A 245,283-nucleotide genomic window follows, 5' to 3' on the forward strand; every position below is an offset into this window, starting at 1 on the left:
AGATTACTAAATATGCCTCTGTGTGACTGCATGCCAAGACAGTCTCCCATCGTCAAAGGAGAAGTTGCAATTTTGTTCCATGTGTATTATTTTCTATTTAGTTTTATTAAAATGCATTGTGCTCATCATGACAACCTAATTAAGCCATTCAGCTTGCACAGTACAGGCTACTTTTCTACCTTACTCACTATCCTGGCCAATTTCTCTGTCATCTGCCCACAAGATTAACACAGATGCAATGTCAGTGTCAACAATGATCTTTCATGGGATGGAACCACTCTGTAGAGAGCAGACGAAAATAGGCCAGCCTTTTTTTTGTATGTTCCTAATTATAACAACTTCATTTTGTATCTATGAGTGACCCAGGCTTCAATCCTTTCCGTACTAATTCCCTGTAGTACAAACTTTTAAAATAAATCGTGATGTGGCTGTAAGTTAATATTGAATTTCAGATAAAACCCAGCCTTCTGGGAAATGAACTTTCCTATAACTGCTGTGTAGGTGGGAACAAATGGGGATTGACATAGTCTTATTCAGCTTCCTCCTTCACTTCTTACTATAAAGGTCCAAGAGGAGTATCCAGGCTCAACAGTGGCTCAAGTGTTTGCCATATTCATTTCTCCATGCTGAAGAATGTGTCCTGTCTGTAGCGACCAACCTCAGAATTAATGAGTTCAGAGGATTGTCTGTACCTCCTACCTCAATTGTTCTGCTCTAGAGGTGTTCAGTAGCACATAAAATTCCAGTCATTTACTAGAATTTAGTTTTATGTCCTAATTGAATACTGCTTTAAAATGTGGCAAGAAGTATCAGATTTGCACATATGTTGTATTATATTATTTGAGCAGTGAAAACTGAAAAATACTGCAGCTGCAGATCCAGGCCTGAGCATGCTAGGTGTTAAAAAGATGAAAATAAGAGTCCTAGTCTTCATCCAAAGGGATTTATATAGCCCCAAAACACAAGTATCTGTCCTTTTGTTCCACATATGCTTTCTAGTACTCTCAGCTATTTATAATAGTTCCCATTAGCAATCTTACACTTTAACGTATCAGGGTCATTACACATGAAACTACCCAACAAAATGCAAGACATCGACTTCACTGAAGGCAAAGTCTGGCCTTCTATAGTGCAAAACATGCTCTGGCCAGTTCTGAGAGCCTCTGAGGTGCATTGTTTCCAGTGTCTACTCAGGACTTTCAGCATCTCTGAAGAAGCCCTTGAACTCTGCCAGGTGGGGTTCAGTAAATAGTACATTAATGAAAGCACGCTGAGAGTGAGAAAGTCTTGGCACAACATGAACAAAAAAGAGCCAAGTACTCACCTAAGGTAAATGGCTATGTTCCCATCAAATACAATTATGCCAATTTATACCCATTCAAGATTTATCTATAAGTGTTCTTACACCCGTATAGATGTAGAGATGTATCCTCCCTGAGCAGTGCAAACACAGACATCCATGGCAGTTTGACTGCAGCAGTAGCAGCAGACTCTGTCTCTCCTGCAGCAGCTGCTGTCTCCAGCTCTGTGAGGGAATCTGCAGGATACCCCACCGTGGCCGCCAGGCACACACCTCTGCTGCTTTCAGGTACATCACTGTGATTTCCAGGTTTTCAGGCAGACTTGGGAAACAGAGGAATAGAGTTTAAATGGCCACTTGTAATATTTTTTCTACATAATGTTAAGTGAGCAGAGTTATGCTGTCAATTACAGCAGTCAGGTCTGCCAGCCTTACAGAAACAATTCAGCTGAAGTAACCAAGTGCTGCCTTCTTCTTGGCCCAGTACAGCTATAAATGCTTAATATTCATGGTGTGAGAAAGATCTTAATAAAAATATTTGGCTTGAAGTCTTGAATGTCAGTACCTTCTCCTGAGGTCCTTACTTCATTAAATGCAGTCAAACCTCATAGATAAATTGGGGGGAAATGCAGTGGAACAGGTAGGGTTATCTTAAAGCAACATCAGAGCAGGGAAATTAGAGATTTATGCTAGCTGTTACCTTCGACTTGGGGAACAAATTAGGTGACCTGAGCTACTAGAACGTTTTTCAAAGGTAACTGTCAAGTGATCTTTTAAACTACACACCTGTCCTGTTAAGTACAGAAGTCTTTCATGTTGTGGGTAATATGGCTCAGCAATGTAGCTAACAAAGGGACACAGACATGTTTAAAACTGTGCTGCTCTCTGGATCTTTTAATGTATTTTTACACTGACTGCTCTGGCAGTAGAGGCGGTGTGGGTATGGACCTCAATGTCAGCAGAGTCTGCTCCAAGGGGTAATGAGGCTGGTGGAGAATCCAGGCTATGGGATGATGCTCTAGAAATAAATGCAGCGCAATGGCGCATATAAGGTAATGTAGGGGATTGGTGGGCTGGGAAACTCTCATCCATGAGTAGTCTGCCCTTCATTCACCTTGTTGAATCGAGCTTCTCCTTCAGCATGGGCCATAAGCAGCCCTGCTGCCTGTGGCTCTTTGCTAACCCCACACTGTTTGTGTTTAGTTAGCTGTGAAAAAGGACCGAGAGAATCGTTTCTCCAGTGCAAGGCGTTAATGTCAGTCTCCCACACACATCCACTCTGAGGCAGAACCAAATTTCCTTTTAAAGGCTCTTCAACTTAAAGGTGAAAAATGTGAATCACTGTTTCACCCAGAGTAGGTGTAATTTCTTTTCGCTTGACTTACATGACAGCAACCAAACTCAGGTATCACTAATACCTTCTTGCTCTTCTTTTTAAGTTTTAAAGTTTTATGAAGGCTTTGCTATAAGTTCGAAGCAAGAAGCTGATCTATGAAAGCATTTTGTTAGTTTCACTTCAGCTGCTACAGCTAACAAAACCCGAATATAGATGGAGCTGTTCAAGCAAAACACGTGCCTTTCATTTACATGTCTTGGTCTGGGGAGATAGTTTAAATCTACTGGAAAAAGAACTCTTGCTGTGGTACAAGAAAAGACAAGAAAAATCACAGCAAAGTTTGTGATTTTAATTTCAAAGGCATGTCCCTTCAGGTACAGACTAAGTTTGACTAGCCATTAAGGTTTAATGATAAAATTAATACACCCTAAAAGTTTAATAAACCCTATATAAGAATACATCTGTGTTCCAGGTTTATTAGAGGCTGTCAGTGTAAGCAGTAATTTAAGTGCTGTTAAGAAATTAATGTTATTATGTTTCAACAGACAGTTAAAAAGGGAAAAACACTCATATAGACAGACAAAGGTAAGAGTTGAAAAGGACAAGATTTCAACGACTATATGGTATCATTGCTCCACGTATTACTGGGGAGTGATAGCAACACACACTTGTTGAAAATATGGACTTATATTAAACTTACAGAATCCATTCAATGGGGACATCATTAGGTTGGAAATCAGGAAGAACTCCTTTACTGAAAGGGTTGTTAAACATTTAAACAGACTTCCCAGAGAGGTGGCTGAGCCACCATCCCTTGAAGTGTTCCAGAAACAACTAGATGTGGCAGTTAGAGCTGTGGTTTACTTGACAATGTGGAGATCAGTCAAAAGTTGGATCTTGGAGGTCCTCTCTAACCTAAATGATTCTGTGTTTCTGTGATCATGAGACTCAGGAGGCAGTGATGTACAGGGTGAGGCATGTGACAGACCATTTTCCTTCCCTCCACTTCCAATCCACCTTAAATCTCACCACTCCCAACAAAAATTATTTTGTTTTTCCTACAATAAAAGAAATTATTTTTCTTCCCTTCCCCCCACGCTGGTAACACCTTCAAGTAAACAAATCTTTCTTGGTGTTATCCTAAAATGCTTGGATGAAGTGACCTCTTGCTGTAAAGTTCAGTGCTAGCCTTGAGGTACAGGACAGTAAAAATTCTATTTGACATTATATTTTAGAGAAGGACAATACTGCATCCTGGTTTCCTTGCTTTATATCAGACACCTTTTTGGTTGTAGAGACATACCACAGTCTGTGTCCCTGCTGAAAGCAAATCCCACAGCAAATAGGCCTTTTGTTATGGCTGGTGAGAATGTATAGCACTTCCTAATTTGAGGAAGAAAGTAATAAAAAAGATGGCTGAATGCCCATCCAATTCTCTGTTTCTTTGAAAAATCTAGATAACAATGTTTTAAAAGATAAACGCTTAATTGGCATGTTTTTCAATAATTTAAGAGGAAGGTTAAATGCATGATTATGTGTATAAGAGGATGGGATTTTCTTCTGATGTTGTTGTTTGGTTGTTTTTTTTTTCTGTTTTGGTTTTGGTTTTGGTTTGGTTTTTTGGGGGGTTTGTTTGTTTGTTTGTTTATATTTTTGGTTTTTTGGGTTTTTTATGTTTGTTTGGGTTTTTTAGGGGTTTTTTTTGTTTTTTGGTTTTTTGGTTTTTTGGGGTTTTTTACCTTTAAGCTACCAGGAAAGCTAATTTTCTTGTAACTTTGCTTGAGGAGCCATTGGAGATCTCACATGTTCACTTTGTACCTTTTCTGACCTGAAGAAAGACAGAGAGATAATTTTTATCCTGAGTATTCTTCAGTAATCAAAAGTCAAAATCAGACAATGCAAAACTCACCTTCCTTCTCATTACTGAGGATTTATTTGCGCAGATTTTTCTGCTGTCATAATTTCCTCCTCTTCTTCGTCAAGAAGTCTGGAGACTCTGAGGAATCACCTGGGAAGGGGTGATATGAGATGAATTGTCACTACAACAGAAATGTACAGATCCAGAGGTAAACATGTCATCTGATATTTACAATTAAAGACAAGGAAAAAGAACAAAAACCAAACTTTCACCTCCTCCTTTCATAACGCAATATTAGTAACAGTACTTTTTTCAGTAGGGTTCTGACATATGCTCTTCATTATTCTGAAAGAATAGCACAAGTTTAACTTTATTTATCATTGGCATTGTTGCCTGACCTTAAAAAAGTTGTCTTTTAATCCACCCCATCGAAAAAAATGCTGAATGAATTTCTAAAAGGTGGGTGAAATATTTGCCATAGCCTGAAGGCAGCCACAATGTAAATGCTAACAAGTTACTCTGGTTTTACATGTCTGTTCACCTTTACACAGATTCTACCACCTCTGTGTCTCATACTGCGTGTGTTAATGCTTGGGAAGTGCTTTTGGGCCCTATAAACAATCCCATAATACTCTTGAATGTAAACTGAAATACCTTCCTCTAATTCTCTGATGCCTATTTAGTAAGCATATTCTAGCTCTGCACATTTGTGTAGTGCCCAGTTTATTGGGGGATAATACACACCCCATACAGTCTCCCATTTTATTACCTTTTTTCTTTCTTAATTCAGCACAATAGCTTGGATCGTGACAATTGCTTATTCAGTTTTAGAGAAAATAAAACCACAATATCCTTCTGTAAGACCAGCCCACATCTTGAATCCATATGTTTGAGTGTGTAAGAAAATTGGATCTGATGCCCCCACTACAAGCAAATTAAGCAAGAAAGTGTGACAATGGTGATAGGAAGAGCAAGGAGCAATCCAGTGTGTAACTGTGACCTTTAGAGTGGCTTAATCAATGCAAAATTCAGAGAAAAGATACTCTGTTTCATTATGGCCCGATGTATAGTACATTCCCCTCTTGTCCAGTTCAAGTCAGAATATTCTTACTTAGGGCAGAAAAATAGATTTACAATCCAGGCTGTTTAGTTCACAACCTGTTGGGGTAAGAAACCGCCCAGAAGTAAGAAAGCTTTTCTGTGAGCTAAAGTACATTAGCACCAAAGCCTCTGGATCCTGACTGGTTCTTACTGAAGTAAAAGCCACAACATCTGCTGCTGTCAGCACCCAAAGGTTTCACCCAGAAGTGAGAAGCCCAGTACGAGCTGCTTGCCACAGCTACAGCCCTTTGTGCTCAACACCAGGGCACCCTGAGGGCTTCCCCCAGCTCCAGGCAGGCTCCTGCCATCCAGTGCAGCCATGGCAGTGCTACCAAAATATTTTCAATTTTTTTTCAGAGCTTAATCAAGTAACAAGCAGATTACAAACTCTTCTGGTGTGAAGGGTTGCAGAGAACAGCAACATCAGGGTCTTCCTGTCAGTCATGGTAGCTGCCTGCAAGTACCAGAGGATCTGAGCTGTTGCAGCTTGCACACAGGTGAGGACAGGATGGAAAAGGGACACTTAAAAGTTTAATCAAATGACATATTTATGCAGCCAGCTGTGGCCATGCTGAACCCAAGAATCTCCACAGAAACCACTTGTTAATGATCTCACACTATATGTTAGCATGGGAAGGGACAGATGGCAATTAGAAACATTGAACCTCTTCTTGATCTCTCTCTCCTGCAAAGCAAGAAAGCAGTTCTAGGGTTGCAGTGGCTGGAAAGGGGAGAGTTGGCACTGGGAGAGGTGGCTGGTCCCAACCAAGGTTTCATAGGCTCAGGAATGAAAAATAACAAGAGAAAGAACAGGTTTCATATTAACAGTGCAACTGGAATTTGAGCCTGAAGAATTTCAGGGGTTATTTTTCTTTCTATTTATACAAAATATAATGCAAATACAACTGTGTTTTTGTATGCTGTGCCTTTCAGCTCTATTTATAATTTCACCGTCATTTTCAATCCTGGCTGATTAATATTAGGCCATTAAAATCATGCTCAGATTTCTAAAGAAACATTCTCCTTTTTTATTGTTGTTGGAAGTGGTGAACTCTTACCTTCCCCTATGGCAAGTTTAAGATGGTTTTGCCATTTAGCAGACTGAAAATTTTACTGAAGTAAAACACTTTGCCACCATGTAAGAGTCTCAGAAATTAGGCTCTTTAGGATATCCTGCTGGAATAGAGCTGCTTCTCTTGCCCTGTCTCAGTGCTCCAGCAGAGTCAGACTGTGAGCTTGGAATCATGGACTCCTACCAGTTTGGGTGGAAAGGGGATCATCTGTCCGAGCCCTTGTGCAGAATGGGGCCAGGTGCAAAGCTGGGAAAATGCTTCCTCTTCCCCTCCCACCAGGTATTTGCAGGGAGCCACAGGGTCTCCCCTTCTCCAGGCTGTTCCAATGCCGTGCCCCCATCCTCTCCTTGAACAGGGTGGGCTGGGATGCGCCTGTGGACCTGCTCCCATTCCATCTCATCACTGTCTGCTGTCCATCTGCTGCAGGGGCTTCCTCCAGCCCTGGGACAGCAGCTGCCTGCTGGCACACTGACCATCACTCCATTCTTATCCACTTCATCCCACAGCAGCTCAATTTCCTTGCCTGTTCCTCATGCAGGGTGATCAGAAGTGCCGCTGAAATCCAAATTGTCTTTGCTGAGGACTAAAAAGTCCCATCCACAAGAGTGAGCTGAGTCTATGCTTCTATGAATTGTTCCCAAATGTTTGCTCATGCCGTCCGCTTCCACAGCGACTGCCTGTGAACTCACACCGCACATCCCCTGCTTTCTTCTGAGTGATTCATCATCAAAATGTCTAAATGCCCTGACCAAGACTGTGTTCTAACAATGGTCACAAAAACATTGTTTTATGCATTTGTCACTTTCTCTGTAAGATAATACCCTCACCTTAGTTCAGCTGAATCAGAAGGATGAATGAATTTTTAATCTGGGCAGTGTTCAGATCTGGGGGAGGGGAGAATCACCGACATTTATGAATTATCTTATGAATACAATATAAATTATTCAGGAGCGATACATCCTTCTCACAAAGGAAATCAAATATTTTTTGGCTTCAGTAGGCTGGCAGACTCCTAAGCAGAGAAAGAAAGAAAGATAAATGCAAACAGAGAATTTAAGTAACTGTAATTTTAAAGACCTCATTGGGAAAATTTGCCCATGTCGCATTTTCCTGTGACTTTGTCCACCATTTTAGGGGGAAAAAGGTGCTTCGTGCTTCTTTTCTTAAGATAAACACTTGTGAAGCTCTAGTTTTACTTGGGTTCATTTCATTGTATTTGTTTATTGCCTTTTGTGTGTGTGTGTGTATGGTATGAAATCTCATCCATTCTGTAATATGCTTACTTTCATGAATTAGAAGAAAACACCTTTAAGATTAAAATTGTATTCCTGCCTGTGGTAAATTTGCCATGAGTTTAACAAAGTCGGAACTCAACCCTAAAATTTCAGAAATTGGAGGAATGACTATACACAGAATTTTGAACCCACTGGACTTATTATTTTCCTTTTTGAGCTCACACTCTTTCACAGCTGTAAAGGCTTGTGGTTAAAACAGAAAGGCAGCTTGAGTCAGGCAAGTGAGGTCTTTTTGAACAAATTGAAGATTTTTTTTTCCTTTCTTTATAAACCCTAGAGGGAAAAAATACATCCCCAAACATTTCTTTCTACTTTACTTTGTTAGCTGCAGTATCTCCCACTCATTGGTGTACTTCTGCAAAGAAATTGTTCTGCCAAATGCAAGAAAAGTGTACTGAAAGTACTTAACTGATCTGTTGATGGATGATGTAAATACTCTCTTTAAAAGGGTACTAATTGTAGAGATAATTATAAGCATTTTTAGGGACTCTTTTTATTGATAGCATAGCTCAATATTAGCAACCCATTTTATGAGCAATACAATCATGGAAACTAAATGCTTACATTCACTGCAGAATAAAAAAGTACAAAATTCAGTTTAGAGGGCAGAAAAGCAAATTAGGTATCACCAACAAGATGCCCTTTTCTCTCTCAGTCATTCTTTCATGCTCTGGGACCATCTCCAGGCAGAACATCAAGCCTGAAACCTGTCCACAGCTTCATAATTAAGATCTGAAATTTGCTTTGCATATTCTTCTGGAGAAGGAAAACGAGGACAAGCCCCTTGGCTGCTATAAATGGAAGTAGCTCCATTGGTTGTAGCAGTCCTCTGCTGCACTGGACTTCTTCTGGACATGCTTCCTACAATTTGAAGCATTTCTGATGCAGAGGAAAAGGGAGGGGAGACTCTGGGACACCATTTCTCTTTGCTGTGTCTCAGAAGTCACTTCAGATTGATAAACTTTAGGAAAAATATATTGCTTTAATTACATTCATTAGGAATGTGATATTTTGACCTATTTTATATCATCATAAATTCTTGTACCTTACCCAAACTCAGTTTATTTTACCCCTTGTGCTGCAACTTCCTCTACACTGTGAAAGTTTCATTTAAAATGATATTTAATAAGAAAACTAAACCTGTAACCATTCTAGTTCTCCATTCTAGTTAGTTCTAGGCAAGCCCCTTGTTCACCTTTGCTTGGACATACCTTTGAGGGGTGAGTATGATAGAACTTTATCTGAGAGGGGCATTGTGCTGTTGCATGAGCTCAGGTCCTTGATGGCTGGTCACAAACACCTCCATGGCTGACCTTCCTAACCTGCAGATCAAGGGTTTAGTTTCAGAATCATAGAACCATTCAAATTAAAAGGCGGGGAAAGATCTTCAAGGTTGTAGAATCCAACCTTTGACTGATCACCACTTTGTCGACTAGACCATGGCACTGACTACCATGTCCAGTCATTTCCTGAATACCTCCACAGATGGCAACTCCACCACTTCCCTGGGTAGCCCACTCCAATGATTAACAACCCTTCCGGTAAAGAAATTCTTTCTGATGTCCACCCTGAAAATCCCCTGGCATTAAGGCCATTTCTTTTTGTTCTGTTGCTAGTTGCCTTTATTTTAGAAAGAGGTAAGGGAAATTGCTTCTCTACAATTTTGTCACTACATCTTCCAAGAAAAAACAGAAACCTCAAGATAAAACTCATTTGCTACTCTGAAAAAGAAGGAAAAGCTTCAAGAAACCATTGTTGCTCTGTTCCTAGGTTTGGATACATCAAGGACTGAGCACAAATTATTTCCAAACTTCGAGTTCTGATTACTACTGAGAAGTAAAGTGTACATGGTCACAATTGGATGGGTGTTCATAAGGGTCCTGGTACAGCACTAAATAAAGACATCTTGCAATGCATCTGGAACAACACAGCTGTTCTCTTTGAACTGACAGGATGCAGCAAAGGACTGCTGGCACCTTGGTCCTGATGAATTCAGTGGGGTCTCTGTGAGGGTAAAGGCCAATGTGTGAGGTCTGAGGCATGTGGCTTTCAATGAAGCATGTTTGTATACTGTGTCTGCGTGCTTCTTGTGCAAATACATTACACATAAAAATACACTTAAGGTTGGGGGCCCTCACACACTACTGAAAAATCAGTAATTTCATGGGTATATTTTGGCTGATAAATCTGATGATTGCTTTGTTGGTTTACAGCAATTTGTAGACCTAGTAAGAGAAGATAACACCACAGTTAATAATCACATCACCAAAGTTCAGGAAATTGGTGTCTTTGCAAGCCATTGGGAAGCTCCATGGAAGCTCATCCTTATAGAACACAAGCTGGTTAGCTTCTCCTGGCACTGGGCAAATGGAAGAGGTAAGAAGTAATTATATTGTTTTCAGTGATCACACTCCAGTTGCAAATGCTCACATGGCTCTGGCTTGGAGATAAATCTTTCTAGCTGGGCTAGCCATTACTCTTACAAAAGTAAACATAAACAGTGAGGAGTGCAAACATAGACTGTTACAGAAAATCAGTGATATCTGAAAATCTTGCAGCTGCTCTTACTCCCAAGTAAGTCCAAGTTCATCTGTGGGAACTAGAATTTTTAGAACTGAGAAGTCAAAAAGATTGGAAAAAAACCCCTAAGCCAATGTTTTCTATATCTGGAAATTTACAGAGCAATCAGCTTGAAAAATTACATGTTCTCTCACCTAATCTTGAAGCTGATTCTGTGAACACTTAGTGCTGAAATTAGACACCATTTTAGGTAGTATCTTTTTAACCTGATGGGATCCCTGTGTTGCAAAAATCATTTGCATATTGGTTTGAGTATTTTTGCCTCAGGATGATTTCAGTATCTTGCCCCTTTGTGTTCTAGTAGGGAAGCAAGTGAACAAATGTACAAACATGCCATGGTAAATACGGAAAGGCACTGTTTCTACTCTTACCACGGAGGGATTGATCTAAATTCATCAACATACAGATATGGAAAACTGATTGAAAAAATAATTGAAAAAGAAATTGTAAATAGCATTACACTAGAAGTCTTGTAAAAATGTTGGGTTTCCACATAACCTTTCTTTTAAAAGCATTTAATTTTTGATAATGTATAAATGTTTATATTAAATTCAAAGTTTTTCTTTTAAAAAAAGAGGAAGAAACATAGTATATTTAATAACTATAAACCCAAGTGTAGTTTCAGTTCCACTTTTTTATTTTTATGAAAATTTTGGGCTCACTTTGCATCTCAGTTATGCTTTCTCCAGTCTTTCATGGTTGACAGTTAAGGATTTATTTTAGATAAATTAGATAGCATTAGATGGTTAGAGCCTTAATTTAAGAAATCATAAAACCCACCAGAAAACAAGTAAAAGCTTAGGGCCAACATGCTAATTCTATTCTAAGGGTTAGTAAAGAAATATTTTAAAATGAGAGATTTTGTGTAAATGATTCAAAATATTTTAAGTTGACTCACAGTTTTTAATCCTTCATTGCAAAGTTTTAATTTAATGAAAATGAAATATTTAGTGTTGAAGATAAAAGAACAAAGGATCCTAGTACAGAAAATACTAAACAATGTAATCAGTTATGTTCTTTTAATATTTCCCCTCTTAATCAAGGAAAAAGAAAGAAAAAAAAAAAAAAGCCAGCAGCCTACACAAAGCCAATTACACAGAAAAATCATAAGCAACTGCAGCCTGTGAAATATTGCCAGTCAGAAATTCACCATGACACAATGCAGAGGAAGTTATAGTTTGAAGCCCAAGCTGTCAAATCAGAACTTGGAAGCCTCAAAATTAGTGACATTAGGAAGATATTCAAGGGACATGGCCAAGAGGTACCCAGGAACTATCTTATCCCTATTTCCCCCCTAATTCATGTTTCTAATACAAATATTAAAGGAAATGCTGAAATCAGTGAGGAAAATACCCAGCATTGTAGGATTCAATGAAAAGAATGATCTATGGCATCTATGTGATGAGGGAGGGAAAGAGGAAGGAAGGAAGGAAGGGAGGAAGGGAGGAAGGAAGGAAGGGAGGAAGAGAGGAAGGGAGGAAGGGAGGAAGGAAGAGAGGAAGGGAGGAAGGAAGGGAGGAAGGAAGGAAGGGAGGAAGGGAGGAAGGAAGGGAGGAAGGATAGTTGATTTGAGAGTAAGGAAAGCTGTCCTGGTAAAGAATGAAAGAGTAGTTTTGGTTGTAATGAAGGTTTGCACTGATTTATTGAACCTGTTTCTCCCTTGCTGCTTAGTCTTTCAAAACATTTTCCGTGTTCTTTCTGTGTTACTTAGGAACTGCAAGAATAAAAAACAAATAAAACACCACCACCCACACAAAAAAGCCCCATTACTAATGAGGGATGCGTTCATCCCTACTGCATACAGTGTTTTTCCAGTAGTCAAAAGGTATTGAGAATTAAGGGTCTTATTACATTCCCAAGAAAGTAGTGGGAAACCCACTTTTGGTTTCAAGAGAAACAAGACAAACTAAAAATTGATTTTATACCTGGATGTCTTAGTTTAAATACTCAGTTTTTAAACATAGCTGGCCAAAGCATGGAATTAAGAAGTATATTTTCAATCATTAAATACTCATTTTTATTTCATTTTGCATATTGTAATACTGTATTTTAAACATTTCCTAATACTATATTTTTAATTTAATAATCAAAAAATGAACCAAGTCTCTTCTCCCTGTAGTGCATTTTCATTTTTGCCCATGTAGAACACTGGACTCCGTGAAGAGAAGCTCTAAATTGTGCCAGGTCAACTACAACCATACAGAAATTAGGACTGAAAGGCAGGCCTGCTTCATTGCCTGTGTAATAGTTTGGTTTACTGCTGGAGCAAAAGGTTTGGAGACTATCCTTGATTTCCTCCGTTTCTTAAATGAGGCTCTAGGAAAAACTTTTGGAATATGAAAGAAACCCCTAAGCCAAAAACTTCAGAGAAAGTCTTTGTTTTAGACAAAGCTATTCCTGTTAAAAATGGAAACACAGTCCACACACACCTGCAGAAATAATGCACGTGCTAATTGGGAATGTAAAGTAAAACTTCTTTGTTGTCGAGGTATTAACAACATGTTTCATGAAAGTTTGTATCAAATAACTAATACACTCAGACAATCACACTTTGGTTTCTCAGAGGTCTGCGCTTGAAGGTTTGCTAGAAAGCACCATTGTGATAGTTTGCTCTGAGCACATCACGTCATAACAAAGGCCTTAGGACTTCTTGCTGCCTTTTGAGGCTCAGTAGTCGTGCTTGGTTTAAGATTCCAGTCAAAAGTCATCCCCACCAGCTGCTTCACTGGTTAATTTCCTTAAAAACCTGCTACTTACCTGTAATCTCGAGCTGTAGCTCTTCCTATGTGGGATAGACTCAAGAAGTCCTCTGATAGCTCTTTTCTGTTCATTCTTCCACAGGGTTGAGTTACTTCATTGATAAGTTAAATGGATCACTGTCTTTAAAAATAAGCCTTTTCCCAATCCTTTTGTCATTATCAGTACTCTTCTCTGTAGTTCCTCCATCATCCTTCTTGAAGTGCAGATAATTGAATGGGACTACTTCAGCAGACATCACACCGCCAGTGCCAAGCAGAGATCATTCAGCCTCTGTTCTTCTTCCTGACACATCCATTTCTTTGTGCCCAGTATTACAGCAGCTCTTTGGGCCACAGCACCACACAAGGTTAATTTTCTTCCAGCATTAGCATCACATTTATGAGTTTCTTCTATGAGAATCCTTCTCCCCTCTGTTCACTCTTCCCCAAAAATGGCAGCTTGCATCTAGAAATGATACAGCATACCTTGTGTGCTTCAGTAGCCATAGAGATGGTGTAAAGAAAAACTATTTTAGAATTCTTGAACCAAAAATTTTGCATTTGGCAAGGGAAGCAATCCATATGTCTTACATTTTACAACAGTGAATCATGCTTTAAATCCTGAGTAATCCCAGTGAATTAAGTGAAACCTTTAAAAGTGTGAAATTATACAATGCAATGTCAATATAAACAGGGAACTGTTGCAGACTGCATCTACACCACTCTCAGTCCAAGAAAGGAATGCACTTCTGAGACTCATCTCCCGACTCTCTCCCATGCTGAGTTTTGGGACACAGACCAGAGCGGTTTCTGGGCATGAGAACTGCTTTCCCTTTGGGTGAAACTGACCCAACCAGCGCACCTGAGAGTATGTGCAAGGTGCTCCTGTCAGACAGCCTGCAGGATCAGCCTCCAGCTAGGCACCCCCAGCCCCAGGAGGCACCCAGATGCTCTTGTTGGTGCAATGCAGACACTTGGTGCTGACACCCCTGTTTCAGCCTGTCCACCTGCCCACAGACACATCTGTGTCTTGTTTGTTTGCTCCTCTGCATGTACACTCCTCATGAGAGGGATGGGACTCTCCCCTGGGGCTTGTCCTGACGAAGTCCCCACTGGGGACCAAAGACCAGGATAAACAAGAATACTTCAGGAAGATCAGGGCTTCCCAAGGGTAGGTTCCTGGTTCCCACTGCACATTGGCCACTTCGAGAAGTGTGCCAGCAGGGCTGCTCCTGCTGCTGGCCTCAGAGGGTAAGATAATCCTCACAGGACCAGGGGAGACAATGACAGCACTCTCACAACACTTAGGATTCATACATCTCCAGAAAACCTGAGCAACTAGGGGTGATGATGCATCGTTATCATCTCTCAGATCCATAGCACAGCCTCCTGCTAAGTCTGGCTTCTCTGCAGGAGAACTGATCCTGTTCACTTTCTAGGTGTTTCACTCTCTTGCAGCCAGCTCCTCGGTAGAATGACTTTCTCTTCTAAAATCTTTCATGGGAGGAAGAAAAGGTTTGAAATGATAAACTGTCCCAGACATTAATTCAGCACAGCTGGGGCCATGCAACACTGCATGGATGAGGAAAGACAAGAAAAGAGATGATCATCCCTCTCTTCTTTCTATTCCAGACTGGCAGGAGGCCAAACTGTCTCTAAGAGTAAATTAGAGCAACATAAAAAATCTCTGTTCCATCTGAGGATCCTAAGGGACCCATACTGCTAGCTCAGCCCTTCGTGTCAGCCCACTAAATAGATCAGAGGAGTGTAGATTACATACATCAAAGTCTCTGATTTATTTTACCTTAAGTAATAACAAGTACGTGTTCAACATACTAAAGAAGATCTTCCATATAGTAGGTAGGAGTGTTGCCCTAACTCATGTAGATTTTTGGAAGAATCACTAAATCTGTTCTTATGGTCTTATAGAAAGAAACAAAACCTCATTCTGTGTGATGCCTACCTAACAGTGTCCCTGGGCAGCAGATGGGCATTGGTTGTATAATGGCATGGGGAAGGAACTATGAATAGTGCATGCCTCCCATTTCCAACCTCTGCAACAGAGTAACAGGATCAAAATTCTTATCAGAGGTTATTAGATTACACTGAATTCCTGTTAAAGCCTGAGGAATCCAAATCTTCACATCTCAAAATCATGGATGAAAAGTGATCACTAGAAAGTGCAGCTATTCCAGGCCACATGAATCAAACTATAGAGAGAAATAGGACAGAAAAAGGATCAGACCGTTCTACCTTTGCAAAATCAAAAATTTTCTGACAGTTTTGTCTTCCAGAAACTTTGAAACAAGGTCATCCAGTTTACTTTTTTATTTCTGATAATATCCTTTTAGTCAAGTTGTCTGCTTGCACAAGTGGTCATGAATTAAGCAAAATCTTTCAGTCTAATCCAAAGATATCAATAAATTAATATGTGAAGAAAAAAACTAACAGTGATGGTCTCAGTTCCTGAAAATATCTTAGTCAATCAGAATTTCCTTCTAAAATTGAAACTCTTGGTATTAACAAGTGGCTAAATGAGAAGATGCTTTTTGATGCTGCGAAGCAGTTGTTTCTGACGGAGTGACTCCATCAGAAAATTTACCTGACGAATATCAAATACTGTAAAGATGCTCAGAAAATAGAAGTCAAAGCTTGCTGCTACAGAAGTGCTAAATAGTAATAATAACGTGCTAAATATCTTTACTTTCCCACCATGAATAGTTTGGCAGGACACCTTATAACAGGAAAGTTAGGGATTTAACATATTTGTAAGTATGAGAGAGCAAGGCCTACCATGTCACATTTCCATGTGTAGAATATCTACATATATCAAAGTGAGAATGGCATGGTGCCCCTCTGTACCAGTAGTGTGGGGATATCTATTCAAGTTCAGCTTTCACTATTGTATCAAAAGTTTGCATAGGAAATTGTCTTCAAATCTTAATTAGCAGATACTCTTTTTTTTCCAATCCGTAACAGGAGTAAATAATTAATCTTCATTTCAGGCTTTTTTTTAATATATTTTTTTTTTTTGTGGAAAGAATTATTTAACTAAAGTAATGTCAAAGAAGAAGCAATTTTCTTTTAATTGTTCATTTTTTTCAAGAGAACTTGTTTTTAGAGAATGGAAAACATGGGGGGAGGGGAAAACATAGAAACAGTTATCCACACAATACAAGAGGATAAAGCACTAGAAAAATAACAATGGGTTTCATCTGTAAAATACAAAATATTTTGCCTTATGATCCCATTATCTCCCCAGTCAACCAACCCTGCTGGCCCTTGACTTTGATTGTTTCAGGTTAGGGTTTCCATTTTAATGAGGGTGGGAAACCTCAGCTCTGGCTCCCTTCACTTGGAGCTGCAGGGCTGTGGCACTGCTGCTGATCGCCATCGCAGCATCACGAGTTATGGAACTGAAAAAACAAGGCTCCTTAAAAAATGGTGATTTCTTTTATACATGGTCACTTTGGGGGTCTTCTCTTACACAAAGGCCAGAATTATTGCAATGGCCAGAGTAGCGATTCACTCTTTTTTTACACTGCCGTCACTTTATAGCTGGGGATTATTTTTTTCATTTTAACTGGAAAAAACCCAAGTCCTTATCATGGGTCTGTGCAGCTCCTCTAAGCCAAGCATAGCCTGAAAAAAGTGCCTTCCTTGATAACCTTCATTTGAAGTTCTCGGCAAGAATTACGTCAATATTTAACCCCGTGTTCCCGGGGGTGGCTGCCCCCGCTGTACCAAAGCAGGGATGCGGCCCGGCACAGCATCAGCTCGGAAGGCGAGGGGCAGGCGGCGCAGCTCCCAGACCTGCCGTCCCCTGCTTGTCCTGCTCCCTGCAGGGCTGACCTAAACTCTACCAGAAACAGGCGGCTGTGCCCACTTAAAAAAGAGGAAAGGTCGCTTCCTTGTATCCGTATGACGTTGCAATTTAATTTCCTTGCCATCACAACGCCTTCAGCTGCCCACCAAGCTTTCCTTGCCTCCCTCCGTGTCCCTGCCCGCTCAGCAGAGCGTGTGGCCGGGCTGGGCCCAGCTCTCCGAGTGCCTGGCGGGGACACGGTGGCTTTCCCGGCTGGAGGTTGCGGCACTGCGGTGGGTCCATGGCCAGGGCGCGCAGGATGAGCTGCTCCTCAGCAGAGAAAACCCCAACACGCGGCTGGGAAGGCAGCCAGGACAGACCTGCAGTGCTGCCTGCGGCTCCCGGCATCCCGCTGTCCCCTCTCCTGGCCGTGCTGAGCCACCTCCTCAGGCTGGGGGACAAGGACGGAGCTGACACGGCGGTGACAGCTCCATCGCTCTCCCCAGAGCGCATCACGAGGGAGTCTCACCACCAGCGAGGCTCAGCTGGGCGACCGCGCCTTGGAAGCTCTGCAAGTCATGACTTAGGACCATTTTCTCATTCGTAAGCCCACAGCACTTTAAAAGCAAGCAAACAAGTAAACAAAAAGGCACAGGAGCTAAAAAATTCTGGCCCATCTCGCTATGAATCTGGAGGGTGGTTTTTGTTTGTTTACATTGCCGAGTAATAAAAACGTAATGTAGGTTTTGCATTTGGAGAAAAATAAGGCGAATGGAAGCTTACTGAGAAAGGGAGACACGTGTCTGTCTGTCTGTCTGTCTGGGCGCAGATGGCCTCGCACTGCAGTCTCGAGGCTCTGAATATGAAAATGAATCACATCAGCCCGCAACATTTCCCAGTGTTTAGAGGGTTCTGCTTTCAATACATATATGAACGTATGCAGCAATGATCTTTGTCGTCCTGACTTAGGTGATGTCATATTTTTCCATCAGGATACTGGGTGACAGCACATTTGTAGGCTTTGGGCTAAATGCATAACGAGCATGAAATTCCCTTTAATGTCAAAATAAGACCAAAAGAGAAAAAAAGAGTGGAAAGGTCATATGGGAAAAGCCTCCAATAATAAATATGACTTTTGAGGCCGCTGGAGTCTGGCTGTCACCGGGATGAGCCCACCGAGGCAGACACCCCGGCAACATCCCGATAATCTTATTATTTGCATGACATTAGCCATGAGGCAGGGGGGTGGGGAGGGGTGGGGGATGGGAAAGGGGAAGAAGGCCGCCGAAAGCCTGCTGGCGGCCCCGGGCGACAGGCGGGGCCCCTCCGGGCCGTGCCGGGGGGCGGTGGCCGGGGGGGGGTTGGGGGCAGCGGCCCCGCCGCGCCGGGTCGGGGGCTGGGCGGGGCGCGGATTTGCGTGCGCAGCTACTCGGTGCGGTGCGGTAGGCGCGCGGGGCCCTGCGGAGCGCGGTAATGATGTCAACTTGTTATTTACTTTCCAGCGCCGGGTGACGGCGCAGCGCGAAAGGAGAATCAATCAGCCGCCGGGTGACCCGCCAGGCGCAAAAAACCGGGAGCCGGGCGGGGGAGGGGAAGCACATGGAGCCGCGTTGCATCATCCGCCCGGGGGTGGGGGGGACACGGACGGGACACGGGGACACGCGTGGGACGGGCGCGCCGGAGGCCGGAGAGCCGCGGCGCTGCTGCCCGCGGGTGTCGCGCCCCGGCGAGACGCAATAAAGCCGTTTGTGCTGATTCACAGCCCGCCCGGCCCCCGCGCCCCGGGGCGCTGACCGGGCACCGGCGCCCGGCCCGGGGCAGCGGTGGCGGCGCGGGGAGCGCTCCCGCAGCGCCGCGCCGGACGAACGGCCGCGTCTCGGGCGCCGGGGCGCGCCCCGCGGTGCCCTGCCCGGGCAGCGCCGGCCGCAGCCGCCCGAGCGGGGCCGGGCCGGCCGCGGGGCCGAGCGTGCGGGGACACGGGCGGCCCCGGGCACCGCGCGGCCCCGCGCCGGCAGCAGGGAACGCGGCGCTGCCCGGCGGCCGGGGGAGGGGAGGGCAGGGCTGCCCGCCGCGTGTGTGTGCGCCCGGTTTGTCACCGGGTTTCAGTTGCGGGGGGGGTGTCAAAGCACAACATAACCACAGGCGGGGCGAGGGCTGGCGGCACCCCGGGGCATCCCCGGGGGCGTTGGCGGCGGCGCCTCCCCGAGTTGCGCGTCCCGGCGAGCGGGACCGAGGCAGGTGGGGGAGGGCGCGGCCGGTTCGCCCCCCACCCCCCCCGGCCCTCCCGGAGCGCCCCCTCCCCGCCTCCCCTCCCTCGCTCCCGCCCGGTGCCGGCGGCCCCGGGCGCGGCTGTGGCTCCCCCTCGGCGCTGCTCCCGCCGCCGCCGCGCGTCCGCGCCGGCCCCGCCAGCCCCCCCTCACCGCCATTCCGCCCCAAAACTTTCCGTTTCCCCCATCCCACTCTCCGGGACTTCCTTGTGCCGCCCGTGCGCGCGGAGGGGGGGGGGAGGAGGCGTGTGCGGCGGCGGCGAGGGGGGATTCGCAGCCTCCTGGCAGGCTGGCCGGGACCCCGGGGGAAGAGGAGTTGCACCATGCGCGGCAAGTGAGGGAAAGTCTCCGCCAGCAGCAGCGCCGCCGCCCCCCGCAGAAGTTGGGGCTCTCCCCGCCCGCGGGAGCGGGAGCTGTGCCTTTAACGCCCGCTGCGCCGCGAGGTGAGTTCCCGAGGCGGATTATTCATCCCGGGGACCCTGTGGTGGTTTCTTTTCCCCCCGTGTTTTTTTGTGATTTTTTTTTTTTTTTAATTCCCCCTTTTCTTACGCTCGTCCTTCCCGGTGCAGCCCCCCGAGCCCAGCCCGGGCTGGGGCCCGCTGCCCCCGGCGTCCCCCTGCAGCCTGACCCACCCGGGGGGGAGGGGGCCTCCACCGCCGCTTCTTATGACGAAGTTTTTTTGGACCCGGACGTTTTGTGTTCTGTTTGGGGGTTTTGGGGGTGTTTTCTTTGGGCCGAGGTGATGTGTGTGGGGGCTGCCGTGCCCGTGGCGGGTGTTTTGCAGCTGCCCCCGGGCAGAGCGACCCCGGGGCGTGGGGGAGGGGAGGGGGGGCAGTTTCTCCCTACTTCTGAGACACTATTTTAATGTATGAGGGATTTATTAAAAAAAAATAATAATAAATGCTCGGGGAGGGGGGGAGAGAAATGAGAGGTATTCACGCTCCAGTGTGGAGTTTGCAGAGCCTGGGTGGGGGAGGGGAGCCCATTCATCGCCAGGGCTTGAATCAGCAGCGGGCGCAGGGGCCGGTCGCTCCCCTACACCGAAGTTTACTTCCAAGTAGGTAAACAAGTTCGCCCGTCGGCCCCCAGCCCGGAGCCGCGCAGCCCCGGCCCGGTGGCAGCCCTTGGCCGCCGGCGGGGCGGGGTGCGGGGAGCCCGGCCGGAGCTGCGGCCGCAGACCTGTTGCACGGCCCGGCCCGGAGAGCCCGGCCCGGAGAGCCCGGCCCGGGGAGCCCAGAGAGCCCGGCCCGGGGAGCCCGGCCCGGGGAGCCCAGAGAGCCCGGAGAGCCCGGCCCGGAGAGCCCGGCCCGGAGAGCCCGGCCCGGGGAGCCCAGAGAGCCCGGCCCGGGGAGCCCGGCCCGGGGAGCCCCGAGAGCCCGGCCCGGGGAGCCCGGAGAGCCCGGCCCCGAGAGCCCGGCCCGGGGAGCCCGGAGAGCCCGGCCCGGGGCGATGGGGCGGGCGGGCGCTCTGCCCCCGGCGCTGTCACCCCGCAGCGTCCCCATTTTGTGGTGCGCGTTCAGTCGCGGCGGTGGGGCTGATAGATGGGTTCTGTGCGCGGCTGAATATTGGTGCGGTGTGATGTAAAGCGAATGACCCTTGACCTATTTAATGATATGTTGTCGGGTTCTCGGGCGGGCATCCTGCACAGCGCTACAAGGGGCAAAACCACCAAGCCACACCCTAAAAGTTGGGCTCGCATATTAATTCCTCAAAGTCGGCGTTTAGACGGAATAAAGGCTCCCCTTTATGTGCTGCCTTAACATGCCTGTTTGCTGCTCTCCGCGAGGATTCGTACGGCGTTTCTCCCTTCCTGACGCACGAGCCGTGGATGTGGATGTGGATGTGTGCGGTGGGGGAGGGGAGGCGGGCTCTTCGGCGGGGCTCACCCACCGCCTCCTCCAGAAAAAGAAAATATTGCACCATAATGTTGCAGAAACCTAAAACATTCAATTGAAAAGGCTGATGATTTGGAATAAAATGGAGTGTAAAATTAAAATTTCAAGACTAGTGTTTTAGGCTAATAGTAGGAAAATAAACATATTGTGCCAGAGGGAGATCTGATTGTAGGTGATAAATACAAGGTCTTTACTCTTGAAAAATATAATGTCGTATCTTTATTCCTTATCCCATTTATTAGCGGTCTTTTAACCAAGACTACTCGTGTGGATGTATAAGATTTTAACATTATATACCTCGTGTACCATGTGACTGCACGTTTTGGGTTTAGGCCTCTCCCTGTCCTGCAGCCAGTGTTCTGTCATGTACAGAGACACTGGGCAGGTTTTAAATTAAATATATCCATTCTGTGATAGCAGATGTTGTTGGCAAAGAGAGCCAGATTTGTCCTAGTGTGTGTTTTGGTGTTTTGGCCTTTTTTTTTCTTTTCTTTCTTTTTTTTTTTTTTAACAATTACAGATAATAATTGCAACATCTCAACGACAGCAATAGTAAAAAAAGGGAAGCTTTCCCAGAGAAGATTTGTAGAGGGGGTGGGAGGAAAAAGGAAAGCAAGAGGGGGAGGATGCTATCACATTAAAAATGCGTTAAACCTCTCTTGTGCTGTATGTAATAATGGTAAAAACAGTGGAGATTTGAGCAGAGCTGCTGTTGTTGTCTCAGTGTTTAACACCTTCAGTGAGCTATACGATAACCAGAGGCAGGACAACCCTGGATGTACAGACTGGGGAATGAGATGCTGGAAAGCAGTGGCAGGAAAAGGACCTGTGGGTCCTGGTCAGTGGTGAGTTGAACATGAGCAGCCAGGAGAGCCAGCCCTGTCCTGGGGGCATCAGGCCCAGCATGGCCAACTGGGCTGTCCCCTCTGCTCTGCACTGGGGCAGCCTCACCTCCAGTGCTGGGGCAAGTTTGGGTACCACAATATACAAAAGACATTCAGCTGTTACAGAGTCTGCAAAGGAGGACCATGAAGGTGTGAAGGACCTTGAGAGGAAGCCGTGTGAGGAGTGGCTGAAGTCCCTAGTCTTGTTCAGATTAAAGGAGAGTGAGGGGAGACCTCACTGCAGTGACAGCTTCCTCACGAGGGGAAGCAGAGGGGCAGGCACTGGTCTCTTCTCTGTGGTCACCAGTGACAGAGCCTGAGGACATGGCCTGAAGCTGTGTGTGGGCAAGTTTAGGTCGGATGTCAAGGAAAAGCTCTCCACTCAGTGTTGGGCACTGGAGCAGGCTCCCCAGAGAAGTGGTCACTGCACCAAGCCTGATAGGGCTCAAGAAGCATTTGGACAATGTTCCCAGGCACATGGTGCGATTCTTGGGATGTCCTGTGCAGGGACAGGAGTTGGACTTGATGATCCATGTGGGCCCCTTCCAACTCAGTACATTCTGTGATTTTAAGGTTGCTTTTTTTTTTTCTCCCTCTAAGATGAAAAAGTGTAAGTGTCTCATAAGCAAAGAGAATAAAAATGACACATACATATAAACTGCACACTGGCTACTGCACTACTCTCCAGGTCTCGACATAAAGAAGCCTTCTGCAGATAAGTTGTCATCCGAATATGTACTCTGCCCTTCCCTACCCAGCTGAGTAAGATGACTGCACTGTTCTCTTCTATGTCACTGCTGTGAGTTATGCTGCTGCTTCTTTCTTTTTTAAATGATTGCAGATATTCTCCACAATAAGTGTCTAACGAGCAAAAATAAGTTCAGTCATTGCTAGGGAAATGGTACCTGGAACTGGCAGATTTTTGCTCCACCAGTTTGCCCAGTTTTCACGAAGTCAGAATATGCTGACATGTGCAGGACAGTCCCAAGAATCCCACCATATTTTGAACTCTTATCAGGCTTGATGCTGTGATCTCTTCCCTGGGGAACCTGTTCAGTGCCCAACCACTCTTTGGGTGAAAAACCCTTGCCTGGTATCTAACCTAAACTTCCCCTGGTTTAGTTTCATGCTGTTTCGGTCCTGTCATTGATTGTCAGATGGGCTTTTCTCATTTTTGTGATGATGGAGACCAGAAGTAGACATGCTGTCCACTTGCTGTGTCTGATGTGCCATGGCTCCTGGAAGAGGTTTCTGAATGGAGAGTCTTCCTCTGGCAGCAGCAGCTGTTAAAAGTCCTGTCATCCCTTTGCTTGGAAAGAGTAGAGAAGAATGTCTCTCAGTGTGGATGGGATCTTATTTCTCAGTAGCTGAGATAAGTCAGCCGTGTGATACATTTAGGATTTAGTGATGTGCCCAGTTTGGCTCATTGTGGAGATGAGGCTGGAAAATCCCAGGTTTTAGGTTTGGGGTGCTGGATGATTCCCACAGGTAGTGGGGTCGGTGTGTACTTCAGTGCTGCTAGCCCTTGCTCTTGGCTGCTGCTAAGAGTCCAGAGGTAGAATTCATGTTGCATTAAACTGATGCTGTTTGTATTTTAATAGTGCCAAGGGGCTTCCATTCAAATCAGGGCCATTTGGGGGATATTGGTGATTCTCACCCTAAACAGGTTGTAGTGTAAGGGAGGGTAAATGCTGGAAAAAACTGACTCAGGGGAACAGCAGCTGATTGTAGTGCCCTATCTGCAGGACCACGATGTGATCTCAGCTGGTAGGAGAGAGGAGAGTTGTTAACACCTGGCGGCACTGCTGCTGGTAAATCTGTCAGCTCTGCCCGAAGAGGGGTGGGTGTCATAATGTGATCCATATCCTGGATTTGCTTTACTACTGCTCTTTTAATTCCTAGTATTTTAGATTGTGCACACCAGCCTGCCTATAAAGTGATCCAGGTTTTGTAACTCTTGGGACAGCTTTTTTTTTTTTCATAATCTTCATTATGAGGCAAGATGGAAGTAATTTTGTAAATTCTTCTTTCAGCTGCTAAATTAAAACTCCACTCCCTCTTCCCCTCCCTCATCTTGCCTATTTTTAGTTAGGAGGAAATAGCTGACCTCTTTACAGCAAGAACCCAGACCCCCTGGGTGCCATTTATAGGTTTCTACCAAATGGCCTACTTGGACAAGTTGGTTGAAATTAAACAAAAACATTGAAACTACGGCTGTACATAGGAATAGCAGCCTTCCTGTCAGTACAAAATCTGTCATTTTAATGATAATGTAACAAGGATAAAAAGGTGAAAAATAGGCTTTAGGTTATTTTTCTTCAGTATACAAGAGAATATTTTAAAGCCTTTCTTCTTTATTGTTGCTCTCTGATCATTAATATAATGGAATTTCCTTTAAGGATGACTGATAGTGTTTTGCTTTACAGTCAGAGAAAGTCCCCCAAAGTTAGGGCTTTGTAAAATCTAGAAGAAGTCAAAGAAGGGTGTTCATTAAGAAAGCATCATAGTTTCTTACCAGTTGTCTTCATGTGTAGAGATTTTGTCCTAGACAAAATCTAACTAAATATAGTTAATAATATTTAATAATTCTGTAGAAATATAAATTTGCTCCTGCAAGCTTAATTGAAAGCAAGTTTAACTCCACAATGGGTATGTAACAGTTTTTGAAGGTAGAGGTGCACAGGCCTTTTATTCTGCTTTTCTTGAGCTGCTTTTCATGTGCGTGTTTGTATTTATTTTAAGTGATACTAAAAATACTGGCCTGTAGCAATAGTTATTGCATTTCTTCATTTGTTGTTTGAGAACCGAAGAATATATTGCCTCTGTTATCTTCTGTTGGGGTCCCAGCCACCAGTCCCTTTCTGTACTTTGGGTTATGATCATGACTGTCCCTTGGGGTTGGGTGCATCTGATGGTGTGGCTTCCATCTTTACAATCCTGTCCACTTTATGCAATTAAAGGGGCATTGTGATATGTAACCTCATTTCTTGACCACCTCTATTGTTACTATGAACAATTAATGTGTCCTGTTCAAACTGGAGTGCATGTAGAAAGTTATAATTTTGTGAGAAGTTTCAATGGAAATTTCTGCCAAGAACCCTGTGGTGTTCATGCAGTACAAAATCATGATGATAGTACTGTAGTATGAAGAAACAATTCTTCTAATATTTTAGCTAAGCGCATTGCATAACTATATTTTGGCCTGGCTGTTGAACCTTAGTCATTTGCTAGGCGAAGTTACACAGCACACTGAGCATGTGGATGAGCAGTGCCTTGATGCTTAGATGACACGACTTATGGCCTGTTTCTGAACAGATGAGTGGTTCTAATAATTCTCTGTATACGCTCATCAAAATACTCTCATCTAATGAAGTAGTGAGTTTTATTGACCCTTTGCTATTGGAAGGTGAAACAAAGCTTTTTAAAGACCAGTGTTCTCCATCAGTGTGTAACAGTTGCTCTGTATATCACTCCAGTGCTATTTGAAGTGTGATTGCATATACTGACCTAAGTTTCATTTAAGCTGCTATTTCTCAGCTACAGTTTAACCTCTTATCACGGTGTAGAGGTGTTGGAATGTGTTCTGTTGTATAAGATCATAATTTTATTAAATGAAAAAATGTAGTAACACAAATTATGATTTTATTGGTTTTTTTTCTGTTGAAACACAACTTTCTCATACCTCCAATAAATTACTGATGGAGCAAAAAAGCAACATTTTTCCCTTAGACATTTAAATAACTTGGAAAATATGCTTTGACATTGTCTTCAAGAAAACAGAGAGGATTTTACTTTGGTGGATAGATTCCTTTTGTCATTCTGCAGCATAATGCATTTGTTGTACGCCTTTTTGAAGGCATCAATCTGCACTGGATGTACTGTGACAAACTTTGGCTTCTGCTATATTTTGCTGTGTATCACCATGAGCTCTTCATTAATCCTCTGCCATTGCATGGAGACTCTGCAAAATATTCTCTAGTTCAAGAGTGAACCCAACTATTTATGATTTATATTTCCCAATCAAATAGTTGTGTTACAGAGGCCCTGCTAAAAGGGAGCAGTTGCATTGTTGTGATTAACATGTATACAGTGTTGTTGTGTTTCATGCTTATAAGTGTCTGCTGCTGAGTTTGTGCTAATTTGAACACAACCCCATAGCCTACGGCAAAATAATTGGAAAGATGTTCTTCCAAACGAATTGACCTTCACAGTGTGCAGTTAATAAATACATGAGATTTTTATAAAGTGAAGTAAGGATGTGGATTTTTTTTTTGTAAACTCATGTGTGTTGGTAACAGAATGAAGAATTGTTATAACAGTATGATAGTTTCAGTGTCATTTAGCAGCTCCAAGTTGCTTGTTCACTGTACCAGTGGGTTTAGTCTGGTTGCTACTAGCAGAGGATATGTGTGTGTCCAGAGACCTGTTAGTAGTAAGACTTGTGTCAGCTGGGACTGTAGAACAACAAATATTAATTGTTTAAAATGAACTACGCTAATTGTCATGTGGGAGTGCATGTATATGCACCTAAATACATGGACAGCCTTAGGGTAGTCCAAAGAGTAGTTTTGGAGAAGAAAAGGTGTAACTCTGATGTTGGAGAGTGGTGCCAGCATGCAGTGGCTTGACTCTCACACCCTGAACTAGGATGTGTTCAGGTAAGCAGCACGTCCTGAGATGTGCTGAGGTGTTGCAGAGCCAGGGAAATGACTGTAGGCTGGGCCAGGCTGGATGGCAGATTTTGGGAGAATACAAAGGTGCAGCACACTTTAATTATGTGCTTGTTGAGATGTGGCAAGGTCAGGAGTGCATACTGTGCTTGTACATTTGACTGAGCCTGGTGAGACTAGGAGGCGACAGCTGGGGCTGGGACATGCATTCAGACATCAGAATTATGTTTTGTTTTGTCTTGTTTTGGGTTGTTTTTTTTTTTTTTTAGTTTTTTTTGGTTGTTTGTTTTTGTGTTTTTTTGGTTTTAGTTGTGGGGTTTTTTTGGTTTTTTTTTTTTTTTTTTTTGGTGGTGGTGTTTTTGGTTTTTTTTTTTTTTAGTTGCTCTTAGGAGTATAGTTTAAACCTTGATCCTGACAGAGAGATTGAGGTAAAATTGCCCTCCTCCACAGCGTTCTCCACAGATAGGGTCGAGCTTTGCTGACGTGTTAGGAGTGGGAATCCAAGCACAGACAGTGCCGGTTCATATTGTGGGGATTAGTTTCCAAGGATATTTATCTGTTGCTTTTTACAGTCACAAAACAAACTTAACCCTTTTCATGCCTATTTTACATGCACACATGAGTTAGAATTTGGATATAGAATTGGTTGAAACACATGAAATATTTTCTAAATATTTCAGAAGGTATTGGTAATGCTGCTAAATATATGGATTCAAATATCTCTCTTTGTATCTAAACTTTCCTCTTTGGTTTTGTTTTTACTTTTTGGGTTTGGATTTTTTTACTTCTTGGCTTTAGTTTTGTCCTTTTTTAATATAAGAGCTTCTGTAGTCTGTGTAGTTTACTTTTTCAGTTGTTGACTTAGAAACTAAAATACTGTAATCTGGGAGGCACAGATAAAAGACATTCCTGAGGATTATTCTAATGAGGAAAACATCTTCCTTTCTATGCCAGTTCTCAAAAACTGAAAGTAAGGAGCAGAAGCAAGTACATTTTTAGTAACATTACATAGTGTTCAGGGGACAGATTTTATATCATTCTGTGAAAACTATTCAAGGTTCCTTTATTTTCATTTTGACTACTACTGGGTTTGTTTGGGTTGCTGGTGTTGTAACACAATAACAATGCTGATTTGTATTTGGGGGAATATGGTTTTGTACTAAAAAAACCCAAACACTCTCAGCTCTTATGCTTCTGCTAGTATCTGTAAGTGTCTTACATAATCAGTTAATTTAAATGAGCCAATTTGTTTAAAATTAGTGCATGACAGTGTATCATAAAAATTCATCCAGCTTCATTCTCACGGGATTTGATGTGCTTGGAAAAAAAACAAACCCTGAAGCTGAAGGGGTGGCCCAAAATGCAGTATTAGAATGGAAGGAAAGATCCTATTCATTACAGAGAGCTCGAATTGACTAAGGCATTAACATAATGGTTTCTCTCACTGCTGATGAATGAAAACTACTCTTCTGGGAGACCACCATCCTGTCTTTACTACCTAGTCTGGTAGTGCTGGGTAGAGGTTAGGTAAAAAGTGGAATGTAGCTTAAGGCCTCATGGGCAGTTTACGGGGAAGAGGAAGATGAGTGGGAGTAGGCCACCTCAAAGGCCAGGATTCACTTTTAACCTGCTGACCATCAAGGGGACAACTGTTTAGGTGTTTTTTATTTGCTTGGCTAAGATGACATGTCTTCAAAACACTTATTACTGTGCATTTGTTCAGTGTTATGATGGTAATATTTATTATATGTGGGTACCATTTAATAGGTTATTTTGTGGTTACAGGAATGGCTTTTGTTGTGTACCCGGTTTTTCTAATGTTTTACGTATTTGTATGCCTATGTGCCTCACTGTGGATTAGATATTTTATTTTAAATTTTGCTTAGGCTAAGCAATAAGTTCTTCATGGAACCTGCTATGTTACCAGCAGCATATATTTTCAGTTTAAAAACCACTTGAAACACGGACAAGTTCTGTGTTCTTTAATGACAACATGTTAAATGCAATTACACATGGTCAGTTTGATCATGTCTGCTGAATGGTGGCTTCGTAGATAAGATTTATTTTGCACAGCAGAACAAATGTTTGTGTACAGTCCAGTGTGAAAGAAATTTAATTTCCTCTTACTAAAAATAATATAATGACCTGCATCTTTTACCTGTTTAAAAAGTGCTCAGATAATTGCAGTGAATGATTTTGTAGTTGTTTGCTTCTGTATTTGTTTTGCCATAAGCATTTGAAGCACAACATTTTTTCCTTTTTTTAATGTAAATTTGAATATATACATCTGTGAAAAGAAAGAAAAAATCTGTTCCTTTAACAACCTCACAAGGCAATTGATAGGGCACACCTTTTCACAGCTGGTACATTTGACTTATAGCAGAATGTTATCTGCCTACCATCCTATAGAACTACTGTGAAGACTTTATGAATGACTGCTTTTGAAGAATTTTAAACAGCAAAATACATTGTCAGTTTATTTTGTTGCTAGTTTATTAAAACATGTGAATGTAAAGCTCTACTTACTGAAGTATAATCCCATTTTTCCATCAGCTTATCCGTTAGGATATCAAAGTATCAAAAGAAAATTATGGAACAAAAAGATTTTTCTCTTTCAGTGTTCAGTTTAGAGTTAGAAGTAATGATTGCTTTAATTTGTTAATCTTCTCTTAATCTGTAAGTTAGTTTCCTGGCTAACAGAGTTGGGTTTAGGGTATTAATTTGCCTCAGAACAAGCTTTTGTTGTTTTTTTTTCCACCAACTTTTTGTAATTGCTTTTAAGCCTTTCTTTTAATTACCTCCTTCCAGAGCTAAATATCTGTTGGGGTTTGCAGTGGAATTTAAGAGGTTTCATTTTAATGGATATTTTCTGTGTTCCACAGTCTTTCTTTTCTGACAGCTCCACGATACCCAGGTAACTCTAGCAAGAACAGGGTTGATGATAACATTTGTGTTCTGAACATTCAACAAATCCCGTTAAGGCTATGGCCTGATGTTGCAAAAACGTGTTGGGCTTGTGCAGGAGATTTCTAGGATCAGGCCTTATATGATGGCAGCACAGATTCTTGACTGATTAAGTAAACATTTCTGAGCCTTTTTTATAGCAACAGATGATGTGCATGATTTTAGCTTTAGTCCCGACAGGCAGCATTCCTATAATGGAGTGGAGATTGCAGTGTCCCTCTCCTTTCCCCTAGTCCACATAAGCAGTTTTTTTGAATGGCATAACTTCCACAGTCTGTTTTGAATTCTGTTCTTATCTGAATCTTCTTCATGTTCTTGGAAGTTTCTGTAGATGACAGAAGTTAAGTTGAGGTTTAGAGCCTGGTTTCTTCAAAATATGCAAGAGCTGTCTTGGCTATGTTGAAATTTACTGGGCTTAATATTTTGCAGTGTAAAGTGTAAGACTTGGTTACAGACATACACGTTGAAAAAAGGCCTGCACAGGTGGATGTTTGGAGCCTAGGACCTTTTTAAGTGAAGTGCCCTTAGATTTTCAGGCAAGGCCACATCACGAGGTTTAACAAAATCTAGCGGTGCCTGGCAAGCAGTGTCAGGATGGTTTCATTGCCTGTCTGGATTGTGGGCTGTCTCAAAACTGTTCTACCAAGAGTGACCTACCACGTACAAAGCCCAACTCCTTGGGACTGGTGCTGGATGCTTGTCTTGTGTAAGGGCTGAAAGCAGCATAGCCTCTGTGGAGAGGCTACATCAACCTTTTTTAGTCTAATTTACTGTTTTTCTCTGGGGTTGTTGCTCTGTTTGGCTGTAGTAGATAAGAAAAATTATGCAATAGGATTATGACATTTATTTTTTTACCTTAAATATGAATTTTCCAACTTTTTTCATTTGATGACTCGAACATCATACAAATAGTTGTCATAAAGAAATGTTCATCTAGTTATGCTGTTAGCATTGTCTTAATTGTTATTTTTGTCTTTGAAAGTACATATGGTACATTCTGGTGTTTCAAGAGGAGCCAATGTCTTGCCAGCCTGTTTAAAGTGCTAACGTATGTGAGAAAGTGTGCCCTGTGGCCTGAAACATCATTCATGTATTTGCCAATTGCCTCAGTCTTTTAATTTCTGTTTGTATGCATTGCATTTGGTTAGGCTGAATTTATTATTGATTTCAACTGTTTGCAAATAGTCTACTGACAGAGCATTTGCTCGTGTCTCCTTTGAGCCAGCGTTTTACCCTCATTAGTCCTGGATGTGTTCTTTTGAATGTTCGCCAAATGCCTTCATAAACCAGTAAAATTAATAGGAGGAGAAGTGGGAGAGCTGTGTGACCTGTTATTTGTAAACAACATTATGAGACTGCCTTTCAGTGTTTGACCATAGCATATGACATTTTTTTTTTTCCACTGTGTTTCCATTTTTATTCATTCAGGTTTTATGAGCTTCCCATCATGTACAGCCATTTCCTCAGCAATGTTAATTACCTTTTTTTTTTTGTACATTTTGGTTTGATTTGGCTTTGAAGACTAAAGCTACTAGTTAAATAACAACAGTAATATTTATGCATTCTGTAGTTTCAAATCATGGCATGCTAGCTACTAGGGTACGCAGGATGTTTTTTATAGAGAGCTATGGTGTTATAAAAGAAGGAAGTCTTGTCATTGTTCAGTTTTACTGTGCAAGGTGTCTTTATTGGTCAACAAATTTAAAGAGTTTTAAAAAATGGTCTAATTGTATTGTAAAATTCTTGAGGTTGTAATGATATCTGTTTTTATGATTTACTGCTTTGTGGATGTAAATATCATTATGCAAGTAATAATCCTTGTTTTCACAGAAGGCAATTTTTACCAGCATTGCATTTTGGCGTCAGTTTGGTAACGTTGTGTAGATATTTATGAAAATATCCCTTCTCTTACGTAGGACTGTGAACTGTATTTTCTCTGATAGAATACAGATCTGGCTGATCCTCAGTTGCACAGAGAATAATCTGTAGAGAAGCATTTGGATTCCCTTAGTTTGTGTTTACCAGGTCTGTCATATAGGAAGCCTGCTCAACTGATCCTTTCTTTTCTTTTTTTTCAGGGTCTTATGCAGTACTGGTTTTGTTTTTAGACTACAGCTATTTATATGGCAACATTTTATTTCAGTAAATCCAAATTCTTGCATCTTAAAATGTCAAGAATTTTGTTACTTGATGTTACTACATTTGTGTTCTCTCCTTTGCTTGAGAGCAGCACTCCTTGCTAGTGTTAGGAGGGGTGAGGTAGAGGAGGTGTGTATGGTGAGAGTGGGGGTGGGAAGTAAAACAGGCTCTGGCTGTTTACACATTCCAGGCAACCATAGATCTGCTCTCTTTGAGGCCTGAAATATTTTCCTTTTCACTATCAGTCTTGCAGATCTGGGGTATTTGGGCTCACCGCCAATAAAAGTAAATAGCAATGTGTTAATCTCTTAGATTGAAATGTAATAAACTGTTTTACCTTTTTTTTGTATGTGCATAAGAAGAAAATAAACTACACTTTATAATTAATATATGACATTTCTAGAAATACTGGAAGTTAGGACTGTTGCTATAATTTCTTCAAGAGTTGCCTATAAAAGGACAAAGTAAATTTGACTCCTTTTTTCTTGCTAGTTTGTTCCAAAGGGAAAGTTGCCTAATTAAAATGTTTTTGCTAAATAGATTTTCTGTTTTCAGCATGATAACCATTGGATCTAGGAGCTGAGGATGACTCCCTCATTCTCATTTCCATGTAATTCGTGTATATACGTGCTTTTTTAAAATTTATTTTGTGGTAGGCTTAATCTGTTTTGTAGTCTTTCATTTGATCATTCTGGTTTCCAGCACTTACATTTCAGAGTTCTGATGAAATCAGATACAGAAAGCCATCCACCTGCGTGTCTTGTTTTGTTGTTTTTGGTTTTTTTTCCAGTATTGGAAATTATCTCCTGCAGCCTGCACTAAAATAGACTGAGCAGGCAAGCAGATGAATAATGATTTCTTCCAGGTTCCGTATAATGTAATGAACAGACCTTCTGTTTATTATTATTTATTATCAATATTTGTATATGTGCCATTTCCTTCCCTGAAGCTTGCTTTCTTGGGTTTCTTAAAGCTGTGTGCTATGTGTGAAATCATTGCTTTATTCCAAGTGGTGCAGTAGCCCCCACTTCGATGCTCCAGCAACTTGCCTTGTCACTAGGACTTGATGTGGCTCAACTCCTTGTTGTAAAGGCTTTCAGAACAAAAAGTGTTGCCTTCCAGAAATATTACCATATCATTATGACAAACACAAAAAAGACAGTCCCATTGAGGTAACAGCTGTTACCTTCAGTCTTAAGACTATTCTAGCACATACAGTGCTAAGGGTAATTCAGACCAGAGAGTTGGGGCTCTTTCCAAAGGCACCCAGTTGCTTAAAACTCTTGCATAGCTGTGACTGCCATCTAATCTGCATTTAGAGGCATTTAACTGCTTTTGGAAAAGCTGTGGGCTTCTTCAGCTAGACCACCATGAAAATGGGTAAAATGGTAATGTTTCCCTTGACTGTGTTTTTAGGGAAAAGGTACTGTTCTCATCCTGTCGTGACCTGGATCTAAAGCCAGAGGTTTTTTGGGGTTGCCATCAGCTGAAATCAGACTGTTGAGTTTAAAGTAAATGGAAGTAAACATGAACATTACCTGCACCTCATTATTTCTGTGCTTTTATGACAGACACTTGAGACTGTTTATATAGTGGCTATGGCTCATCCTGATTATGTTGTTAATAATTGGTGTCTGTAGCATGTGTACTGGTGATTTAGAAGCCAACATTTTTGAATATAGATAGCTAAGTAAGTGGCTTGTTTATCAGAAGCCTCGAGTAGGTACAGCTCCATTTGAAGTCAGAGGAATTGGTGCTGCTTAGTGGCTGGATAAATAATTTGTCTTAGTACAGGGATGCATCATAATATTCTGACAACAAAACATCACCTCTATCTTTTTACCCTACATTAAATAAAGCATTATGTTAAAAATATTTTAAAGAAAAAGATCCTACCAAGTGACTACTATCTGTATGCAGATGGGTGGATTTTTTCCCATGTAAGTTTGTTGAAAGGGAAAAATTTGACACTGATTCTCAGCAGGAGCTCACATTAAATATACGGGTGACTGTGCAGGTGGTATATGGTTTGTGTAGAGATTAGAGGGTCTCTTGTAAATTGGTACCAAGTTTGTTTACCATATGTGTTTAGTTTCATTTAATGTAACTTTTGATGCAGTGAAAAGATGGACTATTACTGCAGTAGCGATTCTGTTTACTGTTTGTTACAAATATTTCTGAACTAAAAAACAATGAGAACTTGTTTTGTGGTTGAAATAGTAGGAACTGGGAATCTTGTTCTTTAAACTAACAGAAACACTAAAGAAACAATATGAGGTATAGTGACCTGATTCAAAAAACCCCCAAAAAACAAAAAAACCACGACCACCCAAATGATTCTTAAAATTAGATGCATTTACTTATTAATTATGTGTATAAATATTTAGAAAATAGCAGTATCAGACAACAAACTGTACTATGTAAGAATTACATGCAAATTAATGCTTGGAGGTTTCTTCTTTTTTCTCTGTAGCTTAGAAGTGTCATTAAGCTGGATGAGAACTTAGTGTAAGGTATTTATTGGAAGTGATTTGATGTGAAGAACAAAATGTAGTGTACTGTTCCAGTCTACCAAGGAGTTAAAATGTAGTGCACTGTTCCAGTCCACCGAAGAGTTTAGGACCTATAAGATAGTAGCTTAGGATTCTCTTTTTTTCTCTTTTTGTTTAGGTTGAGAATATTGGCCTGTATGAAGATACTGTAGACTGTATAAATATTGACCAGTAATTTCAAGCCACAGAAACTATGAAATGAAAAATTAGAAATACATTTCAAGTTTTGATTTTTGTTCTTTTTTGCTAGTAAACAGGTCTTTGACTGCCAAATTCAATATAACAAATTTGCATTGTTGACCTAGCAAAACAGTTGGGTTAATTGTTCAAATTGTACAACCTGATAGCTTTCTCTAGAATTATTATTTAGTACTTTTTTTTTTGGATTCAGTGTTTCTTAGAAAATCTTAGTTGTGAGTCTAGCTGATGCAGTAAAAACCCCAGTCACAGGGGCATGCAGCTTGTAATGGAAAGAGGCTGTTATAGTACTTAATTTGTTTCTTTAGCTCTAGTGATGGAAACATAAGAACACTTCTAGTACATCAGCAAGCTACTGTTTCAAGAGACCTTTCATAGGGAAATTATTGGAACTGAACATAATAACTTAGAGAAAAGGAGCACAATCTGGGCCTTGCAGGAGGAACCCTCACCTCTCTGGCAGATTTTTGTTGCCTTTATGCAATTGTTTCCAGAAGGTTTCTCTCACCATTGGTTTCACAGTTTTTGAACCTGATAGTTTCAAAGCCTATTCTCAGCTAGGCTGCTTCCTGTGAAAAGTGGTGTTTGGTGAGGTGTTCATGTGTGCCACATCACACTGCTGAGAAATAAATTGTTTTGATCCTACAATTCTTGCTTCACTTATTACATTTAATGTTCCTTTTGGGGGAGAGGGAGCGAGAGAGAGAGTGAAGCAAACAACAGTGATATAAAATCCATGGTGTGGTTTTATTGGAGAGGCATGCATGCCAGCTTTCCCCAGGTTTGGTCTCCTCCCTGGTTCTTATCCTTGGCAGGTCTGGTTGAAGCTGTTAGCAAAACAGTAGCTTAAAGAGACTGATCCCTTAAAGGTAAGAATTTACACAGCACCACTTTCAGCCTTTAACTGAGAATTGGCCTTTCTGAAAGAGAAAATTGGTTCTGCAAGTGTTGATACATTGCTACAAATTGTTCTGTTGATGAGTCTTTAAAAAAAAACCCATGAAAATACACCAGAACAAAACAATATTAAAAGCAAAAAAACCCAAAAACAACAACAAAAACCCCACCCATAAAACCAACCAACTGACCCCAGAAAACCCTCCAAAAACCCTAAACAAACGGAGAAAAGCAATCGCCAACATCCCCCACCAAAACAAAATTAAGCAGATGTCATACTTGTTAATTGAGCACTGGTAGGTTGCCTTAGGACACAGGTGCTTACATTTTGAATTAATTCTCAGTTGTCAGCTTGATGTGTGTGGGAAGTAAAGTGAACTTTTCATGAAAAACATAAGAACAGTTGCTATTTGTGGTTCTTCTGGTACACTTAGGTGTGTGCTTGGGGAGAAAGGAAATGACATATTAGTATTTTCACATCTTCTAAATCAAAGAGTTGCCTCACCTTAAGCAATGCAGTCTTTAGATAATATGCAGTTTGTCTGCTGACAGATAGATTTGATTTTCCAGTAAAAAAATGTTTTCTTATTTTAAAACAACTTTAATTTTGTCGTTATGATTGCAGTCACATTAATTAAAATGCTGATGATAAAAGGAGTATTTATATAAAGGAGCTGATTATGCCTGATGATACAAGATCAGAATTAGGCTAAAATTTTGACATTATCTGTCATGCTTCCTTGCAGAGATGTAGATGCCTTTATTCCACTTCTTTCTGCAGTGGTTTGCAGACTAATTTGGCTGTTGTATGACTGCCAGTACTGTACAAATTGACACTGATCTAAAAAGGAGCTGTGTTTACTGAGAACTGATCTTTTTGCCAGTTACAAATACGTCTTTTTCCTCCTTGAACTTACTTCAGTGTAGAAGTTAAGTTAATAAAGCCATTTCCCCCTTAATATCTAGACTGCTAGTTCTTGAACATTAAAACCAAAGTGCTGTTCACTGTATTTTGATAAATAGAAGTTTTCAGGGCTGGGTTGAATGGGGCTCTGAGCAGCCTGGTCTAGTGGGAGGTATGTCATTGGCCATGGCAGGGGTGTTGGAATGAGATGATCTTTAAGATTCCTTCCAACCCAAACCATTCTATGATTCTGTGAATATCTTGAAGTTGAATTTTAAATAGTTTGACTTAAAAAAAAAGACCAGAAAGAGAGATCTCTTACAAATGTATGTATGTACTTTTGTATGAAATATGTGTCTTTATTGTAGACCAGACATTTTCTTCATATAAAATGTGGCTGTAGGTGTTCAATATTTATGTCTGTGCTTTACTGCATACACAATGGTTTCACAGGAATAAACAGCAGCACTTTGTGCAGAAGGCTTTGTGTGTGTGTGTGTGTGTGTGTTTAGGACCTGACCTTCATTGCTAGTTTATAATTCCTAAGAATTTCCTGTCTGGAGTTGAAATGTTTTAAAATCTATCTTACTTCTACTTTGTAGATTTTAAAAGCACTACCGGGTAACTAAGAGCTTTCAATAGGCAGTGAACACCTACTTGTTGGGCGTTCTGATTTGTCTTCGTGGTTCATATTTAATCTTTGGGTACCCCCAGCCCCCTCTCAGTGGAGGCTGGGCAGAGGAATGTTTGACTGCTGCCCACAATGCCACAATGCTTTTAGGGAGGAACAAGTCTGTGAGGCTTCTATGTAAATAACACAGCATTTAGTAATGAAAAAGTTAGCAACTCTCTTAATTCCTTTTGAGACATACCTGTGTAGAATTATGCTTTGAAATTTTCTTTCAAGTTATCTCTATATCTCCGGCCTGAATTTTATATCCACCAGCAATGCAGACTTACCCTGCAACTAAAAGAAAAAAGTGTCCATTTCAAACATTGTCTAGTCACGGTTAGTTCCTCATGTTACAATCCTTAGAGAAGTTAATGCTCCCTTCTGAGATGAAGGAGGGCTGTTGCCAAAGGATTTGAATAAATTACGGTGGTATTCAAAGGGCAGAATGAAAAGACAGGTGTTGGGATCGTAGATGAAGCTTTAGTCTGATGAAGGAAACAGTTGTAAGTATGCAGTCTGGTTCATAATGTAGGAAGAAGGGAACTCATGGAGTTCCCAGACAGTGTATATGCAGAGTTTGGGTAGTTTATAGATGTTTGAGGTGCTTTTCCCCCTCTTGCATGAAACAGGATTTTTTCAAAGGCTTTCTGTCTAAGGCAGGCACCAGGCTTCATTTACCCAGCCATTTTGAGAAACCATGTGAATGTCTTTTGCATTGTTAAAGGACATGGTTTGCAGTATTTTCCAGAACTGCGGTGAGGTCAGCCTGTGGGGCTGTGTGTGCCATGTGTCCCCAGTGCTGGGAGCAGCATCCTGCCCTGGCAGGGTGTGTGCTCAGGCTGCCGGGCATTGCAGGCACTGCTCTGTGCTGTGCCTACCTCCTCAGGTGTGTTGCTGCTCACAGTTCTCCCCTGACCCGCTAAAGGCACTTTTGGGACAGTGTAACACGTCTGATGGAGCCTCTGTGCCTCTCCCCCGAGAACATGAGAAAGAAGACTTTGCCACGGCTGCTTGTTGTTTCGTTGTGGCAGATGTTCTGGAAGGCAGGGAGGAGGTTACCAGCAGCAGTGTGAGGCAGCAAGGCCACACTTCCCTGGCACAGCCGTGTGGCTGTTGGAGTGTTACTGTCAAATCACTTCCTGCGGGTGCACAAGAGGGCTGGGGTTGGAGGAGAGCTAGGGAAGAGGGATGGATGACAGCCTTTCCTTGGTGCTAGGGGCTGTAGGATGTGTTCTCCTTCTCTGCTGCCCACTGGCAAGGGCTGTCCATCATCTGTGGCTACTGTTGGATGCAATTAGTTTTTATTGACCAAGATGACCTTAATAGGTTTCATTTATGTATCTTGGTTTTATTGCAATTTAGCCCTCTAAATACCCACGAGGGTCCTAAAATAAGGATACTATTAATTAGAAGCTAAGGATTGTAAGCTTAAAGCAATACATACTTTTTTAATTTTTAACTACCTGTATGTATTTAAAAATAGACTTTCATGAGCAATGTTTTGATAAGTGATAGCTGATTATTATGAAAAAGAAATCTATGTAATTTCCTTTTTTTTTTTTCCTTCCCTTTTGGCTCTTGCTTCTTTGAGACACTGTTGTCACATTCACTGTCATTGTAGTCCTCCAAGGACACTGTTTTTCCTGTCTAGTCTGTTGAATGTTTTACCCCATGGTGAGGATAGTTTTTAAATAGTAAGAATAATATGAAATCATTTTCAAATCTCTAAAAGCAAATATAAGAATTACAGCAGATTTAACCTGTGAAACTACCCCACTTGTTTGAAATTGAGCAGATTTCACGCAGATGGTGTCTCTTAAAATGGAGGGAAAGGGAGAGAAAAGAAGTAGCAATAGCTAAATGAAAGGCCTTAGAGCTAAAAGCCTAATGTGTAATAGAGTATTTTTATGCCATTTTGCAGTCAGCAACAAAATAAAGCAAATACATTGGACTAGAAGCTGAAGTCTTCTACTGTGAAATGGAAATTTATCTGGTATATTGTACTTTTAAAAATATATTGTTTGTTTTTCTGCTAATGAGTGCATGCCAGATTATTGTTTACCAGTTACCATTCAAGTCCAAATCAGAATTGAAGTTGGCAGAACATAAAGGAAATTTCAAGACAGCTAAATATCGTCATCCAGAACTTCATTTACTGTATGTTATTGGAACTTCAAAAGTATGATACATTAAGGAATAGGCATATTAGTCACCAGCACAGTTCAATTCAAATAACTCTTTATTTTTATGAATTAGTCCTATTTAAGAATTTATTAAAATATCCGAATTACTGCCCTTAAAATTAAAAAGCCAGTTGTCTATTAAGAGTGGAGCTGCTTAGACTGGAATACCAGACTGGAATACAGTACTACTCTGTAACTGGGAAGTGCATGTAAAGCACCATGCTTTCCCTTGTGGAGTGGCTTGCCTGGCTCTGGTGCTGTGCAGTGTTATGTCACTTAGGTGTTTTGCTCTGCTGACAAGTAGAGCCATTTCACTGGATCTTAATTCGCACTGCTTAAATGTAAGAGTATGAAAATGTTGAGAGGAAAAAGAAACTGAAATAATCACTTTGTGTACCCATGGGCACATTAACCACTACAGCTAGAGTGACTTCTGTCTGATTTCAGCACTTGCTAGCCAGAGTTTATATGGTAAACACTAAAAGGTGAGTCAGCCAACGAATTTTCCATGGGTAGCTCCACATGGGAGCTCAGGCATCTTGAATAGCTGCATGTCACCTGTTTAAGCATTATTGAGGTCTTCCTGAGAAGCAAAATTCATAGTTTGGATTCATAAAATCATAGAATATCTCAAGCGTGAAGGAGTCCAGAAGGGTCATCAAATCTAACTCCTTGCTCCTCACAGGAGTACCTAAAACTAAACCATGGGGTTATCATCCAAGATACCTCCTCCAGCAGGCTGTGACCATTTCCGTGGGGAGCATGTTCCAGTGCCCAGCTACCCTCCTGGTGAAGAACCTTTTCCTAATGTGTGATTTGGCATTATCTGTCACTCCATTCCTCCCAGAATAGAGTGCTTGGTTCTGTTAACCATCAGCCACATTCCACAGTGTTAATGTGCTCAAAGATAAGGAATTCCTCCAGGTGTTGTAAGGATTAGTGGCACAGGGGGTAAAGGAGACCAAAGTCATGCCATTCCCTCCCAAAATGGGAAGAGCTCTTGTCTAGTCTGTGGTTCATTCCATTGGGCAGCAGGAGTTTGTGAGGGTCTTCAGGCCTGGTGTATTAAAGTGTCAAAACCCAGATGCTTTTAGTTCTGCTGCTTATAGAACAACATATTTATTCGTTATGTGAGCTGCAGTCTGGTATGAACTTAATTCAAAGCCTGTTGCAAATGCCTATTTGCGGAAGGGGCATGAACTTACTCTTTTTAAAATACATTTTTGAATGTAATTGTGAAATGCAGATAAAGTTATAAATCCATCAGCAAATTGACTATTTTAAGGCCATATCGTCATGTTTCAAGAGATTGGATTTTTACAAATGTGATATTTTTAGATGGAAGAAAATGAGCATATACCACATGCTGGAGGTATGAAGCAGCTTTGTAAGCTGTAAGTTTAAAACCTTCTGTTTACAATATGATGTTTTTAAATCTAATAGTGTACAGTATTTGTCAAATGGTGTATCATTATAGTGTAGCACAATTCTAAATGTCTGCAGAATAATCGTATAAATTTATTATTTATCATGCAAATAGAGAATTTATGCTGATAATTAAAACTTCTTATGTAGTTAATTTCTGTAACACTTGCATGAGGACTTTTTGTTACTATGCTATGTAGAAAAGCATGTATAAATTTCTTTCGTGATACTGGGCTGTGATGTGCAATAAAGACTGTTTTATTTTTAGACCACATTTTCACCCTAACTTACAACAGGAATGTGGATTTTCATTACATTTTAATTGGTTATTTTTGATTATGGCCCAGGTGACATTTCAAAATATAGCTTATATATAACAAAATGCCTACCTCTGTCAGTATGTACATTTCTTGAAATTAGTTGTGGTATGGTTCTCATCCAGACTGATCCGAGGAGGGCAAGCTGTACCTAGGAGTGCATCCAAGAGCATCACCAGCCCCTCAGAAGAGGTGATTTGCCCTCTGTATTCAGCATTGGTTCAGCTTTCACTGTGTGCTGTTCTGAGCCCAAAACTTAACAAGGATATGAAGGTCCTCAAATGTGTCTAGAGGAAGTGAACAAATGTGGTGAAAAGGGCTGGAAAGTCTGAGAGGAGCAGCTGGGGACTTTGGACTTCTCTCCTTGGAGAGAAGGAGCCTGGGAAGCAACCCCACGGCTCTCGATGGCTTCCTAAGGAGGAAAAGCAGAGAGGGAGGTGCTGGTCTCTTCTCCCTGGAAGGCAGTGAAAGGATGTGTGGGAATGTGTCAGAGCTGCACCAGGCTAAGTTTAGGCTCGGCATTAGGACTCAATACTTTTCTTGGAGGGTGGTCAAGCGCTGGAACAGGCTTGTTAGAGTGGTGGTCAGCACTGCAGGGCTGACAGTGCTTGGACAGTACCCTTAACAATATGCATTAACTCTTGGCCTGTCCTGATCTGGTCAGGTTGGGCTAGTGAATAGGTCCCTTCCAACTGAAATCTGTTCTGTTCTATCCTTTGGCTGTGAAGCTCCTCTTATTTTTGTTACTAGATCTGTAGAGCTTAGTATTTTACAGATCAGGCTGAACATACATCCTGTAACCATGCAAAACAGAAGGAAAAAAAAGTACCCAGGCATTCCTGTAGATTTGGATTTCATGACAAGCCTGCTCTAAGTGTGGGTTCAGCTGTTTTGGAATGTCCACTCTGGAGACTCAAGTAAAGGTGTTCTTTACAATCTGTTCTTGATACTGTTTTCCAGGCATAAGAAGCTTATTCTCCAGTGCATTTTGTCAGTGTAAAATTTTGTCAGTGTAAAAAACAGTGTGATAGACCAGTACCACCTGTGTAGGTGGAGCTATTCTGCTAAAAGTGCTGCCATGTGGTTGTTCTTTATTTTTTTAATAATTCTACTGTAACCGGTCTAAACCTTAGTGCATTTATCTATTCCCTTGCTGTAGCTCAGCAAGTATCAAGTAGTTTGAACCACATTGTATTAGATTATAAAACCCTTCTCTAATAAAAAGGGGCTTATTCTCAGCAGTGGTTACAGAAAATGTATTAGATATAAATAGGACTTTATGGAAAACAGGGAGAAAGGACTTGTGAAATGGCAGTAGAGTGGATGACTGAGCTGCTATGTATGTTCCATTTTGGCATAATAAGCAGAGCATTCTGAAAGCATGCAGATTTTCTGTCAGAAAATATGCCAGTTCTTTATTCTAGAGGAAACAGATTATATTGGTAATTGGAAGACAGCTCAAGAGAAATATTGGTCGTTTAGGGTTAAGCTCCCCATGTCTGATAATGATTTTTCTCAGATTGACACATCCACGGTGTGATCAGTGCTTGCTTTTGTTTTCTCATTATGCTGAGATTTAATTATCTGTATTTAGAATGAAGTCCTGTGAAACTGGAAAGCATTTACATTACTTTGCACCATTTTTGAAATGCTACACTCACAATAAGTCATTTATTTCCCTACTGCTAGTTATAGCTGTAAAGAAGTGGTGCTTTAAGGGAGAGACCTCACTGTGGTTGGATGGGAGGAGGTGCATGGATGGAGTGGGTAAAACTTGAAAGCCTCCCTTCACCTGCTTTTGCTCTATACATTCTGCTGAGAAATTATTAACAGGTGCTGAAGGCGAGTGCTGCCTGCCCTGAACTCTCAATGCACAAAGAAACAATCAAACATACTCTTTTGTTAATAAAAAGAAACCACTGGACTTGGAATTTGTTGTGGGTGAGGACTGACCTGACAATACTTACTGAATTTTCAGTGACAGTGAAATATAACTATTAATAACCACATCGACTATTGTTTTTCAATCTGTTTTTCATGTCCTTCCGCAGGGAGGACACTAGGAGAATGAGGAGGGATCAAGAAACTATTTTAATCAAACATTAGTCAAACATTAAAATGCTATTGAGAGAGGTATTGGCTGGGGGTGCTACGCTCACAAAGAGATAAAGACACCCTTCTAACATAAATAAGATTATTTTGCTCTTCTTCTTTGCTTCGTATCAGTGCTCATCCCATCCTCCACATCATGTTTGTTAGCCTGTAGATTTTGAAAAGATAACATTTGCTTTCTCTCCATATCAAGATCTCAATCCCATTTGCGTTGACATTTTAGCTTTATGAGGGAGAATGCATTATGTAAAGTTTCCATTAGCCTGCAAAATATTAAATTAAGTGTTGAAAACATGAGTTGTTTGTGGTGAGTGAAGCAGAGCAAGCCATGGAGATGATTTGTACTCATCAAAATTAGATAAAGTTGTTGGTTTGGGTTTTTTAGTATTGACAGAGACTGTAGCCTACCACTCACTTTTCTTCCTGTCTTTTTGCCTTTGTTTAGAAAATTAAATAGACAGAACAAAGGTCAAGTTCTTAATAACGCAAGTGAAAGCATAACTGTAATTTGTAGTTGGAAATACTGTGAGTAGCATTTGTGGCCATACGTTCCTTTGGCAAGATGTTACATTCTCCTTGAACATATAATTATGTATCATTGCTTAATAAGGAAATAACTTCTTTGTCAGACATTTCTCTGTCCTGTTAGGCTTACAAACTGCATGTTGTAATAGAATGTTTTGGAAAGTATCAGAAGATTCAACTGCTGCGGGTTTTTTTTCCTAGTGGGAGATAACACTGCTACAGCATTAACTGTAGTCTAAAATGGGTAAAAGTGTAAAATGCAGTGGTGTATTTGTGCATAAGTAGTACAGGAATATAAGTGAAATCTGTCTCAACATGCACTCATGATAACATTCTTCCAGTTTGTTTACAAAATGAAAGAATATCTGTCTCTGGCAGAGAAAATTCTATGTTTAAAGCAGTGTCTCACTATCCTTTGAAGTGTTAAATCCTCCTGGGTTTCATTTTTTTTGGCACAAGGGTAGTGGATGTTTAAGAAGCCAACAACATTAGCTTGCACAGGAGCATTCCTGTCTTATTTTTGTTTCTAGGTCTGTTTCCTGTGCTGGGGGATGGGCAGTGAGAGCGCAGCTGCTCCCAAAGTTCAAGATGAAGCTGCTTCTTCAGTGTGTTTTAAGCCTTGGTCACAGTTTCTTACTGGAAGTCTTTAAATGAGATTTGTCTGATCTTCAATTGCGCTTTTATAGGCATGAAATCTCCCTCCTTCCCCCCTCTCTTCCCTGACCCTCTATCCAGCTCCCCAGCAACAAAACCCACTCACTAATAAAACAAAATTCCAGATTATCTGCAACATAAAGATTGAAGAGGACCCTCAAAAGCAGAGCATTTCGATGTTTCTGAGTTCAGCATCAGCTTTACAGAGCAATTGATCAATATTTGTTTTGAGAATCTTTTCCTTCATTTTTGAAATGTTGATGCAAGGTAGCACAAAAGATTGGCTCCTTTGGATTCCAAAGCTGCTCCATTTGAACCTTTATTTCTCAGCTAAGCTGAAGCATCACAGAGAATAGGAGATGAATTTTCTGTCTGTTTTTTTATGGTACCTCCAGTAATTCAAATGGAAAAGTAACAAGCTATTCTTCTCTTATATTGCCTTATAAATATTTTAAACAGTCTTCTATCTGAATTTTGACATATATTTCTTGAGAAGAAACATTTTTTGTAGTTCTGCAAACATATTAAAACACCTCTTCCTTTTGTCCAGTTCACATTTTTGTTGTGATATGTTGCAATCATATGTGTATAGGAAGGAACAAACCAAGCCTGCAGTGGAAAGAACGTAATTGTTGCAGTCAGTCTTTTTCATTCGGTGGTAGGTAGGGCTTTCTTTTGAGGTACCTTTGCTTGTATAGACTGCTTAAGTGAGAAAGAAAATCACATATTGTTGATTGTATTTGAGTTTCCTGCTTGAGACCAGATTGATGGTTGTATAGTAAGGGTGTGGTTTTTTTTAAATACAGAATAATGTGGAAAAAAAATTTGTTGCCTCCCAGAGGCACATAATCTGGGACAGCAGGTACTTAAATGGAAGTCCAGTTTTCAGTGTGGCTGTTTCAAAGTTTGAAGATAGTTTAATCCAAACTGAGAGCTGAGAAAGAAGTTGATGTTGGACTCTCAGTGTTGGTTTACAGAAGTGTTGGCAGATGAGACGGACAGGAGAAACTTGGATAAGCACCAGCATAGGAGAGTGGATAACTGAGGTGGTTATAAGCCCAGATTATGATCCAGGTGAAATGATGGAGTAACTGATGTAGGGCTTGGTAGATAAAGGACAGAGGAGAATCGCAGGATATTGCTTGAGCTTGTCAACATGAGTTTGTTAAAAATAGGCCCTGTAACACTTCTACTCTTGCTATATTTTTGAGCTGCTTATATACATTGGGCTGTTGACAAGGAAGAAGTGTAAAAATACATATTTTCCATAAATTCATTCCCTCATTCTCTTGGTGCTCTTGGCATTTTTGTGAAGAGTCGAGAATGATGCATGGTGAGAAGGATGCACAGTAGATGAATTAGACCTAAAAGAAGATTTTGGTGGTCCTTGAGTATCTGTGTGTACCAATGGTCTCCCAGTCCTCCACACTTGAACATTTTTATTGGCCCACATAAAAATAATCACTTAAGCGGTTCAAAGAATACTCAAAGATCAAGAAAATAATAATGAATAGAGCAAATGGATAAGTGATTGTGCTTGTCAAACTGGGCAAAACAAGGTCTTTGCTTTAACACAGCAGATGTACATGAAGGGGCAAGGATGTAGAGCTTCTTTGAGAGCAGTAGACTCTATCCTGTGTAAAACATCTCCAGCTGAAGGGCTGGCAGGAGCTCTGGGTACCTAAGCTAGAAAGTGTGGGAATGGGAAAGGAGATGGTAACTCTGGCTCTGGGAGGTCTAAGGCTGGGTGGTTTTCTCTAGTTCTAGTGACTACAAATAACGGAGAAAAACAGATGAAGGTTCAAAGAAGAGTTGCAAGATTAAAGGGTGGAAAGAAGCTTTAAGTAAAAAGGTTCTTTGAATTTAAGGTATTGCGCTTAACAAAAAGCTAAAATGTATTCACTTTGAGCCTTCTTAATGTGTTAATCTCTGAAGTTCTGTGTTTGTTTCTAACTGGGAGCTTAATGGAGCCCCTCTATTCTGATTCCAGTTCTATCATGTCTTGACAGTTTTAAAAGCTTCACAAATTTTATATATAATAAGGGCTTAAGAGTATTCAGTGAAGTAGTTAAATATAATTACCTGATTTTATACATGGAGAACCTGGAATGAAGTCACATGTTTTAATTCTTCCTTTTATGGAGTAAAAATATGGGATAAAAATGTACGGCTAGATTTTTTATGGAGTACATTTAAAGAAATCTCCAGGTAGGGCTATTGTATTATCCATTGCAGTGGTTCTGTGAACTTTCCAAATTCAGGATAATGAAATTTTTTAAAAGAATTTGTTTTTGTTACCTGAGCTCCGATCTTGCAGAATTGTGTTAGTGCCTGCAATCCTAAAACTGAAATTCAGTGGAAATTAAGGTGGAAAGTTAGGGGATTTGGTAATTCTCTTATAACAGCAAAAAGGGAACAGTAGCATAATGAAAAATATATTAAATACTTTATTTAATAATCCAGCGAAACACAAGCATATTCATTTATAGAATACTCAGAAAAATCAAATAAGTGGGACTGGTATGAGCATATTCTGGAGAAAGACTGAAATCAGTAAATGTGTTACAGAGTGAAACATGCTGGAAACAGACTCAAGGAAGAGCAAGTAGTCTTGCTCTTCACTTTTAAAAATGCATCAACTTACTTATGGAATAATTTTAATATTCTGTGTATGTATCTAGAAATACATATGTGTATATATATATGTTATTTCTGTGGAAATTAATTTTTTTTTTCCTGTATTAAGAAGTGCCATATGCTGATGCTGGAAAAAAGTTTTAGTGCCATTTCTTACCATTAAAATATATATTAAAGAAGAAGTAATGCAACCTTGAAATTATTATTGTGTATTTTGCATAAATGTTCATTATGCACTATCTTTTCCTATATTAGTAGCAGGAGGCAAATAGTGAACTAAATAATGAATACATTACAGAATGTACTGTTTTCAAGCAAAGTGCTTATAGTTACACAAAGCAGGAAAAACATAAAAGCAATATAAAAATGTGGAGAAGATAAAAAAAACCTTGAAACCAAAGGAACAGAGCATGGAAATAGGATGTGAAAGTTCACATGTAACCAGTTTTCATATTAATATATAAATATACATATGCATCTAAACAGAGTTTGACTAATTCTTCTCAATTTGAATTTTCTCAAGGATAACTGCATACTTGCTATCCTATATCAAATGAATTATTTTTCAGGTATAAACTTGTCAGCAGATGTACCAAGGTTCTAGTCTGCTTCCACCCTCATGATACGATGGGGTGTGGTGCTTCAAAACTTGGCTGCTCCATAGCTGGGAAGAGTGATTCAGCTTTAATTAGGTCAGTCTTTTAATGTCAAAACCCTCAAGCCTTCCACCGTCCCAACAGATGAATGACAAAAAATTGAACTCACAAATCTCAGCACTGTGTGTGTATACACGAACTGTTGGAAGTTCAGTGCTGTGAGAGCTCTAAAATCAGAATTGTTTGTGCTACCAGCAAACAAATAACACCAGGTCCTGCCTTCAGCCTGTTCTGAACTCTTAATAACCAAGCAAAAATGTTCCAAGTGGATTATGAATGGTGGTAGTCTGGCAAATTATAAGAATATTGAGGGAGTGTGTTTATAGAAAGTGTTTGGCAGATGTTCGGAATCAGGCGCAGCCCTGCAGCCGGACACATGAATTGTGGCTGGTTAAACCTGAACTAACTCAGCTACCATGTCAGATCTGTGTCATTGCTCAGAGCCGCCTTCGCTTCTCCCAGGTGAAACAAGGCTCCACTTTCCTTCTCTCACCGTCGTTACTTTAGAGAACAAACACAAAATACGAACTGTGCATTAATTGATGTGATTGTCGATGTGATCAACAGGGAGGATTTTCCTCACACGTGTACTCATGTATAGCTGGTGGATGACCGTGTGTGTTTTTATGACTTAGCTGAATTTAAGCTTTTGTCACAACAGTCAGTGTTCATTAGTGTTGCAGTTAATAGAGGTGGAACATGTAAATACATCTGTAGCCATGGTTGCACAAGTCTGTTCTAAAATACCATATTCAGTTGTGTAATACTTCTACTTAATGTGACTTCTTTTTTTCACTCAGAAGTTTTTTTTTTTTTAATGCCTGAACAATATAAGCAAAAAACCCACAGATTTTTATATTGAATGTTACCAGAAAGGTTCTGTAGAGTTTGTATCATTATTTGAAGTGAAGGGGAGGGAAAGGAAAAATCCAGAAGGAAATTAGCTTTCTCCCTTTTTGGCTGGTTTTTTTTTTTTTTTTTTTTTCTATTCTCAGATTGCAGCGGAGTTTTGTGTGTAAATAATACATTTGGTGGTGTATTGATTTTGAAGCAGAATTTCTCACATGCAGGTATATTTTAATGTTGGCAGTGTGTTTCTCTCCTACCTCAGTTCAGCACTAACCTGTCTCTTTTGGTCTAATCCTTCTGGGAAATGTGTGCCTGGGCGAAGGGAGAGCAACATCCTCAACCTTCCTGTGATTTATAGCAGTATGTGAAGAAAATTGCAAGATCGAATGATACTGCATCCTATGTAATTATTGTCCTTCCTCTTGGCATACTTTCCCTTCCATTTTTCCTCTTGGTGTTCTCTGGGTCACAGTTCAGGTGTTAGTCTGATTCTGCCTCTGTCATCTGGCTATCCTCACTGATAAAATGAATCCCGTCTTTAACCATGCTGTTTTCTTGAAGACTCTCTGAAATTTCACTGTGCTTGGATGACATTATTTTTGTAAGAGCACGTAGAGACAGAACAAGGGAGAGCAGGTTCAAATTGGAAGGGATTAGGTTTAGATTAGATATTAGACAAAAATTCTTTGCTGCGAGGGTGATGAGACATGGGAACAAGTGCCCAGGGAATTTGTGGTGGATTTCCCATCCCTGGAGGTGTTCAAGGCCAGGCTGGATGGGCCTCTGAGCAACCTGGTCTATTGGAAGGTGTCTGTGCCTGTGGCACGGGGCTGGAAAATGAACTTCAAGGTCACTTTCCAACTCAAACTGTCCTGTGAGCTGGGATGGGGCCAAGGATTTTAATGCCCTGTCCTCAGCCTATATTTTAAAATGCAAGTGTTTCAATCAGACACCAACAATGTAGAATGCTAACATTTTATTAATATGAATTGAAATGTAAAGATTATATTTCTACATTCAATACTGAAAAGGAGGCAACCAAAATGCTTCATTTTCAATCAACTTAGCAGTCTCTCTTGTAATGTTGATTACTTTGTTTGGACCGTTCCTGCAATATTAAGCATATATTGTACTAATTTAAAGGAAATCGTTAAAATATAATATTTTAACATAAATTTCATCTTGATTTCTATTGTACATCTTTGCAATTATTTCTGTATTTCTTCCATCACATTTCTGCAGGATATGTTCCAAAATCTGTTTAGCCTGTGTATTTATGGAAAATGTTATTCCATCAAATTTTCTGATCAGATGTACTTGCAGTTCTTTTAAAAGCAAAATGATTTTTCATTTTATGGACATTTGAATAACTACTTTGTATTGATACCAGGAATATTAATAATAAAAGAAATATTCCTGGCAGCAAAAGATACCACACACTATCCATCTTTTGCCATTATGGAGATGCCATGGAACCTCTTGGTATGTTTATGAGTGGTATAGATAAGTGTTCACAAAAAATATAAAGCTGCCCTGTGATTTCCGTGTTTTCCGCATGTTGAAGTGCATTACAGAGAAAAATACACAGTTTTGTGTTATATGATTGGCTTTCACAAAGCTGTGGATCTTATGGCTATAGGCTGTTTTTTAAAAAGTCTGACTTCTTATTTTATTTGTCTCAACTTAAGCACTCTATTCTCTGTGTCCAGTAGATTGAACAGGGAACAGCATGAACTTTGGAAGTAGTTTTGGGCCATTCATCCTTGCTGGTTTATAGGTATTGTATCAGGAATCACTTGGAAAATTATTCCTGCTTTTTCACAGATTTGTCAGCTCCTTCTCGCAGGTGCTCCTGTTAAAGAACAGAGCTAATGTAACAGAACTTGCTAAAAAAAAATCTAGTGTGGCAATGGTAAAGCATTTTAAGCTTCTGATTGCTAATTCTGTGTCTCCTTAGTCCAAAATAAAGTCTCTCCCTTACTCCAGAATACACCAGTGCTTTACAACTGAATATAAAGTAATATCCTGTAATGCACTGGCTGATTCCTCAAAAAGTCGTTTGACTTAATAGCATAAAAATCTATGTAATCATACCAATATGTAAAAATTTCATAGTTATGGCATGCAAAGCTCGTTTTTGAATTTGGATATATTAGTAAATTGCATAACACAGGCCACCAGAGCCTGGCTATTACAGAAACCTAAAGCTTCCTGTACTCAAGATCCATTCATGACAAAATGGGGAATAACATGCCTTACATTCATCCTTGCATAGCAGTGATAATAAGGGCTGAACTGAAGTGCTTTCAGCACGGCGGCATCCTCTGAGTGCTGAAGAAAACTCTCACTGGCAGAACAGGTTTAAGTGCTCGTGAAGAACTTGATCTTTCCAGTCTTTGGATTTACCTGTAAAAAGACTACTTACTGTTTGTGGTCATGTGCACACACATATGGGAGATCATTTTGCCCTTTTTTTTTGCAATTTTTTCAGAAGTGGAGTTTTGAATGAAGTTGTACTACTACACAAAAAAAGAAATATGCTTGTATGAAATTGTTTTCTGCCATGAATACAGAAATGAGTTGAGTAGATTTTTTAACTCACTAAAACATGCATGATCATTAGTATTATCCTCTTGGTGGACTATCCGGCATTGCTTCTTTGCAGAAGCTGGCAGAATTGCTGCAATTCCAGATTCTTCAGGCTTCCTGTTAATTTTGGCCATTCCTAGAGACAGAGGAAGAACAATGAAGGTGCCTCTCTGATTTAGCTATTATGTCACATTTGTCCACTGACTAAAAGGAGAACAGCTGATCTAAGGTACTTCAGAAAATGGTGCTCTTAGTCTTTCTGTCATGGAAAAAATAACTTCATCTCTGCTCAATTCTCCTCTCCCCATCTCATCGTTGCTTCTACAGGCCTGATTGCAGGTGTAGGAGGGTAGATAAAGCCTTGGGCCTGTGTTACGCTTCACCTCCATCTTTTACATCTAGAAAGGACAAGTTTGCCTTACTTCTGTCCTTGATGGGGAAAAAAGGGCTTGGGTAGACTTCACTATAGCACAAGGAACAGAAACGGTCTGAAGGGCAGGAGGCGTATGTAGGTGCAGCTAACCCACAGCCTGAGCTTCAGGCAGCTGTAAGGCTGTCAAAACAGATACCTAGTGAGAAATTTGGAGAGTTACAGGGAGCTCTGCTGCACTTCTGGGTAGCCAGAGTACAGCTGCAGCAGGAAGCAAGGTTACTGCTCTGTAAAGTGGCAGCCCTGCAGCTGCTCCGTGTTCAGAAGTCAAAGAGGGCTAGGAGAAAACTGAGTACATTCCTACAAAAAAAAATAGAGGCTAATTTTTAAGTCAGTTATTTCTGGGGTTTGAGTAGAGTTAGTACTGCAAGGGAAAGATTGTGCTTAATGGTAAGTAAATGATTCAGTGTTTTAACAAACATGATTTTTTTATGTATGGTTGGTTTGCTCACTACTGATGAGAATTGTGTTTGTCTTTGGTTAAGGTAGAAAAGATACTAGATTTGCATAGGTGACATCATGGTGGTGTGATTGCTCTTTCTGCCTTTGGCATGATCACTAAGTTGTATTTTTGATTAAGATGAGAGCACATCGCCGTTACAGTGGGGTTTTCAGTTCTGGGCAAACAGGATAAAAACAGGTTATGATTTAGGAAAGCCTGGGAAAAAATGGCAATACTATTTGTGTCTTGATCTTTGAAAGTCTTTAAAAGATTTTTTCTTTTTTTTTTCTTTTTTTTTTTTTTCTTTTTTCTTTTTTTTTAAGAAAAGCCTTTCAGCAGCAGGATACTCAGAATGTTTACTGGAAATTTTATGCACATTTTCCAAAATAAGTACCCTATAACAGTGCTACCTAAATTTCTAGGCATTGGCATTGACTATTTTGGCCAAATACATTTAAATTCATATAAGCTGTTGAAATTTAGAACATTAGTCAGTTTAGTAGAATTCTCTTATTGATGAAAAATAAGAACATTTGATAAAACAAATCTCATCTGTAGTCCAACCTGATGTTACAGAAATTTGAGGGCCCTTCCATCTTCTCCCAGGTAGTTTTTCATTGCAAAAGATAGAACTCGTGAGAGACCGTGTACGCAAAAGTCCATGGAAAAAGGAAATATTTAGGCCCTAAATGATAACAATAAAAACCTAAATAGTGAGGGAAAGGATTTTTGCAGCGGTAAAAATGCAGCAGTGCTGATATCCTAATACATGGATAATGTTCACAAACCACTTAAAGATATTTATATAAGAAAGTGTTTTACAACTGCCAGTGCTATTCTGTAATCTTAATAGTTATGCAAATACTAGTGTGAAAAACAAACCCCCAAATTACCCCAGTTCTCCCTGCCCGTGTCGAAGGAGCAGGGCTGGGTGTGCTCGCTGGCCCGAGCCCCGTGGCAGCGGAGTGTGGAGACACACAGGAGGGACACAGGTGCTGCCAGGGACCTCCAGCACCTGGCCTGACTCACACCTGTGGGATGGGGCCCTGGAAAGCCCAGCTGCCTGTTTCTGGAATGGCAGAGCTATGTCACTGACCTTGGGAGGTGCAGGATTCCTGTAATTTGTAAATCCTGCTTAGACGTTGGCTGCAGTGAGGCTGCAAACTTATACGGCACAATATGACCATGGCTAAATTATAAAAAACCGTCTTAAAACCAAAACAAACACCACAACTTTGAACTATCTCTGCTGAATGGAGCTGTGTTTTGCTAGGGAGTGAGTATTGAACTTCCTAGTTCCAGTAAAATTGGAGCCAGTAAACCTTCCTCCTATCTCTAGAAAAGATACAAATCACATTTTAATAAAAAAATAGCAGAATGATTCACAGAAATTATTTTCCTCCTCTTTCGGAAGCCATTTACAGTTGCTAAGCTCTTTCTATATATCAGTTATATTAGCTATTGAACTCCATTTTCCCTTTTTTGGGTGGATAATTTAGCAACAAGATATCCCAGTGAAAATAGGACCAAAAATATAATTGAAAATAGCAATAAAGACATTTTGCAGTTATTACAGCGATCTTTATTATTACTAAGGCCACGAAGGGTTTGGTTTTTCTTCCTTCAATAGGAAGGGCTTTATGAGGTCAGGCAGTTTTGGTAATGTGCTTTGTTTCAGAGCCCTGCTCATTCTGTAAAGTTTTTCTCATGCTGTTGATAGAACAGGTTTGCAGGTCTGGGGGAATATACTGACAGTAGAATTTTATTCCCTTGCTACTCTAGAACATTATGCCTCTCACTTCCATAGTTAGAAACTTTTTATTGAGAAAAGAATGCTCTGTCAACTTCCCAGAAGATAAAACAGATATAGGCCCAGTTGCAATTCTCTGGTTTGAGGAGAATCCAAGAAGGTTTCTCATACAAGTAATTTGTAATCAACAGGTTAGGACAATTTAGGAATAATACTTTTGTTGACCACTTTGAGTTTGGACTTCTAGCTGGAAGCACTCCCCAGTGTATTTCCCTGTGTTTTAACTTGGGTGAGTCATTTTAGGTTTGACAGTCTTCCTCTGCTGCTCCTCAGCTTTCATCTCCATCCTACACTGTGGGCTTCCCCTGGGAGCTGTAGGGTGGTGCTGGAGGTGTCTGCCCACAGCTCTCTGGGTGACCTCACCAGCAGCTCCTTGGCTCTCTCTGTAAATCGTTTTCCCCTGCAAAAAGCCACAAGAGGAAGCGGTGGAAAGGACCAGACAGCCTTCCCCCAAATTCCCAAGGCAAAAGGCTGGGCTGTGTCTAATACTTCTAACTTCAGATCTATTATTTATTTTTCTAGGATCTTTTAAGTAAAGTAAAATGTGAATGTTTGCTGTACTGTGTTAGTCTGAATTTTGTTGAATGTGGAAGTTCTGTATTTTTGCCAAATGTGCTGTGAATACTTAAAATTTGTTTTTCCCTTCTGCCTTTTGAGTGTGTTAGGGAGAGTGAGAAGACACAAGTTCATACCTTTCCATAATGTTTTTGAGTCTCTATTTCTTGTTGTTTGGAGTATGTTTTTAGAGAGAATGCAATATACTTTATTTTTGCTGCAAGCTGTTTTAACTGATTGGTCAGAGATGTTTCTGTACGCACACAAACCCATGTGTACACATGTATGTGCATGCACACACATTAACATATAAAAGCACCCTAGACTAAACTCTAAGAAACTGTTTTTCTTCTGTATTCTCTTCCTGCTTTCCTTTCTAAAATTTAGTAGCTTCAAAGCTTTTAACTGATTTTCTGCATTCTCATCAAATACAGTATTTGGCTAAGTGTTAAGGTGTCAGCTTGGCCTATTTCCTCTTCACAGAAGCATTCTTCACACCTGCAGCTTTCTTCTGTTTTTCATACGAGAAATACGTGCATCAGTCTTAAACCTTTGCCAAGTCACTGCTGACACATATTTCTGTAGCTCTTTATTTACAGTGTGGTTCTCTTTCTTGATATGAAATGTCAGCATCTGTGCTGGACAGGCTAATTTATTTGGAGAAGCTCATGACATCACTTAAAGAAAAGCTAGGCCTTCAGCTGAGAAAAAGGTTTAACATAATCCTTACCTGTTGTGATTATGCTGAAAGTAAGCTTGTTGTAATGAAAACAATATGTCATACTGAATTAAAAATTATCTCTGGTATAGGGAGGAATCTCACCACATAAAAAATTTGGCACACAATTTTTTTTTCTCTCTTCTGAGACAGAAATAAATATTGCAATAAACAGAAGACTGTTGCTTCAAGTAATAAATTGAGGTAGTTGAGTAGGAGTGCATTAAATCTATTTATGCATTTACATTTCAGTGGATCTGTTAATGCTGTTGTAGTTTTTGGCCTTTTAAATATATGATAAATAATACTTACATTTAGTGCTGCTTGACATCACCTGATCATACTGAAATCAGTTTTGTGCAAAGAAACTCATAAATGGGTCTTCTACTTGAAGAATGGTTGAAGAAACTGCCCGTACAGAGGTGCTTGTTTTGATCTGGCAAAGCTCATGGACCACATGGTACTGTCCTAATTAGTCCCTCTGGTGTGCTGCAATGCTGAGCTTGTAATACTCCATTGCTTGTAACAAAACTGTAGTGTTTAGGAGGAGGTAGGAAATACTGAATATATAATCTTCATTTGTAATTGCACCAAGCATATCAACATAATCATTCAGGAATTTACTCTTTTTTGCATGCCTTGATGGTTTTCTTCTTCTGTCAGTTGTTAATCAGCCTCTCCTAAATTCCCTTCATCTCATCATCAGGCTGCATTGACAGGGACTGGTTTAGATGTTTAATTTCTTAGGCATTATAGGGTGACAAAACGAGGTGGTAAATATGGTAGCCACTGCAGTCTTATTCCTTGTGATGGTTAAGCATGTTGTAAGAAAAACCTCCTTGAATTTCTGTAATTTGTTGGTTACTAACTTGGATTTTTAGTTTTTGCACTCTTGCTCTCTGAGTCGTGGAGGAATTGGTATTTACACTTCATGTGTGAGAGGCAGTGAGGACTGAGGTGAGCTACTGCCTGTGTAGACTTAGTGGGAAAAGGGATGCCTGAAAGATGTTTGTTGCCATGGTCTTCAGACAGTGCAAAACCACCTTTTTGGCAGCCTTTAGCAGCAGTAGCTGTCCAAGATTCTCTGACCTTGTTGCTCTCCCAAAAAGGAAAAAAAAAAAGTGCAACAGGCTTACAAATACTTTCAGTAACAATTAATTTCTGTTTTACGTCTAATTTGCATAGTAGTTCCAACACATAAAATGTTACCTTTATTTGATAAGGCCAGAGGTGCCTTATTTTGAGATGCCAGGAAACTGTATCATCATCCCTTGCCGGAAATTAAGTTTGTGTTCAGAGCAAGTTACACATTTTCTTACGGCTTATGTAAGGTCTCCTTTGAACTTGTTATGTGTGATATTTCTCAGGAGCACTGAAATGGTGTTACTTTTCAGAATGTACCATCAGACAATGCAAATACTGTCCGTTCTCAAGATCCCAGTTTATGGGAACATAATATTTCCTGAAATATGTTATTGTAAAAATTATGATCAAGCGATGACAAAAATCAGTAAAGCTAGGGGATTTTCAAAGCAGAGACAAGTCTGAAACATCTCTACATCGTCCTTCCTGTTGTGCACTGGTACAAGCTTCTGCTCAAACCTTAGGTTGAGTGTCAGTTCTAATTCTTCTGAATTTATCTGACAGATTTATCTCTGTCAACCACAGGATTTGTATGCCATCTCATACTGTAGTTTCTGATGCCTGTACTTAACTGATTTGTTTCCTATCTGCCTCGTTCATCTTTTCATTTTTGGCAAACTAGATTTATCTTGTTTTTATGATTAAATGGAAGGACTTGCTAAGGAATGAGATCTGGATCCTTTATTACATTTCAGCATTGTTCCTTGGAAACCTGATTATATCTTGCAAATTAGAGTAACATTTCAAAGGTAATAAATCCTGCATAGCTTGTTAAATACCTCATTTTTTACTTATAGATTCTTACTGAAGCAGAATAATATTATTTCAAACTTTGCCAAGTGTGAAGTGTTCTGCTGTTGCTCTGTGTTCACCAGTAACTAAGCATTTGCCATGCTAGAACAGAATTACTTTGTCTCAAGGACTTTACATTCATGATTTTATAACTGTCAGTTAAATAATAGCTTTTGCTAATAATATTTAAATATTTATCACTTCTCAAACCGTTGTGATAAAGCAAGGGAAATACTTTTCTAGACAAATTCAAATCCATGTGTGTTAAGCCTCTGTTTATCTTCAGTTTTTAACTACACTGCTGATACCGGGCTTTTGTTATTTGATGGGCTATAAAATTCAGTTTTGTGTCTGATGAGTTGAAAATGCGCAGCATATACATATATTTTGTTACTGCTGATAATTGGATTAGAGTTTTGCCACTCATGTTTGCTTTTAAGAGTTTATGGTATAGATCCATTTGCATTTATGAAGTGATTTTAATTAGTGTTTCTAACTGGGAAGTGTTCACAGTATGTGTGTGTGTTTTCTCCTCCTGTCCTGGCATCTGAATACCTTACAGCTTTACTCATGTGAGCAGCTTTCATTCATAAAGAATTCTTTGACAGTCTCTGCTCTGAGATGTTTCTTGGCATTTTTCAATACTTTTCTCTCATGAAAATCTTGTTGCTGGATGACAATGAGACACTGAAATGGAGACAGTGCAGGGAGCTAATTGACCTAGTATCAGATGCCCTTGGGCACAATGCATTTTCAGTTATCTCTAGATGAAACCTTAAAAACAAGTGTGTTGAGTTTTCTCTTCTAAAAGAATTCCTCCTCCTCCCCACCCCATTCCAGGTTTTGGCTTCTTATCATTGATAATGATGCAGCGGATCACTTTTGGAAGGTAAATCTACTGTGTGATTGCCTCTGACAGGATTTCAGTGACTGAAAAGGGCTGCTTCTTCAGCAAATCAAATTTCCAGTGATGCTTACTTGAAATATGTGCTTTTGATGGAAGCTAAAAGCAGTGATCAGGAATAATTGCACCTATAGGCAAGGAACAGGAAACCAAAGGGATGGATTAAAGGGTGCGACTAGGAAGCTAGACCAAAAAAAAAAAAAAAAAAAAAAAAAAAAAAAAAAAAAAAAAAAAAATTTGGGGAGAAAACAAGAGTGAAACTATGAGTAAATAGAGCACTTAAGCATTTCCTATAAAGGAAATTCTTGCAATGATGCAGTAGACCCCTGAGTACTTCCAAGCTGGGAGGTAGAAGCTGGGTTCATATACGTCCTGACCTGTATTACATGGGAACTTCACAGGCACCAGCTCTTTCACCTTAATTTCCACAGAGGGGACATCCTGGGGAAAGTGCTGGAGGTTTTGTGAGTGCAGTTGGCCTCCAGCATTATGACATATGGACAATCACATTCTGCTGCTTACTCACAGAAATATGGGAATACTTAATGTAACCTTTCCCTCTGGAGCTGTAGGGAGATCATGGTTGCTGAGCTGCTGCAGTCCTTCCTCTAGGTTATTGGTCCAAAGGGAGACTATTTGTGATGTAGGAACCAGAATGTCACCCCAGAATAAAACATCCCCATGCTGGGCCAGCACTAGCAAATGGAAAATTGGCTAAGTACAAAGAGGCAAGTAAACGAAGAATTATTTTTGGTCCATGGAGGGATCTAAGATAGGTTGCTCTCTGTACACAAGCAAGCTTGCATCAGTTACCAAACCAAGATGTGACAGTAGCATTTTTACAACTAAATCAGGACTTCGCAGTATCATATAGTGAAACTGAAAATTAAAATTGGGAGACATGCTGCTCCTTCAGTCCTTGGGTTTCTAAAAACAAATGTGGTTTTATTACCTTTATTTTGCAATGTAAACTTCACTCATTTGAATACACATTTTTCAAATTAGTTGTAGTTCGTGATAAGCATCTTTCTTTCAAGTATTTTAAAATGAGTGTGGTTGATGTATGGCATTGTCCTGCCACTGAGGTATACCTGGCTGGAGCAGCAGATGTATCATGTGGGTAGTCAGGACACCAGGCAGCAAACTCCTCTTGTGCAGTGTCTTTAGTAGTTGTAGGTCATGGTGGCCTAAGGTTTGCTTTAATTTATAGACGTAGGATGTGTTTCTTAGACAGGGCCATATTGGTGCCATGGGGGCTCTCTGCTCTGGTGTCCACGTATTTCCATCTCTGCTCCTGGAGAATGCCAGAGTAGGAGAAGGCTGCCTTGTCAGTTTGTTAAAGGTTCCTGGGCTTTAGCCAGGATCATCTTGCAGGTAGAATAGTTTCTATCTGCCTACTTGCCTGAAACATCTGTCCATTATATGTTATTTCAACTCAGGATGAGGTCATATTTTATTTCAGTCCTGGAGGGCTGGCCATTTCACTGTTGCTCCTTCACTTCAGGAGGGAGGTGGAGTGTGTATATTCTGTAGGCTCTCACTGTTCTCAAATTGTGTGCTGTTGGTTCATTGATAGTTGCTAATTAGAGAAGATAGGTGGAAAAACCTCATGTGTGTGTTTGAGTTCCCAAGCTTCCCTGAACCCTTGGCATATACTTCATTACCGAAACAACTGAGAGCCTGCGCTCAGAGTGATGGGATAGTGATTGTGTCAAAGCTTGTACTTGGAAAAGAAAGAAAAAAGGATTAAATGATGGGAAGAGGAAAACTCATTTCCTCCCCTTCTCCACTGTGGAATATTTTGGTTTATTTTTTTGCCAAGGTCAAAAAAATTACTCTTTTATGGACAATATTTACCTGCTTCTTTTAATCTCTATTGCATGAGATGGCTAAATACAGGAATGCACATGCAATATTAAGGTTGCTGTGAGACAAATATACGCTCTTAACTTGGCCTGATCTGGAAACAAAAGCTCTTTTGGTCAGAATCGCTATCACTTTTATGAAGTCTATAATGATTATGCCTGTGGTGTTAATGATGTTCACAGGTACCTCATGTTTCTCTTTCCATTTGGGATTAAACTGGTTCCATATAAACACATACCATATCTTGATCAATAGTGTCACTGATACATGTAAAGTAGTGCTCATTTAATGTATAATGTTAAAAATACCACTTTTTTTCTGTGAGGTTGCTTTTCTTGGTAAGCTTTTGGTTCTTAATTCATGACCATTGTGACTGAATCTGCATTTTCTCTCCAGATACTTCCCTGGGCTGTAGTTCTGTTCTGAAGAGCTGCTAGGTAATGAATGGCAGTTCATTCAGTGCTTTGCAGGGCTCAACCACCTGCTGTCAGAGTAGGTCAGAGGATAAACTGTGACTCATTCCAAGAGTTCTCCTGAACTGGTGGCCACAGTGAGTGCTGAAGTCAGTGGAGTTATGCAGCAGCTCTGGAGAGGGATTTAGCAGACAAAAACTTTATGCAATACTGACAGAAATGTGTGGAAAGCTGAGCATAAGAAATCATGGGGAATTATCCATTTCTATTTCCCCAGTAAGATCTTAACCACGATGCAAGCACCTTCTCTGAGGGGAAGAAGATCATCTTGTTATTTCAAAACTGGTTGTACTTTTCTATCTTCCATTTGACTTTTGCAGGCATAGTTAGAGTCTTTCGTGTTGCACAGAAGTCAACTCACCCCTTCTTTCCTTCAAACATGACTGTTTGAATTGCAAATATTTTGATAAGGGCTGTGTTGACAGCATTCAAAAATACTTGCTGCAAAAAATAAAATGGCTGAAGACAGAAAAAATATTAATTTCCTTGAGCTTAATTGGATAGACTACTTAGACCCTTGACTTTAATTTCTATCTTACCCTTTTTCTAAGTACTTTCCTTCTTCCTTTGTCTTTAAAAGGAGGGAACTTAGAATATGAGCATCCAAAGATGGAAGAAAAGGTATTAATATAGTGCTTTAAAATATTTTAAAGTTTTGAAAGAATACTTTAAATGGAAAAAAAATCACATCACTGATGAGTGCTTTTACTTCAGTACGTTTCCCTTGAAAAATTCCAGTGTTCTGGGTATGTTGGAATGTGTGGGTCTCCTGCTGTAATTCAGAGTGGAGTCGTTCTGCTTTCTCTTATTTGCCTTTCCTGATCTCAACAGGGTGAACCCAAAAACAATACATTGACTCATTTTCTTACTCTATTTTGCTACTACGGTGAACTAATCTTGACTCAGTACTGGACTGGGTGGAATTGACTCAGAGCAGTGTCTGACTGCTGGTCACTGGTACAGGTGATGTTTCAGGGAAATTGGAAGGTTCTCCTTTTAAACTCTCCCTGGGGGTATCTCAAGTTATTTACCAAGATTTTCAGTGAACTTAATACCTGTAAGAAATGTTTTACTGTTACTGCATGGAATCGTAGCTCTTTCAGATAGCATGGGTTGTTTTATTGTTTATAGATGTTTAGGGTAATTGGGATGTGAACTTTTATTTAGCATGTTTGATCATCAGGAAGGTGTAGAGGTCTTTAAGTAAATATTAGTATCTTCCATAATTTTCCTGTTGCTCTGAGTAGGTAACATAATCTTTAATGGCCTTTTTTTTCTTTTTTTTCTTTTTTTTTTTTTAATAGATATTTGACTCATATGTCAGGTAGCTGCAAACCAAAAATCTTATCCTGCAAACACCAAAACACACAAGAAATTTTCTCAGATAAGGATTTTTACTAGCATGGAAATTGCTGAAGTGAACGATAGTTCACTGCATGTAGTAAGAAATCCTTGAGTGGAATCATTGGCTCTTAGAAGTGTGAAGGTGTCTGACAATTAGCTTTAAAATATTTTTTATCTTTATATAAAGAATTACTTCTGTGAAAGCACTCCCATGTATCTTATCAGAGAAAGTAAGACTTCTCCAAAGTGCTCCTTTTAAAAGCTTTTCTCAGAGGTCTTACTATGCAGAATATGCCTCTCCTTGTATTTAGACCAATTTTTAGAGGCTTTGATGAGGCAGTTTAGTTGGATATGCACCACAGGAGTCTATTAAATAAAATATACTTAGATTAAAATTCCTATGATATTACCTTTAAAAAAATAATAATTTCTTCATCAGTAGGTCCTGCAGGAATAATATAAAATTGTATTACAATAATGTTTTTTCTTCCACACTGATACTTTTTTTTAAAATGACATTAGCCTAGTTTAATACTTGACACCATTTGCCTCTGTAAAGGTATCAGGTATTTAGGTTCAGCCAATTCATATTAAGAGTTATTCAGTTTCTAATGAATGCAAATATTTCTACAGATCTTTCAACAAAGCTGTAACTTTGAGCTGTAATCTCAACAACCAATTTCCTGTGCTAAATATGGGGTACTCTGTTCTGTGGAGAATCCCCTGTGCTTTGAGTGTATTTCCTTCTACTTGGCTGTAATGTGTTCATAGGAACAAGACCGAGTGTGCTTGGTGTAGAGGTTCAGCATGGTTTGGTTTCAAACTCTGGATTTGGGCAACCTTGCCACATTTCATCTGTGACAACCTGGAACCAGTGGTGCCTCACTGTAATTAGCAGCTCATCAGTGACTTGGATGATGGGGTAGATGTCTCCTCAGCAGGTTCACTGAGGGCACAAAGCTGTGAGGAGTGGCTGATAGCCCAGAGTGCTGTGCAGCCCTTCAGAAGGATCTCGACAGTGTGGAGAGATGGGCAGGGAAGAACTGCCTGAAATTCAGCAAAGGCAGGGTCCTGCACCTGGGGAGGAACAATCCCCTGCACCAGAACAGGGTAGAGACCAAGCTGTAAAGCAGCTCTGTGGAGAAGGACCTGTGGGTCCTGGTGAGCACCAAGATGTCCATGAGCCAGCAGCCTGCCCTTGTGGCCAGGAAGTCCAGTGGGACTCTGGGGGACATTAGGAGGAGCATTGCCAGCAGGGGGGTGATCCTGCCCCTCTGCTCAGCCCTGGAGTGGCACATCTGGAGTGCTGTGTCCAGTTCCGAGCTCCTCAGGGCAGGAGAGACATGGAGCTCCTGGAGCAGGTCCAATGGAGGGCCACAAAGATGATTAAGGGGCTGGAGCCTCTTAGGAGGAAAGGCTGAGGAGTTGGACCTATTCAGCCTTGAGGAGAGAAAATTGAGAGGGGGCCTAAATAATGTCTATCAGTATCTGCAGGGAGGTGTCAAAAGGACAAAGCCAGGCTCTGCTTGGTGTGCCCAGCAGTAGGACAAGAAGCAATGGGCAGAATCTGATGCACAGAAAGTTCCACCTGAACATGAGGAAGAACTTCTTTACTGTGCAAGTGACCAAACACTGAAATAAGTTGCCCAGAGAGGTTTGAAGTCTCCCTCATGGGAGATATTGAAGAACCATCTGAACACAATCCTGTTGGATCAGATGTCCCTACCAGTGGTCCCTTCCAACCTTACCCATTCTGTGATTAATTTACTTGATAACACATTCCACTAGGATGTCATGTCCTAAAAATGATGGGAGATCTAGCTGATAGTCCACTGCTGAGTGTCTGACTGGCCAGATGGTTGCTTTGTGTGGAGAACTTCAGTGGGTCTTTGTGGAATGAGTAGTATTTGGAAATTTTAATTGCTATGCTGCTGCTTTGATGCAAAATTCAAGAGAGGAAACTCAAGGAAGTAATTTTGGTCTTGTGTGTTTTGCTTTTGATTTTCTGAATATATTTAAGTTTACTGTAAATTTATCAAAGTTAGGAAACTCAGGCTAAAAGCATTACTGAAGTCATGCCCTTAGCAAACCTGGTAAAATACCACTCATAAAATTTTTGAGTGCTCCTCCTGTAGTTTCTTTCTTCCTTTTTACGGCTGTTAACTACACTGTGTGGTTCTGGTTTGCAGGTTATTAGCCCACCTGACATCTGCATATGCTGAGACCTTATCCTGTGTCAAATCTATACTTTCATATATATATATATACACACACATTGCATTTACTAAATGCGTTAATTGCACGATACTTTTCAGTGTTAGAAAGGAGTGTGCTATAGATAAACGTATGTTTAGGAGCTTTAGATTCCCTGGATTTGAAGGGCATTAAGCTGGCTAATGTAGGCATAGGCTCTGTGTTTGGCTTATGCCTTTTTTTTTTTTTTTTTTTATTATTTCAACATAAAGATTAAAAAGTAAAGTTGAGAGGTTAGTCAGACAGAATGAGTGGGACCTAGTGACTAGAAATGGAAGTGTTGATGAGAATTTGTCCAAGTGTGTTGTGGTTTGAAAAACCTCTTTCATGCTAACATCAAAAACACTGCTCAGATAGAGATAATTCAGTGTTCTTGAGACATTAATTGAAAGATCAAGCACCATAAGGCAGCAATGCAAACTTCCTTAATGTAGTCTCATAGCAGTATATTATCCCCGGCCAGTAAAAGTAATTTACTGTAAATCACTGTTGTTCTTGTCCTTCCTTGATAACACCATATCACACTGTCAGTTTGAAACGCTGCCTGCTCATTTTTGTTTGCAAACTGCAATGCTTCTTTTTTTGTACATTTATATACAGATTTCAGTGTCTGTTTGTACACATGCAAACTATATGTATGCCTTCTTTGCAAATGTATCTTGACACATGTATTTTCCAATACATTTGGAAAATGAAGTATGAGTGGATATTACTGGTAGGACTTTATAAGAGGTACTTACATTTGTGTTCAAATAGAAGTAAATTTTGAATTATTCTGGGTTCTGCTTGTTTTCTGAATGGAGATTCCATATTAGAACTAAAAAGTACACTTCTGTTGTATAGATACTGAAATTTTGATTTATAAAGAAAACTTACATAGATCCCAACTGTGAACACCAGGAAATAGTTGTCCTGGTTTTCAGATTACTTACTTTTTGTCAGTATAAGTCAAGCATGCACTCAGTCGTAAGTGTGTGTATTTTATATTCCAGGTGTCATAGACTGGGAACCTCACCGGAATTGTGCCTGATATATATCTGCAGTTTCAGGGAAGCATAACCTTTTCCATTATTTAAGACCAAAGGGCCAAACTGATACATTGAGATCCTGCTAATGAGCACAGAGGACAGAAAACCATCTTTGCAAGCTGAGACTTGCACTAATGCAGTTTAATAAAATGCTGAGTGGTACTGCAGTTTTATATGAGGTGGGTCATGGTCACACCCATCTCATACATATTCATACTCATCTCCCTTGGGAGAACTGGATGCAGGATGGATATTTGTCCCTTCTGTTGTAAAATAAAACTTAAGCCAGCATGGACAGGTTTTCCCCTCACTTCTGGGCAGTGATGTAGCTGTGAAGAGTATCTACCTCTTCCTGTAGCTGACTCAGCTCAGCTGGCCAGCAGTAAGGTGCTGGGTCATGCCAATCCAGTTGTTTCTGGTCCATACCTTCCTTCAGTGATGCGTGAAAGTGCTCTAAAAACATAAATATCTAGAAGGCACATATTTCATCTGTGGAAGCGATGTAGTGAGTTGTCTACAGATTTCTCTGAGGTAGTGCACAGCTGCAGTATTTCATTTTATTGACATTTAATTCTACACCATGGGCAATCAGCAGAAGTTATCCTGTCTGCCTTAGTTATTTGTGATCTTTTTCCAGTACCAGCAGTGGGTTAATCTGTGTAGTTGGATCTAAACAGGAAATGGTTAAGGTATATATGTGATAATGAGTGAAAAAGAGAAACCAAGTTTGAGTGTAGCTACGATATTTATGTTCTGAGAAGGTAGTGTTCTGCTTGACTAGAATGCTTGCTTTATTTATAGAAAAAAACTCCCATGTCCTTGGCTCACAGGACAGTTCTGACTCTGCTAGTTGCTTGGTAGAAAAAGTACTTTTTGGAATGCCACTGCAAAACATTTATGGCATTTCTTGGCAATTAAGAGATCCTGAGCATTATGGGAAAGGAGGTCTTGTTTTGTCTAGTTCTAGTAATGATCATGTTTTGGGTAAACTTTCCACAAAGATAGGTTTTTCTTGAGAGCATTTGATTGCGAGAGTGGAACTAACACTATGATGTGAGTAGCTACAATGTACTGACTTGTGTAGGGACCACTAAGCTGTTTGGTACCAGCCGCTTTGTCCATCATGATTCTTTAAATTTGTGCGTCTGCATTTTTAATTTTTTTATGCCTTTTTCTTTTGAAACCAGGAGACTGTCACTTCCAGTATGATGTAAACTTTTGAACAAACAGAGCATTTGAATTATAAACTCAGAATCCTGAAAATGTTTTTCAGGAGAATGTATCAGTGTTGATGTGAGCTTCTGTAGATGTGGTTATCACTGAGCAGCTTTTGCTCTGGCAGCTAAGAGCAAGTATGTGTGAGAGGAGGTGGCCTAGCACCTAGTGGCTTGTCTGGATGGAATTGCCTCAAAAAGGCAGTTTGAGTGCAGGCTGAGGACGTAGAGACAAAGTGGGTGGAGATTTGTCCTTTCTGAGTATCTTCTGTGTGGCTCCTCAGCAGGCTGATGTAATTACATTGTAGACAAGTGGCCATGTAGGACCATCCATTTAGAAATCAGTTTTGAGTGCAAGCACGGGCATTTGGTGTGGAGTATCAGGCAAGTTTGTTACTGTGCACTGTGTAGTTCATCTGCTTGCTGCTGGAGTTCAGGGGTGTATACTTCAGATTAAGAATCTGAAGGTGTCAGTTGCTAATTCAGCTCTGCAAGCCCTCAGTGCCTTGTCTGAGACAGGTCACACTTATCTCAATATGCAAATATCTAAAATGAGAAGAACATCTGTTAATATCATAGGAGGTTGTGTAGATGATTTAATGTTTGTAGCAGTCTGAATTAGGTAAAGTGCTGTGATAATGCCGCTAAGATGGCTCTAAGCCACCAGTATGAAGCTGCTGTGAAAGAGTCTAATGTGCTTCTGTGATGCATTAGACATGATGTTTTGGAGAGAGAGGGAGAAATGCTAGTAGCATTTTGTAAAGCCTTCCTGAGACCTCATTTGTAATACTGTGTCCGATGATCCTCTGCAGTGAACAGAAAGATGGAATTAGATTGGAGCAGGTGCAAAGACAGTTTAATAAGCTGCACAGGAGATTTATTCTGGAATGACAGTAGAAAGTTAAGTTATGAGCTGAGTCTTTGGATTTGAAGTATTGAGGTCTCCAAGGGGTCTGAAGGGAGACTATAACTGTTTGTTTTGATTATATTTATTTGGCACTAACAACATGCTTCAGTCTTTCCAGTGGTTGCTAGTGGGTAAGAGAAGCGTGCTTTTTCTGCTCTTCTTCCAAACCCTTTAATAACCCTTTAATAACAGTGTATTTTACTTGTCCCCTGTTCTAGCCTCCACCTTCTAACATTCATCACAGAACCAATTACTAGATCTGGGATCAGGAATGAATGGGTCCCCTCAGGAAAGAGAAGGATAGATATTTTTATTCCTTTTTTTGTTGTGTTAAATATGGTCCACTTATTGTGATCATTTAGAAGTTTCTAGTTAGCAATTACTAAAAACATGCAACTATTGCAAAGACATAGAAAATAGCAAGTTGTAAAGCTTTAGTATAATTGTAGCCTTTCCTATAGTTGTTTTGCCTTTTGTAAAGTATTGAGAAGCATTTTGTGGGGTTTAGCACATGTAGAGCAATACACAATGGAAACTGCAGAACTGAACATTCATCGTGTGGTTGCTTGCAGTTGCACGTTCATCCCGAAAGGATCGTCCCGTGTCTCTGAACTGTGCTGAGGCACAGTGAACTGCTGGCTTGGTGATCCAGAGGAGATGTAGCATTTTTTCTGCTACTCATACTTTACTGTTTGGCGCAGAGAAGTTTTTCAGTCATTTGTCACCTCCTGTAGCCCAGAACTGTTCTCAGTAAGTGATGTCTTGCAGTTCAGTTATCACTCTGCCTTTGCGTTTTTGGCATTTCTGTGAGAAAGCAGACTTGCAGGGAAATCAGCGTATCATCAATGACCTCACATTCAGGGGAGGAACTACAGAAGCAGGATGAGATGTGAAATTCTTTCAAAAGCTCTAAATTTGGTGTTGAATTAAGTAACCAGAATGTGGGCAGGAAGCAAAGAATGATAAAAAGAAGTGCTTCCATTAGGTTGACTCGGTTTTTCAGAAAGCTGTGCAGCCTGAGAGGAGCATTGTGTCTATAACATATTCATGGCATAGCTGCTTCCTGGTAAGTGTGCAACAGGAGGAAGTGTTTTTCTTAAATTAGTAAGTGAAAAAGTGGCTGATAAAGGATGGCCACAGCTTTCTAGATTTTATTCCAGACAGGATTTAAAGAGAAAGTAAGATATAACATCGTGATGTTGATAGGCCTAGGCCACCACCTACATTCAGTTGACTGTGAAAAAGCTGTATGCTTTATGTGACTATTGTTACTTAAAAAAAATCTTAGGGAATGGCTATAATGTAAGCCTGGATGTTTGTAATATATCTGTTAGGCAATGGTGCACTCTCAAGGAAGAGAACTAGTAAAATAGGATATTGTTCCTGCTTCTAGTAGCAACTTGCCCTGTGATTGTACACATATTTCAAAACAAGACAAGTAACTTCAGTAGTTCATTAATGTTATAATTCAGGCTAGTTGAATGTCACTTTTAATTTTTACCGTAAAAAAGCAATAGCTCCCATTTAGGATGAATTCTCTTTCAAAAATGGACTGTACTTCTACTTGGCTGACTAAATGTAATAGCAAATCCTTCAAAAATTCTGGGCATAACATTTACATTAAACTGTTAAAATGGATCTGACTTATAATTTACTTTGAAATCAAACACAAAAAAATGTGCTAGGAATTATGAAGGATTATTAATTGAAGGGACTTATACTGTGGTAAATTTCTTTCCTTTCAACACCTTGCAGATCATCAGCCTGAGTGGAAGAATGCAGTGAAACCTTTCATGGACAATTGTGTGACAGCAACTGCACTGTTTATATTTAAACATCTCTATTACTTTCTAGCAATGCCCTTCACAATGAATTCCTGTAATTAGTGGTTCCTCAAAGTATCAGCACCTCCTCTCTCCATCAGCTCTCTGTAGTGTGAAAGTCAAGGATCACAGAAATGTTAACTGTATTGGCTTTAGGCTGTATAAAGTATAATCCCAGATCACTTGTTTGCTGGAATGTTCTAGGACTTGCCTGTGTGACCAAGTTAACTAGCACCAGCCAGACTACAACAGCTATAGTGATGATGCTAAAATCCCCTTGTTCTAGAAAGAGAGGTGTTTTGAGGTGAGCTGGGATTCTTTTGGATGAAGATTTTTAAGCAAAAAACCTTTTTATTGCCAAACCCTCCCCACCAGACCCTTTCATGGAAGATTTAAACTAGTTCATTGTATGATTACACTGGTAAATTTTCCATGTCAGGAATCCATTAGATGGTACGAATCATTCTTTTCCTTCTTCTTTCAGTCTGTGGGGAGACACAGACACATTTGATTGTGATGAGGTGGGGAAAGGGGTGATTCTTGTCTTCATACTTGTGTTTTTTGGGGGGGAAGCGATGGACCTTATTTTGTAAATTATTCTCTTCACCTTTCTGGCAAGGACATATGTGTGGGTGAACTAAGTGTATTTTTCATGTCACTGGTGATGGAAACTAGAATATAAACATCATGGTACAAGGGATGCCAGGAACTTGTGAGGGAGGGGAAAAAAAAGCAGAGTAGAAAGATTTCCTAAAATAAAAAGAGGCAAATACTTACAGTTGTTCTACAGCTTTTTGATCAGTTTACCAGTGATTTTTTTGTATTTTGAGGGGTTTCATATGTGTATGTGTTGAGTTTTTTAATTCTTTATTTAATTTAAAATCAATCGACTACTATTAGCTGTGTTATTAATTTCCTGTTATCCTAGCTAGTAAACCCATTTTAAAATACTGATTAATAGGATACTCAAAGTGCCAACTTTGGAGTAATGCCTCAGATCACAAGTGATAATTTGCTTTTGTATAAGTTGTCGTCATTGCATTAGTTAGGTTCTGAAGCCCAGTTCCCAGAGCATGATTCATATTGACTGTCCTCCTTTCTCCATGGGAAGTGACAGTGGTGACTTTCCTGGGTCAGGCAATACTGGAGATTTCTGCCCTCAACACCAGCAGGAAGTGGGAGAACAAGCGGTTGTATGAATTAAACATATTCATGTGACTGTTTAAGATCTCTTCAGAAGAAATAAGAATAAGGACCATCTTACATTATCCTAACACATACCTTTCAATGTTGAGTGCTTATCAGCGAGATCCAACTATTTTGAACATTTTTATTTCCCTGTTGCATTTGGGATCAAATAAAGGTAAGTAAATACTACTTTCAGCATTAAAGTGTACTTAAAGTGTGGCTCAACAGAGGAATGAGTGACTTATTTGTAAATACTGTATTCATTAATGATACTGCATTTATACTTAATTTTTATGTGTTGGACACACAAAAAGGTTGTTGGAAGGTTATGTTGTTGTAGTGTACCTAAATATTTTGATAATTTGCTATTTAAATATTAAAACATAACTAATCTATGGGATTTTTTCAGTTAAATCAGGGAGATATATATTTTCTTTTTAGATTCAATGTCAGAAGAGTCAACATATAATAGAAATTTCTCTTCAGCAAAAAACTTTTGGTACTGAATCATTCATCTGTACTCATTTAGTAAAGTATGCTCTCATTAAATGGCCACAGTAGCAGTAATACAGTAGTAGCATAGGAGGGATCTGTCCCATAATCCAGGAGTGCATCCCAGGCTGGTATCTACCCACCTGGGAAGCAGCTCCATGGAAAGGGACATGGGTGTCCTGGTGGATAGCAAGTTCCGTGTGAGAGAACAGTGTGCTGCTGTGGCCAGGAAAGCCAGTGGGATGCTGGGCTGCATCAGCAAGGGAGTCACCAGCAGAGATAAGTTAAAGGTCATTGTCCCCACTCTGCTCAGTGCTTGCCTGGCCACACCTGGAGTGCTGTGTTCACCTGTGGTCCTTGCTGTGCAAAAACATGTGGACAGGCTGGAGAGGGTCCAGAGAAGGGGCACAAAGATGATCAAAGGACTGGGAACCTGTCATGTGAGGAAAGGCTGAGAGAATGGAGTTTGTCCAGTCTTGTGCAGAGAAGGCTTAGTGGCCTCAAAGATGGTGGAGACTTCCTTTTTACAAGTCCCATGGAAAAGATGAAGGGTAATGCTTAAAAATTATTCTTGGTGAGATGCTGATTGAACACGAGGAAAATTTTTCACAATGGGAACAATCAGCTGTTGGAATAATATCCCCAGGGAAGCTGTGGATTCCTCAGCATGGACACTTCTAAGATTTGGCTGGACAGGGTGCTGGGCCATCTTACATAGACTGTGCTTTTTGCCATGGAAGGTTGGATCAGACGATTCAAGAGGTCACTTCCAACCTGGTATTTTATGATTTTATAAAATCACCTTAAATCCAGCCGGAGCGTTCTTAACCCACCCACACACCAAAGGCAGGGAAGTTTGAGACAAAATAGGAAGATGTCTTTGGTTAGCTCATACTTTCTGGCAAAAATAGATGAAGGTATGCTACAATCTACTTTCTTCTGTAGAATAAAGATAAGAACACTTATCTTTGGTAAATAGTGCCAAGAAAGCCCTCTTTTTAATTAAAACCCCTTTTTTCCCCTCCCCCACAGTACTTAATATATTTGACTAAATCAAGGGCTGTTTTCTCTTGGGAAAAAATGGTTTTAAAAAGTATGAATAACTTGCTGTTAACTGAGATGGAGATTGAGTTTAGGTTGAGACTTAGACTCCAAGTGACTTTATTTTGGTTCATTGTAGAAGGATTTTGTTTTTAAATTTAAATGAGTGGATGCTGTTAATCTAACAGCAAGACAGAAGTAGCTATAGTTCACAAAGCCTTCATACAGCTGCCTCGACATCGATAAATATATAGGTGTCTGTAGTGAAGTATTTAAATGCCTAAAATTCTATTTCTGCACTGCTGGTTTGGCTTTTCTTCTGCCCCAGTTCTTCTGGGATCTTGAAATTAAGTGTTCCTGCTCATTAGCCCTTGTACAGATCTCTTTAACACCCATCATTAGAAGTGAGTTCTGCACAAAGCGTAGCAGCCGTGGCTATGGCATGCTAATCACAAAGACTGCGTAGGAACCAGGAAAACACGTGGAGTGAGTTGTTGAGAAGAAATTTGGAGACTGCCAGGCCAAGAGGGAAGCACAGGAAGTGAGTGGGGGAGTAAAGAAATGGGAAAAACATTGGAAGGTGAAAAGTGATACGGAAAAATGAACAGGTCTGGGAAGGGTGCAGAAAGCTGAGAGATTAAAAGGCATGCTAGTATAGGAGAGCTGGGAGCTAATGGGACTCTGGTTGTGGCGTGGGAGCAATATATCGGATAATGAAGTTGTTGAGAATGAAGTGGCCACTGAAAAGAGGCAGGGAGGCAGGACTGGGATTCCCAAATAGGAAACTGAGCCTAAAGACAAGAGTGGATATGGATAGGGACACTGGCACATGTCCACAGGATTGGCAATAATAAGGTTTGGATGGTAAGTGGCCAGGTTTTGAGGGACACTGAATATATCTGTGTTGAGCAAGATGGAGCTTCTCCTTTCCCATGGCAACTGTCTTAAAAAAAACAAGTTCAGAAAGCTGCCTTGAGTAAAGAGGTACAAAGAGCAAGTCCTGCAGAGCTGGGAAGGTGCAGAATTAAGATTGTCTAAAGTATGTTAACTGAGCTTCCCTGGACATTTGCATTATGATACAGTTTTAAATTCTATGATCTCAGAATTGTATGGTCTTTCCAAGTGGAACAGATGTATATGAAGACTGCAGCAAAGAAGGACAGGTCTCTGGAAATGTGCTTTTATTTGTTGTAGAAACCCTAAGACAGATAGTGAATGGGGCAGCTCACAAGTGAGGGGAGACTTGTGTCACCTTAACTAGGAAACTAGGTGGATACAGCTTCTCCCGAAAATTAGTTAAGGTATAATAGAAAGCTAAATTCTCTGAAAAATGAGTTTGAGGAACTTGGTTGAACAGAAAAGTTTGTAATGCTCCTAAGTTTTCTTATCTATGGGATCATATGACACCCCTGGCAGGGATCTATTGTTACCTGACAGCACCAAAGGGGAGCTCTGTCCGAGAATGGGCGTTTCTGTCTTCAGAGTGCTGTTCTGGAACAGCACAGGATAACCTGGAGCAGTGAGTGCGTAGAGTTGTGTTGTGACCATATAGAATGCAGCCACTGGGTATATTTACTACTGTCTTCTAGCTGCTGCATTCACTTGGGGGAAAAAAAAAAAAAAAAGAAAGAAAAAAAAACTTCTGAAGAGCTTACCTTAAAAATTTGTTAGTTTCCACATCATTGGATACCTGTCTTATATAGGGATTTTATTTAGGATGTTGATGTTTATATATAGCTTGTTGACTTCTGTTTCTTTAAATGGCATGCTTTCCATACATTTATTCTGGAAATGATGTGCAAAAAGCCTGGGAAAATCTAGGAAGTATGGCTATAGTGAGTTTTTTAATTTCCGTTGACTTCTGGTTAAATCTTCTTTGAAAAATTGCACCTTGCTTAATTTTCCAATTAGATATTTACGTGCATAATGGAGAAGATGAAAAATTATTTTCTTTTGATCTGATGTAATTGGAGCTATATTTTAGGGGAACTAATTCAATCTTATCTGATTATATCCTGACCATGGTCAAAAGTAAGGCTGCAATTGCTATTTGAGGAGACTGGTTACAGAGGTTGTGTCAAATCAAATACATTGCTTTTCTACTCTGTTACTCTTAAATGGACTGCTCTAAATTAGATGGTCTAATTCTGGAAAATTTGAATACGTGCAGGTGGACTTTTGTGTCAGCAAAGCCACACTTATTTAATTGGAGCTCCATATGTCTGCAAAAATTGGTTCCATATGGTTGAATGGCACATTTTTAAAATGTTTCTTTAATTCATACTATTTCCAGGAGAAAGAATAACTGTATTTTTTGAGTTCCTTAACTGAGTGGCAGTGCACCTGTACACGAACCTTCTTTCAATTTTTAAAGCAGTAATTGAATATGTAGGATTTGCTTGTCACATATTAACAGCTTTAAGGTAACTTAAATATGTGGCTAACAAAGGCTTAACTGTGTGCTCTCTGTTTGTACTCCTAAAAACAAGTGATGAAAAATACCTAAATCATGCAATCCCATCAGGTTGAATTTACATGAGTTTTCTTACAGAAAACTCTTTCATTTAGGGTCATGGTAAATCTATATGTATATATATGCTGGTCAAATAAAACCCAGGGTTTTTTACATGGGGAAAACAGCTTTGAGTTTGCTTTTGTTAACTCCTTTGATGGGAAATAATCCTGTGAGAAAAGCTGGGTATAAGAATTTTTAAATCGGGGCCATAAAAGTTGATATTATCAAGAGATAAACTTATGAGGAGTAATGTTAATTAATTTTTTTTTTAATTGTGCACAGGTACCTAAGGATAAAACTGGCCTGAAGGGAAAATCTGGGGGAAACTGGGGACCTTGATTGTTCTTGCACCTGAGTAAGTGAATACTTAGTGGAAATCAGCTTTACAAAATGTTAAAACTGAAATATATTTCAGCATCTCCATGCCTAATTGCAGTTGTAACTTTAGACAATTCTTTGGCTCTTGAATTGACAGAGACCAGAAGTAGTAGGGCTACCTGCAAGGGAGTGAATGTGGTACAGAGCCTTCAGTGCTTTGTGATGTTTTCTTTTTATTGCTATCCTGGGAGTTTTCACAGAATGAAACATAGCTTATAAGCAGGATTTCTTGGTATTTTGATGTTTTGCTTTTTCAGTTACTTATCTTAAGACTAATGTCTGAGTTTCTTAAAGCTTAACTTGGTCTTGCTGGTTTATAATCATAGTAAGGCACTGAGACTCAGCAGAACTGAAGGTCAAGCCAGGTTAAATATGAGGTCATCAGAGGGTGAAGGCTGAGAAGATCACCTTGTGGAAGCTTGTCCTGGAAAGAATCAATGCTCATTTCATGAGTGGGTTTTTTTGAGACAAAAACTATTGTCTTGGTTGGGGTATTCTTTCACTGAAACAGGACAGGGACAGCTTTTCTTCATCAGCTTGGATGGGACATGTGGTAGACATTCCTTGGCATCTGGAGGCCCCCAGTCCCAACCCCAGCCTACATAGTTTTCTGAAAGGCAGGAACAGTATTTTCCATTTATCCACATAGCTTTCTTTCCTGGCAACCCAAGCACTATTCTGGTTGCTTAAAAAAATTGTATGTCAAAAGGGTACATTGATGTGTTACTTATTATTTAATGCATTTATTTAGTCATACATATTAATATATGAAATGTCTGTAATATTAATGAGCAGATAAATTTTTTATAACATGAAACTTCTTTTTACTGGTAACATATTTTTAAAAATGGGCAAGTTAATTGAGTTTTCGGAAACAATCGCTAGAGCTAGAGCCTTTCTTCCTGATGGCATTTCTCATGCTAAAAGAATTATCTTTGGTTTTAGAAAGCTTTACTAAGCTGAATACCCTTACTGGTATCTACATTAAATTTTGAAAACAATAGTTACCAGCTGAAAGTCTCTCAATTTAATCTGGTCTAAACTTGTTACCAGAGCTGTTTATTCCAAACCTCTGCCGTGGTTTATTCATATTCTTGTACTTAATGCAGGAATTTATAAATTGACATCCAATACATCTCTTCATTAAAAAGTGTATTTCATTTTGCTAGAGTACTTACTGTGTTGATCCCTGCAGTAGAGTAGTAGACAAAAATGTCTCTCATTTCTTTCGATATTAAAGAGAATTAAATACATAACCTAAAATCTGCCAGGCTTTGTGAGCTACACATGAAAGACTTTTAATTCATTAAGAAATACATCATGGTAGCATTTAGCATTATCATTCTTTGATTTGTAAGTTAGGTACTGAATTACAAATAGTGCCTGAGACTGTGTTTTAAGTAACCGGTTGCTTTCCTGTGCATTAGCAGTTCTCATTGAAGTTCTGGTTCCTTGTCTTGCACTTGCTGCGTATGGTTTTAGGAATTGGGTCTGTGGACTAGCAAACAGGTGTAAGGTTTATTAAAGAAGAGAAGTTCAGTGTTCTTAAATGATAGTGGCATGTTTTGAAATCACAGTTGGCTCAACAGCTCTGTTTTAAATCCATCAGGGACCTTTGAGAGAGGTTTTTGCCTTGTTTCTTTTAACTTCCATACTAACATGAAGCAAATGTTTTCATTTATTTCCTGTGTTATCAGTCCTAGTCTGCATATTTTAGTCTATTGCTTTTGACAGTGATGAAAGGCAGCTATTTCCCAACCTTCTGTATTTTGGGTGCTACATAAGCTCTGAGCTGTTCAGTTTGGGAATATTTTCTTCCCCTGATTTGTTCCCGTTTCCTCATTTGAAATTCCAGCACTAGAAATTCCAGATGCCATTGCAATCTTTGTGGAATTGTCATTCAGATTTTGTGCCTGTGTACATGAGACAGAAGCTTGCCCATACAAAAGAAAGGCATCCATTCTGTCAGACTGGAGAACTTGTAGTAGTATAGTGACAAACATACCATGTCAGTGTTATGTTACTTTGTACTTGAAAATTGTCCTTAATTGTTGTCTAATAAGGTAGAAGTCAAGAACTAGTGAACTAAGAAATGGAGATAATCCAGTTGAATTGTGTAGTGTGTTCCTTCATGAATATAGGATTGATCCCTAGGTGTTTTACCCAGTTTATTATTTGCCAGTTACTGTAGTTACTGCATCACCTACAGATTTTCTCATTCAGACTTGAAATTGAGTGCCTTGGGGCAAGATTTTCTCTGTTAAACATGAAAATGAGCTGGCCTTGGTTTTGAGAGCATCCTGTGTGTGGCAGTTCTTGTGCCTGCTATTCCAGAAAGATCAATGGGCTTTGTGCAAATCTGCATCAGGGAGTGAAGCAAGATAAATGTATCTGTGATGTAACTCTTGCTCTGCTGCCGTTTGTTCTTTTCCAGGGATTGGTGTTAGTCAGTGCCAATTTAGAGGCTGAGGTGAAGCCAACTGGTGCTGTTGCTGTAGCCTGTTGATACTGTAGGATGAAGCTTTTCAACTTCTTCTAGCAGTTAAATTCACAGAGATTGCTATTATTTTTGTAAATCAGAGTGTATGGTTTCTGACAGCTTTTAAAGATGTCATATGCTCTGCTGTTTATAGTGTAGAAGTCTCTGGGGATTTAAAACTCTCCCTCTACAGTATCTCTCTCGCAGAGATCAATTAAGTTTCTAATTAAAGTTTTATCAACATAGCATCTATTGAAATCCTAAAAATGTTGATGTTTGTTGAGACAAATATAGGAGTTTTTCTAATCTCATGAGAATATTTTTGTTTAGGGTTGTTGGAGTTTTTTTATATTTTTTAGTGTTTCTTTGTTGTTCACAAAGTGGTGTTTGAATAATGGAAAGCTTCAGTAGCTGAAAATTTTAATGAAAAGGAGCCAAACAAATATATTCAAACATTTTTATTGACTAAAATAGCTTGTTCTCAGCTAGCAAAACTGTAGTTGTAATCCTTCCCCATTCTTTCCTGTCTTTGAAAGATTACTTGTTTTGATCAGACCTAAAATGTTGATGACATCTCTTTGTTTCACCTGAAGCTTTTCTTTGGTGTTTGGAAAATTGTATATCACTACATTTGAAAAGTAGCAAAGTCCTGTGGTTGGCCTCAGCGTTAAAATACATAGTCAGTTTTGCTTTATGAGGCTGTAAACCAGGTAATTCATCACTACTGATTACCTGGAAGTAGATGTGGGCTTTTAAAGAGCAGTATGTTATATTACAAATTCCTTGGGAGGAGGAGTGTTTGTTTTTAGGAATTCCTGGAGAGTGGAAGCCTATTAGGATGGTATTGTATGTGTAATAAATCATGTACTTGGCCTAGGTTGGGTTTTTTTCCTTTTTCTTTTAAGGTCTAAGACTATTTAAACATTCTGTCATAATCATAAGTAGTATCCTCTCTGCAAACAAGGAAGAAAAGGGAAAGCTTTTTTTTTTTTTTACTTTTGCAGTGTAATATTCTCAGTATCTATATAAATAAATGATAGTGTGTGGCATGATTCACATGAATAGCAATGCAGCTGTATTGCTGCTGTCTGCCCAAATAACAAGAAATGAGAGGGAAAGAGGAGGTGATGGGGGGGATATGAATCGGAGAGGAGCATTGCGGTACGAATAAATTGACACTGTGGTTTTACTGGGGGGGGGGGGCACACTCATTACAGGATGCTTCATCTGTTTACTGCTTCCCATATTTAGAAAGCATCTTTAGTGATCCTTTTTGCAAACAGCTCATGCAGTAACTGGCAAAACAGAAGCAATTAGTGGTGTAATCTCAAAGGGAATCTCAAGCTTCACTTTAAGTGCAATGATTAAATCCACTAGAATGATAACCATTGCTGCCAAGAACTCCTGTAATTGGTCACTAATGTATTTTGTTGTAGCAGTCGATAACTGCTGCATTTCATGCACGTAATTAGTAATGCATACACGTTTGGTCAGTAAAATTGAAAATCCTGATAACCGAGGGTAGAGGGGGTGGAAGGAGCACAGAGCTGAAGAACTGAAATACTGCTCTGTTGATAGTACCTAACTAGAACTGTGTGCTTCAACAAAACAAGTGTCCTACTGTGCTGGAATACAAATGGGCTGTCTGTGGCAGGATATAGCAAAGACATTTGGCAGAGAGGGATTTGAAAGCTTCTGGCATAATGTAATTGAATTGGCCATTTCTTTAAAGATACAGCAAATTGTTTGCTGCAGCATTCATCATCATAAGGAAGGTCAGACAGCTTGCCAAACATATGATATTCATAATAAAAAGTAAAACGGTGACGCTTATATTTAAACACAAATCATGTTATCATGTTTGTAAAAGCTGCAGAAATGAATGGGAATATTTTTGGTGGTGCTGAGCATTAGTAATCTTAGTAAGACTGTAATTCAAGAAGGGGACAGCTTCTAAGCAGAGGAAAGATCCACAGGGAAATTCAGCTACTGAGCAACATATGATCCCCCTGATTTGAAAGGGTAGTAGGTGTTTTGGTAGGATTATTGCTGACTCTCTTCTGATCACTTAAGGGAAGATAAGCTTTTATGATCCTGTTTTTTGCCTTTTAAGAAAACAAAGGGAAAAATAACAAGAAGGACTCAAGTCTTTAAAAAGAGACAAAATTTGAACAAAGCGTTGCTGGGGGTTTTTTTGTTAGTCAGTTACGCTGTGACAAAATGAGATGATGCAACAACCTGTGGCCTATCTGAAATGTTATATGAAATGCTCTGTATTGGTACGCTGGGAAACCCCTCTCGAGTCACATCCAGAGCACTGAACGTAAATTGCCTGGTGACAGGGCCTTTGGGCCGTGCAGTGATGCCTCTGCAAATGAGTAGCTGTTGGCTTTTAAGTTCTAACACATTCAGAAGACTGGCATTTTGATTTCTTGCACCACTGCACCACTGATAGGGTTGGAAATGGGAATCAAAATAATTAGATTGGATATATAGATCCCAGTAAACCAGCCAAGAAAGCGGCTGGGCTGGGGAGGGCTGCTCTGAATTCTAAAATGTGCCAGTGCTGTTTTTATGAGAGCGTGAGGATGGAAGGAGTAAACTAGAGTGCAGATGCTCACCATTTATATTCAAAGCATGTAATAAAATAATTGAATGTATGCTTCCTTCTATTAAAGCCTGTTAAAATCAGTAATAAAGTACATTACTGTTGTATTAAAAAGGGAGCACAAATTTTCAGGTAATACATCTTAGTTGTATGCAGAGTGTACAGATAAGCAGACTGCAAAGTGGTTTTTTACATTATCCAAGGCATTCCTCCTTCTGATACAGGACTGTTCTCATCAGTTCATTTTCTGTTGCTTAGTCCGGCAGTATCTTTACAGTATTCCCTCTGACAGTTTTTTACAGGCCAACAGTTGTTCCCCTCCAAAAAGCCTTTCCTTTTAATCCCTCAATACTTTTATGTAAAAAAACGCAACAAAAAAAACCCACCAAAAAACACCCACTTTCCATGCACTCCCTCTTGAGTTTCCATAGCTGTTAGAAAATGTCATCCTTTTTCTATGCACATTCTTCCTTTAGATATTTGTAAAAAATTACCCCACTATCTTCGCCCACTTGACCATTTTTCACCTGTAAACAAAAAATCCTTCTTTACTCAAATGTTAGTTCTTCACCTTTTTTGCTTTTGAGAGACCCACCTTCATTTAATCAGGAGACTCAGGAGTCCAGGTTCTCCTAAATCTGTAGAAAATATATATTTCTTTCTGTTAGTGTGATTGCTGATGCTTTTCTTTTTTTAGAATTCTACTCTCTAGACTGACTGCCCATATTATGTCCTACATCATTTATGTCTCAGTACAGTCTCCTTACCTTCCTTATTACTGATCTGGTTTTTTCCATACCAAACGCTATATCGTGCATTTTTCCAAGCCATACTTTGCCTTCCATTTGTATTCCTGTTTTTGCTTTTCATTGCATCAAATCCCAAGACCTTGTGTCTGCAACTTCCTATCTATCAAGTCAATGTTAAGCATCCTTCCAGAATAGCCTGTTGCTTTGTATGCATGCCTGCCATGAGGAAGGCGGTGGCTGGAGTATCTCCTCTGCTTTGAAGCCAGATGCACAGAGACACAGTTGTCTCTGGTAATGCTGTATGATAATAGGAAGTACTTGCCTACTTTTGCAAAAGCCTGTCCTGCATGCTGTCCCTAAAATACCAACTGAATCTGTAAGCAAATACAGCAGTTTTTGGCTTCAGTTGTAGTCACTGGAAAAAAGCTATGTTGAGCTAAGTTTCTGAACTAAATACCAGCATTTTTTTCCTGTTTCTCTGCTTTGGATCTCCAGGAGGTCTTACATGTTAGTTTTCTAATTTTCTTATTGTGCAAGTAACAACTCGGTTCATTATTTCACAGTGCCCTACTCAGTTGTAAAGATAGAGATGAGGAGTAGCAAAGTGATGATCTGTGCAAGCCCATAATATCTAAAGCTCATTCAGAAGTTGCCATTTGTGTATCCTGAAGGTGCACCGTGGCCATACTGTACAGCTTGCATGTATAGAATTACAAGACTAACAAATAAAAAGTATATTTGGTATCCATTTGGAATGGAGGATATTTAGCTAGTAGGGGAGTGCAGTGTGGATGAGTGGTACGCATACCAGGAGCTCTGAGAATTTGGGTTTACTACAGAGATAGTTTGGTGGTTCTGCAGGAGCTAATTTTTCTAGTAGAAAACATAAAATCCAATCTGTTTGGTTAAAAGAAGACTGAAATTATGAGTTGGCCATCATCTTGTAATAACCATGATTTATGATATGAGAAGGCTCTTGTTATGGAAATAAAAAGATGCACTGGAAATAAGAAAAAGAAGAATTCAAACAGGAAACAGATTTTGTTATTCCCCCAATATTCATAAAGCTGGCAAAACTGTCGAAGTTGAGGCAAGGAATTAACTAAAATTTTTACATCCATCTCAGAAGAATTTGAAAAATACAATTTCTTTCAGTGTTTGAACATTGTGTTTAATGCAAGAATTGCATATTTGAGTTTTAAAACTTGTGTTTTTGAGGACACCCAGTAGAGGTAGAAAGTAGTTTGTGTCTCTTGTTGGACTCCTGCTTATTAAAGCCTTCAGTTAGGGTTTGGGCTTTCATACGTGCTGGTTATTTAGTTCAGATGATGGTCACAGGTTTCTGGAGGGCAGTTGCAACACAGTATTTGCTGTGCAAGAAATAGTTCAGTAATGCTCCAAAGGTTAGCTCTTAAAACACACAGCTCACTTACAAGCCCATTAAGGATTGACCTATGTTGAGAGTTTATTTAAATGCTTGGCACTGTTCTTTTATACAGGGAGTTTGGAAAAAAGATGTTATTTTATTTTTTAATAAATTTTTCCTTGACCTTTATCTGCAGCAAAATTGGCTGGCAGTATCACAGCATGTCTGAATGCAACGTTTTATTTATGGCATTAATTTTATAGAAGAACAAATGGAGTTTGGAGTCAAGAAGAAATGAAAGACTCCTTAGCTTTTTTAGATTAATAACTTGCTGAATGTGAATGAATGCAAATACCACTGAGGTGAACAAAGAGATCAAATTAAATACCTTGGGCAGGTTACACAATGTCTGTCTAAGGAGACTGCAACACTTGATCCCTGTGTTCTGTCTACTGCCATTGAGACAACAGTATAGCAGTGTATCACACAGGTAACATTTTCTGCACCTTTTAGGGTGTTAACTGCTATTAAATATTTCCTGTTCCAATGTATAAATAACCTTCTGTGACATGAATTCTAGGTAATGAAAACACCTTGCATATTTCAGCACCACAATATAGCATTTGTTTTATTTAGGAGACTTGCAGGTATAGTTAATCTTCTATTGTAGATTTATTAAAATCATATGATATAAATATCAGGACATGTCATACAACTAACTTTAATATGCCGTAACTCAGGAAAAGCTGGGCTGTTTCTTTCTTGCCTGGAAGACTTCTCTGTGCTTGTTGTTGTCTTATCCTTGGTTATTGGAACTGAGATTATGCCGTTCTTCTACAATAATCTTCAGAACTAAGTATGGTCAGTGAATATCTTACCCCTTGCAAATTTTCACTGCTAATGCACATTTTATGGGATGATTTCTTTTGCTGTAAAACTAATAACTTAGCATGTTATTCTGTGTTGACTTGGCTTTTGAAGACCATCTTTAAAATGTGCAAAAGAATATTCAAATTACTCTCCTTTTTCTGATCTCCTAGGCCAATGCTTAGAAACATGGTGAATGGTCACATCTTATAAGATAGTATCTAATGAAGGAAAATTTTAGTTTCTTTCTGGACTGGTAGAGCAGTTTCATTTATACACAAACTTAGCTATAAAGAAATTAATAATTTAGTTATTTAAAAATATAAGTATTGTGGCCGTGTAGGACTGAATTATACCAAAGTATGTGAAAAATATTTTTCTATTTTTAAAAAAAGACTAAACCCACACAAAAACACATTGTTTTTATGTGTTCCTTGGGGAATATGGTTTGAATCTTGCTTTATTACAGTAGCAAGTTTTTTTAGATTTTCAAAGCATTAGTCCTTAAATGAAAAATACTCTTCTGCCACCCATGTATTGTTTGGGAAAATTAAATTTGTTTAGGAAATGATAAGTGACAACACTGATATCTTAGCTCCTTATCTTGGGAAGTGCTTCCCTTATTTTCCTTTTCTGTGGCCCTCTCCAGGAACAAAAGCAATACAAGAATGCAGATGTTGAAAGGCACGAAAATGTGCTTAAAGTATTTTCCTTCTGTCTTGGAACAATGGCTGCTGACAGCAGAAGGCTTGCTTGCCTGTTAAAATTAGATTTGAATCATCAGTGTAACAGCAGTAGGAAATTGTAGGATGGAAAGGTGCCAGGAAGCCAATCTATATCTGCCCTTTCGGAGCCAGGGGGACTCTCAGCAACTTGAGCTGTCTCCTCAGCTGAGTGAGCCTGCTCTATATGACAACCGGTGCTTTAAGCATCCTTAAAACAAAATTGTCCTTGGGCAGAAGCCATTGAGGTGGGATCCCCAGAACAGACAAAAGCACAACAGTGCAAGATAGCTGTTACAGCTTAGGCTTCTGAAGAGTTTGTTTCTGGCTGGTTCCTTACATCACATGTAATTGGGCCCACTTCCACTACCTCCCACCATTTTCCTGCACTAGGATAAAAACAAACAAACAAACAAACAAACAAAAAAAACCCCACCTTTTTTTGGAGCTTGGTTTTTTGGATTTTATGATTGTAAAAACACTGGGAAGTTTTCATAAGCTAGTTGTGAGTAAATTACAGGATGATGCTTGCTCTGAAGCTGCATCAGAGCATCATTCTGGTTTATTCTGTTTCCCTTCAGTTGTTTTAAGGCAGTCCAGTGCCCAGTTACTTCTTTTATGTAGTTATTATCTGCTGGCTTTGCAGTAACCCAGCCTACAGAACACAGTGTCCTCTCTATGCACCTTAAAACCATTCACAAAAATGGTTGTAATTCTGCTGATGCAGAATGCAGCTGCCCATTTAAATCTCTTTTTCTTACAGAGGGGGTGGTTATGTCTCTGCTGTGTACTGGCTTCTGTTTAATTTCAAGTGCAGTTTTTACACTACTTCCATAAGCAGCTTTGTTCTTGATTACTTCAGGGAGTGCTTTGCGTGATACAACAGTAATTGATATCAGCTGAAGTGCTAAATCTACCAGTCCCCTCATTTAAATTAGTGCCAGTTGTGCCTGGGAGAGGACTCTGCTTTTGGAAATTATTTAGTTTGCTCTCATAACAGAGTAAGAATTTTCTGACCTTCTGGTTATGAGGTTATTCTTGTCCTGGGGTGGCAAAATAAAATCACAGTGGTTGTGTAGGGATGATCAAGGAGGAATTTTACTTTAAGTGTTTAATGATATTTAGTGTATTACTATTGTCTTCATCGTTGCTATGAATGCAATTAGACATATTTTAAAATAAATCTACATTAATAACTGGGTTATAATAAACACAGCATTGGTTTTAATATTTTTTTATCATTTGTTTACATTTACTCCATTTAAAACTGTCTTGTATACATATATATCCATCTATCTGTATATATATGGCATTTTTGTATGTAATGTTCATTTATTTTGTGGAGAAAGCAGCAATTTTGCAGCTGGGCTGCATTGTTTATAGTTATTATTTAATTATTGGCAAATATTTAGAAGGCATGGGACCACTATAGTTTCCTGAGACTGCTGTAGCAAATTTGATAGTGCAAAAAGAAAAAACTGAAAGCAGTGCCTGAGCATCAGTGGCCATCTTGACTTGACCTGCTTGTGCGTCCAGCCTTTAGACTGCAGTCTCTACTCCTGCACGAGTACCAACTGGGAGAACAGAAGGTTTTGCTGGGAGTTGCTGATATATTTGTGATTGAAAAAGTGGGTAGGGTTTGATCTACCTTTGCCTCCCCCAGGGTCCTTACAGGGCAGTAGAGAGTGATGTAGTGTGAGGTAGGCTTCAGGTCACTCAGATGACGGTGGTTTGTACTTGTCCTTTTCTGTAGGGAGTCAGTTTTTTATTGTTGTATGTGTCCTGTGGTCTTGTATCATATTTGTAGACAGTTATTTGCCAGTTTCTCAAGACGGCAACACAAGCCATTCCCTTAAACAGGCTTGAGGAATATGGTTTGAATCTTGCTTTATTACAAGATATACTTGTGTTATATCGAACCTTTTTATAAGTGTTCTTCCTATTTGTCTTGTAGGTGTCTATAAAAGTATGTAAATCTAATCCATAATATTAGGGGGTTTATGGCCTTAATACTTACATTTTAGTTCCATGCAGTGCATTGTGAAATTGCATGTACTCTTAATCATATCATTAGCTATTATCATCTTTAAGCATATTCCATGTCCCTTGGGTGTCCACCTACCATCTGTTACTTTATCCCATTAGATTTCCACCAGATTTCTCATTTTTTCTCTAGCATACTGTGCTGAAAAAAAACCCTCCTTATAGTTTCCCTCATTGATCTCCCAGTTTAGTCTTAATTACACAGCTAATCAGATTATAATGACTGTCTTTATTTCTTACCCTCCTGTACTTTCCAGTGTGACCAAAGGCATGTACTTCATTTCTGCACACGTGTATGTATGTGCATGCCGGATGACTATACAAGATTCTTCTAAGCAGTGCTTTCTGTTCCACTCACTTTGCATGGAGGCTATAAAGATGCCTAATTATTTAAAACTTCATGAACTGCTCAGCCTCCACTTCCTCTGCGGACCAAGGGAATCCAGCTCTTAGCAGTTGACCTGAGCCAATTCAAAAGCAGCATCCTGCCCTCCGTCCCCTTCCCCCTGAGCTGTGCTCCCATTCCAGGGTACTGTCAGCCCTGTCGTGCTGCTGCCTGTGCTGAAGGATGCACGATGAGCTTTCTGCCAGCTCGACAGTCTGTCCCCAACACATGGCAGGCACAGGCTCTTAAATAAGCTTAGGCTGGCTGTTAATTCACAGTGCTGAGTCACTGCTGAAATGCTTTACTTTGCTGTGCACCTCCTTAAAGCAAACCATGGCCAGGTCAGGTCAGCCTTGGACAGGCCATACTTCAGTGTCCCCGGCCATTGAACGATGAGTGACTCAGCCATTTGTGTGGAGAGGCAAGGAAGGATCTGATCTGTGGAGGATCACATCTGCAGGTGCCTGCTCTGCTTGAGCATCACCACTTAAACTAAAACCTGGGAAAATACTCTCCACATGCAGAAAGCATCTTTCTGTTTCCTTTAAAACCTGTGAGAAATGTAGTATTTTCAGAAGGTGCATGAAAATTATTTACAAACCTAGTGACAATTCCAAAAAACTGAGAGAACATGTTTACTGTAAACTGGCATAAGCTTACATTCCTCCATGGGGAAGCATTGTTTTATAGGGCAGGAAGGGTTCATCCATTCGCTGCTCATTTTTTGTATTGCTGGACAAAAGCTTGCCTGATAAAACAGCATGTTTTCATGGCTAATGAGCTCAATCAGTCTTTGGTTTCTATCCATGTACTAAAGGAAGTAAACCGTATGGAATATTACTGTGGAATATTTAGGTTCATTTATAAATACAAAGATTCATGTGTACAAATTGGCTTCACTCTTAATTGATTTAGAATACTTGATTAGACAACACAGCTGAGCCAACGTAACTCTTGCTGCCACTGAGAGAGGTGGTTCAGCCCTCACTTTTGTCTTCCCATCCTTCTAGCCATATGGTGCTTGTCTGACTCCTTCATCCAGAGCTGAACTCCTCCTTCCGGGAAGACATCAAGCCATTTTTTCTGGTTTGATGGTATGAAACAGGTGTAGACAACTGTGTGCTTCATTTCTGGAAGTGCTGTTTTAGCATGAGGGTTGCAGGTCTAGTGAGAAGCCTTTGGTGCCAAGAGGTGTATGAGCTACATCAGCATGGGTTTATTTCTGCTTACTGTTTCGATCCAGAAAATGAGTAGTCTGGTTCCGTATATCTTCTGTGATACATTTTAGATGTTACCACCTGCACATGATATAATAGTCTTGTGGCAAAAAAAAAAAAAAAAAGGTATTTTTAGCCCAGATGGCATGATTGATAGAGCTGTGGTTTTACATACTTTGAATTTTAGTGGAGTGAGGAGACTTTCTACTCTAAAACTTAAGCTGCATTAATCGTGCATTTCAAAGTAAAAGATATTAAAAAAATGCCTTGGTGCATGAATACTTGGCAGAAAAACAAGACTTATTACTTTACTCAGTAAAAATCAATGGCCACAGAACAAATATGTTCTTCACCAGATAATCATGGCTATGTTTCAGTGGTTTTGATGACTGATGAGGGCATCACATGTTTTAAGTACTGGTGCTCTACTTGTGTTTATTCTGACTTTCTGTTTCAAAAAGCTGGCCAGAATCATCTCTGGTGTACAGCCATCCTTTACATTGCAAAGCCGTGTAGTAACTTTGGGAAACGTTACAGAGTTTGCAGCATTAGGAATGATGTTTTGGGAACCATTTTTATTTAACAGCCTTAGTGAGCGCGTGTGAAATTGCAAATACAACGTTTTCAAGGGCAAACTTAACGCTTGCACTCAAGAGCTTGAGCAGATACTGGGGCATAAAATGTCTTGTTAGTTGTGTTTAGCTGCTGCTGTTTGCCTGTGTGGGAGCAGCAGCAGGTGGTGGGGAGAGCTGCTGATGGCCCGGGGAGAAAGGCAGTAGGAAGGGAGAGGTCAGAGCAAGACTGCTTTTGTTTGGAAAAAGCAAAGCAGAGGCAGTGGCTTAGATTTTGGCAGTTCAGGTGTGCTTTTCTCACATTTAGATTTTCTACAGTCTTAATAGAATTTTCATTTGTGTGTCATCTCCTTGGCTGTTCTCCTGTTTTCTGTAAAGAAAGGAAACTTCCTAGGTGTAGTGCTAAAAACACATAGCATCGACAGCAGCCCTAGTTTTGGTATTCCTGGCCACAGATAGCCTGTGACAAAATTGCTTAAAGCTGACCAAAATGGTTATCTTAGGTAACGGGGTTGTACTGATCTCTCATGGACCAGGCACTGGAAGGAGATGTCTGAGTTGGATGTAATGAATTAAATGTGCCTTTGCACCCACAGAGCCAAGCCAGGCACGTACTCCAGACCCCTGTGTGAGTTGAACTGAGCCTGAAGCTTGGGGACTTCGGTGGCTTCAGGGAATCACCTTCTGTTTGGGAAGCCTCCATCCAGATGGAGGGAGCCCAGTGCAGCACCTTCGGGTCAGCCAAGCAGAAGCCATTGGAAGTGGCCGAATGGGGATGTGTACCTTGCTTCCCGGATTTCCTTTGGGCATGGCTGCTGGTCTGGCTAAAACCTGGCTTCGTGTTGAGAAGAGCCAGGACTGGGCAGAGGGTACTGGGGGACTTCAGCAGATGGATTCTAGTAGTCTCTGTTGATGTAACTTAAGTGGGATTTCTTTTTCCCATCAGATTTGAGCATAGCTAAGGCTGAACACATTTTACTGAGACTGAAACGGCATCTCCCAGGATTTCTTGCTGCCCAGTTTCAAAACACTGTTGTAAAATAGGGAGATTGACAAAAAGTGACAAGAAACTGGGTTAATAATAGAACACAGAAGTAAACCAAAATATAGGTACAATGACTTCTTGCTTTACATCTAGAGACAGACTTTTCTATTCTCAAGCTATTATATTGAATATCCTGATCTGTACACTGTACAAAGTTAGGGTGCTCACTGTTTTTGACAGTCTGATTCCCAAAAAAGTTATTTGAGTGAGGTTACTTACATGTGAGAGAAGTTACTTACAGCCAGGTTGCCTATGAGAATTGCATCACATATGTGTGTGCATACAGGTACACATATACCTGTGCCGAATGCAATTAAAATAGGGACCACAAGGTTTGGAGGCTTTTCCTACACAGAACAGTGCCTCATACACCGGTTCTGTAAAACAGTGTCTCAGGTTCTGTAAAAGCCAAGTATTTTCTCCTAGTGGCAGCTTATTTCTGGAGACACAAACCCGTGAGCAAGCAGCTCTGTGTCGCACATCCATAAGGTTTTGCACAGATGCAGGGTGGCGCAGCCCAGGAACGTGGATGTGTTCCCATCCAGGCCTCCCATCCTTCCCTTCCCTCCCTCCCTGGCCCCCTCCGAGCTCAGGCTCACAGCAGGAGCACAGGGTATTCCTGTGCTTGTACCTGTTTGTGGGCGATGAGTTGTTTTTGCCCCCGGTCGCTGCAGGAAGAGACCAGCAGCTTATCGAGCCCTTCAATCTGCTCCGCTGAGTGTAACACTGGTGAGAAAATGGCCGCCTTGTTTCCCAGCCGTGTCCCAGGGATGGCCACGCAGGAGAAAATGAGGATCCGAGCCCGAGCAATGTCTCAGCAGTTTTCCCTGCCATTTACCATTTATAAATACGCTGTGAAGGATCCTTTTTCTTTCCAGGTAGCTGCCTCGCATTAGTCCTTGCAGCGCGGCGGGAGGAGGGGCGGGAAGGAGCCTTTCCAGACCCTCACCAGGCTCCTAGGGAACCCTTCCCAGACAGGGGGGCATGCACACGGATCTCCCCAGATATATGTATATAAATGCATTTATATACGGGTATATACAAGGTGCGACTTTAAGCTTGAAATGTGTCTTCTGAGGTAATCTAATCACTCGCTTTTTAGTGATTATATTAATGAGGTGTTGTTTCCTTAAGTATTTAGTGCTTCTAAAAATTACTTTCTTCATTTTCTCACAGTTTGAGTGACGCAGCATTGAGCAGACATGATGTGCAGTGAAATAGAAATGCATACAGCCCTTACATTGAAGTAACTCGAGGTCAGAAAGGTTTTAGTACTAATACAGAAATGATCTGCACAAAACAATTCCCCCTGAATAACCCACTAGAAAATTCTCTGCTGTTCAAGTGCATAATATCCTATTATTAAGTGGGATAATGAAAACAATTTTTAGCGAATTGTTCTAGCTTTTTTGCAGCCGTTTATTTCCTTCAATTCTTCAGATGATCTTGATGTTTCAATGAATAAATTCCCTCAGTATCCTGTTGGAAAAGGCAGAAGTGGCGTAAGGAATTATAAACTCTTAAGACAGTAAGAAAGCCACTTACTTGGAATATAATGGAAAGTCTTTTAAAAGGAGTGATTAGCTTCTTTGGTATTTGGACCTTTAACATAAACTACTGTCTCATAAACTCTGGTAGATTTAGCTGTGCTGGTTTAAGATGTGACAATTACCCCTTGCACTCATCTGCTGGGCTTAATCCTTCATCAGCTGCTCAAGAAAACGCAATCCAGCCTGTGAGCCCTGTGGAAGCCGTGGTTTGAGATCATGTAACCCCTTCTGCCTGGGGATTCTCTGGGCTGACACTACCAGAGCTCTTCACAGCTCTTAATCATCTGTTTATGGTAATAAGAGAGAGAAAAAAGAGTAGGGAAACAGCCCTACAAAACAACCAAACAAAAATTCCAGTCTTTAGCTGTGGACCTCCCTACCGCCTTCCAAGCGATGTTTCCAAAGTGGTGTTTTCTGGTAGCTGTTAGCAATACTAGTTTTGTGGCACTGATGTACATAGGTTTCTTGTATTCCCTTGAGTAGGCTTTTCTTCTTCTTTCCTGCCATTTCTTTAAAGCAATAAGCGTTTTCTGCAGGACCAGTGTTGCTTTTGAGCATAATCACGTCTTACACAGTCCACATTAGTGCTAAAGGCAAAAGGTAGTGTGGTCTGTTCATTTTGTAATAGAACCACAGAATGTTGAAGGGTTGGAATAGACCTTAAAGGTGAGCTAGTCCCAACCCTCGCTGCCGTGGGCAGGGACACTTCTCACCAGACCAGCTTGCTCAAGACCTGGTCCAGCCTGGCCATGAACACTGCCAGGGTCAGGGCTCCCTTTTTGTGAGTTAAACAAAGCACTGTGCTGGAACAGCTCTCTTTCTGTGACTGCTACACTGCACGTTGTTCAGAAACAGGAGAGTGCCCGTGTAGCTGTTTCCCTCTTCCAGAGGTCAGCTATGCTGCTTCAGTGTCACTGCAAGCCCAGGGAAAACACTTCACACTGCAGCTGTACCAATACCAAACAAAGGATGTGTTCTTGTGAATCAGACTCTCACTGTCTTCTCTGTATTCTCTAGAGCTGTCCAGATAGCCTTTTTTTTTTTTTTAACTGGTGAAAAAAAGGCTTTTTCAAAGAACCGTACATTCAAAATGTGAGTGTACCACAGGAATTGGAGAAATGCTATTTGTAGGAGGTACTACTGTTTGCTTCACATTTATTCTTCTGCCACTGCCATTTCTTTTTTAACAGCTGGAGCAGAGGAGTCTGAAAAGGGAACTGGAAAGACAACCACAGGTTTTGTTTTGAAAAGCCCTTTGGAAAGAATACCTGTTTCGTACTGCTGTGCCAGCATGGAAGCTCTCTGAGCAAGGCTCCACTACAGTCTTTTTGGAGCAGGCTTGTTACCTGACTGGTTGCTTTCTTTATGTCACTTATTTTGGATCCCACAAGGTCTGTGATGACATGCATGTGGGCAGAGTGCGACAGGCTGATCAGGTGACTCAGGTGATTCTATCTGCTTTAAAAAATACCAAATTATTGCATTGAAAATGCTGAGCAATGTTTGTTTATTGGCTCTAACAGCACGGCACAGTGGGGGTTTTGTGCACAAGCCCAAGTTAGCATGGTTAACAAAAAAGTGCAGCTTCTTTAGAGCAATTCTTTACCTGGGCGAGTCATACTTTACTAAAGGAAAAACTGTGGAGTGTAGCATGTCCTGCAGTACTCAAGCTGCTATGGGTGTATCTTCTGCAGTGTGGCCTGGAAACTCATTGATTGTTTTGTTATGCTTTTCATCTAACAGAATCCATCCTGTATCTCTGATTTTATTCTTAAATTATAACTTCTGGGGACAAGAATGATCTTGTCTTTCATTTCATCTGGATTTTTCTAGATTTTAATATAATCTTCCGTATAAGATTCATGATTAGCCTTTCTAAGCAGCAATTTAGTACAAATAATGATACTTTATTATTGATCAAGGTTTTTTTCCTATCTCCTGTTATATCTTGAAAACTGCTGGCTGGATTCAATGCTTCTGAGCTTCTTTATACTGATACTCGCTGGCTTGTAATTCTGGAGAGAAGAATAAATCATTCACTTGTGGCTAGGAGTTTTTGTTTATCTTTTAAAAAAATGTTGCAACAAATTGGTTTGAGTGTTCGGCCATATAATACTATTCCAAATATTTTTAAAATAGAAAACTTATGAGATAATGTTATTGATGTTCTATCTTGCCCAGTAAATATTTCAGTGGACTGATAATGTGTACCTGCTCTGGAGGGATTTCTGCTGACATTATTGTTCCACAGTGTGATTGCTATGCTGCCGATGTTCGGCACCAAACCTGACCCACTGTAGAATGTTTACAGTTTTGCATTCTCTAAAAATGAAGCAGCTTTCAGAGTCTTTTATTTTCGAATAATTTCTCCTTTTCCACACAGTCATATCTAGAAATCAGCAGCTTGCTTTGCTGGGCTGACATGCACACTGCTTTATTTTTCGATCTCGTCACTAACAGGCTTTTCCTGGCTTGTAAGGCTGCTCCAATGACACAATGATGGTTATTCCTTATTCACACAAAAAATCTAGTGAAGTCTCTCTTGAAAGATTTCAGTTTTATGGTTATTAAAATGTATAAAATTATTCAGATTAATAGCTTTCATTTTTCAGCACTTTATTCTATTTTTTTCTTGAAATAGAGTATACATTTATAATACTACTGTAGGATGTATGGAGTCTGATACATATCTTCTCTGGCTTCTGTGTTAGCTGGGCCTTGAAGTGATGGCATACTGTGTGTGTTCAGACTTCCACAGACGGGGAAAGAGGAAAATAAACTCTTCAGGACTTGTAAACCCTTTTCTAAAGTATCAGGGGCAGAAAAAATGTCAGCAAGAGGCCATGTCTGCCAAGCTGTGGCTGCTTCTGCTTTTGTACCTAGTGGTGTTTGAGAAGACAGTGAGTCCATGATGGTGAAGCAACACCTCCTGCTTGTGTGCAGGACATCTCTGCTGGGCCAGAAGCGTGGACACAGTCCTTAGGTCTGAAGGCCAGACCTATTTAAACTCTGACCTGCTTAAACTCTGACCACATGACTTTAAGCTGAAGTGAGTATTTGTCCTTGCCTGACTGTTTAACCAGTTAAGTACCATCTCTCTCCCTCATTTACTTTGGTGGCACCTACTTTGCACAGCTGATACCTCTCCAAGGCTAAAGGCTCTCAAAACCTTTTGGCCTTAGTAGCATATCTACATGTGTCTCATGCTGTTTAGCAGCAGATAGCTGAAGGCTTTTTGATTTGTATGGCTGTAGTTTCAGGTAGGACTAGGCTTTATGATATTGTGTAGCTCAAAAAGCTTCATTTCAAAAGACAGTGTAAATCTAAGTAAAAATAGGCCACTTTTCTTATAATGTAGCTGCTCAGGGTGCTTTATTAATCCATGCACTTGGGAGAGGTTCTGTTGGTTGGTACTTCTGAATGAGGAAATAAAACTCAACTGGGTTTTTCTTCTGGATCGTAGAGTTTTAAACGAAGGACTTAGGAAGGAACACCTATGAAGGGAGCACCCAGAAATTCTTGGTGGTGGAAAGGAATGACAAAAGTCAGAGGCTCCGCAAAAGCTGACAAAGTTGTATTAGTAAATTACATACCTGGCGTAGAAATTGGTGTTCATTAGCCCTTTATCTCCAGGTATACAGGCATGGCAGTGAATATGGATAAAGGGTTAGGGCACAAGGGAAGAGAGTGACAGAGATGAATTGTAGAGAGGAAGAGAGAAACACAGGCTGTAAAGGAAGAATAGAAAAATCCTGAGTCCTAGTTCCAGTATTGATGCAGCTGATTGTGTGGCCAGGATCCTGGGCTGCATATGTCCCTAGGCTTTGTTGGGTGCCTTTTTAATGATTGGATTATCCACTTTATAGATAAGTTTCTCATTTTCTATGCCAATTAGTTATCATGTGCAATTTGTTCTTTTAGACCTTTCCTGAAAATGTGTCAGAGGGCTTCAGAGGTCTTTGGCAGTCTTGGTCCCCCACTACTGTTAGTGCCTTCTTCTCAACCTCATCCCGTGCTCGTGTTGTACTATGTTGTGCTTATGTCCTCAAGCCAGAAAAAGGATGTTTCTCCTGGGAAAGTGCTGCCCTACCTCTGTATGTCCCCCTTCTCCAGCCACATCCTGTTCCTTCTCACAGTGTTATTGCCAACAATCCTTGGTTGTTATCACACCAGTCCTTGGATGGCCCCACAGCTATCAGTGCCCGAGACATACAATAAACATCAGCCCCTTCTCTTCTCTAGGAACACGTGAGCAATGTGTAATAACTTGGGCTAAAAAGTTATTTCATTCAGGAAAGAGCGCTGAGTTAATTTGTGCTACTTTTGATGTGCTATGAGCTTAGAATATCTACATAAATACACCTCTCTGTTTTTACAGGTGGGAAGTTACAGAACCTCAGTTGTTAAGCCTTGAGATTCAGTTGTGACTTGGGATCCAAAGTAGAGTGCCATACTACTGTCAGTGATAATCAAAATCATATCCATGCACTTAGGATTTCCCAGCTGTGTTCGGGAGCAGGATGAAATACATTGTCATGGATGTTCTGAGGAAAGGTATTGGCCTGGCTTTCTGATAACGCTGGCAGTTAAAAAATTGTTTGTTTTGTTAAATTGGACAAATTTGATCTGGAAGTAGCCGAACACAGAAAGCAACAGATCCAATAATGTCACTAGAATCAGTTTTCATGTTAAGACTCACAGACCTTGGTTTGGACCTCAGATTCGCCAGTGGAAATCTGGAATAGCTTAATCTGTAATTCATTTGAGTCTCTCCAGGCATACTTTGCTGGAATTGAGTGCAGCTCAGCCAACCCACGCCAGGCTAAATTGTTCACCTGTTTATTCACCTATGAATGTGTGCATCTACTCACCCATTGATACAGTTTCCTATGAAGCCAAAAGACAGGGGCACTTTTTATAAAAGCAAGGAAATCTTGAAATTCATAACTTTTGACAGCAATGACAAATAAGCCGCTGTATCCATTTCCAGTCCCCAGAGTTATCTAGTATCCTTTCTTTATGTAATTTCTTACACTACTTTTTTTTTCAGCAATCTTCTATTCACTTGTTATTTATTATTCATAGCATTAATAAGAGTTCACTACTTCCCTTTTATTTTCACTGGTATCTTGAATATTTTAACATAGTTACTGTGCTTGCTTTGTTTCCTTGCTGTGGATGTTTTTTGTGCTTTTTTTCAACTTGTGTTTTCTAGTTTTATCATCTGGAAATATTATTAAAGACATTATATACCTTTTCTTCATCCAAAGACGTGGTGCATCTGTTGACCTTCAGGGCATATTGCCGAGGCCATCTGGTTTTCAAGGGAAGTGGGGGTTGGCAAGGAATGGGGAAGGATTTAAGGGAGAAGGAGATATTAGGTTACTTATTTATTATTTGATTAAGGTTTTGCTTTCTTGAAGGGTAAGAGTGATTGGTACTTTGTTACAGTGTTTGTCTTTTTATAGTCTTTGGTTCTTTTTGTGGCTTTTTGCCATCATTGTTGTTGTTGTTTTGAAGTGGTGCTGGCCTGGAGAAGCTCTTGTGTGCATGTGTTTATCTTTATAAAATAAACAAAACGTTATGGCTCCAAAGTGGTGTGAGGTGTTAACCAATGCTGTTGTAGTCTGTTAGTACCAGGATTAAATGACACCATTGCAGACATTGCTCATCTCTCAGTTTGAGCAAGTGTTAGTGACCAGTGAGGAATTAACAGGACAAAGTACCAACTCAATTTCAACATGAAAAAAATTGTATTTAGAATAAGTTTGGATTCTGGAACTTCCCTCCAGTTTTTCAGAGGGAGCCTGATAGTCTTTTTCTAGTGAATTCACAGCACATAGATAAGAGATACCATTTAATTTCTGCTCTCATCCTTCCAGAATAAAGGAGTCTGACATGTGTGTGCAGGTTTTACTAGGGCTGGAGGCAGAGCAGGAAAACAGGGAATTTTATCAACTCTGGATGATCTCTGTTTCAGTGTGGCCACAGCAGTTGCTGTTCAGTGGTTTTGTTACACCTTTGCTTTATTATTTTTTCTCTTAGTACCATTAAGAAACCACTGGTTGGCCAGTGATACAGACTGGTAATTTTTCTTACATATTGTAAATGTTTATCATATTATGAAATGCACTACAGTGCATTTGATTTTACATGTACTAAAAGCTGTTGCAGTTCAGTTGCCCAGAGTCTTATACATGAACCAAAAATATGGTGCACGCTTTCTTAGGAGAAGAAAGAAATATTATTATAAGTAAAGTTACAGAATAAAATATTTGTTTTAACTGAAAATAAGAAACAGCCTGGTTCTAAGAGAAAAGCTTAAGCTCACATGTTAGAAATTTTCTCTGAATTAAGAAGGGTCTAATTTCAATTAAAGCAGAATTCCCCACATTAAATTGTTGTGTCTTCATACATGTAAGTTCTGAGTGTTCTCTAAAACCCAGAACAGGCATCCCATGAGAAGGGGGAGTGTGTTTGTGTGTGTGTGTGTCCCAATGCTTCTCCTCATTGTGTAATCTCCATAACTGACCCCAAATAAAACAAAATCTCCCCCCAGTCCTACAGCTCCTGCCCTGCACAAGCCTTCTCATAACCTGCAGCAAACCAAGTGTCTGGGTTACAGTTAGGACAATGTGATGATCTTTCTGTATGCTTTTCTATCTATAATGTCCAGGTCACTTACTAATTATGCAGTTTATTGTCAGTCTTCTCAATGGATTTATTTCTCCCTCTTGACCACTGTATTTTAGGAAAACAAAAGTCAGTTAAGTTAGACACTTACCTTATAAATAAACCAGCACGTATGATGAGGAAAGAGTAGAAGAAACAATGCACCTTTGTGTTTAATCCTTTCTGACTGAATTTGGAGAAGGGGACAAATAAGGGAGGAAAAAACTCCTAACTGCTTTGAGGAAAGAGGAAACAAAGTAACTTCGTTAGGAAAGTCTGCTTAATCCATTGTGATTTGGGGAATACTTCATGTTTAAGTGTATTATCTGAGGTGTCATTTCAATCTTGCTCTTAGCTTTTTCTCCAGTTTCTTTTAAATAAGAGATAATGTTGAAAGAAAGGCAAAAGAGCTTATAGAAGCATGGTTAAAAGCTTGCTTTGATGTTTGCTTTGTGGCCTAATAAAAGCATTGCAGAAGCTTACCTAAACAAAACTGATAGGGACCTGGTTCCCTGTCCTTTTGTTTGTTTGTTCGGCGTTTTTAATTTCGATTTTTGGAGGAGAATTGGTTAGTTGATCCTAATTTTGAGGAGCAGCAGAGGACAAAAAAACAGGCTACTGTCTTTTCCAGTGGCCACGATCAAAAGCTTTCTCACAGAGTCACACATGGGTTTGTAGAAATTCCACCCAAGGCTCGTAGCTGCCTGCATTAGCTTTCAAGACTGTGTAGCTTTTCTTAGGAAAGCACATAAAAATATAAAACATCTGTCAGGAGAACTTTTTGTATGGAGAGCTTCGTGAACCACACCGTGGAATTCCTTCCATGGTGGTAGTGAGTTTGTGTCAATGTGAAATAACCAAAAGTTGTGTGATTTGATTTCAGCAGCTCAGGGGGTTCTGAAGGTGTTCAAGAGACCAGGCTTTCAAATAGATTCATAGTGCCATAAAACTTTAATATAATTACAGGTTTTTCTTTTTTAACAACATACAGTAAAATGAGGCACAGTAAGAACATGAACAAGCAAGGAATCATGTTTTGTTCAGGTGAGCATGCAGTGCAAAAAGTTAAAGGCTAAAAATTTTGTTTTACAAAAATGAAACCCTGTAGTCTAGATTAATTTGTTCAGATCTTATTCTGTGGATCATATCCTCACTTCCTTTATTTTCTAATGCAGAGTTCCTGTCTGCTGCTTTTTTATTCATGCAGAAGTGCTTATGGAATTGTAAATTAAATTGTTTTCTGAATCAGACACCAACTAGGTCATAAATTAAATTCCAAGTATAGAGCCAAACCATATCCTGGCTGCCTCTGTAATGTTGATGGAATTAAAACAGGTGTGGTGACAAAAAATTTTACGTGGAAAATTGTGATTACTTTGGTTAGACATAACAGAGTAAGTCTGACTTTCAAATCCTGAATGAATTTGCAAGATGTGAATCTGGCCTAACACTGGTAGGCTGAACAGATTCAGTGACAAGTGGCTGGAGTCCTTCAACTATAGCCATTCTTCCCATGCATTTTTGAAGGCATACCTGAAGGAATAAAATATCTCAAAGTTCTGTTTGAATTTAACAAGTGATTTTTTTTTTCTCATTAGAATATCATGTTTTGGTTCTCTTACCAAAGCAATGTTTTTTCATAGAAAACTTTCATCTTTTTTAAAGTTCTGAAGAATGTGAAGTAGCTTGATGGACATTTATAGGAAACGTTTTCCCAATAAAAGGGAAGGCATGAAAAGAATGTGCAGATTACCATTTGGAAATGTAGTAAGTAAACAAGGGCACCGACATGGAAATCAGGTAAAGAAGGTTCAGAAGGGCTATAAAGGACTTAAAAAAAATAGGCACTGGAACAGGTTGCCCAGAGAAGCTACAGATGGATGACCCATGCCTGAAAGCGAGTAAGGCCAGACTGGATAAGGCCTTGAGCTACCTGGTCTAGTGAGAAGTGTCCCTGTCCATGGCAGGGGGTTTGGAACAAGATGATCCTGAAGGTCTCCTCCAAGCCAAGCGATTCTATGATTCTACAGAAAAATAAAGTTGCTTACATAAATTTGGAGATTTTTCCAAATGTAATTTGGAGATTTTTCCAAATGTATAATTAAGGTCCTGTTGTCAAGGGTTGCAAGTCTGTGTGACAAACAAGATGACTGTGAGGTTGACAGTACTTAAGCAGTGTGGCAAGAAGGGCTGCAGAGCAAAGGGAGAAAGAGGTTCAGAATAATTCTGGAGAATAATCACATTAGAAATGAATAAGGATTCTGGTCTTCAGTATAGAGAGTATCTTTTCATAAGTGATAATTAAAATCAGTTTTGAATGAGACTCCCTTTTGCATGGAGAATAAGGGAGTCAAGGACAGTGCTCTATGGATTCCCTAAATGAGGTGTAAAATGCAATTAACAGTGGATGGAAGCATCTAAAACAAAAGGTAATTCCATATACTGTAAGAAGTAGTGTAAAAAATAAGCAGCTTCTTTTTCAGTGAATGCCATGGTTATATGCACCATTCACATTTCAGTCTGTAGTTTCTTTTGGTTTCTTTTACTGTAGAATTGGATTCAAAAGTAGAAAAACCAGTATGCTAGAGTACTTGAGGATGTGCTAGGTGTTGAGTGAAAAGCCCTTCTGTCTTCTGATGGACATTTTACATCTGCAGTTTCTGTGGATTGTAAAAGAAAAACCTGTCCTTTTGGCATTTGTTAAGTGGTACAGCGAAATTAAATCTATTGAACAGAAGAAATTTTGAACAAATCAGTGTATTTATAGGAAAAGTTAGATTAAACTCCATAGGTAAATAACCTGGTAGATAGGTAAATAATCATGGAAGATAAATTCAGATTTTCAGGGCAATGCTGTCTAACTCCTTTTTTTTAAAAAAAAAAACCCAACAAAACGCACACACACACACAAACATACATGAGAAAATAATGTAAAAGTATGTCTTTCTAGTCTAGAACATCAGTTCTTTTGGGTGGAATCATCTCAGCTGACTTTTTATGTAGATGTTACATAGCTATCAGGTAACAGAGGTGTCTGTCTACTTAGGAGCCATCCCTGATGAGGCTTAGGTGCTCCCAGCACATGACTTTTCTCCTCATGGAGCAGTCTCACCCATCAGGTGTCTCATGCCCCAGAAGTGCCTGTCTCCTGAAGTGGAGAGGAGCTGCCTTTGGACACCTGTCAAAAAGACATCAACCCAACTATTAGCTTCTGCTACATTTCATTAACCTAAATAAGTACTCCTTACTGTCCCTCAAATACTTAATTTAAAATATAGCTGAGCTTTCATTCATTTTATTTGTATTTTTAATCAGCTGTGCCTTCTGGCCAAGCTTTTTATTTGTCATAATTGATACCTGATATTATCATCTTCCTGAAGTTAAAATAACTTGCTATAAGGTACTTGCTAAGGGAAGAAAACTAAGGTAAAATTTTTAAAGCAGAGAGAGGACACATAAATAAGAACATGGGTTCACTGTTAAAGACGTGCCAAAGCAAACAATGCTCGAGGTCAGTAGGGAGGAGTTGAGTAGCTCCAGGCATGTGTATAACTAATTTTTGAAATACTACAAGTGTAACTCACATTATAAATAACCATATGTTCATTAAGTAACTGAAGAAGGAAAATCTGGGAAAAGTTTGTCCAGACATTTATAACTTTCTTAAGGGCAGTTGATTTTTTCCATATGATTTTCAGATTAAGAAGTGATTTTCATCTCTTGAGGCTGCTCGTTGTTGAGAGCTGCAGTAAAGGAAAGGAGCAAAGTTCTCATCCAAGCTTAAATGCAAAACATGAAAACCTTTGGGATTTAAGCTGGCTGTTGGTTTCTTGATATAGCTTTTACTTTGTAGCAGAAGGGTATAGCTGATCTTCACCAAAGACTTAGTTTAGCTTTTTTTCTTAAAGTCCAAAGTGGTGATTGAATGCCTGAATAGCAAGGGAAGAACACGTCTTCTGCCTGTCAAAATGAGGATGTTCAGTACATCTCATGCAGTTCATCCTCATCATAAAGAATGTACTGTTTCTCCATTTCTAATGTCATATTCAGCCATAGTATAATTGTATACGGAAAAGGATAACCTTTATATGGTGAGTATACATAGAAAGTGAATTTATAATCTAAGAGCGAGGGCAATTCATGAAAAAAAATGGAATAAAGACAGGTTACTCTCCAGACACTATTGTAAATGTCAAGTAGATTTTGACAGCTGGTAAGTTGGAGAAATAATTAAAAAAAGCTTCCGTACATGTACAGACTGCCTTTTAGTGTGAAGAATTGGCACACAGTGAAAAGAGAGGGTGAGTAGCATATGGGGGATTAAAGCAGCTGAGTTCTAGTGGAATCTGGAGGCAAATAGACCTTCAAGACAAAGACAACTATAGTGGTCACACTGGTGTTATGTATTTGTTGATTTGTGGCGTAGCAATCTACCTGAATTAAAGGAAGGTTCATCTCAGGCAGTTTTCCATCCCAGAGAGAGCCTCTGTAATACAGAACCGGGGAAGGTGTCAGTGGAAAACTTGTTTGGAGTGATGAAGATTTCTCTTTAACAGACTGGCCTCTGTGGCAGTCTGTTTTGATGGAAGCTCTTTGTACACTCAGTGAATTGTTAGACATTATGGTCAGTTGGGTTAAATAAAGGCTTCTAGGAGAGATCCAAATTTAAGCAAGCATTAGTATTTCTGTTAAACGTAGTTTCCAATAATTACTTTGGATTTAGACATCTCTTGAATTCTTCATAGAAAAGCAATTATATATATACTTGTGCACTTTAAGTATTGCTTCAGTATGTATTTGGTTTTGGCTTTAAATTACAAATAGAAGGACACTTGGCTGTGACCCTACAGAGGGAGAGATTCGTTTGGTAATGCAAACTATTTCAGGAACTGAGCTGTGCATTTATTTCTGTATCTGTCCTTAGTCTTTTGCTTGGATTTCTCTGGATGCTTTTTTTATAGTTGTGCTTACCACTCCAAATTTAAAGACATGCTTTTTAATCAACATTCTGCAAGTCTAGCAGTACTGCTTGACACAGGGCTTCCATTCCATGCAATTGCTGCATAAGGAGGAGATTCTGCTGAATCACAGCTCAGTATGAACAGCTGAAAAAGAAAATATTTGAATGTTAGATAGAAATCAAACAATTTTTTTTAAATTTAATATGAAATGCAAAATCATGACCTGTAAATTGGGGCCTACTAACTAGTGAATTATTACTAATGAATTACTATTATTGATCTAGTGAAAGTATTGCTCAGTATTTGCTGCTGGAGTTGTAGAGAAAGTCATCAGCTAAATTGTGAGAAGACTGAACTGTGTACCTGCATCTAGCAAAGGTAGTAAACCCCTATCTGGCAAATGTAACCTTTTCAGCAGGTTTTCTTCATTTCTGCTTATCAATTTAGCGAATAGCTTAAAGAGAAACTGCTTGGGGGATTACTAGTCAGGAAAGCCCCAGTTTTCTCCCAGTTAGTAATTTCATTAGAAAACCAGAAAGAAGGCAGTGAGATCTGCTGAGTTTGAAATCTTGGAGGGCATAGGGACCAGAAGTACTCAGTTTCTCTAATTATAGGTAATTTCTTTTGTACGTATTGAGTTGGTTCAAAATGCAGAACTGTTTACAGGGTCATGCATGTTTTACATAAACCCTTATTAACTGTTAAAACACTGTTTGAAAAGATCCTATTGTGTTTAAAACATGGATTTTTCTTTTCTTTTTTTTTTCTCATTTTAATTGAAGTTTAATTTCCATTTTAGAAAAATTATGGCCTTGTATGTAAGAAGGGGTCATTCATTATTTTCCAGCTAAATGGTGTGTAAGAATAGTAAATGTGGGTTAGCACACATTCTTCTTTAGGTATGTATGTGACACAGTTTTGTGGTAAGCAAGTTACAGTATTGACCTGGTGTAAAGATTGTATTTCATTATTTCAGTGTGCACTTAGAAACACGGAAAAGAATAACAAAAATGTCAGTGTTGTAAATGGCTGTGCAGCTCCAGGATATTTTGGCCAAGATCCACAAAACATGTTGGGTGTTGGCTGAATCGAAGTGGGCAAGCTCTGGGAGGAGAAGATAAGAGCAGCAATGCACCGTTTGCACCCTTCAGGAGGGGTGGGTGAGGCTGGTCATTGAGCTGGAGCTGTGGCCATCCCTCCTGCCCAGGGTGCCCTGTCCCTGCTGCCCACGGGGCTCTGGGGCTCCAGCATCACTTCCTCTGCCAACCAGGGGCTGGCCAGCCTTCCTCCAGGATAAGCACTGCCAGGGAAGGCACTGGAGAAGCTGAAAAAGCCCAGGTTGGTTGGGAGTTGTTCTGCTGTTCTCTCCGTGATTCATGCGTGTGGACCGTGTGCAATATGTTTTCTGGATCGCTTTGAGAGAGGTGCTAACTGAAGGAGGTGCTAACTTTCTTTCTAAAGCTTGAAGCAAATCTTGGTGAGACAGAAGATTTTGAAATAAGTAATAAATTGGATCTAAAACATGTATGTTCTTTTCATGTTGCCAGTAGGATTGGAGTGAAAATATTCTTGCTTTTTGCGAAATTGAATATCAGTGAAATGTTTCAGAAAGTATAGTATCAAGAATAATCAGTTACTTTGTAAGCTTTTTCCATTTAATTTGCTGGCTATTCCTCATTACTCAGTTTTTTACAATGTGCATGGGTTAAAGTTGAATTAGTGTGTTTTATAGATTCCAGGTCTTTAAACACAAAATATCAGAGGTCACCCATAGCAAAGGAGTGTAAAGAATACATGAAGTCTTCCACCTCTATGTCAATGGCTTGATGGTGTCATCATCACTATTAATTAATTTATTTAACCACCTGAAATTGATCTGTTTGACTTCTGAGTTCATTTGCTGGCCTGGTAGGAAGCTTGAGGTGTTTTTAAATTCAATACTGGCGTATTTCATCAGAAAGGAAGAGTTGCTGAAGAGACTTGGGAACTGTGTCACCTTTTCTCTGGGAAGAGTTGAGTGCCAAGCAGGGCAGCGTGGGGAAAATCTGAGCCCCTTCATGAGAATCTTTCGTTGGTTACTCTCAGCCTAAGGTTGATCTCAACAAACCTATTGGTTCATTGCAGAGCAAGAACATAATGAAAAAAAATGTATAACTCATGGACAGTTTTTAGAGATTCTAGAAAAATTCCTCAATCTGTTGGAAACATAAGTCTTCGTAAATATTTTGCACTGAGCAGAATTGAGATAGTGTTTATTAAATGCCTTTTGTTTATTTTTTCCATCAGCAGTCATATGGTAGAATTCTCAGAACTGGCTCCATGCAGTCAAATTCTCCCTGTAAACTGAATACTTTAAATATGCTGGTGCTGAGGCTTTTTTCAATCTCAAAAACCTTTGAAGAAGGGAATTTAGAAAGAATGGAAGAAGTGACTGTTGATTGCCATTATGGTGTAACAAATCTCTGCAATTAATTCGGATTCCCCCATATCTGTATATGTATTGTCTATTCTCAAGACTTGAAAATACAGAAAATTATTCTGTGTGAAAGAGGAGATCTCTCTCCATCTTGTCCATCCTGGCTTGTGCAACAGTTGCATAAGCCTAATTCCCTTTTATGTGATATTGATTAACAGCCATGCTGAGTCTAGGACTGTCACAAGGACTAAAGGGTGTTTAATTATTCAGCTCCAATAGAGTGGAAGACAGCACAGCAGCAGCAGCAGCAGCTGTAACATAAGTCATTGGTACTTCATCTCCAAAATATAAGAATTGTTCAGTAATAACATAGCAATTCTCTCCTCCTGGCTTGAAGGAAATTCATAGGAATCTAAAGACTGAGTATTTGGAGAATGTGTGAGTGATGGGGTTGTCCTCAAGATAACTCCATTCTTTGGGTATGTTCTTAGGCACAGTGCAAAGTAATAGTACTCACATGAAAAGAACACCTTTTACCAGATACAATATTCCTAAAGTCAGATTTTCAAAACGGAAGATGTGCAAGAGCATTTTTGTGGTTATTTGTTTATATGTCTATCACTTCTGCATGTACATGAATATTTCACATTTGTTGTGAAAATCCACAGTTCTCATGAATACCTTCAATGTGCAAATTTATTGTGGAAATATTTACATGTTCGTATGGATTTGGATTTCGGCTGGGTTCAAAAGAAGTTGGTGGAATCTTTTTCAAGCTTGGAACAAGACATTGAAGAACTGGGAACACTTTTTGCGTTCAGCACATAAAGCTGAGATCCCTAAAATCACAGGTGTTTTGTGCCATAACATGCCAATGAAGCCTGCAAATTTGCAGCATTTTTCTGCATTAGTGTTCCTCTAAAAGATGTGTTGGTATATCTCAGTACTGGAACCATGAGGAGGTCCCAGAGCTGTGGACTGTTGGGCTGGGAGAATAGGACTGTGTCTGTGCTACATTCATACATTCTTCATTAGACTGCTCCTTTTGTCATGGTTAAAGAAAATATACTGGCCAAAGTGCATGCTTGACTTATATAGTAAGTCTGTTTAATTTTAAATTTGTATTTAAAATAATTTGAAATATCGTGTATATTATGCAGATTTGTGTTTTGTGAGAAATACAGAATCTTTAAAATGCTTCATAAGATGTGTAAATTTGAACATAAATAACACATCTTCTGATATGAGATTGTGAGTCACATTTTGCCTGGACTGAACTGTAAGAAACATCTTAATAGAATGTGATTTCTTCAGTCAGAGAGTAACAATAGCCTTGTAGTAATCTTGTAGTTCATCATTGGGAGCAATGGCAGCCTGTCACAGAGCAGGATGCATCTGTCTTTAACACACAAGAGCTTGGATATGATATTATTTGTTGTTAATGAACACAAAGAACAGCAGCGTGCTGATGTTTAAAAGATATTAGATTTATTTGTGTTCATATTCAGTTTCCAATTATGGATAGATTTTTTTCCCTTGTTTGGGGGAATTAGGGGAGAAAAGATAGGAAAAGAGGATCTAGTTGCTTGTTCCCAGGTTTTAAAATAATATTAATAATAATAATAATAATAATAATAATAATAATAATAGTTATTATTATTATTTTCATCTTTAAAAATAGTTCCTCCTTACAGATTAAGATTCATCAGAGAAGAATGAAAATGTCAGAATGAAACAAGTGCTGTGCTTTCTTGTAAAATAATTTATTGCCCTGTCTTTCCACCTCATTAGTAGATCTTTGCGTCTTTTATTCTCAGTTGTGTTAGTTCTTTGGCAGTTTTAGGAATGGAAGATGGAGGGCAGCTTTCTGCACCAGGGTTAAATCAGATCACACTCTGTAGTCACAAGGCAGAGTGAAAAGAGAGTGAGTTTATGGGAAAAATCAATTGTTGGTATGCAAGTACAAATTAAAGCCAGCTTGCCTCACTGTTTATTTAAGAGATGAACTTATTTGTGACTGGCAAATGCATTAGGAACTTAAATAATTATTTTACTCATTAAAGCTGGAGCAGCGAAATAAACTAGCACAGCCCATGTCTGTGCACAGTCTCTTCAGAATGAGATGAGGTGGTGCTGTTAGAAAAAATAAATTATTTTAAATTCATTCTTTGTTGCTTCCACAGCTAGACCTTAATTAATTGGTACATGATCAAGATAGTGCAGAATGGTAAATCTCTGGAGTGGCTGATTTTCTGCCCTGCCCTGTGCTGTCAAAGCCTTTAATATATATACATGGATATATATGCTCTGCCTGGATATTTTTAAACTGATACTGGATCCACAGTCCAGGGTGTAATTTCATCATTTCACAAGCATTGTCTGGTTGTAGAACAAGGTGTGTAAAACCTCGACATTTCATTTGTATTGGACAGTATTTTCAGAACAACAGTTGGTAAAAGTTTCTCGATGGTATTGTTTCTTTAATAACAGTCACTGAGTGCACAGATGCACTTGGTCCTGTGTATAAATTCCATATTGTACAAGGAATAAGTCCCGCAGTGCTGTGCATTCAGTTTGATTATTATTGCATTTATTGAATGGCTGGGGTTGCTCAGCCTTTAGCCTTGAGCCGTTGGCATGCCTCAGGTGGTAAGCAAATTGCATACAAATGCACTGCTTGTCATGTCTTGCTGCTTAATTTATTCTTTGGAATAAATTGGTCTCATAATAGGCAGACACATCACAAAGCAAAAAAGCATTGGAGATGAAACATTGGCCTTGTAAAGCCCTTTCCAATACTGAGTCACTTTACTTTCATGGAAAGTAATAAATATTGAAATTAGTGGCATGCTTCTGCTTTACAGAATTTGTGAGACTGTTTTGCATCTGTCACCAGACTCCTAATAAGTACCCCTTCACTAGCCCTGTGGTGGGTCTGCATTGTCATCTGATCATAGTATTTAAGCACCCTTTTCACGGGAAGGTAGGGAAATGCATTGACGGAGGAATTCCTGTACCCAAAAAACTGATCACCCGTTAATTAGAGCAGATTCATTGCCTTTAATGGTAGTGACAGTCTAAAGTACATTTTTGGGGTCACAGAGTCAAAACAGTGCTATTTTTATGATGGTTTATTTTTAATATGGAGTTTCTGAAAAGTCACACCAGTGCCTCCTTTGGAACAAATAGATATCTAGTTCTGAATAGTTCAGCAGAAATAATAAAGGAAAAAACAACAGATCATTTAACTTTTGGGTAATGAAAAACTTTGTTCTTCCAGAGTATTCATTGCAATACAGAGTATACATTGCAATGCACACAACAGAAAATTATGCAGATATCGACCATGGTGTATATTACTAAAACCTCATAACAGTATTATTTAATGGTAGATACCAGGATATTTTCCTCTGCTTGTATCAGTTTTTGTTATGTTACACTGTGTCTCAAAATTATTTGGTGCATGACATAAGGTTTTAGAAAGAATTGTCAATTTGGATGGGTCGGTATTTATCTATTGGCTTTTAATCAGACTGTGTGCTATTATATCTTGCTACATTCAATAAATCCTAAATATATTTGTAGGTCTTTGTGTCTGGCAATTTCTATGGATGATGGATTCAATCTTATTAGGCAGTCACTTTGATTTCTTTGATAAATTTTTAATACTTTATGCTCAGGATGGCAAAGTGTATTCTCACTATTTTTTGATTACGAAGCCTGGACTACTAGAACATGCAGTCTAAATAAATAAGGCAGTATCAAGATTCTTCAAGCCTAGTATATAATCTTCAATTTAATGATGAACTGGAAACATTTTTCCAAGTTCATCATGCTTTTGGGTATTCTTTATATCACAACTGAGTTTATGGACTAATTTTGAGCCTTAAAATGTGACAAAAAATGGAGTATTTTATTTGTTCCATTTGCAATATTACATCACAAATCCATCCTGTCTGCCTTTTGCACAAACAAACAGCATATAGACTGTGAGAATGAAGAGAAAGGATTTGTCACTTGCAGTCCTCTTTGTTTGGGATTCACATCTTGTTTTAAGGACACCCATTGGGTATGTGTGGAATGTTGACTTTCATATTTCATATTGTGACCATTAGCAACCACAGATAAATGTAATCATGCCACTCAAAGAATATGGAGAGCTGTATAGAATACTAATAATGTGAATCATGAATTTTTAAGCTCTCAGAGGATGCTCTAAAAAGAAATTGATTAATCACTATGCTAAAATAATATAACACCTCAAAATAGATTTTGCTTGGGCAAACATCATAAGATAGTGGTTTAGTGTCAATACTGGATGGCAGTAGTCTCCCTAAAGCAGTTCTGGTTCAGTAATGAGTTTGTAGGTATGTTAATTACTTTGCAATCACTTAGGATTTCTCTAATGTTCATCTTCTGCTTAACTTGGTGCCCCTGCACCTGTGCATGCACTCAACACATGAAACCCTTCCCTGAATCTCATGGAGTTTTTGTTGGTTCACTCATTTGTGTTAAGAAAACAAAACCACCTTGCTTAGTAAGCAAGGTTGCATTTCTCCAGATCGTACCACAGTTTTCTTTCTACCTAGGGCTCAAAGAGTAGTATTTCACATGTCAGTACAGGAGGGTTGTGTGGAGTTTTAATATGTTACAGCACTGAGAACCAAGGCATATCCCTCCAGAAATCCTGGCACTGCAGCCGGCGGGCCCAGAAACAGGAGCATGGTTTTGCAGCACAGCCTCTGTCATGAAAGCTACTCCATCACTCAAGTAAATCCTGAGCCATCTTGCTGTGGAAAACTGTCAATTTATTGATTTGTCTCTTTCTCCCTTTTTTTTAACACTTTCACCCCGCAAAAATATGCTGTAGGGAAAATGGTAGCAAAGCAATTGGTAATTCTTTATGACAAATTGCATAGAAGCAGCAGGATGCACTAGAGATGCTTACTAAAACTACAGTTTAAAAGTAGATATCATATATGAGCATAATATTTAAGGCTTTAAAACAGGTTAACAAAATAAGTGACACTAAACATATTTAAAGAAGTAAAGGATAAAAGTAAAATAAATATTGTAGCATCTAAATCAAAATTAGATTTCACAGAGTACAGGAGGGTAGAACTGTGAAGTCTGAGAGATTGCTTCCATTTGCTGTTAATGTTCAGCTCTCATGCACTGGGTCTTCTGCCCTGAAAGAAAAATATGAGTTCTTTGGAATAATCCAGCTTTTCATTCTATTTTGCAGCCTTGTCTAAGCAGATGAATCTGATAATTCCTTAAATGGGAAATTTGCCAGCTGAGAGAAACCTAGAGGGCAACAAATGGGCAGTGATGACAGAATGTCTTGAATGCTGAGAATGTTGTTTGGATTCCACACTGTTTAAAAATATATTTGTCTAGTGGAAGGTAAAAATGTTACACAGACAGATAACACAGGAGATTTCTGAGGTATTACACACATACATACACACATGCACACACAGTATTTGTTTGGATTATTTTTTTTCTGTAGGCTTAACCCAGATAAATTAAATTACAAAAGCTATTAAAAAAAAAAAAAAAAAAAAAAAAAAAAAGGAGGGGGTGGGGAGAAGGCAGAGCACAAAGCAGTGAAATCAAAGCAACTCTGCCTTAAGGCTGCAGAGATTTCCTTATCTTATCCTGCTGTTTCTAGGTATTGCAAAACATATGGCTCACCTTTAGGGGCAGTCCCCAAACAGTGGGAGATGTTGCATCCCATCTGTGCTGCAGCAACTGGAGGTGCAATAACAAGGTGAATTGAGGACGCCGAGATGACTGTGTTTAAACCCATTGCTGGTTCACTGAGGGTGCTCAGGGGAGGCTGGTGGGGCACATTTCATTTGAATGGGTATTTTTAGCTACCGTGTGGATGTGCCTTACCAATCTGAGCATGGGTTCTGCTGGAGAAAAATTGTTTTGAGGAAACTTGGTAGCCTGAATCAGGAGTAAAAATTTCAGGATCCTAGATGCTGGGAAAAGCAAAGAAAGGAAGAAAAGTTAAGAATGAAAGCATTACTCTATCTCCCACATTTTATTCTGGCAGCAGCTGGATTGGCTGAATAGACTCCCGTCCCCCACTGTTCAAAACTGTTCAGTGTTGCTCCCATGAGATTTGGTTGATCATATAGATGATAGTCACTCTCTAACCTGACTTGTTCACTGTAATCCAGCTTAGTTTGAACACTTTTTAACACTAACTCTCTGAACTCTTTAATAAGAATCATTTGGACATGAGCAGTTATTCCACAGACACTGAAGGGCAGCCATGTTCAGCAGGAATGTAAGGGAAGAGTGATTATGAAGAGCAAGGGAATAATGCTACATTAGTGAAGCTTCACTCAGAACAAGAAGCATAATGACAGACTGAAATTGCACACTGCAGTGGATAGAATGGAGAATTTAGCTAGACTTACCCTGATGAAAATTTACTTTTTAATACCCATCCCCCAAAATTTCTAAGCCAAGCTTCTAAGCCCCTCTAAGTTTATGCCACAGAATTTTGCTAAATAATTTCAAAGGCCAGGGCAAAAAATAACTTAACACCTTTGCATCTCACTAAAACACTTAAATGTAAACAAAATATGATCTTATTGATCTTTTTTTTTGTTGCTTCTATCATTGCTATAATTATTCTTTTACTTCAGTGAGTCTTTTGCTACTAGGTCCTTCTTTTTTTTTTTTTTTTTTTGCTAATGTAATACAAGAAAACCACTTATTATAATGAGGACTGAATATTCATACCCAGCTTTAGGCATCAGCATCCATATGCATAAATTGGAATCAAAGTTAAGTGGCATGAACATCCCTGACATGTTCTGTCATGAAATAAAAAGGATCTTTTTCATTTAATACAGCAAATAGAACTAGTTATCTTCCTGTGCAAATACTTGTTCTCATTTTTCATAGCTTCCTTAATTTGCAGAAGGAGAGTTTAGCTTGCGAGATGAAAAGACTCGTGGGTTTCCAGAACTGCAGGCCCCTTCCCTTTTGTTTTGAAGTCAATGGCAATTGTGCTTCTGAGACCCTGGGAAAAATCACCTTTTAATGCTGACTAAAAGTAACATTACTTACTGTCTGCATAAAATTCAGTGATATAAAATGTACATGAAGGTGTAGTGCAGTCTTAGGGCATGCACATGTATGTGCAAGTATGAATAGTCTGAATTGCAATTTGAATTATTGTCCTGATCTGTATGACTTTCAGGTGTTCTTAATTTATTAGTTAGCATTTCAAAAAACAGACCTACTATTCATTGAACAGACTTAAATGTATTAATTTAATAAAATTAATCCACAGGTAAGCATTATATGCTGTGGGATACTTCACACTGATGGAAGTAGTAAAAGCTTTTTCTTTCTCCTCTTTCTACTTTTAAGCTTCTTGTAAGATCTTTGCAAGTTTTCAAGAAATGACATTTGCAGCAGCAGGATCAGTGCCTTTGGAGCCTAGTGCTGGAGTAGCAAGGCTGAGGAAGCTTCAGGGAGAAGGAAAGCAACTTAACTTTGTGGTTTTCTGCATTTCAAAAGTCGTTCCTTCCTCAATAAGTTTAACTAATTAATTGAATTTTCAGAATTTGGTGTGGTTTTGCATTTGTTTTATTTTCTTGTGTGATTTGACTTTATTAGAGTTTTGAAACTCAATGCACTTTTTTTTTTTTTTTTCATCATGGCTTTGGAAAATACTTTACTATATGTGAACATACTATACAGTAAAGGAACTTTATTATATGTGAACATACCATGAAGTAAACAATGTATTGACTGACTGGCTTTGATAAACATTTGCTAATGTTAAGATGTTGGGCATGCTTTCCATAGGTCCCCTCAATGCCATAAAGAATCATTATAAATCTGTGAGCTTCATTAGCTAAACATTTCTTTAAGTAGATAGGAAATTGAAATAAAAGAAACCAAAGATGGATAGATCATACATTTGTGGTGTCAGAATTGCATTAAAGCACAGAATATAGGTATATTGAGAGATAATCTGGGATCCATTAAAATAATTTTCCTAATCTCTTTATGTAAACCAACTTTTCTAACATATATACTTGGTCAAAATTGTCATTTATACTATCAAAAGAGGGGAAGTTTGTCTCAATGTAGAAGTGTAGATACCCATTTACTCCTATATGGCATATAATGATGAGATAGCTACTATCAACCATCAGGTTAATCAGAGTAACAAATCAACAGGACCAAAATTTACTCAAGTTATTTCCTATAACATTCAGATGGTAATTTTGAAGGGGTTTTTTTACCTGAAATTTCACTTCTGCTGCTGACTCTTCAAATATTTTATTAAAAAGTTCTGATGTGTTGAAATTACCTGTGTTACTGACCAAGTCCAAGGACTGGGTTCCTCAGGCCAGTGCTCTTTACCACCAAGTCTGTGTGATGTTCATTGACAGGTTATTTCATCCACATCTTTTGAAATGCTCAGGTTTTTCACAGCCATGTTTACTGCAGATGACTTCATGTTCCTGCTCTCTTTTTTTTTTTTTTTTTTTTCCATTTAGTCTGCTTCTATAGCCAGTATTCTGATCTGCATTTTTCATATAAAGACAGTATAACCTATTAATCTGTCCTGCATTTTAATTAGGGGTAGATTAAAATTCATATACATACTGTTAAACTGCAATTTAATTTAATATAAATAGTTTTTACTCCTGTATCTCTACAGGGATTTAGGTAAAAAAAAAACAGGTAATGCTGAAAGAGAATCTGCAGTATAACAAAAGCCTTCTGTATCTTTAATCATCAGTCTTAGCTTTGTTATAGTTGTTTAACCAGCGTAAGTTTTATATGATCAGAAGGAATGCCTTGCATTTGGTAAGACCTTGGATCTCTCTGGGTTCAATGTACAACTTTGTGTCCTGGTGTTTTTTATTAAACTCCCTATTTTCTATGTAAATAGCACAGCAAGCAAATATAATTTTAGTATGGACAGATTATTACTGTAGGATCCTATGATAATTCAGGACTTCAGGAGGTCCAGCACCCAGGTCAAAGCAAGGCCAGCTTTGGGATTAGTTGTGGCTATTCTAGGTTTGATCTAGTCAGGAAAATGGAGACTGCACAGAAGCTGTCTTCATTATCCTTCTAATGCCAAAGACAATAATTACTGAATATAAAAATAATTTTTCAAATGCATATTATGAAGGGTGCTCTTGTTGCAATATGTTAGGTCACTTTTGCCGTGCTTTTTAGAGCAGGCATTTACTTCCCCTCCTAAAACACTCCACATTTTTGCATTGGACTCCTTAACATGCAGTGTCCTTCCAAGTGTACACTTCCTACTATACAAAGTAGGGATGTTAGTGGACTGTGGCCCCAGCTGTTTTGTTCTTAGATGATTCCTCTCTTTTCCTCAAACTCTTCTTTGCTGCTTCTATTAAAAGACTTTGAGATTTCAGTGAAGCTATTTAAATGTAAAGCTGCTGTACATTAGCCCCTGATATACAGGGAAGAATCTGTATATATTATAATTTTGACAGTGTTTTAAAGAGATACTGTTTACCTCAAGAATTTTAAAATTGTCTCAGAGTTAGTACCCAAGAAATTCAGCTTCACTGACAATATAGCAAGTTTCTTCATAAAGCACACAAATGTAGGCAGTGTTTCATTCTTTGCCTGGCAAAGACTGTTTCCTAGTTAGGAAATTCGGGACCATGATCTGTTTTATTAAAGATTACTAAAAACAGGAGAAGATTTTTTGACATTTTTTACTGCAGAATGTTCTTTTGATTAGATCTGATGTTTGTTCTGCTCAGTACCACTGCATTTCAAAGGAGTATGTGTTAACAGGAGTGTGAAATTCTGCATTTCATGTGAAAGTGTGACTGACAAGTGTTGAGGTTTGTATGGTTTGGGGCAACCCTTGCTCAGGATACTGTCTGCCCTTTGTGGGAGTAGAAAATACACTAAACAGAGAAGTTGAGGCTGGGAAAGAATAGGCAGTCTTTGAGCGACAGGCAACTTGACTGGCTGATGTGCAGGAGTCAGTGTCTCTGGGATGAGTTTTCCAGTTTCGGGCCGGAGGGAAGGAGTGGGTGGAGAGTGCATGTGAAACAGATTTCTGCTCTGCGATTCACATGAAGAAATCTCAAACAGCTCAGTGTTTAATAACCTGCTCAGTACTTTACCGGGTGATGTAAAGACCTGTGATTGCATTTTTGAAAATCAAGGAAGGTCCAAGTAGCTGCAGTTCTTTTTGGCCTTGTTCTGAGGTGGTTGGTGCTGCTCCCAAGAAGTGCTGGCTGTACCTCATCCTGCTGCTACTGCTTGATTCACCAGATAAGTCAGTTTACATCACTGAATATATTTTACTTATCTATTTCATTGTTCAAAGTTCAAGTATAGCCTTCCTGTTCACTCTTGGAATTCATACTAATGTCCATGAGTTAACTTTAACTTGTGGTATTACTTTTAAGAGACTTTCTGCATGTTGGCTGTTGACTTTACTACAAGCATATTGTTTCTGCTCATGTCGAGTACAAGAAGTACAAGTTTCTTGTTTTATTGTTTTTCAACATCAATATTTTCTGTGTCTATGATGAGAACATCCAGAGGAAATAATCAGATGAAACAGTGCTACTGCTCTAGCTGGATGCTATGATACCAAACCAGAATGTGGATTATTGACCACAATGTCATTGTTCTAGAAAAAGAGCACCTTTTAAAACCCTCCTTCTTACTGATCATCTTACTGAAAAGCTTTGTTGCTTTTCGTTTCCTGTCCCACAACTTCTTAGAAAGGAAACATAAGCATATAACATCCTAGAGTAATTTTTTTCATAATTTAAAAGAATTTGATGAGAATTTAGCATTTTTACAGTTACTTCATTTCCACAGTGTGGCACATTTTGGAAGACCTTGGTTCCCCATAATTTCAGCAGTCCCTGTAATTTCAGCCTCTGCAGAGGTCCACTTATTGAAACCTGTCTGGAAATAAAAGTCATGGGGATAAAATGGATTTCATTACAACATCAGAAAATTCTGCCCAAGAAATTAAATATATGTTTTTTGTACTTTCATGAGAATTCCCTAGCAGCTTGCAAAGTGCACAGATTTATAGTAGTATGATGTTCAATTCGTGTCTCTTCAGTAACTCAGACAGCTTTAAAATTTCTTTTGTCACCTATTGTTCAGAAAGATGTACAAGAAGTAATTAGTATGAAGAAATTTTAGCTTCACAGCTGTAGTCAGGCCATCCTCAGGAGAATATGCTGAAAATTGTCTTCTTATGCAAACTTCTCTTGAAACTTCAGAATGGCTGGAAAACTTCCAAAAGTCTTTTCAATGTTTTTGTGTTTCCCTATTATTTTTGGCATCATATAGTTCCATAATGCATACATTTAGTTTTCATTTTCTGCCTGATAGCTCCAGCATTTTGTACTTACTGGGCTAATCAAACAAATAACATTGGTCAGTACTGGGAAGAGAGGAATTAGTTATAACTGTGGTTCTCTCCCCGCTCTTAACACTGGTTTTTCCTTTGCAAAAATGTACCCAATAAAGCACAAACCAAAATGTGGGCTTGAGAAATATTATTAGTAGAATGGGTCCATAGCGCCAGTGATTCAGTCATCTGTCAGCCTGATAAATGGATTAGTGTAAGAGGTGTTCCAGTGGGGAAATGAAGCCCACAGGGCTTCCAGCTAATTATATTTAAGTTGTTTAGTACTGCTGGGAAGCAGCATCCAGGCAATTACTGAAAGCTTTGATGCAGTGTGCACTATTAGAGTGTGGGTTCAGAAACTCATTACCCTTTCGTGCTTGTGTTGGATGGATTTTAGGAAACTGACATGAAACAGAGAACAGGAATCAATAACTAGAAAGGCATTTTAGTTAGCTTCTGATGCATTTCCTGATTCAGCAGCTTTTAGCCTAGAGCATTTCATACAATTGCTATAATGTAAAGGGAAAATGTGACGTAAATATATTAATTATCACATATATATACATCTTGTTACAGTGATGTGTAGCTGAGGTTCCACCCAAGACAAAGTTTCAAAAGGTCTTCTAGGGACAAGCTGCTCCTCTAATGCCATGCCACATGTCCAAAGCGCCTGCTATCTCTGCTTCTCCAAAGTTGATTGTAGTAATTTCTCCTAAGGCGTGACCCTGCAGTATTTACTGATGCCTCCACAACACTGAGATTGTACTACCTCAACACCCATGGTATCCCGCCTTCAAAATCTCTTGGAAACTGCAGCTAACTCGGAATGAAACTGGTGACATTGGTTATGTATATTAAACCTTGTTTAAGAGACTTGTACTGGCTCTGTCTTTGCCGTGGGCTGCAATTCACATTACTGATGCACCTTGAGAAAACTCTACAGACTTTGGGTCATTCAGATGTGGGAAACAGCAAATCCTTTCAAATGTAGTGCTCTGCAGTTGGGCACCTCCAAGGTGTGCATGCTGAAAGGAATGCAGTATTTTTACAACTGGGGCCCAAGGACTTGAAAGTTCATTTCTTAGGTTAGGCTGAGAGATCTACTCAGGGCAAAAGTTACATGAATTAATCAAAATTGTGTGGTTTTCTTTTTAAGCTTGCACTCACTTTCAAATCCAGTAATGGTGACTGCTAGGGCAGTGCAGAGGGGCTGCATTTGTTCTTTCCTGTTTCGTCTTCTGTGCTTTTGCCTGAGGTAGAACTAAATAGGCAGATGAGAGTATTACAGTTCAATGCTTCTGAAAGGGATAAATCTTTCCCACCTACCTGCACTACCATAAAATTAATAATTAAACTCCTTTCTTTATGTTTCGTCACAACAGTCCTAGACATGCTGTGGTTTTTGTTTCATGTTTTAAAATTTCAGCAGAAATCCCATGAGTTATTGTCAAGAGAGAAGTTTGAGGGTTTGGAGTTTTTGAAATCTGGGCTTGTTAATTAGAAAATTGATATTTGGTTTGCCTGAGGGTTGGTAAAATAAATGTTGTGTTATTTGATACATATCTTTCTGATAAAAAAAGTATCAGATTTTCTGTGTTATAGGCCATAGCACCCATGGATCCATCCACATACTGCAAAAAATCCTCTTACAGTAGTAAGCATTTCCAGTCTTGGTACCGGGTTTGGTTGCTGACAGCTAAGCTTTTCATAAATCCATTATTATCACTGAAAGTTCTGGTCCATTAAATAATGGTAGATAATCATGTATCTCTTGTGAAACTATTACACATGGTGGCGAGAATATCTTCTGCGCTCAAATACACAGCTGAAGCAGAAAAAAGCTAAAGCTGTTGAAGTGTCTGTGCTGGCAAAGTGCTGACAGTGGTAAATGATTTTGAGAATTGATGCTGTCAGTTCCAGTCTGGCTCTAAGACTACTTGGATTGAGTCACTGCTTGGGCTGCTAAGAGTTAATTTATCTTGGGAGGCACCTGTGCAAAAGGGGTAGCATAATATAGCCAAGGTAACGAGACCGTGCTTCTGAAATTCTTAATTTCGTGATGTCCACTGGCTTTGACAGAGTTAGTTAAGATGAAACATGAGAGGAGTTTCCACCTGCAGTTTCATTTTCCCTTGAGAGACTTGCTTCAAAGGGGCAGCCCAGGCTCTGTGTGAGTTGCACCTGAGGAGAGGCTTTCAAAGCTTAAGTATTTTTAGTTTTTGTGGGAAGATGTGGGTTATTTCTGAGGCTATTTTTGTTGCTTTGGCTTAGATATTATCATGGGGAAGCTTTTTGCACTAGTAGTATAATGAAGATTTATTTCAACGTTGATTTTCAGATTTTTGACTGACTCGTGACTTTGTTTACTTCATCAAATCTGGGCATTCATCTATGGTATATTTAAAATAAAAAAATCTCTCATAGCTTCCTGTAGAGGAAGCAGCTGTGGGGCAATAATAGATACATAAGTGTCTACAGCGGGAATTTTTATCATAGCAAGACATTAACTGCTGTTTATTTACTCTATAAGACCTCAGGGCAAATTCATTAAAATTCAGAGATTGTGTGGGTTTTTCTGAACAGAGTTCCAGCACATAGGTACTCATTGGAAACACGATAGAAAAACCCAGCGTGTTGTGTTGTGTTGTGCTGAAAATGATGGTCCTGGTTTCTGCTCCGTGTGTCTGCAGTGTTACCCATGATCCTTGTGCAGAGTAATTGCTGGTCATGGCCCAGGGGACCCACAGCTGTGGTTATTCTGCTGTGATGATATTTATACATTATGTTAATCCATAAAAAAACTAAATCCCCAGCATATCAACAGGAGTTTGCCAAATGTTGGTATTTTCTATTCACTGACTTGTGACTTCTTAGGAATTGCATTAGGAAATGCATTTTAGGTTATTTTTTGCAGAAAGGTGGTGTAATTATTGATGTCTTATTAGAATCTTCATTGTAGTCATGATATACTTCTATATAGTATACTATACCATAGTCCACCAGGGGTAGTGTGAAAATACTAAAGCTGTTTATCAATTTGAAAGAATGCAAAATATTGTGCACTAGGTATCCTGCATTACTTTCCCAGAGATATAATGCAATCTCTGCTTTTGTAATTCAGTGTCTTTTAAAGATGGCCTATTTACTGTTTAAACTTTCCTGTGCCTTTAAAAGCCCAAAGGGAGTGGGATAATAAATTAGTTACCCAATTAATGTTTTTTTTTCATTGTGAAAGAGTTAAGAGAAATATGCTGAAACAGGATAGTAATGGCACTGGTTTGGTTTCTCCTCATCTGTATTGTTTTGTAAAAAGAAATAAAATTATTTAGCATAAACTATGCAGAAACAGTACTTAAACAGAAATAAGATTGGAAAAATACTTAAGCAGCAAAATGTATTTAGAAGAATTGAGTAGAATTCACTAAAGCATCTTCCAAAATGACGTGACTGACTATTACAAGTTTGAATTCAGAGTAAAACTGCTGTGCTGTTTAGGTGACCTTATCCCAGTCACCTGGCCAGCTGGTAATTCCCCTAAGGGCAGCACCAAATCCAGCCCTCCTTTCAGGAACATCCCTTCATTGACTTCTCAGTGCAGATGGTGCTGTGCAGTTTGTCCCTGACAGGGGCTTGTCCTCTGCCCTGCCCTGGCCAGGGCAGGAAAGGCTTCACTGCTTTTCTTTAAGTTAAGGTGGCGCTGGGGACAGTCACGGAGAGCTTGATGACTTTTCATTCATCAAGTGTCCACATGAGGGGTAGTGCTGGGGTTTTCCATGGTTTTGCTTCACGGAGGTTGTGTCCAGCGGAGGAGCTGGGAGATAAGGAGATCTATGAACGTGTTTGAGTAGCTTGACTTTTGTGTTTTCAAACACGGTGCAAATCCCAAGTCAAGCCTTGTGTACCAGATTAAAAATTAGTAAAAAGGAAAGAATTTTTTTAATTTTTATTTTTGGTTGGTATTTAAACATGGTTACATTTCTTGACACTTAGCAGCCCAAGGCATAGATTAGCAACAGCACCAATGCTAGCTAAATTAACACATTCAATAACTTCCCTATCCTTTGCTAAAGGGGTGAAATTTTTAAGCTTGCTCACTGTGACACCAATGTAACCTTTAAGCCATAACTTGTTTTTATTGCCTTTGCTTCTTCCACTGTCCCTTTGCAAGAAGCCCATGTTACCTGTGTGCCCAGAGTGAGGCTGCTGGTGCAGGGAGAGAGCTGTAAGCAAACAGCAGCTCCTGGATTTTAGCTGAGGTGGGAAACTGCTTGGCTAACCCACTGAAATAGCCCAGTGAGAAGGTTTTTTGCCCCGAAATCTTAGTGTCCACGGGGATGGGATTGGCAAGTAGTTAGTAATGTGAAGCACTGTATTTATTGCTCTGTGCACAGATTCAGAGGGCATCATTTGTATTGCCTGTCTTCAGTCATCTGACTGGTGCCCCCAGTGACCCTTGTGAAGAGAGCTCCACTCTCCTGTGGCTGAGTCCTTTCGGCTCATGGAGGACAGAGTAAGCTTCCTAAATTAGAAGTCAGAGTGTTATTCCAGCAGAATTTAGTCCACCTGTATCTGGAAGGATGGCAGTAGTTGTGTGACTCCCCGTGGCCTGGACAGGCACTCTCTCTCTCTCACTGTATGTGTTATATGTGCACATGAGTGTCACTAAGCGTTTGCTGACACCAGCAGCTCAGCATGCACAGCAGTTGTCACCACCCAGTGCTTTAGCTGCAAAACCAGACTATTGTTTTTGATCATAATGTATTTGAATTTATGAGCAGGAAAGGATGACTACAGCACCTAATCTCCCTTTCCGTGTATTGCAGACTTGTCTATCTGCATGAAATAGAGTAACTTTTGTATGACTGCAGGGATATCTTGTGTTTTCACAAAAATTCATCTTCTGGGAAAGTTCCACTAAAGCTTGGCATCAACAAATGGAGAATGTCTGCATTCTCCTTTGGATAGTTACACTAATGGTTAGTCACAGGTGATGGAAAGCATGTGCTTTATTTGTCATTTGAATTTCTTGTCAGCTTCCAGATGCTGATTTGTCTTATGCAAACCCTTTGGTAGATTAACAGGCCAGTTGGTACTTAGTATATTCTCCCAGTGAAAATACTTAGGTGCTGTAATTAGGTCATCTGTCCTTTTTTTTTTTTTTTTTTTTTTTGTAATAAACTATACCAGTGGAACTCTCAGGATATTTCATATTAAAGTACTTTCTACGTACTGTTCTAATCACTTTTGCACTATATTCTGTGATCTCTGGTGATGGATTATTTTTCAATTTATTTGTAAATTGTTAAGACCTTACCCTACTGTATGTAATTATAGGTTGTAATGCTGATATTACAAATGAAAGCTTAAAAGAACATTTTTGTCTTTACCTACTGTTTATTTCAAAGCTCATATTATTATTTACTTTTGTATGAAATTGGATTTGAAGAAACTCTTGTGTTTGAGTAAAACATTGTTGGTAGGGCCATACGATACCATATGATTATTGCAATCATCAATATATTCTCTCACCCAATCACAAGGGAAATATATGTAACTTCTAAGCTTCACTGACACTTACAGGTAATAAAATGATAATAATAATAATATATTTTCACCTCTAATATATCTTTTTACTTTTTACTTTTTTGGTGGAGAGCTAGTATTTGCCAAAAAGTTGTCTTCCAACGTAACCAAAGCTTTTCTTACCAAAGGATGTGATTAGCTCTTCCAGCCTGTGTTACCAGTGCTGCCTGCCCTGATGCACCTGCCTCTGTAGCATTGTGGCAAGATGAATAGCTCTTAAGGGATCCTGTCACTGACAAAAATCACCAGTGATCCAGTTTATAATATTTGTAAACAGAACAAATTAAAACATTACCCAACCAGTTTATGAGTATAATTATGACAGAAAACATTAACAGAATTTCTTCAATAACCCTGATTCATTTACAATGCTACAGTTGGAGTGTCTGGTACTCTACCGTGTCCTTTAAACTCCGTGAATCTTGCAGAAGCCTTCATTCCAGATGAGCCAGTTACTTACTTCCGTGCTATTTGGCATGTGAACAGCCTCAGTATGTGTTAGTTACTGTTGCATACCCAATGTAAGGGTATTAAATAGAGATAGTTTTAGTATAATAATACTCTTAACAATTTCCCCATAAGACATAGGAAATCCTCTGATTGTTCCTTGGATTTTCAGATTTTATATTTACATAAAATTAAGCTTCTTGAGTATATTGTATTTTACTCCACAGAAAAATGAGATGGGAGACAAGTTGTTGATGCTGCAAGCCTGGCAGTGTTCAAGGCCAGGTTGGATGGAGCTTTGAGCAACTTGGTCTAGTGGGAGGTGTCCCTGCCCATAGCAGGAGGGTTGGAATGAGATAATCTTTAAGACTCTTCAAACCTCAACTGGTCAATGATTCTACAATTTGAAAAAAAAAAAAGAAAAAAAAAAAAAAAAAGGGGTGAGTTGGGAGAACAGTCAACTCAGAATGCCATCTGAGAATTAGACAGGTAGTTAGATACGTAGCCACATCGATGAAGATTTATATGCATTTAGTAGACTAAATCAAAAAAACTGTGGATGTCCAGCTGATGCATTGCTAGTAGTTTGTGATGCTTTAGTAGGCAAGTGTCCCTTGTCTAGTCATTAATCTCCAATTAGAATAGATGTAACTCTTTCTGAAGTCAGTAGGTGCATTTATTTGGTTAGATGGTTGTGTTTATGTCACAATGAAGTAAGTGAGAACATGTTGCAGTACTGCATACTTAGAACTGGATTTATGAAAGCTTTTCCTGATGATGTGTTTGAATGAATGTGTTATCTATTAAATCAATTATATCATAAAATGATACTTAATGTATAATTGTTGTGGTTTAACTTCAGCTAGTCACTAAGCACTACACAGCCACTTGCTCCATCCCCCTACTCACTCCAGGGGGATGGAGAGGAAAATCAGAAAAATGTAAAACCCGTGTGTTAGGAAGAGTTTAATAATGGAAATAATTAATTAATAAATAAAATATAATACTAATTATAATATTAATAAAGGTAATAATGATTTAAAGGGCGATAACAAACTGAGAAAGAAATAAAACCCAGAAAGTACAAGTGATGCACAATACAATTTCTCACTGCCTGCTGAAGGATGCTCAAGTCCCAAGCAGTGAACAGCCCCTCCCAGCCCGTTCATATACTGGGTGTGACACTATATGGCATGGATTGGCCAGACCATGACAGCTGTCCCAGCCATGCTCCCACCAGCTTCTTGTGCACCTGGTCATCCCTGACTCAGTGTGAGCACTGCTCACCAGCAGCTAAAACATCACTGTGTTACCAACGCTACTCTCATACTGAATCCAAAATACAGCACTGTGTCGGCTGCTAGGAAGAAAGCAAACTCTATCCCAGACAAAACCAGGACAATAGTTTTAAAAGCTGTCAGACATTTGTGTAGAGGAAGATAATTAATTTTAAAGGTCTCCAGTGACTATCTCATTTCACTTTACAGCATTTAATTATTAAATTATGTAGACAAAACTTGAGCATAAGACTTCAGGCTTGAAATGGAAGAATAAGAAACTAGTCAGTAAACATGGTGCTTGAATGGCAAAGGCAATAGGAAATAAGTCTTTACTTACCATGCTTGTTGGCAGGCTTGGAAAATCTCCACATAGGTTTATTATTGCAAATGAATTCCAGACTGTCTTTCATGTTTGATCTTCATAAAAGCTTGCCTTCAGCCTTGCCCCAAAAACATTCAAGAAGTTGACTTCTTTTGCCTACATGTTTCTTGCACAGAAATGATGCTCAGACAGTTTCCCACTGGAGGCTTTGTGAGGGAGCACTTTTTTGTGCCACTATTCTGAGGCAGGGTGCTGCCATTTCAGTCCTGTGCTCAGCAGTGGTTCTGCATGAATTGCTTGGTATTGTTATACTTGACCAGAGAGGCTGAAAATTGTTGAGTCAAACTCATGGTATATTAGGATCCTTCCTATAAGCTCCTGAAAAAATGCATGGCTTTGCAGAGGGCTCAGATGCTGTGTGTCCCTGGGGATTGCCCTCACCTCTTCAATTCTTTTGGTGATGGGAGTTGGGTTTTTTCCTGTTACAGTTTAGCTAAACCTCCTTATCTGGGAGCTTGGACTTTGGTGAATGCTGAAAGCAAAAGGAGTCAAGTGCTTGTGTTTTGGGGTGATGGACACTGGTTTGACAGGTACCTCTGTCTCTCATTGCAGCCCCCTCAGCTGTCAGATGCAGTGATCTCCATGGTAACTCAAACCCCCAGACTCTTGACAGCAGCCTGCGAGGAGCAGCATTCAGCAGCTCAAGGGTCTCACGACCAGGTAAGCCAAAAGGAATCTCCAAATAAGAGTCACCTCTGGTGTGCCACTCCCTGTCCTGTCGGGTTTTTCCTTGCTGAAGTCACCCAGGCAGTCAGGTCCTGTGCACATATGTGATGATGGACAGTACTCCTAAGTCGTGTCACTTAGGGCTCTGCAATCCAGCTCTCTTGAAAAGAGGCATTTAAACAAAAAGTTTACATTTGTTCAGGGTTAGGTTTCAAGATACAGATTGAAGAAGCAAAACAAAGAAGTGCTGTACAATTCTTTAGGTGACTTCAGCCTTAAAGTAATTGCTGTGGTAGAAAATAACCCCAAAACATGTCAGCAGTAAGATCTGTATTGCCACTGTACCTACACCACCATCAGTAGTGCCTGAGCTCTAACTTCATGCCTGTGCTACCTTACTTTCCTGCAGTAGATCAGAGACAGCTTCTGTGTTCATGTAACATTCATTGGTTCTCTGCAGCATTTTCAAGTTGCTGCTGTGCTCTTTCCAAATGAGTTTCTGTGCTAATAGCAGCATGTGGGGCATTCCGGTTAACATCTTCAGAACGTACAGAATTCTTCCCTTTTTTGTATGGAGAAACAACAAGATTTTTGCCATTTTGGGAAAACAGGACAGGGACTATATAGTTATATTCACTATTCCAGTACCACTAATGCTGTGGACTAAGGTAGTATCTCTGGTCTCATGCACTTACATGTCTGGGAAGTTTATTTCTCCCTTTTGTCAGGCTTTGCTGTCATTTGTATTGTTTCTGTGCCATTAAGGTTGTATGTTTGGTAAGTCTGTGGCTTCTGCACACTGTTTTCTGAGTATTACCTGCATTGTTTCTTGCTTGCTACATAAGTTCACTTGGCTGTTATACACTGTCCCCATCGTACAAAGAAATCATATTATTCTGGATAACAATTCTGCTGCCTTTATTGAACAGTCTGACAATTCTTGTGCCATTACTGCTATCAACAATATTTATTTTTTATCATGGATGATGCTCTTAAATAGTGTTGAGTGAGTACTGGATGATTTTATTGAAGGAATATAGAGATTTTTTCAATTATTGTTTCCTGTTAACAGCTACTTTTTCATTTCTATATCTTAATCATATTTGATGATTATTATGATGATAATAATTTCTTAACTCTGAGTTTTGTGTGACTGTAAGGTAAATGCCATTCAAAAGTCTGTGTGTTTCATTTATGGAACAAAGTCTGCTGACCAGAGTTTGTAATTTTATCAGATGATTAAATAAAATTCTTTTTTATTTAGGAAGTTTCTATAAAATGATGTTGACTGGCATCAGTTTTTTAATGTAATTTCCCAGTGAATTTATCCTTTATAAGTTTGGTGATTATTTTGCCTGAGATTAGTAATGGCATAGAGCTCTATAATTACTGAGATCATACTGCTTACCATCCTCAACTATTAGCAGAAAATGCTATCAGTCTTATTGAATTTCTCTGGTGCTCCAAAATGTATTGAAAATTAGCGTCATTGAAATGATCTTCTCACAAACACTTTAAAGACTCTTAAGGCACAAATTATTGCACTATACTAATTTAAAGTTGTCTTTTAACATTCGTTTTGGTTACTAACAACCTCCTTATCTCTAAAAATGCTCTTCTTCTAGTTAGAAGAAAGTATATATTGCTTATTTGAGGTTTTTTGTGTAGCGTGTTTGTATTTGAATCCCAAGTTGGAGGTTTTGTGCTGTTTCAGTTACCCAGATTTTCCTATTAGAATTAATTTCTTTGGGTTTTCAAGTGTAATCTATATATCAAGCTAATTACACACTTCACCCAGAATGAGAATTATTATTTTTTTGCCACAGATTGCTGGTTTTGGGCTATTTAATCATTACCTTTGGTTCCTGGTGGCAGTGGGGTAGGAAGAGCTCTCCATGTTTTTACCCTTGTACTTTCTCCCAGGCGCAAATTTTTTCTCTAATTTACTGGGCTAATGAACTTCCATGCTTGCTATTAACTAAACTGTTTCAAATACCAAAATAATAATTACACTCTGTGCCTGTGTATTCAATATGTATTCAAGCAATAAAATTTGGGAGTGCCTGATGAGTAACTACTGACTGCATGGATTTCTAGCTTGCTTGTCTCAGATGAATGTCCTCCACAGTTCTTTTCATGTTTCATAAATACATACTTAAGCAGATTGTCCAGTTCTCTGATTGGGTTTGGTGGTTTGCTTTATCTCAAATTGCCAACAATATATCCTTCTGGGATCTGCTAACATGTTATCTATATGAATTCAAGACCTTGACATCCTGAATGATCAGTAATTTTGAGGAATAATGGTGCTAATAATGTAGAGTCCCATCTTCTGTCCCCTTTGTTTGGCTCTTAGTGGAGGTGTCCCCAGCAGTTAGAATGGTAACTATTGATAACTGTTGTTGGAATGATAGATGTGGCAATGGTACCAGGTCAGCTTTATCAGGATCGTGTGGGATATGTTGTACGAATGCACAGACAATCACAGTATTTTGACTAGAAAACCTTCTAAAAAAGCAAGATAAAGCAAAGAGATGAGGTGAAATTAGATGCCAAAAAATTGAAGGTTGGGGAAGTTCAGTTTGAAAAGGTAGGAAAAGTAGGTGTATGCACATGGTACCTAGGAAGAAACAGGTCCCCTTTTCCTAGTTTTATGTTTCTTGTATGCGTTAGTTACTTTGAATTTAAGAACAAGATGGATAGGATGTAATGGAAGGTTATTCAAATGTATCAGTATATCAACAGATTTCTGTTGTTCAGAGAGCTTGGAATAAGTGCAGTTTAGGAATGTCACAAATGAAATGTGGTAGTACGAGTTGTGACTGCTGGTAGAAGTGCAGAGGCACAGACTAATATAAAAAAAATGTTCATTATTTTCGTAAAAGTTTCCAGAACAATATTGTCTCGAAGCATTCATTTGGCGTGATTGAGAAGGATATTCTGTTATCCATAAGTTAGCCCTAACATGCTTTATTTTGAGGAAATACATATCTTCTTTTTGCATAAGGAAAACACTGCATTTTATACAAAGAACTTAAGAGATCTATAAACACAAAGTTTGCAAATGAATGATTTGGAAAAGTACCATAATACCCTCATGCATGCTGTGTTGTAATAGCTTGTACAATTTTTTAGTTACTAATTTTTAATGATTTTTTGCAATTATTTAGAACTTTATAAATTATATAGCATGGGCACAGGGTACAGAGGCTTTCTGTATGTTAAATTTACTGTTGGCACCTGATCCCACTAAATAATTTTATTGGTTAGTTAGATTTATGAACTAGAAAATTAAACTGCTTTTAAACAACATCCTTTATAATTCTGAGGTTCAATTAATAAACTCTATTGATTTTGTTTTCTAACGTTGTTTTTCAAGTGTTGCCATCAAATAATATTGCACCTGTGGGTGTGCACATCAACTATTCATAGAGTGGTTGTTCTTAAAAGTCTAATGGCATCATAACTGTTCACTGAAAAATAGTTAACTGTTGTAATAATAATATTTTTTAATTAGCATATTTTAAAATAATATGAACATTCTTTAAATTTGCAGCTGTTTCATAGCTGAAGTAGAGCTTTATTTGTGTATTCCTTGGTATTTCTCTTCCTACTTGGTGTGAATCATGGTTAACTGAGCTCTTTCATTTTATTAATGAAATACTATTAAGTACTTTTTGGTACTTATTCCGAAACCAAGTCAGAAAAAAGTATATGTAGCTAGAACATGGACCTATGTATTTTACATTGTGGAAGAGAGGTGAAACTACTATACCAGTCATGGCTAACTTCTGAAACACTTGCTTTGAGCCTTTCTCTTACACAGTACAGTTTTAAACTACTGCTAGTGGAATAAAATTATTGTCCTGCGGGTTTTTTTTAATCTTTTGTCTTTAACTAAGGTTGTCTTCAGCTAAGGTTTCAAGGAAGGTTTTCAATGATAGCAAAGAGGATGCTAGTATTCCAAAATGAGGTGGCAAAATGCCTTATCCTTTGATTTTTAATCTAACCTGGTGATTATTTAAGACGTAGCTCAGACCTTATAGGACTGAACTGTGATAATCCCACTCTGCTGTTTGATTTGTACAGCACATTATGATACCACATTCACTGTTCCAGTCACTTGAAAGTGCTAATAAGAGATATGCAAAGTGGGAGAAGGCATTTTTTGTTGCAGTCATTAATAAGTATGTATATAGTTCAGCTGGAGTGCCAGCTGAAGGGAAAGGTTCATACCTTCATGAGCAAACACTGTGCCACAAGGAGGAGGAAGTGGAGCTCTGCCTTGCCCAAAACTGCTCCTTTGAGTTTGCCCAGAAAAGACTTCACCCAGGTCAAGAGTGCTTTTTCATCCACCCAAAGTCTGCTGAACTTGTCTGGGCAGAACTGCAGAAATGTGCCCGGGTCAGTGAATTCAGCTTAGGCTGCAGCACTCCTGGGGAGCTCAGGTATTTATTTCTTTGGACAGGTACTGTGCACACACTGTGTGTGTGTGTAGCACATTCCAGAGACAGGGTGCCTTCTGTGATCTGCCTGGAATGAGGGACTGTGTATGTGCAGAAAATCGACTGCTTCCCAAACAGAGCTGGGAGACTTTTCCTCTGAGGACAAATAGGATTTTCTGCTTTATAAGGTTGATCCAAACAAAGCTTTTATTTTAAACTGAATTATTTTACCATATCCTGGTGTAGAAATGGAATTACTACAGGCAGTCTAGTTAAATGTGCTCTTGAATAATTTGAATGTCTCATGCAGCCATCTCACAGAAACAGGACAGGTAATATAATTGTTTTTTCAAGTAGTTGTTAATTAAGCCTTGGAGATGTACAGGATCTAAATGTATTTCCATTTACATTTTTGTATGACGTGGTTCCTATCTGAACTGCTTTGATTCAATGGAAGATGAATATAATTGATGGATAAACATACTGTTATATAGACAGTACATGCTAAAAATTTGTGCTCAATATACAGATTAACGTCAGTTAATTTCAGAAGAAATTCTGTCTTCAAGCAGTCTGTGAACATTTTCACCTGGACTTTTACTGTCTAGTCTACACTCTAAATGCTGTAAATGATGAGAAATAAAATTATTTTTTTTTCTCGAAAGTTTACTTAATGTAGTGGTGAAAGTTTAGGTGTAGTTCTTTGGTGTGAACTGGAGATATTTCAGGTGTAATTAATCAAAATGGATTTGCAAACGTGGTCGTCACTGAAACTGTGTTTTTACTTACGCACTGAGGTCACAGGTTCACATTTGGCTTTGTAATCAAGGACCTTGCTCTGAGCTTGGTTTTCTTCACTGATGTGAATACAGTGATTAGTAAAGTTGTTGTAATGGCATATTTGGAGAGTGAGTGATCACCACAGAAAAAGCTGAGGTGATTTAAGGTGTCACAGAGCCGACACCTGAGCTGCAAAAGCAGAGCTCTCAAGTTCCCTCACTGTTTTAGTGCAAAGTCCATTCCCAGCCAGCACTTGCTGAAGTCTCTTAAAATAACCATGTTCTAACTTTAAAGAATTCAATGAGAGATCAGTCAGTCTTTAGCTCTGGTTCAGCTGTCAAGGACAGTAAACTCCAGGTAAGGAGCAGAGGCAAAGAGCTGCAGCGCACCTGGTTTTACACTGGTGCCACCATTACTGCAGTGGATCTCAAAATAGTCTTTTATTTACTTGCCCAGAGCCTTTGAATAATCTCTGCTGTGTTCAGACCTTCACATGCGAGATGGCCACTCAGGGTCCTAGAGTGCTGTATCTTCTAAAACGTGGTGCTAGAGATTGGGTTAATATGGTTGGCACCTACTCAGAAAATATCAGGGGAGCAGGGAAGGCGCTCTCCCAAACATCTCCGTTGTACCAGGACAAAGTGGGTGTGTAATTTTTGTTATATCTGAAATGGTTAACATTTTTTATTTGTTGCTCTGTGAGCTACAGTGTGATTTAGCAAGCATCCCCAATGTCTGTAACATGAATTGTGTTTATCGTCAACCTAAATCAGTTTAAATAAGCTTAGTTCAACTGATGCATGCACAAATTAATTTTCCCTTTTATCTAACCAGCTTGCAGTCCTAATAAACAGAGTAATCAATCATAGCTGCCTTCATCTATAGCATGATTGTATGTCTCTGATCAAGGAAATGTAGAATAATTTCTCTCTAGTCCCTACTTTGTTCCCCCTGTAATCAAGGTTTCTGGATATAATGATTAATCTTAATAATTTTTGCATTCCTTGATAGAATTTTTTTTTTTTAAGGATGATTACATTCAGCACCTTAAAACTAATTTTAAAAGTGTAAGGTATTTTTGTTTCTTCACTGCACAGAAAAGAATGCCAGTCTGACTCAGAGAACTCTTTGTAAGCACAATGGCAACGATACCATGCTTTGAAACAGTTTGTACTGTGTACTCTTCCTTTTTAGTACTAGCTGGTTTGAGGCCACTGGTATCTTTCTTACTGATTGAAGTGAGTCCAGACTCTGGCTGGAGATTTTCTGTCTTCATTGAATTATAAAGTGCCAAGCAAAACCTGAGGTTAGCTTCGTGTGAGATGCTAGAAAAAGACGAAACAATTAAAACTTCCCTTTAGGTCACTGGCCTTCATATAATGCTTTAACTTTTATGCTGAACTATTTACACTATATATCAGGTGTCTTTAATCTTTTAATTTTATACATAAATAGTATATCACACATTTAGTAATACTTTTGTCTAGATAGGCAATTATTAAAAATATATTATATATAAAACATTATATTTATTTACAGTCATATTTTACAGCTTGATAGTGCAATTTTCCTTTTGGTAACCAGTTCTGCCTCTTGAAACTGCAGAATGCATCAAGGAAGAAGCCTTATGTTTTCAGTGGTTTATCTCAAGGTGTGTGTTTAGAATATGTCCCATTAAGTGCAATTGATAATATTAGGAAAACAGCAGTCTGTATGAAGAAATATTCCTACTGTAGTAGTTATTAGCAATTTCTGGACTGCTAGTTTAGAAATACTGTTCCAGGTCAAGGTATAGCAAGGAGTTGACATTGAGGTGAATCTTTTCCTCTATATTAAAAATAGAGCATCATTATGCAAAATAATAATTCTTTTACTGGCACAAAAGAAAAGTGCAGTGCACCTTTTTGAATAAACATTGTAATATGGCCCTAAACAATAGTCTGTATTCCTATGTGATTCTATTCCATGAACACAGATATTAAATATTTTCAGTCATTAAGGCTCAATAGTTTGCTTCAAAATTTAACCTGAAATCTAAATTAATGTCATGTTTAAAAATAAATTACATCAGGTTTTAGAACAATAATCTTATTTTACACTTCTAGTTTCATGCCTTTATTTTTTTTTTCAAATTCTTTATTTTTAAGTCGAAAGTTCAGCTGTGTTAAAATATGGCTAAGTCTAAACTTGGTATCTGAAATGACATGAGGTCTTTCCAGCCATGTTTTCACAAAACATTGCCTCAAACATTTCCAGATAAATTATTTCTTTCCAATATTTTGGTTATTTCCTTATTTTAAAGAACTTCAGGTTTATGTCAAGCTATTAATTATAGCTGGATGACTCTATTTTAAACAATTTGAGTTGATAAATGTTGTTTAGTAGTAAACTAGAGAAGCTGTTTTTCCTTGTAATGTATACATGCATTTGATTTCTCTCTAGAAGCTGATAAGGCTTTGTAAATTATCTGCCTAAGAGTAAGCCCAAATCTTTTGAATTTAATCTAATTAGATAATGTTTTGGAAGTCTGTTAATATATGCAGTCTTTGCAAGCTCAAAGACTGAAAATTCTCCCCATTATGGACGTGTTTAAATTTATGCAAAGATCATTAGAAGAAAGAAAAGTAACAAATACTATTTCGGTTTTTAAAATAACCCTTGGCCAGAACAGCAAAAGTTAAGGAAGCAAAACTTTGTGGTGCCATCAAAGTGAAATTTGTGCTCTGAGGAATAATATCAGTAGATGCACTTGGGTCAGGAAAATTAAGTGAAAGAGGAGGAGGGAATGGTCTGACAACCCTGGCTGGGAGGCCTAAGCCTGGGAGATCCCCTGAATTTCTCTTCTCTATAGATGTTAGATTAGCCATTGTGGCCAAAATCAAAAAATGAGGGGAAAAGGCCTTGGTGTTAAGCCTGCTGTTACTGCCTATTACAAATTTGCCAACTATTCTTCCTATTTGGTTTTGCTATAAATTAACCACCTTTCTTAATATTAGTTTTTTTAATCAAAGTCATGTTTTTGGAATTTGCAAAGTCTCCTTAGACTCTCCAGAGTTTCCATTTATCTTGTGGATATTTCAATCTTTTCCCAAAGCTTTCATGGTGCCATGTCCCTCAGAGCTCTCTTCTTGCTTTGTTCATCTGTCCTGTAATCAGTGCATGCTCTTGCCTTGCATACAGCAGCTCAGATGAAGCAGCTCAGGTGTCAGCTTTGCTGGAGACCAGCCTCTTGGCACGTTTTCTCTTGACTCTTAAGTCAGGTTTGGATTAGAATTTCACAGGAGAATGAGCATTAAGAACTCACTGATAGGTAATGGTCTGCATCATTATATTATGTTTTGTGTTCCTAATATTTTGACACAAGAATATTGATGACAAATGAGATAGCGTTTGTATTGATTTAAACCACTGTTGCTATGCAGCAAAAGAATTGTATGTCCCTTTGAAAGAGGGAGCAAAATAGGAGTGGCCTTGTTTTTACGGGGATGGAGAAAACAAAATTTCTGGTACTGTGGCAAGTGTGTTGCTCCTGGAGTGGATTTGTTGATTAAATCTTCAAGGTGTATGGTTTTTGCTGTGGCTTTGTCCCATTTACTCAAGTTAACTACTAAAGTCAGCCCCAGGGCTTGTTTACATAATTGTAATAATGCTTTTCAGTGACTCTGGAGAGAACTTACACAGCAGATTTTATTCATTGTGTGATTTCTTAGTGTTCTGGAAATTTGCATCATTCTCTTTACTGAACTTTTTTTTCCTGTCTTGAGAAGATACCAGAAGCTTAAAATGGGTGCATTTTCCTAAAACCCTTGCAAATACAGCAGCTCTCAGTCTGCTGTGAAGATGTCCCCTCAGAAGGCAGGTGCAGAGCTGTTTGCCACAGCCAGACGTGACCGCGCCGTTCTAAATTAAATCTACCCGAGATGGTTAGCAGGGTAAGCTAATCACATCACTTGCACCATTTGATGTGCTCCCATTGCCTTTCATTATCAAAGCTCATTTAAACTGCTTTAAACTAGAACTGAACTGATAAAACAGATAAATTCATACATCTGTGATCATGTTTTCCTGCTCTTGTTCTTTGTATTATCTGAGCCTAAAAATTAGGCATAAAACAGCTTAAAACCAACAACAATTTATCGTATACTGTATACCTTGTTCTATTAATTTAGCCCCTCTTAGTTTTGTTTTGAACAGTGCAGAATACCTTTTCATTACCATGTAGTGTTGTTAAGTAATACAGCAGATGAAAATTAACATTCTGCCCTTAGAGTTACCTCATTTCCTTATGGGTAATAGCCAATATATAAGAAGTTTTTGGGGCATTGCTTTAAAAGCACTGTTACTTTTTTCCCATAGTAATTAAACACTTGAAAACAACAATCATTTCCTGTGGATGGTGTGTAATCTCTACATAATTAATAGGCTTTTCAGCCCTGTATTGGAATAAAACCAGTCAATATTATGTTCCCCTATCCCCAGTTGTATTACACCAGATTAGTACAGTGAATGGTAACTAAACAGACCTGGAAGAGAAAAGAACTCGGCTATTAGGAGAATTCTTATGAACCTCTTTCTTCCCCTGCACATTTGAAAAGCTGTCATTTTTAGTTTTGGTTTACTCATCAGTGATATTCAACTGTCAATAACCCATCCTCAGGTTTGAATTGTGCTGTTGAGTCTGTGCAATCTGCAGTACCTTTGATCTGGCAGCTACGGAAATCAGGCTTCACCTGAAGGTGAAGTAGTCACTGGGACTTGATTCCTGATCAGTTTTGCAGGCATTTTTAATGCTTTTTCATCTGATTAGTAAATAACGACTTAAATTAGGCCCACCAAGCTAAAACAGAGGTAAAAGGATGAGGTCAAGACTTAAAGCAAGATGTGCTTGCTTACTGAATGTAATACCGATAGGACTGGATTCTGCAGAAGCCCGGGGCTTCGGAAAGGGTTGACAGAGTGCCTCTTTTTTCCAAGTGAAATTACTTGCCTCTTAGAGCTGGCAGGACACTTGAAGTGTTTCTGAATACATAAAGAATCGGGAGGAAGTTGCAAAATGTTTTCTGTGTGCTGTCCTTAATGGTGAGCTATCTTTTGAAAGATTTTTATTGAATGCTGAGCATATTGAAACAAGCTTACTCCCCTCGTGTTTAAAGGGTATTTGATTACATTAAAGGCTAAACTGTGGCTTTGAATTTGCATACAGATTTTGGAAAGTAACAGCATAGCTTCCAGCTGAGATATCTGTCATGTATGAGTGTCTCCCCCAAATACTGCTGCTAGTGCATGTTGTAACAAGGGAGTGTTTGCTGCATTTTTATCTATTAGTCATAGTCCATGCTGATAAAAGACAGACAGATCTATCTCACCTTCCCTGTTAAACAGACAAATGGTTGAGTAAGGTTTGGTCAGATACAGCTGTTTGTATCTATGGCAACAACACTGCAAAAAGGGGTATTGAAGCATTATTCCTGCAAATTAGAGTTAATTTCACTTTGGCACAACTTATTAGCAGTAATGTGCAAGAAAAAAAACTGCACTGGGTTGACCTTTGGTTTCCTGGAGTCAATTTTATTCCCACTGACTATGGCAGTAATACAATGAAGAACAACATAAAATCCCAAGTCTGTAATACCATTTGTTCAAAAGGCTTTGCAGGCCATACAGCAAGAAGGGCAAAACCTGCCCAGCGAGGCCACAGTGCTGTATTAAATCTGCCCAGCCATGGCTGAGCTCCCCACAGTTGAGTTCTACCATTCCATAAGTGTCCTGCAGCCTCCTGGGGTCACCTGCACTGTGGTGACAGCTGGCACACTTTCCAGGCTTCCAGCCCCTGGCTGTCAGGCTCACAGGGGCTTCAGCAAGGAACAAATTAGACGGCATATGAATACCATTATTGTACACTTGGATTTCATGATCTTAAAGGTCTTCTCCAACCTAAATGGTTATTTCATTTCACGTACTGCTTTTAGCTCCAGATCTGCTATTGCCTACATTACCTGTAAAAATTGAATATAAACTTTTGTGTACTTTTTGATGCTACAAATATTCCCAGATTGAACCATTCACTCTTTCAATGGTAGAGGTAAAAAGTGACTGCAGGTCACTTTTTAATTGACAGTAAGCAGATGACAGTGATCATCATAACTTTTCCCTTTTTTCCTCTTTTTTTCTTTTATTTTACTGTCTATTCTCTAACACATGCTTGAGATAGAGGAAGTCAGGTATTGATTACAGCAGATACTGTAAATGTTGCCAAGTTTAGTCAGCTGTGTCTTGGAAATAAAAACTGAATTTTCAGCCACCCCAGCGTAAAGATAACCTTCATTCTGAATACCCCAAAAACTAAGGTGAAATAATGAAGTTTTAAAAGCATGACAAAGAAATGAGAAAAGGCAGAAACAATTGTGGGTTGTGACATAAGAAAGAGTGAGCTAAGAAGTGGATAAACCCATTTTTTTGTGCACTTACATGTAGCCCCCTGCATCCCTCCTCTTTGTCCTTGTAAACTGTGGCTCTCTTACAGGTGAAAGCAGTGAGGTTCTCTGAGTACCTTGGGATCACTGTCATGCCCCTGCTTCACTTGAGAGCCATAAAGTCTCATCCTTTACTTTAATAGCTCCGGGGGGTTTAGTCCAGAACTTTAATAAATGTTCTTTGGGAACGAGGCTTTGGCTTTGCATCTCTTGTCAGAGGGACTTGCCATATTGTGCAGCAGTTAAAAAATAACTACTAATACCAGAGTGAAAACAAGGAGAGTAAAAAAGGCAAGAATGTGTGTTTCTGCAGTTGTTGGAAAGTGGATTATACTTTCAGCACTTCATTCTCATCTACTATGGCAGTGCTTCTGCTCTTATTTTGTTGCTTTTCTGGAAGATGAACAGAGGGAATATGGAGATAAGCAATTGTAAAAGGAGTTTTTGGTTGTCTAAGCACATGCACAAATTAGATTTCCCCTCCCCTGCTTTTTCTGGCTATCTGCCAATTAATAATTTGAATTAACAGGATCTGGAAGGTTGGGAGTGTGACGAAATTCAATCAACCTTGAATTCAAAGTCAAGGATTATTTTTTTTTATTGTGAAGATGAAGTGTCTTGAAGAGAATTCCAAAAGTGAAGATATGCATAGTTTATATCGTTTGATAAGGTTTGCTTTATCATTTTGGGATTTTGTTTCATTTTTTCTGTGTATTTTGTCCAGCTAATTACCACAAAACACTGGTGAGATTGGTAAATCCAAAGTGAAATAATATAAAACAGTTTACAGTGAGATCTAAGTAAAAAGATTAAGTTATATTTCTCAAGGTTGCCGAGTTGGAATTGAGAATCAAATGTGATCTTTGGGAATCACTCTTCAGCCTAAGCTACGTACTTTTTCTCATTATTTTGAATTACAAAACACACTTCATTAAGACAATATGAAAGAAATTTGAAATATTTTCTCTTCATTTTGGTGCTCAAATGACAGTCTTATTTGCAATTTTTAGTGCCGCAGGTATTTTTCTTTCTCTTAGCATGAAATGGCTTAGAAAGACCAAACATATGACTTGGTGCAAAGGACAACATCTCTGGATAAGACTGCTTTTCTGTATTTTGTTGTATTCCAAGCTTTTAAGGCAAGATTAATTGTGTAGGACATGAAAACAAATTTGTTTCTTTTCAACACTTTTTAAAGCTCATATAAATAGACTTTAACAAGTAATTGCTCTCTGGATTTACTGTGAATTTCATTTACTGCCCAACTCACTTGTGTGGTCAAACTGCATTATTTAAGGTGATAGCTCAAGAGTTATTGTAAAACCCATGTGAATTTTTTTTTCTAAATAAGGATTTCTCTTTACTTAAATACAGAAAAATGTTTTATTGCATATATGTCTCTTACTATATAATTCAATTTTTTTCTTCAATTATTAGATACAACTTACACCTGCATTGCTGCCTGTGCACCATAATCACACTGGAGCAGAGAGGTTTTCAGTGGCAAGAGCAGTGCTGTAGTGGACAGAGCCATGGCAGGAGCCCTCAGGTGATGATACCTGCCTGTCATCTTTCACTCACCAGAGCCAGCTTACCTAGGGCCCACTGAAGCTGATAAAGCACACCTTTCCAGATGTAAATCAAGGTTGCAAAACAAATCCGCAGTTGAGCCAGACTTCAGAATCAGACATCCCGATTTTTATCCATTTGGTTCTGTTCATTCGTGCTGTTTACAGCGAAGGTAGCACCTTATGTAGTGCTCAGACTTAGACACCAGGGGCCCCTGGGGCTGGCAATCCCCAGCCAGAATGGACTGGTCTTCTCATAAACTCCTCATCCTGGAACAGCCTGCTTCCACACACCAACATCCATCCCTGCCCAAAGCAGGTCAGAGCTGAGGAGAAGGAGCAAAGTTGGGCAGTGAGACCCACATCTCCTACCAGGTTGCAAGCCAGAGTGAGCACACACCTGGGGATTTCATTCTGCCTTCAGCCCTGCTCTCTGTAGCTAAGCCCACCAAACAAAAATGTATCTGTGGTTCCAGTAATAGTGCACAGGCACAATTCAGCAATCCAAGAGTGGCATTTTCTCTTTTAGTATGTTATGGGGCATTTATTTTCCTTGGTTGTGAGAGATTAATGTGTGACTGTATCAAGTACCAGATATGCTTTTAAAACTCTGGAGAGGTTTGAATACAGTGAAGGAAAATGCCAATTGTGTGTCAAAGTATAGACTAAGGAGTTTAATACTGGAAGATGTAATTTGGACTTCAGACAGAGCAATTTTCCCACGAGTCCCTAACAGAGACAGAAAACAATGTTCTTTAGTGAATTTTATACTACAGCACTTTACTAAACTTACAAAGTTGTTCCAAGTGAGAGAAAAAAGGCATGTTGCATCTTTTTTGTGTGTGTCCCATGGCTTGTTGTGTACTGTCACATTTTTGTTTTATTTGCAGCTCCATAAAATGTTTCTCATCTTCCATATATAAAAGTATTTGAAACCAGCGTGCTGTTCATCATCATCAATAGCAACAATCTCTCCTTAAGTTGTTGTAAGTTGATGTAATGTCCAGAACAGGGGCAGAATATGAAAACCAGTCTAGCAAGTTCCTGGAATAGCTGTTGTACAGAAGTTGTTATTTGCTGCCTTAGTTACACGTCCAACTCCTCAAGCATTTTCTGTCATGTGTCAGTGCCCGCTCGTTGATGTGTAGTTTGGTTTCACTTATGGCCTGGAGCTACAAAGTAATGAGCCAAACAGGGCAGTTGAAGCACCAAGGGCACCTCAAGTTCTTTCCCAATCTGATACTCTTGGGTAGATAAACTCTTTACTTGGAGTACCATGGGCTTCACCTTCTCTGTGGAGTCCCAGACTACAGTTGTGCTTTGCTATACTTTACTATGTAAGGAGCCTTCAGAGGCTACGAACGTCTTGGCATTGTCAAAATTGGTTTTACTGTATCTACTAACACCATGTGTGTCCACTTCTGTGAATTGCTGTATAGGTGGTAAGTTACCCGTTTCACTAAGCAGCATTCTGTCCAAATAACTGGTTATCCTCAAAAAGGAAAGTAATTCATGGTTTCTGTTGGCTTTCCTAGAGGTATTTGATTGTTATGTTTCGGTCAGGTGGTTTTAATGACATTGAGGTCAAATATTTGAGTGTGGACTTTTTTTCTTAGTGCTTCTAAGACTTTGTGAAGGCAGCCTCAAGGGAATTTTTTGGAAGAGTTTATTCAGATGCAGACTGTCAACAGTATCTCCATTATAATTTTAGAAATGGGTGATAATGGGCTGAATGCTTGCTGTCGAAATAGAGCTGGGACCATAAGTACTATTCAACTCCTGAATGCAAATGCCTTGTCACATTTCCCTTTGGAAGCAGCAGATAACTAGACTGAATTGAAACTGAAGACTGTGTTTCTTATGACACAGATTGAACTCCTGCCAATGACAAATTTCAAGGTACATTGTGAAAATAAAACGATGCAGTGCTAGCTGAAGTGCATGACATAACTATGAATAGATGTACCCATGTGCACGACACAGCTCCTACCTTTCTGTACTGGGAGAAAACTGTTTCACAGGCGCCAAGGTCGACAGAGTGGTTGTATCCTGCGAAGCTCATGTCATGCATGAAAGTACATAAAGACCATCTGGGAACTATAAAAATAGCCTGTCCTGGCTGGATGATTTGTGTGGTGGCCAAGGACTGATACGCTCATTCAGGAAATGGCAAAACAATGTCAAACTTGTTGGGAAATAACCAGGCTTATTTTCATCCTTGAGAATGGCCTGGAATGGAATATACAAGGAGACTTTCAACCACAGGTTTCTGAATACCCTGAAGGAGTCCGTGTGAACTGAAGTGGTTCAGTGCAGGCAGTGGGAAATGTTAAGATTATTCATAATACTTTAAGATTTCAGTTTAGTATATCTGAGAAACACTGAGAGCAAAAACTTAATATATATATATATATATATATATATATATATATATATATATATATTAAGTTTTTACACTTGTAAAGGGGCTTTTTAAAGTTTTTAGATTAGGTTATGTCAATTTATCATTAAAAAAAAAAAACTGACCATATGCTGGTCAGCCGTATTCAGCTATCTCCAAATGGTTTATATAATGATCTTCTGTGAAGATGGTTTGTAAAGCAGGACTGAAATTTTTTAATTGACCCACAAGAATTCAAGGCATACAACCCTAAATCTGGGTAACATGGGCCAGATTTTTATTTCTTTTTTTTTTTTTTTTTAGCTCAGTCTAGGAAGGATGATTCTAAACCAACAGCCATATCTATAAACAGTGAAACTCAATTTCAGCCTTTCTGTGAAGCAGAAGGAATAGAGATGTTAATGATGACTGGTTTTCTGACGAGCATTTAATGTGTCATGGGTGTCACAATAGCAGCTTCTGAGCACAGTTTTAATGAGGTTATCATACCTAAATGACTTCTGTAGATGTCCTTAACTTGAACACTGACAAGTCTGTCTCCTGATTGTTATTGTTAATGGGTATGTTAGATAAAGCTGTGTTCTCCAGCCACATCAGGCAGTCTGGGCACTATTTTAAATGGTTTTAGGAAGTCTAGAAGGTGCAATTAAGAGAATGGCTGTAAACCACCTCCCTGATCTGGTTTAACACTGAGCATCTAATTACTGCCATGCATTTCTGACCTCAAAACTGCCATTTTATACTGAAGACAATGTATTAGTCTGAAAGACCTGGATGCTGTTCTGGTAAATATATTGTGAGTCCTCTAAAGGCTTGTTCTGCCATTTATTTATATTACCTACCAGCAGAGTGGTGTGTACAGACAGGGTATTCTGCTGTTCCCCATTATTTGAGCAAATGCTAACTATTTTTTTTTCACACTTTTGGCTAAACTTGGATCAAGATTGGAGATTTGAAAGGGCCATGCCATTGTGTCTCCAGTGCCTGCACTGACAAATTTTGCTTGTTAGCTTATGCCAGACTCCGCCAAAATTTAATCTGATCTATGGGAAATAGGAACAGCTGTAGACTTCAGAGGGAGTTCGATTTCTGAATTAATACAAGATTTGAGAAGTGCTCACAGGTCTTTGGTCTCCTGTTCGTTTTTTTCATTATTATAACTGTATAAAGAGGAAAATTATGCACTTCTTTTGAATGTGGAAGAACATACAGGATATACTCGGTACCATGAGAAACTTTTTTTTTTCTATTTTTCCAGAGGTATAAGAGGATTTAGTGTGGATGAATCTGTTCTTTCTTCATATGGGGATAGTTTGATCTTCTGTCTGAATGAAGGCAAAATCTTCAGAATAGTGTTTTCACTATTTGAATGTGTTCACACATTTAATATTAGTTATATTTCAGATCTTGTCTTGAGAATACTTACTTACACTGTATTTTTCATTTTTCTCTCTGTAATCTCTTACTTCTGAAAGTGACATGAGTGAGTGTTCTGCTTATACCTGAAGAAAATGGATGATTTCTTGAATGAAGGCAGAAAGGTCATTTTGCATAAGAGGTATAGTTACAGGCACCCGTTCCCTTGGTGAAAAAAATGTAGCAGGTTTATTCCACTTGCTGAATACACGTCTTCATTCATGTGTGATCTTGTGGAGAAGGAGAAATTGAAGCTGAGTTTTTTCCCAGGTTTCTTGAGTGGTTTCAAGTGAGAGAATGTAGTGGGTGTTCCAGGAGTTGTGAAATCTTTGGAATACCGACTTGAAGCAGAAGCAATTGTGCAACTTTCCTGTTTTATTAGCCTCACCTGTAATCAAAGTAAATGATGTTTCCTAAATACTATTAAAGAGTGCAATTAAACAGCAGGAATTAAATAGGAAAGCATTTCTTTGCTCTTGGAATGGAGCCTGTCTTTAGCTGGCATTCTCATCCACCACAGCTTTCACTGGGCCACATCCCACACCTGGCATCCTCTTCCTTCTTCACTGTGCCTGCGTCCTTGCCTTGTCATTGAAGCTTCTCTTCATTATCCCAGGGTGTATGACCATGTGCTCAGTCCTGCCCATCAGTTCTCTCTCCATGCAATTTGCCACCAGTCTCCTGACTTTAAGCCCTGCACTTCAAGCTTGGCTCAGACCTTGCCCCTTGTGCAAGTTCACAGTGTCTCTCCTCAGGCTCAGCTGGTTGGTTCCAGGGAAAAGCTCAGGGAATGGGTTTTGCCTTTGCAAGAGCAAAAGTGACTCCAGCAACAGGTGTCAGGAGAGGCTGTATGTTGGTTAATGGCCTTTGCAACTTTAATTTTTCCGTTCCCTTTATAAGATACCTTAATGATGTGTTATGTCTCTGTGGTAACTTGTGTGTTATATGGTTCTGTGTCCTATGGGTTAGTGAATGTAGGCATTGTGGGAATGGCTTGCCCCTCCAGCTTCACTTCATAGGCATTACAGCAACTGGCTTTTAAATGACTTCATATAAGCAAAAATAAATGTATAATAACAAAATATATGTAAATAACAAAATAACAATATAAATAAAAATAACAAAAATATGTAAAAATGTCTTTATAAGCAAAAAGGATCCTTATAAAAATTAAATAAAAGTTGTAAATTCACTTTATATAAGCTAATTGCCGCAGTTTAAAAATACACCTGCTGCAACAGAGTATTTTCTTAGAGGAGTGATTGTAAGTGTTGAGACATGATATTATTCTCTCACTGGTTAGCTCACATGAAGTAAAATTATTTTAAGGATCTCATCTGATATTAATAGAGACCCATTGCATCTTAGTGACTTTATGTGTCTTACAGAATTGTTTGCAAATGTAATAATGTAAAGAACTGGACCATACTGAGTGATGAAGTAACAGCAACACTGTGCATGTATTTATGGTGCTATTTGATTCACTATAACTCATTTTAAGTCAGTGATTTGTTTGTCACTTACTTCTACCTCCACACTTGTAGAAATATATTTGACTTCTTGACCCCAGGCTTTTCTTTCCTCCTCTTCTACATTATAGTAAAAAATATGCAACTCAGTCAAGCGGTCAGTCATCAGAAAATGATTGAGCACTTGAACCATCACCATCATCATCACCTCTGCACAAATTAAGAAGAGCTTTGTGGAATTCAGTGTCTAGGATGGATTCTGCTGCTGTAACCAAGATAGAACCAGGAGGAACTGGAAGTTCAGTTAAAGCAGAATTGGGGGGGCAGGTGACCAGCTGACACAGGGTGAATGTTTCTGGTCTTTCTAATATATCAGAAGCATTAAGAGCTGTTCTTACACTCTGGCATTATTAGGCACGTGGCCTAATTTGAGGTAGAACTAGAAAGACTGTTGTTAGTTTTGCTTTTTGAGGAACAGTAGAAGTTACTCTGTTCTTGTTACTAACAGTTGAAATCATCAGAGAGGCTAGAGATACGGATTTGTGAAACACGCTTTACATTTATGTTCACCCTGTGTCACAAATGCAGTGTGGTGCTTCACTTTGGAAGGGAATGGATGTGGCGCTGTACAACCGTAATGGTTGGACTGTCAATGACACATCCTGAAAGCCTCTGTGTAGCACCAAAACCTACATAGAAGCATTTAAGATGTACTTGTTAATGTTTTAAGAGTTCGTTCAAAATACAGAACATTAAAAAGTCATTAATGGTGACACTGTGAACTCCTGAGGTGGGAGATTCATTTTTTAATGTGAAAATTGGCATTTGCATGTGCATAAAACAATACTTTTCTAAGACTATCATTACTGATTTTATACAAAAGCCCCATATTGTTTTATTTTGCTACATTTTATATTGTATTCCTTCCAAAAGGAATGCAAAGTTTATTACTAATTATAAGCAGTTTTCTTTGTCAGTAAACTGTGCCTGAACTCCTGCCCTCCCCCAAAAAAGGTCTTAATTGCTTAATGTGGGTGTATGTTAAATGCTATATTGGAGTGTCCATGTCAGGTCTTAAAATTAGAAAGCTGAGAATTTGAAAAGAAACGTGCTATAATCCTATTTCTAGTTAGATCATGTAAAGCCATTTAAAGTTGTTTGTTTAAGAGATCTCCATTGCATTTTAGTGACTAAATGTCTTAAAGAGTATTTTGTAGTTTTAATGATCATGAGAGACTTGTGCATAGGGTAGGGCTTAAAGTGTCAGTGGCTAAAAAGGAAAATTTCTTAAGGAAATATCTGCAGTAGTATTTTCCTTTTTTCTAGTTTTATTTTCCTTTTTCCTAAAGAGAACTAAAAGCTATTACCCAGTCAGGTAACAGCAATGTATTTGTGTGAAATGTAGAAGAGGTGAAACCTTCTCTTTTTTTAAGATTTCTTTCACAAGGTTTTTGATTAGAAGAAGAATCATCTTCATCGATATATTTGGTGTGGCAAACCTGTCTTTTGGACCTAAGGGATTGGAAGCATTTGTAAACATTAGGTTAAATCTTGAGGCATTTATTGAAAAAAGGAAGAGAAAGGAATAAATTCGTGCATCATTGTGAGCCTTACGTTTTTCTTTGCAGGCATTAGTGTTTAGAATCCTTTTCTCAAGAGTTCCAGGCCAGCACTGTACAAGGTGCTAGTCAGTAAGAACTTAAGTGATGGCTCTTTGCTGATGGATTTTGTTTGATGGCCTTTTCTAGTTTATAGTACCAAAATATTGCTCACTGACAAAGAGAGCCATGTTAAACGTAGCATTGGCAAGAACAAGTTTTGTTTCTTTTCTGTCTTTCAGTGCTGTCCCTGAGAATAAGTATGCAATGAACAGCGTTTGTGTGCATTTCTTATGGTCAAAGGAGTGGATTAAATATTAACAGTTTATTAACAGTTAAAAATTAAAGAAATTTTCAAATTAAATGTGATCCAAGTAAAATATAGGTCCTTATAAGCAAACAGCTATGCTATTAAAGTCTGTGTTTAACTGAGAAAGAAACAAATGTGAGACAGAAAAAAGGAATCTTACTCTATGTTTTTTAAATTATACTTTCCAGTTTTTTTCAATAGTTCCCTAAACTAGCTAAGTCTTATAATCAAATGCTTAGGAGAAAAATCCTTGACTCATAAAAATAATAAGAGTAAGATGTAAATAAATAGAGCTTCAGGGCATTAGAGATCATCCAATCTAGTTCTGCAGGAATAAATGACTGATAAAAATCAGTATGAAAAACAGCAGAGAAATTTAAAAATCATGTTTTGGTTATAATATTTTTCCTCTGTGAAATTCTTGTTGGAAATAAAGTATTCTCTGCTCTCTGGTGAGATGAGACACTTGAGACTACCATCTCAGCTGTCCATAAGCCTGTAGCCACAATGCCCTTTGCCCTTCCTGCGTGTGTCCCATCCCTCACCCTTTCTGTGCATCAGCCTGTGGCTGCTTTCCCCTGTGTAAAAAGGCTCTGATCTCCTGGCAGAGACAGGAGCCTTTGTCAGAGGTAGCACTGCCTTCCTGAGTAGGAAACCAAGTTAATACAAGGAAAATATTTTGATAATTGAATTACAGCCTCTAACAAACCTGTGCAACATGTATACAAGTAGTGTTGTCAGCAGGCTTTATTTTAGTTAAATTTGCATGGATTTTCAGTGTGACAACAAAGGCTCTGCCATGAGAGCAGCCTCTGTGACAGACGTCAAATCCCTGCTCCGAAATACAGAGGCACTGGAAATTCTCATTGAAACACTGAAACTGCATAAATATTAGCAAAATTGGATTTTCCCTACCTTCACTCTGAAATGACTGAACTATTTTTGCTTATGCCTTCCAGAAAAAAAAAAATTGCCTGAGGCAAAGACTTATTGTGGAGCTTTACAGTCCAAATTGTTGAAATGTAGTCAAATTATAAATGATAATATAAGCATATAATATGTCATGCTTAAATATAGGTGTTGATGTCTTCTCCTTGCATAATACTACAAAGGCCTTTGAGTTTCTGTAGAAATAAGGAGACCAATTTTATCTTCTCTTAATAAGGAAATTTAAAATATATGTAAAAAAGAGTACTGAAGAGTGGAAAAAATGAAAGAAAATTTGTCTTTGGACAAATGCTCATATTTAAATGAATTTTTTCATTGATGCTGAAAAATATTGAAATGTATATAATTCATGATTCAGCAGCCAGATACTTGCAATAAACAAGTGATTTATTAATTAAGAGTGGTTACAGATCCTTGCTGCTTTTTCTTTGCTGCTGGTCCTTTGCAAGTCTCTTAATTCTTTGCTCCGTAGTGGTTTTATTTCAGCAACCTGTAACCAGGTGTAAAGCGTGTTCTCCTGCGACTGGAAAATGCAAGTTTGAATCTTCTCCTTTTCAAATAAAAGTTCTGAGTCAGTTCTCCACAGCCAAAAATACAAATCGGAGCCTGGATTTGGAGCGGAAATTTGAAGCAATGAATCCCAGTCTCAGACAAGTGTCTAATCCACGTCTACAGGAAAACACATAAATCTTTGAAACAGGCACATAACTCTCCCTATTCCTTGCAGAGGGAATTTCATAGCTAACTAGTCTTTGAGAATTATGTTCCAGGAGCTGGATGACTAAAATACCCACTTGGTTACAGTATCCTTAGAAGATCTAATAGGATGACAGTATGGAGTGTTACCCTATCTACCTTCCTGCATGTCTTTTCCAAATAAATTTTTTTTTTTCCAAATAAAATTAGTAAAGAGGACAATGAGTAAGATTGTTCCAGTTCGGAAAAATGGCTTCCTTTGAATTTTTGCTGGTACCGATGTTCATTTTGAAGCCATATGGAGGTTTTGCCTTTTTATAACCCTGGTGTAATTTCTTTTTGTGTGAACTAGAAGACACAAATAATCTGGGCAGTGCGAGTAGGAGCGCAGCCAGTTGATCAAGGGGAGGGATTGTCCCTGTCTGTGAGACTCCTGCCATGCCACATCCAGATGCTGCAGCTGGTTTTGTCACCTGACACAGGAAGGCTGTGGACAAGCTGGAGGGTGCCTGGGAGGGCAGAGGGGCTGGAGCATTGGCACTGTGAGGAGGGAGTGGGGATGAAGGGATGGCTCTTGGAGCCCCAGCACCCACGGGAAGTCCTTGAGACAGGGCCCCTCACAGCAGCGCAGGCTGGCGGGGTGAGAGACAAGAGGTACGAGTTGTGACAGGTTTGGGCTGGGTTTAAGGAGAAGCGTTTCCCAAGGTGCTCCCATGGGGAGCGAGGCAGTGGAGCAGGGCGCTGTCCCAAGGGTGTGTGCCATCCCTGTCCCCGGAGGGTCTCGAGCTCTGGGGGCTGCGAGCCGTGACAGCCTGGTCTGAGCCCAGAGCTGGCCCTTCTCTGGGCAGGGGTAGGACTGCAGACCTCCAGAGACCCTCCAGCCCGTGACCCTCGGGCTGTAGGCACCCAGAATCCTGCTGGTGTTCAGCAGCTTTCATAATATTTCTGTAATTGTGAGCATATATGACTGACACCTACTTTAGCTTTTCTGATCACCTTCAGCTTCCCTGGAGTCCTGCTTAGAGGGAAGGCAAAAAATGTAGAATATTTTTATTCTCTGATAAATGATTTTTGTCCAGGGATTAAAACCTTTAAAGCTTCTCAAGCTCTGTATGTATGGATTTAAGGCTTCAGTTCTCTGTATCTTGATTTTTTTAAGCAGGGGAGTGCTTTTTTAATTTAATCTGAGCTAACTAATAGCTGTGTCATAATATATTAAAATCTTTCCTGAGAAGTATTTAACTGAATTTTTTTATGAAAACCTTAGATTATGTCATGTCTGTCTCTGACTCCCAAAGGATTTTTTTAGTTCATCTTAGTTTCTAGGCTGTTTAGCTTTTTCAAAAAGGAGGTTAAAAAGCTTTCCTCTAAGCATTGCCTTTTAGTCTATAGAATTTGCTATTTTTATTTGGGCTGTGTAGGATTTAATGATGCTGCCACCAGAAATGTGATTCTCTGTCTTTGTGTTTTCTTCACCCATAAAAAGCCAGGAAAGTCTGAAATGACAGAGACAGCCTCACCCTTCTTGCATTATTACAGCATGTAAAGGGGGGAGGATGGATGAAAAGTCAGATAATATGTGTGATAGTGTTGTACAGCCTGAATTATATTACTGGATACACCTTGTGTGAATTTTTTCTTAGCTGTTTAAATCCTGGCTATAGAACATTGAGAGGAAAAGTTAAAAGAAAGATAAATCAGTGTCTGAAGTTGATTGTTGAGGTAGTTTTTATTAGAGAGAAGTTTCTCACCGTTAATTCCTTGTATTGATTTTTAATGGGAAGTTTCTGTATAAAATATTTAGCAATGTGAATGTAGAAAAATAACCTAGAAACAAGCTTTTTACTTTAGTGATTGCTTAGAAGTTTCTGCAGGCATACTTTAAAAGCAAATTATTTCCCTCTATCCATCTTCCTTCCTTCTCCACCTTCCAACAAGCAAAATAGTCCTATACCTTCCATAAAATGGAGACATTTAATAACCCTTCTCCAGAGCTGAAACCAATATAAGCTGGATGATTACGTTAAAAAAAAAAAAAAAAAAAAAAAAAACCAAACAGAACAAACACAAAAAAGCTACAACAGATTTCCACTAGGAAGTAAATACGCAGCAGTGAAATATGCTGAGTTTATATATATATATATATATATATTTCTGTTCCACTGTGCTACCCTAGGTAATTTGTCCTTACAGCTTTTAACATTGACATTCTCTTAGGATTATTCAAGGGAAAACATGAAGTATTTATAGCCATAGTAAAAATCTTTATAAATAGTTTATAATAGGAACGGCCATAATAAAAGTTTGAAATAGTTTCCATTATAGTTCTTTGGTTTTATGTATTCTAAAATTTACAAAATACTTGTTGGGGGGGGGGTGGGGTGGGGTGGTGAAATTTTCCATGCTGTGAGTCTGCAAAATCTTTTTCTTCATTAATTTGTAGTATAATCCTTTCATCTATTTTGGAATTGTAGACAAATGGGGAAAATACTTTTTCCCTTTGTATAGTAATAATAAAAAATAAAAAAAAAAACCTTCAAATACATTTTTAACAAAACTACAGAAGGAACAAGTGAAGGTTGAAATATGTGGCAAGATCTACTCCCTTTGCTTTCTGAGGGGGAAAAAAGTTGAAAAAGATGGAAAAATAACATCAAACTGTTTCCAGTAACATCTGCTGAGCTTATTAGCAGAAACTAATAAAAACACACCCCCTTAGTGACATCCCTGCACATTCCCTTTGCCTGAGGCCATCCAGACATGAACTAGCTGAGCTGCTGCAGCTCCCTGCTGCTCTCTAGACCTTGAGGGGCTCTCACTTACTGGGCAGATCCCAGATTGTGAGGTGTCAGAGATGTCCCCATCTCCACCTCCATGTGATGAGCAACACTGGACCTTCTCCTGTCCTTCACTTCTAGGAACCTGCAGCTGTGTAGGGCCAGCCTGCATGGCTAGAGCCTAGCACAGATTTGGGATGGTTTATCTCAAGCAGAGCTTTCCTAAGTCCAAGAAAAGGCTTCATCGTACAAGTTACCAGTGTTCTCATGAGACAGTAGTACCAGAATGGTTTTCACTCTTAATTTTTCTCCAACTTTACTTGTGTCAAGCTGTCCTAAAAGATACTAAGCCAGGAGGAAATTCATATATGCATGGAATTGCAACAGGTTTTACTGGGTATCTGTGTCCTGTGGAAGGACGTAGCACACAAACCTGCAGATATGTGAACTAACAGGCACTCCTGCATGGTGCTGGTGCTGTGTCTGTGCTGCCATTTGCCTGGAGAGCTTTGGGGGTACCTCACTGCTCTGGGACAAAGGGACAAGGTACAAGACCAAGTCTCAAATCCCTTTGCACTCACTCCTCTGCCACTTCCGTGGTCTGGCAGTGCTTGGGCGCCCTGTCTGTAGCATGTTGGGTACTGGAAGTACCTTCCACTGTACTGGGCACTGACACCACTGGAACCAGTAAGATGTAGTGATCTGGTTTTTATAACGAAGATTTACCCTCAGGGTGCTTTAGGAAATATTTTGTGTAAGGAACATGGTAAAAAAACCACATATGGATGTTTTATCCTTACCTAGCTTTTCAAAAATAAGATGCACAGTCAAGGCACAACCCAGTTCTGCAGTTAGACACTTAGCTGTGTTTGGAAAAATCAGGATTTTGACTCCAGCTACTCCATTTTTAGCAAAGATAAAAATCAGAAATAATAAAAATTTTTAAGCCTTATTCATATACTCTGTATTTTGGGCAGATCCTTCAGACTGTCTCTTGTTTGTCCTTCCAGGCCCATCACTCTTGTGTTTCTTGCCCTCCAACTGCCTCATTTAAAATGGCTGGTAATTCCCACTGCCCATATAGCAGATGGCTCTGCACCTTGTGGAGGTTTCTGGAAGCTCCTTTTGTGTCCCAGAAATATGGTGTCACATCAAAGCCAGTGTTTTCTCTACTAGACCATTACCTGTCTCATCGCAGCTGGTGCCTGCTGATGTCCATTCTTACAGATCAGCTTGGCACTCAAGATACTTCTCATTGGTTTTAGTGTATATTTACTATTAAGTGTCAGCTGAAAAAGAAACTGCACTGTATTCTAGATTTTTGGGGGAGATGTTAATTCTAATGTTTTGTTTTGTCGAATCTAGGTACGTTGAGTGAAAAGTTAAATTTGAGATAGTATTAACATATTTGCCTTCTCACCAAAATTAAAGAAAATGAGAGAAAATTGCAAGAGCAATTGTGCCATCTTTTTAAAGTTGCAATCTTCCTTAATGTTTTTGAGCACATAGCACTACTTGTAAGATTTAAAGCACATTTTTGTTGTATGACGTGCATGGAAACGCACGCGCACACAGACAAGCGGTCACTGCACCATCAGACAATCATGTATTTTGGCCTAATTGGTTTGAAATGAGTGGACACATACCATTGTCCCTGGGTTTGTCCTAATTGCAATTTTGTGCTCATGTAAGGAAGAAAATCCTTGGTTCTGTTTAGTGGCAGCATTCCCAATTGACTTCAGTTGTTCCAAGACTGATGAGGTATCTTGGTTCTCAGACTAAATTCAATCATGTGTTTTGATTTCTCAAGCCTCTGTAATTTCTTCTTTTTTTTTTTTTTTTTTAATTTATTTTGAAATAATTCATTTCATTTGCAAGCTCTAGGTCTACTGTCATCCATCGCTTCTCCATTAGTGGTTTTTTTTGTTTGGTTGGTTGGGGTTTTTTTGCTTCCCAGAGCTTTCCATATGAAACATTACTGTAAATAATATTTCTGTTTATTAAAAAAATGGAAGGTGCCTCTTTTTAGAAGGAAGTTATGAAAGAGGTATAGCACAATTGCACTAATTAGGCAGAGCGGTTGTTTTTTCCCTTTTTTTTTTCCCTTTTTTTTTTTCCCTTTTTTTTCCCTTTTTCCCCCTTAGCAAAGAGACAAAAAGGAAAAATCAATACTGGAAAACCCATTTCATTCTGCAGCAAAGGCAGTTGGAAAAGATCCACTTCAACTTTTAGAACTGAAATGCTGGAAGCTGATGCAATTAAGTAAACCAGCTGAGAACTGAAAAACAACCTAATCAAACTGAGGGATTATAAGTATGAAAGAACTGATACACGGTTCAGAATCTTTTGATACAGGAAGTAAAGTTTGCTGGGAATTTGGTGATTAAAGGCTTGTCTTCTGTTGATGATTAGTTATTTTGCTCTGGGAATTGTTGATTAATTGAAAAATGTTTGAATAGCACTTACAAATTGTTGGAATATCTTCTGTTGCCCTTTCTTTAAATAAATAGATGTAGGTTTGGTTCCAAATGGCTCTTCAGTTTTAAATGTAATTTGTAATTTAGCGAAAAGTAGTATTCATGCAGAATTAAAGCTTTCTGCAGTTATGCCCACCAAAGTGTTCAACTGGCCAAATCATTTTTATGAATATCTTTATGATACCTTTTTTTCCTTAATTTTGTTTTTTGATAGTTTGCTGGATGATGTTATCATTTTGTTAACATTTTTTCCAGGACAGAACAACCATTTTGATAATTCATTGCAGATTTTTAAAATAATAAATATAGTAAGAAGAGTTACAATTAAAAAAAGATTCATCTGTTCAAAGGGAAGTCTTTATACATATTGCATGGTAAACCAACCTTCTCCCTGAGCAACATTCTGCTTTTATTTGAATGAAAACCTCATTTTTGCCAGGTTTGTCCATGCAGCATTTGATTCATCAAGAGTAACCTCTTAAGACAGAATTGTAGGTTAATTGATCACTACCAGTTGTCTGTTGGTGGTATTCCTCTTTTTTCCTCTGATTTGCACCAGATTTGGAACACTGATATGGTTGAGCTCACTGGCTTATAGTATGAGATACCCTACTGTATCAGGATCCAAGGTAGGCTTTTATTATATCCATTCCTTTTTTTTCCTGAAGCTCTCAGTTTTTACAGATTCAGTTGTTAGAACTTTTCATCAGGGTGTGTCTTACAGGCAGCAGTGAGAACAGGAATGAGATGTGGCTCCCTGGGTTTGTTTTGGTTTAATGTGAACTTCTGAAAATCAGCAGAAGGTCACTGTAAATAAATAGACTTAAAACCAAAATAAGAGCCAGGCTTAACATTTGGCAGTGCAGGATTTCTGACAAGCCTATTGCCTTCTGTTATTGAGGTCCCTGTCCTTACTGATGTGCTATAAAAACATGGGTAACAGACATCCAAGTGAGACAGTGCATACTGAACAACTCAATAACCATTCCCAAAGGAATCACTCTGTTCTCAGGCATCTCAGCTTTTGTTTTCCCTTAAACAACAAATTTGCTACTACTCTTGTAAAGAAAGCTTCAAAATATTAACAGTATAAGTGATGCAAGGGCATCTGTGAGCATCTGTAACAAGCATAAAACAATAGATCTGAGATATTTGAATCACCTCATTTTTGTCACTAAATGGTTTGGGTTGACACGTGGTGTTCATTTACGGAGTGAATATAGTTAACATATTTTCATCCTCATTAAGAAAGGCCAGGGAAATATGGTGCAACTCTTACAGTGAGCACATCTTGATTTGCTTTCTGAAGTGCAAGGTCTCTAGAACGGGCAACTGTTTATGTTTTAGATTTACATTTTTTTGAAGCAAAGTGTCTTGATCTTCCTTACAAGGAGAAATCAGGAAGTCATGTCTGCTCAAACTGCATTTTGAACAGATTCACTGTTAATTTGGTCTCTGACGTGAGTGGAGTTAGGAAAGAACTATTCTGCGTAATCAGGAGTGTGGTGGTCTCAGTTCTCTTGTCAGAGAATTTACTTGTGAAGAAAAGATGTTTTGCTTTTTAGGTTCATGAAATGGCAGGAGAGGCTGTGAGGGAAGAAGAAGCAGAGTGTGCTCTTTTCCCTTCCCAGAACTTTGGTTTGGCATTTTGAGAAAGCAGCATGCTGGAGTTTCTCCACGAGGAGAGGCAGCTGTGATAAAAGCCAAGACTGAGGAATGCATTGGTGAGGGCCAAGCAGAGCTCGTTAGCCTTTGGGGAAGAGCTGCTGGCTACTGACTCTGTTCTGGCTCTATGGTAAAGACATAGCCGAGAAATACAGAAGCGTAGGGCTCATTGAAAGTTTCTGATGAAAGTATTTTTCAACAGAAAACACAGAGATTGCCTAAATGACTCATTTTGTGAGAAGTGGCTTCTGGCTTTGGGAAATGTTTTTCATTAAACTACGGAGCATATACAAAACAGTAACACATTGATTTGGCTACGCTGTCACAATGCCTTCCTAGAGTCTGTTTTAGTAATAAAGTTCACATTCTCTTCTCTGAGATGGGAAAATTGTGTTGGGTCCTGAGAGAGACACTTTGGTGCACAGATCCATCTTGGGTGAGAAAATTGGAGTGTAAGTGTATGAACTCTGGTTCCCATGCAGCAGGGGCATCATTAAGTCGACAACATTAAATGTTTGAGCTTTCTGGAATGTTTCCATTTTTTATGGAACCTCTGCTTTTTGCCTTTTTTTCCCAAAAGCATGTACACAATTTCTCTTCACACCTCCTTATCATTTTAATGACAATGTTATTGTCACCATTAAAATTTCAGTTGTGAAAAAATATTTTGGCCTCTGCAGGAGATAAATGAAAATTTGTGTGTTTCAGCTGGGGTTTGGAGGTGAGGGAAGAAGTGGACAGTGTTTATTTTACCACAATGATCCCCCCCCTAAAAAAACCCTCCCAAGAAGCTGAGAGCTTCTCAGCGCTTAGTTAAAGCAGACTGGAGCTTGCAGAATTTTACAAGGTGTAAGATGAGGGCCAGACCAGCTATCTGATAAATTTCTGTCAGCAGGGCTGGATGCAGAAATGGGAAGTGCCTGAGTTGCTATTTAGGTTTCAGGTTTAGGTTTTAGTTAAGGTGTTTTCCCTAAATGTCTGACCTGTTTCCGCCTTCCTGAGGGGAAGATTGACTGGTAATTCCCAGTCTCTATGGATGGCATGCTGATTCAAGTAGCAAATGTAAACTCGTTTCCCAAAATAACCTTGGCCGTCCCCTGCCCTGGGGTTGGCCTGGAGGGCAGGACATGGCCCTAGAGGACCCAGTGATCATCATTTAGAAAAGAGGCAGAGGAGTTGAGTCTTTAGATACTGTTTCAAAATTGCAGAGATCATTTTCGCTTGATTCTTCAGGCAGATCTCCCTTATTTATGACAGCAGTGCTAAAATATGTCTGGCAAAGGCAGAGCAATCCTTTTGAGTAAGGGAATGATGGGATGTAAATAAACTATTCTTAGCTGACCTGGCTATCCCTGTGCTGAAGCATGGTTATACATGAGGCTACCTTCTGCAGAGCCACTTGCATTGCCCATTAACAGGATCCCCAGTGCTCCAGGAAAAGTTTTAATTTGAGAACTGTGGTATGTCAGTGCACAGAGCCAAATCAGGTCCTGTGGTCACTCTGGGAAGCCTGGAGCACAGGGCAGTGTGCTGCAGTTGTAGCTTCACTGGTGCCAGTGAACACCAGGTGAGCCATTTGCTTCAGCAAAAGACAAGCAACCCTAGAAGCACAATGGTTTGAGGTAATATCCCAGATTCTTAACCTGTATGGGGAGTATTTCTGCAAACCTATCCTGATAGAACTAAGAGCTGAGTGTTTATTTGAAATAAGTGTTACATTTAATTTTGAAGGATCTTGACAACCCATCCATCCACTGATGGGGTTTGTATGTTTGCATCCATTATACATTGGGAAGTCTTAATTGGCTCAGGTGGTATGTTTGGGCAGTCTTAAATACCTACAGGATCACAAGCCAAATTTTTAAAGTGAGGTTGAAGTAAATAGAACTTCCCATTATGTGTAATTGGCTGCAGGAAAAAGTGATTCAAGTAAAGAAAGTTCAAACACATTTGAATGCTTTTTGTTAATCCTCTTGACATTTTGAAGAATTAAGATGTTATTGGTGGTTTAAATGTGAAATGTTTCCAAAGGCACATCAGTATTGTTTATAAACTGCGCTTCATTTTTTTTTAAAAATATTAATCTAGGTAATACCAGTTGTCAGTAACAAAAGAAGGCCATCAATTTGCAGAAATAAATCTATCATTGTGGTGACTGAAAGTTTCTGTGATTTCATACAAAAGTTTGCATTTCTACATTTAAAAAATATATTGAGAGGGAGGTTAGTTGTTTGCTCATTATGAATCAGTCTTGGAGATACACAAAACATAAGGATGTTCCTCTCCTCCCCACCGTGTCTTTTTTAGCTACTTTTATTTGGACTGTTTATTTGCAGAGAGGAAGGGAATCAGAAAGAGCATTAATGATATTGAGTGTGGGCAGCCAAATTTCTGTTGAATAGATTTTTCTGGGTAAAAGCCAAAAATCTGTGTCTTGCTTTGGAGGGGTAAAAGCTTCACAGTTGTGTATCTGATTGCTACACTGGCATCTGTGGGAGAGAAGAAACCTTAAATACATGAGTGGAGATCATCTGGTTATTTGCGGCATGGTAACAATGTGCGTATAAAGATATGATCTGACACATGTGTCAAAGTAATTCCTGTTGACTGACTTCAGAGAAAATGCATTGTAAATCCAACTGTTACTGGGTGTGCTTGGGATTTCTGATAAAATGGTAGCTGCTATGGAGGGGGGTTTTTTTTGGAACTGGGAGACTGTTTTGCAATCACACTGATTTTCTCTGATTTAAATTAATTTAAGAAAAGTCATCTTTAGAAAAACAAACAAAACCCGGGATTCTTCCTTTCCCTTGCCTCCTCTTTCCCAAAGCAACCCTCTGTATCTGGGAAATACCATGTTAATGTCTAAAGCTTTCAGGATGCGCCCAGAAATGGCATTTGAAGTTTTTTGATTTTATTTTTTTTTTAATAAAGTTCATCTTACCACAGAGTACGTCATTGCTGAAACTGAATTTTTGTAAGCGGTTTCATCTTTACCAATTTTCCTACCACCAAACTCTGAAGCATCTATTTTTAAAATGCTTTAAAAAGTGCAGGTTTTTTTTCAACCCACAGCTATCAAATTCTGTTGATTTATTACTATCATGGCCATAGCAATGATACACATGTATTTTAAGCACTTTGAGATGAAAATGGCATTAACTGTTGCTGTGAATGTCTGTCTTGTTCTTCATTGTGATGATTATGCAAAAAGGAGGTTATTAATTATTGAGGTCCAAGCCTGTTTTTCTGGAAGAAGTGTGTATACAGTTGTGATGCTTTCACTGCCTGCAGTTGCTAGCCATGGTAACTTCAGTCCTTACCACTATCATTGCTTCCAGTCTCCTAATCATATGGCAGAGCCCATTTTACAGATGAGGGATTGAGGAGAAAAGGGACTGAGTGGCTTCCCAGGGCAATACGTGGCATGTGTGACAGGAATGGATGTTGGATACAGCTGATGCTGTCCTCAGCCAGAAACTTAGCAGAAAGCATTCATCCTTTCCAAAGGAGATAAAGTTTTCTTTATGGAGATCGAATGATTTTCAGTACGTTGTTTCTTCTTGTTCTCCATGAAGTGCAAACTGTAATAATTAAGACTCAACTATTTCAGGAAGATGTCTGCCAAACTAGCAAACTATGGTCTCAGATGGAAAACCAGCATCCAAGCTATTGATGAAATACAGCCCGGGATAATAAAAGCCTTACCAGGGCTCAAAAGACCTCCATTTACATAAATATGCAAAGACATCTGTTACAGTCATGAGTGACCTGCTGATTTCAACCACCAGCAGGGGAAGCGTCGTCGATCACCATCGCCTGCATTAGCAGGTGCTACTTTGGGCAGCAGGAATTACCGAAGAGGTTTTCGATGAACAAAGACGACCTTTCCACTTGCCAAGAAGAGACAGGGGAAATGAAAACACCCGGCACACGCCGGCCCTCCCTCCTCTGTAGCGCTCAGTGAGAGCCCGGAGTGCGCCTGTGCAGCCAAAGCTGTGTGTGATCCTTATGGGTATGGTGTGGCTGACACAGCTGCAGAGTTTATGTCTGAGGAGTACTTAGGTCTGTTAAAACCAAACTACTTAAGTCAGATTCCCAAACACGAATGAATCATCAAGATACAATGGAAACCTTCGGAACAAATTTATCATGTAAAACCAGTGTTTTTATTACCAGAGTGTATGCTCAAAATAGGAATGTAAAACCATCATCCTAAAGGTTGCAATTACTTAAATGAAAAATTGGAATTCAATTCTTGCTCAGCATTAATCAACAGAGACATTACAATATTACAGCTTTATATAATGCAAGGATATTTGTCTTCCTTTTTGGCTCAAGGTATATGGTGTTTTCTTTCTTTCTCTTCCCCTCCTGCCCCTTCATTGCATAACATGGTTTTGTAAGGAAAGAATCTGTCTTTAGTGGATGAACAACTGGACAAAAAGCTGGATTACAAATTGAGAGCTACAAAAATGTTATAATTTGGTGTCTTATACATGACTGTAATTTGCCAGCAATTCTGAAAATGCTCACACAGTGGAGTCTCCAAAGAATCTGTAGTTAAGCCACACAAGTAAAGGAGTTGACATTAGAAAAGTCTTCCAATATTTGAAATGCTCCCTCAGACTTTCTCATGTATGTTAAATACTGCTCCTGAGTTGTACTAAAAGGTGCAGTACAGCCTGAATACTTGATTCACAGTATTTAACAGATGCCTCACATTGGAACATTACAGGTCTAATAACTTTGTTATGTTTTTAAATACCTTAACAATTTCCACCTCTGTTTTGATAACACATTTCATAGTAAATTAAGATAAAACAAAACCTGTTCTTTTCTCTCCCTTTGAACAGAGTGTGGATCACACTTCTCGTAAACCTCATCATATTGAGGTTGGGCTAAGATGAGCATAACCAGTGACGAAGTGAATTTCTTGGTGTATCGCTATCTCCAGGAATCGGGTAAATTCCTTGTCTTTCTTCATAACTTCTGGTTGTAAATGAAATGGGGAAATTGTCTTTTTACATAATATGGCTCTAGGAATGTTGCCTTGAGTGTTTCAGACTGATAGACTAAATATTTCCTGCACAAACCTGTGTTTCTTTGAAATTGTGGTCTAGAACATAATGAAAGTGCAGACGTGCACAGGTACAAAAAACCCATTGCAGTTAGGCAAAACAAGAAGTAAATAACAATATGTTAAATGCTTTGGTAGTTACATTATGTCAGCCAAAGTAATTTTTGGCAGCACAGGCAAAAAGCACATATATGTTGGATCTTTTTTTTCTTAGCTACTTGAAATTGTTTACATTGGTTTTATGTTGGCTTTAAAGAGAAATTTGAGTGCAAGTTTCTGATGTTTTAGACCATTCTTGGGATAATCATGTAAACTGAGCTGCACAAGTGTCATCATGGCTCTGTCTCGCTACCATTCCACTTCTACCTGTTTTCATATTGGAAGATACCACAGGGCTTTAAAATCTTTTTTAAAAAATTGAAACTTATATTTTGGGTTATTTTGTATCTATAGTCTTCTTTCCACTCTTTGACTGCAAGAAGTAGAAGGTCTCTTAGCTAATGGAAAACGTTCTGTTACTGTAGGGATGGTAGGGGAGCTGAGAGTCATTGACAAAGGATTTGTAACCAGTGTCACAGTTTACTTGGTGACCCTTTACTGACCCTATGTTTTGTGTTGGTAAAAGTAGAATTGACTAAAAAGATTTCATGTTTCTCATGCTGAAACAAACAAACAAATCTGTGGAAAATAGATGTTAATCCTGTCAGAAGACTGGAAGCCAGTTTTAGAGTAAGCCCTCAAGACCCAAGAGTTGGCTTGTGCAGAGAATCAGAATCCCAGCAGTTAGAAGAGACTGGCTTAGCCGGCTTCTGTTGGTCGCTCTAACTGGTATTCATCAGATACATTATTTTAAGTTGTTTCTTCCACTTGCAAGACTATTTCAATCCCAGGAAACTGTATCCCTATGCAAAGAATCTCCACTTAAATTAAGAAGGTTTGTCATACTTTTTTAAGGTTTGGTTTTTTAAAACAGTTCTTTGAGAGTCCATAGTTGGCCTGTGTTAGCTGTTGTCTCACACTCTCTAATAATGAAGCTTATAAAATTGTCCAGATCTCGTGTGCAAACAGATGAAGGAAAAAGAGGAACTAAAATTTCATCCAGAAAAAGTTTACTTTTAAAAGTAAGCCATTGTGTACCATGCTGAAAATAGCTTTTAGACATTAGTGCAGTGCACCAATGGATGTAATCAAAGCATAAAGAATCCTGAAGTTATTTTATATTGTTATGTTTGGGTTGTAGGAGATTCTGCATAACAGTGTATTAATACAGTAGCTTTTCCTGATGTTTGGTTGAAAAAATCCAACCTTTTTTATTCCTCTATATTCCTTATATCAGAAGGTGGTGAGTTAGTGTTGTGTTTTTCAGGAAGTTTTAGAAAGTCAACCAAGAATGGTGGGATCAGCCAAATATCAGGAAAAAGTTACTGTAGGTAATATCTCCCACATGCAAGCAATCACTTTTGCCATTTTACAGGGAACTTCACATGTAAATTTATATGTTTAATGGCAAGTTGTACTGCTCTTACATTCTTATCTAGAGGGTCGAATTTTTTTTATTTAATCCACACATACTGAAGACATTCACAAAAACATCGTATTTCCACTGTTCTGTTGTATTTTACACATATAAGAGAGTGGAAATTAAGGTTATATATTTGAAGAAATATCAAATATGCTTCAAACTGAACATCTTGAAATCTAGATACTAGGTATGGATGTAGTAGATATACCTGGCAGTTTGTTAGGAAATCCATTCAGCGAAATAGAGCTATAACCAATGATGAAACCACTAATCTGCTAGCTTCTTTCTTTTAGTTTGAACTTTTTTTTCCTACTGTTATTGTTTTTTCCCAAAGAAATTTTTATGTCTGTATTTTCAGATGAAGTAAGGCAATAAGGCAGAAACCGTTATACAGCATTTTGGCTTCCCACCTGCCACTATAAATGCCATAAGATGCAACAGCAAATGAAAGATATTTAATCCACAGCTTCAGAAATAATGCAGACCAGATTTAAAGGGCTAATGTTTAAATACAGTCTGAGTTCAAACACCTACAGTTTAAGGAGTTTGCCAAAAACAGGCTTATTACACTGATTACTTGTTAGTATTAGCTGAACCCAAAGCTTCTAAAAATTTTATCAGACACAGCCATGAATGTTGCTTACAAGACCATACATAAGTTCACTTCTTTTTTTTTTCAGGTGTCTGTCCTTTAATCTTATTGTGTAAAACTTCCAGACTTTCTCATAAAATGTAGGCAAATGGTGGGAGGAAGAGAGAAATAACAAAGGAGATACATATGGCAGAATAAGCACATAAAAAGCTAAATGTTCCTATAATATTTAATGTATTTTGCATCTTCAAGGTACAGAAACACTTGAGATTCTTTGAAGCATTGTGGCAAAGATTCTGAAGGGGGCTCTACACCTCATTATGAAAATGCTGACAGGTGATTCTAGTGAGAGTTCAGCTCTTGTAAACTTGAAGTTAGAAGTGAAATGCAGTAACTATATATTTCCTCCTTAATTTTCTGTCAGACCAGAAACCTTGCACAGCAGAGTATTAATAGAGTTGAGCTGTCTGAACCATTATTGTTGCTTTTTAAACAAATCTTGGCCTTCTGGGGGGAGTTTCAGTGAACTGGAAAAAGCAAATGTTGTGCCAGAATTTTTAAAGGTTAAACAAGATGATCCAGGTAACTATAGGTCAAGGACAATCATTGGAAAGCTGAGACTAAATATCTCCAACAAATCTAAAGAGATGACATCATACCAAATGCCAGCCAACAAGTTTTTATTGATAATAGATCTTGTCAGACATACTTGATACTGCTTTTCCTGAGATCAGAAATGAAGTTGACAGAGATAGCTGTGGTGACATTAATACACTTAGACTACTTTATGACATTATTTTAGTCTTGTTGACATGGTGGTTAAAACCAAAATGAAATTAACAGTGTGTAAAATCAGTGTAATCCAGAGTTACCAAATCGATTAAAAATTGGATAACAGAAACAGCTGAAAAGTGATTGTAGCTGGGGAGTATTCATCTCAAGAGTTACTTCCAGTGGGAACTCACAGTAATCTCTTCTTGGCATAATGCTGCTCAACAGCTTTATTGGTTACCTGAAAGGAAATATAAAATGATTACCAAGTACATGTGCAGATGGAATGAAATTGTACATTGTGGCATTTGGTGAGTTACGCTGACTGATCATGGGGTTTAACAGAAAGAAGTGCAACTGGGGAGACTGCTTTGAGTTGCCTGCTGCTGGAGGAGCAAGCTGGAGAAGATTCCTGGTCCAGGGGCAGTGCATTCAAATCCCTCCCTTACAAGACAGAACTTGGACAAGTTAAGGCTCTAAATGTTTAGCTGTATTAAAATAAGTGAATAGTTGCCTTTTCACACAGGTGACTATCTCAATGCTTATCTATGCCCAGAAAATCAAAGCAGTCTATCATCATTTCCATTTATGCTCCATGGCTTAATGCTATAAGAATTTCACCACTAAGGTGACTAGATGTTAACCACTTCCACGGTAAGACCATAAATGCCCCTTTCTTGAGATACAGAGAGAACAAGTGTTTATTTTCAGTTCAAGGTTATCTCTTCCTATCCAAAGTCAAGTCTTGCAATATCTAGTTTTCTCTTTTTTTTATTTCAAACATTTTTGGTGCACAGTTTAATGGGGTCATTCTTAAAAGTGCTGAGGCCTTTCAAGCATTGTTATCTCAGGAGTCAAACTTCTTAAAGTCAGGTTCTATTTATTTGTAGGTGTCTTGATACAAAGTCTACCTTTAAATGAAATGGTGGCCCCATTTAGGTACATCTACGCTTAGAGTGTAGAACCAGTGTGGAGATAGGAGCACACAAAAGACTTCTGTGGTGGACACAGTTGTAGCAACAAAGCGGGTACATTGATGGAAGGGAAACAAGCTGTACCAAAGTAGCCATGGTTTAGTAGATAATATTAATACTAGTATAATATTAATATAAGAGTATTAATTGTATTAACTTTGCACCTTTTCAAACACTTGAGAAGCATACATTTGCTGGCAGCCATCTTCGTTGCTGACAGACCTTCTATTGGGTTTCTTCAGTTTCTGAAAAAAAAAAAAAAATACAGAATTCATAATGTAGGGTTTTCCTGTTCCCTTTTTTTTTTTTTTTCTGAAAGAGAAACAGATAATTATTTAGGTCTTTTGGAATGAAACTCGGAGCAGTACAATGCAATGAGGAGTATTAAGGATCCCAGGGAAATTTCTAAGAGTTGAGGGAGAATGGCAAAACCAAGGGAAATCAAATCTCTCACATAGTTTTTAATCTAAAATGTGTTGCCATCTGTTGTGAGTGCAAATCCTATCATCACTCCAAATGCTACAATAAATTACCTTCCCTACCCAGCCCAACATGTCAATTCAGTTATTAAAGCTTTTTCAAATTGGGTGTTTTTGATGCATTGATCATTTAACAGTGTTCCTCCTCTAGCATTTATATGCATGCTGCAATCTAGAATTCTTGTCTGAAAATCAGCTCCCCAGTTGCCTGTGGCTTACTCTGTTCTCTAGTAGAACATTTATTGTAACGAATGTCTTGCAATTACTGGTTAGAGTTAAGATTGTGTAAGTTTCCATTTTCACTCAGATTTTTACTTTTTGATTTGAATTTTCCATGGTTCATGACACACCCTTGATAACTGTTCCCCAGTGTATAATCTGCATCATGTACAACCTGCACCACATCTAAGACAATAAAAATAGTAGCTAGATGCTTTTATGAAAAAAGATGTCAATGACATCTTGAGATACTCACTTGGGATAATTTGCCATTTTATTTTAGAGTTTCCATTTGTTTTCTTCCCAACCATAAAAATGAAGACAGCTAATAAAAAAGTTTTTTTCCCCTCTGTAAATTCAAGATTATAGCAGCACATTGGTCTGCCTGGTTCATAGTTGACAGATTTTCCCTGTTTTCTTAGAAAAAAAAGGGGTTTTCTCAGGTTTTGAGCATTGATTCAGGGGCATAGAGAAAAGGGTTTCTTTGAATCACAATACCCTTTATAGTTAGGCATGTGCAAATATGGGCCTTTCCTGTAAACCACATCCAAGGCATTTTGCTGTCATTTTGCCTTTGGAAATTATGAGAGAATCCAAAATGTGGATATTATGATGTTTCTGGGATTTCATCCTTGTGATGAAACAAAATACTAATACTTGGAATAGTACTAAATTACATTTTTTTCCTGATGACATTTGCAATTTTTTGGAAAGGAAGCAACAAAATTTGAAGGAAACTTGCTTTTTTATTGAACAGTTCTCTTTTTCAACATAGAAATTTTACAGAAAATGTAAATATCAGGGTTTACTTGCATAAGTTCTCAGGCAGTAGGGAATGACTGAAGATCAGTATTCTGTTCTTTTGAGTTGGTGCCTGATGCAACAGTCTTTACTTACATAAGCCTGTGTAATTTTTCTCTGAAGTCCATACTTTGCCTGCATGAGGTGTGTTTAGAGTATTTTTTGAACAACTGTGTATGACACAGAGTCTCTGAGTCACAGACGAGAGACGTGCATGTTGAAAATAATTCAGATTAAGCAAAGCATAAAAGATTGGCATATATAGGTCAGCTAAATTTGCTTCAAAGCTAACTGCTTCCTTTGTGTAGGAAGACTGCTGTGAGGTAAAAGAGGAATGTACAGTGCATGTTTTTTTCTTAAATTATTAAAATTTATACCTTGAAGAATAATTCATTAAAAGAATGAATCACTTGGTCCATAAAGGCAATTGTCCGATGTGACAGTAAAAGCAATAGTGTGAACTGATGGCAGAGTCACTAGATAATGATTTTTCTTTTGGCTTTTTCAATGTTTTCTTGCAATTTGGCTCATTAGGATCATAGGAGGGCTCAGTCTGGATAGTATCCCAGGAGATGGCAGAATCAGAGAATAGTTCAGGTTGGTAGGGACCATTGGAGATCATCTAATCCATCTCCCCTGCTCACAGCAGGGTCAGCTGCAGCAGGTTGCCCAGGGCTGTGTCTGGTTGGGTTTTGAACATCTCCTAAGGGCCGAGGGTCGATAACCTCGCTGGACAGCCAGTTCCAGTACTTTTATCACCTCCACAGTAAAAAATTATTTATTATATTTTAGTGGAATTTCACGCGTTTCATTTTGTGCTGATTGCCTCCTATCACAGGGCACTCCCTGGAAAAAGTGTCCATCCTCTTTGCACCTCCCTCAGGTATTTTTGCACATGGATGAGGTCCTCTGTGAGCCATCTCTTCTCCAGGCTGAGCAGTCCCAGCTCTCTCAGCCTCTCCTTGTATGGCAGATGCACCAGTCCATTGATATCTTTGTGGTCTTTCACTGGGCTCTCTCCAGTGCATCCCTGGCTCTCTCATACTGTGGAGCCCAGATTTGGATATAGGGCTCCACGCCTGTCTCACAGTGCTGGGTAGAAGGTGAGGATCCCCTCCACTGATCTTCTGCCAGCGCTTTTTGTAGTACAGCTCAGGGTGCTCTTGGCTTTCCGTGCTGCAAGGGCGCACTGCTGGCCCATGTTAAATAGTCCAACCTCCTGCTCAGTGCTGGAGAGCCTCAAAGATCCTTTGAACAACCTATCCAGAAAGGTCTGCAGGGCAGCCACTGCAGTGTTCCCAAGGCTCTGTAGGCAGCTGTGCTCTAAAGGCAGGGATGATGGAGACCTTTTGTTTGCTGAGGGAGAATGCATCCTTGAAATGACAGCCTGCCAGGCAAAGATAAAACACATATTTCAGTGTTGATTCAGTAACAATCTGTGGCTGCATTATTTGTGTCGACCTGAGTGTTACCACAGTCTCTTGGGCCTCGTGTGTCCTGCCTGCAGCCCAGAGTGGCTGCAGCTCATAGACCGACCTCAGCTGCACTGGAGTAAGGTCACTTCTTACCTTCTCCTTGCACAGCTACTTCTGTGCTGGTGGGTGCTGACTAGTTATTACTGAATAAATAAAGTGATAGATTTTTCAAGGGCGTACATAAAAACAGAGTGTTTATACCTCACCCTAAAGTCTCTGTCCCTCAATTTTCCTGTTTGAAAGCAAAGTCAATACTGTGAACAGTACCTCAGAGCAGATATTGAATGTTTATAGTCCTAAAAAGTATTGAAATCTTCTGAGTAAAAAGTATTACAGGGGTACTGGGACAATATTTAACATTATTTTTCAATTATTTCAGAGTACTGTTTATGAATTTATGGGTGAATATATACCTAAAAGCAGAATGAATTAGAGGCTAACTGTATTTTTCAGGAACCAGTGTTAAGACTGAAGGCAGGGATCCTTTCAGCTTTTTAGCTGTACAAAAGTGAGACTTTGGAGCAAAACAAACTCTGTTTTTAATTCTTGTGGTTTAGCACAGACCTGATTTGTGGGCATGCAGTCCTATTTATATGATGCATTATCCTTTCTAGGACCAGCCTACTCAATTAAAATAAAATAACTTAAAGTTTTGATCCAAGTCTCTGATTTATTGAAAGTTGGCTATAGAACTAGCCAAGAACCATAGAACCAAAAATCACAAGAGTTTTCATGAATTATTTTAGATAAATAAGGCCACAGTGTTGTTCTGGGAGTGCAGTACATATTAAAGTGACGGTTGGATAAGAACACTTACGAAATGTGATCCAAAGAATGGTTTGCTTTAAATGAAAGTATTTCGTAAAAGTAACCTCAGAATGAATGCTCCTGTGTGACATGAAACCATCTGTAACAACACATATTTCATATAATAAAATAACATAATATAATGTAATGTTATATAATATAGAGTAATATAATATTAATATATAATGTCTCCAGCATGAGATTTTTGTAGAGAAATTGTGTATTATCAAAAGGGTATATAAGGGATTTTAATAAACCACACCTCCTTTTTTTTAATATCGCCTTTACTTTCTTTTTTTTTTTTTTTTTTTTTTTTTTTTTTAACTGGGAAGATAGTGACTGTATGATTCCAGAAACAGTGGGCCTGACTCTGAATTTGAAATTACTCTTCATTGTTTGAGAATGGATTATGCTGAAAAGACAAATCCATTTAGAAAAGAAGAGCTGTATTATTATGCAGTTTCTGTCTCCAGTAGTAAAGATTTATTCTCTTTGTAAACAATAAATATGTTTTAAGAAAATCAAGGTCAACATTAGAAGGCAGCAAACTTTGTTGGGTTGCAGTTCCCAATGCATTTTTGTTTAAACTTAACAAAGCTACAGATCTTGGAAAGGATGAAGCTGACCACCTGTTCAAGTCAAAACCAAATTGGACTTTTTTCATAGAGCCATGATTATATACTAGCAGTATTTGATGGTTGGTTTCACAAAATCCAAATTCTGTGATGATGAGGAAAAAATATTTTTACAGGTAAAGAGTTAATTGGGTTTGTCCTACTTAGTTGTGGTGAATTTTCAAAATAGGCTGTATGAGACCCATTTTTATGGTTTTATACACACAGGCTTGTGACTTTTGTGACCAGATATCTCTTTATATACAAATGTATAAACAACATTTTCAGATGTTTTGTGATGCAGTTCAAGAGGTCTGTTTGAAAATGTCTTTCTATTTACCCTGTTTCATTATTGGTGCAGTTCATGTGAAGGAAAGAAATACACTGAGTATTTTGGGGTTTTGCCATTTGCAAAAGCTTGCTTACCTCATATTTCCTTCTAGGTCTCTCCACAGTTTTCTAAACTTGGCTATTTCAATTTTTCTTTGGCCTGAAAGTTGCTGTACAGTGCTGGATCTTGGACACTGAGCAAACACAGTGGTTTTTAAGATACACAAACATAAACAATTACACCTTTACAAATTTATTCCATGGCACAAATTTTGGTTCTGATCACTTCATGTCCTGTTTCTTAAAGCTTGCAAAAACACAGTATTTTCAGGGTATTAAGAAAATAGCATGTTGGGTAGAAGACAGATGTCTAAAGGTCAAGATGACTTTGCTGGTAAAACCAGTGCAGTCCTACACATTTCTCACTTTACTGCTTTTCAGTTTGAGTCTCCAGGCCTAGTGGAGCTTTGCAAGTTTTGCTGATAACCTCTATACTGAGAATGTTCTGCCTGCACAGCCACAGCGCTTATAGACCACCCCTCCTCACACCCATCCTGTGTTAGAACTCCCTTTGTCATCAGCATCCACAGAAACCTTCCTGGTGTTGGGTTCCTGAATGTCCTCTGAATGTCAGCTGTGGTGTGCTACTTGCCACCACTTAGGAGCTGTTTGTTAGAGCAGAGAGAAGAGCACAGCTAAAGGAAAGGATATATGATTGTGAATGTCTGTTCTATAAACATGATCCTTAAAATTATGCGTGTCTCTTTCTTTGGATGTTTGGTTGCACAGACAGGGCTAAAAGCTAGCAGCATCCCATTAACTCAGAAGGAAGAGATTATTTTCGTCCTTGTGGCCTTCTTAAGCTGTTTCAAACTTTGCCCATAGTTGCAATAAAATGCTAGGTCTATATTGATATTTATTTGCAATTGTCAGTCTCATTTACACAGTGAGTGAAAGAGGGGATTATTTCAGACCTTGTTTTCAAGACATTTTTATAAGTTCCTCTTTCCATTGCTTGTGCTCTGTTTTCTGTCTGTATCATATTTCTCTCTTTGTTAATTTGCAGCCCTCAGAAAGGCTTAAACAGTGAGTGCCAAGTACCACTCATCAAAAGATCATTTCCAAGTTGTATTAATCTTTTCCAACATACTTTCCCGCATAAAAAAAAAGAAAAAAAAAAACCTGCCAAAAACATTCTTTGGCACATAATAAAATAATTTTGGGTAGCAGACATTTACTCTGAATTCTTGGCAGAAGGTGGACGGGTCCAATATCCAAGAAAAAAGGGCGTAACGTTTAATATTAGTGAATAATCACTTCTACAAAACTTTGGGTAACTAGACATACTGTGATTTTACCTACAGCTAGGAATCCTTTCTTTCTATTTCCCAGTGACTATGAAAGAGCTTGTAATACCAAACACATTTCCCAGGGTTCTGGAAATAATTTTAATCATTTAGCAATCCTAATCTTGAAACAAATGTGCAAGCCCTATTGTTCAGCTGATATTTCTAAAAATACATTTCAACTACAGTTCTCTGTTTTAAATTGCTAATGTGTGTCCTTGTTAAGCCCTTTATGTAATTGCAAAGGTAAGTCTTGAAATAAGCAGATACTGCCAAAGCCAGAGAGGTAGTCTAGGATGTATTACTGAGAAACAAAAACCTTAGCTAAGAAAAGAATCTCAGTCTGCTGTGAATAATAAACAAGATCTGACGTAGGATTCTTGTTCACCATTATTTTTTGCAATTGTTGGTAGAATCTTACCGGTGGCTTAAAGCACCAGACACTTATTGTGACCAAACATATTTCAAAGAAACTGACTGTCGTTTTTGTGAAGCCTTTGCATATATGTACACTGGGAGTTTATGACCATATTTTTATGAATGCATAATTCAGTTTAGACAAAAATCTAAGGATAAGCACGGATAGGAATCCATGTTGCATTCTTGGTTCTCACTCAGTGCATCATATGGAAGAGAAAATACTAGGCTAAGATGGCAGCTACAGTCAAGTACAGTGAAGAGCATCACTGTTTTCTCTCAGGCAATGACAAGAAATTACATCACTTGCCTCAGGAACTAGATTAGCATGTGCTAGGCTCTGAATTAAGAAAATACAGTTGCTCTGACTTAAGTTGTTTCCTTCTGGTTTTGCATACAGAAATTGCATTCAAATCTGCCCTTCATGATACATGTGCCTTGCTTCTCTACAAGGATAAATCTAGACAAAAGTCTTCATTTAACATTGACTGTATTGTTTGTACATCATTTGCTTTTGGAGGAAATTATTTTGTTCGTGGTTGTATTTCACTGGGAGTTTTTTGTGGACTTTTTTTAACTGCTGTAATTTGGGGGGTCTAATTTGTTTCAGGACACCCCATTGCACCACTCTGCCCTTCTTGCCTTCCTGCTTACATGGCACTCCCAGGACCCAAGACGTCAAACTTGGGATGAATGTTTTTCCACTGCTTGCATCTGGTTTCTTTGGAAAGCAGTTGTGTGGGCAGCTTTGGAGTTACTTGTGTTTGGTAAACGTGGTGAAGCAGCTGATGGGATGGTGTGTGGACGTCTGCTCCTCCTGCGTGTGATTTTCTTTTGACTCATTATGCACTGGAATGTTTCTACTTGATGTGTCTGAATCTCCCAGGAATTCTGCCCATATACCCATTTATGGTCATAAAGATGACTTCTCTTTCCCCCTCGCAGCCTTTTTTTTTTTTTTTTTTTTTTGTGCCCTGCTGCCTGTGTAGCTGTAATCAGCTCTTACAGGCCTTCCATTCTTTTATATCAGTCGTAGTGCCAGATGCAAGACTTACCTTAAAGAAAACAGGCACTTGTGCAGCCAGAAAACTTGAGATTGCTGGTGGATTCCCTTATAGCAACTGCAGGTTGATTCTGCTGAGCCAGTAGTTTTATTAATTTCTAAAGCCTTGCTCATTTTTGTCTCCTCTACCTGCCAAATACTTTGAAGGGGAACACTGTGTTACTTCAAAGGTGGGGATTGGAGGAGCTTGTATTGGAAATTTCAAAAAAGACGACACAATGTCAGTGAAATCAATTAAACGACAAGTGCTGGTTTTTTCCATGTGGAGATGGTTAAATTGTTGGAGGGAAAAAAAAGGGCTTGTCAGATTGCTTATTCCTTTTCTTTTGTTTTTCTTATCTTTCTTTTAAAGTAATAATATCACTAATTTAGTGTTTTCCAGAAATGGAACTTAAGATCTGTGGATATGCAAACCTGAATCTGGATTTCTTGAGTTAAAGAAATAGGAAAATTTATTGAAGGGAATGAAATAAATCTCCATTTGAAATCTCACTATTTTCCAGAAAAGAGGGCCACACCAGGCATTAGTTATACAAAGATTTGTAGGAATGGCTTGTTATTTGCACTCAGTGTTGGGATGGAGGCTGTTCATCATCAAGATGCCCAAGCTGTGTGTAAAAGGCAGTTTGATGTTCATAATTCTTTATTCTGTGTTTCATTGTACCGTAGCAAATGTTTCAGTGAAGGATCTTAGAGTGTGTGTAATTGAACCAAGTAATTTGCAAATAACTGAAAAAACACCTGGGTTTTAAGAATTATTTGTACAGCAAACTATTTAGGTTAACCAGAGAGAACTAAGTCCACTTAGCTCACAAGCAGAAAACTTTGTTCAACAGATCACTTCTGTATTGTTTATCAAGGCATTCCCCAAGTAACTCCTCAGTAACCAGCAAGGACTGAAACAGTTCAAAAGTCATTGCTTCCACAGACCCCTCTTGGTCATTCCCCTCACCTGTACAAATACAGCAGTAGGTATTGTACTGCTACAATTCAAGGTTGCAGTTTTATAAACTGTGGTGCTAAAGAGGTTGGGAAATGAAAGGAACACTTGGTAGATGTCAATTTTAGCTGGAACTGTGAGTTCCAGATGAGCTAGCATTGGGAATATTCAGCATCACCCCAGTTGTGAGTCTAAAAGGAGGCATGCTTTGCCCTCAGAAGAAGTGAGAACATCTTTGGAGAAGTCATTCCCTGGACTGTGTGGCTCCCCAGTTGCCTTTTCTACACTTACTCTTGACAGGCATTTCTGATGTGAGCCAGGCATATTGTAAACAATTAAAACTATGTAGCCTTCAGATCAAACAAGCACGCAACAAGCATCATTATGTTCATTAAATAAAACCTTGTCATTTTGTGATCAATGACAAATCTAGTTTCAAAGGCTTCAAAGAAGCCATTTTTAGCTGAAAAAGGAGCAGCCAAAGGAAAAACCCTCCATCGTCTCCGTTTTTGCAGTTGTAGCAAAACCTATCAGTGAAATTTTGCAAAACACAGTCCTACATATGCATTTTTTGGCACTGCCTAGGGCAAGAATTCCCAAATGGCTGTGTATGTACCACTGAGAGTATATACAGACACCTCAGTGTGGGAAAAGATATGGCACAGAACCGGGACCTGTTACCACTGTCAGTACAAAAAAAGTGTGGGAATCTCTCGATTAGGAATTTCAGTCGGTTTTCAAGTCTGTTTTTGACTTGTGTAGCAATTTTTGAGATTGGGGGGGATCATTTAAGTAATTGTTCTCTGCATTCATTATTTCCTCTCTTCTTTTATGTTCTGTAAAATACTTCAGGTCCAACTGTTCCACAATTATAGTTCACCTCCATTCATACCAAGACCATCCCAAGATCTGCACTGTTCATTTGGGTATATGTTTCATGTATGATAGTTTATTTACAGGTGATGCATAGCTTGATGGTTTCTGTTTTCCTATCTTTTTTGAGGCAGAAAAAACCTGGAAGCCATTCTCTCAAGTCTGCTGAGAGATGCCATTTAGGGCACTGGTCATGTCACAGCAAAAGCAACTGGTTCACTGCTATAAAACCTGTTCAGTGTGTGGCAATGCTTTCTCCTCTTCAGCCCTTTGTGTTCATGCTTTTAACCTTAAAACCTCATAATTTCACTGCATATGTCTTTGAAGGGTTTATTGCACTAAGATTTTGTTTACTGGTGCTGTTTGAACAGAAATTACTGTTTTATAGAGTGATTATTGCAGTCACCAGAGTGACAGAATTTATGAGAAAGAATGCATACAGACACGGATTTGCAACTTTCATTCATTTCACTGCTGCCACGGCATTTTCAGGTCGTGTCTACTGTAATTTCACATCATCCCCACCACATCCTTCCTTCAGATCCGCACTTGCAGAGCACCTTCTGTCTCTGCTCACGCTCTCCAGCTGCCTGGAAGTGGGGGTGGTGCTTGTGTCTTGGCTTTGTGTCCCCGGTGTAGTTTCATGATCTTAGAAGGAGGGCCAGGTTAACAAGCTAACAATTTTTTAAAAATGCCTTTGTTTAATAGAAATCACCTTTTCATAAGACTGAGCTATGGAGCTGCAACTTTGCTATGTAATTTAGTCTACTTGAATGCAGAGCCTTGAAGAGAATTGATCACATCTGGTAACCATAAAAGTAAAACTCAGGTGATTCTTCAGTGTTACCAGAAACCTGATGGAGGTACAGCTTCACTGAGGAAGTAGTGTGTGAGGTAGTTTTAAAACCAGTCTATTTTGATATGAGCCTTATATAACTGCTGTGGTAATACAAAATATCAGGAGGGAATTAGCTATCTGTTGGAGAACTGATTGGCATGCTTCTGTTGGGTTTGGGTGGTTTTTTTACCTACAGTTGTATGGGTGGATTTTTTCAAGAGGGGTGACCAGTGCCATGTCCAGCAGCACCCACTTAAAACAGTTTTGCTCCACTGACTTCTGTTAATCAGATCTTGTCTGATAAAATCTTAGGAAAGTTTCTCACAAGTGCTGGAGGTGTGTGAGTGAGATTGCTCCTCAGTGACAGTGTAGCAGGAGTTTTGTGTTTCCTCATCTACCAGGTGCTTTGGTAGTAATTTCTCAGCATCCAGAGAAACAGTAAGCTAACAAGTTTCATTGCAAAAACACAGCTGAGTTTTACACTGAAAAGTTTCTTCTCTCACATGCTGTGAGGTGAGATGTTGCTCTCTGGGGATCAGGTCTGAACAAAGAGGTTTAGCTGTGTACACAATCATCTGTCTCCTGGCAAAGATGGGGCTTGAGATATGCCAGCAGCCAGCTGAAAAGTCTGTAAGATAGAAAATGCAGTAATGAGATGTGAAACATCATACTTGAGTTTATGTCTGCCATAGATCCACAGGCATGCTTTTCCACTTTTTTATTTTTTCCCTCCATGTTTGGTTGCCATTTTTATGCCATCCACTTGTTGTTTTAATCAGAGACTGTGTTTCAATTTTTCTGAGCTGTTGACTTGCAAACTAACTGCTGGGTTTTTTAGCAGTCACCTTTAGTGCTCTTGGACAACAGCTCAATTTTCTCATTTGACGTAGATGTACTGATTTATCTGTCATGTATTTTTAAGTTCGTTCTGTTTTAAGAAAGTTGTGTTACCATTGTTGGTTAATTCAAATACACTAAATATAAATAAATTCTGATTCTCTAATTCTGGTTAATTTTATGCCATGTGTTTATAGGGATACATAGAGATTTCAGTGATTAGGCCCTACACATCTCAGGCTGTGTATGCTCAGTGCTTGATTTCCTCCTCATTGTGTTTTGCAGTAATGTGTTTAGGTGTCCTACAAAACTAATAACCAGGGAAAAACACTGCCCTGCAGATCTTACAGTCTACTTTGCAGCAAGAGGTCCAGGAGCTCGTAAACTAGACCAGGACATAAAGAGCAATACAGAATAAGAAATTGAACTAGAGATTACATAAATGATGCTGCAGTTTTTCAGTGGAAGTTTTTTATCTGTCTTTTTTTTTTTTTCATGCCTTGTAATCCTGTGGAATTCTGTTCATAGGTGAACCTGCCATTCCCTAAAAAGTGTCCAAAGCATCCCAAGCATCCCCCAAAACTGGGAGAGTGCCAGAAAGGGAAATTAGGGTTGGGAGGGGAGAGAGTGGGAGCTGTTAACAGGAAAAAGAGAGAAGCAGCAGTAAAATAAAATGTGTAGGGGGAAGGGAAGAATCAGAGAAATACATACCTTGGTTTCAAATGTGGGAGGCATTCTGTTTCTCAGCTTGTTTTTGCTAGCTATCTATGTTAATAATTGAGCTAGCTGGAAAAAGCATCTTGAAAAGAGAGAAAGAAAGCACTACTGTCATGTGAGCCCAAAATCACATCTCCAGCCTGCTCACAATTGGACATTGCAGTGATATAGGGGAAATCCCTTAACGGACAAAACTATAAATGAAACTAGTGTTGACAAGGGGAAGAGGCACAGCTATATTTAACGGAAGCATTTTCATTTGAAAGCTGCTTTCTTTTTCTTTTCTTTTTTTTTTAGGGGGGTTTGTTTGTTTTGGTTTTTTTTTCCTTGTCTAGTTGGTGGAGACCATAAGGGCTCTTCCTGTTTGAGACAGTGCATGGGTGGTTTTCCCCAAGGCTTTTAATGTTAGATTAATGCTCTGGAGACAGTGTGATGATAAATGGGTTCCTACAGTTATATCTACATCCTGTTCCCCCTTCCCCCCCTCCCGCAGCTGCCCCTCTGTGCAGTCTCTCTGCAGTGCTCGCCTCCATACCCAGCAACAGTTCTGAGCAGCTTTAGCCAGAATTTAAGGCAGCACTCTGTAAAATCCGCCTGCCAAAATTCTTTAATTTTCAGTGCTGTCACCTTCATTGCCACTTACTCAGACAACGACAAAAATGAAACAGGGAAGAGAAAGACTTCTGGCTGAAGTACAGGCCACCTCACCGGTTTGTCATCTGCTGTGTGGCAGATCCCAGTTAATTACTTTTGCTATTGCTGTTCATATACAGAAAATGGGTTTACAGGGGTGGCCTTTTCGTAGTTTCACGTTTTAACAGCATTGCTCTGCCCATCATATTGTACTAAGCAATAAATGAGCAGAGGATTTGAAATCTCTTCCCTGGTATAAGGGAACGACTCCCTTCTGTCAGCTGCATATATGCCTTGATTTTACACAACTTGCATGCTGGTAGGGATTTAAGTGTCCGTCTTCAGCAAACACTCAACACTGAAATTCAGCAAGAGGAATGGATATTTGAAGTACTTTTATATACTGGACCTGCCCTTGTGGCTGTTGCTGGCGTTCACATGTTTTGGGGGGTTTGTTTCGGTTAGTGCAGTTATTTTTCTCTGCAGGCATTTCCATTTCTGTATGCCTTCTCCTATGTGTGCAGAGGGGGGATGGGTGTTCAGGGTGGCTCAGGTTGAGCCCCACAGCTCCGAGCAGCCAGCCCACACCCTTCTGCTTACACAGCAGCGTCCCTTAGATCTCAGGACAGAATTATTTTTAGACCGTGAAGGTGTATCTGACTGGTGCATTTAGATTTCATATCATGGCTTCCTCTTCCTGCTCTCAGGTTTCTCCCACTCGGCCTTTACCTTCGGTATCGAGAGCCACATCAGCCAGTCCAACATCAACGGAACACTAGTGCCACCTGCCGCACTCATCTCCATCCTCCAGAAGGGGCTCCAGTATGTGGAGGCCGAGATCAGCATCAACGAAGTAAGTACCACTGCTGCCACCCCGCACGCTGGGACGTGCCCAGCAGCACACCCCAGCACCCCCAGCACGAGCCACTGCCCAGATTCTCCTCATCTGGTTTGATTTTATTGCTCATACTTTCCCCAGTCCCAGCAGGGAGCCAGACAGCTCTGAGATGGAGATGCGTTTCAGGTTTTTTAGCTCTGGCAGGGAGGCGTTCTCTGTGCTGCTTAGATGGATATTCTTGGATGTTTCTGTTACCCCAGCCAACAAATCCAAGGTATACAGGTTATTGCAGCAAACAAGGCCCCTGTGCTTACAGTCTTGCGTTTTCAAGGTCATAGCAGAATTTGGCAGGAAAAACCTGCAGCACAGGTTAAAACTTCTCTCCCTGACTCCTCCTAACAGGCAGCACTGTTCACAAGCCATGAGAAGCCTGATCAAAAATCCACAGAGGTCAATGGACAGTGATTTCAGTGACTTTGGCCTAGATCATATGAGATGAGGCATCATGTACATGGTGGAACAGCTGCGTGTAAATTCTGAATGTGGCTGGGGTGCAGGTTTTCTGTAGAGATTGTATGAACAGCCACAAACCGTCTCTGTTCTCCTTGAACTGCCAGTGGAAACAAGGAAGGGATATGGGAAAAGACAGCGGTTTTGCCCTGCCAGCCTTAAAGATGTGGTGCTTTGAGAGGGAATGAAGCATGACGGATAAGCAAGTGCTGCATTATAAGATTTTTACGATAAATATTTCTGATTGACAAACATCTGTAATAAATATTAATATGAAGAAGCTACTGCTTTTTCTTCTATACCTGGATGTAGCATGTGAACAGCATGAGTGAGAACAAAGGAATATAAAGTAGAGAAAAGGCTGTGTTTTTTGCAACGTGTAGTTTGGAAACTCTTTTGTTTTTATTCAAACATTCTGTCTGTTTTTTTCCTTTTATGACTCGATACTGTATATAAGAATTGCATATGTGTTATTTTGTAATTGGAGCAATGACATTTGACATTCACGCCAAGCTGCACTTTGATGCAGTTGTAATAACAAGCCAGTATTAGGAAGCTGTCTCAATTTGCTGCTACTTAACATTTTGCCCCATGCCTGAAATTAGAGCCGCACAGTTTGAAAGTTCCAGCTCTGAAGCATCTATATCAGGTCAGGTTGTAGGGGCCTGCACTTACTCAACTTCAGTACTTTCCTTAAAATGAGAGAATAATCTGAAAATATGCCTTTTGTCACCGTTAAGATTTATGTTGCTCTCATCATGGTTTGAGTCAGGTTGAACAGGGCCCTGAGCAACCGGGTCTAGTGGAAAGTGTCCTTGCCCACAACAGGGATGTTGGAACAGTATGACCTTTAAGGTCCTTTCCAACCTAAGCCATTCTGTGATTCTGTTCAAATACATACTGCTGAGTATGTTACAGCAAAGCAAAGGCCATTCTTGCTACATCTGAATCGCAGTGAGGACTACCACAGGTGCTTTTCTATGTGTCTTACTTAGAGTGAGAAGTAATCAGTGAATCTATAAACTAGTGTGTGTAAAATTATTGTTTCTGATCTATTAAAGGGCAGTCATGTAAATAGTCCAGTGAGCACATTTACAGATGAAAATGCAAGATGTCAGGATCTGTTGGCAAATACTTTGTTTATTATGTAGCAGGACTTTGAGTCAAGATTCAAATAAATTTTGGCAGACATAAAAAAATGTTGAAGAGAAAGAGATTATGATTTCTTCTCTAATGAGCGTCTCCTCCTTTTTCTTCCCCTTGAGGAAACAAATATGCATTATCTTAATATTGTAATTATAAGGGGTAATTCAACAACTAGTTCAGGAGAAAAATTCCAGTCAGGCAAGCAACTATTATTCTTTATTAACTGTTCTCACCTATGGAAGATTATATTGTTTACCAGCTACATCATCTATCCTATTCTTACTTGCTCTTCTTCAAGAACAAATCTTTCACCACTGAATCATTATTATTTCAAAGAATTGAAGGGAGTTTGCAGAAGATTGACAAAATGGCACTTTACAAAGACTACTAAATTCTTTCCCCTGTATTTAACATAATAGGAAAGTTGAAGTGAAGAAAAGCTGAGTCAGTATAGTCTGTATTAAGTCTTCAACAGCCCTTAGAAGTTTACTTGGTTGTTGAAGCTGAAGCCTAATTTACAGAAATCAAAATGAAAGTCATAACTGTTATGAATAATATAGTGGAATAAAAGAAAGATAATCATAAGGCTGTCTTGTATGATCAGGTGTAACTGGTGGTGCTGGGCTGAAAAACACTGTGTAAGAAACCACTGAATCTGAGCATACATCGTGTTTTGGGTGAGGTTCATTATGCATCATCTCCTTCCATTCTATTCCTATGCTCCTGCAAGTGTAGGAATACAAGCAGTTTAACCAAAGTCTGTTTGCCTTTGTCATGGCTTTAGACAGGACTTTTTTTTTTCAAACAGAAAACAAAGTGAAACTTTCTGTCTTTAGTCAGACATATTTTTTAAAGCAGCTTAACTTCTTTTGCATCTATAAAGCATTTATATGGTAGAACTTTCTATAAAATTCCAACAAATTACTTTTTCACTGATCAGGTTTCTGAATGGACTGTGAGTGCCACCATCACGGATCTGTGAGAAAGGCAGTTCATAGTCCTGTGGCACTATTGGTTAAGTCAAAGTGTAGTATCTTCACACAGCCTTGTTTTGTGATTCTTTGCCGACCTGAGTGGTGAGGATCCTAAACTTGGGGTTTCCCTTCTGCTCATTTTCCCTGCAGGATGGTACAGTATTTGATGGCAGGCCAATAGAGTCCCTGTCTCTGATAGACGCAGTGATGCCTGATGTCGTTCAGACCCGACAGCAAGCGTTCAGAGAGAAGCTAGCGCAGCAACAAGCCAGCGCCGCGGCAGCAGCAGCAGCCACGGCGGCCACAGCGGGAGCCACGACGACTGCTGTTTCCCAGCAGAACACACCAAAGAACGGAGAAGCCACTGTGAATGGAGAGGAGAATGGGGCACATGCAATAAGTAAGCCAACATGCAGCTGCCTGCCACTGCTGGGCAGTTTGTGTTTCAATAACATTCTTGTACTTAGTTGCAAGGTGGAGTGCAAGGTGTGCTTTCTGCTAGGTGGTAGAACTAAGGGGAATCGTTCCAGGAGGGTGGGGCATTTCTAAAGAGGCTGCTGAGTAAAAATAGTGTTTCACATCGCAGTGCTGCATTTTACCTGACTGACAATCTGAAAACTTCAGATATGTCCAGAAGTGCAAGTTGAAAAGTGGATCAAGAAGTGGCGCTGTATGCTGTCTCCTTGGAGCAGGCCACTCAGACTTTATTATCAGCCTTCTAGATGCTTTTAGAAACTGGATAAAAACTGGGCTGTACCCAAAGCTTGTCATTTTGGTCAGCCTAGGAGAGAATTGGATTGAGAGGCTGGGACCTTGTCTTAGTTTGAAAGACAGATGTCTGCCAAGGGAGGCAGGAACCTCCCTTGGAATGGAGAATATGACCCCCTTCGCTCAAAATTATTGTAACTTTGAAATTAAGGGGCTTTCAGGCAGAGATATGGGAAAAGGAATAACAGTTCTTTACTAATGCATATATGTGTATATGTATTACAAGGCAAAACAAACGACAACAATGTCAGCAGGTGCAAACAGAACCAGAACCCTGTAACAGCCTCCTCTGGGCTGCAGGCACTTTCCCTTTGGTGCAGTTCCGGTCACAGCCGCCAGGGGCGCTGCTGGCTTCCGGCCGGGCAGGGCGGGTGCGATGATTCCCCCACGGCTGCAGGGGGCGCTGTGGGGCGAGCTCGGCTGCCTCTCTCCACATGGTAAAGGCGGCTCAGCCGGCGGAAGGGATGGAAAAGGGGGATTGCTTTACAAACCCACAGGAGCAGTAGGTCCCGGTGCCTCTCAGGAGAGCAAAATGAGCTCTCACAGGAATCTTGGAAGCAGCAAGTGTAGGAGAAGGCAGCAGGAGACAGAGCCTCACAGTAGTGGTGAATTCGCCCCACAGCAAATGCAGCCTGTTTCCCCTCCAGTACAGACAAGCGAGAGGGAACTGGGAACTGCACTCAGCCCCTTCCCCCAGCCCAAATCTCCCAGTATCTCTGCCCTCCAAGAGAAACCCCTCAGCTAAGAGAGTAGCCAGCTACGCCCCTCCCCTGAACTGTGGCAATTTCTTTTGTCTTTCTGAAGTACGTGTTGTTATTGTCTCATATATTGTCTTAGCAATATATGGGAGAAAATTCCCTGAGAGAAGGAAGCCAAAAGGAATAATCCTAACTTCCAATAGACCTACAAGCCCTATCTGTGTAGTTGTTGTGTGACCTGTGCATAGCCTTTTGCAGAAGCTGTCCTGTCATCCATAGCCTTGGCATGGTCTTTGGCCCCGTTTGGCATGTTCCACCTTCCATTCTTGTGTGGTGTGGTCAAGCACAAGAGCATCCATATCCTTACTGTCATGGTCATTAGCCCAGTTGGGACTATACCAAATACCCATTCCTGAGCAGCATTGCCAAGCACATGTGCCAAGGACCATTCCCAGCAAACAGCTTGGATGCAGCCAACCCGTCTTGAAGGCACAGAGGAAAATTGTTCCTCGGCCTTTTATTTAACAGCATGTGCTTATTCATGAAGTCTGCTGCAGGTATCCAATTGAAAGCCCTACCTTCCTGAGCTTTCCTTAGTCTTTGGGATCAGTCGGCTCTCAAGAGTGCTGAATTCACCTTTGTTCATGGGTGGCTGGGGGAGACTGTGCTTATGTATCAAACATCCAAAGTCAGACGTATCCAGCATGGAGTGTTGGGACCTACCTAGGTGTACCTTGCTCCTGATGACTGTGCTAACACTGTGGGGCAGATGGGATTAGTGGTTCTGGTTTCTGTGTGCAAGGCCCATTGCGTACTTGCTGACTTCTGGAACCAGCCCTTTACTGCCCAGTTGTCTTCTAAGAAAACTCTACAGGAACACGCATGGCAGGTTTTGTAGGAAGTCCTAACAGCTCTTTGGCTTAGACAAGATCAAGATTGTAGTCAGGTAACAGATTTTATTAGTTCTGCAGTGTAGATACCTCTATCAGTCTCCACTTTCTCTTTGATCTGAATAGATTTCTCTGTGGGTCAGTGGGAAAAACACTGTCAAACCAGGTTTTCCTTCAGACAATTCCAGTTAGACAGGTTAGTTTCCCCCAGTAAAACTGCAGTTATTTTAATGACATTTTTATTTGAGAAAGCAAACATAAAAAAGATCTGAACATTTTAAAAATATTAATCTGTTCTTAGACTATGGATTGCATATGTTTTGCTTTCAACTAACCCTCTGCTTTGAAACTTAGCTCATTTCATATGTGAAGGGATCAAACAGAAATTAAAGTACTGTTAAATGTACCAAATGCTGACATTTTGTCTGTTGACACATCTTCAGCTGACGTGAAAATTTTAGGGGACTGTCTCAGGGCCAGAAAAACCCAAACTCTTAAGGTAGAAAACTGGTCATCAGTCCATCACTGTAAGAGAACCACTCAGACGTATTTCCTTCTGATCCAAAGAAATATATGTACTATTGTATTAACAAAACGAAAGCCTTAAAGATCAGTTCATGTTTATTGCCACACTGTAAGCCTTGATGTCTTAAATCTGACATTTTCTAATTTAAAAAAATAATAATTCTCACAGCTATTTTTAATAGAAGGGTTTTCACAAACAGATGCAGGCCTTTTCTTGGAATGTTGTGGAGGACTTTTCCTGGGAGAAAAAAATAATCATGGGAGACCTACTGAGTGGAAAAGACTGCTGATGTGAAAGCTGTGAGAAACTTCCCAAACCTCATTTTTTACTGTTGTTGTATTCCATAGACCTGACATATATTGGCGCAGGTTTAAATAATGTGCTAGTCCTTAGTCATAACCTGGAAGTCACCCAAATATCAGCCTTTTAAAAAAGGCGGGATGAGTGGAGTGGGAGGAAGAGATATTTTTGAGAAATTACCTAGTTTGCATTTATTCTGCCATGGAGTTCTCCCTGACACTCTTAAGTCTTTCCAAAAAGGTTTTAAAATATTTTAATATAATATGATGTGGTTTTTTATGTGGCATTACCAATACAATATGATAGATTTAAGGAAGAGAGGAGATACAAAACAATAACAATAGTTTGAGGTGCAGATTCAAACACTAAATAAAAAAGTTGCTGCCTTGTCTTGTTGCTTTCCAAGTAATGTTCTCAGTTTTAAGTCACTTTAAATGTTACAGGAAAAAATAAAAGTCAGCAGGTAGAAATGGAGCCAAACTTTTCTCAATGGAGCCAAACTCCAACTCAAATATTTTTGTGTCATTTGTTTCATTATATTTGCAAGGATTGGCTTAGGTTTAAGAAAAATAAAGCTCTGGAAAAAGGATTGAGCCATGTTCCTTTACTAAAACTACAGCCATAAAGAATAACTTCAGTGAAAGGCCTTTTAAAGATTTAAATTAAAAAAAAATAAAAAAGAAAAAATATATTTCCTGAGAAAAGACAGGGTTAACACTCATAAGATCTTAAAAATATCAATTTTTTTCTTTGGAGGAAATAGTTAATATTACTTAAACAGTGTGTTAGAGTTTTTATTTTTACACTAAAAAAAGCCCTCAATCACAGTACTCTGGGGTAATATGACTTCTAATTTCCAGTCATTTGGGATTTTTAATACATTTGAGGAAGAGAATTATAATATAATGTAGACTATAACCAAAGGTCCCTGACCTTTAGAAAATGTTTTGCATTAACTCCTTCACTATGTGTGTGACCTGCAGACTTAAGTTTTTCACCTGAGGCTCTGCTGCACTTAGTAGAGATGCCTTCTCTTTCAGAGAACCCCCCAAGGGCAATTCTGTGCAAATAAGATCTTAACTGAAAGCTTTCTGCTTGGAAGGTACTTTAAAACAAAAGAAGCCTGTTCTTGATGGTTACTGCATCTCACTTACCTGTTTATTCTCATTCCCCATGCACACATTGTAGCTGCATCCATAGGAGAGCCAAATTTTCAGGTGAGACCAGGGCTCCCAAGAGCTCGTGCTGCATAAGGAACTTGTCACTTAGGAGGGTGCTGGTTTCTGCTCAGGGGTTTCTGCAGGTTTTTTTTGGTGTTATCATAATTGTATCAGTCATATATTACAAGTGTCTATCTGAATCTGATAAGAACCTGAGGCAGTATCACAGAGGCATGAAGTGTCCTGTTTGTTCAGTGGGTCGTTTTAAGTTTTGTGCTGAACAGTAATACTCTAAATATGAATGTTCCTGACTACTGATGCAAATAGGAAGAAAACACATAAAATGTGAACATTTGCAAATCATTTATGAAAGGCTTCTCATTCTTCCTTCTCTTTTCTCCTAAACCACCAAAGCTGTACTGTAAAAATCATTACTGGAAGATGCAATACAAAATAACTCTGCAGGTATTTCATTCCTCCTGGAGGCTAGTTGGTCTTGCATGTACTAATACAGGTATCAGCTAATCAAGGTTGCTTTTTCACAGCATGACTATTAGTGGTTTTTTTTTTCACAGTGGTTAATAACATTCAAAGTGTGTGTCTTGGTTTTTCCATCTGGCCACATGCAAATGAAAAATATTCCTGAGTATCAGATGGCTTTGCTCTGATAGCACCTCTTGACTCTGGGACCTTGGAGTAATGCTGCTTCCCAGCTGTCATTTGGTTTTAATAGAGAGCAAAAAGCAGCCCTGCCTTTAGAGCCAGACAGGTAACAGTAGGATCCTATGTCGTAAGCATAGCATCTCATTTAAATTTTTCAAATTAAAGTGCTTGAAATATCTTCTTGATTTACCCCCAGCTTCCAGCTCACACTGTGAGCAGGACACAGATGAATGCATAGCCACTGTCATGCTGCTGCTTTTCTCATGAAAGTACGCTTTAAGCATGGTGAATCTGTGCTGTGCAATAGAGGATTGTGAGTTCTAGGCCTGTACCTTCTGGTGTGTTTTAATAGTGCTTCACTCTTCAGTGCCTGACTGCTTGGAATATCAAAGATCCCAGCTGCTGGTGTCAGGCTAAATCTTGAGTATTAGTATATCTATCTCAACAGTATTCAGTTTAGTAGTCATACACATAATGTATTATCAAGGATAATGCTTATCATAGAGACTCAGCATAGGTATAGATTTTACAAATAGGTATTTCAAGTGTTTATGCAGTGAATCCATAGGTAAAAAGTGTAGTCAAAAATATAGATTATTTTTAATTAGAAATAGGCTGTGAAACTACTGTTAGTTGTTTCTTGAATTTAATACTTGATTCTCTGTAACTGATGTAGATTCCGTCCCATTTGTGGCGTAGCTGTGGCACAGACATAGTTGTAGGGTGCTAACCAAATACACAGTGAGAAGTGCTATTTGTGTGACTCAGCATAAGTTAGGCAGAGCCAAACCAGGTATGTGAAAGCCCAGGTAAGGGTAGACATCTGGAGATCTTCCTCCTGATGGCACTTGTGCAGTGTCACAGTCTGTTTCATCCGTTGATGGGCAATAGCTTAGCAGAGCTGGAGTGTCAGGACAGATGGCTGATTTTAAATGCCATAAACATGCAGCAGTAAGGGAGCATAATTATTCTGCTAGCAAAACTATGGATCTCCATATGTGATTAAAGAATGACTAACTGAAAGACTTAACCCAGAAAGAGAACTTAAATTTTGATCAGTCAGAACAGATCAGCTGGCCAAGGCATTGGTTAGGTAACAGGAGGCTGTCATCTACCCACTCTTGGATGTGCTTTCTGCAAAATGGGCCACACTTGTGTGTGTAGCATCTGCTGTCTGCTGTTTCAGAGTGTCACCTGTCCTTGGATGGTATCTTGTTTGCAGAGGATAATAATCTTGTAATGCTGCCAGGAAGTGTAGCTAAAGCTTAATGAGGAAGATTTATACAGAAGTAGAGGAAGTCTGGAGTAAAAATGTGGTTCATGATGCAAGTTGGAAAGAATTGTTACTAAGAGAAATTCATAATTTTAAATTCACTTTTTTTTGCTTCAGGCAATAAAAGAACTTTATAAAAACAAAGTTACTTAGACTGCAGTCTAAATAACTGAAGAGTTACAGCATGCAGGTTAAGTATATCTATGACTCATTTGGTACCTTTGTATGTATTACAATATCCTTGAGAAGGGTGATCACTCACCATTTCCCTGATGTGCTCCAGGAATGAAGCCCCTGATCCATATGGTTTTTTTGTCTGGGAGTAGCACAGATATTACGGGAAACTGTAAGAAAATATAAATGCTTTATGTTATTTTTACATTATTTTAATAAATCTGTAAGTAATTTTTAATGAGACCAGCTTCAAAAGAAAAACTACACTGAACTAAATGCTGAATATTTGGGGGATGAAAAGCTATGTAGATTTATACAAAATGTTTTGGAAAGCTCTACATTTTGATGAAAGGTCATAAATTTAAGTGGCCTGAGAGAAGCAAATAGAGTAATATTTTCTGTGACACAGCAGAGAGTATTAATTGTGGTGTATATGCTGCTGTTTGCTTTAGGCCTTGGATAGCTAGCATTTTTTAAAACAGACCTAACTGCATCTTGTAAACTATTTGTCCTGATATGTCTTCTTACAGATAATCATTCAAAGCCAATGGAAATTGACGGGGATGTTGAAATTCCTCCTAACAAAGCAACAGTCCTTCGAGGCCATGAATCAGAAGTGTTCATCTGTGCCTGGAACCCTGTCAGTGACCTGCTAGCATCTGGGTAAGACAGTGACTGAAACCAGCTGCTGCAATTAGAGAATATTTAGAGATGCAAGAACTTGCAAGCATATTCAGGATGTGAATAAGTATTCTCTGGGCTGTTTTATCAGCCTGCAGCAGTGGGGTTTTTCAGCAGTACCATACCTGTCTAACAGCTAAGTAAATACAAGTTGATGCCAAATGTGAAGAATTTTTTACATTTAAGGTGTAAATTCTGTGGTTGTAAATACACACAATTTTTTTTTTTTTAGAAATATTGTTTTAATAATTCTGGATAATTCTCAGAATATTTGAAGTTTGTATAATCTCATGCTCTTAGTTATTGATTCACACTGGGGTCTCAGAAAGTCATTGGCATCGACCAGGTTTTTTCAAAAGTGTGGAGGTGGGGGAGCTTCAGACTGGACCTAAGGTTGTTCAGTGAGCTGAACAGTAAGTAGTGGTTTAAGGGAATGGTGGGGTTTGGTGTCACTGGAAGGGAGCCCAGTTTATCCTCTGCAGGACTGCTCTGCAATGACCACCACAGTATCCTAAGTGGGATGATCAGGAGACTGACTTACAAAAGCACTTTTGATCCAAACAAAGTCACGATTGTAAACGTACCGTAAGAGCTGTGTGCAGGCACTGGTGGAATCTGTGTTCATGCTTAAAGTCAAACCTTAACATGAAGGCTAAATTTAACAAGTGTAACTGGGAGCATGGAGTACAGCTGATCAAAGTTTGAGGAGGTAAATCACTCAGAGTTACTTAGCAGTATTAGAATACTTTACTCGCAAGTAAGAGGAGAGTCTTTATTTCTAGCTTTTTTTTACAAAATTGTCTGAATAGTCTTCTTACCTTTGTTCACTCAGTACATGAAAACAGGGAATTACAGTAGAAATAGGAAAGAAAAATAAAATAAATTCCATGTTGGATAAACAGCAGAGATCTCCAAGACAGTGAAGATAGAAATTTCAAAAAATAATTTCAGACAACAAACTGGGATTTTGGAAACCAGAATCCTGCCAAGTATGCTTTGTTTCTGGAATGTCCAGGTCTGATAGTACTTTTAGCATCTGTAGTACTAAGTATCTTCATTTATCAATTTTAGGCAAGTCAGTGCTTGCCACAGTGGACTGCTTCCCTAGGATCCATGGTCCACAGTTCTAGTGTGCATAATTTAAATGATGGAACATTTCATAATCCAGAGTATATGTTGCAGTGTGTGTTTACTCTGCCTCAGGGTGCCAAGCATTGGTAGATGGATGCCTGGGTTGTGATATCTTACAGGTAAACTTGTAGCTTCAGGTAAACCTGGAGGATGATAATCAGAACTATTAGTCAGATATCTGAGCCAGAGGAATGCCCTCTCACTAGCATTTCAATTAAGCTTTACCCTTCAGTGTAATAGGTCTTTGATAATGAGCTTTGCTAGTGACCATGGGGGCACGTGGTTACAGAGTACAATCATGTGCTTTAGTCAAACTAATAGCGGTGCAATGACAATGCAAATAATTCAGATCCATGTGCATCTTGGTCAGATTTTAGCCTGCTTGTAAGAACGAGGTAGGGATGCAGCTGGAATTGGGTAATGCAGCAGCCAGTGCCTGGTAAAGCTTAGTGACTGAAATGGCAGAGAATGCACAGAAGAAAGTGAAACTGAAGGAAGAGAGCTGAGTGAGTGATTATGCCACTGCACAAAGAAGCCTTTGAGATGCCTGGCATAATAACAATACAAGCTTTTATCTACAGGTAAACTCCCAGTTACAGCATCAGTTAAACAAGGAAGAGAAATTCCCTGATCCACAGTATGCTGCAGTTCTGTTTTCCCTTTACAAAGTAATGATTCAAAAAAGAAGGCTGCAGTTAGTCTCATGTGTAGAGCAGCCATATTGTGCTGCCAGGTTGATACTTTTCTTCGGGTTTCCCATCTGCTTGATTGTACCCATCTTAAAAAATACATTTCAAAACTTAGCTATTAGAGGAAATAAAAGCATATTTGTTTTGTTTATAAAGTGACTAATTGAATCTCGATTAATGACTATTTTCCTCAAGCCTTGTTATTATACAGGCAATAGATTTTTCTAACAGCTACCAGCAGCAGTTTAGACAGCAACCTGATGTAATCCTCAACTAAAAGAATAATGCAGGTTCAGAACCTAATCTGAAGCAAGCTGTTTAAAAGAAATGTAGAATGAATTACCCAAAACTAGAGCATTGGTTTCCAGATTTAGTGGCTATGAGAAAAAGGGATTTTGATATTTAATGTCACATCTACTCAACTGCTGTTTTTTTAAAGTGTGTGAAGGCTGGTAGCTTGGTCATATATACTCTCCAGGCTTTGTAAACAGCTATTTCAAAATATAACAGAGAGAAAGGAATTTCTCTGATCAAAAAGCTAGAAATATATATTCTGCAGCTGCTCTCCCCCCTCCACCACATACATAACCCTTAAAGCTGAGGATGGAGGAGACTAAAGATACCAGTAAAGGCTATCAATGGTGTGACTGTCACCAGATGCCTATGAGAAGGATGCTTAGATGTTATGAAGAGAAGCGTTATAATAATAAAGTGAAATGTGTACATACAGTCATGTAAGATGATTAACTACACTTTATGAAGGAAGTCAACATTCCAAAGCAAATAATTGCAGAGTGTTTTAGACAGATGAAAAAATACAAGAAAAAGAGGTGCTTGGTTAAATCTCAAGATTTGGCCATTCCCAGCCATAAACCCAAAGACTGATATCTTCCACTAGTTATCTTTCAACATCTAAGTTTTAATTTCATGACACATTTAAATTGTTGCAGATGGTTATGTTCCCTGTGTAGTGCAGCTGCATCCACATTAGTAAACTAACCATGCCTAGGAATATTCCGAGGCACTGAGGCCAGCTGGCACAGAACGGCTGGTGTCTGTGCTAGCAAACTGCCCTGGCTGCCAGACAAACTGCACATTGGGAATCATCTCTGGACATTGTAACCACCAAGCCATGCCCAGGAGTTATTCAGAGAGAACATCAGAGCCCCGAGCAAGAGTGCTAATTAAAACAAGCCAAAATCTGGCCAGGGAAAATAACCTGTCAGTTTGCTTGTACAGGTCATCATGGTCCAGTGACAGAGTGTCTGAACGTGCTTGAATTTCCCAGTGTGGAAGTGAATGGACTGTGAATGTCAAGGCTGCTAGAGCCTTGAACTCCAAATCCTTTTCCAGTTGAACTTGGGATGTTTCTGTCATTGTGTTCCACTGCTGCTTCCAAGAGTGTGTTTTGTTCTCTGACATCCAGTCACACCCTTCAAGTAATTCACACAGCCATGAAGCAGAGGGACCTGGCCTCAGTCCCAAAACCAACAATAGATTTCTCTGCTTATCAGCTGATCTGTGCCAGCCTCTCTCACGCAGAGAGGCTGTGACTGGTCTCTTCCAAACAACTCTGTGCACCTTTTGCTCTCCCTAGTCAGCAAAGTAATTACCCATAAAAGCTGCTGTCCAAGATCTTTCAGTTCTGGCTGTCTCTCAGAAGCAAGAAAAGATGTTTCTAGGCCACCTGCTGTCATTGTTTCTGGATTTTATATAGTACCTCGGGTTACTGTACTCCTTATATCAGTGGTTTAGGATCCACTGTAAGTTACCTTTCAGAATAATCCTTTTGACTTACCAGGTTGAGAGTGTTGATTTCAGACACCACCCCTCTATGTCAGTGCCAGATACTAATTCTGCCAACTCTAAGTGCCTATTCGTTAGCAGGGGACTATTTGAACTGGTTTCCTCAGTGCATCAAATCAATTAATGCAAAGTGGTCAGCTATTTGAGGAGGTCCACTTGAAGAACCTGTAGTAGCAGAGAATAATGTTGTAGAATCAATGGGGCAGAGATCTTAATCAGGACACCTGTGTGGCACTTCCTTCTACTGACTGCCTAGGAAGAGTAAGCACTTAGTTTGAGACCTGCTTTATTAAGGAAATGTTAGGTGTAAGCAAAAAAAACAGAGGAATTTTCTCCCCATAATGCTTTTAATAATATCTCTTAAAGTAAAACAATAAAAACTCTAACCTGTTGGAGCCAGAAGTAGTAAATACACATTAGAAATATTGTATCTCAAAAAACCCAATAATTTTAAGACTTGCAGGTGAAGATCAGAAATAGCAAGGTTCAATAACCATCTTGCAAAATTCTTTACCCAGCTGCAGCATTGTCAGCGTCTGTCCTCCCAGTTACAGAATGGTGATTTTATATGTCACAAATTAAATTCCACAAACATTCGTCCACCTTGATTCATGAACATACTGGCAGGAGAGCATGAAATAAAATCCTTTCAGAACTAGCCTTCCTAAAATTTGGCAGTCCTCTTCCACAGTGCAGAGGAGTATACCTATTACTCAAGTGTTCGTGACTTGCATTTTGGAATGAGCTGCTTTATCATGTAGATAGAAATGCTTCTGTGGGCAAAGGAGATTAAATATCTTTCTGAATTGTGCTTGAACTGTGCTCCTCTAATAAGGCAGGGTTCACTGAATCATTCAACAGAAATCAGAATACTTTCCAAAGCATTCTCTGGACTCCTTTTTTTTCCCCCAGCAACAAAAGGAAAGACACACAAATACTCTTGCTGCACACTGGTAGGCTTATAAAGCCTCTCTGCAGGGACACATAATAGCTTATGTAGCCTTGGGAAGAAGAAAAGGGAAAAACAAAATTAAAATACTGGAAAATAAGATTGCCCAGGCCTTGCCAGAAAACCGACTAAATAAAACTGTTGAAAAACAAAACATAACCCCTTTAGAACTAGCAAATAGGATATTGTATTTGATAGCCAAGTGACTGAGTATTTTATTCACAGGGTCCAATAACAAACTGAATTATTACAATGAAGGCAGGACAGTCCTGGAGTCTTATATAGGAGAGATGCCAGCTCTGAAGGAATTTCCTACTTAGCATGTTAACCAATGAAGCAGTCCTTTAAAGACTTATGTTCTTATCATTGTTCATTATCACAGTTAAAAATGTTCCTTAACTTCTGAACCTCATGATTAACTTTGTTAATTTTCTAGCCAACATATGCAAAATTGTCGGTTTTCCAGACCTCTGAAGAAATAAGGGTGCATATTACAGTCACAGCTGTGTGGTGGCAAAAATTACCCTGATCTGAATTATTTTTTAATCACTCAAGTGAAAGATATGTCTTGAAAATTAAAGAGTGGCTGTACAGGAGTAGTGGGTTTAAAACCCTGGCCAGCCATCACATCTCAGCTTGGCACGAAAGGCTCCCAGGAGAGGGGGCACATTCCCCAGGCATGCCATTGCCCAGAGGAGCTCAGAGCTGCTGAGACAGGCAGAGAGGAGCTTGCTTTTACAGTTCAGTTGTTTGTGTAAAATTAGGCTAAATTATTGGTTAAATAATACACAGAGATCAATAGAGTTTGATAATTGCTTGGTCAATATTTGCATTTGAAGGCATGTCAGGTGTTGAAAAATTGCCTGGTATTCTTAGTGTCAATAATTAAATGCTTTACTAGTAGACCAAAAGAAAAATTAGTATTCTCTTGTGATGGATTTCTTTTTCAGTAAAACATGGCTTAACAAAGCAGAAATGGAACTCAGGTTTTTAGGCTTTCAAGAAAGACTTTTCCTCCTTGATAGTATATAGGAAATAAAGTTTTTTGTCATTACTTTAAAAAAAAGGAAAAGCTAATGCATCAGATATATCAACAATGAAATTACATCTAGAGACTGTATGAATTCTTGCAAGTATAAGGGAGATGCTAACTCGGCTTCAAGTTTCTACTTACTGCATGGATATGAAAATTGCATTTTGGATGAAACAAGCAATCCAGGATACTTGATTTTCGTTGTTCTTGTTTTAAAAAATGGAGGCAGGGGAGTGAGAAAAAATTTTCAGTAAACTTTTAAAGTTTACTGCCCTCCACTCCATGGTAAATTGATCTCTGAAACTCAGAGACGTTTTTCAGTAGAATAAAAATTTATGCAAAGTTAAAATAAATATATTATTTACAGATAGGTGATGATGAACTCTTCCTCCTCAAAATCTTTTCCAAGGAAAATCAGTGTTTCAGCTTGCAATTAGGAACACCTCTGTAGAAAATAGTTGGTCTATAAAATAGGTCAAAATCCTGATGCTGCCTTTGTCTTGTTCTGTTATGTCAGTACTTATTTTACCACTTTTTCAGATGGCATGATGTAAGCAGCCAAACTACAGACAGTTACTGTAAGTTGCCACAGACTGTCTCAGTTATGGTGATGCCACCTTTAGGTACGTAGTACAAAATGTAGACAGCAAGTGGATGTGTTTGAGGTAAAACATCTTTTAATAAACCAAATTAATATGACAAGTATGATTTAAATATGTGTTAGCATTTTTAGAAAAGTACACAGACTATAGAAGGAGATGAAAAGAAAAAATTACTTCTTAAAGGTTTGTGATGCCCTGATCCATTCAGCGGTTGTAGGGAAAGGTGGTTGGATCTACACTGGGCAGTGCACAGGAGGAACAAAGTTCTCAGGAGGTTCAAAACAACTTCTACTTGCAACATTTGGAACATTTCAATAGAATAGAGCCCTCCCCTAGGTGAGCTTCTGCTAATTTCAGCACCAAAGTCTCACACCTGTGTTTTGCACAGAGCCAGAGTGTTCCCTGCAGCCCCATGCACTCAGACACTCCCGTTACAGCACAGGCCAGCAGCTCTTGTTCCTCCTGCGAGGCTGTAATGTTGTCTCAAAGAAAACAGAAATACAGGCTTTTACACTGTTTGCTGGGTCAACATGAGGAGATTTTAACTTATTTGCATAATTGCTTTATAGATCCGGAGACTCAACGGCCAGGATATGGAATCTCAATGAAAACAGCAACAGCGGTTCCACTCAACTAGTCTTGAGGCACTGCATAAGAGAAGGAGGGCATGATGTCCCTAGCAATAAGGATGTGACTTCATTGGACTGGAATGTAAGCTGACTTCTAAGACTGTGCATGGTTTTTAAGTGTCTAAATTTAATTCCAAGGCAATTACTATTGCTGCTCCATATCTTTCATATCTGAGGTGACCAGAAGCTCTGTCCTAACCTACTGACCTCTTGTTTCAAATACTCATAATAGGCTGAACCTTCTCCTACATGCTGTAATTTTCCAGGACTGTTGCCATCTTCAAGCTTAACAATGATATATTTATATCTCTATTTTAGTAGCATGGGTAAAAATAAACTCAGCTAGCTTTAAGAACAAAGATTAAACAAGCAATCTGTGTAATACTGAAGTGTCATTAATAATGTATTTGCATCTCATAGTTACTTTATTTTGGCATGTAAGGAGATAAAAGCACCAGTGAAGCTTTTTCTCCAGATCCTCTTTGAATTATGCTGTGCACAGCAAAATGTGTTCACATTATTTTCTTTGTCTTGATAGGAGCATGTGTAGTTACTCTGTCCTTACCTATCAACCTTCTGGATGAAACTGTCTTGCCTGATCCCTTTTTTACTTTCATCCTGCAAAACCTCCTATCTTAGATAATCTGCTCCTGCACAGAGAATACTGAAATGAGCAGAGAGGACACGTATTCTTGAGAATCCCAAGTGTCTGGGCAGTGTCTTTGGGCAGCTTTAAGGCTGCTTCGTGTCTCATTTTTGCCAAAAGAACTTAGAAGACCCTGCAGGAACCTTAATTACTTAGAGATAATTTTCATTCTGTCTGTTTTGCTGATATAAATACAGACAGAGTGATCACGTTAGTCTTGTTTTCATAGGAAAACAGATTAATTAAGTACCAGAAAGGATTTTCAGCAGTTATGTACAGTCTCAGTTGCTGGCCAGTGACCAGTTTTGATCAATCTTCACTGTAGTATTGCTCTTCAGGTGAGCTAGGTGCTTCACGAAGTAAAAGATAAGGCCACTCTACAAGTCACCTGTCCCCTGTGTATTTTATATTTGCACAATTGAAGAAGTTGGTGAATAGTGAATAGAAAGTAGAGGTAGGTCAAGGAAGCAAATAAAACTCAAACTTATGTTCATTACTTGTTTCCTGTGGATATTAGAGGGAAGAAAAACAGTTGTGAAAAAAAATGAATCGAGATGTAAAAAAAGAAAAATTGAAAGAGGAAGCATGCAGTGAGTGAACAACAGTTAGGAGAAAATTTGTCCAAAACATAGAGCATTCTCTAGTATTTCCTGTAGAAATTCCTTACCTTCCAGACTTCATTGGTACTTCACTTGCATTGTGCTAATACTTAAGGTAGGGAAATGTTCCTAATTCAAATATTTCAAGTGCTTCTGGCTTAGAGTTTCCCAAAGAATGTGATTTACCACCAGCAAATTCGGATAAAATGTACATCTAAATTCCTGAGCTTTTCTTTTTCTCTTTTTGTCCTTTATCACTTTTATTTCTACCACTGGTCCAGAGAAGTGTACATCACAGTGAGCCTCACTTAGGTTATGATATTTTCCCTCCTACATTATTATGTATTTGAGTTAAATCTACAAATGCTCTGAGTCAATGTTTTTGGAGCATTAGAGTGAGCACATGTTTTAAAGGATTATTTCATGCCTTTTCCTAATTTTCTATTCATCAAACTAGAAGTGACATCTGCCGTTATTGTTTATTTAGAAGCACAATATTAATCATATTTCCCTGTGAAATATTCACACTGCTGGTATTGAATTAGTGCTTCTCTGATTTATGTGATTTACATCACATAAAGGTTATAAGAAAGGTCATTTCTAGAGGTCATTTTCAGATCATGCCTTTGATACCTTGAGTAGGATTCATCTCCTGTAAGTTTAACATCTAAGCTAGTCCTCTAAACTCATCTTAAGTCAGCAGAAACAGAGACATGTGCCTTCATATTGGGTTGGGTATAATCTAAAGCAAATGAGTTCATGAATTGCACTTCAGAGTTGTAGTTACATCATGCTGTTAGTTATGGAGGGAGACTTCTGCATGCCTGAAGATAAATCTCTTAATCCAGGTTCTGAAATGTTGAACGACTAAATACCCTGCATTAACAGCGTCCATCTCACCAGACAGAAGAGTCAAGTTCTGTTTTAATTATTCTCATTCTAGCTCAATAATAAACAGCATCAGTGGCTGCACAGGACATATCCTTCTGTGAAGGGTTCCTTCCAGAATACATGTAACTTGCTGATTAGATTTATGGACTTTTTTCCTCCTAATTGGGACCCATGAATCCAACATTTCTCAGGCTGTCCATCGTGGCCCAGTGCCCTTGAGCACATGTGGGAGTCTGTGTTCAGACAAGTAAAAAGCAGTCTCTTGGTAGATAACATTTAAGGTGTTGACCCTGAGTGTATGTGGCTTAGGGCCTTCTTTCAAAGTAGAGGTGCCTGAGTTTCACTGAACTGGGATTTAGTCTGGGTTTAGGTCATCTGTTGGTGTTTTAAATGTCCTTTATGTCTAAGAAGTAGTATCTGTTAACTGGAAGAACCCCATAGAACTTCTTATATCTTGTTTTCTTTTTCTAATCTTTTTGATTAAGTGGCTCATATCTGATGGTATAGCCCAGTGTTTCACTGTATGTTAGAGGATTTTTTTCCTCTGTGCTGTCTGAAGTAATAACCTTTAGTTCAAATTGTAGCATAATCTGTCTCAATGAGTGGACTCAGAATTCCCATAAATCGTAATTAGCAAACCTTAAAAAACAAATAAAAGGTTGGTTGAAACAGATTTTATCTCGTATCCACCTTTGCCATTTATATCTATTCCAACAGAGTGATGGAACACTATTGGCTACAGGCTCATATGATGGTTTTGCAAGAATATGGACAGAAGATGGTAAGTCAAACAACTATTGTTCTTAAGCATCAACAGCAGTGAGCTGTAATTTGACCAGTTTGTAAAGAAATTGTAACAATAACCTGTTCTTTATTCCAGGTAACCTTGCAAGCACCTTAGGTCAACATAAAGGTCCAATATTTGCCCTGAAATGGAACAAAAAGGGGAATTATATTTTAAGTGCTGGTGTTGATAAAGTGAGTTTTAAAAATACATTATTCTAACATATAAGTATGCTGATGAATGGACTTGCGCTGCTAAATTCCTTAAGATTATTTTCTTCTTCTTCAGGCATCCTGGAGAGTTTACATTTCTTTAATATATTTTAGTGCATGTTGATTGCATTTTTGAGGCTGCATGACTGTATGCTATTTTCATGGAAAATACTTAACTTAAAAAATATTGTGTAAAATTGCATCTTAAATGGGTCTCTGTTAAGGAAGGAACAGCTTCCAATACGTATATTTATAGTTTTATCAGCTAAATATTTACCAGAAGGTCTTAAGGATACCACACCTTTTAGCTCATCTAATTGTTGAAACACTTTTATTTGAATAAAATAAATATGTCTTTCTCTGGAAATATGCAAAAAATATATGGTTCTCAACTGAAAATCAAGAAAAACGTAGTTACAGCTGAGTACACATTAGAGATTAAAATGAACAGATCACTGATGATTAAAACTTTTCCAAATTTTAACCATTAAAACTGAAACTGGAAAGTATACAGCATTCATCTTGCCTAACTTTCAGTGTCTAAAACTTGGATGCATGTGTCATCTTCGACTTCCTTTATAAAATTCATAAAGAAAAATGGCACCTCCAAAGGATAGGCTGCATGGCCTGTGTTCCAGTTAGATGCACTGACAGTGCTTCTCTCCAGCAGCTGGCAGAGGGAATCTAACTGAGGTTTGTACATTTGTAAACTCAGTGAATCCCTATAATTTCATATCCTTGTGAAAATGGAAACTTAGTCTTATTCCCTTTAATACTGGCTTATATTTAGCTACACTGGTCTCTCAATGGTAATTCCATTACTCTGGCAAACTTACATTCTCAGTAAAAGCAGCATTTCTTTAGGTGATCCATTATCAGCAAGATGATGCATCCTTAATTAATTTTCTAGAAGTGTATACTTCCAATAAATTGACAATTCACTCAGAAAGTGGTACTGAGCTCTACAGGGGACACGCTCATGTGTGCTAGGAGTATGGATTAAACCTGTAGTAAGTCAATTACACTTCCGTCTGTCCCACCTCAGTGTCAAAAATTACTGTGTACTTTGCTGAAAGAAATACATTTCACTTGTTGGTTTAATTGTTACAAATGGGGTTCAGCATCGTTTCAGAGTAGAATTCAACTTGTGTCTTTTGAAAAGGGAGAAAGTGTTCTTTAGAGATCATAACTGAAACGTTTTTTCAATATTCTTATTAAAAATATATAGTGTTGTCTTCTAGCGCTATTCAGAGAGGGCATGCCCATTCTTCATAGTTACATTGCTTCTTCTGTAGGCATGATGCTTCTTTATCTACACTTAGATTATTATTCTGTAATACCTGGAAGTGATTTCTGATTTTCCCACTGTTTAGCACGCAAGGCTCTCTGTAGTCAATAATTTTATCAGTTCATCATTTAGAATTGCTACTTAGTGAGGGTGCTTTTTGGTTGTCTTTTTTCTCTGAGCTGAACAGTCACTAATCTTTTCTTCCACCCTTTCTCTGGATGCAGACAACAATAATTTGGGATGCTCACACGGGAGAAGCTAAACAGCAATTTCCTTTCCATTCAGGTACTTTTTGCATAACTCTTGTTTGGAAAATGAAATGCAGTTTTAATTCTGTCAATGTACTTTATCCATATCTGCCAGAGAAAAGTTTCAATCAAGTCTTTTTGTGCTTTAGCTATCCTGACTGTAATTGCCTGTGGATTTATTCTCATTTCAGAAAGACACAGTTCTGTGAGAATCAGCTTTGAAAGCCAGACTGATTTTAGGAGAGGGTTTGTACACCAGCCGTGTCTACCTAACTGAGCAGTCTTGTCATTACCTATGTGCTTGAATAGCACCAGGTGGTCATTCATGAAGAGAACTTTCAGTGGAGGTGTCTGAGACCTTTTCCACTCTCTCTGCTCCTGTTTCAGTGATTTGAGGCAGAAGCAGGCAGAGCTCTCATGCACCTTGCATCAACCATTGCGCTCACAAAGATCCTCAGAATTTCTTAGCTTTTAATTTTAACTTGAAGTTCTTCAATATTAACTTTCTCTGATTACTGGAAATTAATTGCCAGCCTTGAGTTTCAAAACCTTGCTGCACCAAAACACTACATGGATAGTTACTTGTAGATCTGTTTTAAGACAGGAGATGTCATGTATATTAAATAATCTTGAATAACAGTCATTGACATAATCTGAAATTCACCTGAGACCAGACTTGTGAGATGATGGCTGAGTTCATGATCCGAACTGACTACATTGTCATAGTAAAACTGAGTTTAAAACCATGAGAATATTCTGGGTTCTGATGCTAGAGGTGTTCATCTACCTAGCTGGCTGTAACTAATCCATTTTTAAATGCAACAGGCTTTCACAAGGATTTTTAATGGTGTTTAAAAGCATATTTCGATACGAATTTTAAAACGTTATTTTGCACGTTTTTCAAGTCAAACTGTTCTTATTCTCACTTTTACACTGATGTGAATAATATGCAGTGGCAATTTAAATGGTTACTCAACAGTAGACAAAAAGTATGTCTGTGGGCACAGCAATTCCATACGCTGCATTTTTGTCACTTGTCTCCTCGTGCTCACAAATTTCCTCACTGTGGCATTTATTTATCTACCATAACTGTTCCATAACAGCAAACTGTGCATATGGAGTGGTTGGTTAATGAGGCTCTTAATCCTCTGATCTCTAACTAGTGTGGATTCAGAACTTGGTTGCCCCTTCAGAATCATGTTCACTGACATGTAAGCTGTCTTAGCAGTGGTGTGCATCAAGGACAAATCATCCCATCCCCTTTTTAGCAAGTTGAAAACTCAGCTGTATCTACCAGTGCAATATGTCTATGTGCATTAAAAGATTTTTTTAAAAAGTCTTACTGCGTATGCTGTTTGTCTTTGGAACATGAGACACAACTGAAGTGTAGAAATGGAGAAGCTAATATTTTAATTTTTTTCACTATTTCATATATATTTTTACAGGAAAGTAAGGCAGTTATTAAGAAAATGCTGTCAAGAAAATATTTGGTAGGAGAAGCATGTATCCTACAAAACCTTTTTAAATTCAGCCAGACTCTCTATTCTGTTCTCACAAGTCTAAAGACACAAAGACCTCACCTTTTTCTCTTTGCATCACCAGGACAAACTAACAGCAAATTCCTTTCCATATCTGGAATCTGAAAACCTTGTCTACACTAGGATTAAAGGTGGCATTTTAACAATTAAAAGTCTAGTCTAGGCAGGGTACACTTCCTTTAACACATATTTCTTTGAAGTCTGGAAGTAGTTGGCCTGGGCTTTTTTTACTCTCTGCTTCTTTACAATAACTGGTTTATTTTACACCACAAAACTGTCATCCTAAAATACATAAGGAAAAGTCCTTTGTCTGGGTGTTGAAGGCCTCCATGTCATTAGTGTTCCCATGTAATTTTTAAGATTTTATGGTCAAAATATGTAACTGTGCAGATAAGTAGCTTCTAGGGTTTCATTATTTTTTGCAAAACTATGAATCATCATAGGGCATTTGATCAAAATACATATTCACAAAACTAATTTCTTTTAAAAGGACCTAAATAATCCAATTTTGACATCTACTAGATCTAGATTTTGACATCATCTAGATACAGGCTGATGTCTGTGCTTGCAGGAGCAAGTTGTTGAATTGACACCAAAAGAGATATTTGTATGACCCAGTTTTAAACATTTAGTTGTGTAGTGACAGGACAAGAGTTAAATGGATTCAAACTGAAAGACAGAAGGTTTAGATTAGATATGAGGAAGAAATTCTTCTGTGAGGGTGGTGAGGCACTGGACCAGGCTGCCCAGAGAAACCCAGGTTGGGTGGAGCTCTGAGCAATCTGGTCTAGTAAAAGGTGTCCCTGTCCACAGCAGGGGGGCTGGAACCAGGTGTTCTTTAGGGGCCCTTCCAGCCTAACCCATTCTATGATTCTGTGATCTAAGTGCTCTGAATCACACTTAAATTTGTCCTGTAAAAGCCAAAATTACTGGATAATTATTGTAACGCTTTTGGGTTTGGTTTTTATTTTAGCTGCATTTTTTAAGGATTTGTTGCTGCTTTTATTATGATATTCTAATTTTTTATGCAATTGGCTAATATCCTGTGGTTTTGAAAATACTTTGGCAATTTGATCATTTGCATCATGAACCATGTTTGGTTGATCTTTTCAAACCTTTTATGTAGTTACTTATCCAGTGAACACCAATAAATGAATCAGTATTAATTATCAGCACTTTATGATTCAAATTATACTGCAGTGATAGCTGCAATCCATAGGTGCCAAGAGGTCTCTGAAAATTAGGTTTTGACTCATACATACCATACTAGATATTAGCCCTGAAGGCATATTGCTATTAATGATGATAGTTTTTGTTTGATTTGAAATACAAAGTTTGTAGCACAAAAATAAAGACAAACAGGCAATTAAAGAAAGATCTTTTATTGTTTCCTTATCCTCATTCATGTTTGTTGGAAAATTCAAAAGTAGTCTGCCTTCCTCATGAATTTCCTTTATATTTCTGCAAGGTAGTAATTTCTTACCTGTCATACAGAATTATTGGGCTTTTTCATTACTACTGAAAAAGCCCCTTGTTTCTGAGCCAATGCCAGCCCTTCATTCTTATTTAGAGAGCTACTTGATGATTCAGAAGGTATCAGATATGGATCTATTTTGTTTTGCAGTTAATAAAAATTATAATAGGAAAAACATATTTAAATGTAACAGACTTGTCAGAATGGACAGATATCTTTTCACCTCTGTACTACTAAAGTATTTTTCTAAACACATTTGAGTAAGGAATTTCTTGATTTCATTTTAATGATAAATTTGCACTGTTATCTTAGCCAGGAATAGATTCAACTCTGTTTCCTATATGCTGGTCTCATTCTAGCACAATTGCTTCTCACAAGAGTGAACTGAGAATGAAGATTTCTATATTTTAGCAAGTCTTATGTCATCCTCTGGAGGGCAGCTAAACTCTATCCTGAGGGAAAAAGCCCAAGCAGCAGTCACAGACACATAAGCAAGCTGTTTGTCAGGAGCTCCCTCCAGCTCCTGCTTGCACTCAGCAGTGACATGCTGGAAGAGTTGATTGGGGATTTTTTCCCATTCTTTTTGTATAGTGTGTGTGTGTATGTGTTGCACACAGGCGCTACTTCCATGTCATCTGCTCTCTGTGCACAGAATTTTTTAGTTCAGTGCTCATTAATGCCAAACCCTCTACAGAAACTTCCTCTCATTTCACATAAGGTTGATCAATGTACCTGCCTAAAACCAAGCAAATTAAACTGATTTTTGGTATTATTAATCCATGTGCCTGCGCAGAATGATAGGTTTGTATCAAAGGTTGCATAAAGCTCTAGTGCGAAGAGACACAGCCACTTGCTCTGCCACCTTCCCATGTGTTGTGTCTTGCATTCACAGGAACTTGCTTGTCTAAGATGAAATTATCCACGCTTTTTGGGGGTTAGTTTTCTTTCAGTTTCTTCACTGAACTGGGTTACAGAGGAACGAATGCTAGACGTAACCCATGATATGTGAAGCTGGGAGCAGAGAGAGTGGAGGTAGTGTTTTGCCCCCTCTTACATAACTTAGCCTGAAAGATTTTCTTAAGCAGATACTATGCAAAGTATCCAGATTATCCACTGGAATAGAAAAAAATAATTTGTGTCCTTCAGACAGTCCCTATCAGCCCTATAACAGGCAGCAGGTGACAGACCAGGAACTAGCCTGTAGACTGTTTCATCCAGATAGCTGATGGGAGGAAAATGATTTGGGACAGCTGTTTCTTTGTCGTGATCCCTGATATTCCTTCTGTTGTTTGTATTCACAGCTCCTGCTCTGGATGTAGACTGGCAGAACAACACTACTTTTGCCTCCTGCAGTACTGACATGTGCATCCATGTATGCAGACTTGGCTGTGATCGTCCCGTTAAAACCTTTCAAGGACACACAGTAAGTTGAAGAATTCCAAAATGTTGGTGATAAAGCCGCAGCAACCTGTTACAATGATGGCAGATGATGTGTTTGCAGGGTATGTTCTGGCAGCAAAGGTGTTACACCCCATTGTTTCCCTAAAAGCATATTCCTTGGGAGTGGGTGATTCACTGCCTGTGAGAAGGGATAAAATGTTCTAAATGACCATAGGAGGCAACAACTCCAGCTTAAACAGTGAGAGTGTGTCTGTGTAGCATGAGCTGCAGACTAAAGGCACATTCATAATATGATTCTGTTTTCTGCTGGCTTATTTTCCTTTACTAAATGAGACCTACGGATAAGGAGAGAACAGTTTACCTCCACCCATTGTTCAGTTTTAGAATCAATTTCCCCACTCTTTTCTTGGTGGTATTTAATGACTGTCAAAGGTTACTTTTTCTAGGTTTCATTTGTGATAAAAACTGCAATCATTTACTGACCCATAATTTAGATGTTAGCTTCCAGAACTGTGCATTTGGAGACCTTTATGCATTTGGAGTCCGTTGTTAAACTGATTTTTCATGACAGGTTGTACATTTCTAATAATAGACTGGTGCTTTTTATGGTTATATGAAATGCACCATTTTATATACTTGCTTTTAATTATTACTGAAATGTGTAAAATGTATAAAGCAAAATTTAAATATTTTCCAGGATCGTTTTCACTGAGACTTTGGATCAATTTATATTTTCAGGAAAACAGTCCTTCCCTTTACATAAAATTATTTTTTTCTCTACCTATAGCTGTGGAAGAGCATGGTAAACTCATTCATTACCAAGGGGATACACTGGGCTTAGTTAATTACAAAGTGCTAGAAAGACTGATAGAGAAAGCATCCTAAACTGTTTAATACGCCATCATGGAATTCATTTACACATGAACTTCTCTTGTGGGAGACCAGCATTGTTGTAGAGCTGCAAAAACTTCACACCCCACCAGCATCAGTATTTTCTGTTGAAACCTTGTATCACCAGGTCTACAGAACATTAGTGAAAGAAGTGCCCCAGTTTTAAAAAGAAGCTAATGCTGTATCATCAATCTGTCTGGGTTTGTTTAAATCCTAGGATATGACAAAAGGGTAGAAGCAACTTTGTGCCAGAGCACACATCAGAAGATTGTTCAGAAGATCTGTATTGTTCACAAGCACAGGATGGTTCCACCACAAAATGCCACTAAAATAGTGTGTTGGGGAGGCAGCACTGCTTTTGTTCACCCCTAAAAATACAAATAATTTGCACTGTAATTCGTGGGTGAACTTGTTCCATGCATAAGCTTTGAGTGCCCTCTGCTGAGTGCCCAGTACAATGCAGTAACTGGAATATTTGCTTAATAAAATCACTCTTGATTTCAGAACGAGGTGAATGCAATCAAATGGGACCCATCTGGCATGCTACTAGCATCTTGCTCCGATGACATGACATTAAAGGTAAAACAATTTCCATTCCTGTTGTTCAAAAAGTAAGGACAAAAAATTATGTCTCTTTTTCAGTCTTCTCCAAAATGATAGTACTGTATCACGTCAAACTCTGCATGAACAGTAGTTTCCATTTTTAGGTTTTCATCATTCTGGATTCCAGGTGTGTTGTTGCAGGCTAGTGACAGAACTGGAAATTTACAGAGAACAGGGGAAAAAGGGAGCACCTTGCCTGTCACTTGGCCACAAAGCAATATTGCATAACTGTTCCTGCTCTGCTTAAATATCCTGACCCAGTGGTAGCACATCTTTTTGGTGACCAGTTGCATGCTGTGTTTTAAAAACCACCATGGTTCAGTATTGTTGTTACCAGTTCAAATTCCTGACCACTGGATTTAGCACAAGAGTTAGTGTTTTGCTATCCCTGGTCTCACCTGTTTATAAAAAAACTTCAGTGATGGAGATGGCAAATATTGCAAATTAAGGCAATTCTTCTTTTTCCTGTGTAAATCAGTCCTCTCCAACTTTTTTCTTGTCTATTTTTGGGATTCACAAGCTTTTCCTGTAACTTCTTGGAACATGCTGCCTGTCGGCCGTAGAGCATGGCTGAGCTTTGTGTAGCATTTCCAAAAGCAGTCTCAGGTACAGTGATGGGAATTCAGCATAAGGGGACATCATTTTCATGGTGCAGACTTACAACAACTGAGTTAAATCATTACTACAGTTTTGGTATCTCTCTGAAACTGGCTGACTAAATTTGAGTTATTTTCCCTGCTGTGAATTCCTTCATCTTACTTTCTCAATTAGCGGAAGAAAAGAGGTACTAAATTACTTGTCATCTCTCTTGAGCATATTCTTCATCTTACACTGAAGTATTTGGCCATGTAACACTGCAGAAGCAGCTGACTGTCTTCTGTCTTCTGTACTGTTAAAAACATGAGGGAGACAAATGGAGTTCAAGAGGAAAAGGAAAATTTTTTAGCATAAGAGAAAATTGCAGTGTTCTAAGCAGTTGCTGCAATTTTCTTCTCTCTTCTTCTTTCTTTAAAATGACTACTGTTGCAGTGTGTAAATAAAATTCAGGTTAAACTTCTTCAAATAGTTAGAACTTCTGTGTGAAAATAGTTACAGGCTCTTGGAAGTACAGTAATTCTTTAGTTCTCATCTATTAAATAAATACTATTAAATGTGTAACTGCTTCCCCTATTGGAGTTATTTTAAAGTATGTGCCAAATTGCTGCACTAATAAATTTTATTTATGTGTATTCAGGTGAGTCGAGATCTCAAATAAACAAATGGTAAGAATAACATAGAATAGAAATAGTTCAGCTGAGAAGAGATTAATAGTGTTGCCATTTTCTCCCTTCATTATTTCTATGACTCAGATATGGAGTATGAAGCAAGATACCTGTGTACATGATCTTCAGGCTCACAGCAAAGAGATTTACACTATCAAATGGAGCCCTACAGGACCAGGCACCAGCAACCCGAATTCCAGCATCATGTTAGCAAGGTGAAAAATGCACCTCTTTTTTTTTGCCTGCCAAGAAGGATCATCTTTCTGACATGTAACCCTACTGTCACTTTGCCATCAGTCTTCCTGCAGATAATTCCACTAAAAAGTACCTATGTATGTAACTCAGGAAGATGGATATAAAGGGAAAGGATTGGTATTTGAAAAAAAAAGGGAACAAAGAAAATTGAGTCCTGTGGTGTTTAACTTTTCAGCTGCCTTGATAAAATGGTTGTAAATTTGGCATTGCACTTTCATCTCCAGCATCAGGTTGTTAGGAGTGAAAATCTTGAGGCAGGTGCTCTCAAGATTCAGGCAGCTGGAATGGTTTCTAGCTGGGGTCATGCAACCCATCTGGGTGGTTAGAGAAAATTTTGGTGGCCTTCTTAGCTAATAGAGAAAAGCTGGGATAGTCTTTGAAGTTCCACTTGAAAATCTGTGTAAATTTCTTTGAGCTTAGGGAATACATTTACTTGTAGAGTGTCAGCTGATGATAGTACTGTGTGGGTTTATCAGATCAGCTCATGGAGTGTGCAGTGCAGGGAGAAGTTGTATTGAAAATGGTGGTTTTACTCCTTAGTCTGGGAGTAGACATGGAAGAACTTCCTTTCTTGGAGTTATTCTTTTAATATTATTTTTAATTCAAATGATTTCCTTTGCCTTTCTCCAAGCCCACAGTTTGGGATTTAAATGGAATACAGTAAAAAGCATCACTGAAATAAAGTGAAAACAACCACAGTTCTAGAGAATTATAAAATGCTAATTCCTTAAACAGAGTGATTCCATTAGGAGTAAGATCTCTCTGGACACATTTATGCTATTAATGACAATATATATTTGACCTTCCTGAGTAAGAGGAAGTAGAATCTCAAAACTGGGGAGCTTGACTGCCTTAAGGCCACGTAGAGCACACCTAGATAGGCCCTAAGGGTCCTCATACAAGAATTCGGTTCTATAGCTGTAATTTGTAAGATAAAAAAATACAGGCTGTGGTACATTTTAGCTTTTCAGTCTGAAACATTATGTTTTGCTTAGCCAAGGGCAAAGAAAAGCTATGGTATTCTCTTATAACATTTGCAGTATCACAGTGCAAATTGATTAACACCCAAATGATTACATCCTCGTGTTTGAATGTTTCTTGCAGTGCTTCGTTCGATTCCACGGTTCGGCTGTGGGACGTTGACCGAGGAGTCTGCATCCACACGTTAACGAAGCATCAAGAGCCTGTCTACAGTGTAGCTTTTAGTCCTGATGGAAAATACCTAGCCAGTGGGTCCTTTGACAAATGTGTCCATATATGGAATACTCAGGTACTGTTCTGCCTCACGTGAAGCACATCTGGTTTAGATTAATTAATAGCAAAAGCTTAAATTAAAAACGTGTGTACCTAGGTCATGCATGACCTGCCTGCCAGGATGAACCTGATTGTATTGGCTGCACAGATCCATGGCACCTGAGTCACTCAGTTGCAGTGAGGTGACTGCCCAGAACAGTTCTGTTCAGTCTGCTTTGTATGCTAAAACAAGTAGCATGCATGAAAAAGGCACCTTGTTTTGGGTCATCGGCTTTCTGAAACAAAGGTGTAGATCAGAAATAAGGGATACTTTTATTTAGTTACAAACTAAATTCAGCTGTGACTCTGATGCTTCTGGCTCAGGGTTTGTGAAGAGGAGATAGAGATACAAAGATGTACAAGCAGGGTACTGGTGATGTTCTGGAGAAAAGTGGGACATCATTGTTCCACAGATATAATTCTGGAAACCAGTGCCTCACAACCTGAATTAGCAACAAACTTTAGAGAAGAACAAATCAATCTAACTCCTGAGGCCTTTCCTGTTACAGACTTGACAAAAACAGATGTCTTGAGAGTCCTACTAGAGGAGTTTCTGAGTTCCTGGAGGAGATTATTGCTCTTCATTACTAAGACCAATTTCCTAACTGTTTCCTAACCCATTTCCATCACAATATGGAGGTGGCCGTAGCTGGGTGATCTGAATAGCTTCCCCTTTTAACATAGTGCCACATGACAGAGAAAAAGGGAACTTCTGTATCCAATGTCTGCATGCTGTTTTGCTTTGTAGAGTGGAACTCTAGTACATAGCTACAGAGGCACCGGGGGCATCTTTGAAGTCTGCTGGAATGCTAGAGGAGACAAAGTGGGAGCAAGCGCATCAGACGGATCGGTAAGGATCATCAAACATTGCAAACATTGGGTGGACATTCGTGTTCTGGGGGGCATCAACAAAAACCAGGATGGTGTATTTCCTCCTGGGGACAGAGCTGAAGGCAGAGACAGATCAAGACACGAACAAGTAGCTCTGTGTAGTGTAATAAAAATGCTCCTGCTTTGAAAGGTTCTGAATACCAGGGAGTAGTGTTCCTGTCAGAAATGAAGAATGCTTGTGGAATAGGTGAATACTGCTGAATATAAGAATGTCTTTTAAATACATATTTACAAGAACAATAGTAATGTTGTTTCTATCATTATCTGTCAGTTTTAATTAAGAGCAGATCACAGCAATCTTCCGTAACAAACAGTTATCCTGGGGCTTTCAGAGTTTTATTCCAGAGAAGAATATTCCTATTCCACTGAATAGGAATAACTATTCCACTGAATAGGAATAACTAATGCAGGACATTTTCAGCATGATACCCAAAGATTTTGTCATGTGGTGAAGGAGAAATATTGCCATGGAGATACTTGTTATTCCTTACTATTGTTTGCTGTTAATGTCGCTTCTAAAAAAAATCACTTGTAGTATGCTCAGCTTGTGCAGGACACACATGGCTGGCTCGCATAACTACTTTGGAGCAGTATTTTTCAACTGGTTTTAACAAAGGGAGCATCTATGACCTGATTCAGTTGTTTGAGCTTAGTTGTGCCATCTCAGACAGTGCCATGCCTGGCTCCCAACATCTGCTCCAAATGGGCACGTGTCCACTGTCATCCCTGCCAAGCCTCCACCTGTTTTGGATATATTTCAGATGTGGAAATGGACATTCAGGCAACTGAATAGATTCCATAATCTTATAGCATGTGGCACCAAAATATTTGTTTGTAAGCCAGTGAAAGCCCAGCTAAATGTTAAATGTGTGGGTTTCACTTGGGCTTTCTACCATGTCAGTTAGTTTCTTTTCTTGTATGCCTGTAAATCTTAAGTACTTAAGAGAGGCTGATTTGAAGCTGGGGAGTGTGACATCCAGCTGGCTGTGTCCAGGGTGCATGAATGGGATTTCCACATCACCTTCACAAATGCTTCTTAACACAGGGTTCTCTCTCTGCAGGTTTGTGTTCTAGATCTGCGGAAGTAAAAGTGAAATGTTTTAGAAGAAATTTCAAATGGACCAGCAGTGAATGTGTGGGGAGAAGCACTCTTCAAAACTATTCTTAACAGCTCCAGAACTGTACAAACTTGAACAAAGTTAGAGTGTACCATGAAACCGACTCTCCCTGGCCACAGGTGACTTGTATTTTGTCCGTAACCTTCATCAAGGAGTCAAAGCGCAGTCACTTCAGAGGGGGAGGGAATGGTTTCCACCTGGAACATTCAGCCTTGGAAGCATGAAGCCACCAGCTAGGCATTGCACTGTTTGGTTTGCGTCTGAGAACTTGCTCTGATGGCTGGGGAAAAAAAAGCTGTGCCAAAAAAAATTAATAAAAAAAAAAAAAAAAAAAAAAAAAAAAAAAAGAAAGAAAAAAAAAAGAAAAATGCTGTGATAAACCAAAAGGGAAAAAAAATCCTCCTCCATGCGGTGTTGTATTTTTTCCTTCCAATTTGGACACTACAGTTGCTCTCCCAAAGGACGTTCAAAGACCAGTTTGTACTGATGAAATGCTCAACTTTGTAATCACAACACTTTCTATTTTCTAGACTACTTTTTTGTTCAGTGGTTTTTCTATCAGCTGGAATATTACAGCCTGGAGGATCCCAGGCTTAGGATGAAACTTTGTTTTCCTTTTATTTCTCCCTTCCACTCCCAACTTTTCCTTCCTTTTTTTTCTCCTCTTTCTTTTTGCCCCCTTTTTTTTTTTTCTTTTTCCTGTATGCCCATAGTAGATGCAGCCAGGTGGACATGACAATGAAAATTTTTGACAGACTGCTTCTCCTCTCTTCTATATCTTCCTTTCCCTTTCTTTCTCTCCATTTAAAAGAAGAAAAAATCCTCCATGCTTCAGATCTTAGCGTCTCAAGGGCACTTTCAGCAAATTGTGTAATAAGTGCTTTATATAAGAATGCAGTGCTGGGGAAGATTTTTACAGGAGAAAGATGACTTTTAACAGAAAGAACCCAGTGTATTTTTGGAAAAAAAATATTTTTTATGTTAAACAGTTTTAAAAGCCTAAAATGGCCACAAAATGTAAACCAGTTGTGTAATTCAAGCAAAAAGAATGACACAGAGTCCAGGGAACATGAAAGGCGCAGTATCCTTTTTCTCTCCTCTCTCAGAAAGTGCTGTAAGAAAAAATGGTGTTTGAACCAAGGAATACCAGTCCTTTACTAAAGTCCTTTTCCAGCAGCCAGCCATTTACTCAGTCTCATTCCAGTTTTTTATGGCTGTTTGATGATGTAAACTTATTCAAAGAGATTCAGAAGCCTGAGGCTATAAATATAGCCTTCATTTTCTCTAGTCTATATTTTTGTTTGTTTTCAGTAGCCAGGAGAAAATGCTTGTGTATCTTCTTTCCTCTAGACAGTTCAGATTTTGACAGAATATGGGTTTAGCTGCCTGTGGCCTTGGTGAGCAGTGCTGTGTTCCACTATTCATTATTCCAGTCATTCAGTGGGGTTTTACCGCTGACTTAATGAGACCAGGTGAACTGAAATCTATTGACTGCATCCTTCACTGTTGAAGAATGGACTCTTGCCAAGCTCCTGTCCATCCATGGACCACACACACCAAGAAGAATGCTCTGCCATTGCAGCAAGTGGTGCTGCTGTCACCATGTGTGTGCTGCATCCTGCAGGGAAAGCTCTGCACTTGGGGGCTCACTCTCTGGCCAGACAGGTTTAGCCTCGAGGGTGTCCTCAGAGTGGTGCTCAGAAGACAATGAATTGATTAGGTGATGACATCATGTGTAAGTTTATCTCAACGTATAAACCACTGTAAAGTTGTGGGAGGTGAAATGATCAGAATGACTGTGGAGAGTTCCAAAGCACCACCTATCCACTTTGGACAGGATTTCCTTACTGCAGCCCTGACATCTGCACAGATGCCAGCTGAAGACTGCATTACTCTAATTGAGGAAATGACGAATGCAAAGGACACATAGGCAGAGTTTACTGAAAGTGCAGTAAACTCTAAGGCAGCCTTGGGGTGGTGTCAAGACACAGCTTGGACAGATCCTCAGAACTGGCTGAGTCACACAGGTGTCCTCTCTACAGCCTAGGCTTGGATCCATAGGAGAGAGTAAACAGGCCACAAATCTCTTAACAGATGTAGAACCTTCCTGCCCAAAGTTACTGGAATATGGCATCTTCCCCTTGGTTTGACCACAGCTGCTGAAGGTGTGCTTTGATCTGAGCAAATCCAGAACCCTTGGGCTGAACTGGTGGTGTGAGACCTGCTGAGTTCCAGGGCATCATTGTGGAATCTGAACACCATCTTTTCTCTGGAGTTTTCTTCTTTGTGTGCTTGCATCTGTAGGAGGATCTTAGTCCTTCTAGTGGAACTAGCCACTGGCAGCTTCAGCTGCATTTCCTAAAGATACACCTTTGCAAAGGAGAAAAGAATGGAAAGAAGCAACTGCTACAAGTGTACTGAGGTGAAAACAGTTATGTGGGATTTTGGTTACTAGTGACAGCTAGGCTTGTTTGTAATTTATCTCAAATAATTGGATGCCAGGCAGTATCAAGGATTATTTTTGGTGTTAAATGCTTTTAATGTGTTGGTTTTAGTTTCTAGCACCAAGAGCATGACTGTAGATCGCCATGTGGCAGTTTAGCACTCTTTTCTAATAGCCACATGTACCTGCTAATTTAGAGGCACTACTTTTTTTAGAAAAGGACTTACTCGAAGAGTCTTGAACTTGAATACAAAGGCATTATGTGGTTTTATTAAGCACGGTTTGGACAATGATTTGATTGCAGTCATTGCATGTAAACGGTTAAAATCCTGTGCTGCTTTTTGGTGGCATTTCTGAGGATAACAAGCAGAAGTTGCTGGTCTGTGGGAGGGCAGCACTGGTGGGGTGCTGGCCTTGCCTCTGTCCCTTGAGTGACACCTGAATAGGCCAGACCTCAGGACTGAAGAGATTAATTTGCTCAGTGCTGCATGACTGGCTGGCTCCACAGCCCGTGATTCATAGTTGTTCCCAGGATAGCTACTGTAGATAGCAGGGCGGTGTCCATGATGCCTGTTCCTTTTTATTCATTTTTTTAATTTGTCAGAGCACCACTTTCCTTGCCTACATGGAGGTCAGAAGGCAAGAGAAACAAAATTTGAATATTAATTGTTTTGTGAAGCTCATGTGTGAGAGAGGCTGCTGCTCCAGAAAGTATTCTATATGGACCATCAGAGTTAAAAGCAATGTATATGAGGAGCTAAGAAAATTCACTTTCCTTACCTTCCACAGAATCCTAAAGACTGGAAACTCCTGGAAGATGCTGTGGTAGATAGTTTTCAGCTGAAATGAGAGCTGTTAAGAAGGCAGGAGCTGTAGTTGTAAAGATTAATCTTAACCTAAGGACATGGTTTTTTCAGGGCACGGACAGTGGGGAGAGAGGCTTTTCCAGGCTGTAGTTCAAAGTGGGTGTCTCAGCCTAGACCTGCAGCACTCTGCTCCTGGGAGCTCTCCCTCCCCTCCAGCAGCAGCACATTCCCAGGCTGGCAGAGCCCCTCTGTGACTCCCCTGCAACAGAACTGCATGAAGCAACAGCCCAGGGGACTTCATAAGATTTCTTCCTAGAATTTTGTTTATAGTTCTTTGTAACAGAAGAGAAAATGGAAAAGCCTAAGTGACCAAACAGGGTTGTGAAACCATCCAGAGACTTGCTGGATTTTTATTATTGCTGGCTGTCTGGAACTGGCCTGGAAGTGAAAATAACCCAGTTTCTGAAAAACCACTATACTCTGTGGGTTAGAAGGATACTGAATCTTTTATGTAGAAAACACTGGGTCCCTTATGGGGCAATAAAGGGCCCGACTTACAGGGTTATACACACATTAACCCCATGCTACATCTTAGAAATTTCCTTTTAATTTGTTTAAAAAAAAAAAAAAAAAAGAAAAAAAATAGCTAATTTTAGAGCCAAGTGAAGTGCACTTTGTCAAATGTAAGGGTCTGCTTTGTTTTTGGGTTTCTTTTTCTTTTTCCCTTTTTAATTTTTCCTCCTTTTTTTTTTTTCCTCTTACTGCCTTTTAAAAAGATGTGGTTCTTTGTCAATTGCAGAAATGTTCTTTCAGCCACTCACTGAAATTCTGAATTCTGGCTTCTGCAGTTTTTATTGTCTGTGTCAGACTTGCAGCCAGACTTGGTTCTCATTTAAGCATTTCCCAGGTTCTGTTGAAACAACATCAACCCTTATTTTGTTTCTCCCCCACCCACACTTTCTTCAAATTCACCTTGTGTATTGTAGCTCATTTGTTTAAAGGAGAGAATCAACAGATCATATTCAGTGTCTTGAATAAATTGCTATATTTTGATATTAGAGAATTCTGTGCGTGTTGTTCCTTATTCTTTTCTGGATGTTTTGCATACTGCACATAAGAGCTGGGGTTGAATGACTAAAATTGTGATGTGATGTCACAGGTTGTGATGTGGTGTCATTGGCCTATGGGTCTTTTAACACCTGACCAAGGGTTTGTAGGATTTTGTAATATACAGGGCATGGATGCTTTTGCCTCTAATTTTCTTTACTTTCTTACAGATTACTACAAACACCACTCAGCTCACCATTAGCGAGTACACCTACAATAAAGAAAGCAAATATGTATATATGGATGTATATACATATAGCTATTACAGAGTAGTATCTCCAGCATTGGTGTAGCAACAATACAGCAGCAATAAATTTATAGCAATAATCAAATATAGCAGCGCCCAATCAATAGCAGTAGCAAGGAAGTGTGTGTGTATATATATATATATATAAAAAGGCAAACTTAGCAGTAATACAACAGCAGATGCACTTAGGCTGGGTTAATTCCATGTATATGTGAGACACCAAGCTGCAGATCTCAGAAGGGGCCCAGCCATCCCAGAGGTGGGAGGATAAAACAGGCCAGCCCCAGGCTTGCGCTGAGTGAGGGAACAGTAGAACAGGCTTCAGATACAATCCGTGTCATAGAGTCTGGAGTCAGCAAGGCTTCCCCAACAATGGTCCAAGTTCTTGCAGACCTGTGTAGGAAAGGGTCAAAAACGTGCAGTGCAGGAAGAGAGACAGAAGCTGATTTGGACAGAAAATAATTTCTCTGTCATAGAGGCTGAGAGGATACAGGACACCACCATTTTGAGCAGCCAGTGGATGCAGTTAATTTCTGGTTTTCACCTAGGACACCCAACAGGTTATGATTTCAGTTCTATTTTGGGACTTGTCCTGCTCATGCAGTTGAAACACCCAGTGGAACTTACCAATACATTCTTTCTCAGGATGTTATCCCCTTTTTCCAGACTATTGTTCAGCTTTCCAGATAATGTTACTATTACAGTTCCTTGGACTTGCAGTTTCTGAGGGTATCTCAGGATGTCTCTGGTACCCAGCTGCTTTTCAGAGATGCTGGTTGTGTTTCTCAAGAGTGCTTCTCGTCCCCAGGCTCACAGCTCCCAGGCTGGCTGACAATTTCTTTCCCAGAATTTTGGCAGACTTCTCCTGTTGAGTACTTTTTCCCTTTGAATCAGGTCACCTTTATGGCTGCACACATCACATATTTACTGTTTGATTTTATTTCTTCCCATACTGTATTCATTGGGAATTTATACAGCTGGTAAGGAACCAATTTGAGTAAGATTGGGTTGAAGTACTTTTTAAAGTTTCCTTCAAAAAAGTTTCCTGAAAAGGAAGTTTCTAGTTCTAATTGATATTTTTTCTTTAATCAGCCAGGCTAAAATTTAGCCCTGTTTGAGCAGTTGGAAGTTTCTGAAGAACTTCAGAATATTCCACTCATGTGAAGTTGTCATCATCATCCCCTATCTGGAGCTCCCATGGGCTCCTTTCTCTGCTTAGGGCTCAAGGCACTGACCTGAAAGGATGCAAGGGGTGAGGATTGCTTAGCATTAACAGGCTGAATGTTGTGCAGATTTTGGTTGGGTTTTATTCCGCAAAATGGTTTCCATGGTACTTGGGGGGAGTCAACATGAAATGGGATTCTTGTTTTGTGACCATGTAAGGGGCTGAACCATTGACCTGAGCTAAGGCTGATCATCCAAAGCCTTCAAAAGGAATTAGTGCTCAGAACACAGTCCTGTGTGTAACATCACTTAGTTCTGAGGTGTTTAAGGACCCGGAACATGAAGTTAGGATTAATATATAACATCTGGAAAGAAAATACGAGAGCTAAGGACAGCTACGGTGGGACTGGAGCTTCAGGGGTAGTGCTACTTAAAAGTTCTCACTTTACCTGCTTCTTAAATAAGTGCTATGTGATAGTCCTATTTTTAGTCATGTTATTTTTAGGCATGTTTTCAGACAATGTATGACTGTCAAACTAAAATTATAGTTTCACTTTCCTGCATTTATCCTATATATATTTACTTAGCTTGAAAATTATGTGACAACTAACACTGGAAGCTTCAAGCAGTCCTAAACACTCGTTTCTCTAAACACTTCTGTCAGTGTGCAGTACAATTAAGGGTACTTTTAGAGTTATTCTGGGAAGATGGAATATTGCAGCATCTCACTCAAAACAACTCCTTTCCCTGCCGTCATTCTGTGTATCATTTCCAGCCAAGGGTGAGATCAGCACCAACCATTAAGAGCCCATGAAATTTCATATTGAAGCTCTGTGGTGCAGAAAGTAATTTTTAAAGCTTTGAAGTCTTTTAAGTGAAGAAATTACTCACTTGGCAAAGAATTTATCATCATTGCTGACTCCTTTCCCAATAGGAAGGAAGATCTTTGTTTCCTTAGAGATAGGGGTTTTTTTTCCATTTCCTTTTGAATATACTCACAAAACCAAAAGAATACAAGACCTAATAGCTGCAGGAAAGCAGCTATATCCTCTTTTATCCCTACAAGGTCTAACGTCTTTTACCTTCAAAGAAACAGCCTTGACTTCATCATGTAATTCATTAGTCATTACTTCAATATGAGAGATCAAAAAAAGATTCTGCTCATCACTCTCCTATCCTTCCCATTAAGTACTGGGACAAAGCTGACATCCTTGTCCTTTGCTAGAGTAATTCATCACAATCAAATGTACGACAGACAAAAATGGATTTGGTTGCAAAGGACTGCCATTCTGCAGTTCCAAAAGTGAGAATTACCTCTTTAGGCTTCAGAGAATCTGTGCTGTCATCCCTCCACGTTGTGTTAAAGTTCCTGAAAAATTCTGAATATTTTCTTGAAGGGAAAGACAGAAATGTCAGACCCTTAGGAGAGCATTTGAGATATCCTGCAATCCTTACAGCCATGGTGTCCTGCCAGTTGGACTGAAAAAGCTGTTGAGTGCCTGCAGAGAGAACTGTCGGTCAGGGCACTGTGGGAAGATGACTGAGGGTAAAAAGGTAACAGTGCAAAACTTACAGGGAAAATATGGCAGCTGCTCCCTGGATGGAGTATGGTGAGCATATCTGACCTCCCCCAACAACAATCTAAGGGGGACTAAATTGAGGATAGAGGAGAGTAGGGACCACAGCCAGGATTTGTCCAAATCTTCACAGAGGAGGGAACTTGGTGGTATATTGCTGAAAAGCTGCATAGCACCTGAAAAACATGGGAGATAAAGGAAGCCCTGGAATTAGCAACCGTGGCAAAATCCCTCTCCTTGGCTGACACATCCCCATCCCAAGGTTAGCTCAGGGACTGTACTGATATACCCACCCCCAAGGCACGACCACCCCTCACTGAGTAAGGTGTGTGACTGAGTCACTCAATCTCCACCGAAATATAAATAAATAGTACGAAAGTAAGTTAAGAATGGGAACAAGTCAGGAAGGTCTGGGGTAACTTCTGGGGTCAGATGATGGGGTGGACCTGTCTTCTCACCGATGACTCCTGATCAAGGTCTGTGTTCCATGTGCATGGAATGATTTCTCAGATTCGATTTTGTTAGGGTTGGAGCTTGTCGCTGTGTTGCTTTGAATTATATGTTGCTTTGAATATGTTTTTTTCAGTCAGACACTATCCCCAGCAATCCTTGAACCCTGACCTGTCACAGCTTTATTAATAAAGAGTGTAATAACACTGTAACCTGTTAATCCCAGTCCTTCAAGGGCGTTGACAGAGAAATCAAACATTACGGGTTTGAGAAAATCTCCCCTTTTCACATGACAGGCAACTTTGACTGCCAAGAGAGAGATCTGATGGGAAAAGGCCTCAGCATGGTGTTTCCTTCCTTGAAGCCCTGGACAGTGGCTGCTTGTCAGCTTCTTTCCCAGAGGCTGGTTTGGGAAGAATCATGAGAAATTTGTCATCCTCTGTGGAGGAAGGTGAGTGGGTGAATGATTAGACACGGTCATTCCATTGCGCATAAAGGCAGAGAGCCTGTGCTTCAGTCAGTTCACACAGACATCCTTTTTTTTTTTAATATCCTCATTAAAGGCCCAGGTCTCATGACTTGATCAAAGAATATATATCAAAGCAATTTAGAAAAAATGTAACCTTTCTAATCCACCAACATTTAAAGTGGCATCCTGACTTAGCTCTGCTTCAGTACAGAGACATTGATGAAGACTGTAGTAACAGTTATAAAAATCTTTTCACATACAAGCAACATAAGTTTTTAAGATAAAACCCTAGATGTCCTATATAGAGTGGTAAAAAAAATATGTTGGTACAAAATAAGTTTTAAAAAGTGCTCTGGACTCTGTACCATAAATTGAGGTGTATTTCTCCAGATGCAAATTTGGAAACTGAAGGTGTTGGTATGGGAAAAACCAGCACTTCTCATCACTGTACGAGTTCCACCAGCCCCCTGGAGACTGCATTAACTGCACACATCACTGAAGACCCCTCACCAAAAAAAACCTCAACTTTCCTGTCTGTACAAAACAGCACATTTCTCCTGCTTTTGGTTTCTGCAGTGACAGAGATGCAAGCAGGTGGGGAGAGAGGGACCAGCTCTAAGCTGAGAACTTGTCCCACAGCTTTTACCACCAAACTATACGAAACTTTTACTTTAAAAACACCCACCAAAAAACAACAGCCTGATCTATTTCTTAATCCAAGTCTATTCCAATAGGAACTGAACAGCAGCGCCTCTAGCAGAAAAGAAGAAATTTAATTTTATTACATATTGCCACTTGAACCACTCCTTCCCATGTCTGAACCACAAAAAGGTTGGTGCTCCTTCCTCCCTTGGTGGAATGATAAGCTAATCAGCTCCCAAAATAAAATGAATTTGGGGGAATGAAAACAATCTTGCTTCCTGCTTTACTATTTTGGCCTAATTCACTAACACTTTCTTTCCCCATACTGTACTCTGCATGCTTTGGGCTAGGGAAGATACTATTGCCCAGCAAGTGCTGTGTGTCTGGATTTTTTTCTGAAATGGAAGGTATCATGTTTGGACTTGCCTGTCTCAAATGAATATTATTCAGTGGCCTCTTGGAGGCCCATGTAGTAAATCAATGCTTTAGTTGGTTGAAATAAAACAAAATCAACCAAACACCCCAACTGCCATTGGAAAATAGCCCTGAAAAAAAATTAGAGGAGGCACTGGCAATTTAATGAGAAAATGTTGCTGGAATTTTTGATGATGTTCATGAAGGATATTTGTGAGTGAACTGAATATTAAAATTTTGTTTTTATGAAAATTTAAGTTTTCTTAAGCAAAATACTTGTTCATCACTTCAGGCAGTATCTTCTGAGGTGCTTGTTTTTTAATAAAATGCAATAACATTTGGAGAAGAAAAACCAAAGTTTTCTAAACCAAAACAAATTAATTTATTGTTTGTCCATCAGCAGAAACTATATTTCTATGAATCTAAAACCTAGGGAGTATAGTGTGTGTTGTGATGTGTATGTGTGTGCTGACATCTGAGTTTTTGTGTAGTTTTACCAAAATATTTAGCAATTCCTTTCACAAGTGTCTGCAGAAGCAAGGCAAGAGGCCATCCCTCAATTTCATAGTTATGATTAGAATCCCATCTGGAATAAAGTGAATCCATTAAGTGACTATCTACAGTATGATATCTAAAACTAATATTTGAGGATGTTGCCATGAAAAACAAACACACAAACACTTTTTTTAAGGTTTTGCAGACCCAAGGCTAACAGGCTGGTGCTCAGGCAGCTCTGCTGTCAGGAGCTGATGCCAGGGGCAGGCAGCACCCAGACCGTCTTTCACAGCCCCACTCGGAGCCCTGAGCACAGAGCTGCAGCTCCCTGGGCTTCCCCTGTAAAAATGCTGAAAAATGGAGTGAGGAGTATCCTACCACCAAGGCCAGTATTGCTTGCATTTCTCCCTTCTTTTGGCCCAGTGAAGAACGAATTCTGTGAGCACAGTGGAGGGGCAGCAGCTCAGGTATCCCATTCCCTGTGAGATGATAAATCTGGAAGAGAGGAGCAATTCTCCTTGTGGAGCCTTGTGTCTTCACCTCACCCATTCATGCCTTTCACAGGTTTCCAGTTATTCAACACTGGCCTCATTTCCAGTGAAGTCATGGAACTCACTAGTGACACAGCACAGCAAACAAGGGTAAAAGGCCTCTATTACACTTGAAGATACTTAAAAAAACCTCTTGTCTTTAGCAAAATGTATTTTTCTAAGGTAGGCATTATTTTTTCCTTTTTAAATTCAGATATTAAATGGAAGGAATCTGGGTGTACCAGCTTTCACACTATAAACTCCCTGGGAGCTAAGGAAAAAGCTGCCTTATCTAGCCTCTCCCGTATTGTTCTGGGTGTAATTGCATTCCTAGGGGATGGCTGACTGCCTGACATGAGGCATTAGCAGGGCTGGGTTGTTACCCAGAGCACTTAGTGTGGCTGGGGGAATGCTTCTGATCCTTGGCAAGTCAAGTCTGGTGCCTTGAGGAAAGGGCTGGTGAGAAGAATGCTGTGCTCCCTGTCACATGCTGCCACATGACCAGAGGCAGGGTGGAAGGACATTTCATTGCCACATAAAATGTGGTGCTCAGTTGAGTGCTTTCGCTTAAGGAGGGACTTGCATTGTTGCATTTTTTTTCCTCTTTTCCTCCAGGAAATTCACTCCAGACCTGCTGTAGCAGCAAACCAGGAGCAGATGCTGTCATGTGGCTGTAGCTGCAATGAATGGCTGCCAGTGTTTTCATGTAATCCTGAGTTTTGGTGCCCTCTGAGGGGGGAGGATGCTGCAAGGACACCCCACCCAACACAGCTGGTTCCTCGCTCTGCACAAAACCAGCCTCACCAGGTTGTTTTACACCTATGTCTTTAAAACGTGCCTTTTTCAGTAAGCAGAGTAACACCCACGGTGTCTGTGGTTCTGCACGTTCTTGAGAGTTTCCAGGAGGCTCACAGAGGTGGGTGGGTACTGTGGAGCCACCTGGAGAGTGAGGATCCAAGGCCTCCATCTCCCCTCTGAGTCTCTCTCAGTTATGGAAAACCTGGTGGAAAAAACTAGAATAGGACAAGGCATCATCAACAGAGGTTTTCTTTATTAAAAGAATTCTCATTCTCCCACTCTCCAGAGGGAGGAACACATCTCAACCCCTCACAGCTCTTCTCCACCCCTTAAGATCCAATTTCCTACCCACAGTATTTAGGGCAGAATCTGCCCGACTTTCATCCCAATGTGACACCAGGGCACAAAGAGACCCACGGTGCCCTCGGTAGCACCACGTGTCACAGGACAGAGCCCAGGGCAATAGTGAGCCACCACCTCACCAGCCTTCTCGTCTCCAGCCACTGGCTTTGCAAGGACACAAATGTCCCCTGTGGAGAAGTCTGAAAGCCTCAAAAGCTTCTTGCTGCCCCAAAATGTGATGAAACCCTGTAACTAAGAGAAGCTGGAAGAGCAAAAAGTCTTCCCATCACTTTCATCACTGAATGGTTTCCCTACAGCTGCATGCTCGAATTTTCTCAGCCTTTTGAAAACTTTACCTACAAAACCCCATGTGACTTTAGTGCCCTGAATGATAAAGAGTTTGCTTAGAAAGGTGCAGTAAGAGAACCAACTTTCTATACAGCTCACACCATATCCCAGGGAATATTAACCAGGAAAACAGATTCATGTCTGCATTCCTGGACTTGTCTCTCTTCCCTACTTTCCTTTCGGTAAGATTGCCTCTTCTTCAGCTGCCAGTTTCAATGTCTACACATGTGCATGCCTGTTCCTTAAAAAATTAATAACCAGACATCATCTGATCTGTTTTACATCAACTACAATGGTTTAGTGATCTTCCTCTGGGATTACTGTAAAATTGAGATTCCATAAAAATTAAAAGAACTGTTTGAGATCAGATAACTTATTATCATGGACACACAGAGGCAAACTTGAGTATAAGTCAAGTATGGTTATCCAGGGGAAGAGGCGGATCACATTTAACATTTCACTTTCTAGCTTCATGTATTTGGTCTACCAGAAGAAGGGCTTAATGAGAGATGTAGTTAGGATTTTGTTATTCAGACATGTGGTGCACTTCATAAATGTAGAGCTGTGGTATGCAAGAAATCTGCCTATTCACATTGTTTATTATTTTATTAGTGCTCATATTTCAGCTTTGCAATTAGCTTGAACATCTGGCCAAATAAAATAGTAATTAAGTGTATGAGGCTGGCAGGTCAAATACAGTTCCATATGTCCTCTTCCACCAACAGAAAACAACCAGGAGTGTTTAAGAAAGTATTGCAGGATGTGAGAAAGCACTTCTCCTAGAAGTTTTCATTTTATCTTTGAGTGTTTAAAAATAAGTTCTGGTGAATAGAGAGAAAGAACTTACTGTGTGTGGTTGGATTTGATAAGCTGGCTAGGAGGCCAGGAAAGTGTTTAATACAGACAATACTGCCCTGTATGTAAAGATATCCTCTCTGTGTGATTCCACTGCACTATTTGTATTTCAGTGCATGGATTCAACTACCTTTTTATTTTAATTAACATTTTTTCCTTTTGATTAATTCAGGAAGGTTTTGTTGTGCTCTAATGCACCCAAAATACAAGAAGCTGTAGCTGACAACTTTTGTACTCATGAAACAACACTTTAGCTACATATATTTTATTAGACACTATCTGATCCAGTTTTATTTCTGTTTACTTCTCCTCAGAGTCACACCTTGCTGTTCTGGAGGAGCAGCTGCCCTCCTGCTCCAGGAGGGAAGAGCTCTGTGCCTGTGGGAGTTCCTCCCAGTGTAAGATGAGTTCTAATTTTTCCTGGTGACATCCTACTAGATTACTAACACACAGAGACACGATACTCACACCGATGACAATCTTGAAAGAACAAGAAAAGGAGAGGAGCAAAGCCCAGCCCTTGCAGAATGCTATCCCTGAACAGGAGTGCTCCAGTGCCAGCAGCCACCTGGCACTCCTCAGGAGCTGCTCACAGCTTTGGGGGCCTGGACTGGGGCATCCCATCTGTCCCTGTCCCATACAAATGCCCTGGAGTAGTGAAGGGAGGGAGGGAGGGATTAGTCCTTCAATCATCTCACAGGGCCTCTTGCCACAGCCTGCCACCTCCCAAGTGCTTTCATGTCACATAATTATTCCAGTGAAGCCAGAGACTGTTTATTTTGGTTTAAGGTTTTGCAGCTTGGTCCACAACACAGCATATGAAAAGGTTTGCTGACAATTCCACCTCCACCTTTTTCCTGCTCTTTTGACCCCCGTTGTGATGAGTACTGCACTGAAAAATGGTCTCCGTTTCAAAAGGCTCAGTATAATCTGCTCATAAGCCCGTGTGCTGTCTCTTCATACTTTGGTAGGTAACAAACGATAGTGATGAAAAGAAAGGGTCTGGTGATCTGCCAGTAGTTCTGACAAGAAGAGCAACAATAAAAAGCCATAAAGCCATAAAGGTTTCCAAAGGGCACAATGTAAAAGACTTGCTACAAACTGACATTGCTCTGTAATGATCTGCCTTAATAGTTGTCCAATCATTGCTTAACACCTTTGTATCAAACTATTAGCTCAAGAAGCTGATTTATTTCAATTAGTCAGTCAATATTTTTCAGTATTGTTTCTGCTGATCCTGAATGTCTAACCTTCCTGAGACTTCCCTGAGTAACCCAGGAAGTTAGGCTTCATGTTATTTTTGCATTAACCTTTCACCTGCCTTTAGTTTTTATTATTATTATCATTTAAATTTTTTTAAACAATAGCTGAAACTGAACTGTGTTGGAAAAGCAAGGTGGAAACAGTCAAGAAAGTTCAGCCAAAGTGAATGTGAGCAGGATTTAAAGCCCAGCCCTAGTCATATGCTCGAGAAGAAATGGGCAATTACTTTGGCTCAAGGGGCTTCCACCATGCCATCAGTACACTGCTGTAAACAGCTTCCAGCACGACCAGACAAATCACATTACTTCTGCTTCTGATAAGAAGTCAAAAGCTTAGAGTAGACATGGTCATCATTGTTTCTTATCTTTCAACCAATCTGGGGAATTGTTTGGACGTAGGTAACTAGGTATACAAAAAGAGGTGTATCTGAGAAGGAAAATGGATTTAATGTCTCTTCATTCAGCACATGATGGCATAAAACACAGTACTCCTCAGAGAAGGGATTATTGATTCTACTTGTTCTCTTTTATTATGAGCACTCAGAGCATGGAAGTGTCTTATGCAAATGTTATTTCTTAATGCACCTGCCCCAGCAGCCACACTCCTGTTAGGTAAGTGCACATAAAGTTCAGAATGAATCCATACAAAAAATAGTTTTTCTTGAACTTAGTGTGAACAGGAATTTTTGTTCTGAAGGGTTTGTGGATCCTGTGCTGGGTTCAATTTTTTTTTTTTTAAATAAAGCCTTTCAGCTTCTAGATAAAACCACACCAAAATTCATATACACAAACTAAAAGAAGACTATGTCAGTGAGCGTCTAAACAGGAAATATTTTTGCTTAACTCAGAGTCTGCTGTCATTAATGCTTTACCATACTGTAAAGGCTGGAAATCATGGTGCCTCAGAAATCCTTGAACTGTAATTCTGCGTATGGAATATAATGCTGAGCAAGACAAGCAAGGCAACACATTTAAAAACCCAACATATGAATAGTCCATTTATTTCAACAAAAGACTCATCTACCATATGGAAGTTACATGAGAGATTAAAATAAAATTAATGAAAATCAATCATAAGTAACAAATATCTTTGCAGAGATACACTCCTGCTGAAAAAGGTTCAAGCCTTTATACCTGTTTACGTGTCTCCTAGAAGGCAAATGAAGACATAAACCATATCTCTCTGTCTCACACTGTCTCTCTCACAGTGCCACAAGTTACAGGAAATGACATCAAGCCATTGAACACAAACCTAATTCCAGAGTACACAATGATTCACACATTGACGTGGTTTTCTGAGTATGGACAATGTGAAAAGTTAGATCCAGGAGAAGTTAGATCCAACTCTGCAGATAAAAACTACCAGCCCTGGTAGATGGGAGAGCTTCTGGTTAATCTCTCGTCACTGCTGGTGTTACCTTCAGACAACATGCTTATGGCCTCATCAGTCTGCTGGCTGTCAGTTGTCGAGATCTTCTTGGAATCATGGATGTTGCTTTGGTAGTTCACTGGTGCAGGATAGGCATTTTCCCCCGCTGTTGATGAGGACAGAGATTCCCAGGGTATTTCTCTTTTTCGCCATTTCAGGTCCACCCTCCATCCTGTCCAGCCATAGAAAGCTAATGTGAAGAGAAAGCCCTGCATGGGATTAAGAACTCCCTAGGAAAGAAAAGTGCAACAGGAGTTACACCAGCAAGGAAGGCTTCATCCTCAACTCCAGTAAAATGGTTTGCATGTATTAAAAACTTTCCTTTCACTGAATGATAGTTGATTTTAAAATATGCTATTTGCATGCAAATAAAAATTTCGCCATCACAGATACAAACAAGTAAGAGAAAAACACCATGACCTGTTTTCCAAAATTCTGAGGCCAAAACAGTAAGCAGTAAGCATGAAATGATTTTCTAGCATGAGGTTTAGCCAGTCAATCCCTTGGTGTGTTTTTAACTTTCCCCACAAGCTCTGGACTTTTTTATTCATAAAAGCACATATATTTTTCATTATAAGCCAAGTCAAATATACGAGAGGAGACACTAGCACAGACAGTCAAGCTTTAAAAATAGCAGGAATTGATCTGTCTGGAATTGCTTCAGATTCTTGAGCCAGTGAAAATGTCCATCAAAGTGGGATGGAAAAATGGGGAGAGGCACTGAGAAAGAAAATCCCAAGCGATCGCCAAAAAATTTGTGTCTGTTCCCAGTGCCATGAGAGGCTTAACCAATTAATGGCTTTTGATGCTTCTATTTTCTCATAGGAAAAGAAGGAAATTATTTTTACAGCCAATTTAAAACATAGGTCAGTCCCCAGACTTGACCTCTTGCTCTCCAGGTAAGCAAGAGCAAGGTCCCTGTCACATGAATATGTTCAACTCCTTGTCAGAGAAGGAAGAGGCTGTATCACATCAGTTGCATCACTTAATCCTTCAATACCAAACTGCTCAAATGCTTAATTACACAAATCATGCTCAGGCCTTACACCAACTTAACAACTCCAGGATAAATTCTCCAGGAAAATGAACCTGCACTGTCACTTTTGAAAAAAATCCCTTGTCAAGTATTCTAATAGTAGAAAAGAGGCTACAGTAAGAGACCAGCATCTCACAGCTAATTTTTGGTGCCTTGCGTGAATGATTTTTCACCTATTTGTTCCCAAATAATGATCCAAATGTCATGACATAAGGTGCAATCATTCTTTATAATAATAAAAACAAAATCACCCTAGTTGCAAACAGAGAATTTCCATGAAATGCCCATTTAATTGGGAAACCTTCAGGAACTGTGAGCTAAAACTTGCAGCTTGCATTACGGCAGTTCAGCAAGGTTAGACTAGAAAGCTATGTTATCTGTTCTGGATCTTAAAATGGGTAGTGATCTCTCACAGAGAGAATGCAAAGTCCATTAAATGGGAGAAAAAGTTGGCCTCTAGGCTATTTTTGGCAAAGATTACATGTGAAAAGCACTCCCATTGACTGCTCATTCCTTTCTCCTACACACTGCTTTTCTTCCTTGATTTTCAGAGTGTTTATATCCCTCAAAATCATAAACCCCACACTATACTGGCATTGTTCCACCAGTGTTACAACAGTGATTTCTAAGACTAAGCAATGTCACAGCTGACGCACCATTATGATCCAGGTGATCAGTGCAGCAGTTCTGATGTTTTTCAGGGGCATTTCGTTGATATCTGGCTGCATTTCGAGATAGAACAAAAGGGTCTCGTTGATGATATTGGATGACCAGCTATGGGAGGAGCAAAGAAGAAAAGGACAGTTATATATGGATGTGCATGTAAAATATGCTTTACCTTCAAATTATAGAAAATAAAATCACTCTAAGGACAGTAAGATCTTTAAATAGAAGCATTAAAGGTATAAAAGGCCTCTAGGATGATCAAGTCTAAGATGGTTGGATTTCTTGTTAAATCTCAATCTGAAGGTCTATGAAATCATGATCAAGGACCAGACACCTACCTACTCACCCACGCTTAGACAATATAAATCAATATAAGAAAAAAAACTCTGATAATTTTAATTTGCTGCAGAACAGTAAATTGAAGAATAAAACCGAGATAGAAGGAAGTGTGATCCATAATGGGAATATCATGCATGCTGACTTCTTTCACTCATGCCTTAGAAGAGTTGTGCTCACAGCAAGGAACACAAATATATGCACATGTTGTTGTAAAAGGCTGCAGGATTTTCAGCTGGAGTTAGAATTTCAGGCTGAGATTAAAAACTTCCAAAATGTTCATTAAAAAACACCAAAAAGCAACACAAAAGATGACTTTTGAAACCTTGAAAATGCTAACAATTATTTTGAATAAAGGTAATATCTGTTTCCAAACAATCAAGCCTCGTTCATTGAAAGAGACTGAGTATGTTCTACACCAAATGGAGATTACAGCAAATGGCTGTAAGTTCCTATGACATCTAAACAGTGAGAGCAGCATTTCTTTATTGTTGTACTGCAGGTTCAGAGAAGAAACCATCAGAATTTACATCATACTTTCTAAGGGGTTCTATGCCTGTCGTTTGCACAATTATATTTTATCGCCATGTAAAACCTCCTGCTCTCCCCTCCCAAATCTGTAGGCATTTCTTCTATCCTATGTTGCCCCAACCTGCTGTCTTTGACTAAAGCATTCCATATTTGACTTCTGGGATGGAAGGAAATCTTCCCTATGTTTCTGAGATGCAACTGCCTCAGTCTTTCCCTCCAGTAACCTTTGAGAAAGTTTTTGGAATCCAGAGCTTATGTTTTATAAGAGCAAAATCCTAAACCAGAGCTGTGATTTTATTTTTTATTAGGAAAGCCCAGAATGAGACAGAATGGAAATAAACAAATGTCCCCACAATGTCCATGGGAAATTGCCTTTTCCTTTCATGCTTGTTCCCAGATAATCAAGCTGGCCTCCATCCCTTAGGTTGCAATGCACTTCTGTGGTGCCTCTGGGCTCTTTCTTTCCACAGCCCTGGGAGCTTGGCTGAATCTCTGCTCCTTATTATTTCAGCAATTTCCAGGAAGCCATGCTGCAGGATCCTTCTCTGCTGTCTCTCACTCCCTCCTCTGCTGGCTACCCCACCCTTCACATTGGAAACTTCACTTCCAAGCCAAGAGGACTGTTATTCCCCCAAAAAAGACAATAATTTCCTTTCAGAGTACTCCAGTAGACAGCAGCCAAGAGAAGATAAAAGAGGCAGCCTTTCTCCCTGCTCAGCCTTTTAAAGCAATGTAACATGCGTTAATACACCTGTGTATAAAGAAGTGCGATGTAGAGACTGCAAAGTTTGGCCTTCTCATTTCACTGCTCCAGAACCATTTCTTCTTGTCCCACTCTTCTCCTCCCTCTCTCTTTTCTTCCCTATGCATAAGTACTATTTTCACGGGGGAAGATAGAATAGTTTTTAAAAAGGATTAAATAATAAGAGGTCTCATACACAATCATATGGAGTTTTCTTTTCTGGTATTTCCTTATTTTCCAGTCAACATCTATGTTTTTCTCAGACACTTGAAAACTGCAGAGCACCAAGGTGGTTGCATTGTATCATCATAGTCAGAGCCATGATGCCAGACTTAGAAGCATATTTTTGTAGGTCCTCAGTCATGTGTTTGGTGCCAAGAGGCTCTGAGAAATGTTGATTACAGAAAGCCATCTATCATCCCACAGAGCTGGGAGTCTGCTGTACCAGACAGCTTCAGTCAATGTCCAACCTATTGGGAATTTTTTGCTATTGTTTCTTGTTGCTTTTGCTTTTCTGTTGATTAAACATTTTATCATTTCCTCACAGCCTTGTGATGTTACAGGAGTGATTCAGCTCCTTTGTGAACTAGTTTAGAGCTGCTTCTTCCTTAGATACCTTCCCTTCCAAGCATAAAGACAAACAAATGAAGCAATCCATTGGTCTTGAAGGCACTTGAAAACAAAATAATGCACCTCTTACCAAATAACAAATACCAGCATAATTTTGAAAAAGCGCATCTGGATCTCTGTCCCTAGACGTCTTTCATTCTCTGTGTAAATCCCTTGTCTCCCTTTCAGTAAGGAGGCAACTGGAAAATATACAATTATGTTCATTAATATATGCACATCTTGTTAGTTTAGGCACAAAAATTTCAGAAGATAGAGGCCTGAAAGAGGGAACAAAGGGAAGGATGGATTTGCCTCCAGCAGCTGTTCAGAAGCTGGAAGGACCATTTTCAAGGAATGTCATATATAGCCTAATACTAAAGGAAAATAATTACACACAGCTGGATTCCTAAAATGATGAAAGACATCCCACTAATTTTATTTATTTCAATCCCACTGAAAGTATGAAATTGTATGGTCAACATAATTCTATTTTATAACAAAATACAGCATGTACCTTCTATATATAATGTGTGATATGATTATATACTTATTATGTAATGTTTAAATAGAATCTTCTATCCTATTATGCACATTGGTTTTTCATTGTGTCATTAATGGAGCACTAGTTACACCTCTAAAACTTGAAAATGGATTGTCAGCAAAAAAATTTATGCCACATGCTGCTCAGTATCACAAGGAATATATAAATGCAAAAACAAATATACAAAGAACAGCTCTTTATGGGAAAAACTTTTTAAAAGAAAAATTGCTCCTTTGAAAATGAGTATGGCTGAGGGACAGAGGATGTATGGGATAAAGATTGAACTAAGAATACTTGATTTTCTCCAGCTTTTTTATATAATCAATGTGTAGATAAATTCAGGTACTGCAAACATCTAGCAATGATCATATTACATGCAAAGAATGCATTGAATCCGTGGCTCTTTTTCAGTCTCTCTTCTTCCAAGTAGTGGATAATAAATTGAACTAGAATGTCAAGATCCCATCTGAGTTGTGTACAATTCCCATTTGTTTCATAACCTCAGAATCAGAAGTGACAAAATTCTAATCACATTTTATTACATTTTTTGCTCTAGGGCTGCCAAGAAGTTAAATCAACCCTCAGATCTCACCAACCAGAATAAGTTACATTCCAAAGTCGAGGTTGGTACCAAAACTACAGTAGAGTTAAGCATCCAGTGTACATTGCCTCAAAAGCTTTAAATCAAGTAACATGAAAAATGTTTGCCCATCTGCATTTAGAGGTTAATAAGAGAATAGATTGTGTGTCACCAGAGTGTGTCTCTAGGGCAAATTCCCCATCAAAATGGTGTATTCATTTCAATAGGCAACTGCTTCCCACCCTTTGCTACACCTTTATAATTTAACAAGGAGCTGCCACACATCACTGAGTACAAAGCCATGACTTTCTACAGTATTATGTTGCTAAATAACACAGACTGATTGATGCTAGCCGTTAGGAACATACCTGCTGATACTGTCCTCCTAAACAGGATTGGGTTGGCCACAAGCACTAGCAGGAGTGGGGCATAGGTTGTGATGTAATGTGGGATTGCATGTTCCAAGCCATTTTCACAGCTGAGAAGAAATCATTAAAAGATTATGCATTTTTTTCCCCACAGCTCACTTTTCTGGCTATTCTAGCTATGTCACTTTTAACTTATAAGAAAAAAAAAAAAAAAAAAAAAAAAAGGAATGAAGCAAACAGATGCAAAATTTTAGTTCATAGACTTTACCTTCATATGGGACATAAAGTTGATTTTAAACATGCACTGTCTGTGGATTTTTCTCAAATTGAAAGGCAAGTTAAAACCAGGAATGGGAGGAGGTTGGCTCACAGCAGAAGCTGTATCACAGCATGGCCAAGTGCCTGTATTACCTGGCATGTTTCCTCAGGGCCCCTTGAAGCCCAGGCAGGTATTTCGAGCACAATCACTGACTCAGTGGGACGTCCTTGGCAAAGATCAAGATGCTCAACTTTTGAATGCCTCTCTCTAAAGCTGACCAAAAGACATTCAAATGACCAGAGAGTGCCATGGCTCCCCAGTCTGTTTCCAGAGCCTGCTTACCTGGAGAGAGAAGGGTAGTAAAGCAGAGCAATGCCCTCCACGCAGAGCATCACCGCAAGGCCCCACGTCATCATGTGGTACAGCACAATCGTACTGCAAGCACCAAACACAACAGGCACAATTAAAGATGTAAAACCACACACTTCCCACATTGCAAGGTAAAAATAGGGCCCTCACCGACAAAGAGCTTTACAGACAGGAAATGGTGCAGAGAAACGCTGGCAGTACATTAAACTAAGGAAAGCAGGGGGAGGGGGGCGGGGCAGAAAAAAAATGTGCCAAAGTTATTCAGGCTTGCACATGGAAGTTCTGTCCTCTCCAGGCTGCAGAGTGGAGGGAACAAGACTTCTGCCCTACCCTTCTTATTGAGAAGGAACCCTTGCATCTTTCATTTCTCCTGCAGAGAGCAAGTAAGCAGATTAAAATTTAAGAATGGAGCTGAACAGTCAAACAAACCATCCTTTTGTGATTTGAAGAAAATTATGTTTAACTTTCAGAGCTGAATACTGCTCTTGTCTTAGGGAGATTCATATCTGTGTTTGTAGAAAGTCTTTGGGTGTTTACTCTGATCTCAGAACCAGGCCCAAATACACATGATTTTTTTTGATTAACAGGGATGGGGGAAGGAGACAGGTCCCAGCTGTTTGATTACAACTATGGGACTTTACAAAATCAGGTTTATCCTCAACAGTCTAAAGTTAACTCAAAAAGCCTCATTTTGGTTACACCTTCGGAAGAACTATATCCTTAGTACCTCACTGCTCTGTATCATGTGGGAACAGTCACATAATTCCACTTCTAGCAGTAGCAATTGAAGGTTATTTTGCTCTTCTAACAATCAACTTAAAAGCATCTATTTTTTTCTGTCTGGCATTAAAGCATGGTACTTTCCAAAGGGTTTAGGTTCCCGTTTCATAGGCATTGCAGAAAAATTTATGACGATATATGATAAATAATTTTTTTTCTTCTGAGATACTTTAAAATTATAATCAGAAGAGCAATAATGACCACACTCTCTGAAAATGGATAAAATAAAAAATCAGAAAGAAAGGCAAAAAAGGGAGTTAACTATATGAAATTAACTGCATGAATTTCATCACTTTCCCCCTCCAAACTTTCCACTTTCAGGATAACATTATTTTTTTCTGCAAGAATCAATTTCAGATGCAGGGTAGGGACAAAAATAGTCATCTCATTGCCATAAAGTTTATAGCCCACAATTTCCTCCATATTTTTCCAAAGGTTAAATGAATTCAGTTACATTTAAATTCAAGTCAGACAAAAATAAGTATCTGATCATTGCTCTGGCAACTTAAGCACTTAGAACACCACTCATCCCTATCATTACCTGGGAACTATATGAGCATCAGATGGCTGCACAAGACCCACTTATACTCTTAGGCAGCTGCAAACAGAGACATACAGTGTTGGAGGGGGAAAAAAAAACCCAATTCAAAGCTTTAGCTCTGGTACCTCAGTCCAGCTGATCTTCTCACCACCAAGTAAGAATCAACAGCATAGCAGAACAACCACCAGAAGCCAGCACTATATAACAGCTGGATCCACATCTAGAGGGGAAAGAAGTGCCAAATGTCACAGCTGCTTCTCCAGTACCACTAAGGCAGGGAAGAGACTCAAACCTTTGGCCTGGTGATTTGTTCTTTAAATGTGTATATATTCCAGATGAGATTATGAAGTAAGAAATCTTACTCAAAATCACAGGAACAGCATTGTTGTAGCCTATGGGTCAAGTTGAAGGTAAATTGAACAGCATTTGCTTTCATAGCTTATTTTCTGATTTAGAAAACCTGTCATTTACCTCTCTATTCCTAACCTGAACATGGTAAGTGAAGCCCAAAGAAATTTATAGCAAGGATGTTTTAATTTTAGGTTAAAATTTCAGTTGTTTCTCAGTAGCTGAGGCACAAAAATATATCTGAGGTCAGTCATAACCACAGTGTGCCTATGCATTTGTGGGCTCTGCATGTGCTGGTGTTTTCTCCATACACAAGATGGTTATCAAGAAAAAAACCTCATTAATCAGAAAATCACTCACCATCTGAAGTGAACTGAGTGATTTCTCCAGCAAAAATCCAAAGGAAACAGGTCCAAGTCAAGCTAAATTCCACGGCATTCTTGAGCTGACCCTATGCATTTTTCCCATGAGCTTATATAAGAAAAGTGACCTTTCTTTGCCACTGTATATAAATTCCACATTTCTTCCCCATAGGAGATAGCTCTTTGTGATAGTCTGGGAGTGTGTTAATATTCATGTTATCTTCCCTCCAAGCTGTCTTTCAGTTCTTATCTGAATATCCTTTATCACAGCTCCATGGTAGCATCATCTTACATCTGGAAATCAACATACTTGTTACTAAGCCAAAGGTTGGTGAATAGAGATCTAGCACTCCTTCCTCCAAAAGGCAAATCAAGCTGGGAAATATTTCCTTTCACCATGGGTGTAGACCCTACCTCTAGTAATTTGTGGCATGAATTATTCAGTATTTAATTCAAACACCATGACATTTTCTTAGTGCACAGGAGCAGAAAATGAAATCCCAGTCTTCTTTCTAACACACTTTACCCATAGCACTCAGCATGCAACTTCACCATCACATTTACATATTTGCTGCTGTTGAAAAATGCACAAGTTACTACCCATACACACACATGTACGAAAATAGACTGCAGTGTCTTTCCAGAAAATCCAACACAGACAAAAGTGTCTCCAAAAGTAATATAAATCAGATGCACTTAAACCCTAAAGCTTCATACGATATCTTACTTTTTAGCAAAATGACACATCTTGCTGTTGCGCCTGAAAGGGTACCCCTCTGCAAACCATTCAAGGGAAATGTCTAAAAGTTTCACTGTTTGGAGTTTATATAGGCTTGTGGTTAAGAGAATTAAAACAATAGTACTAAAAGAAAAATAAAATAGAATCAGAAACATTTTATTAACTCACATGAGAATACATTAGGGGAAATTAGTAGAAGAAGGGTTATTTTTCATTCCAATATAGTTGAATCTAAATTTAAAATTACTCAAATTACAGCATTTTCCTGGAGCACAAGTAAGGAAAAATAAAAATTGTGGTAGACCGCTATGCTGCTCACCATCTAACCTGAAATTCAAATGAAAAAATAAACAGTCTGCATACTGTCATGTTCAAAAATACACTTCTATGTGTTATAAGCCAGAAAGTGAAACATGAGGAGGAATGGGTTTTGAGTAGGATGTTTTTGGTGCAAGATACTGAGATTGCTGGTTCTTTCTCAAAGAAAAAAACAACAACATTTGCATCTGCATAAAGATGTGTGATAGAATTGAGAATTGATAGATGTATACAATTTATATTTGTGTCATGGCACAAAGCTATCCTGTCTGAAACTGCTTTTATATAGGCATATAAAGCACAGTGAGTTCAATTTGGCATATATTGCTTTACTTTAAAACTACTGGAGCTGAATAATTTTCTTTGCATGCAACCTATCCCTTTCTACACTGTAAACTCTGAATTGCAAAGCTAATACTGCTATTGCTCATGCATTAATTCACTGAGGACCCCACATTCCTATTACATCCGGGTAAATTGATGATTTGTCTTACTTGCCGTTCTGGATGTTTTGGTAAAAATTGTGACCTTTATTCTTGTACAATAAGTTCAAGTTACACTACCCAGTATTTTGATTGTAAAATTTAGAACTGGGAGTTTCAATCTGTACTTTCAGAATGCATTTATATTTTCTGATTCTTGCATTTTAATCCAGAAGATACTTAATTAGACTTGGCCAGATTGCAGTCCTTGAGATGCAGCCCAGCAATCTGAGCTGAAGTCCCGCATGGCAGGGACAGACCTTCTGCGAGCAGATTTGTGGCTTTGGATATATTTATCATGTTGTCCCTCTGTGTCTGAAACGCACACTCTCATGCCACAAAAGCTAATTTGAGCTACCCAAGCTGCTGGTTTCAGGGGGTCCCTGGTGCCACCACCCAGGCTACAGTCTCTGACAGAGAAGATGGACAGATAACCTCGCGCTGCCAGTGCGACGGAGCCACTGGGGCACTGGTGGTGCTGTGCCAGCACGAACCCAGACAATGGTGCACAGCCCTTTCGGGGTTGCGGATATCCTTTTGGTCCCACGTCCCTGACCGAGCGTTCTCCGCTGTCCCGGCACTCCTGCGAGCGGTGGGCACCGCAGAACCTGGGATCGGTCTGCCCCGCACCCTCGCCCCACACCCCGCGGAGCGGCCGCACGCAGGGAGGCAGGAATGGGCCTGCGGGGCTGTGGCACAGGCCGAAACCACCACAGCCAGGCTCTGCCTCACAGCCACGTTTCCTTTTGGATACAGCAGTTTTCCTTTCAGACTCCCCCTGTGGAGAGATTCTCAACCGGGAGCAGAAGAAAGGGGGGATGATCTCTGTACCTACCGCGCTCCCCACACAGAAAGTGGAAGGCCACACGTCGGTCCCATTCACCACAGAAATGTTAGCTATGAAGCCCGGGAAGCCCAGCCATACACTTGACCTGAAGATCATACCTAAAGAAAAAAAAAAAAAAAAAAAAAAAAAAAAGTATTAATGCTTTGAATCTGTTGGTGTGATTTGAGTCACATGCTTTTCCCTGGCCACATATTTCACATCGCAGCCCAGATTTTGTGCGTCTACAGGAAGGCGACGGCTGCAGAGGAGCACAGCAGGACAACTGTGCTGTGTAAATGTCAGTGTAATCATTCAGGGGGAGTAGCCCCAAGAGTCGGAAGCTGCTGGGACTTGAAACGTTAGATAGATTAGAATCTCATTTAGAGATGCTGTCACACACTTCCCTAACATAAACTGGGTAGCATTTAACATGAAACACTAAGTAACTATTCACCAGCATATATTCATACACTGACATTTGCTTCTCTATAAAATGCCCCATTGCAGAAAAGGTTATTTTTTCACTTCTCTCTGCCTTCATTTTACAAGCAGCTCTTTTCCTCTGTCACAGGACTGAGCAAAGCAGCACTTTTGAATTAGGAAACAACAATGCTCTTTTTAAAAATGAACTTAGAGTTTGTTAGTGAGGTTTTCTGGGTTTGCTTGAAATAAAGCACCAACAGGAAACAGAACAAAATAACCAGGTTTCCCACCAAGAATGAACTGATTTCTACTCACCAAAGTGAGTTTAATACAAAAACAACAATGGATAATTAGTCTGAGTTTACCAATGAAAGAGGAAGAGAGAAAAATAACTTTATCTATTGTTGGCTTCATCTGATTAAAAGGATCTTTTCCAGGTGCATGCACATATGTATTTTCCATATCCCTTTCTTTACTTCCTTTATAATCTTTGGTTTAGTGTTGGTACTTCTTATTAGGTACTGTGAGAGAACCTGGCTGGGTGTGAAAGGGTGAAGACCTGAAACACAAAGTCACACAGACACACAGATACACAGACACACACACAGCCCTCAGCAGTGAGACAAAACAGCACTACTTTTATTACCTAATGTGAGAGGGGAAAATGCTACTGTAGAAACAAACTTGTCCTGTATTTTCATAGCACATGTCATGATAATTTATTCCAAATTTGACAGTAAATGACTGATTGGAAAAATTACCAAATGACTGATGGGACAGCTCAGGACACACTAGTTTCATTTTGAATCATGCATTCTGTTTTAGTCTCCACTGGTTTATTCCTCTAGACTATTAGCCAGGGTCTGGGCAGCAGGTTGTCCTTGATAAGGTAGCTTTACTTAAATTTCAAAAGTCTGTGTCCAGCATGATCTGTGTGTAGCTGCAAGTCAAACTCATTTTCTGTCAGTGTCATGTGTCAGAGAAGCAGCTGGCACATGAGAAAGAGGCACACTTGGTCTGAAAGGATTTGAGGCATAGAGGACCATAGTTTTCAATTGCAGTCCTATGGATTTGCTATATGTTTGATGTCAAATTTATTTTCCAGTGTGCCACTTCACCTCCACTTTCATGCCTTACTCTGAGAATCAGTTGCCATTCTAGATTTTAATTAGTTTTAAAGCAGAGATTTTGGTGTAGATTTGTCAAGATCTTTCATTTTCACAGTTTAACTATTAAACAAGATTTTTCTCCCCAAAGACCCATAATTTCCTGATCTCACTTATTCCAAACCTTCCTGTGAACACAAACAGCATGCTTCCCTCAGAAATCTCTGCTGTCCACTCATCAGCTTCATTTGTCTGTGGTACCTCAGAGCAAAAATAACACGTTATAGCAATGGCAAGGACATCAACCTGGTACTCACCTAAGCCTCCAAGGATGTCACAAATGGAGATAAGGAGAAGGATGGTGGAGGAGGAGGAGGCTTTGGGCACCTTCCGTGGGCTCTGTCCCTTCTTTGGCAGGAGCTGCAGGATGGTCAGTAGCAGGCTGATGGAGGCACTGCCAATGCAGACTCCGCAGAAGACTTTGGGCTGGAAGTCCATCACCAGCTGTGTAGCTGCATCCCGGTTTGGGCAGCAGTATGTTTCTAACCTTGGAGAAGCCATGAAATGCCCGACTAGTGGAGGGGCCCCACGAGCAGAAGAAAATGCAGTTGCTTCACCAAGGCAGCATTCACTTTTCCTTCACCCTCCCCATTAGTCCTCGGTGGTGAGAATCACGCGATTGATGGATCATGTGCTGCTGGTGCTGCTGGAAGTAAATCCCCTAGAGCTGCCTTTCTCAGACTCTCCCCTAGCAAGGAGATCAGATCCGAACAAGAAAACACAGTGTAATCTGAAACATGCCCCATGCTTGCTCAGAGCCATTGGCAACAGTTCACTCACATATTTCTGTTTGCACAGTGTGTGATACAGGAAGACCTAAACTCGTCAGAGCATTGAAGATGGTTTAAAATAAATAAGGATGCAGATACCAAAGTAGAAGCATTACATTTTAATTATGTTTCTCTTTAGCCCCATCACATACAGCACCTTTTAATTACTGCAAATTAATTGAAAAGATGAGTCCAGACACAGGCAATCCCAGTCTTTAAAGGGAGAAAAAGGGATATAAATCCACACCCTAACCCAAATCTCGGCTTTAGTGATCCAACCCACCCATCTCTGTAAATAAAATTAGAAACATGATACCCTATCACTGTAGAAAGAGATTACATTTGGGAAGAAAATATCAACTTCATCCTATTTAAACTGCAATCACAAAAAAATTCCTCTCCTTAGTCAGTACTGTCTGCATTGGATCAGCTTGAAAGGGAAAATTCCAGGACTTAGGATTTCTCAACATGTTTTTCTGTTTCACTTTCTTTGGGTTGGTTTTGTTTTTTTTTTTTAATTTGGTAAGGATTGAACATGGAAACAGGAACTTGACCTGCAGTATTTGTTTTTGCTTTATAATCTAGACATATTTTTTAAGTCGGGGGTCCTGGTAGATACAGAAGCAAATACAATCATAAACACAAAAAGTTTAAATTCCCTTTAAATTAAGTCTCAAATTCCCTGTATCAGCCCTCACCCTTCCAGAAAATTCGTTTATATGGACACATTCAGGAAATACAGGAGGGAACATTGCCAAAACACTCAAAGACATCAGCACGTTAAATATGGATTTTATATGTCATGGATTTTATAATTAGTCTCTATAAGAACAAATGACCTTTTTTCCCCCCAGTGGTCTAGCTTATTATTTTAGCAGCAATTACGAGGAGGTACTGAATGATAGTGGAATGTTTTGTGTGCAGTGTTTATGAACACAGTGTGTTTGCCCTCAGCAGGGAAAACAGCTGCAGCCCTGGGTGAAATGGTACCTGCGACGTTCATTAGCCAAGACACCTCATACACTTGATCCCAGCAAAAGAACGAAGCTCCACCAAGCTGGTCAGCCTGCTGGTGGGGGCTGTGCAGCCTCCCAGGGCTGAGGGGCAGCTGGAGCCTAAGATACCAGGCCTGATGTGAGGCCACCCATCCTGCTGCCACGGGACTCGGCAGGGCTCTGCTCGGGCTACGGCACTCGGACAGCAGGATGTCAGCCTGCACAGCCAGACTCCTACACACGGGTGGCCATACATCAACAAGGTGTTTGAACTCCTGCTACAGTCAACTGAGGTCTTAGGCAGCCAAGCTTATGGTCTAGACTTCGTCTAGAAAGCTGTTCAGATCTTCTGAAAATAAATGCGCAGGGTGAGCTGAGGAGGCTCCGGTGACCATAATGTGAATTTAGGCATATGCATCATCAAAGACTCTGAAACACAGGCAGCTGAGTTGAATGTTTTGCCAAGTGTTTTTGCTGCTTTCCAGCATAAAGAGATTTCCCTGCTCCTTGGATGAGGACAGGTGACCTGGATGTTGCAATCCTACAGTTTGTTGCTACCATGTATACAAAAACATACCAGGGACAGCAAGGTTGCAAAATCAGATTGCTCTGCTCCAGAAATACAAACTCATGCTGAGGTTGTCAATACAAGGCTCTGTGATCAGGACAAGTCTGGGACTCCTCAGACTTCATTCCACCTCTGCTAAAGCGGTGGCGCATGGAGTTGCCACACTTCTGTCAAGATACTGCATTGAAACCTACCTGGCTACTAAAGAACTAAGGAATTACAATCCAGAGACAGATTATTAGTTAAAATTAAGCTGTTCTATGCCACGTATACATATAAATATAAAAAACCAAAGATATATAAATGGAAAAAAAAAAAGTGTGTTCTGATTTAAAGGAAATTTTATATTGTTTGGCTTATACTTAGAAGACTCAAACTTTAAAATATTAGACAAACTGTTTAATAGAAGCCTGTCATTCCCACAATCAGATTCTAAAATCGTTCACTGTTTCTGTTGCCATTTTCTTTCTTTCAAATATTGAAAAGCCTATCAAATCATTATCCTGATTGTTCTGGCTTACAGATGGGAATGTTTTGTGTATTTTGCTTTTTCTGCTTACTGTTTGTTTTCATTGATCTTGACTGTGATCTTCTATTTTGCCTGTGTGGATTTACCATTTTATTATTACAACTTCTCTCTCCTTTTTTTTTTTTTTTTTAGCCACTTTGAAACTACTTTTATTCCTCAATTGTACTCCTATACTCTGGAGATCAATTTTTTATATGTCCCTTCTTTTCTAACCACAGTTTTGCTAGCTGTGCCCCCTCCTTTTATTGGTTCACTCATTTTATTTTTATTGCTTTACTCCTCTGAGTGGAGCACTGATTTTTTAACCTCTTCTTCTAGGTTCCTTCCCTCCTGTAATTTTCAAGGATTTGATTCCATAGTTACTTCAGAAGGAGTATGTGTTTTTTATTGGAAGCAAAGCACATGACCTGTGGCATAACTAATGCAAAAAAGAAAATTAGACCCATGAATAAATGAACTGATACTTACCATGATAGAAGCAGAGGTGTCTAAAATGTGCCAACATTTGAGGCTGACGAGGAGATGCATCTACCAAACTAAAGAGCCATGCAAAGCCTCAGCTGGTAAAAGCCAGCTAGTCTCTGGTTCTCATTGCTGGACTCAAAATATAGAGAGTTAGAACAGTCAAAGAAATTCAAAGCTGGTTTGGCAGTCTTACACTCAAGACTAATTTGGCTTCTTGTGATTATGAAAATAAGAGGATAAAAGCTGGGGACAAAGGCAAAGGCAACACAAAAGTAGTGAAAGAAATAAGAGAATAGTTATTTTGTCTTATTAAGGGCTTTTATTTAGTATTCTATAAAACTTAAATTGTTCTACAGGTCCTGATTCCCTTCTCTCTGAACTTATTGACACAATTCCCACTTCTGCCAGTCTATGAAAAAGACAGACATGGTATGTCTCATTTCTGCACCAAGACAGGATCTCAGCTAAGCAAATGCTGCAGCTTGGAGACTACCATAAGCACACATACAAGAAACACTAAATAAAAACCTCCTGGCACTGCAAACAGCAATCAATCACACTCACAGCATACGTACAACATTGCACAATGCTGAAAATTCCAGTCACGATTTTGGACGTTGGCAACAGTGTGTCAAAGATGAGAACAATACTGTGTTCCTTTGGAAACAGCTGTGTGCTCCATACTTTTAGAAATACCTACTCACTCTCTTCTTGGACCCAGGACACAACATTTCATTGCGGTCTGTGATCATCTTTAAGATGAAACACTGGCTTGCCTGCTTCTAAGGGAAAGCAACAGGTTTACAAAATTATGACAGGCATGCACTTCTGTTGTTAAGGAGTGTGGGTATGGCTTATGTTTGAGTGTGCAGCTGCACATACTTTAATCACTGTTTTAATTAAGTCTGGGACTACAGCACCGGTTTACAAAGGACAAGGAAATTTGTGGATTTGTCTCGAGACAGAGGATAGTTTGGTTTTGTTTATGTGTACAGTTCAACTCATCATTGCCTGACAGGTCCCAGTGAAGGCCTTAGCCACCTCGCAAATGTAAAAGCTACACTTTGTCAAAGTTCAGGATCTCATAGTCTTTTACACATTACCTGACACATTTCCCAGACCGAAGAAAGCTAGGTCTGTCTTCAAGCTCAATGGACGCAGTTATGATCTCTACAAGAGATCCTGCAATATGCTCCTTAAGGCCTTGACAAACAAATTTTCTATATGCTTTAATAACATTCTTCATTTTATCTACGCAGACCTCCTGCAATTAGATTTAATTTGGAAGAAACTGTGAGACATGTCCTTCCCATAATTAGCAGTACTAGTTTTTAAAAGGTAATTTTAAATCTTTAACTTCATTTATAACTGAAATGAATGGAGAAATTCACACTCTATTCTTGGTATTTCTAGTTTTCTGTAAAATTAGGGATCTTGGAACAATAGGGATATTCAAGGTGCAGCATCTGTCATTATAACAGATTATAACAGCTCCTGACTTCATTAAAAGCTACTGAAAGAACAACAGAGGTATCGCTTCCCTTCCCTCAGTGTTTTAAATAAAATTATAAATTGGTAAAATAATAATTTACTTTTAAGGATGTTGAATATTAATTTAAAAGGCTGAGGATAAATGTATCTCATTTGCATAAAAGTAATAATATTTGAGTTATTTTTGTTTTCTCAAAGAATAAAAACATAAATACATGAAATGAGTGTGCAGCCCAAAAACTGTGTGAACAGCCCAAAAACTGTGTGTATTTGACTGATGCAATCAAGTTACCTGTGTTTTATTGACTTACTATATACCTTCTTTGGGGTATATAGTAAGTCAATATCTTACCTGGCTTTTGTGAAGAAACATACGCAAATTAGTTTCTGAAACTGTGCCTCTAATGCATTTAAATCAGTAAACATGATTTATACAGATGGAGTACAAAACAACTGAGTAGAAGAATGTGCCCATACAATTGAAGAAAATGATTTTTGTTTAGAGATTAGAAGGAAAAAAAAATCCTGATTCTCTATGCCAATCCTGAGAATATCACAGTCTTTGAACTTGCATTAGGATTTTTGTGGCCAGCCTTATTTCTTGGACAAATCCTTAGATATTGTCATTGTTATATTATTTCACAGAATAAAAAGATACCTCAGTGTCAGCACATGTGTAATAAAGACACCTTGTCCCACACCTAGGCAGAGTATGAGACAGTTTGAATAGGAACTGATTGATGAAAAAGACTGTGAAAAGAAAGAATTGTATCTCTCACACACTGTGATACTGAAAATTGGATAGTAATGTTTGTAGGCATGTACCACAATCTACAAAAGTTAAATGTCTATCCATTCTGTCCTCAAAGTCTTCCAAAGGAATCCTAGGATCCACTACTTCTGCATGCCAAAGGCTATATTAGTTGGTTCCCTTGAGAGAAATTAGGTAGGACACTCTTATATCCATCCTTGTTACAATTGCTAGATGATGGGATCTTGTTAGATTACATCTCCCACCACCCAGAAGCTACATTTTCAAAGCCCATTAGCACAAAAATTTATCTCATAAAACCTGTGTCCCCAGACCAGTCTATGTAGTCTAATCAAAATATACTTCAGCACTAACTTCACTGGTCTTACAGTGCAAGAAGTCTCCAAGGCTCTATTAAATTGATAAAAATGTCAGTGTACCATAGCCAATTAGATGGTCTTGTTGGACACTGTAAACAAATGTAACTGAAGGGAACTCAGACAGAATGTACATTCCAGGTCCAGACCACAGACACCATTTCTTCTTGGAAATCCCATGAGCATCACTAGGTTTTTTAACTCTGCAGTGGTTACATGGCCAGCAGTCAGACCTGCAATATCTTGGGAATGGGTGAAGGAAAGTTACAACCTTCTATTCCACAAATTGTTGTCTTGAAGCTTCTGAAATGAGCAGATAGCTAAAAAACACAGCTTAGCTTGCTCAGAGAATCCAGAGGAAATGCAGCAATAGCAGCAGAAACATTGCAATACAGAAAGGATTGGTGATCCACTCTTTGACTTTTCTGCTCTTCAGAATTAAAGACCATGACCTCATTGTCAGAGGTGAACTTCACAGTCCAGGTTGGAAAAAGTAATGAGCATCCAATGTAGTTTACGGGATATACCTTTCAGGTGAGCAATATGGGTACGCTGTATTTTTATATTACATCAGCTACTCTTATTAGTCAGCTTCCTGCAAACACAACTCCAAGAAATTGGTTGGTCTTAAAACTGCTTCAGAAAAGCAATGTTCTGAGAGTAGTCCTCTGTGTACCTTTAATACTCTACAAATTCAGACCTCCAAAAGAAATTAAATTTTGGGGTTGTGACAAGTTCTATGTTAACACAGAAGATGGGTTATAATCTCCCACTCCAAAGCTGCTTCCTCAGGACTGTAACAATGCTCCACTGGCATGAGTCTGCTTTACACAAAATTCAGGCTAACGAAACAGCACCTTCCACAGCCTCATCCTTTCTAAGCCAAACATGAGCCAGGGAAAGTTAATCTGAATGTTGCATTTTTTCTCATGTGTATGAGTCAGAAGGATTCCCGTAAATATCCTATCAACTGCTAACAGTTCCATTAGCAGAACTGAGAGAAGACCATACCTACACCTTCAACAAAAAGGGACATAGCAGTCTGTGGGGAGGTGACATGCACAAAAGAACAACTGTCCCCTGGACTCCTGGGCATGCCCAAACCAGCTTTACATCATCCTTAATATCATCACATTCATGCAATATCCTGCATCTGCCACTGCTGGACCACAGCCTCGGGAGCACACTTGATGCTTTACAGCAAATTACTATGGCACTGCAACAAAAAGAAGAATATGTACTTCGTGCTTTATGCATGCTTAGATGGACTCTCACAAGGTTTTACATCCTATGACCTTCACCTGGACATGGTTCATGTTCTGTGTAACCAAGCTGAGAGTAGAAAGGTCAGTCGCAATGCAGAAACTGTGTCTGTTTATAGAAAGCACAGATAGATTTATTTATACATGGCTGATAGGCAGAAAAAGGTCTGTTTGGGGCTAGCTAGCAAATGAAGACAAAGTCCAAGTGAAAAATACTAGATTACAAGGCTTTTGTCTGCTCTCATGCATACACTGGCCTCTTGCTATTTATCTTCCCCTTTAACACCCTTTGCAGCATTCTCTGCACAAAGAGCATTTGAACCCCTCCCTTTGTGTTTTCCATTACTATCTTGGCTCCAGTGACCATCTTCATCAAGTACAGAATTCAGATATAACATGCTGTGGTATCAGAGTTTAAATGCATTAAAGACTTTGTTTTTAAAGACTCTGAGACTATCCTTCATGTATTTAAAATGGGTCAGGGTTTCATGGCACGTAAGAGTAAGTGGCACAGCACAGTTTGTACAGAGAATGTTATCATGTAACATGGGTTATCAAAGAAGATGGACAATGAAAAGCACTCCCTACTGTACTGTGATCAAAAAACTCGGCAGCAAGAATAAATATTACAAATGATGCTTCACTGAAATGATGAAGCTCCATGAAGAAAAAAAAAATCCCAGGTAAATGAAGCTGCAATGTACATACATATGATCAAATACAGCTATATAGTGTGTATGTGCATATACTGCTGGACTTCACCCTTAGGGCCTCATAGTAATGGTCCCTGGCCCATATGATCCCCCAAAGTGTGTCCAAGTGCTGCCTAGCCAGCCTGCTGACAATGGAACAGTATGGACTGCCATGTACCGGTATCTCAGCCTCTGTGCTCTCACTTTGCTATTTGCTTTCTCTGTTAAGCGGCAGTCAGAAATGTTGCAACACAATTTGATTATGGGCCCTAATATAGGAACTGGAAAAGGAACAGATACACTGATACCAGAGGGACTATGGCCCAAGGCAGGACTTACTTAACATGTGCCTGAACTTGACTGCAAGCTGAAAATTACATCTCCAGAGAAAACTGGTTACCTATTCACTTCCTCTTGCTAGGTGCATGCTGTCTTTTGACCCTGCAACCAAATGAGGAGTTGCTCTTTTCTTTGATTTTCAATCTTTTTATCATGCAGTGTTGTGAAAATTATATATCCTTAAGCAGGCAACGGATGATAGGAGTCTGTGTTGGACTCATCTCCCTTTTGTTGTTTACAGGTCAAATAGGTCCCAAGATCTGTGTCAAGAATATTACTCTTAGCAAATCATCATTTTTTTTTCTCTTGGCCACTCACAGCCTCAGTTTGTTCCACAGTTCATGCTATCACCCTCAAAAATTGCTCTGAGGTTCAAAGCATATGTTCTGTGAGAAAAAGTGAGACTTTAACAAAGTTTTGAATCAAAATCATCATGGGAGACAGAAATATCTGAGTATCATCTGAACTGCTATTCTTGCATGAATTTCAGCTTTATAAAAACTTTATATAAAGAACACAGATTTTATTTTAATTGTAAAGAAATGAAGAGTTCAGCAAGTATTTGAGTTATATACATCTGAAAGGTTGAGAACTTCTAAGGTTTTCTCCAGCACTAATTATGTGCTGATGAAGTCTTACTTGCAATACAGGAGTAACAAGACACATTTGGGAAAGGTTTTTAAGGTGCCTAAATCAGGGACATCCTTCTGGAGTTTTACAACACAGTATTTTTCACTCTGGGAAAATGGGTAATTTGTTGGAATCAAAGTGTTTTGCAGAAGAGCATGATTATGATGAATCCATCAGAAGCAGCATGGCAGGTTTCCAAAGGAAAGCCTCCTGGTTCCCAGATTTGCCAGGATGTCTGTCTGTTGGGCTGCTACCCAACCTGTTTCTCCAGGTTCTCAGGACTTTCAGACTCCACAAGCAACTGCCAGCAGCTTGACAAACCTTGAACTACTTGATCAAAAAATCCCTCCACTTCTGTTGCAGGAACTTCTTATCACTACTTCAATTGTTTTGGTCTTTGTGATGATAATTTTCAAAGACATTAGAGCTGGAAACAGGAAAGAGCTGCAAGCCACTGTGCTACTGGAAAGCTACAGTCTAATCACTATTGCTGAAACGTGGTGGCATGAATTGCATGATTGGAGAGCTGCCATCAGTGGCTATAAACTGTTCAGAAGGGACAGGCAAGGAAGAGATAGTATATATTACAAAGCAACTATTTACGGTGAGGATGGTGAGGCACTGGAACAGGTTGCCCAGAGAAGCTGTGGATGCCCCATCATTGGAAGTGTTCAAGGCTGGATTAGATGGGACTTTAAGCAACCTGATCTACTGAAAAATGTCCCCGTCCACAGGACATTGGATCAAATAATATTTTAAGGTTCCTTCCAACCCTTCCAACCATTCTACGATCCTGTATTTCTCCCAGAACATGTGTCATGGATCAGATTCTCTCTTTTGGCATCTGAACTTAAATTGTCAATGAACTATGCTTGCTCCACAGCACGAACCATGGATTTTGTATGGCTGGGGCAGATGCACTTTATCATTTACCAGCCTGCCTGCGGATGTTTGGTGGTTAGCTCCCAGAAGGCTGGTAACAAAGTGGGAGGTTGTAAAGGCTTACCTCACCTCAGTTCTTTACTCTGTAACTATGAGTCAGGAGCCTCTACACCTCTCAAATTTCTCAGTTTCCGGAGTAAAAAAAAAAAAAAAAGCCCTCCTGACATTGTAATGTCCAGTGAAATGAATGGCCTCAGGACTGAGAGTAAACCAGCCTATCCTAGAGCCATCCTGCAGTTATCCTGTGCAATTCACTGCAAGGTGCCATGCCTTAAGGAAAAAATAAGTTTTGTACAGCCACAAAGGTGAAGCAGGCTGTGCCTTAACATCATACTGTGCCTATTTAAATAAAATCCTGCCATAAAGTAATTTATTCACAGTTTTGTAATCTCAATGACTAACCAGGGAACAGATATGCAATATGCATAGATATGCATATCTGTTGTGAAAGGAATGGAGGTTGAATGAATTCTGTAGAATGAAATTTCACTTGAAATTGTTAATTAAGCTTCAAGTACCAAAGTAGGATGACAGATGAAGTACTGTGGGAGGAGACTGGTTTGCTGCAGAAGGTTTTTGTTTCACAGACAGGGACACACAATCTGGGGATGTGGGAACCATCTCTTAATATAAGTCTGATAGCACCTTTTGCACAGCAGAAGAAGGCTTTTGGGTAACTTTTGTGTATCACTGTGAAGTATCTTTGAAACATGTATCTTTGGCACACATTTTTACACAAAGGGATCCCTTTCATACCCTGTTGGTAATAGCTGCATCATTCTCTGTCCTCGGTGCAAAAAAAGTGGTCTGTTACTTCCTTTAATATATTTATGGCACCCTGATGTATCTTGCATTTCTACCTTCTATTGGTAACCTCTCTGTGCTCAGAAAACATTTGACAAGAGAGAAAGCTGGTCACTGAGGCTTTTGTTAGACAAATACAGTTATCATTGATTCTCTTATCACACAAACGAAAAGCAATATTTTAGAATCCATTCAATAAGTCCTTTGTTCTTTATGACTATTTGAAATCTTATGAACACTGCCAGAAGCTGCAGAAATT

General features: G+C 39.3%; 2 protein-coding genes across 4 annotated transcripts; one reads left to right on the forward strand and one right to left on the reverse strand.

The window, feature by feature from the left end:
• The first annotated feature begins 19,532 nt into the window (after nt 1–19,532).
• On the forward strand, nt 19,533–211,321 carry TBL1X (transducin beta like 1 X-linked). 3 transcript variants are annotated; one of them, XM_066313848.1, is made up of 17 exons: nt 19,533–19,796; nt 74,297–74,369; nt 123,711–123,818; nt 157,704–157,811; nt 174,883–175,028; nt 177,794–178,043; nt 184,626–184,758; nt 191,556–191,697; nt 194,469–194,532; nt 194,632–194,729; nt 196,260–196,320; nt 200,597–200,718; nt 202,092–202,166; nt 203,540–203,667; nt 204,812–204,977; nt 205,749–205,850; nt 206,953–211,321. In XM_066313848.1, exons 4-17 carry the CDS (start codon nt 157,754–157,756, stop codon nt 206,977–206,979), a joined length of 1,572 nt encoding a protein of 523 aa, XP_066169945.1. In that variant the 5' UTR covers nt 19,533–19,796; nt 74,297–74,369; nt 123,711–123,818; nt 157,704–157,753; the 3' UTR covers nt 206,980–211,321. The 3 variants fall into 3 exon arrangements, with proteins under 3 accessions (XP_066169945.1, XP_066169944.1, XP_066169946.1); XM_066313847.1 differs by lacking the exons at nt 19,533–19,796; nt 74,297–74,369 and adding an exon at nt 102,762–102,966; XM_066313849.1 differs by lacking the exons at nt 19,533–19,796; nt 74,297–74,369 and adding an exon at nt 108,096–108,113.
• Nucleotides 211,322–222,067: 10,746 nt separating this feature from the next.
• Nucleotides 222,068–234,910, reverse strand: GPR143 (G protein-coupled receptor 143). Its single transcript, XM_066339978.1, has 8 exons — nt 234,667–234,910; nt 232,830–232,939; nt 229,871–229,965; nt 228,398–228,490; nt 227,797–227,906; nt 226,399–226,507; nt 224,080–224,197; nt 222,068–222,617 (listed from the first exon to the last, which is right to left on the reverse strand). The coding sequence occupies exons 1-8, from the start codon at nt 234,908–234,910 to the stop codon at nt 222,318–222,320; spliced, it is 1,179 nt and encodes a 392-aa protein (XP_066196075.1). The 3' UTR covers nt 222,068–222,317.
• Between the last annotated feature and the right edge of the window lie 10,373 nt (nt 234,911–245,283).

The sequence above is a fragment of the Sylvia atricapilla genome, chromosome 2 (genome assembly GCF_009819655.1).
Source record: "Sylvia atricapilla isolate bSylAtr1 chromosome 2, bSylAtr1.pri, whole genome shotgun sequence".
Classification (NCBI taxonomy): domain Eukaryota; kingdom Metazoa; phylum Chordata; class Aves; order Passeriformes; family Sylviidae; genus Sylvia; species Sylvia atricapilla.

What these genes read in the sequence shown, in the direction of transcription:
- TBL1X (XM_066313848.1), top strand. Translation starts at nt 157,754, where the DNA reads ATGAGCATAACCAGTGACGAAGTGAATTTCTTGGTGTATCGCTATCTC. An exon ending in TCGCTATCTCCAGGAATCGG is followed by an intron (nt 157,812 to 174,882) that starts GTAAATTCCTTG and finishes TCCTGCTCTCAG; the next exon opens with GTTTCTCCCACTCGGCCTTT. An exon ending in TCCAGCATCATGTTAGCAAG is followed by an intron (nt 203,668 to 204,811) that starts GTGAAAAATGCA and finishes TGTTTCTTGCAG; the next exon opens with TGCTTCGTTCGATTCCACGG.
- GPR143 (XM_066339978.1), bottom strand. Translation starts at nt 234,910, where the DNA reads ATGGCTTCTCCAAGGTTAGAAACATACTGCTGCCCAAACCGGGATGCA. An exon ending in AGAAGATCAGCTGGACTGAG is followed by an intron (nt 228,491 to 229,870) that starts GTACCAGAGCTA and finishes TGGTGCTTGCAG; the next exon opens with TACGATTGTGCTGTACCACA. An exon ending in ATGCTGGTATTTGTTATTTG is followed by an intron (nt 224,198 to 226,398) that starts GTAAGAGGTGCA and finishes CTCCTCCCATAG; the next exon opens with CTGGTCATCCAATATCATCA.